General features: G+C 39.6%; 6 protein-coding genes across 15 annotated transcripts; 4 read left to right on the top strand and 2 right to left on the bottom strand.

Moving 5' to 3' along the window:
* Window positions 1-10,732: 10,732 nt before the first annotated feature.
* LOC129722560 (uncharacterized) lies at window positions 10,733-10,906 on the top strand. Its single transcript, XM_055676128.1, has one exon. It carries the CDS (start codon window positions 10,733-10,735, stop codon window positions 10,904-10,906), a length of 174 nt encoding a protein of 57 aa, XP_055532103.1.
* A 424-nt stretch (window positions 10,907-11,330) lies between these two features.
* LOC129722559 (lipoyltransferase 1, mitochondrial) lies at window positions 11,331-20,421 on the top strand. The gene is made up of 5 exons (XM_055676127.1): window positions 11,331-11,994; window positions 13,653-13,760; window positions 18,531-18,634; window positions 18,688-18,949; window positions 19,009-20,421. The coding sequence occupies exons 1-5, from the start codon at window positions 11,383-11,385 to the stop codon at window positions 19,168-19,170; spliced, it is 1,248 nt and encodes a 415-aa protein (XP_055532102.1). The 5' UTR covers window positions 11,331-11,382; the 3' UTR covers window positions 19,171-20,421.
* A 9,142-nt stretch (window positions 20,422-29,563) lies between these two features.
* On the top strand, window positions 29,564-30,276 carry LOC129722856 (cytochrome b-c1 complex subunit 7). Its single transcript, XM_055676659.1, has 3 exons — window positions 29,564-29,718; window positions 29,837-29,884; window positions 29,941-30,276. Exons 1-3 carry the CDS (start codon window positions 29,682-29,684, stop codon window positions 30,186-30,188), a joined length of 333 nt encoding a protein of 110 aa, XP_055532634.1. The 5' UTR covers window positions 29,564-29,681; the 3' UTR covers window positions 30,189-30,276.
* Window positions 30,277-30,626: 350 nt separating this feature from the next.
* Window positions 30,627-49,519, top strand: LOC129724069 (lysophosphatidylserine lipase ABHD12). Of its 5 annotated transcripts, none has more exons than XM_055678674.1 (7): window positions 30,627-30,760; window positions 31,882-32,433; window positions 47,310-47,428; window positions 47,494-47,672; window positions 48,124-48,672; window positions 48,734-48,895; window positions 48,955-49,519. In XM_055678674.1, exons 2-7 carry the CDS (start codon window positions 32,399-32,401, stop codon window positions 49,117-49,119), a joined length of 1,209 nt encoding a protein of 402 aa, XP_055534649.1. In that variant the 5' UTR covers window positions 30,627-30,760; window positions 31,882-32,398; the 3' UTR covers window positions 49,120-49,519. The 5 variants fall into 5 exon arrangements, with proteins under 5 accessions (XP_055534649.1, XP_055534648.1, XP_055534647.1 ...); XM_055678673.1 differs by lacking the exon at window positions 30,627-30,760 and having other exon boundaries at window positions 32,316-33,171; window positions 48,955-49,166; window positions 49,256-49,519; XM_055678672.1 differs by lacking the exon at window positions 30,627-30,760 and having other exon boundaries at window positions 32,316-33,171; window positions 48,955-49,166; window positions 49,247-49,519.
* An 11,204-nt stretch (window positions 49,520-60,723) lies between these two features.
* Window positions 60,724-194,020, bottom strand: LOC129722810 (tyrosine-protein kinase-like otk). Of its 5 annotated transcripts, none has more exons than XM_055676581.1 (13): window positions 193,713-194,020; window positions 193,028-193,428; window positions 181,272-181,403; window positions 180,796-180,957; window positions 82,001-82,139; window positions 73,503-73,756; window positions 64,283-64,666; window positions 64,073-64,216; window positions 63,458-64,015; window positions 62,597-63,399; window positions 62,363-62,538; window positions 61,970-62,306; window positions 60,724-61,903 (listed from the first exon to the last, which is right to left on the bottom strand). In XM_055676581.1, exons 2-13 carry the CDS (start codon window positions 193,080-193,082, stop codon window positions 61,787-61,789), a joined length of 3,261 nt encoding a protein of 1,086 aa, XP_055532556.1. In that variant the 5' UTR covers window positions 193,083-193,428; window positions 193,713-194,020; the 3' UTR covers window positions 60,724-61,786. The 5 variants fall into 5 exon arrangements, with proteins under 5 accessions (XP_055532556.1, XP_055532554.1, XP_055532557.1 ...); XM_055676579.1 differs by having other exon boundaries at window positions 193,028-193,425; XM_055676582.1 differs by having other exon boundaries at window positions 193,804-194,020.
* Window positions 194,021-222,707: 28,687 nt separating this feature from the next.
* LOC129721502 (upstream-binding factor 1-like protein 1) lies at window positions 222,708-226,205 on the bottom strand. Of its 2 annotated transcripts, none has more exons than XM_055674157.1 (4): window positions 225,784-226,205; window positions 225,196-225,727; window positions 224,116-225,138; window positions 222,708-223,155 (listed from the first exon to the last, which is right to left on the bottom strand). In XM_055674157.1, exons 1-4 carry the CDS (start codon window positions 225,851-225,853, stop codon window positions 222,840-222,842), a joined length of 1,941 nt encoding a protein of 646 aa, XP_055530132.1. In that variant the 5' UTR covers window positions 225,854-226,205; the 3' UTR covers window positions 222,708-222,839. The 2 variants fall into 2 exon arrangements, with proteins under 2 accessions (XP_055530132.1, XP_055530133.1); XM_055674158.1 differs by lacking the exon at window positions 222,708-223,155 and adding an exon at window positions 223,802-224,014.
* Between the last annotated feature and the right edge of the window lie 4,532 nt (window positions 226,206-230,737).

The raw sequence follows: 230,737 nt of genomic DNA, 5'->3' as shown, positions 1-230,737 counted from the left end.
GAGATTTTTCGCAGAAAATCTCCCGGTGTCGGCTAGGGTTGTATCTAGACCAGTTGGGTTGGTTGTGAGTGGATCACGCCACCTCACAACCATCGACACCTATGTCGGCGGTGGGATTCGAACCCAGGCGTCGAGCGTGGTTGGCGGAGACGTTACCAACCACGCTAGGCCCCCGTTGTTCCCAAAACTTCTCGCACTGTGGTGCAGTTCGTACTTTAGATATGCCTCCACTGTTCGTTCAGGTCCCTTTCAATTTGCCACTCCTCCAGTTGATAATCGCCGGATATTCAACCGTATTTTCCTCGTTATCCTCGATTTCAATACGTTGGACATCCGGGCCCGGATTTTGCATACCACGTCTTCTGAACGACCTTACGTCTGTAACGTCTATAAAAGGCCGACCATTGATCAGATCATGGTCGATTTGAGAGCAGGCCACCCCATTTGGGTGCATCAAGGTGTGCTTTTGAATATTCCGGGGTGGAAAATAAGTGCTAAAGATGGCCTTTGGCTGCATCGAAACTGATAAGCCTCAGGCCATGGTCGTTCGTAGTAGAGTAGAAGCTTTCTCTACCAATTAAAGGGCGGAAGAAGGCTTCCTATCCAACCTACGCATTTGACGATCTCGATGTCATGACCTGGGCACTCACTGCACGTCAAGTTTATCATAAGCCGGTGCGTACATATTGATTAGGCTGTAGTTGAAGAATTTGCTCTTAATTCTCAACACGCATCTACGGTCACTGATTAGCCTCCATCTAATGGCACGCCTTATCTGTTTTCCAATTAGCACGAAACGGACACCTCTTTCTACTGGACTGTCCGCAATAGGATATACTGCCCGGAATTCATGTACTTCCGTTTTGGGCCAGCGCACCTCCTGGATAGCTGCGCCTCCATAGGTCCATAAGTGCACGCTGCGCCCCTCTATTTCTGGTCGTCCGGTATGATTACGACGTTACCGACCCTCCGCAACCTATTGACTTTCACCAGGTGTGCAATGGGGTTCTCTCTAAACAGCGTGTGCAGCTCCACTGTAGGTAAGCCGCAGCACCTTCCGTTGAAAACTTCACGTGCGTTGAGGTTCTCCGCGAGAAGCGTTGTTGTCTCGATTCCGTAGAAGACTACCGGTCTTATCAGGTCTTATTTTGTACAGCGTCAACTTCGCGCGTCATCGCAGTCGACTCGAGCGAAGCGTCTTCCGCAGTGAAAAGTAGGCACGATTTCCAGCCTGGATGCGTCTCTGGAACTCTTTGCTGGTGTGATTGTCGGCGGTCACCAGTGACCCCAAATACACGAACTCGTCGACCACCTCAAGCTCATCGCCGTCTACAGAGATTTGAGCTGGGAGGCTGATGTTGTTCTCCTTGGAGATTGTTCTCGCTCGCATTTATTTCGTTTTCGACGCATTTATTCGCAGTCCGATTCGTCCGGTTTCGGCTTTCAGTCGGGCGTTAATTTCCTCCGCCGTCGCAAAGTTACGTGTTATGATGTCAAAGTCTTCCGCGAAATCCAGAAGCTGAACAGACCTTGTGAAAATCGTGCCCCTCGTGTCCCTCCGGGATACATCCCCAAGGACGATGTTAAACAACAAACAGGAAAGTCCATCACCTTGTCTTAACCCTCTGCACGATTCAAAGGGGTTCGATAGTATTCTCGAAACACGCACGTAGCACATTGCTTGCGCCGTGGTGGCCTTGACCAGTCGAGTCAGTTTATCCGGAAACCCGTTGTCGTGCATGATCTGCTATAGCTGTTCTAGATAGACTGTATCATAGGCCGCCATGAAGTCGATGAAGATGTGCTGTGTGGGCACATTGTACTCGTACCATTTCTGTAAGATCCGTCGGATTGAGAAAATCGGGTCCGTGATGATACGGGCTCCCATGAAGCCCGCTTGGTATTGGCCCACGAACCTCCTGGTTAAAGGTGATAGACGACGGAACAGGATCTGTGGAAGTATTTTGAAGGCGGCATTGATGAGCGAGATATCGCGGCCGTTGCGGCACTCCAGCTTGTCGCCTTCCTTGTAAATGGGTCAGACGACTCCCAGCATCCACTCGTCTGGCAGTTTTTTCTTCTCCCAAATCCTAAAAATGACCCATTGTAGCACAATGAGCAATGTTTAAAGAGCTCGCTCGGCAGTCCGTCTTTGCATGAGGCTTTGTTGTTCTTCAGCTTCCCGATCACACAAAGAACTTCATGAACATCAGGGGCTGGTTCTGGGGGTCGGTCATCTGCAGCTGGCCCTTAAGTCAATGCCTGCTCCGCTTCTGTTTACTGCTCCTGCTCCTCACGCTCACGATCTTCTTTCTTTTGTCTGAGAATCGTGGTCATGTCGTTCCGTGCCCGTTTGAAACTGGTCTTGTTCTTCCTCGTTGACATGCCAATGTATATCGCCCAGGTTCTCCCGCTGCTTCGCATTCCCCGTCTGCCACTCGGTGCTTCCAGTGTCGCCGTTGCGGTCTCCTCGATAGCTGTGCGAATGCTGCACCAGCCGTCCTCGAGAGGCGATGCGCCAAGCTCCTCCGCCTTGGGTAGTACCTCTTCGAGCTGTTGCGCGTATTCCTCCGCAGCCTGAGTGTCCCGGAGCTGCTTGATGATAGACCGCGGAGTTCGGCGATGTCGCGCGTGGTATACGGTCGACAGTTTTGAGTGTAAAGTTACCGCAACTAGGTAGTGATCCGAGCCAATATCCGCACCGCGATTGGTGCGTTCGTTTTCAATGTCTGAGAAGAACCGGCCGTCCATGAGAACATGGTCAATTTGATTTGCTGTACGTTGGTCAGGTGATCTTCAGGAGCTTTTGTGGATGTCTTTTCAGAGAAAGAAGGTACTTCGGACTGCCGGTCCCCGGGAAGCTGCGAAGTTGACGCATCGCTGGTCGTTGTCGTTCGTCACGGTGTGCATGCTATGCGGGCCAATCACCGGCTTGTATATGTCTTCCTTACCGATCTGAGCGTTCTTAACCCCGGTGGCAATCTTGATGTCTCTACGCGAGTTGCTACCAACTGTGCGTAGAACGCTTCTTTCTCTACGTCGGGTCTTTCTTCGCGAGGGCAGTGTACATTAAGTTTAGTGTAGTTGTAGTACCAACTTTTTATGCCACTTGATCACACGACTCTGCCTCCTGCCCAGCACAAAAAAGCCGGTAGCCATCTAATTGGTTGTGCCGCCGCTCTGGTAGGACTGTGCCCGGCGGCTACAAATCCTCCGCACCTTCTCACGTTTCCGGGAAAGCTTCTGGAGCGCAACGATGTCGAAGTCACGAGGTCCAAGCTGATCCAGCAGAATCCGTCGCCACCCGGGGCATTCTACTATCCACAGTTCCGTGTACCGAGCTTCCAATCGTCCCTATTTCGTCGCTTAGGTCGTTGTCGATTGTTCCGGTTCATATTCAATTCTTGATTGTTCGTAATATTTTAATTTTTCGGCATGCTGCCTCACTAGGGCTGCGAATGCCTAGTCTCGCGACGGGGCTGCCATCTTGGGTGTAGCTGGCGAGACACCGCATTTCATAACTCAGCCGTCCGCTCTGAATCAGACGCTGTTTGAAGCGCCCTTAACATTGAGAAAAGACACTCAGGCAAGCTGCCCTCCTAGGAGAACAGCTTTCCCTTCCCTGTCAGTATACGACCAAGGTCCCACCGGTTCAACGATCTTCCCTTGGTTGCTCGTATCTCAGTCGGTACCACGAGGGGGGGGGGGGGGATAGGAGTGTTTAAGAATTAAAATGCACCCAATGCGTTAATAAATTAACGCATTAAAAATTATTAATATTTGAGAAGGGCTGAAACGAAGAAAATGTTCAGCTTAGATTTGTTACAGTCCAGTACTGCTATAATTTACACCAAAAAATGAAAATAATTTGGATTTTGCAGATCTGTCGAATTCTAGATTAATATAATTGAGAAAAAAATTTTACGTTACAGGGAATTACACGGTGCTTCAGCGATTTAAAACTTTCGATGGTGCCGTTTGGAAACGAGAAAGATAGAAGTTTCAAAATATATACAAGTTTGTACTAAATAAGTCAAATGTAAATGATCCCTCGCGCTCATTTTTTTCGCAAACCGATTGCTCATTTAATAAGGACAATTCTGAACAATTTTGTATAACGAACTTGAAGCCCTCAAGTAGTACTACAACATTGTCGGAGATAGTATTTCTCGTACCCAAATACCGGAGCTGTGAGCGCACATTCTTGTAAATAATCACGATCGCGATAATTTTCGTAAGCGTGCTTTCACGGTTCCGATGTTTGGGTACGAGTAATACTCTTATAGACAAAATTGCTCAGAAATGTTAAGCACATGAATGAAATGTTAAGCACATGTTAAGCAAAAAAGTGAGTGATAATTTACATCCTTGAACTTAGTTGAGTTATTTGAGCATAAATCTTATTTTTTATGTTTTTTGGGCAAGTTTTTGGCTTGACTTGAAATTTGCAACCTATTTTTGTTTGTTTTGTAATACACGGGTACTTTGAAACTATTTTCAGTTACTAATTAGAAGTTGTTTGCTGAAATTTATATTTTTTTTTTAAAGAAAAACAGATTTTTTGGTTTTTGTCGCACATATATTTTTTGATTGTTTATTTCACGGTAAAAAAATTCAAACATTTCTCAAAATTTTGTGTTACTTGCTCTCATATTTAAAGTTTTTTAAATACCTTTGAAAGCTGAAGTTATAGTAAAATCTTCGCCTTTGGATCTTAGATCGCATTTTTATTTTTAACTCCGTCATTTTTCAAGCGAGTCCTTATGTGTTGGTCGCTTTGGAAAGGAGAAAGACAGAGCTTTTGAGTTATATAGACATACTAACTGAAGACCCTTGCTCAGGATCCAATTTTAGCTCTTGTACCAAAGTCTGATTGGTTGAGCTCGAAAATTCATATTCTATGTTACTATTAAATCTATAATTTTGAACCGAATGTTAAAAAGATTATATTGCCAATCAGCGTTAATCTCTAGTTAACCAATCTATAATCATTTTCTTAAGTCAAGAAACACCTGGCCCTAGTTTGGTGGAGACAGGCCCAGCCTTCACAACGTGATGATCCACTTGCATACCCCGACCAGAAAGAAAAAACAAAAACGTAACAAAAGCTGTTGGTTTGTTACGGGAAAAACCTTACATGCTGTGTTTTAAATTCGATCCCGTTAGGTGTTAAAATAACAGAAATTATAACAAGAGCGGGGGCCTAGTGTGGTTGGTAACGCCTCCGTCAACCACGCTCGACGCCTGGGTTCGAATCCCACCGCCGACATAGGTGTCGATGGTTGTGAGGTGGCGTGATCCACTCACAACCAACCCAACTGGTTTAGATTCAATCCTAGCCGACACCGGGAGATTTTCTGAGGCGAAAAATCTCTAGGATCACGCCTTCCATCGCATGAGGAAGTAAAGCCGTTGGCGCCGGTCCGTTTATAAACGGGTCGTGAGTTAGGGTCCTGGGTGTGGAGTCGCCTCCCTGGGCGTTGGTGATTGGCCACAACAGTGGCGGAACTAGACCGACGGAAAATAAGCGAGAATAAAAAAAAAAGAAATTATAACAGAAGTATCAAACACATATCAAAATTTGTTACCAATGTATCAGCTTTCTAACAAAATAAGATAGTATATAGAACAATATAATAACAAACATTGTTAGAAACAACAGGTTTTTAAGAAACGAAAATTTAGTTAGACTTGTTTCAGAACTGATTCATTTCGGGTTTTGTTTTTATAACACTTTCAGATTCAATTTTGTTATCAAAATTATATGAAAAAATATTAAATTGTATCAAAATATGTTATTTGTATCTCGCGTTGATAGAATTTTGTAACTTTTTATATATGCTCTTCTGATCGGGGCAGGTACACACACTTAAAAATTTTTGCCGGGTCTCGGTAATTTATTACCGAGAACTCGGTTAAAAAATAGATGACAGCTGTCACATTTTTTCGTAAATCTCGGTAAAACCTAACTGGAATTTCGGTACAAAATATTACCGAGCTGTCACTCACTACCGAAATTGCAGTTAGGTGAACCGAGATTCACGAAAAAATATTACAGCTGTTATCTATTTTTTAACTGAGCACTCAGTGGTGCCGTTCTCGACAACAAATTACCGAGATCCGGTAGAAAGTTTCAAGAGTGTAAAAATATCAATATTGGAAAGTGTTTGAACATTTTTTAAGTTTTATACAGCTTCGCAGAATCTGGAAGTCACGAATTGGCTTTCAAAATGGCGCCAAAAGACCTCAATTTGCTATTTCTTGGTGTCCCTGCAGTTGCGGAAGTACCAACATTGAGAAGTATTTTTCTAAATTTTCAACAATTTTTCAGACTTGAATCAGACAATCTTGACTTTTCTTCTTCAGTGGTAACCCCTTTCTTTTTCCAATATTCCTAAGACCACCTCTTTTGTACAAAGGACAGGTTTGCCAAGTTTGGTAAAAAACGCTCCAGGAATTCAAAACTTATGTTTTCATCTATTTATATATAAGTTAATCTTGATAGTATAGAAATAAAAAAGTGCCTAAGTTAATTTTAACTGAAATTGAATCTGGCTCAGTTGAACAAATAATGTATCGTGCCATGTCAAATATACTATTATTGATTAAGATTTGATAGTATGTAACATGCAAATATAAACTTTTCTATAAATGAATTTAAAGATTTCGCATCTACAAATGTCATATTTAGCTTCAAGTTTTGAAACTCTTCAGATTTTTCGCCGAATTGCAGAAACATTATGATCCGGTCTCTGACAATTAAGTTCTTATTAAGTAGAATTAATCAAATAATTCAATCAATATGTTACAAAATCCTTGACTTCTTCATGATTTAAGGCAGGGGGTTGTTCGTTTCCCTTTTCAATACGACTATGACCACTTTCTTTGTGAAAGAAACTCTTATGAAAAGTTTGAAGGAAATCGGTTCAGACATTCAAGAATTATCCGAAACTTTTTTATGTAAATATATTTATAGATTTCAACTGTGTTCAAATAAATAGTATTTTATATATTTCTCTTAATTATTCAACTATATTCGCCAGTTTTCATAAATTTTAATAATAAACATGGTACAATCATATTAAAATCATGAAACAACATTCAGTTTTGGAAACAAAATAGCGTTGTTGTACGAAAATCGGCAATGATTAGGCTGGTTTGTGATATTAATTAAAAAGAACAATTTTTCTAGCTGCACTAACATTTTTGGATTGGAGATCTGGTGGTTTATTTGCCAGTTTTATTCAGCTGCAAATTCTCTACCAAACATGTTGCATTAAGATTGTAATTTGTAGAAAACTAAAAAAAAAAAAAAAACAATGTTAACCAAATTTTTTTTGTGATGAAACATCAAAATACATTTAAAACAGTACTACTTTTAAAAAGTTTTACTATCAAAATGTTATTTTTGTCATTTATTTGGACACTTTAAGGCTTTCAAATAGAACCAATAGAATTGCACTAGGGTTAGAGCCACTTGAGGGAGGAGTTTTCAAGAAACTTAAAAGTGGAATAACTCTGAATGAAATGAAAGTGAATAATTCCCAACAAGGAACTGATCATTCTGTGTATTAAAAACAGTTTGCTGAACCATTGAAATTCTTAGATCCAGTTCAAAACTATTAAAACTTCAGCCTAAGCAAAGCAACATGTATGCATTAGTTCATATCGTCGGTTTCGTGCAACACTGGCACAACTCAAAAATCATAGGGTAGGGAACATATTCTAAGCAGCTTTAGGAACCGCCTGTGTATTCAGACGAAATATTCGAAATGTGTTGGGTGAAATTCAAACAGTAGTATATTAATCTGTTCTCTATCGTTTTCTCTGTCAGAACTTGTTTTCAGATTGTAAAACTAACTAGAGAGCTATAATGCATCCTTCAAGTTCACACTGGACATGTACCACTTTTGATCTCAACGTTTTCTGGTTGTCATTATTTTTCCCATAGAACAAAAGTGGTACAATGCTTTTCCATTGAAGTTTGTGTAAGTTTCTCAACCAAAACTCGTTATGCTTTCATGTATCGTCTTTTAAAACCTTTCCAGCAATGATTTAGTGCAATTATGTTGGAAAAAATTGTTGAAAATAATTTACTATTTGAGTGTTTTCGTTTATCGCGTCTCCTGAAAAATTTACTTAATGGCACATGTACCACTTTTGCCCTCAACGGCTCATGTCCCGAAAGCTGTGACAAAACCACGGCATTTTCCGCGATTACTCCGATGAACTTCCGATCCGACCGACGTACATAGGGGTATTTTTGGTGAAAAGTTGGAAAAAAATATTTTCATGCGTAAATACGCTAAAAATTTTTATTCATAGCAGTTTGTCAGTTGTTTGTCAGTGTCAGTTTTGTTTTCAATATGCCTTTAATGTGAATAAAATCATCAAACTATAAATAATATCTACCTATCAGTGATATGTAACTTTTCTCATACAAAGTGGTAGGTTCCTTGTTGGGAATATTGCGGCGAGTGATTTAGGGCCACATTTGGTGAAAAAAACTTTTCTAGGCATATGACCTAACGTTAACCCACTAAAAGTTAATCCACTTTTGAATTTCTTGAATACTTTTCTTCAGAGTGACTCTAACTCTGAATGTATTCCACTTTTATTGTTTTTACTTGAATAGGGAGAAATACAATCTAGATACTATCTTTGCATAACCAAGTATATATAAAAAAATAACATTTTGAAAGTAAAAATGTTTAAAGATAGTGCTGTTTTAAGCGTATTTTGGATGTTTTTCACACTATAAAACGTAATGAACATTATTGTGTTATAATCAAATTAAAAGGTTTAATCAGATCAAATCAATAAAATCGCTCTGCAGTTCGTTTTTTGATGCAAACTTTTTCTCTGCTTTAGTTTTAAAGATTGCAATTTAAATGAAGCAAGTGTAGTAGAGAATTTAAGGTAAAATGTTCACAGACACTTTCAAATAAATCTAATTCTAGACAAACATTTCAAAAGGTCCTATCTGTTTTCATAGTTTTTCCGGAGCGTCTTTTTGTTTTGGTAATGGTTCAGCTATAGTAACTCCCCCAAGCGATGTTTTCATTCAGAAGGCTAAAGTGATCCCTCCGCTATCAACTTGTGCAAATAACGTGTCATAAAACATGTTTAATGAGTTGTGGAGATTGAATGAAAGTGATCCATCAACAAATCGTTCAAAGCAGATAGGACCTTTTGAAATGTTTCTCTAGAATTGGTTGGTGGGAATGAGAAATTTTAAACTGTAATTGGTTATATCATGAAATTTTGATTTTGATTTTTGAAATTTTATGAGGAACACGATGAAACTATCAAGTTTAAAATAGAATTGGCTGCAATAACCGGATAATTTAGTAAAAAAAAAAAACAAAAATAATACATTAACAACACTTTCGGTCAAAAGTTATATTTTATCTGCATTTCTTTTGCTATTTTATTCGAAAATCACCTATCCGTGTTTTTCGGACGTTTTACGTCTACAAATTGCAAGAAAAAGGAAAAAGGGGTTTTGAACTGTTTTTCAGTTAATTCGCATGGAATTACCCATATATTGACAGGAATAAAATCATGATATTTCATAAATGCGCAAACATGCGCAACTTTTTCTCCTGGACGTGTTTCAAGAAACTCATACCTTCCTAAAAATGAGATTGTTTGTGCGTAGAAATGTCCAGAACATTGAAAAAAATAATTTTGAAGCTTAATGCGGAAGGCTAATTTTCAAAAATGTTCAATGCAAAATATATAGTCAATAAAACACCAAACTTACTGCATACCATTCAATTGACTATCCATATCTGTAACAGGCAAAATATAATTACTAATATTTTAAAATGTCTTCGGAAATATAAAACACATGAATGTTTTCAATAAATTACGTCTTGAAAGTCTATTTCGCTTTGAGTTTGTATTTTGACAGCTTTGGTGGAGCAAAATCCAAACAAATTATAGTAAAACAGTTGTCGCGGGATACCCCCACTATCTACGAATCTAGTGGAGTTGACTATGGGGGTTCAATAATAATTTTGATTTTTGCAATTTATTCCAACTTTCGACCTCAAATACCCCTATGTGCGACGCAAAAGAACACGAGCACGGTGTCGCGCTGTCAATTCGGCCACTATGTTACCATGCTCTCTATACGGTATCGGTCGTGGCCTCATCCTCCTATGGGGTGAAGCAAAAGCATGTGCATCACGCTATGCGAGCGTGCCATCAGCTGATATCGTAAGCAAATGCGAACGAGACAATGAATGAACGTGTCCTCTTGTGTGAGTGTGTGTGTGCGCGCGCGATGCGAGATGTATCTTATCACCACTATCGAGCGCCAGAAGTTCTGTTCTCGCTGCGGTGGTTGCCCCGATGCGCGCGCGAGTTTCATGTGTTGCTCTCGGTTGGCGTCCGTCGCGTTCGCTGTGTTCATCCCAGTGCTACACGCGTAACACAACAAGAGCACTGATGGAATAAATATATAAATAATGGAGCCGAACGGAGCTTCGGAATCAGTTGCATTCAGAACGTCACACGAGGTGGAGCTTTGTATGGAGTACGATTGCGGTCCAATTACGCGACCTCGAACCATTGATCATTTAATTGCCCCAGTTACAGTTACGAAGTGCTGAGCTGACAACGGATAGTGAAATAAAGTGGAAGTTTGTTCCCGAAAAGAACAGTACACAGATTCAGCTGTGCAGTACCGATTCTAAATTGATCCCACGTTTTGTAATTGAAAGGAATGCCCTTTAACTGTAGTCGCGACTGTGTTGGTATTAGATACCGCATAAATTCCCTGCACCAAACCTGGAAGTGGCTGCATCAGACCATCGCCCTGCATGAGTATCTGATCTCCATGAGCAATTCGGAAGCAGATTTGATCGCTGTCGGAGCCACCTATCCCAAGTGCCAGTAAATTGATCTAAATCTACCGACAGCAGTGTCATAACCGTTAATTAATAGCTCTCAACTGGGATTTTTTTTCTATAAGTAAGGTTCGAAGATTGCCAACTTTTTTGTGTGTGAATAAAATAGAATAAACTGTCGTTTCGTGCCCCCTATATTCTGAACTAGTCAAGCGAGCAAGTGAGAAGATCTGAAGTTATTCTCTGTGGATTTGCGCATTTAAGCTATCAAAAAAAAAACTACTGCCAAGCTCTAGCGGGGGAGAGTAAAAAAATACAAAGGGTGATATAATTTTAGAAATCGTTAGACACTACCTAAGTCAAGTTCAAGCTGTGTTCGAGTGATTCCGCACCAATTTCCGGCGAAATTGTAACCCAACGTGTGCTGCCTTGCGTCCAGTAAACAGCAAAATCGAAGAACAGAGTGGAAAAAAGTGAAATTATATTTAGGACAAAGAGACCAAAATAAAAAAGGAAGATTTCCAAGATGGCCGCCCTCATTCTGCAGCGCCTCAACACAGCCGGGCGCACGTTTTGCAAGCTGTATATGCAAGCGGGGCCGTCGTCGTCAACCAACACAACGCTGCTGGCACGATCCATCACCACCACCAGTTCGGTTCGGAATCCAAACAACAACAGCGGCGGCGATGGCAAGAGCAAACATCAGCTGTCGACAGCTGACGTGAAGAAGATTCCCGATAGCGAGGTGAAAAAATCCGTCTTTATATCGCAGTCCAATGACATCTTCGACAACCTTGCCCTGGAGGATTGGATCTATCGAAACTTTGACTTTGCCCATCACCACATTCTGATGCTGTGGGTCAACAAACCGACGGTGGTGGTGGGTCGCCATCAGAATCCGTTCGCCGAGACAAATGTGTCCGCCCTGGCGCAGAACGGAATTGAGCTTGCCCGCCGGAATAGCGGCGGTGGCGCGGTTTATCACGATCTGGGCAATCTGAATTGTACTTTCTTTACACCGCGCGCCCGGTACGACCGGAAGTATAATTTGAATTTAATCACCCGTGCACTGTACCGTGAGTTCGGCATCAGCGCCGAAATATCCGACCGGGACGATATTACGCTGCTAGGCAAAAAGGTAAGAGTTCAGAAACTGATTAGAGGTTATTAAACTTTACCATAGAAAAAAAAAACTGGTTTATGCTGCTTGGGTGCTTCAATGCTGCACAACCAGCAATGCAAGAGTAATCGAAGAAAAAGGAACTGGTATTTCTTATAGTACGGGTGTATAGCTGTTGAGGGGGAAGAGAAAGGGCTAGACTTAAGAGGCAGCCACAAACCGAGGCTTCTCGTTGCCCCGCAAGCTTGCTGTTTGTTGAGAATGGAAATTTCCACTTGGCTATCGGAATGACGTTGAAATGCTGAGTGCGTGTAGGGTGGGGAAACTGATTTTGTTCTTCTTTTAGTATGTTTCAGCGTGAAAATAATATTTTTTCTGTTGTCTTTCGCTGAAACGTGAACATTTTTTGTCAAATGCTCATTAGAAGTATATTTTTCTATGATGTATAATAAAAGATGGCATCAAATCAAAAGAAACTCAATTCATTATTATTTAGTTGATCATTTCATTTTCAATACTTGCGTAATATTTATTTTAAGTTAATAAGACACCTTTATTCTTGTCTACTTTGCTAAATTATAGCCTTACAATTTTTTTCTCAGAAAATAAAACAAAATTAATGCAGATTGGAAAATGTTATGTACAACGTATTTCTGACACAAATAATATGTGGTTATGTTCAAAAAATGAAGATAGAACACATTTTTAGAAATTGTTTCAGTCCAATAGTTCATCCTTTTTTATTTCTAAAGGTCAACAGTTTTCCACACGGATTTCGACCTTTACGGTGCAATAAAAACATACAAACGAGCAAATATTTTCAGTTTCAGCAACTTTAACAGGTTGACTTTACGACCACGAGTCGATACCGGTTTTCCAGTCACGCATCGAGCACGTGACGATTATTCAGACGGCCGGTAAATTTGGCGATCTGTACGAAATGATCAAAGTCCATTCAAGCTTTTGGAGCGAAACAATCAACGGAGTACAGTCAGGTTTTTTTTTACGCGGGGGATACGTACCTCGTAAAAAAAAACGCGTTAAAAAAAACCGCGTTAATTAAAAAATCCGCGTAAAAAAATCACGTTTTTTACAAAATCCGCGTAGAGTAATCCAGCAAGAAGGGCTTTAGAAAAAACCCGAGACGCTCTAGAACCAGTATTTAAAATTGTCCTCATTGACGGTCATTCCGGATCTTTCGGTGGGCGCAGAGTATTTTTTGTACTAAGTCTTTTACTAGATAAACACATAAACGTTTCTGGTTCCAAACCCACGTTAATTCGGAAATTCGCGAGAAATTTTTTGAATTAGCGCGGTATCGCGTAAAAAAACCGCGTTAATTCAAAAATCCGCGTAAAAAAACCGCGTTAATTCAAAAATCCGCGTAATAGAAACCTCGTAAAAAACCGCGTAAAAAACCTGACTGTATTGCCATTTCTCTTTTTTGTTGTTGGTGATACTTATTGCCAACAGCAAAAGCTCGAGCTTTATGTTAGGATTTTTCAATGCTACTTTGATTGGTGTCTTGGTAATAGATGCTTGCGAAAAATGCTCTGATGATGAACGTGACTTTTTGCACGAGTCTCTTCCAGTAGATTTATTGATAAGACTCTTCAATCTTCTATCAAAGCCTTCAATTTTAATTGTTTTTTTTTCTCTAAAATATTTTCTTCTAGATTTCTGGAACAGCTGCTAAACTGGGTCAACCGAACGCTTATCACCACTGTACACTGCTGGTGAATTCGAACAAACTGCATCTCGGTGAATCGCTGACTAAAGACAATGTGAGTACAAATCATCGTGCATGTCGTGTCCCGTTCCATCTTCCATTTGTACTGCATCAATCGCTGAGAGTGTCTACTGAACGTACCGAAAGAAAACACGCTCGACTAGTAGAGTTGAGGGCCACCCAGAGCACTTATTTAATAATCGTTGTTTTGACTGCGGTTTGGATGGGTTCCGAACCGGTAATTTGAAACAAAGTTGTGTCGGTTTTCAAGTGGGATTAGATTCAATGGGTCTGTTTTGAACTGATAAGCTACATGCAAACCTAAATTAATCCACCTAGCGGTCAGACCCAGCCTTTCTCATTCAATTTTTTATTTGTAAAAATAGATTTACATGAACGCTTCAATCCAATAAATGTATATTCACTCTTTAGGTTCTAAAATATTGATGTTGTAATCTTTACATATAAAAATGCAGTCAAGTCTGTCTGTCTGTCTGATCCATATAGGCCCGAAAACTACCGAACCGATCGACGTGAAAATTTGTATATAGGGGGTTTTTGGTGCCGATAAAGGTTCCTATGATAGTTTGAGACCGCTCCCTCTTCTGGAAGGGAGGGGTCCCATATAAATGAAACATAAATTTCTGCACAACTCAAGAACAAACCAAGCAAATGAAACCGAATTTGGCATGTGGATGTTTTAAAGGGTAACTAATATGTCCATAATAGTTGGATGAAACACAATATTGTGCACTAGAGATGGTCGGGTTTGATGTTTTTCAAACCCGTACCCGACCCGAACCTGAATTTTTTTTCGGTCGAAACCCTAGCCCGACCCTGACGCGGAACTTTTTTTTTCGTTCAAACCCGAACCCGACCCGAACCCGAAATTGTGAAACCCGAACTCGACCCGAACCCGAGATTTCATAGATTTTATAGTCGGGTTTCGGGTTTTCATACCCAAACCCGACATTTCCAAACCCGAACCCGACCCGAACCCGAAAATATTTTTTTCACAAAACCCGAACCCGACACTTTCAAAAATTTTCAAACCCGAACCCGACCCGAACCCGTCGGGTACGGGTCGGGTTCGGGTTTCGGGTTTGAAAACCCGAAACCCGACCATCTCTATTGTGCACATCTCGAGAACTAATCAACCAAATGGAACAAAATTTGGCAGGTAAATGTTTTTAGTGGTAACAAATATGTACATAATGGTTTGAAACCCGACTCCCTCTTCTATAACGGAGGGATCCCATGAAAATGAAACACAAATTTCGCACAGCTCAAGAACCAATCAAGAAAGAACCAACCAAATTTGGTATGTGAATGTTTATTGAAGTAACAAATATGTCCATAATGGTTTGACGCCCCTCCCTCTTCTGGAAGTACATGTTTCTTCACAAATTTCTGCACATCTCGCGAACTAATCAACTAAATGGGACCATATTGGCAGGTGAATGTTTTTAGTGGTAACAAATATGTTCCATAATCGACCTCAGATAACACTTTGGATTGTAAGATGGCAACTTCCGGTTTCTGGAAAACAGCCAAAAATGGCCGATTTCCACCCAATATAATAATATCCGGATCTATAATAATACACAGGAGCTAAAATCGACCACAGATAGCATTTTAAATTCAAAGATGGCGACTTCCGGTTTCGGAAAACAGCAGAAAATGACCAAATACCACCCAATATGAGTTTTTCTTTAACCAGTATGCCGTTCAAAATCCAGAAATTGTCTCCAAATGCCATTATGAAATCCAAAATGGTGACTTCCGGTGTCGGAAAAACAGCGGCAAATGACCAAATACCACCCAATATGGGTATTTCCGGAACCGTAATGATGCACTGGAGCCACAAATCGACTTCAGACAACATTTTGAATTGTAAGATGGCAACTTCCGGTTTCTGGAAAACAGCCTGAAATGGACGATTCCCATTAAATATTAGTATTTCTGGAACCAGAAAGATGCACAGAAGCTAAAAATTGATCACAGACACAATCTTGAATTTTAAGATGGTGACTTCCGGTGTCTGGCAAACAGCCGAAAATGACCAACTAACATTCAATATGATTGTTTTCGGAACCAGAATTACGCCCAGATGACAGAAATTGATTTCACAGGCAATTTTAATGTCCAAAATGACGACTTTCGGCTTCTGAAAAACAGTCCAAAGTGACCAAATATCACCCAATATGAGTTTTTCTTTAACCAGTATCCTAAATACCATTTTGAAATCCAAGATGGCGACTACCGGTTTGTGAAAAACAGCCTAAAATAAACGAATACTGTCCAATATGAGTATCTCTGGAACCAGAATGATGCAAGGAGCTAACAATTGACCTCAGGCACCATTTTGAATTGCTAAATGGCAACTTATAGGCAACAGTCGGAAATGACCGAATAATACTCAATATAGATATTTCCGTAAACGTGATGATGCATAGAAACCGAACATTGACCCTGGGCACTATTTCGAATTTGAAGACGACCAGTTTTAGTTTCTGGAAAACAACCAAAATAACCAAATACCTCCCAATATGGGAATTTCCGGCATCAGATTGATGCCAGAAAATCTGCTGAAAATGACCGAATACCACCCAATATGAATGTATTCAGAATTAAGGCGATGTACGTTCGAGGCGAATGACCAACCCATGGTTAAAACCTAGTTAAAATAATAAATAAATGAATGAATAAGGCGATGTACTGAAGCCAAAAGTCGAAGATGTTGTCATTTCGATAAAACCAATCATTTCAAACGATTTGTTATTTGACTTTGATCATATCCTATGGCCGATTCGTCGTGCATTTGCAGACTTTGAACACATCGCAAGGAATCAATAAATTTGGAACGTTCAAATAGTACGATACCACATTTAAATTATGTTGAGGCCACATATATCGATCAAAGCAGGTATAGTTTAAAATAGTCTTTCCTTCTCTTTCCATAACTTTTGAGTCACATATCAAATTGTTATGAAGTTTGTTATTTGTAAGTTCGAGAGATGACTCGTTCGTATGACACTAGTTATGTTCAAATAAGTCATGTAATCTTTGAGATGGTAGACTTTCGTTGTTTTATTAACAATTCAATACATAACGGTTGCTTAAGTTCGATTATAATCAAATAAAATGGGAACGTGTAGGGTAGCCAAACTTTGAAACCACGTGTTCAATCATAATTCATCAGTTAACCTTTAGCCTGCTCATCTGATAATAATATTGATAATATTGATCAAATCGGTTGTGTAGTTTCTGAGATAATGAAGTTTCGTGATTTTCATATTTCGACACATTACAGACAAAGTTACAGTCCGATTATAGTTAAATTCAATAAGGTGTTATGAGGCAGCTAGACCTCTCATTTGACACTAATTTAGGGAAAATCGGTTCAGCCATCTCGGAGAAAAGTGAGTGAGTCCAAGTAGTCTTCGGAATATGTTCCTTTTCATAGCTGGATTTCACATTTTTAAACTCAACAGGCAAAGTAATAGTCCGATTGCAAAACAAATCAATAGGGTCTTATGGGGCAATTAGACCTTCCATTTGACACTGATTTTATGAAAATTGGTGCAGCCATCTCTGAGAAACATGAGTGAGATTGAACAGTCTTCAGAACACGTTTCTTTTCATAACTTTTGAACCACAAGTTCAATCTTTATGAAATTCAAAACTTAAGGGTTTTCCAGGTAGCACGTTCTTTTGAGACCAATTTTGTTCAAATCGGTTGTGTAGTTTCTGAGATATTGATGTTTAATGATTTTCACTTTTTTAAACATAACCTCTAAACTAAAAATCCGATTACAATAAAATTCAATAGGGTCTTATGGGGCAACAAGACCTTTCATTTGCAATTAATTTCATGAAAATCTATTCAGCCATCTATGAGAAAAGTGAGTTAGAATAAAAATCTGCACATACACACACACAGAAAATGCTCAGCTCGTCGAGCTGAGTCGAGTGATATATGCCATTCGGCCCTTTGGAGCACTTTTATACTTTCGGTTTTGCAAGTGATTGCTATACCTTTCTAGGAGAAAGGCAAAAACATGTTTTTATTTATTCCGGTCGCCATGCAATTTGGACACAATTTGTCTTTGTTCTCCGATATCAGTTTGATAAGACAGTCAGTGGAGGGCGTGGAAAATTACTAGAAGGAATGAACCAGATAAATTTTGACTTTACACTGACCGAGTTTTGAAGTGTGCGCAGAGTTTTAGTCCCGTTTTTGGGATCACCAAACCGGTTCGACCCCAGGCCGGGCTTTGTGGTATCTAGATACCGCGCTTGGGAAGAAGATCGTTACTGTATTTTTGTACCTTAGGCTGATTGACATCTTGATCAGTGCGAACGACGGATGACTGTGGGACGAAAAGAGCGGGGCCACTCTTATCTGCGTGCCGTTTGTCACCGTTTGCTCCAATTTGGTGCACTCGTTGAACGCGTGTCTCGCAGCTGGTTTATCTATACGATTGTCGTTGATGTGTTTATTTTCGTTTCTGACTCGGTTGGACCCATTACTGTTTACTAGAATGGAATCCCAACGACGAACGACGAGAATAATGATGCTTGTGGTTAGGCTTACGCTTGACAGTCAGCGGACATTGCTCGGAAAATGCGCAATTTCTTCGAAATGTTGAACTCTGGTCGTATTGGTTTCCGAAACGCCGCGTTCGTCATAGATCTTGACTGGTTTTGTACGATATGTAATATTCGCGATGACATACTGAAGAGACCACGTTGAAGATTGCTTTTGCCCCCCGCTTTGCAAACACTTTCTAATCTATAAATTACCTCTTCTTCACATTTGCAGGCCGAAATCATCAGCAAGGCCACCGCGTCCGTGCCATCGCCGATTAAAAATTTGGTCGACGTGAACCATACGGTCAACATGCAGGCACTCTTATCAGCCATCGGGTAAGCCATCCATTTGTACAGCCTTATCAGTTTTAATTATTACTTCCCTTTAGGTACGAGTTCCTACGCACCCCGGCCACCCAGCTAACGGACGGAGGCCGTGACCTGTTGATGAAACAGCTTGGCTTCCAGTTGATCAACCCTTCGGAAAAGTGGTTCCCCGGTCTGAACGAATTGCGCGAGAATTTCGCCTCCTGGGACTGGCGCTTCGGCAAGACGCCCAAGTTTGCTGTACAGAAGAGCATTCAACTGAAGTCAGATCAGGCCAGCGACAGCCAGTCTCATGAGATGAAAGTTAAAGTGGAAGTCGAAAAGGTATGTCCCATTAACAACAATCCAGAATAAAATTTTAATCACTGTCATTGTATTTACAGGGTCGCATCCACGAAATCAACCTCCTAATTCCGGGACAGGAACCGATTCCCGTCGTTTCGAATCTGGTTGGTAAGCCGTACATGGAGGATTGCTTCAACGGCATCCTGGAAGCAATGAAGGGAGCCAGTGCTGAAAGCATGAAACACGCAATGGGTTTATGAGATCCTAGCCGGGAAAAGTGAACCGAAACGACCTCCGTCTTCGGCTGCTGCCACAGTGCCTGTGGTGGAAAGCGCTACGCTATTGCCCGCTGCATTCGCAGACGTAATTCGATAGCAGGCACTGTGGCGTGGCGCACCCTCTTACTCATCAGAAATGTAGATTAGAATTAGCGCAAACATTTGCGACGTTTTACGTTTGCTCTAGTGGCCGTTTGTTTTTCCCTTTCTGTTTGTCGCTCGTAATTGATTCCCTTTGTTGTTTCAAAGCAAAACGTGCTGCGAAACGTATAAACATCTGTCGAAACAAGTCGGACCGGCAAGGTGAAATACTAATTACACACAGTTAGTCACCGCCGTCGAACCAAATTGATTTTTTAACAACAAAAGACTGATACCAAAATTATTAGAATGTATCCTAGCCAGATGGAATGAAAATTTGTTCAAAATTTTCTGTCTAACTCTAGAGCGTTTTCGTACTATAAGTGTAAACCAGCAGGAGTCGATTCCACGCCCCCGCGAGCTAATTTAATTCGCAAAAAAAAAACAAAAAAGTTGGAAATCATCGCCCGTTGGGTTTAGCTTAGTATCGTTTGAAGTTAGCTTAATCAATTAATTTCATAGTTTATAATAACAATACCGCAAGATGTATATTTCATTCTTTTTGATTGCTGATAAGTTTCTTTTCGTTGTGTTTACTTACAAGCCTTCTACTTGTTAGCTATGTCGTACTTTTCAATCAGTTTTTCTACTTCTTGAAAACGTGTAATAGCTTAATCAAGAATACGAGTCATATCATTTACGTTTAGGATGGGTTTTTGTTTTCTTATTCTGTGAGCTATTAGTTAACAAACAACTTATTAATTTTCCAGTCTGAGTACAATATTTGCTAACCCAGTTACAAAAAAAACATCACAATTTTAACACTGCTTTCGCGATTTTTTATTCACTGACAGTTGATGTAGGTTGAAAAAAAAAAGCTTATTAACCATTTTGCAAACGTATGCTTATATTTAGACTTAGACTTTTTAATCATGAGTAGCTGAATCTGAGTACTAAACTGAAGAATATTATACCCGTTGCCGAAAAAGGATGCCTTTTATTTTACCGAACATCGCACATATACTGTAGAGTGATTATAACACTTTACCAAATTAGATAACTGTTAAGCGCTCTGCTGATGGATTCGTGTGATGAATTGTGACAATAACAAGCAGGATAGAAGACGACATATTAAAAGCAAAAATTAGGAAAGGTACACTTGTTTACCGGAGAGAACTTAAAGAGAATGCAGTTATGACCCTTTTCACGAAGTAACCTCACTAATCAGAGTGAACTGTAAATTGGTCTCTTCCTAGATGCGACAACTTTGAGAATAGCGTTCCAACACTCAGAACGTAATTTCTCACATGAGGTGGAACAAACTTGGAAGACCACAAAACCGTCGCAAAGAATGGCTTACTGGCCTAACTTTTCAAAGTCAGGAGCGAGCGGCTGTAATGTGCATTTCGCCTCGTTTCAACTATTCTAAACCTGAGGAGACACTACCTGACAGGTTCTCGACAAGTTTCAAGAATAAAACTTGCAAATACATCATTTGCTTATTGATTTCGATGCAGCGTTCGATTCAGTGAAACACAACGAGTTGGAGCAGCTTGAACATAGTTTCCTAAAAAACCTGATTGAGCTGATACGTGTTACTCTTGACAATTTCACATCATGGGTCATGCTAGCATACGAAATTTCGAAAGATTTTGTGACGAAGTTTGTTCTATTTCGGATGTTACTGATATTAGGTCTTTTGAGGAACCAAACGTCTGACTGTTATCTTGTCGTTTGTAAGATCCGTGCACGGTTGTCGACCGCGCTGAAATCTCGCACAGAGTGAACGATGCGTTTCAACATACGGCGGTTAAAAGCTGATGACGTGGCAAAAGAATACGCCAGAGAGCTGGTTCAACGGATCGCAAAACAGCAGATGGAACGAGTGGAAAACTTGAATGGGCCTAAAACAACTTGTGAGAATGGTGGTAGGTATGAAGTGTGGAAAACACCGCTATAGCGGCCTTTATGCTGAGTACCAAAGTGCGACGAACGAGAAGAACCGTGCAACAGAATGAGGAGTGTGAGCGACGAACAAGCTGTTGAGCCACCAACATAGGAGGAGATTTAAAAGGCGATTAGTGAGCCTTAAAGCGGCATGGCCGCTAGGATGGACGGCCGAACGAAACTAATTAAACAACGCCTATGGCATCGCACCATGTTTCAAGAGCTAACATCTCAACATATGTGTAATACATAGGGCGGCTAACATGTAACATATGTGTAATACATCTTTATCTCACTGCTGACAGCGGGCACAAATTATTTCGAGCCCATGACATGAGTTCATTGTCATTCACTGTTACTCGGTATAGGGATGCCAATGGGGCTTATCACGGGAGTCACTTCACGGTGAAGTGACAACCGTAATAGGCACGGTGAAAGTGATTCCCATTTGATTTGCACGCGTCTTTTTTCACCGTGAGATTTTTCCACTTCGTTCTCACCGTGAAGTGACTCCCGTAATAAGCCCCTGGCTCAAATTAAACTGAGTCGTATGACGCTGGAAGGATCGAAATCATGCATGCGGATAGTTTGCAAGACATTAGCCGCGTTCGTAACGTTAGATGGACTAAAGCAGGGGGGTGCACTCTTTAACCTACTATCGAACTTGAAGAGCAAACGTAGATAATCACGAAATGTCACCATGCACCTTAGTTTTGTGGACGACATTGATGTGACGAGTTGCAGCCACAATCAGGGCCTTCAACGGATTACGTAACTAGCTAAGGTCCCGTATAGTTTGCAAACTCGCACAAAACTACCGTTGTATAGGACGCTGATCCTCCCGCTTGCCCTTCACGGATATTGGGGCTTATCACTTCACGGTGAGAACGAAGTGAAAAAATCTCACGATGAAAAAAGACGCGTGCAAATCAAATGGGAATCACTTTCACCGTGCCTATTACGGTTGTCACTTCACCGTGAAGTGACTCCCGTGATAAGCCCCATTAATCATGGACGCTGAAGGAAGCTGATCGACGAGTGCTCGCTTTTGGCCATAAAGATCTTGGAGTGATAATGATGATGGTCCTGCCTCTCACCTCTACAAAGATTTGAGGTAGACGATTTATCTATTAGATCAGCGGTTCTCAACCTGGGGTACGCGTACCCCTGGGGGTACTCTAAAGCCTTCAGGGGGTACCCGGAAGAAAAATCAGTAATAACGGACAAAGAAATTTTTCTTTATAATGGTGCTTATTACGGGAGTCACTTCACGGTGAAATCAGAGTGAAGTGAATGAAGTCCTATTACGGGACTCACGTTAGTGAGAAAAACGTCGCAAAGTGACATCTGCCGCGGAATCTGGGTTATTATGAGTGTCATATCAGTGAAGTGAGAACGGAAAAAGCGACGTTTCGCGTGGAATCATTTCACGACCTCTTTGAACGGTGAAATGATTCCACGAAGATGCCATAAGTCTTAAAGTTGATTGATTTGTGATCTAATGGTAAATATTGGATTTATCCTTCAGTAACGAAACGAATCAGAATTTGATCCGTGCCTTAAAGCGGTCAAATTTTCATTTTTTTGACTGATGAAAAAAATTCAAAGTAGTTCAGGAAATTTTCGATTCCGAAAAAAACATTTTTTTTTTATGCCGAATGTCTTAGAAATGCAGAACACGTCAAGATCTGGTGTTATCTAAAAAATCGGAAAATACGACTTTCTGGGACTTAAAGATTTTTGAGCTGGGAAACAATCTCATTTCACTTGTCCTTTTCTCAATGGTGCTTTCACGCTCACTTCACTTTTTGAGACCTATTCCCGATTCCACCTCAAGTGAGGTGACAAAAATCACCTCCGTGAAGTGAGATTGACAGTGCCTCACTGCATCAGCTGCTATCGATGCTAAACCCGCTGCAACTGCTACGCTATCCGTAGCCATGCCAACGTTTTAGCCGCTATACGCTGCTATTGGTATCCGCTGTCCCTGCATCAGCTGGCCCAGCTGCTATCGATGCTGAGTTCCGCTGCAACTAGTGCACTATCCATTGCCATGCCAGAGCTGTGGCCGCTATCCACCTGGTATCCACTGTACTGCTACTGCTGCTGCTAAGGGAAGACTGCTGTTGTCGCTGTCTAGAACTATTATGAGCAGCTTCGACTGAAACAGGCTCTTATATAGGAATGAAAAACCTATCGATAGTAGTAGGAAAGCATCGATAACTACCGATAGCCATTTCAGTCGATAATCCTTACTCTTATACAGACAAATAGCAAATTTAAAATGATAAGGTCTATGATTCTGTCGACCGTGCTTGGGAATCAGATCAGTCGAATTTTGCGCTTCAACAAGGATTGACCATTCTCAATAAATTGCTTGCATGATTTGGACTTGATAATTATTGAATTTTATTTATGCGAAAAATTATTTTCTATGCTGATAATGAAAGCTTTTCGGATGTTGTGCTCATGACTGAAGGAAAAGATAATTCAGTACGTTCTGAGACACGGAGATGAAATCAAATATAAATCTGTTCCAAATTTCTTGGAAGTGTAAATTGATTTAAGAGAAAATATTAACTCTTCAATTAGGTTTTTATTTCATCCTGAAAAGGACAATTTGTTTATTTCAATGTTTGATAAGATGCCGATCACATCTTTGCGTTATCACTGGCAGTGCAAATAAAGTATTCCTTGGGGGAAAATAAACACTGAAAAGCTTTCCAGAACGTTCTTTTCATTGTATGCATTTGCTAGTGTGCCTGCTATCGCTTAGAGACAGCATTTCACTAAAATGCCACACTGCATCAGCTGGCCCTGCTTATATAGATGCTGAGACCAACGTCAACCGCTGCGCTATCCCCGTTGCCACAGTAGTGGACGCTTCCGTTGCCATTGGTATTCGCTGCCCTGCATCACCTGGTCAGGGTCAGGGAGGACTGCTGTTGTTGCAGTCTAGGATTATAATGAGCGGCTTCGGGTGAAACAGGCTCTTATATAGGCCAAATAGCACATTTCAAATGGCAAGGTCTATGATTCTGTCGACCGTGCTTGGGAAGCAATCATATAATGACCAATCAGAGAAAGAAGAATCTTAGAAGATTTTCCAATCTATTGCTGCAAGAACGAAGGAAATCCATCGAATACTAACCGATTTATGAGCATTTGAAATTGGACATATTTTTCACTTTTTTCGGTTTTAGATTTTCATTTCACATCCCTATGTGGCCGAGCTTCCTGAGAGAAGTACACTAAGGTCGCTTTTTACGCGGTTTTTCACGCGGGTTTTTTTTTACGCGGATTCCGGAATTTACGCGGTTTTTTTGCGCGGATTCCGGAATTTACGCGGTTTTTTTTTACGCGGATTCCGGAATTTACGCGTTTTTTTTTACGCGGATTCCGAAATTTACGCGGTTTTTTTTGCCCGGATTTCGGTTCCCCTTCACTCGGAATGCAAAATTAACGATGGTTTTTTTTACGCGGATTCCAGAATTTACGCGATTTTTTTCACGTGGATTCTGGAATTTACGCGGATTCCGGAATTTACGCGGTTTTTTTACGCGGATTCCGGAATTTACGCGGTTTTTTTTATGCGGCACGTATCCCCCGCGTAAATAGCGACTTTAGTGTATTCTACTTCAAAAGGTTGAGAACCGCTGTATTAGATAATTAGTAATTGCTTCAATTAAACCAGAAAGCAAAAAAAAAACGGACTGGTATTGTCAATTCAGATATAAAATCCTCCATAATATTCCAATGCTTAAACACAGACAAACAGACGTACCACTCCGCACAAAATTCTAAGAAAATTATGTTTCCTATTAACACGACACTTACTGAAAATATCCTGCAAAAGATAAGTTTTCAGTCTTTCTGCTGTTTTGGCAGCACTGCGCGCGACAATTGCCAACTGAGTTCAAAGAGAAAAGGCACATCAACGCCGCCAGCGCTGCGACGAGAATATTCTGCAAAACTGAAATTCATTTGAATTTACCGTTATTTTTATCCGCGAAAATAAATTTCGTGGTACGTCTGTTTGTCTATAATGTGACGCAGACGCATGAATCATGATTTGTACTAGGTATTCAAAAATGCTGATACAGTAACTGTTCGCTAACTGGGTGCTGTTCAACTGGGCTGCTTTTTAACTGGGCGTTCGCTAACTGGGCTATAGCCCAGTTAAAAAGCAGATGAACGTCAAAAATCAGCGTTTGGCATATCGCTGTCAAAACGAGATAGGGGCACATGAATAGTAAATTGAAATTGATTTTTTCAGTTCAATGGATTTTGGTTGTCATCACACATGCGATCCACCAGATATCCATCTACTCGTTTCCAGGTCAAATAAATATTTTGTTGGAAGAAAATGTTTCCAAGCAACGGTTAGTGCAAATAAAGCACACGCATAGCTAAAGACAATTTATTATTTCTCAGTTACTGTTCATCAATCAGAATTTTTAGTGTATTTGTTTTAAAACATTTTCCAATTTTCGCTGAGGGAGTTTTGCCTAGCGCCATTACATCGAAATCCCCCTCGGTATTTGACGACATTTGAAATGTCAGCCCAGTTAGCGGGCGACATTCGATAACTGTGCTAGGCCCTCAGCCCAGTTAGCGAACGAACAGTGTATAGTGAAGATAATACAGCGGAACAGGCTTCTGTGGACTGGCACTCGGTGGATGTGCATGGTGGAAGAAGATGCTGCCTAAGACAGAAGAAGCTGGACATCTCTGATTTGGTCGGCATTACAACGGTAAATGGTCCGTCGGCCAACAGAGTTAGTACACTCGTAACGTGTGAAGAGACGGATTGTGGCAGCGAACGAGACTTTTAACGAATTTCGTAACCAGCTCATGTTCCGCAGCCTGCAGAACCTCACTGAATTGGCGCCGTACTATACGCTTATTTTCCGGTGGCATTCTACGGACATGAGTCATGGACGTGGGAAGAGAGCGCTTGGGGTCCTCGAGAGTAGAATTTTGCGATCTAGAAAACGTGTTACCAAGCAAGCGAAGGAACTGGCAACTTTGCTTGCCGTTAATAAACGGCTAATGCCGTGATCGCTTATCGAGGAATCAGCTTATCTCTTTGGTTTTGAGATGACGTCAGATTAGAAAGTGGAGTAGGTTAGCCTAGAGGAAAAGTTAGTGAATTAGATTGAATAATTTAGAATTTATCCTGCAGGTACATAAATAACTTATTTGCCGTTCTTTTTAATATATAACATAAATTTCTATAAAGCTAGCGCAGATAAATCACATAAAATCGATACTGTTTTTTTAAACACGTGTGTAGGGCTAACTGATTTGTAAGTACTCATTTCTGCTCGACTCAACACACAACATTTATATTTAACTTTGTAACCTTTTTGATGTAATTAACACATTCTCATAATTCCGACATGTTCCTTCTGTTTTGTGTTTTTCAGTTTTCCTTTGTTTTGTGTTTTTGTTCATTTAAACAATTCATAATATTTTTAACACATTCAAATTTTTGACCTTTTTCGCATATTTGGTATGTATAGATTACTTCCAAGTGGCATTTTTAGAGATATTCAGTTGCTAAGCTATGGTTAATTTCCAGTTGAGGGGACTGCTAACTTTTCGCTATAAATTATTTTTTAAGTTTTTATTAAAATAAATCAACTACAGTGATGATTCGCTCGTTGGGTGTTCGTGAGTTGGGGGTTCGTTAGTTGGATGTTCGCTGGTTGGGCTGTCATCCAACTAAAAAGCACTCTAATGTCAGAATTCAACGTCATTCAAATGCATCTCAGGGGTCCGAAAAGTGGAAAAAAATTACTAAAATAATTTTGTTTAAAAAAAATTGTAAACATGTTTAATTATTACGCTTAAACCATTCAGCATTGATAAGTTTGTTTCTCAGCGCTATTGGCTGGACACTTCTGGCACAATCAATCGTGTAATTTGAAAAGTAAATGTTATATATTTACAACATTTTGTGTGTAATTTAGGGGTTTATTGTTCGGTTGTTTGTTCTTTCATTTCTTCAGCGCCTTCACTGGAAATATCCAGCGTAGCGATCCTCCATTTTTTAAGCAAGAAGTAGAGTGATGTGCTTACGCTTTATCATTTGGCTTCTCGTTGAATTTTTTGTATGAAAAAGTAATGACCAAATACATAAAATATTTACTACAGCAGCAAGACAGGTGAGCGTAGTTCATTTTCTTTGACATACACACTTAGATAATATCACCGAGTACGGTAAAATGAGTTACTGAGATTTCAACAGCTGAGATCTCGGTAAATACCGAGATTCTGTAAAATCATTATTTGACAACTTGTCAAACTTTAACGAGATTTTCGGTAATATTTAACCGGGACTCGGAAATTTCAACTGTCGAATTTTTACGAAAATTTCGGTAAAATTTACTGAAGTACGCATTTTGCGATTTCTCGGATAAATCCAGGAAATGATGAAAACGATTAATTATCCGTATAATTTTATCAATTATTTTGTCAAATGATTCAACTTATTACAGTATTGGTAGAAACAGGAGAGTTGTGTTGCTTCCTGGAAATAAAACAACATCCATCACTGCAACTTCCATCCTGCGAAGCGAGTCGTTAACCTACAAAATTGAGTAAGGAAAGAATTAATTGTTTTCTTTTAGTATCATATTTGCAATAAACACAAACAAAATCTGAGACATAATATTGTATACTTACTCAACATTTTAGGTTAATCTGAATATTACAGATTTTTTCGGAATGATGATTAACTGCGAAACCTGTTCCTTTTACATCTAAACCGAACACACTCAATCAGATAATAAAAGTTCGGTAATTATTATTACAATTTCGATCGGTAAGTTTGAGAAAATACAGAGTAGTTTGTAAAACTGATATAACTTTACATATTTTCTGTATTCAGCAAATAATTTCACTGAATCCTGCTATACTTTCTGCTGAACTGTTCGGTAAATTAAACTTTTATTACCGAATCAGAGACTCTGTACCGAATATTGGTAAAAAACTAACGGACCAACCATAGAGCTGTCAAATGTTCTCTATTTGTTGTTCTCCTTCTGGTTGTCAAGTTACATTCTCGGTTCGTTTGAACATTGAAGTTCCTGCGAAAAAAAAAATTGAAGGACGTTTTCCAACAACTTCAGCAAGAAGATGATCGCATAGAACAAATTTTTCGTAAGTATATGATGATAAAATTTGTAAATATTTTAGGCATCAAACCAGCACATTATTTGCTTCTACTTCCGAGCATCTGTTGCATGCTACGTAAATAGTTTACACTGCCATGTTAACGGACACATCCGGAAGATCCTCGGCTTTGAAACTCTGAGCACAACTGGCATGAAGTTAATGCACAGTCCACAGCAGTAAAAACGTTTAATTGATTTTCACTCGTACAAATTTGGTGCGGCGAACGTCGATTTTTGATTTTTTTAGTTTTCAATAGTTAAAATTTTTAATAATATTTAAATAAAAATATCAATATAAATTTACGTTACATCATATTTCTGGTTTTCTTAAATAATTAAAAGTGAACAAATAACAAACATCACAGATCTTTCGGTACTGTCTTACACAACTTACAGATTTGATCGGTGGTTTTGGCAACTAATTGCATTCGCCGTTTTCACAAATTAGGTCGGTAATAATGACAGAAACCAACAACAATTTGGTTACTGATCGGTCGGTAGTGGTTTTTATTACCGAACGTTTTACCGAGCGCTCAGCTGTTGAAAAGTCGGTGACAAAAAAACGAATTCGGTGATTAAATGTAGGTGTGAAACACGAACAAAGCTGAGAGTGAAGCTTTCATTATTTTGACAGTTCTATTTTTCGGAATCTCGGTAAGAGCTTTTTTGGTTCAAAGAGATCTCGGTTAAATGATGTCAAGCTTCCGAGATTCGGTATTTTAGTTTACTGAACTCGGAAATTTGCTGTTTTACGGATTTTTTCGGCAAACTTATTTACGGTATTCCGGTAAACACATTCGGCTTCCGATTTCTCAGTAATTTTGTTACGGAACAACAGTAAACGAAAATGTTTTCAAATAGTTCGGTATTTTACTTTACGGAGAAAACATAATGCAGTTAAGTGTGTAGTTTTACCGCAATGAAATTAGAAAACTTTTCAAAGCAGGAAGAAAATAAACAATCTGCGCTCCCCTTTGAAAAATTTGCCCAGTTGTCAGTTCATCCAACTAACGAACACGATTCGCTAGTTGGGTGGCAGTCGTGTTCCAACCAACGAATTTCGGCTGTAATTATTTTTTCAGCGTGAAATTTACAGCGGGGGACCAATGTTGTGTTACTGCTGTGCCTGTCTACCAAGAAAAACATCATTACATATCTATGTCAAACTGTCATCTGCTCGCTCGATTTGACTTGACATTTGCTTGCTCGAGAATTTCTTACTCGCAATCCTGTGAGAGTTGTTTCCATTCAGCTGGACATTTAACGCCAATTTTTCCACTAAAAATGTCTTACGTTGCCAGAAAAGGTCCCCGAGTTATGTGTAAGTAACATCTTTACTTCTTGGTACTCGTTTCTGTTTGTTTCTCTTTGAAAATTGTGAAATACAATACCAACCAAAACCTTCCCAATTACATAATGCAGAATTCCGTTCTTTACAGCTGCTCTCGGACGGTGGGCTTACAACTGGTCTGGATTCAACCAATACGGTAGATGCTTTTACATCAAAAAAGAAACAAAATTACTTACACAGCCCGTTTTTTAGGTCTACACCGAGACGATTGCCTGTACGAGGACGACGACGTGCAGGAGGCCATCCGTCGTCTGCCGGAGAAGCTGAAGGACGAACGAAACTACCGCATCATGCGGGCGCTCCAGCTCTCGATGACCAAGACCATCCTGCCGAAGGAACAGTGGACCAAGTACGAGGAGGATGTCAAGTATCTGGAACCGTACCTGGAAGAGGTTAAGCGCGAACGCGACGAAATTAACAAGTGGGAGTCGAACAATTGAAGAAGCTTGTCACTCGGGGGATGCTGAGTGGAAGGTGATCAGAATAAAAAACTAGGGAGATACATTAAAAATTGGTAAGATTACAAAATGCTTGTTCTTAATGGAAATGATGACGAGAATTTCCGTGTGGAGGCTTGTTGATAAACAAATTTACATTTGTATTCCCAAGTTTCAGCTGGGCTGAAACCTATTTTAAGTTTTCATCGTTTATCGCTCTACAGTTGTCATTTGATCCTGTTGCTAAACAAACTTGTTTGATTATTTTAAATTAAATTGTTCAAAAAAGGATAGGTATTCCAAAAAAGATTCATTTAGAAGTTCTTTCTACTGGTGGAATTGATAGAGATGTGAGGCGATTTGTAGCTCTGCCTCAGTAATATAACAACGGCAGCACTGTTTTCTCACGAGCGAATGAAACTTGCGAGAAAAATGAGAAACGTCAACATTCGGTTCGATCGCAGCTGTTTTTGTTTTGACTGGGTTTACAGGATAGGAGACGGTGCTGTGCTTTAAAAATGCCGTAATAATTATTGGGACAAATATTACAAGATTCCAAGTGCTGCTTAAACAGGGTAAGATCGATTTCGAAGTGAAAGAATCTTTTCTTAGTTATTTTCTGCTTCTTCTGCAACTGTGTGAACGGTATTAGGGAGCTGGAAAATCTTGACAGGCAGGTTAGGTAATCGGTTTTTCTCAAAATCAATTTGTTTCTTAAAATTAAAGTGCCTGTATTGGGATCACGAATTCATGACAAGATAGAATTCCATATACTTTTCAGCCCCAGAATCCGGTAAACAAAAAAAGTATGTGAAATGAGTTGTTTTAGTTTTAACGATTCAAATTAAATTAGTTCCACGCGTTCCGATTATTGCTTAGAACTTGGTTTATTGACTACTGTCATAAATTTACACTGAAGAGTCAGCGTTTCACGTGAGTTCAACATTAAAACGATTCGATTTCAAGTTGATGAGTTTTTTTTTATAGTTATAAGAAATCTCTGTCTCAGAAATTTGGTGACCAAATTGATCAAAATCAGATGAAAAAATAGTTATTGTGCTTCGATCATGCTCTAGCAATGATTGGGACAAAAATACAAGTATTCATGTATTGTTTAAGGATAAGATTCAACAGTAGTTTCTATAAGTTGTTGTTTTTTTATCTATGTCACTGTATCTGTGCGGGCGTTATTCGAAAGCTTGAAAATGTACCAGCTCCAATTATATATTCGAATCATGAATAAACCGAATTTGGGTTCAAGGTAACATCTGGCAAGTGTACGAATACATTTCGAGTTTTTATTATTCTTTTTGACATTAAGTGCGGTTCTCTATTTCTCTGAATAAGAATGCTTATGGGGGATTGCATGCCAACTCTTCTATAAAGTTGGCAATGCCCTCCTTAATTTTCTGGAAAACGTGAGATTGGTAAAATATTGAGTAATTTTGTATGTTTGTTTGAATGTTTGAAAGCTCAAAAACAAAATGTTTCCCTCAAAAACCTTAAAATGTTATCAAAGATTGGACCATTGGACAAAGATGACAAAAATTGTCACCTGTGTACATTAAAAGGAACGTTTTAAAAAACATCCAACCGATTTTCCTCCAGTACATTGACGAAAAAAGCCAAAAAAAACATCCTTTTTCATGTCTTTTTCCATGTTCGAACTCAGTTAATTCATTTTGCACAATTCCAGCGTAAAACGGGTTATTGACAGCAAAAGTCATTGTCATCATTACTCAATCACACTGTCGACGTTATACCGCCCAACGCGGGAATAAATTTAGAGCCAGCGCGGAAACGCTAAATGTGCCACGCTTGAGGACGAGCGCGAAAGTGCACTACTACAAGCACTTTTGCAAACTACGTTTCTCCGAATCAGTAACATAATATGCTGGCACGTTCTGACCCGGCAATTATACGGTCGAGTGCTGCGCTGTTGAAGTTCTCGCCCTAGAAGAGATTTCAACGCATCGCGTTCGAATCATCCGGCTGAACCGGTTTTATTTTTCAAGGGCTACAAAGAGAAAGAGCGCAACAATTACGAGTGAGCGTACTCGCCATCATCGTCATCATCATCACCGGTAGTATCAGCAGCGTGTTTCGTGGAGAGCAGTTAATCGCAGCAGCGGCAGCAAGAGAGAATTCAACAACATTAAAGCGAAGGAATTAACTAGTCCGCTACTTGCTATCGACCCGGTCACCCGCTCAGAATGTACTTGTCGTTTCGACGGCGACTACTGAAGAGGTGAATATTTATTGTTCTTTTATTGCTTGTGTAAGAAGTTGCAGTTGGATGCAACAATTACTGGTGCGTCATCAGCGCAGAACCTGAACAAAGATCGAACCATATCACAGGCTGAAAGTGTGAACACAGTTCTAAGCGTTGTGTTGTGATTATTCTAATATCAGTGAGTCAGAACAGAGGCGCTAGACGCTTACATAAGCTTGATTCATATGCTAGCTTTTCCAGATGCATGTTCTAGAAATCTTTTAAACAAATCGTTTTGATTTCCCTAAAATTCGATTGAGTGATTGCTTCTTTTTCCGCTAACTAAATCAAAGGGCACGTAACACCCGAACAAAGAAATTAAATATAGTGATAAACATCGTTATCGAGTCAAGCAAGTGCCCTCTCAATACGTTATACGAATAAGTAAACCTCAAAGCGGACTTTCGAAATAGATCAAGTGCAGTCAGTCAGTGTGAGTCGTCAGTGGAGTGAAAGCATCGATTTGCGAATTTGCCGAATTCGTTTCGTGAAAGTGCATTACTTACACATTAATCACGATAACAGCAGCGCAACAGTACAACAACAACCACTACTGCTGAGGTTAAAGAAGCACAGTAATTACCACTCAGTAGTCAGTAGTGATATCGCTGACACATACGCCATGGTACGGATTGATATCGATACTATTATCGATGCCATCTTCCGGACTGCCATTCTGCCGGGGATTATGGTCGTGCTCTGGTTCAACGATGTGTAAGTAGCTGTAGGGTGTGTGTGTGGGTATTTGCGAAATGTGTATGCTTTGTTTCTGTTTCTTTCTGTAAACAAATTAGTTTCCGTGAGTTTACTCGATTTGCTCTGAGGCGATTTGTTTAGTTTGCCCCAAGGGGGAGTCTTACGCTAATGTGAAAGATCTTTATGCATTTTGAAAATGGGTTCCTGGAAAAGTTCTCAGCCCTACTTATATTTAGAAGTGTGACACATTGACACATAGTAATACAACTTTTAATAGCGTCAAGAAACTTTCTTGTCTACTGTGGCCTTTAAAGTATGTTCGAATGTCTACTGGGAGACTTCATAAGAGTCGCTAACGAATTTGTAGCGGTTTCAGAAAAATAGATCGAAGCCTCTGGGCTTCGCTTTGCCGTTCATCAGATCTTTTAGTGATCTCAAGTCTAATTAAAGATTATTTTTGTGGCATCCATTAAACTTTTTTTGTGTTCTTTCAAGCTCAGTTTAGGTTAACTTTCGTTTTGGCCTTCAAACCCATTTTTCATTTTTGGGTCCTTTTTTCAGGCCAATAAAAACGTTTGAAATTTTCTTTACTCGTATTTATATTTATATGTATTCAGAAGCACAAATTGGAATAATTTAGAATTTTTCCTGGTCTTAAGAATATTTTTGTATGACAGTTAAATTTTTGCTTAAGCTGTTCTGGCCTTTAAGGCCATTTTTCATCCATTTTAAACTTATTTTTTTATGATCTTTATGTTGCAGCTCTAATCATTTCTGTTTGGTTGTTTCTAGCTCTAAGAAATTGTTTTTGGGAAATTCAAACAACATTTTGAATACTTTTATGTTTTGACCACTTCTGGCCTTCTTTTTTATCAATTTTACGTTCAAATTGGTATTGATCTTTTTTTATCTTTTTCAGCATTTTTTATTTTGTGTTAGTTATTTTAGAACCATTTATTTTTAGTTTTATAAATCATATTTTGCCTTCAAAATTGTCATTTGTTGAGCTTTTCAAACGTTTTTCAGTGACTCGAATTCCAATGGTCAGGTTTGATGTTTTTCGAGCCCGAACGCGAAACATTTGCTTTTTCGATTAAACCCAACCTCGCCGGACCCGAAAATCTTATTTTTGTGAACCCGAACCCGACTCGAATCCGAAATTGTGAAACCTGAACCCGCCTTAAACCGAGATATTTCTTAAGGTCGTTTTTTTATACCAATTTGAGCCTGTCCTAAAGCTTTGAATATAGGTTTCTCATGTCAATTTATTCGTTGTTCAAAGATTTTTTGGTATCTCCCTTTTCGTTGTTACTTACGTTGGATAAAATCAAGAAAATAAAGTGGTATAGGCACTATTTCAATGCAAAAGTAACATGTTAGCCGTTGGTTTTAGGGCCATATTGAAAAACTGATCAAATGGATTTACGTCACAGTGTCATCTCACGGCAGGCTGATCCTCCCGGTTGTCCTTCACGGTCATGAATCATGGATGCTGAGAGGGCCGATCGAGTTTTTCCAAGTGTACAAATATGCTAACATAGTTTAGGTAATAAAAAGCGGCAGGTTATAATGGGTGTTACGGTCAAAAAATAGATAAAATATCGTGTATAAAAAAAAAAAAACCTGAACACTCCTCATTTCTAAAATGTGTGTGTTTGATTTTGACATTTAGTCTTCAGTTGTGAAAATGACGTCGAAGCAAGAGGAGCAACGCATCAAAATTTTGTTAGCGCATCGCGAAAACCCAAAGTACGCAAAGTTGCATACCAAGTTGGCAAAATTGTTGAATGTGGCCAAATCAACCGTCACCAACGTAATACTAGTGTTTGGAGAACGTTTGTCGACTGCCAGGAAGACAGGATGGGGGAAATCGAAAACCGAAGACCACAAAAACGAAGGCCAGCAGTTTCAAGAGGAATCCTAACCTTTCCGTCCCATATGTCGCAAGCAAGCTGGGAGTGTCGTCTACAACTGTGAATCGAGCTAAGAAACTCTGACTCTGACCGGACTGTCGTCTTACAGAAAGGTGATGATTCAAATCGTGACGATGAGTAAAACAAGTCGGCCAGGCAACGATCGCGAAAGTTGTACATGAAGATGCTGATAAGTTTGATTACGTGGTACAGGATGGTAAAACGGCAAGGCAGACTTTAACCAGCTTTCTGGATTGGAATATTATAAGGCAACTGTGAGAAGAAAGGTGATTATCAAACACAATAAACTGTAGATGTTTGCGAATAAATATCTCGTGTGGCAGGCCATCTGTTACTGTGGTTTGAAGAGCAATATCTTTAACCAGAAAATTTAAGCGCAGAAGTGCCTGAAAAAAACGTCTGTTGCCTTTCCTAAAGCAACACAGTTTACCGGTTTACTGGTGGACTGACGCGGTAGCGGACCTTCGCAGTGCGTGCCTCCGTGCAAGATGGAGGATGTAGCGGGCGCGAACAGACGAACAAAGGGTTGAGCGCCGCGCAGCATTCGGTTCTGATAGATCGGCGCTAAAGAGTGCGATTAAGGCAAGCAGAGAGGGAGCGTATCATCGAGGGACTCTTTCCGCGCTACGAGCCCAGTCCTTGGCCTCCGGCAGTCGAGTCCCACGTCCGACGTTCCAGTACCTCAGACACATGCAGAGGTGCCTGGATGACTGACTCTTCCCGGAGAGGTGGAAGCGGCAGAGATTGGTCTTACTATCGGCATACAGGCTTATCTTCTTGCTGGACGCTGCCGGCAAGGTGCTCGAGAGGATTATTCTCAACAGACTGGTGAGCTACACGGAGGGTGTAAACGGTCTGGCAAGTAAACAGTTCGGTTTCCGAAAGAACAGGTCCACGCTGAATGCTACCCTCTCCGTTACCAAGACGGTGGAGGGTGCACTCCAGCACAAGAGAAGGGGCATACGCTATTGCGCAATCATCACGCTTGATGTGAAGAATGCGTTCAATAGTGCTAGTTGGGACTTCATAGCACTTGCGCTCAGGAGCATCAATGTACCAGTGTTGCTGTACAAGATTCTGGAAACTTACTTCTAGAATCAAGGACTTGTTTACAACACGGAGGAGGGTCAGAAATACGTTCCATTTACCGCAGGAGTTCCGCAAAGCTCTATCCTGCGACCGGTGTCATGTATGACGGGGTGTTGAAACACAAGTTTGCTGTAGGAGTTGTGACGGCGGCTTTGCAGACGACATAACGCTAGAGGTTTACTGCGAGTCGATTGAGGAGGTCGAGTTGACGGCCGCGCAATGTAAATGCAAGGTCGTAGACTAAATGCTGAAGACTGAAAAGTTAGCGCATCATAAAACGGAAGTCACGGTTATGAATTATCGCAAACCAGAGCAACAGGCGGTGGTCAGAATCGGAGACTACACCATTACCTCAAAGCGATCTTTAAAGATCTTGGGGGTTATGGCTGACGATAAGCTCACATTTGAGAGTCACGTCAATGGCTATTGCAGCACTATCTCAAGTGATTTGAATAGCTCAGCGGTGAATGGCAGCAAGTATAAACTTCTTGCCAGCGTGGTTTCGTTCATTTTTTTCTCTGTAGACTCATCACTGCGACCAGAGATTAGATCTATTGTAATATTGCCCAGGTGTTTTCTGTACTTCGCACTTCATATTATTGGCAGAATCACTATTGAAGTAAGTGATACGCTTATCATTCATATCCGTGCTTGTGTGTGTAAGTTTTACTTTCCCATTTCAAGCTTACTGCTCTACTATACCGAGTCCATTCTATCAATATCGCCTAATTACAATTTCCTGGAGAGAACTTTCATACGTTACTCATACCACTTTAATTATAATAGGGACTTATTTTTGTTAGAAAAAAAGTCAACAGGGGTACTGTAGAATTCAGATTGAAGAAAGGGTACGTAATGTGGAGCCTGAGAATGAACCCATGGTTCAGTGTGGTCCAAATCGCTAGGTACTAACAGTTATCGTGGTAAACTGGAAAGTACCTACAGGCTCATGTGCCTGAGGGTTGCGAGTGCGTTTCGTACAGTGTCATACGATGCCATCTGCGTTCTGTCCGGCATGATGCCTATTAGCACAGCCATTAGGGAGTACGTAAAATGCTTCGACCAACGTGACACAAGGGGTATACGAGGTACCAGAAGATCATTCTCGCTGATCAGATGGCAGCAGGAAGGGTCTAATTCCGAGAAGGGTAGATGGACGACCGACTTATTACGGTGCACCGTTTCCAAAGCTGCAAAAACGTGATCGAAATTATTTTGACCCAAAAACATTGATTTTAAAGCCGTAACGTCTTCCATGTTCCATGTTCCATTAATTATTCTCCATGTTATAGAAGTTGCAATTCCGTGATTAATCCACTCAACAGTGCGAAACGATTCTTACTTTTCTCATTTTGGAATATAACAATCCACTTTGTTCAGCAAAGTTGTAGCAAATTTTAAAAGCAACAACTTTGTGGAAGACATCATACTTCTATCTATCTAATTAAATGGACTTTTGTGGAATTTTCTTTAGATCACTACTAAAAATCTCTTTTTGCTATGTTACTTATAATGGTGATTTTCTACAATTTGAATGTTTTAGAAAATTATTTGCTACAACGAAACAAACAATATCTCCGAAGAATGTTTGTTTCATCTCACATATATTTTTGGTTGTTGACGATTTTTACTAGAATAATGCGCTAATTTACACTAATTACTCTTAACTCAAAAAATAATGGTTTTGGAGTCATGGTGTCTTCAGTAAAGTTGTTCTATTGATTAGTCTCCATTTTGTAGAAGCTAGAATTTTGTGATTAATCTACCTAAATGTGTGAAATGAGTTCTATTTTTCTCATTTTTGCGTATAATAATCCACTTTGCTTAGTAAAGTTTAAGCACATTTTGTAAGAAACAATTTTGTCGAAGACACTATACTTGTATCTGCTACTTTATATGAACTATTGCGTAGTTTTCTCTATGCCCCTTAAAATCATTTTTTTAATATAAATTTTTACAGTTCTACAATGCTGTTGAATATAATAAAACACACAAGTTCACCGACGAAAGTTTATTTTTATCTCTTAAGTTTATTTAGTGTTTGAAGATTTTTATGAAAATAATGCACTTATTTATTTACAAATATCTGCACAGGAGACAGCGAGAGACAAATGCCTATATCTGTATTAAATAATGCTTTACTTGTGCTTAAATATAGAAATAGTTTGGTCTGCAGATATTTGCAGATATCTGTTGGTAAATTAGTGCATTGTTCCAATAAATATCGTCAATAACCAATGAAACATAAGAGATAAAAATAAACTTTCTTAGATAAAATTGTTTGTTTTGTGACTACAAACAACAATGTAGAACATTTAAAAATTGTAGAAAATCACTACTAAATGTTATATGAAAAAAAAAAGATTTTTAGTGGCAATCAGTAGAAAACTCCACAAAAGTGAAATTTTATTTGCAAAAACGAAAAAAGGAAAATTCGCTTCACTTTGTTAAGTGGAATAATCACAACATTTCAACTTCTATAAAATGAAGAATAATTAATGGATCAACTTTCCTGAAGGCACTATGGCTCTAAAACCTATTTTTTGGGTCAAAATAATTTCGATCACGTTTTTGCAGCATTGGAAACAGTGTGTGGTGGTATCCGGATTGGTCAGGAGGCGCCATAGAGAAGGTTGCACAGAGCATAAAGCCGTTTCCTGAAGCGATACCTAGCAGTCGTCCCGGGGAGTATTATGAGCTGGAGACTGGAGGGTTTTAAGTGGGTCAAATCCCACACTACTTGATGTTTAGGTTCCTTTTTTTGGCCAAGCTACTTCAGATATATTGGGTGCACAAATTTCACAGAGCTGACATTGAGTCCTTAAGCGTTGCTTTCTCTCACACCGATTGGGAATCTTTGGAATGCTCTCCACCTCCACCCATGATCGATTCAGCCATCGATCATATTGTTCCTTCACGGAGACCAATATAAAAACGATCTAATCCTCGCTTTCGTCAGCTCAAGAGGCTTCTCAGATTACTGTCGAGCACGATGTTTAATTTCTAAGCAACAATTCAACCGAATCAGTAATCTCTATAGAAAATATAACCGCTACCTCTACAAACTATACTCCTTCAGGATTCAGGGCAACCTTAGATGTAATCCGCGATTATTTTAGTCGTTCTTGAATACCAAGCGTAAAGAAGATGGCTTACCATTGAATATGTTTTTCGGTAATTTTCTTGGCAGGACTGATAAATGCACTATATTTTCCCGTAGTTTTCAACGCAATTTTCATGAGCATACTGCTTCCGATGCTCAGGTTGATGCTGCTCTGAGTGATCTCCCGAGAGATGTTATCGATTTCAATCTACTTTTATTACAAATCGTCACGTTATTGATGCCATGGATAAACTAAAATTATCTTTCCCTGCTGGCCAGGATGGAACTGCATCGTGTGTTCTGAAACGATGTGCCGCTGTTCTAATTCATCCTTTATGCCAGCTGTTCAGTTTATCTCTTCAGCAACGTGTGTTTCCTTCTAGTTGGAAGTTTTCCATCATGTTTCCCGTGTTTAAGAAAGGTGATAGACGTGACGTGAACAACTACAGAGGCATCACATCTCTCTCTGTGCATGTTCCAACATAATGGGAACTATCATCACCGACGCTCTTTTCGCCAGCTGCAAACAATACATCTCATCGGATCAACATGGTTTCTATCCGAAACGATCAATAACTACTAATTTAGTTGAATTTTCATCGTATTGCCTGCATGAGTAACCGTGCCCAAATAGAAGCAGTATACACTGATCTGAAAGCAGTATTTGATTGAGTAGACCATAGAATACTTTTAGCAAAAATCGAAAGATTGTGAGTATCATCTTGCCTCGTGCGATGGTTTGCATCCTATTTGATAAGTCGAACACTATGTATGGAGATAGGGACTCAGTAGTACCGCAAGACAGCAATCTTGGACCGCTACTCTTTATGTTATTCATCAACGATATTTCTCTGCTACTTCCGGATGGTCGCCGTAAATTGTACGCTGATGACGTCAAACTTTTCGAAGTTGTGAAGAATACTACGGATTGTGTTAAGCTTCAGCTACTAGTGGATGTTTTCAGTCCATGCCCAACCTTCTTTCTGTAAGCAGTCGAGTCAGCCTTTATCTAAAGTGATACAAATTCGAGATCTTGGAGTTATTCTGGAAACTATGCTCTCTTTCAAACTGCACTACAAAGAAAACAAATCTAAAGCCCATCGACAACTCGGGTTTATGTTCAAGATAGCCAACGAGTTCCGCGATCCGTTTTGCCTTAGATCGCTATACTATTCTTTGGTGCGATCCATCTTGGAATTCTGCTCCGTTGTATGGTGTCCATTCTACAACTCCTGGATTACTAGAATTGAATCTGTGCAGCGGAAATTTGTACGATACGCCCTGAGATTCCTTTCCTGGCGCGACCCCACACATCTGCCAGCCTACGCTGAACGCTGTCGGCTCTTAGGAATGCAAACCCTAGAACAAAGACGTTTTGAAGCTTAAGCGTTATCGATAGGTAAAGTGCTTCTAGGCGAAATCGTTGCTCCAGAAATTCTCGATCACCTGGACATATATGCCCCCTAACGATCTCTCAGACCCATATCCCTGCTGAGCTTTTTTTTTAAAGGTGGCGGGGAAATCTGCAAACAAACACCTGAGAAGAGAACTCAGGGTGTGGGGATGAGACTAGGGGAGAGATGCTGGGGTAGTTACACTCCCCCAGACACCTACTGATTTCTGTCCCGACCCACTAAAACCACTCCAGTCTCCAGCCCTGGTTTTCCGGAACGACGGTTAAGTATAACGTCGGAAAGTGGCTTTTGTGCGTGATGCATCCTCTTTACTTTTATAACCTTCTAGCTAACTACCTGGAGACTGGTAGTTAGCTACCGCTGGCGTGTTGGTGGTTGACCCGCCACACCCGTTGCAGCTCCAGGACAATCTGAGAGGCGGCCGCACAAACCGCGTTCCAGATGTCCGGGTCGTCGCCATCCTCCGGACTAAATTGTCCGGAGTAGTGCCAAGCCCGCTCACAGCCATCATGTCGCTCCTCGCTCTTACGAAACGGGGGCATACGAAGAAGACATGCTCAGCAGTCTCCTCCCCTCCACGCACTCGGGACACATGGGAGACCCCGCGTGTCCGAACCTGTGCAGATATTGCCTGAAACAACCATGGCCTGACAGGATTTGTGTCAGGTGGAAGTACACTTCACCATGTCGTCTCCCGATCCAGCCGGATATCTTCGGTATAAGTCGGTGCGTCCATCTGCCCTTTATGGAGTTGGACCATTCTCGCTGCCAGCGGAGCTTCGAGATAACCTTCTGGTACCTCGTATGCCCCTTGTGTCACGTTGGTCGAAGCACTCTCTGTCCTCCTTGATGGCGATGCTGATAGGCATCATGCCGGACAAGACACAGATTGCATCGTATGACACCGTACGATACGCACTCGCAACTCTCAGACACATGACCCTGTAGGTACTTTCCAGTTTACCACGGTAACTGTTAGTACCTAACGCTCTGGACCACACTGGCCCACCATACTTAAGTATGGACGAAACCACACTGGCAAGAAGTCTTCGCTTGTTGCCATAAACCGCTGAGCTATTGGACATCATACGAGATAGTGCTGCAATAGCCAATGAGGCCCTCTTACAGGCATAGTCGACGTGGCTCCCGAACGTGAGCTTGTCGTCGACCATAACCCCCAAGAGCTTCAACGAACGCTTTGAGGTGATGGTGCAGTCACCGACTCTGACCACCGCCTGTTGCTCCGATTTACGGTTGTTAACAACCGTGACCTCCGTCTTATAGTGCGCGAGCTCCAGTTTCCTGGAGCGCATCCAATCCTCGACCTTGCGAATGCCTATGCAGTGCGCAGCCGTCAACTCGACCTCTTCGATCGACTCGCCGTAAACCTCTAGCGTTATGTCGTCTGCAAAGCCGACGATCACAACCCCTACAGGAAACTTTAGTTTCAACACCCCGTTATACATGACGTTCCACAACACCGGACCCAGGATGGAACCTTGCGGAACCCCTGCGGTGATTGGAACGCACTTCTGACCCTCCTCTGTGTTGTAAACCAGTACTCGATGCTGGAAGTAGTTTTCCAGAATCTTGTACAGCGACACCGGTACATGGATGCTCCTAAGCGCGAGCGCTATGGAGTCCCAACTGGCGCTATTGAACGCATTCTTCACGTCGAGCGTGACGATTGCGCAATAGCGTATTCCCCTTCTCTTGCGCTGGAGCGCTATCTCCGCCGTCTTGGTGACGGAGACGATAGCATCCAGCGTGGACCTGCCCTTCCGGAAGCCGAACTGGTTGCTTGCCAAACCGTTCACACCCTCTGTGTACCTCACCAGTCTGTTGAGGATAATCCTCTCAAGTACCTTGTCCGCCGTGTCTAGCAGGCAGATAGGCCTATATGTCGATGGGTCACCTGGTGGTTTCCCAGCCTTCGGCAGTAGGACCAATTTCTGCCGCTTCCACCTATTCGGAAAGAGGCAGTCATCCAGGCGCCTCTGCATGACTACTCGAAACAGCCCGGGGGCCGTTTTTATCGCCAGCCTGATTGCCAGGTTAGGGTGTACCAGTAATTGTGATATTTTTCGAGATCAACCGACGCAATTCCTGTACGTACGGTACGGACCGTACGGAATCTCTTATAATTCGCGATTAAATTGAGTCTTACATGATAACTTACAGCTACCCCTAGAGTGTATTTCGCGAGAGACAATCTCCCCTCGCGAAATCACCACCTATCCTTATTACCCTAATGGCCTTTTCTCGGCCTGTCTCTATTTTAGAGTGGGGCGCCGTGCGCTCGTCACTCTACCTTGTTTACAAACATTTTCGGTAACTCACTTCTCGCGCGTCGATGAGTTACCGATCCATCAAGTAGCCAACCTCGGACTTTGGTTTGTTTTAATATAATTTGCTTACGGGTGTCGGTTTTCGTCACCCAAGCCAAGCGGAAGACTTGGCTTCAACAGTAAGCAAGCTCTGACCTACTTTCGCGCACAGCTGCGGTAGGAAACCGGCCTCTTTTCGGGGTTCTAACTATGTCATCTAATGTGACGGAACCCTGTAGGCATCTACGGGACGCGTGGGGGCCGTTACAAGGGATACCATCCGGTCCCGGTGCCTTGCTCACCTTTAGAGAGTTGGCGATCACGATGAGTTCCTCATTCGTAACCCTTGCCTCCTCCTGAATCTCGACACTCCCTGCTGAGCCTGCCCCAACGCAATGTGCAATATGGTCAGTTTGAATCAATACGCTAGATGTCGGCCAGACAGACACGGACAGACAGAAGACAGACTTCGTGTTCGTTGATAGATTTTGTGGTCGTTTATTAACTTTGTGTTAGTTATTCATTAAGACAAATATTTTGTTAGATGAAATTTGAAAAAAATCAAAAAAATTATTTTTAATATTCACCGCCATTTTTTTCATAATTATGAAAATATTGTGCAACGCTACACATCTTTGTCCAGTTTTTGAAGTAGCATATAAATTCTGAGTCGGAGAAACTGCTCGTTTTTAACGCTATATATAAATACACCCCAATTTCGATCTCTTCGAAAGAATGGAAACGTTGGTTAGCCAGATCCTGCGTCATAAATCAAAGGTGATAATGGGTTGGAGCAGTGTGATGTAAGACCTCCCAATTCATTGTTTCCAGATACGTTTTGATGACGATAGCAATATGTGGTTGAGCGTTGTCGTGCAAAAGAATCACTTTGTCGTGTCTTTTGTTGTAATGTGGCCGTTTTTCCTTCCACACAATTTATTTTGGTTATTCAGAAATATTTTAAATAATTCAAGCATTTTAAGTTATTGAAGAGTTGGTTACCTTAACTCCAAAGATGCTTCTCATCTACTTTAAACCTAATTTGTTAGCATTCTTTTTCTCTGGTATAGTATTTTCAGCTATTTCAAACATAAATTTAAAATCACTGACCTTCAGAATCTGCCTTTCTGGTTTCTAGACACGTTTTGTCTTGAGAATCTTTTTTAAAGCTTGCATGGAATTATCTGACTAGGATTTGGATTTCAGAAACATGTTCCAACTGATATAGCTTAAGCCTTCAGAAACGTATATTAGCGAAATTAGGGCCATTACAAATTTTATTTTCATTTTATGAAGATTTGAGAAAATTTTCAGTTTGAATTTGAAACTATTTTACGGTTATGTATATGCTCTAATATTGTTGGGAGTGCGTTGTTGTGCCGCGTCTGCAGGCACGACATAGGCTTAGAGCAACAGCAACTTATAAGCAACAGCTGACTCTTCTGCGTGTGATGAGACATTCCTTTTAATCTCAAAAAGCCTGCACAGCAGTTTGTGAAGTTGATAGGGGTGAGCAATAGAATAGGCGGCAGTGGAAGGTGATACGAAGATCGATTCTGGAACAGTACCACCGTCCCAGTAGTTTATGTCGTTTTCGTTTTACACTACACTCAAACGACACTTTTGACACCGTTAATGTTTTATTTGACTTTTCGGACTACCTTTTTTCTGTCTCTGACTACCCTTTTTCTGTCCCTGACGAGACCCGAAAAAAAGCAGAGTGTGCTGTAGGAAGTTACCAACACATTCACACGTATGTGTCAAAACTGGTTTGTTTTGGTTCTCGTTACACGTGGTAAAGTGTCAGGTAAATTTTTTTCAGCACATTTGCGAGATGGACATATGAAATGGAAACGAGACAAAATGACGAATGCGATAATGACCACAACAAAACGAATTGACAGCTATCCCATTATTACGCATACCAATGCAACGACACTGAAAATGTTTTATTTGAAGCTGCAAAGTATAGCCCGGAAAAAGTGTACCTACACCGCGAAAACGAAAACGACATTAGTAGGATAAAACAAAACTGGGCGGTGGTACTGTTCCAGAATTCAAGCCCCGTCTGGATGCGGCATCTTTTTCCAAGTCTGTATCATATTTTTCAGTCTGCTTATTTTTCACTTTCCCAGCTGCATACACTGTCTGTCTTAATGAACGTGAATATTGACGGGTAAAAAGTCGTTGCAAAACTAGAAATTAGTTCGTAAAACAGAATGAATGTTTTAGAATCAATAATTGAGATTCTGTTTTGACTCAACATTGCGTGTTCTCTGAGGAATCGCAAATTATTTGCTTTTTGATAGTATAAATGAGGGCAGTAGGAAGTCACTGAATTAAATGGTGGAAAATTTTGCTATAGCCCTTTCCGACCGAACCCACACAATTGTGTAGGTGAAAAATGACGGATCCGGTTTTTTATTTTTCGTTACAGCTGCGATGTTGACCCTAGTGTTGAGAGCAATAAAACAATGAATAGGACGTTCAAAAAGCGAGAGGGATGGTTTTGTTTAAGTCGCCTTCTACCTACGCAATTATATGGGTCCGGTCGGAAAGGGATAGAGGATGATAAACATGTTAGTTTGCAGATTGCAAAGGCCATGTATGGAAAAAAATATTGTGAGAATCATCGGAGTAGAGTTCCAAGGAAATAACAATTCTTTTTTAAAAATAACTTTCAAGCATCACTCCAAGTATTCGAAGTTTTTATGAGGAGGATTTGCAAGCCCGACCCCAGGCGAGGATCAGATAGTTGAAGCACGAATGAATATGGGCAAAGTAATTTTTTTGTGGTTCTCGCAGTGCACAGTGAAGAATCTTACTTGTCGATATGCTTGATATGTTCAAATCAACAAAGTGTTAGGTCCAAGATCAACCTTGGGGTATTTAAATGATACAACTTCCTCAATTACATATGAATTTAGCCTAACGTTTTCATGCTGTTGAAGGATTAAGTGAGAGTAAGTTACTTTCGAAAAACACTCCAGAGATTTCTAATCACTATTCATGTGCCGTACTATAAATCCAACATCACGATGCGGATAAAAAAGAGCATTATCGTCTGCAAATAGGCGTGGGATATCTGTCAACCGGAGCCTGTACAAATCATTTACATAGCATAAAAAAGAAGAGAAGCGGATCTAGATTACTTCCTTGCGGCATGCTCACTTCAAAAGGCATCAAAGAACTTTTGCATAGATCAATAGAAATGAACTGCCACCGATTTCCAGGAACGTTTCTTAGAAATTTCAAGCTTAACTTTAATTATATTGGCGTTCACAGCTCATTTAAAATTAGTTTCGGAGTCATATTTTTGCTCTTCCAAACATTTGAAGTGTAAACTAGACTTGCTGTCTTTTTCAGACTTCAAAATTAGCATCTTCTGTTTTGAGTTTTTTAATTGATTATCTAACTTCGCTGATAGATTAGTTAGAGTTATAGTTCGGAATTACAAGACTATATCTACATATAGTGCGAAAAAACACCTGGTAATAAGTCAAATACACAGTTCTGATATGAATAGGACCCAAGACATCCAAGCTGGTATTGCAATGAGAAAAAAGTGTGCAGATTGACGAGGGGCTTTTTTGCACTAAACCTTGAAGTTTGTTTCTAAATAAATAACTTCCCTGCTTCCAAAAAGTAAACATACAATATTTGTCCTGAAACGCAACAGTGAAAATGCCGCGAACAGATTAAAAAAGAAAATAAACATTTCAAGAGTGGCGTCCACGCTGGGGCACTAGCACTGTCGGGCACATTTCCACCACAAGCAATCAAACTATGTACAGTGTGTAAAATCTATATTTGCGAAACGCTGCATGTGAACGAATATCTTCTTCTCTTCTGGTCTGGGTCGACCCACTGACTGACTAACAACCGTCCTGCACGGTAGATCTACTCGAGTGTGTTAATTCACCGGGACGACATTAGTGCAACTGTCCCTGGCTGTGGCAGGCTACGAACTCTCGTGTTTTCGGTGCAATTAGGAGAAAGAGACAACACTGCTGCGACAAATTCGTGTAAACTATCGATCAAGATCAGCACTCGCTAGGCGACATTCTCGGCAATTCGTCGGAGGGTCAAGTTCAAATACTGTGCATCTTGCGCTTTTCCGATCGGGCGGTCTTTGACGGATAATCTGGATTGTACCGTCTATGTTCGAACAGGAGAATGCCCTACTTTGCGATGCGCAAAACGTCAGTGCCAGAAACGCATTTATTTTTCCTTGAATTTACGTAATCACTGGTTTAGCATTATTTTTATTTGCTTGCTCTCATTTCAGAATATGCCTTGCGACATGTAAAATCTGTATCCTGGTGTTTGTGGTCATCTTCGTGGTGCTGCCGTTGATATTCAAATATTCATACGCACTGCAGAAAGGAATTTTGTTTCTCACATTCAGTAAGCATCGGCTTGATCGATTACGAGCGCTAGTCTAGGCCTAACGGAAGCTCGATCTTTTGCAGTTACCTATCCACCCAACTTGGACTTGAAGCGTCCGGAAAAAAGTGGCCTCTATGCGACGCGAAACTTCTACGTCACCTACCGGGACCAGGAGGAAGATTTCGATGTTGACATTGCGGTGTGGCACGTGCTACCAAACGATCTGGTGCGCCGGTTCGGGAAAGAATTGCAAATTGACGAGGTAAGTGATGTGCGATGCGTTCGTGTCAGCAGTTCGGGTCGGGTCGATTACACGCGGAGCGCATATTGTGCGGTAATGCTGTAATATCTTGTTGATTGTTTTAAAATTATGTACAGAGGGATTTCATGTCAGTTCACCAAGCCGCCGGCAGCGTCCTCTCAAATTTCAGTGAGTTTTGAGGCAAACAAACGAAAACAGTAAATCTGATGTCACTCTACAGACGAGTTTGCGTGAAATCCCTCAATATTTAGTTGATGCTTTGAAAACTATCATTGAAACACATTGTCGTACATCGAATCCAGCTGGAATTAGCTTTAAGTGCTTAGTGTGTTATCAAGAGTAACCATTATGCAACAATCGTTACAATAATTCCATCGCGTGTCTGGCTATCAGAATAATTTACGATAATAGCTAGAGCGAGCATTCACTATATTATCTTTTGAACTTCCAGGCAACTCTATCCAACATGACGGCTCCAGAAGAGGTGAGGGACAAAGCGGACGCCCTGTCGAGGCAGCAGAGCGCCGCAAAGTACCGGGAGATTGAAAACATTCTACATCGTGCCAATCTGAACCTCAACGACGAAGCAACCCAGAAGGAGCTGTTCGAGCAAACCCTCAAGGCATCCAGTAACGATATCGTGCTGTACCTGCACGGCAATACGGCTTCACGGGGTGCCTCGCATCGTGTCGAGCTGTACAAGATGCTGCGCAGCCTTAACTACCATGTGATAACGCTGGACTACCGTGGGTACGGTGATTCGACCAACATTTCCCCAACCGAGCGAGGTATCGTGTATGATGCTCTCGCTGTCTATCAGTATATAACCAGCGTCAGCAACAGTCCCGTCTATCTGTGGGGTCACTCACTAGGAACCGGAGTGGCAACGCACCTACTTTCGCTGCTGACTGATATGAATCTGCCAGGGCCGAAGGCGCTAGTGCTGGAAAGCCCGTTCAATAACATCCGCGAGGAGATATGCGCTCATCCATTTTCAAAAGTATACCTCAAATGAAAGTTCAAAACAAAGGATTGCTTAACGGATTGCCCTAATATTTCAGCTCTACCGACATCTGCCGTGGTTCGATTTTATGATCACCAGTCCGATGTACGAAAATCAGCTACGGTTCGAGTCGGATCACCACATTTCGGAATTTCGACAACCTGTGCTGATTCTGCATGCCGAAGATGATAACGTTGTTCCCTTCAAATTAGGCTATAAGGTACTACTCTAGGGCCCGCTTTCAAAACAAAAAACACTAAACTAAATTTCTTCTTTCAGCTATACCGTGTCGCACTGGATACACGCGGCAAAGCCTGGGGTCCAATCGAGTTTCATCGGTTCGAGAAGACCAGCCATTACGGTCATCGGTACATCTGTCGAGCGCCAAATTTGCCGGAAATAGTGGTTAGATTTTTCCGCACCTATCGGGATGAAAGCTACTAGGTGGATGGGGCTACCAAAAACTCGACGGATCGATGGTGGGAGTGGAGGTAAGTGCCAACCTATTGTTCTTCTGTTTAGGAGATAACGTAGAATAACAAGACTAGATTGAATTCAACTGAATTGATAGATTTTGCAGTCACATTCGTGGACATTTTTCCCCCTTTCTCTCTCTTATACGGAATAAGAACGTTTAATAACGTTGTACAGGAATATGAATTAAATTCAAACATTGAGTGAAAGCAACTGTAGTCTAAGTAGTTATAGAATGTTAACAATCCCTGTAGCTCAGACTTGATAGAGTGTAAACGTTTTAGATAGATTTTTCGCCGGCGTTTTTCAATGGTTTCGTTTTAACATGAAAACCCGTTCGTCGGAGGCAATAAAAAATATACGTGATACATGATGTGGTGGTGAAACTGCGAATGACCGTTTTGAAGTGCTCCCATTTTTCCTCCGAGAATTAGCGTTTTCTTTTTCCATCTCGGTGTGTGGTTCTGTAAATTGTGGATTTAATAACGAGAACCACTGCTGTAAGCAATGTTGGTAGAATATTTCTCAGATTATAACTTTAATCATGAAATTAAGATAAAAGATGTTGACTTAGTCTTTTTCAAACGACATTTTAAACAACAGCACAATGTCATCATGTCATGTCAAGCATGTCATTCCCATGAAAATTAATTACATGACTGTTTCATAGTAGGCCACGCTTTCCAATTTCGTGTTATAATTCGTGTCGCAATTTAAATATTTCTCTCTGTAGCTGACGAAAATTTTGTGCATATTAGGCATAATACTGCAAAAAATTATACCACCGTCAGAAATAATTAAAAAGAAAAACTAAAGAACTTGAAACCAACAAGTTGTGTTAATAATTTACAGAAAAGTGTGCTGACCTGCCACAGATTAAAGTGAGAATTACCATCTAGAACACTATTGGACAGGAAAAATTTTCGAGCCAAACACGAAAAAAAACATTTGTCTAAAGGTTTTAACTGTCCTACTGATAATTAAATAATTTTCATTGAATTTTACTAAAGAAAATCTTTGGTAAAATTGTTTCGAATTCTCAGTTTTGAACCAATCTGTGATAATGTTGGTTTCGCAAGTAATGATCTTCGGCAACAACCTCTTGAAACAACGGGGTAGTTCGTTCTAATATCACATTTCATTTAGTCAAAAGTGACGTTTTTTTCTGTTTAAAACAATTCAAAAGAGCCTCTCAGTAGCAACGAAGAATTAGTGACCATAAGCAGTACATATTTTATCCTGTATGGACTTCCTCACTGCGACCAGAATCGTAGATCTATTGTGAGATATACATATTTCATAGATTCTAAATGTTTTCTTGGATTATCTCTAAAACGATTATACTTAGGTACATTTGTTCGTTCACTTAGAACTTTTTGATTTAGTTGCATCAAAAATCGTTTTTTGCCCACTAAACCGTACACGTTATATAAAAATACGAGTTTAAAAAATGTACAAAAATTTGTTACTCAAATTATACATAAATTCGCTCAATCTTTTAATAAGTTTTAAAAGTTTTTGAATATTGTCTTTTTAACATCATCAAAGTTTAAAAAAACACTGAATAACCCTATTTTATGTAAACTTAGTTCAAATTTTTATGTACAACGTATTAAGCTTTAACCCTTTTTTCAAGGTGGCGGGAAAATCTGCTTACAGACATCTGAGGACATCGCTCAGAGAGTGGGGTTGAGTTTAACCGAAGCCACTGACATCCCTCTAGTCTCCAGCCCGTACCTTTCCGGAACGACACATAACTAACCACCTGTTGAGGTGGCAGTCAGCTACCACTGGCGTGTTGGTAGTTGATCCGTCACACACGTTGTAGCTCCAGGAGTATCTGAGAGGCGGCTGCACAAACCGCACTCCAGATGTCCGGGTCTTCGCACATCTTCCGACTTAGTTGTCCGGAGTAGTGTCTGGCCCACTCATTACCACCATCTTATTACTTCTCCATGGCGCCTCCCGGATCCCATCGAGAATGACCTGGTATCTCGTATGCCTCTTGTGTCACATCAATCGGAGCACTCTACATTCTCCTTAACAGTAATGCTGATAGGTAGCATGTCAAAAAAGATGCAGATTGTGGCATGCGAGACTGTATGATTCGCAGTCACAAGCCTCAGGCCCATGAGCCTGTACGTACTTTTCAGTTTACCACGATAACTATTAGTACCTAGCGCTTTGAACCACGCTGGCCTACCATACCTGAATATGGACTAAACTACGCTGGCAAGAAGTTTCAGACAGATATAGTTGACTCTTGAACGTAAGCTTGTCGTCAACCATAACTTCCAAGAGTTTCAGAGATCATTTTGAGGTTATGATGCAATCACCCAATCTGACCACTGCCCACGAAGTGGCCTGACCACTTCGTCTTATGGTGCGCTAGTTGTTGTAATCTAATACTCGATTTCGGAAGCAATTTTCCAAAATTTTGTACAACGGCACCGGAATATGGAGCGCTATGGAGTCCCAGCTGGCGCTATTGAACGCATTCTTTACGTCAAGCGTGATGATTGCGGCATAGCGATTGCCTCTTCTTTTGCGCTGGACTGCTATCTCCGCTGTCTTGGTGACGCAGAGAATAGCATTCAGCGTGAACTTCCGAAAGCCGAACTGATTAGTTGCCAGACCGATTACACCCTAGTCTGTGTCTGAGATACTGAAACGTCGGACCCGAGATTGGACCGCCGGCGGCCAAGGACTAGGCTCGTGGCGTGTAATAAGTTCCTCGATGATACGCTCCAGCATTGCTGGTGATCGCAATAACACCTAGAAATAAAAATCTAGATCAAAAGCTAGAGCGCTCGTTTTCGCCTATTTGTCACCCGAATGCTGCACGGCGCCCTACTCTAAGTTCCTCAATTCGTACGGTTTTGTACGGAGGAACGCACTGCGGAGGTCCGCTATCGTATTTTTCAACCAGTAAACCGGTGTCTTGGGAGAAAGCAACCATCAAAGCAAACTGGGTTAGCACAATCGGGTTACGACAATCGAAAAAATTCATAGAGCCAGACCGCGAGAAAAGCATCGTTCTTCTTAGGTTCAATAAGAATGACCTGAGGACATTCAGTGGTCTAATCACAGGGCACTCTCCTTGTTGATAATAAATGTCGCCTTTGTGGCATCGAAAGCAAAACATCGGAACACCTACTCTGCGAATGCCGAGTATTAATAACACGCAGATTGCGTATCTTTGGTAAGGGACTTGTAGAACCTGCAGATTATTGGAAGAAAAGTCCCGGAGAGGTAAGAAACTTCATATGGAGTGCGTTGCCTAACTGAGATAAATGTGCAATGTAGCAGGACATGATGAACCTGCTCGTTCGCACTTGGAGTAGGTTGGGGCAGTGGTTCAGCCTTCTACAAGGGAAAAATCCCGGTGGATTTCCATTTCTAGATTGGCGAGTCCTAGGCATAGTGGCTTCGCACGCCAGCGTGTGGCGAATATTTTGGTCAGCACTCGGGAGGACCTCAGCATCGAAATGCGATGTCCTCCACCCGTGGACGGTTGGGGTGTTGGCTCTATCCGTCGCTTGCCGCCTCACGTTTTTATTCTACACTCTGGCGAATCGACTAATGGTCACTATTGGTGTAACCATCGTCTACCCGCCAGTTCGTGATCAGTCCTGGGCTGGAGAATTTCACTTCTATGACCGACTCCGCACCATTTCTGCTGAATATACCTTCGGTCCCAATGTTGGCCAGATCTAGGTTTAGCTTTGCAACAAGATCTAACCCTCCTGGTTTGTACAGTGACTTCCCCAAGCCCAAGCGTCGAAGTCAGAGCGTTCGTTCGAGCTTGACACAACCTGCTGAACCAGAAACCTACTGGTCGTCCTTAAAGCCGCCATACAGGGCTTATCCGCGACTTAGTTGACATCTCCAAGAGGGATATGATAGGGATCTGATACGATAGCTACGTCCGACAACGACTCAAAGGCTACTTTGTATAGCAGCTGCTGGGCCGCGTAGCAGTGGTTCATTCATCCTTGGTAATTCTCAAGAAGAACGGTGGCGTGATCTGCGAATCTAAAAGGTAACCTGTGCGAAATTGAGGTGTAAATTTCGAAATTGTTGGCAAATATGTCCTTAGCAGAAGCAACCAATTCGTGGCACCGAAGACTGGGACATCTTAGTCAATAAGGTATGAAAGCGATTCTAGGTAACAATCTTTGGGAAAATGCTGACTTCCAATCAAACAAGCTCGAACTTTGTGAGGCGTGCGTGAACAAAATGCAGAAAACAATGCTGTGAACCATCCATTAGCACCCTTTCACGAGCGAAAAGGCTTTTGGAGAGAATCCATTGGGACGTATGCAGACCCGTTGAACCTGCAGACTAGGATGGCTCAATGTACTATGTTTTCTTTATCGATGACCGTACCCATTTCGCAATGCTGATCACGATGAAGAGGAATCAGAGGTGTTAAATCGATTCAGTGAATATACGGCCAATCCATGGAGGAAAACAGTGTGAAGACGATATCCTGTTCGAGCGGAGTTAGGTCTCTCAAATCCAAGTAAGTATTCGCGTGGAGGAGGACGAAGATAGTCTGGCCGTGAGATACAAGCCTCAATTAGTAGTAAAGAGTTACCTGAAAAGTTACAGTGTAGACTTCGCGGACACATGCTCCTATCATGACACCTAACCATGGTGCTAGCAGTCGGCGTACACCACCAGTTCCATTTCCACCAGATGGACGTCAAAACATATTGGATTCCCAAGATGAATTTTGGAATGGATTCTATCTTGCTTATCCGATCGCACCTCACATGTTGTAGTTAAATTAGCTGGATCCCGCCCCAAGGTAGTGTTGTAGGACCACTGTTATCTAGTATCTACGTGAATTCATTGTGTCTGCTCCTATACTCTTTTAAACTCTCGTCCACCGACTTACTTACTTTACTTTTAAGGCGACAGACCGATTATCGATCCAGTGCCGAATCCAGAATACGTCGTCATGTTCCACGGTCTTGGGCTGTTATCCTCCAATCGCCCCTAACACCTATTTCGCGTGCATCTTCGTCGACAGCACACATCCAACGAGTGCGGGGTCTACCCCGAAGTCGACCTCTATCGGGATTCCTGCTAAATATAGCCTTCGCTTGACGCTCATCCGGCATTCTCGCTACATGCCCAGCCCACTGAAGCCTGCCGTGTTTTATCCGCTTGACTATATCCGCCGATTTGTATGCCTGGTACACTTCATGGTTCATGCGTATGCGCCATACACCATTTTCAAGTTTGCCGCCTAGGATTGAACGCAAAATCCTATGCTCAAAAACACCAAGAGCTCGCCGATCAGCCTCTTCCAGCGTCCATGATTCATGGCCGTAGAGAGCCACCGGAAGAATCAGAGTTTTATAGAGTGCAAGTTTAGTACAAGTTTGCAGACTGCGGGACCTTAACTGGTTACGTAATCCGTAAAAGGCCCTGTTTGCGGCTGCTATCCGCCTCTTCATCTCACGGCTAACCTCGTTGTCACATGTCACTTATGTTCCCAGGTAAATAAACTCGTCGACTACTTCAAATGTTTCACCATCTAGCACCATCGCAGCACCAACCTCCGACGGACTACCACGCACTCTGCCAGCCACCATGTATTTCGTATTGGCAGAGTTTATGACAAGCCCTAATCTTGCACCTTCCCTCCTGAGAGGTCCGAAGACCTCTTCCACAGCTTTACGGTTGATACCAATGACGTCGATATCGTCCGCAAAACCGAGAAGCATGTGCGACTTCGTAATGATGGTGCCGCTTCTCTGCAACCCCCCGCATCGTGCCTGGAGAAGCAACCTTCCGCCTCCGCAAGAATACGCTCCTAATGCTGTCGTTTCTTCCGGCGATGGAGTCTCTTTTCAGCGGCTCTTGCATCTTGATATCAACTCATGCTCTGACGAGTCACAGCCGTGGCCAACAGTTGACTCCTGGCGCGGTTCTTCTCCTCCGTCACTCGCTGGCACTCAGCGTCAAACCACTCATTGGGCGCAGCTGCCGCAGTTGTACCCAACACTTCTCGCGCTGTAGTGCTGATCGAACTGTGGATGTGCCTGTTCATTCAGGTTCCCTTCAACTCTTTCCTTAATCCGTTCATCAACCTTCTGCGAGTACTCTGCAGTTGATAGCCGCTGGTCCTCTGAACGACCTCACGTCTGTAACGTCTGAAAAGTGCCGTCCATCAATCAGAACGTGGTCAATTTGAGAGCAAAGCTCTCCATTCGGGTGCATCCAGGTGTGCTTACGTATGTTCCGGTGTGCAAAATAAGTGCTACAGATAGCCATCCCCCACCTCGTTCACCGACTATCTGAAAGTATTTCGTGAAGTTGTGTCTCCGGATGACCACATCGCCTTTCAGGAATGGCATGTGTGTCAACAGCAAAGTTCAAGATTATATCTTTTACTAGCTCTACCAACCCAGTTCATCACCAGTATAGTATGGGAGTTGAAGTGCTTCAACGTGCCACGTCTATCTGCGATCTCAGAGTGACCATCGACGAAGAGCTCAACTTCAACAATTATATCCAGATTATAACTGCCAGAGCTCTTTCTGTGATAATGGGGGCTGATTCATCGTCATGCTTCTAAATCCACAGAACTTGTTGCTCTGGTGACACTCTATTGCACGTTGGTGCGCAGCATTCTTGAATACGGTTCACCTGTTTGGTCCCTGCAGTGGCTATTCATTCCCTTACTCTGATAGTTGTCAACTCATAGGTTTGGAATCACTGTCAACCAGACGCAACAAAGCTCAACGTTTTATTGTGTGTGCCTCAAAGAGTAATTGATTGCCCTGCGTTACTTGAGCAAATGCAGATAAATATCCCTCCTCGTTGTTTACTCAGTTATAATCTTCTGGCTATTTGAACCACAAAACCAACAACAATCCTTTAGACAATTTTGTTCGCTTGTTTAATGATGTTCACATGAAGTTTGATTCTAACATGATAAAAGAATAGTTTCGTTATTAGGAGTTTTAGAATAAGTATACAGTCTGTGTGGTATTGTAATCAACGACGGCGATGATGAAAAACAAACAAATTAACAAAACGGATATTTACATGGAGATTCCTGAAGGCGTCAAAGCTTTAATAAATGATTTCCACGCTGCTGGAACGAGAAATTCAACCTTGACCAACCTTGATCAAGGTGACCACTGCACAGTGGGGAATCGCTGGCCATCAGCCAATGCATTTTTTCCCGTTTGCTGTTTCATAATATTTTTCCTTTATTGTTATAACATTCAAGTGTCTAAATCTAAAATTTGGGCGTAATATCATGAAATCTGAATTTTTTCTGACTTTTCAAAGCTTGGCATATTGACGTTTTTCGTCATTTTTTTTTAAACAATTTTAAAGCTTAATTGATAGCTTGGATTTTTCTAATGTCAAAGGAAAAGTTGTTGTAAATATTATGCAAAACAAACCCTTTTCATTAGATATTGTAAAATCTGATCATAGTTGGCCTGACACTAAAAAAATTGAAAAAAAACGTGATTTTTTGTAGAAAAGAAGCTTGAAAGTTTAGTTGCCGCAGTTTGCCACGGTTGTGACAACATTCAAAATTTAGGTAAAACGTAAGCTTTCAAATGCATACTGTCCACTGTAGCGCAAAACTGCGCAAATTGTCACTTTTGTGGAAAAAGCGATAACAGATTTTTTTATTTATTATTTTTTGAAGTTGAAATTTTATCCAGGATTAATTTTAATCATATTCATGATACCCCATTAATGGAAATTTATGATATAGAACTCAATCCGTAAAATAAAATATAAATTTGGGCAAAAATCACAAAATTTATCAATAAAAAGTTATAAAAATACGTGCACGTGTTCAAAAAGAAAACAGAAATCAAACATTTATGACATCTTAATTATGTCAAACTAATTCATCCCTTTCTGCATATTTAAAACAATATTGAAAACATTCAGCTTTTTTTATGATCATGAAATTCACTAAACTGATTGAAGTGTCAAAATCTAGCAGCAAATTCATACCATCAAACTTCAGCTAACAATAGCTATTGCTTTGCACTCGTTTTCATACAAAAGTAAAGCACACAGTTTGCTATATGAGGAAAACAAAGAACATTCGTCGCCTTCCGCATCTTTTCGTATTCATTTAGAACGTTATATGTCTTGGTTTTCAAATTCATAAATTCGTTAAATTTTATTATGGAGCCTTCAACTTCAGCGTCACCACCTAATTTAATGTCTAGTAAGTTTCCAACTCATGGTTTTATACATGTATTTACATGTCCTCTTTTATTCGTAGAAACCGGATTAGAGAGACAACACATAAAATGAAACAATGAAACATCGAAAATCACTAGAAGCAATGAAAATAGCAGCGAAAGAAATTTTTCTTGCTGATAAGTATAATGAATTTCAAATTCTCTGGAAACAATTCAACAGGAGATTTCAGCAATCACTGCGAATAATGATGATAATGATGATTTTTTCAATTTGTAATTAGTTTGTATTACTTTTTTTTCCTGTATGGGCTTCCTCACTGCGACCAGAATCGTTGATCTATTGTGAGATATGCCCGGGTGTCTGCTGTATCCCGTACTTCTGTTAATAGCAATACCTCTATTGAGAAGTGACATGCTTATTATTATTGTTCATCAGTGCTTGTGTGTAATGTGCTACTCTTCCTTACACGCTTACTGTTCTACTATACCGATACTCGTTCCTCTTGCCAAATATCACCAATTATTATTCCCTGGAGAAGTTTCGTCGTGCGTCCTTCTGGCCAGTTTTATTGATAAGAGGGACTTATTTTTTATTAAGAGGAAGTCACGCAAAGGTATTTGTAGATTTCAGCGTAAAAGAAGGGTAACTGGTGGGGAGCCTGAGAATAAACCCATGCTTAAGTCCTTTTTGACATCGGATGGCCTGGTTCTACTAAGATTCGAACCCACGACCATCCGCTTGACGAAGCGGACTCTGTAACCTTGCGGCTACGCAGCTCCCAGTTTGTTTGTATTACTTATGTTTTTTTTTCTTCATTCATATTCAACATATTACTTATGTTGTTTTAATTTAATTCAAAAAATATATATTTTGAGCAAAATTTGTTTAATTCGGAGGGTCGTATATAAATTACGTATTTTTTCAATGGGGAGGACGCCCAGTGGCACTACTTGTAGTCAAAGATCATATAATTCTATGAAAAAAAAACGTAAACAAAAAAAGTGCTAAAAAACAATAAAAAATTTAATTTCGTGCTTTATGGACGGCCCCAAATAAAAAATGGATGCCAAATTCGTGTTCAGCGCCCCAAAATTAAGCGCCCCAAAAAATTGAAGATGTTCATTTTTGTACTTCTTCATCTATACAAGGTTTGATTTATTGTTGTATGGACTTTGATCCAGTCTATATCGCGTGTGTGCGGATTTCGATTCAAAAGTGTACGGGTTTTGATTCAGACAAAAAACTGTGTACGGATTTCGATTCAAAACATGTTCTATTTAAACATGATTTTTTCGAGTTTCGGAGTGATTTCAATCATTTTGCTGGGAAATAGTGATAAAATAAAAGTAGACCTATAACCTAACATGTCAGTTTAAAGCAATATGTGATTTCTTGATTTTATATTGACCGTCGAAGATTATCATGTGCTTAGGTGTACGGATTTCGATCCAGCACGGTAAAGCAGAGAGGAAATTAGAATCCTCAGAGCTCTCAACCGTATTTTGCATGACTGATGTGGAGAGGCTCGCAACTTCGGGAAACTGGAACCCCTTTCACTTTCGCAGGAGGCGCGCGTGCCAAAAGTCGTCGAACGGTTTGTGGATTGGCTTAAGCTATCACTGCTAACAGTGAGACACTAATGGAGAAAGGTGTAGACCTTGACCTAGACTGTCACGAGAAGAAACACCAACTCGAGAACCCTACAGAGAGATAACAGGTGACAACTGAAATTTTGTTTATTTTCTACTGCTGCCAAAATAGGTTGATGTACTTAAAGAAAACCCGATTCATTTCTCATGAAGTTTCCTCATTAACAAAAACAAAAAACATTTGAGAAAGGTCCGTAACGACCTTATATTTTCGAATGCATTTCTTGATTCTACCAATGACACCAAGCAATATTTGTTGGGCTGCGTACATTGAATACGAAATTTTCTTCAAACACCTTTTTGGCGAATTGTTGTTGACGTTTGCAGGTATTTACACACAGTCGAAACCGAACGATTTTTGCTTTTGAAATGGTTCACCGTAGACTTTTTGGCAAAATTGTTGTACAGTTTAATTAGAACTGTACAATGTGCTTGCACAAGGGTTCTTGTTTCGACACGATTTAAAGCAAAACTAAGCTTGCATAAACAAAACAAAAAAAAATTGGCATGCAGAGGAGAAAAAGAGAGCTTACATAAACATACTCTCATGTGTCTTTCAGTAGTGAGGAGCATGTTTGTTGTTGAGTAAGAAAGCCTCAAAATAATTTCAAAATTTTAGTTGTCACCCTTTAGGCAGCTTAAAGTACGTCATGGGTTTTTGGGGTGCTAACTGAAAACTGGAAGCAATCGCTGGAATGCTACTTTTTCAGACGTTCCGTAATTTTTCATCATTCTCAAACTTCTCCTCAATAAAACCACATGATATTTTAGAACGCCCTGCATTTGTCAGTTATAGAAATATATCAACATACGCTCGTACTTGTAAAACCAATTTTTTCGGATCTATTGTCAAACTACAAACTACTAGACGTGACTACAGTTAAGCATTATATTTTTCCTTTATTGTGTTTATTTTTTTTTCTCTTAGCACAAAATGGTTGCGATATTATTGAAATATCGAGCAGAATGCTATGAATGCATGGACTGTCTCTTTTTTCTGGGATGATGATAATCTGTTTTAATTTCTGTACTGTTTTTGCATTACCTTTTTCTCGCTTGCGCAATGTGCCTCCTCTTCTACATAACCTGGATGACTAGATAATGTTTTCCTTCTGCTCTTGTTAAACTATTAAGCTGGTTTAAAGGGTAAAACTAAACAAATTTTAATTGTACGGAAATCTTTTTCGCACCTTAAAATAAGTTCCAGTTTTTTTAAGCTTAGATTTTCTTGTCTAATAATGGAAGAAACCGCTTCGAAGTTTTTTGTTGTTGTTACTGTTCAGATAACCTAACGGTAAAGTATCACCTACACTTAAAGTCAATAGCCTAGCTCTTAACTGATATGTTACTATATACAGGAGATTATAGCACAAAATATCGACTCAAAAGTAGCACTAGTCAAGCATACTTGTAAAGTTGAATTTATTACGGCTCGAGTTTTTTTTTGCTTCGTTTTGTTTTAGAGTTAAAAATGCAATTGTTCTGGCTTCTTATGTAGGGTTATAATTTACAAGTTCAATTAGAGACAAGTTCCGTTAAAAGCTTGTTCGATTGTCGAACTTTTCGCATAAAAGTCTGCAGTACTGATTAACTAACTTCTAATTGAAAGTAGGCATACAGTTTCTGGGTGTGTGTATGTGTTTTTATGTATGATAATTGTAATTCACTAGTTACTATGTTAGTCGCACAGCTGTGATTAGTGAGAGTTTTTTATCTTTAGTCACAAAGTCACAACGAGAAAGCGTAAGGCAAGAAATGGAATATTCCGTTAGTCGATACGAAATTGATAGATTGAATCGAATTTAGACAGGGCGGATATAAGTTTATATAACTTGTTTTTTAACTTCATGCTATCGAAATTAGTGTTACGTGAAGCACAAAGTTTATAGGTTACACTGGATTTTGGTTTAGTTTTATGTTCGAATAGATGTGAACGATATGACGATGTGTGAGTGGTTAACTAACGTGACTATTGGATAGATTCAGAGCCAAGTATCAATAATGGAACATTCAAAAGCGAAGAATATTTCTGTTAGATATTTAGCGGTTTTTTGTCTCTTCTGTGTAGATACTTAGGCAGTGGATTAGTTTTTAGTAGGTGGTTGCTGGAGTGTTTGACTGTTGTTCACCAGCCACACTTGATGTTGATTTCTTTCTCTACCGCTATTCGCTGGACCTTTTGTCTGCTGTGTATAAACTTACCTACTTATATGGTAATAAAATGTGTATAAATACGATTCAATAGAGAATGTTTAGTACTAATAATTACAGTACGAAGCAGTAATGCAGTCCAAGTAATGATTTACTGGAAAACCTATGCTTTCCTGGCTTAGCTATGTTTGGATGATAATGTATAAATGCATTAAGCCTTTGTTTTTTACTTATTTTGTTTTGTTATGTACGGTTGTCTCCGGTTGATTCATCAACTCTTTATAAGCTTTTATCTAAAAATCTGTCACAGACAAAATAATCAAACACTGGCAGTACTTGCTTTTAACCATTCACAAATTAGTTCGCTTAAAATCTAAAAGTTTTACATCCTTCTTTTTCTTACGGGAAGGATATAAAATATGTGTATAAAGATTCTAATACTTTGCTTGCAATAAATACTATGATACAGTTAATAGCAATAATCAAAAAGTTGCTTACATTCATCAGCATAAAATGTCGTTGTATAATGTGTTCGCAGAAGCAGCCCCTCGTCACGACGTCTCTAGTAGTACACAACTGCTTGCATTCTCGCTCGTCTCGCTTGTCTTGCTAAATTAGGTTGGAAGAGTACGCAGAATTCAAACCGTCATTTCCGTTGGTTCCTTCGGGTATTCACTTTGCAGGCAATTTCCTATCGCTACCACCAGTTGACTGAACGAGGGTCGCTCCTTCGGGCTCAGAGACCAACAGGATGTCTGCATTGAAAAAGGTGGGAGTAAATGTGATCATGAATTAATGAAATTGTCCCATGATATACTTACCAGAATCTTGTGCAACGCTTCAGGAGTTTTCTCCGCCACCTTCCACTCGAGCTTGCCAGCCTGCGCCTGCGTTACGTACTCCTCTTCGCTCAGATCCTTGAAGGGCAGCTCGGTGGCTTGGGTAAACAGTTCCCATACCAGCACCGCAAACGAAAAGATATCGCTCTTGATAGAGTAATCGTCATCCTGCAGGCACTCGGGTGCCATCCACCGAACCGGCAGCAGTTGGTTCTTGAACTTAAAGTACTCCTTACTGTACTTATCCCGGCTGAGAGCGGGCAGACTTATTTTGGCCGAGAAGTCGCTACTGATGATGCAATTTCGTGTGGCGAGGTCCCTGTTTAAACATTTTATTTAGTAATGTTTCGAACCCAGCAAAAGAACAACTCTTACTTGTGAATGATGCGAGCCTTGTAGATTGCGTCCATTCCTCGGCCTATTTGGTGGGCCAACGCCAATGTTTGTGGTACGTTCAACGGTGGGGGCTTAGCAGTAGTACTCTTGGATTCTACACTTCCATTCGGTGATGAGTTGGGCGCCGTTGCCAGGAGGAATTGTTTGAGATCACCCTGAAAAATTGATTAAATTAGACGATTCTTTTGTCAAGCTATTCGTTCATATTCTTACCCAATCGGTGTACTCTAGCAGCAGATAATGTGGATCCTTGTCGCGACACAACCCGAACAGCTTCACTACATTTTTGTGCGATACAGTCCGGAACAGTTCGAGCTGCCGGCGGAACTCGGAACAGCAGTGCTCGTCTTTCACCTTCGTAAGTGCCTTCACCATAACCGGTTTGTAGTCGTTCTCCAGTTTAATTTCATTCAGCTCTTCGTTCGATGGTTTTTTGGTAATTTTCTCATCCTCGATAGCCACTCCAACCTTATCGCCGTGGACAACCTCGTCACCGGCGACCGGTTCACGGGACGTTTCCTCCTTCACGGTAGCCGTTCGACAATCGTTCTCCTTGATTTTTCCAATAAACACATCACCGAAATCACACTTTCCGATTTGCAGTGTATCAATGACGCTGGTTCGAGGTACGGAAAGCTGCTCCAGATAGCCACTGGAGCCGCTGGATTTCTTCGATTTGGTGGAATTCACGGTATCATCACTTTTATCCTGCCCATCAGCGGTAGAGCCATTCTTCTGGTGGCCCGACTTTTTGGAAGGCTTCGATTTCGCCTCCTGAGAAGACTTCTCCGGGAGACACGGTTCAATTTCACAGTTCTTCAAATCAACGTCCCCGTTTTCCTTGGAGCTCATGTTGAGCCGTGCCTTGCGAGCAGCCCGTCTGTGACGGCACCACAACATTAAGCCCACCACCAAAATTATGTAAGCAAATGCCACGGACATGGTAATAAGAACCGCTCGTGTGATTAGGAAACCATCCTCGGGGGTTTCCTCCGGTAGAGGCATGCTATCGGCAGCTGTAAAAAATAAAACAAAAATCAGTTTGAGGTGATTTTCAAGTATTGACAGACTTACGTCTCACAATCAGATGAACCTCTTCGCGCTTTAAGCCCGCACTGTTTCCAATCGTACAGCCATACTTGCCATCATCTTCCAGATGGACTTCGCTGAGCATCAGCGTTCCATTGTCCAGTATTCGGTAGCGATTCTCCTCCGACTGGTTGGAACTGTGCAGATACTGGAGATCTTTGTCCCATTGAATCGTCGGTTTCGGATCCCCCGTCGCGACGCAATGAATGTGAACCGTACCCATTTCGGCTACCTGCATGGAACCTTCCGGTGCCACTTCGAATTTAGGTGCCACCACGACATTGACCACAACCGAGGCACTGATTTCACCCTGACTGTTAGAAGCGACGCAGGTGTAATTGCCACGGTGATCCGTCGTCACGGTGCGGAAAATCAGTGTACCGTTCACATCCTCAACCGATTCTGGCAACTCTGTTCTACCTGCTTCCGTGAGCCAGTGCACCGCAGGCGCTGGCGTTCCCTGAGCTTTGCAGTGTATCTTTGCCACCGAACCGAGCTCGAGATTTCTCGTCGTTGGTGGCTTCGGCGTAAAGCGTAGATTAGCTGCAACGAATGAACTCTTTAGGGCATCATTCTACCATATCTCAACATAATACTTACATATGATTTGTAGCTCGGCCGTGTTGGATGTCACCAGGAACTCGGTCCCATTGTTCGTTATCTGACAATCGTAGCTTCCTTCGTCGCTGGCAATAACCGAGTTGAACACGAGCGATCCGTTCACTCTATCCACATGGATGCGAGCTAGAAAAATGAGAACAGTCAAATGATTTAGCCTGCATCGTTTAGCTAACCGAAAAAGCAACCTACCATCGTCCCGAAACATGGAACTCTCCGTGACCCCATCGCCGCCACCGTCCATTAGATCACCGAAGCCGCTATCCCACTTCCGGATAACCTTACCATCCTTGCGCCACTTGACGATGACCGCCGTCTCGTTGGGGAGCGCTTGAAAGCCACAATTAAAAACCGCTGGAGCGCTCTCATTAACCACCGCATTGGCCGGATGGTCTACGATCTGCACCAACGGCAGCGCTAGGTTATCTGCTGCTGCTGCTGCAGTCGTCAGTGCCGAAACGAACGACGACGATGAAACACTGGCGGTCAGGGCGGCGGCCATAGGCTTATCACCACGCTTTCCACGGCATAGTAGCGAATTTTGGCTCTTTGTGCAGTCGATGCCATAGGTATTGTCTGTGCCGTGCCGTCCGGGAGAGAAGAGCGGGGTACGGGTATGAAACGGATGCAAAACAAAACAAAAAATCAACATACGTTCTATAAATAGAGATGAATATTTTGGTAACCGAACACAACAACAACACTGATTGTAACATTGCGATAGCTTTTAGATGCGATGGGTCAAACAATGAGCGAGAGTTGCACGTGAGAGTGGTCTGAATTTTTGCACAAACTTCAGATATTTTATGATTTTAGTTTTGCAGTGTTAGGGACCCAAGCCTGCACAAATTTATCAGTTCACTTTCGCTTACCTAATTACATACATTTTCTGCTTAAACGAATTATTGAAAAAACCAAAGCAGTCCTTGCAAAGTTGATAAGCGCTCATGAGAACCCGTATTCAACAAACTGTTTCTAGGTCGTTAACGTTTGTCTAAGTTTGTCTTTGTCTGTTCAAGTCAAAATCCGAAGTTATACTAAAGCCTGGATTACACTCTTTGACCAAGCGTCAAATATTTGTCGCTTTTTGACAGATAAAAATTTTGTCAAAGATAATTGTTTGTCACTCTCCAATTTTTACATGCTGCAAACACGGGCAAACAAAAATCATGATGTCAAAAACAAAATGACTATTATGTCAGAAGGTCAAATATTTGACCATGGGTCAAAGAGTGTACTACAGGCTTAAGGGTTATTACAATTCAAATTAACGCATCGCTTAACTGACCGGACCGAATATCGAAAATTGGTGTTTCTGAGATAAGCGTTACTTCAATGCAGTTGGGTCATTCTAACGAAGTGAGCACGAAAAAGTACAAACTTGGGCACGACCATCACAAATTTTGCTCAAAGATGGGAGAATTATTCATCTACTGTCACTTTAGAAAAATACCAAATTTGGTTTCGTTTGGAGTACCCCCCGCTCTGTGGGAACCTCCTGTTTGTTGCAAAGTCACGCATTTTTTGTTCATAATCTCTTTTTTATTTTGCTTACAATTCATTGACGAAAGATGTCCGAAAGATACTGATAGATAATTTTTGAAGAAAATAAACCAAGGGATCCAGAAAAAATATAAGTTTTTACCGGAAGAGTTGCCAGATAAATTATTTTTGTATTTGAAAACTAAACTTACATTTTTCGGCAAATGCAGCCATTTTTATTTTAAATTTGATAATTTCATCGTGTTCCTTGGAAAATTTCACATAAGAATCAACTATCATCCCGAGGTAATATGAGTCAATCTCGAGGTATAACATTTTTACGAAAAAAGTTGTAAACTTCGTAATTATGTTTCTTATGTGAAATTTTTCAAGGAACACGATGAAATCATCAAATTTATAATAAAAATGGCTGCATTTGCCGAAAAGTGTAAATTTAGTTTTCAAATACAAAAATAACTTCTCTGGCAACACTTCCGATCAAAACTTATATTTTTTCTGGATTTCTTGGTTTATTTTCTTCAAAAATCAACTATCAGTATTTTTCGGACATCTTACGTCTATGAATTGTAAGAAAGAGAAAAAAGAGATTTTTGACAAAAATTGCGCGACTTTGCAATAAACAGGGGGGTCCTAGAGAGCGAGGGGTATTCCAATCGACACCAAAATTGGGATTTTTCCAAACAGACAGTAAATGAATAATTCCCCCAACTTTGAACAAAATCTGTGATGGTCGTGTCCAAGTGGCATGTACACCTCGTATGGAATGACCCAGTTGAAGTTTCATCTGTACTGACAGAACCAGCTTCGACAGCAGATGATGCTCTCATGAAGTGGAATCAAACCGACAGAAAGGCGAAGTCAATTCTCGTTGGATACACAGCGGGTGAAATCTTTGAATTTGTTCAAAATGGAGGGCTCTAAAAGAAAAAAACCGTTGACAAAAATCCGTTTCAAGTCAAACGTTGCTGAGGAAGTAGTTGGCACTATTACGGAAGAAGAGAGAAATCTCCATGCTAGTTCATTTTGTTGCATTTGATTATCTTATCCGGCAATTGAGACCGCAGGAGTGAAAATGGAAGAAGATGACTTGTTAGCTCAACTATTCTTAACTTTACGCGATAGCTTTGATCCCCTAGTGAAGTACACGAGAATATAGAGGATAAGGACCGTCAGGCAGCGGCTATTTGCCGAAGCGAGAAAAAGGTAGATTGCCAGGAAGATGCAGCAGAAGAAGTTTATCGGCGACATGCAGAAGAACTGACGTTCGAAGAAACCGAAAGGAAATGCTATAGCGGCAATTGATAAAAAGGCAGTCGCGGTCATGATAAATGGTGACCAGAAAAAGCGTGAAACCAGGAAGATCCAGTTCTGTCCAGACTAAGGATGCAGTGAAGGATGCAAATCATCCGCGGTCTATGCTGAAACAGAGAGACCCTTTCAACATCGATGCGATCAAGAATGCCTTGACACTAGTCGTGAAGCATACTGGAGAAATCAACGTTAAAAAAAGGAGTTGAATTTACAATCCAGAATGTTGTACTGTTGCCGTATTTTCGGGAAAATTTGTTCTTGGTCAAGAAGCTCTCACAAGATAGTATTGATGTACTATTCACTGCTTGCGATGGCCAGGACCGTGCGAAGCTCAAGAAGGACGATAATCTGATCAGCGTGGCGTATAAACGAAAAGCCAGACCTTGATAAGATATGAATTTTAGTATATAATGCTCATGATCCCAACCCAAGGGCAGGCAATAGTAAAGACTGGCTACGCATCGAATGGATACCAGCTTTGGCACAAATTGGCGAGCAAAACCGTAATTGCAAATGACGTTCAACGAAAGAATGTTTCCTTTATACTGAAGCGGACACAGTGGACCGCATCGCAGCTGAACGCTTACGAGTGCAACCTATTGGACCGATTGGGCTCCATAATCAAAAGGGACACGAAGTAGTAACTGTCAAGCCGACGAGTTGAGAAGTTGCAGAGTAAACAAGCGCTCATGGAGAAGAGATTCAATCATTCAATTATTTGGATCGTTTTTCAATAAATTCTTTCTTATTCGTTAACGTTTGACCGAATTCCGTCCGTCCAAATCCAAGTCCGAAGTTATCTCACATATTTTATTTACTCGATAATTTTGAGGAACAGCAATCTAACAAAGGATAGTCAGCTAAAACTACACGCAAAAATTGAATGGTGCGTTTCGAGCGCATTTGTTGATATAGTTTGGAACCAGTACAATGATAGCGTGTTGGGCATAACACAAATCATGTTCCAAGGTTGAACGGTTCGCAATCCAATAATGGCTACCAAAATGGCCGGATCCTCTCTCACACTCTCTCATCAATTTTACGCTATGCGTACACGTCGCACACATCTACAACTTTCACTCTCAACCAGCGAATCATAATTTTTACTTAAATTCACTAACATACCTGCGCCAATTTTCAAAATCTTGCTATTTTAAGATCATTATAATGGTATCTTCACTGTTTGATAGCTACCTCCATGATTTTCACATGTTTTCAAAAGATTTCTGCAAATTTGTTGGGGTGCAGTGGGTCCACCATCACCTAGGCAAAAATCCTATCGCTCGGCAAGGCTGGTTTAAATCAGTTTTTTTCACCACTTTCACTGTAGCTGCATTACCTATATTTTTAAGTTACACTCGGAGATTGTTTATTCACCTACCGATTGATGATTTCTAGCACGAAAACTGTTTCAATTTACCGGTAACTGTAAATTTATTCCAATAAATGAATTTTTTTCACTTCGTAGTCACCTCAGTATCACATCATTTTTGTTTACAAAATGGTTCCGGTGTGTAGGGTAAATCAGCCTAGAGTGGAACCCTTCGAGGTTTTTAGCGATTTTGCATTCCGAATCTTTATTTGTGCAACCAATTGTATATCTTTATTACATACCTACTTCTTGTCTGAAAACTTCCCTCGCTTGAAACTGTTTATTAAAAATGATGACAAATCAAAAAACAACTTCGTATGGACAAGATAATAAAATCGCATCAAATCAGCCATCGTATGTACCAGGAGGTCCACTGTTTGTCAATTAACCCTAATTACAACGCAAAAACGAAACCGTCTTCCAACACATCTTTATTGCATCAGCATGAGTGCAGTGCTGGAAGTTTCGATTTTATGATATTTTGTTCATTGTTGAGTAATTGCATAAAAACCAGGAGGGATTTACCGCTGTCAAATTTCATATATGTGTGCGTTATCGCAGATCAACTCTGGTCCATGAAGTTTGATAAATTACCAATGTGACGATAAAACACCATCAATTTTCGTCAAAAACTTGTTGCTGTCCCAAAATTTCACTACGAAACGCATTATTATTAAAAGTTTTCCGCGATTTCTCGAGTTTTGTTAAAAGAGAACGTTCCATTTCACTTCGATCAAAACGACGAAAACCAAAACATACAGACGCCTTGTTGCCAAATGAGTTGGTCACGGTTTCACGATATTTGACAGATAGATTCCCCCTGATAAAAACCCTGTCCTAATTACTTTTACAATTGGGGTAATCAAAGGAATCACTGAAATATTTTGAAAACATTCAAAAGTTGTTCCATTTGCTACTTTGCAGTTAAAGTTTCGTTCAGTTAATTTTTAAGATAATCTATTCAACCGCAAAACTGGTCACAATGTTATTCGCGATGGTTGTCTTGACGACAACCAACCAGTGTAAACAAAAACATAACTAGAAAAGTATTGCCGCTAGAGAAAATGGGCCGATGCACTAAACGTCGTAGAGCTGCCTTGCAGCGGGAAATCAAAAAGAAAGCGAAACGCGATGTTCCTGATCCCTTGATTTGGGCTGTGACAGATCCGTGGAGGATTACTTCAAGAGGTGAGTGAATCAGATGAAAAAACTGAATGCTAGTTAATCTAGATTTAACCATTTGCTCCCCGTTCCCGTTGTACATAACAGGTTCCCTTGCCTGTGAGATGAGTTGATCTTTGAGGGCCGAATACACTCACGGCATGACATCGCTTTTCTGACGAAAATTGACAGTACCTTCTTGAAACCTTCCAATGTGCCTTCTAGTCCCTACCACCTACTCGTCTACATGGAAGGCGCAATTGCGCCGTAGTGAGCTTCGCCGTATGTACGCCTTCTTATCGTCGTGCTTCCCAATTTATGTTTTTTTATGTTTTTTTGGAGGAAAAAATAAAACAATATACTTCTCGATCAAAACTCGAATAACCGGTATGCGAAAAATGATACAACACGGCGTTACCAGCACCTTCGCCGATAGAAAGCAGAAAAAGGCGACACAAAAAAATGCGCCGTGTGGAAGGCACGATGCGTCCACACGGGAGGCTATCCCATATTTTGGAATAATATTTAAACAGTTAAGATTCCTGAGCGTTTTTGAATGCCAATGTACATCATCACACATAATAGGTTCAATTGCCCTTTAATGTGAATTGATTTTCGGCAAAATTTGTAAACAATGTTTGACAGGTAGACAAAATAACGTTCAGGATATTTATTACAGGCCTCATCCATACATACAACATCGCATTCATAGCCTTCACGTATACATAAACACCGAAAACACGATAGTATTGGTGCACTAGACACAATGGATTGCGAGAGGTTTCACCTTGAACTCTGCTTCGCAGCTCCAAACTACTACACTTATAAAGTTTCAACTGGTGTTAGTGTCGTCATGTTGATTTGTACTGGTATTGATAATGTTTTTCAGAAGGTTGCTCTCGTTGAAACAGTGCCACCAGCAATCAATACTGATAATTTGAGTACCGACTAGATTAATTAGCGAACCTATACATTAGAGAAATGACAAGACACTCACCGTTAAGGCAACTGTCAACATCAAAACGGGCGAGTTGTATCATTTTGCATTGCCGTTATCCGTTTTGATGTTGACAGTTGCCTTAACGGTGAGTGTCTTGTCATTTCTCTAATGTATAGGTTCGCTAAGATTAATGAAATCCGGTCAACACGGTTATTTAAAAACATCATTGAATCATTAACAAACAAAATGACATTATGATTGTTCAAAACAATTTGTATTTAACTATGACTCTCCAAAGCAAAAAAAGATCGAAGAAAAGTTTCTTCGGTAAGTTTTTCGTGACAACATTATCTACAACTTTTCTGAAGACACCATTTCTCTTAAGTCTTAGACTGAAAAGTTAGACATTGCAGCGACACTAGCGGCGGTGTTCCGAAATTAAACTGGTTGTCATTATTTGAGGCTTTTTATATACTAAATATCTTCTGCTTATGTATTTGAAAAGTAAATGAGAAAATCTCACGGTTTTGAGCTTATTTTTTTTGGAAAAACTCGATCTGTGTAGAAACTATCATTGTCTTGTCTTCTACAAAGTTGTGTGTTCGGATGATGCTGTATGCTTCGGATGTATGCTTAAATTATTGCCATGCTCATGATTTTTTGCTCTCGTACCACTGTGCATTGGTGGCACTAGTCGAAAGCGCAACTTTCTAGGAAGGAAAAATCGCGGGATGAGGTCAAAACACTCAAACATTTGCGTGCGGCGGAATTTTATACTGAACTGTTATCATCCAGAAACCCTTATTATGCTGAACAAGTTTGCTGAAGTCCGCAACTTGTGCTGCTTAAAAATAAGTTTTTTTTGTATCATAAATGACCCCTATGTGCTTAAGAAAAAGTTCGCGAGAGACGCAACCGCATGTTGTTTGGATGTTCTCCAATCGGGCTGAAATTTTTTTTACAATAGTAACAAGAGCACCACGATGTTTCGGCCAACACTTTGGAAAAAATAAGAGAGGAATACAATGAATGGTCCCACGCTGACAATAGATTTTAAAGGCAAGTTTGAAATAAAAGGATGAACATGAACACTAACACTAAAAAACAAATTTTCAGCTAGAGTGATAATTTGAGTTACAACAAATTTATCAAGTGTAACCTGAGTTCTTGCAGTTTTTAGTGAATTTGATGACATTGAAAAACATTTTTTTTAACCTTGAATAGACTAACATACGCCCAATAGGAGAACACGAAACAACTTCCCTTAGAAAGGTGGCTGCGTTTCTTGAGAAATGGCTCGTCACGAGATCAGACCACTTGAAGATCGCACCGTTCCTCTTAACGGTTGAGAACAGAAACTTTTGGCTTATGAGGAAAAATATTTGATTGTGTTTTCGATGCATTAGGAAAAATCTCCCATTACAAAATATATCTAAACTTTTTGAAGCCATATATAATCTTAAATAACTAAAGAAGTATAAGACATAAAAATGAACTTTCTCCGGTGAAATTGTGTGTTTTGTTATTTTAAACAATATTGTGGAACATTGAAAATTTGTAGGAAATTACTATAAAAAGTTATATTGAAAAAAAAAGATTTTCAGGGACATTCTATGGAAAACCCTACAAAAGCTCATTTAAATAAGCAGAGAGAAGTATGGTATTTTCGATGAAGTTGCTTTTTATATAATGTGTCACAACTTTACCGAATTGTTATATGCAAAAAAATGGAAAACAAAACTCGTTTTTCACTTTTAGATGCATTGTTCACAAAATGGATTTTTTTAAAACAAAAAATTAATAATAAAATAACTTTGCTGAAAACACTACGGCTCTAAAATTATTTTTTGGGTTAAAATAATTTCGATCACGTTTTTGTAGCTTTGGGTTGGCAACAATGATTAATTAATGATGGAAAATTTTGATTTGCTCCTTGTGATTTTTTGTAACTTTGCCTTGAAATGATTTTTCCGCTCACCAGTGTATTGAAAAAAATAAGGCGTCGTACACAAATTACGTAACGCATTTTGTTATATAAGGGGGGGAGGGGTAGTTGTGACCGTTACGTAACTGTGATGTTTGCTCAAAATTGCAAATTTGGATGGGGGCAGGTTGTCCCGCGTTACGTAATTTTAGGGGGGGAGTCATATCGAACGTTACTTATCGTTACATAGGGGGGAGGGGGTCTGAAATCTAAGTTTTTAGCGTTACGTACTTTGTGTACGACGCCTAAATACACTGCGGCTATAAATAAACTGCCAATGTCTGTTCAAATTTAACTTCCCAAACTTCCAATGAAGCTGATACAAGTTTTGAATATTTTTTTTGTCCAAGATTATCAAAGTGAGCCTAGGGGAGGGCAAAAATAAATAAGGGGCCATCCACATACCACGTGGACTGATTTTTAACGATTTTGACCCCCCCCCCCCCTCCCCCTCCGTGGACAACTGCCTATATTAATCTCAACAAAAAATTGTATGGACGGTGGGCATTAGCCAACCCTAACTAAATTGTTGAACTAGATCTCGAGCTATTGGTATTTCTCTGTAAAAACTGGGTCAAGATCTTTCGAGCAGTCGATTTAGTCGAGTTACTCGATACGACTCGAGTATCAAACGAATCTTCAAATTAGTCTGTCTAGGAAACTAACTCTCGACTCGTCATATTACATAGAGGGCCAAATATGTCATAAATTTTCGACCACCCTCAAATATGCCCCACTATTCAACGTTTCGCAATATCATCTCGAAACAGCGAGAGTTCGATGAATAGGGATTCCAGCACCCAATATCCAGTGTAGTGTGCGGAGGGCTCGGTCAGTTTGCAGAGTGTTAGCTTAAAGTAGGAGTACTTTAAATCTGTGGTCATTGTGGTTAGAAGTTCAAAAATTTGAATAAACTCGTTTTTATGAACTTGTACGTTAAACCGACCAAGACTGTTCTAACAGATAGTCGCAATAACGTCAAATATGAATTTGCAAAAATACCCGGCACAGATAATCGTTAAATTTTATGCTCTTCACGCTAACGGCACAAGGGTTAACTTCATAACAATTTCTATCGGCGCGCTGCACCGTCATATAGACAAAATCCCACACATTAAATATTCATCAGGCCAAAACTTACCGGCTCGGTGCCCGCCGCCGGTGGCGGCAGCAACCGATGACCATGATGCTGGTACTGCAGATGTGGCCTTCAACTTGAGACGGTAGTTCTTGACGCTCGCCACCGCTTCCGGCTGGAGATTTGGGATTCCCGTTGCTGCCCGGCGCACGATCCGACAGCTGTAGACGCCGTTATCTTTGGCTGTTGCATTTTTTATGTGCAGCTTCCGACGCTGAAAATCGATATGCGCCGATTTGGTGAGCCGTTCGTTGTTCCTGGCGGGAGGGAGATAGAGACAGTTAGAGAAAGTCAAAAGAGAAAAGGATTTAATCCTGAGCGGATACGCGGTTGGCGGATGAATAGACGAAAACAAAGCGGTTGCTGGGTGCGGCATGTGCATTTTATGCGGTGAGTGAATGACCACTGAATGATAATTGGGAGAAGTAGACAAATAGATGAGATGAAACCGTTTTCAGAATTTTGATTAGGTAGTCTGTTCAATGTGCTGTTTCAATTTTTCCCGATTATAAACTGAACTTAGTCACCTAACTTGTATGCGAAATATGATATTCGCTTGCTAAATGGATGGTCTTAATTAAGGAAGTGTCAACAAGAGAAAGACATTTGTTCCTTCGAACAATGGAAACTCGCAAGTTAATGGACGGATGAAGTAACCATCGCATTACAAAGCAGGAGCAAACAACAAGACTAAGGGGCTTTGTTCTATCGAAAAAGGGCACGGTCCTGCCTCCTGAGTGAAGCGTCCTCTTGAATAATAATAGTAAATAGGTGAAATGGAAAACGGCTTTTCCTTTGTGTCACCAAGCTTTTTTTTTCTTTACTTCAACGCAAAATTTTCGCGTTCGTAAAGTTTTCAGCAGAACTGTAACAGTAGTGTAATTTGAAGATGGACTGCAGTGAAATTTTCACTATGGAAATTACAATTTTGGTAAAGTAATTTTTCTTCGAAAAGCAGTTTGCTGGGTTATTCAGTCTGAAATCACTGATAATATTAGTTGGATTTTGTGGTTTCATCACCATTAATGTGAACTCAGAATCGGAGATTTACACTGTCTTTCCCATAATCCTTGCGTCTGCAACTTCGTTACAGAAATAATCAATCTTGTTGAAAAATGTGTTTCACTTAACTAAAACGTACGCTTCCTTGAAGTTTAAAAAATAAAAGAATTGTCGAAGGGCGAATATTAAGCCAATTGCAGATCTCACGAAAATTGCACCAAAACTCAGTAACGAAGCTCTTTTGAAATAAGTTTTGACTTTTCCCAATACACTGAATTTCCAAAGCAAAATTGAGGAATGTCTCGAGTCGTTCTCATTCGTTGTACTATGTGTACTACCCATTCCGATTTTAGAGTAGCAAGAACTTGCTTCTTTAAGCCGTCTTCGAAGACGATGTTGAACCATTATTCTATGGTTCAAGCACTTCCATACGTTTTGTTTGTGAAAAGTAAAAACTTCGACGACACTAATAATGCTCGACTCGAAGCACCGTCCAGCGGATGGGCAGCACCGCGCGTTTTGATTCGAAAAAGGCTTATCTTCCCATCCGGAACTATTGTTCAGCACCGTTCACCGTACATTCTGTAAAATCTTGGCTTTTCAAATATCGATTGTCCTATCGGTTCTATACTAATTGTTCCGAAGCAAATTTATGGCTGGATTTTGTCGAATGTTTTTCGTCTGAAGTTTTGGATGTTGGATTGGATTGGATTGGATATTGGTTTTTAAAAGTTTATTAGTGATTAATACAGCCAAAAAAGCGCTATGAACCTATAAATATAACCAGTTTTGTTACTTAGGTGGCGAGACAGGGCATTTAGTAACGCTGCTGACTGCTTCAGATCGGACACTGTTGTATGCCGCCCTATTCCTCGGTCTAATTTGCTCTGATTAGACTTCGATGATCATTTGCACAAAACGCCCTCTTTCATATCAAGATGCGCCAGTTTTCAAAAGATTTTCAGATTATTATTGGTTATCCTCGATTATTTTCCACGGAGTTTCAAAAAAAAAAGAGAATGTTTTCCTATTTTTGATCGTTTTGCTTGCCTATCGTACACAGCAACCATATGATACAATGCGATAACATTTGTCCACAGTTACACCCAAAAGAAACGGAGAAGATTTTATTATTTTATTACTTTTTGTGTCTTATAATCGCGCATAGGACACAAAAATACTAAACTGAAAGTAACAAAATAAATTACGGCTACACGTTTGTATGTGTCATTGCAGAGACGCATACTACCAAGAGTCACAATGCGTGTATTAATGAGAATTCACCCACTGCATTTGTGTTGATGCGACGTTCTTGTTAATTCCACTCCCCTTTTCTCACACATATGCCGAATCTCTTCCACAGCGCTCCGGGCTCAATTGCCTGATTGGAAACGCCAATGTTTTGTACAATAGCACATCTCACTTTGGCCCAAGTATGATGACAGTTCTACAAGGTATGCTACATTTTTGTCTACTCACGCACACAAACAAATCTTGTTATGAAAAATTTCGCGTTTTGTATGGAATTTAGAACATTTTTTGGAAATTTCTCGTTTTATGTTGTTCTATATCTGATTTTTTTGGTTGAAGAGTGAATCTCCAGTCGAAACACACTAGAAATTGATATTAATTTAGATTTAGTGTGAAAAATTGCGACAATATGTCGAAATAAAATATATAAAAATGCTATATTTTTAATAGTTTGAGCATAATCTTAGTCATTGTCATAGCTCATGACTTTTGTTACTGTATGAAACATAAGCGACTCTATTTAGAAGCGCTATAAGAGTACAAGAAAAAAACGAAAAGTGCAAAAAGGTTACCGGCAAATTGATGAAAAACAGCATATTTTACCTAAACCGCAGCATCCCGAAAAAAAAGAACATCAATCAAACATTAAAAAAAACCTTAAAAATTGCTGTAACTGTACATAGTTATACCATAATTTAACTATGTTTTTCCTCGTAGATACATCAATTTTACATTAAATATCATTGTCCAGAACAATGAAAAACATCGTTTTTGCCATTTTTACAATGAAAAAGGAGGGTCGTTATGTATCTTAACAGCATTTTTTCAGGCATTTTTCCCATACATTTAGAAGTCACTGACAATATTTTTCATGGTAAAATTATTGTCGTGGTAGATTCAACAACAAAAAACGTTGTTAAAACATGAGGGGCCAGATCTTTTTTTTTATTTATTTATAAACAGAAAAATCCTTGAAATTGTTTCTGAGTTGTTCTTGGGTTAGAAAGTATGCAGACATTTACAAATAAATATGACTGTGTCATGAAAATTGAGAAATTTAAAACTGTTTTTGTAAAAATGTTATATCTCGAAATTGACTCATATTTCCTTAGAGTGATAAATGTATCTTATGTACAACGTTCCAAGGAACACGATGGAACTAATAAATTTTAAATAAAATTGACTTAATTTGCCGAAAAATACAAATAAATAATTGAATAAATAATATTTTAAGCAAAAAATGCTTTATTCTGATGCTACAAGTAGGGGGGCACATCAGGGGATTTTCCAATCTAAACCCAAATCTGGATTTTGCAGGGGTGACTCTAGATGAATAATTTCCCCCACTTTGAGCAACTTGAACAGTAGTCATTTATTATTAGATAACCGAGATTTGTGTAACAAAAACAACTATAGAGATACACCCTGAAAATTGGTAAAAGCATGGATTGGCTAAATCACACCGAGCAACCAACCACCCTTCTAGCACAGCTGGTACAAACAAATATACAACCGATCTGAATTTGTAAACGAATTGTTGCTATTGTTGTTGTGCTCTAGTGCACATGCTACGCCTACCGAAAGTTTAACTCTCAGTAGCCATATATAAAAGCTCCAGCTTGCAGAAATTTAGCCTTCATTGTATAACCGATTACTGCAGCGAGAGAACGGTTGACTCTCACTGGAAACTGGTTTGACCCGCAACCGACTTCGTCTTTATTGTGAGAAACAACAAAGGATTTTGAAATGCTCTAAACCATAATTGAAGAGTTTAATATATTTTTCTGTCCCTTACCAAAACTTTGGCAGCGATAACAGCTACGTAAATAGCGTATTATTGAGTTTATGCTTTTCTTTTTTGAAAGTTGCTGCAATTACCTTTTTTTTTCAATACATGAAGCTATATTCTAGGCTGGAGCTAACCTAGCATGAGTTTTATCGGTTTATTGTCAAACAAGTTTCAATCTGAGAACTGACTCTTTATGATCTCCAATTTCAAATAGCTTCGTTACGTTTGCTGTTTGTTTAGAAAGGAAAATTATACTAAATTCGCTAAATTAAATGTTTGCCTTGGTAGTTAAACTACAAACAAAGGATTTTCCTATTTCGAATATGTATTAAACGGAGGTGCTTATATAAAAAAGTTTCTTCCATTCATTTAGCATAAATTACAACAGTTCACACAGGTGTGGCATTGAAGCTCAAACTGGAAAAAAATGAAAGACTATAGCTTTTTACTGCTACTACACGTTGCTGCTTAGTTAGGACCGTCCTAGTGGCCATCAACTAGTAAACTGATTGGTTTGAGCGGAAGCAGGCTCGTAAGCAAAGCAAGCCATAATATATAGCAGTACTTCGTTTTATTCAGCATTTATACCAGCGTTGCAAAGCAAGCGAGAAGAACCTTTCTTCTCCTTTCTACTTGATAACGAGACATACGCTACGCTTCTCAAGTCTTTTACACACACGCTTTCGCCATACTCTTTATTCTTCATGCATTCCCCTGAGTAGCAGCAGGCTTGCGAGTAGGCGTACAGGTCGGACTCAATTATACGGAGAATCGATTATCTGGAAACTCGATTATCCGGATTTTTTTTGCGTTGGGTTTCTATTTTTTATTTTATTTTACCTTTACCATCCCTTCTGGCATATTTGTGACCATTTATGTCACTTCCGGCATGGTTGGGAAATGTTCGAATTAAGTGAAAATAATCAATGTCCATTTTTTTTTTGCTGCTCAAGATTTTACCCCTTTTCGCTTCAGAAAAAAATTTCTGGTTATGCCACTGAATCATACAAGTAAAATAAAAAAAGAAATACGCCAAAGTCGTTTTTTTTACGCGGGGGATACGTGCTGCGTAAAAAGTAACCGCGTAAAAAGCGACCTCAGTGTATTTATTTTATGTTCGTTAATAGCAAATTTGAATATTTTCTCTGTGATTCGATTATACGGAAAAATCGATTATCCGGAATAATTTTTTTTTAAGTTCCGGATAATCGAGTCCGACTTGTACCCGACGAGGAGTGCTTGAAAAACTGTGCTCGAAAACGAAAATGCTTTTTAACCAGTTTTGCTTCATGCACCGACAGCCAACAGTGTAGCGAAGAATATGTAAAGTATCGCAACGTGTAGAATATCGGACTGTTTCGGTTTTTTACAGCAGTCTTAAGCAAAACCTGCCGAAACAAATCGCTGCCGAAGTAGTCTGATACTCTACTACTTTTTTGTCCCTCTACAACCATCGCAAAGCATCTTGAAACAATTGTTTTTGGCTGGTCGTTCTCGCGAGTAGGGGAGTAGGTACACACGAGTACACACGAGGAGAGTAAACGGGAGTGCGGAATTCGCGAGCGAATGCGAGCAAGCAAGAAAGCAAAAAGGAACGAAAAATAGCTTAAATGGAGAATTCTCCAGTGTTTGATAGCGGTAGAAAAAGTACAGGGTGAGGAAAAATCATCCGTTTTCAATGTATTAGTCATAACTTCATCTTTCAATATTAAACAACAACATATTTATACATGGTTTGTAATATTAAATCACGGACTCTAAATGTCTCTCTTCAACGCACGCCTTCAATCGTTAAGGGAAATTATCGACGATGGACGATAGTTCTTCCACAGATACGGCATCCTAGGCTTTGGTTAGACTAGCTTTCAAATGATCCAATGCTTTGTGTGGTTTAGTACAGGCTCTGGATTTAAAAATAGACCAAACGGAATAGTCCATTGGATGTAAATCAGGAGAGTTTGAAAGCAATTCATCTTTAATTAAATATTTTGGAAAAAGTCTGCTACAGAGCTCCAGTGTTTTTTTCGCTCCATGCGATGGAGCCCAATCTTGTTGTAATGTCCTTTTACTTTAACTGAAATGTACACGTGTCCAAGGTGCCACTGTGTCGGTTAAAAGCTTTTGGTAAACAAATTGATTGATTTTTACACCCTTTTCAATGAATATTGAGGGGGTTTTACCGGTAGCCGTAATTCCCGCCCAAACCATCACCGAAATTGGATGATGTGATCGAGCTACGTTCATACGCTTAGAAGAGCTTTTAGGCAAAGGCTGACGGTCATTTTGGTGGTTATGAAATTGCTCCACAGTGAAAATTTTCTCATCGGTGAATAAAATTGAGCGATAGCGTCCATCGATAAATGCTTTCAGCAGAATCTTCGATTTTCGGTACCGATTGTTTTTCATCCTGTCATTTAGGTAATGATTTTTTCGAAAATTTGTAACAACGTAATCCTAAATCCCTGTAAAGAATAGTTCGTATAGATTACGGGTCAATTTTTTGATGATTTTGCCATTTTTCGAATTGACCTTCTAGAATCACGGTTAATCCGGTGACGTAGAAATATCCGCTTCCCAGGGGTCCTAGCGGTTCTTTTTCTGCCTCTTCCTAAACAGTCCTCTAAATTTTCCAGCTCATCATATCGTTTTATAGCGTCTCTAATGATTTGTATAGGCATTTTTAACATACTAGTGATACTTACTGCACGCTTTCCTTGTTTATACAACTCGATCACCGCACTGCGTAATGGACTTGAATTCATTATGACACTTAATGCACACTGTTTCAAAGGGAATTTCGTGGTTTTGTTTACACATAGCCAAGGTTAAAAATTGCATGGGTAAGCTCATTCCAACATCTGTCAAATTTTAATTATACACTGATATGTGGTGATTACGGCTTAGCAGTCAAAAATCCTAATTAAGAACGACTCTATTTCAATTCGTCCCGACGATTCGACGCTTGGTTTGCGTCTTTTTCAAGGGACAAAATATTTTTCCCCTGAAAAAGACGCAAACCAAGCGTCGAAACGTTGGGACGAATTGAAATAGAGTCGTTCTTAATTAGGATTTTTGACTGCTAAGCCGTAATCACCACATATTAAAAATCTACAGTCGACCTCTGAACGAACATTATACACTGAAACAAAAAAACACGGATAATTACTCCTCACCTTGTAGAGCAGCATTTTTTTCACCTTTGTCGACTAGTGTTATTGTTTATGCCACTTTAACGTTTCAGCATTTAGAAACGCACTGTTAGATTAAATTACAGGAAATACCAACGTTACAATTGCGTCTACTATTTGTTTTGTTGGAATATAAAAATACCGTAGTCCAACGTCATGCGTTCGTGTCGTGGCTACCATTCTCCTACTATTTTTAGACGCTTTTTACAGAATGGCCCTTATGTTTTCAATGGTTTAAAGTATGTTTAGAATGAGTACTCAAAACAATGAAATCTTTAGTTTTTAGCAAAAGCAAAATGGCAATTGACGATCTGACGATCTGATTTTTCTAATTTCGTTGAAGCTTTTTCTCAGTGTTTCTCTAACTTTTCGTATGAAATTTCTCGTCAGATTTATAACTGATATAGAAGCATATTTTAAATCGATTCGGTCATTTTGTTATAAATTGACTTCGTGAACATTTGTATGCCTCTCGGAGTTGCATTAAGATGAATCCTGATCCAATGTACACCTTCCCTACCAACAACAAATCTCCTCACTGTGATCTATGTGGAGATGCAGAAATTAACCCGATCTCCCACCAGCAAAGGTCACACTAACATTTTTTCTTTCTTCTAACACCTCCCACTCATTGCAACGACGTGGATGGCGCCGTTATTGATTCTAAAAAGTGTTGAGTAACTAATACTTGTACGATGAAAATGGTCGGTCACTCCCAGCCTCAATCAGTTGATTCACTGTGCAATTATACTGATTAGGATCAATCACGGACTACTCCTTTAATATGTGCAATCAGTCAAGCTAACCTAAGCTAAGGGATTTAAAAAAATTGTATATATGTTGAGCACAAAATTATATTTTTAGAGAAACAATTGGAAAAATTGTAGGCAAAATTCATACTATTTTAGAGCAACAGAAAATGCAATGCAATATTTGTTTACGTTAATTCATTCAATCTGAAGCAACTTCGAAAAAATCCTTCTTCATCAGCGTAAAGTTTATTTGCGTTTCAGCTACCCCCAATGAAGGAGATAAACATAATTACAACTCCTCAAACGAGTCACTCAATTAGCTGGCAAACAATTAAAACCTGAATCACACAGCCAGTCAATTGTTATGTTTAATCAGAAACAATGGAAAGACAACAAACAACACATTCATCCTTCTTCCCAACGTGTCGCACTGGTCTTGTTTGGTTTTTCAGTTGCATCGACATCCGTGCACATTTCGAACCAGAATCGTTGTTCTATATGTTGCTGACATCAGCTTACCTGTACCATTCGATGCGAAATTCATCCTCGTCCCGGGCAGCGCCGGAACTGCTGCCATTTCCGATGTGACATTTCAACACGATCGAACCGCCCTTTTCCGACTCATGCTTCATCAGCTGCACCACCGGCGTCGAAGTTCCTGAAGAGAGAGAGAGAGAAAAAAACAAACACGATTGAATCGTTAACCATTTTCCAATTTTGATTCAATGTATTGAAAATCTGACAAATATATCGAGCGGACCAGCCTGTTCACTACCCAACCTCTGATCCGATGTGGTTGCATAAAACAATTTTAACTGTTTTGACACACTTTACGCTGGAATGACTTTCTGACTGGCTGCCTCGGTTCATTACCGTTATCAACGTTTATGGGAAAACTTCTCCATCCGAGTCTTTCCGCGATAAGGTGCAAAATTATTTGTCGCGCTACGCGGAAAGTCCTCCCAGGCGAGGCGAAACTTGGAACGAACTTCCAAAGCAATAAAAACGTATTGACCATCAATTGAATAAAATTTCATTTTATCTTATTATACTACACCACACTCTGCATGGATTCCGGCGCTCAAAGCTTTCCGTATGTTTGCTTGCCGGAAAGACTGAGGAGGTCCTCCGCTGTTCATATTTTTTTACGATCTCACCCAATTGTCGAATTGGTTTTGACGCATGTACAGTGCATACTAGAGATGGTCGGGTATGGGAAATTTGTTACCCGTACCCGACCCGTACCCGTCTAACCGAAAATTTTCAAACCCGTACCCGACCCGAACCCGATGTCTGGTTTGTTGAAAATACCCGTACCCGACCCGAACCCGGAAAATATCTATTACAACAACTCGTACCCGACCCGTACCCGAATGAAAAAAACGCCGAAATTGCTTGAACCCGACCCGTACCCGACCCGTCCTGGAAAAATACCTGGGTACCTCGCACGTTATACGCACTGATTGTCATATGTGGTTTCTCGAGGTGATGGCCGAAGTTAGACAAGAACCGAGTGTGAATGTGAACGAATGTTGATGAACCCAGAGTTCCAGGGGGATGGTCCACTATACGGAAGGGGTCCATTATTAAAAGTGCATGTCTGGTAGAGTTAAAAAAAAACGACGAGTTTTATGTGAACATCTCAGCAAACTGAAATCTAAATATTATAATAAGGTCAAAGTTAATATTGTTTATAACTTGAGAAATTTGCATTTGCATTTGCCGAAAACCTTTAATTTTTGAGTACAGATTCGATGTCATCGATTCAATCTAAAAATCGGTATAACACAAATATTTCTGTACATGCGGCATCCCTGTTCACAGTGCAAACCAAGACTATGCTATCGCTGTCATATCTCGTATACATATTTGCTTCGTACCAAACATCACAATGCACAGTGGGGAATCGGTGGCCACCCGCCTGAATTTTTTTTACGTCAGCTGTTTCATAATATTTTCCATCGTTGCTATAACATTCAAGGGGTTTAATCCAAAATTTGGGTGCAATATCATGAGATCTGATTTTTATATGACTTTTCGAAGTTTGGCATACTGACGTTTTTTGACATATGTTAAAAAAAAATCATTACTTTAAATCGCTCCGCAGCTTCAATGACAGCTTGGATTTTTTTGGCGTCAAAGAAAAAGTTGATTTGTAGTTAGTGTGTATTACCTATTTTGTTTTAATTAAAAAAAAACTTTTTTTTCGCAAAATTTGGTTGATTTGAGGGGTTGTGCGAAAGCTATGTAATTTGTTTCTGTGAGGAGGACGCCCTGTGGCGTTGCTTGTGGTTGAAGATTAAATTCTATTTAGTAAAAAAGTAAGGGAAAAAGTGCCAAAATCAATAAAAATTAGGTAACGTCGGCCTCAAATAAAAAATGGAATGGAGATTGGTGTTCAGCACCCCAAAATTAAGTAAATACCATAATTTTATCGCATTTATCCACACTTTTTTTGCTTAGCCAGCCTTTGTATTAATTTGCCTTACTGTACAATGCTCCGCGGTTTCGCTGACAGATATGAAAAAAGCCCGGCAAAAATTCCAATTAACTCAAAACGGTTGCAGGAAGAACTATTCACTTTCACATTAGAAAAAGATAACACGATGTCATTCCCTTGGTGCAAAGACTGCCGACAACTGTCAGAATAGGTATTGGCCGATCTCTCGTTGAGTGAGAATGGGCAATTTCTTCTCCGATCTTTCCGATTATCGACACTAAGAAACACCTAGGTTTGAAATGTTAAAAATTAAATTCTTATAATGCACGAAAATCGAATTACCCGTACCCGACCCGTACCCGACCAATTGAGAATTTTTCAAACCCGTACCCGACCCGAACCCGAAGCCTTGGTTTTTAAATTACCCGTACCCGACCCGAACCCGTAAAATATTTTTTGGCGTTACCCGAAACCCGACCCGAACCCGTCGGGTACGGGTCGGGTACGGGTTTCGGGTAAAAATACCCGTACCCGACCATCTCTAGTGCATACATCTTGTGGCAAGTAGTGTTGCCAAAATCAGTTGCCGCAAAAAATGTCTCTTGAATAACTTGGGGCGTTATGTGATTTTGGCTATCGGAATCTTCACATGGGACTGGCAACTTTCTTTTCTTCGCCCTGATTGCCTTCAGAGTTATAATCAATCCCCGTCTGAAAGCAACCTCCTCTTCCCCCTGACTCCGACGTTGTTCGTTTATCGCTGCCGAACAAAGCAAACATACGACTATCGAGTGCCGAGTGCCGCTTGTACCATAATGGCCCAGCCGGAATCTGCAAAGTTCGCTGCCATTTCCCAGTCTATTATGGCACTTGTTATCACCCACTCTCGCTCGGTTCGGCTCTTCCTTCGGATGCTGCTGCAATTGTACGGTATTTGTGCTTGAGCACTGTCAGTTCGATGATTCTCAGTCGATATCCAATTATAGAAAGACGGACTAAGTTTTGCCAGGCTGCGGCGGCGACGGGGTTGAAAGTGGTGTCGTGCGGTTAAAAGCTAGCTGCTTTCCACCACAGCAGGACGAACAACCCGAAATGGGAAAGAAAATGCAACAAGCCAATAACTGCAAGAGAAGGAAAAGTTTACTTTTCCTTGTGCGGTCATCTAAGGTTTACTTGATTTTTTTTTGTTCCGCCGCCAGTCAGTTTCGAGTGGACTCTGTGTCCACTGTTGTGCATTGGAAATGTTTGTTCGGTTTTTTTTCTGCTTAATATTTTCATTTCGTGTTTAATCATCAGAAGGGTTTGTGTACATACGATTCCGTGGATGGCGAAGATCATCGTATGCTACGAGTCACCTCTCAATCAATAAATTATTATGTTGTGGGTTGCATGCTCGTACATGGGTAATGAATTGACAAGAGTGGTGAACTTTATTAAGTTTGGTTGCTTTCCATTGTCTAGAAAACCATTTAATAAGAGAAATTGACTTCGAAGAATAGTTTTAATACTTTTTTAAACACTTAAAAACGGATTTACTTTTTCGAATACGATGTGATCTTCTCTATTGTATTTTGAAAGCGCTGAACAGTCAATTATCAATCCATTTTTATAACTGATAAAAAAATATGACCGTAAGCACCGTTACACTGCACTTTCCCCAAAATCTGTTTTGCTCATAGTTAGGAAAAAAGCAGGTCATTATCCCTAATTAGCAGATGAAAAATACCTCCCGCAAAACAGTCTTGTTTTCGAAAAGAGAAGCTCGATTCATCCTTCTATCCGCCCTGAAAGAGCAATGGGCCTTCTGAAGAGAAATAAACGCTTTTGAGCAGGAAACCAACACCGGAAAAGATAAATCACAACTTTTCCCACGAGCAAATATTAATTGGTCATTTACCCTTGCAGTAATTACTGCATCGTTTGCCCAAATAGGGGTTGCGAATAGACGAAGAAAGCCATAAGGACTTGTCTGACTGACTACGGTACCGTGTGGGTGAGGCTTCGATGAAGGGAATGTTTCAATAACTTTGTCGTACTCTGTTGCGAGGATTACCAACCGCAGGATAGTGCAATTCAATGACCCGATTTTGCGTCATTGTAAATCAGTAAATGTGTTTTCATCCTATAATTGATAGAAGCAACTTGTGATTACGTGGGAAAAACATTCACTATAAAAATGCAGTATCATCAAGACGCGGCTAAAATCAAGTGGAAATTCTCTCAAATTTAGTGTAACTAAAACTCATAACAAGTTTAAACGATTCGAACGGAAAGTATTCTAACAATGTTAAATTAAAACAATTTTTCTAAGGTTAGTTATCATAAAACCCTTCGTCGGTGGGTAAAAAAAATGCCACTGAAATCTCGCATTCAAAGTGCGTCCATATACGTACACAAAAGGGAGAACTCATTTTTTATCAACTACAACAAGTTATAAATGTCAGCATCCACTCATCTGTCATTGCGTAGCTTTCGTCGTTAGCGCTGAAATGAAATTCACATAATTATAACTTTCATTTTCGTATTATGATATTATCAACGGATATTGCATTCTACTGACTTCAAATTCATTAAATGCAATTTCATGCGATATAAGGAAACCATTTTATTCGACCAGTTTCAATATGGCTGAAACTTGATGATCACAGAATGTTCCTATGGGGTGAAGATGTCATTTTGTGCTATTAGTCACGGCTATTTTCATGATTACAGATATCTCTAGAGACAAAACGGTTTGTTTGATTGGTGTGACGTCTTCTATACTTACTGTAGATAATAATTTTGTCAGTAAAAAACCATGTTTATAAGGGCAAAAAAATGAATAAAAATTAAACATGATATCTGACAGTTTCAAATCGACTATAGGCCGGTTTCAGTTTGTCTAGCTCTACTGCTTTTGTTTCTCTTAGGAACTTTTTGTATGACGCAAAATCAAACTAAGGCGGTTGCCAAAATACTTTGAAGTAAGGTATCCTTTATTCGAAGAGAAGCGGTTTGGAAAGTTAGTAACTTGTATTGATGAAACGCTTAAAGTTATTTATTGTTTTTCCGCAAACCTTTGGCTGAAAAATCGAGGCTTGAACTGTGCTCGTAATCAATGTTAGTCAAAGAAGTTACTTAAGGGCAATTCCATGGAAACTGTGACAACTTTTATATTTTTTTCAATTGTCATTTTGGAATTGGTTGAAACTTGTTCCCACGCGCTGAGATGTCATTTAGTGCTATTAGTTATTTTTTTTTTTTCAAATCGCGAATAATATTTGGAAAGGCCTTGTGTAAAAAAGGTATTGTTTTTCAACTGTATAAACTATTTCATAACAATGATATATTTTTAAAGCCAAAAGGGTTTGTTTTATCTGTATATTGGTAAAGGTGCAGATAAGTGGTAAGTTGTAGGGAAGTGTTACTTTTCTCGTTTCATTCAAAGAAAACGGCGGCTAAAGTGCATCGAGAGTTGAAAAAATTAACGAAAATGCTGCTAAGCCTCCCCAGCTGGTTTCGAGGTACGATGCTGGCCTAACAAGCCAGTCGTCGTAGGTTCGAGTCTTGACTCGGGAGAGACTGTTAGTATCAGTAGGATCGTAGCGCTAGCCCCGCAATTGTCCTGTACACTTAACAGTTGGCTGCGAAGTCTGTGTATAATAAGCAAAAGGTCGAGTTCCGATATGGAATGTAGCACCAAGGCTTTGCTTTTGCTGCTCTAAGTTTTGTTTTTCATTTAAACTACTATCGATGATAAAAATGTGTTCAAAGTCAAAACGGTTTGTTTGATCGTTATATTGTCTTCGGTAAAGTTGTAGATAGTAATTTTGTCCTTCCAAAAATACATAGTCTGTTTTTTTTTTGACGTAGAATTACAGCAACCAATTTCAATACAGGGATCCAATTTCAAAAACCGAAAACATCGAGAGCGTCACGAAAGTTGTCCAATTCCAAACGTTTCAAACTCAGTCAGTTTCCAACCGATTTCCGTCGTTTTTGCAGCAATCGATTGGAAAATCATCTAAGCACCCGTCCAAATGCAGGGAATTGTAATCTGGTTGTTCGAACTATTGTTCTATTGAAAATAGTCGAGCCTCGTCGAACCTCCGAATGGTCGCTTAATGCTTCTTTCCCTAACAAAGTCGACAGAATATACACAGTACCAAAAATGAAATTTACAACTAATACAAGTGAAAGCACATAACGATTTCTAGCACATGAAGTGAAAAACATATACACTAAGGTCGCGTTTTACGCGGGGGATGCGTTCCAAATTTGTATGGGCCCGCGTACAAAAAAAAATTTTTTGAGTTGCAAATATAACAAATAAAACCGTTCTTAAACGTTCAAACCTCGTTTGAATATGATAGTGGCCAATCTAGTGACCAAAATGCAATATTTTGAATTTTGAGTATTTACACCAAAAATTGTGATTTTTTTTGAAAACTGATATATGATCACTCGTGGCCTAAAACGGAAAACGAGATTGAAATGAAGTCGATATCTTGTACCGTTTTTGAGTAATGGAGGAAAGCAACCCGCGTAAAAAAAAACCGCGTAAAAAGCGACCTTACTGTACAATTTCACACCGTTAATAATGTAGAATACAGAATCGTTTTAAGCCATGTAAATTTGTACGTTAATTGATATAAACTTAAAGCTTCGAATATAAATATGCATGCAAATTCACAATACATTCATTTACTTTGCATGTGAATATAACATGCATTTATGTGCATTTAAAGTAATGTAAATTTTTTTTACTGTGTACCTAGTTGACACGGACTTTGAATGCTAATCGTGGCAAAGAAAGAAAAGCCGGGTTCCAATTTCTGGTTGATCGCGCTGGACGTGTTGATACTTAGGCACCTGTCTATCTGGCGGCTGTTATGGAGTTTTCGGTGGCTGCAGAATTATTGGAAATGACAGAAAATACTATTAGAGAAAACGAGAGAACTAGAATCGTCGGCGAATGGTTATCCGAAATGATGATAATTGAAAAAACTTGCCAGTGTTGTTACTGTTGTGAAATATTTGGTGCTCTACAATTATGTGATTGAAGTAGTTGAGATTTTTCATCATGTGTAACACACGTAAAACTGCAAATTTTAGCATTTGCAAGGCAAGAAAAATTCAACATTGCCTCAAGAACGTGCTGGTGCCTCTGAGAAGGGCCGGTTGTAATTTAGGCTTGTTCTCGTGCTAGATGGCAGCAGATAACGGAAATGCAGCGCTTACGCTATTGCGTCTTAAAAAAACGGATATAGTTTGACATCACAGCAGAATTTCGACCTTTATACTCATGTCCAACATCGGAAATATTAAACACACAACAATCTGCTTCCATGCGACACGGGGACGGAAACATTTTCTTCTTCCAAGCCGCGCAACACGACAAAATGCATGTTATTTTGATGACTTTATGAGAGCTCTATCGGTCCGGCTCGACAGATTGTCCACCAGAAATCATTTTTGTACATCCATGTTACGAAACTGAGACAAACTGTGAGGCGGGGTTATTCAGAAAATAGCACTAAACCAGAATATAATTAGATTCATTTTTCATACATTAGTATAGCGACATACGAAATAAAATGTTTCGAACGTTGGCGAATGGTATAACTGAAAAATAAAGAAGTGACTTATTTATTTTGTTAGTGCGGATACTTTCACGCCGCTATTTCCAGTTATATCATTCTCCAACGTTCGAAAAAATTATTATGTTAGAGCGGATATCACACGCGATTTGACCATGAAGCATTTATACGATAATTGGCTGAAAATTGCAATTGGGGGAGCTCCGTAGTCGCAAGGCTCCAAAGTTCGCTCTGGTAAGCGGGAGGTCGTGGGTTCGAATCTTAGTAGTGGATCAGGCCTTTTAGTTGTCAAAGGACTATAGCATGGATTTATTCACAGGCTCCCCACCACGTACCCTCCCTTCGATCTAAATTCTACAGTACTCTTGTTGACTCTCCGTCTAACAAAAATAAGTCCCTATTATAATAAAACTAGTTGGCTCGTGGTTGGCGAATAGTTGGACACGTGTCACTTGAGATCCTATTGTGGTCATTCAACTCTGTCCAGCAACTCCTATCCCAACCTCCACGTGGTGCCAACCGGGATACGAGTAACCTTAGCGGAGATCGGGTAACCAACCCCGGTGGAAACTTTGGTCGTATGCTGACTGGGAAGGGGGAACGTACGCGGCTGTTTCCCCATGTTAGGGGCGGCGTACAACAGCGTCTGATCCGGAGCGGGCGGCTGAATCATGAAACGCGGTTTCTCGCCAGCTATATCAAAGACGGCAGCCCCGTCGCGAGACTAGGTATCGCAGCCCTAGTGAGGCAGCATACTGAATATTATATACTACGAACAATCCAGATATAAATACGGAACGGAATAATCGGTATGGACCTAGGCGAACGAAAAAGGACAACGATTATTGGAAACTCGGTACTTGGAATGTAAGGACTCTACTCGAACCGGCACGCGCAAGTATCCTGGCTAGAGAGCTGCGAAAGGTGAATGTGGAAGTTGCAGCTATCCAAGAGGTGCGGTGGCCGAAATCGGGAGAACGCGAATTCCGAGCAGTAGATCCTATTGCGGACACTTCATTTAAGTACCACATCTACTATAGCGGCGGCGTGAAAGCAGAAAGAGGAGTCGGTTTCGTGTTAATTGGAAAACAGATGATGATCTAATGACCATCTTAGATGGAGGCCGATCAGTGACCGTATATGCGTGTTGAGAATTAAGGGCAAATTCTTCAACTACAGCCTAATAAATGTGTACGCACCGACCAACGAGAAACCCGATGACGAAAGGGAGGAGTTCTATGAGCTCCTGGAAAAGCCATACAATGAGTGCCCAGGACACGATATAAAGATTGTCATCGGAGATGCAAATGCACAGGTAGGGCAGGAAGACTTCTTCCGCCCCGTAACTGGTGGGGAAAGCTTCCACTCTACTACGAACGAAAATGGTCTGAGGCTTGTTAATTTCGCTGCAGCTAGGGGGATGGCTATATGTAGCACTTATTTTGCACGCCGGAACATACGTAAGCACACCTGGATGCACCCGAATGGAGAGCTTTGCTCTCAAATTGACCACGTTCTGATTGATGGACGGCACTTTTCAGACGTTACAGACGTGAGGTCGTTCAGAAGACCGAACGTTGACTCGGATCACTATCTCGTAGTAGCCAAAATCCGCGCCCGGCTGTCCAACGTGCTGAAATCTAAGGCAACGAGAAGGATGCAGTTGAACATCCAGCGGCTATCAACTGAAGGAGTAGCTGCAGAGTACTCGCAGAAAGTCGATGAACGGATTGGGGAAAGAGTTGAAGGGAACCTGAATGAACAGTGGAGGCACATCCAAGGTTCGATCAGCACTACAGCGCGAGAAGTGTTGGGTACAACTGCGGCAGCTGCGCCCAATGAGTGGTTTGACGCTGAGTGCCAGCGAGTGACGGAAGAGAAGAACCGCGCCAGGGGTCACATGTTGGTCACGGCTGTGACTCGTCAGAGCATGGGTAGATATCGAGATGCAAGAGCTGCTGAAAAGAGACTCCATCGCCGGAAGAAACGACAGCATTGGGAGCGTATTCTTGCGGCTTCTCCAGGCACGATGCGAGGAGCTTCTACAAGAAGGTCAACGGAATCAGGAATCGAAACGTGTCAGCCCCTGTCATGTGCAACGATAGGGAGGGGAACCTGATAACCGATAAAACAGAGGTGGCCAGGCGTTGGAAGAAACACTTCGGTGTGCTGTTGAACGGTGAGGAAAACAGTGGAGTCAAAAGGAGCAGGATGACTATTGAGAATGATGGTCAAGCTGTGAATCCACCATCCATGAACGAGGTGAAGAAAGCAGTGAAAGAGCTGAGAAACTGCAAGGCAGCCGGGAAGGACGGCATTCCCGCCGAACTCTTCAAAGTCGGGAGCGAACAGCTGTATCGTGCCATCCATCGGATCATGCTGAGAGTGTGGTCTGATGAAGAATTGCCCTCGGACTGGTTGGAGGGTCTCATATGCCCGATCTACAAAAAAGGCCATCGCCTGGACTGTAGCAATTATCGGGGCATAACTCTTCTCAATACCGTTTACAAAATTCTCTCCCGCATCCTGTTCCACAGACTGAGGCCGTTGCAGGAGACCTTTGTTGGCGAGTACCAATGCGGTTTTCGAGGGGAAGGTCCCCGACGGACCAAATGTTTACCTTGCGACAAATCCTCGATAAATTTCGAGAATACAACTTGCAGACGCACCATCTGTTCATAGACTTCAGGGCAGCGTACGATTCAGTCAAGAGAAATGAGTTATGGCAGATTATGATTGAACATGGCTTCCCAACAAAGCTGATTAGGCTGATTCGTGCCACCCTTGAAGGTTCTACATCAAGCGTCAGGATAGCCGGTAGGAAATCGTACTAGTTCGTGACGTTAGATGGTTTGAAGCAGGGTGACGGGCTGTCGAACTTATTGTTCAACATCGCATTGGAAGGTGCTATACGGAGGGCTGGTGTGCAAAGAAGCGGCAACATCATTACGAAGTCGCACATGCTTCTCGGGTTTTGCGGACGATTTCGACATCATTGATATCAACCGTAGAGCTGTGGAAGAGGCCTTCGGACCTCTCAGGAGGGAAGCTGCGAGATTAGGGCTCGCCATAAACTCTGCCAAAACGAAATACATGGTGGCTGGCAGAGTGCGTGGTAGTCCGTCGGAGGTTGGTGCTGCGGTGGTGCTAGATGAGGAAACATTTGAAGTAGTCGACGAATTTATTTACCTGGGAACATTAGTGACATGTGACAACGAGGTTAGCCGTGAGATAAAGAGGCGGATAGCAGCCGCAAACAGGGCCTTTTACGGACTACGCAACCAGCTAAGGTCCCACAGTCTGCAAATCCGTACTAAACTCGCACTCTATAAAACACTGATTCTTCCGGTGGCTCTCTACAGCCATGAATCATGGACGCTGAAAGAGGCTGATCGGCGAGCTCTTGATGTTTTTGAGCGTAGGATTTTGCGTTCAATCCTTGGCGGCAAACTTGAAAATGGTGTTTGGCGCTGACGCATGAACCATGAAGTGTACCAGGCATACAAATCGGCGGATATAGTCAAGAGGATAAAACACGGCAGGCTTCAGTGGGCTGGGCATGTAGCGAGAATGCCGGATGAGCGTCAAGCGAAGGTTTTTTTTAGCAGGAATCCCGATGGAGGTCGTCGACTTCGAGGTAGACCCCGCACTCGTTGGATGTGTGCTGTCGACGAGGCTGCACGCGAAATAGGTGTTAGGGGCGATTGGAGGATAGCAGCCCAAGACCGAGGGACATGGCGACGTATTCTGGATTCGGCACTGGATCGATAATCGGTCTGTCGCCTTAAAATGATAAATAAAATGAAATGATGAGTTGGCTCGTAGTGGCTAGCCACTTTTAAAATGCATGTTGGACTAATAAATTTACTATAAATGCTGGAATTTATTCTAAAATGATTAACCTCCTTAAAATAATCTAGCATGGAATCAAGATTCAACTATGACAATTCGCCATTTCGATATAGATGGTCAACGCTAATTTTACCTTAACTCTTAACCTTAAATGTGAGAAACATCCTTCTGTCAGTATATCATGAAAACGCTTGGATTGATTGTTCATTTGAAAACGAATCAACAACTTCCTTCTCATACGGAGCCACTGCACAGAACTTTTCTTTCCATTATTAACCCGTTTTCGGAAAATTGTTTTTTAATAATTTATAAATTTTCGTTGAAACTGTATTACTTGAATAAGAGTCCAATTTTTCAACTGTATGATGTTAGGTTTCAAGTAAAACTTACAAAACAAATAAAAAGGAATGTAATTGAGAAAAAAGTAACGGTTTGCAAAATGGTTGTCCATGAGAAAATACCGAACTCCAGAAAACATTCACACGTGCAAAAGTTTGTCTCCGTACTTTTTGACAGTCATAGCAAAGCCTAGAATAACATGATACTGATGTCTCCTAACGATTATTGGGTAGATATAATCACTCTGAGATACTCCGATATAACCTCACACATGATCAATTTCGCGGATGAAAACTCTGTCCCCCGCGTTCCATCATAGAGACCTTGTTCCTGATGTTAAACCTGAAATGCGTGGTGCAAGCCTTAAATCCGTATGAGGGTGCCAACGGAAAACACACTAAAAAATTTTTTAGGCGAATTTCGGCATTTACGCGTTTTTATACGCAAATTCCAGATTTTACGCAGATTGTTTAGAAATGTTTTTCTTACGCGGTATGTTTTTATTAGTTTTTAATTTTCAAATTGCTTATTCGTAGTGTCCAATGAGTTTACTTAATCCAATTACTGAATATTCACTGATTTGGCCTGATCGTTTTATATTTTTCCTTGATATTGAGTTCGATTCGTAGGTGGTAATAATACTGCTGTTTATTGCTTTTCGATTTTGTTTTCTAGCAGAAATGGTTAAAAAACTTTTAGCTAATGAAGTATATTTTTAACGCGAACTTCGGAATTTACACGGTTTTTACGCCGATTTCGGAATTTGTTTTGTTCTTCTTTTAGCACAATTTTTGTGCATTTGTGCATTTGAAAAAATCGAAAACTAATAGCGTCCAAACATCTAAAATAAAAACCGGTGATCAAATTTGACATCATGTTTCAAAAAAATGACAAATAGTGTAATCTTATTCTGTATCTGTATTTATCAAGCAATGACGTAATATCTTAAGATTTAATGTCGTTATGACTGGTGATGTTTTCATATATCGGCAAGTGAATTATCACTTTATCCGTACAGTTTAAACGTCGGAGTATAGTTGAAGGATTACGTTGGAGCACACAGTATTTTGGTCTTGTTTTGAATTACCCATGTTTTACTTGACTTTTTCATAGTCGGGTACTGTCTTGTGCCGTCACTTAACAACCTAATTTTGATGAAGCTGTATGATGTTACAGGACTGATTGCATATGTAACTATAGATTAACGTTCATAATCAACAAATAGAGGTTTGGTTAATTTCAAATCTCTCTGACATGCTGAATATTTATGACACTACGTTCCTTTCACACCCCGAAATCATCTTCCTCTGTCTATAGCGAAACATTATATTTTTGGCGGTTTTTGTCGATGCAACTGGATCAGAATATTTACCCATGTGCGAATAATAACACGTGGACCTAAAAAAGTTAAGACTCAGTTCACTCTGATTTTCTTACGCTTCAATGGGTCCGTCCCAGGCGAGAGGAGGTGTGTAGAGGACTACATGCCATCAATGGTAACTTGTCGTCACGATAGTAGTGTTTGCGTTTCCACACACGAAAAAATAACAAACTTTGGTGTACTTCAGGCTCATAGTTTGCTAGGAAAGAAGGCAATTTTAGTAACTTGCGTTTGACGTGTGCGTGACAACTGACAGCTTACAAAACTATATATATTCCGACTGTGTGAGTAACGTATGGAAGTTCTCTCCAGGGAATTGTAATTGGGCGATATTGTTAGGATGGACAGAAGCTCGGTACAGAGTAGTAAGCATGAAATGGAAAGGTAAAACTTACACACAAGCACAGATATGAATGATAGGTGTATCACTTACTTCAATAGTGATACTGCCAACAATATGAAGTGCGGAGTACAGAAAACACCTGGGCAATATCTCAATAGATCTAATCTCTGGTCACAGTGATGAGTCCACACAGCAAAAAACGGCCTTTTTCGAGGCAACTACATGTATTTGAAAGAACACAATGAATGGTTATTATTAAACTGCAACTGTGGTTTGACGCTGCTGCAGATGCGCAGCATTGTGATGTTTATTACGATTCGTTGATACTATGCATAACCGGCGGTATATACGAAACAAATCCGATTCCAAACGAAAAGTTCAGCAAGTTCCTTCTGCTCACGGTGCTGAGTCCGTTTTAGAAAATCCAATACATTTCATTAAGGGAACATTCATAAATGACGTAGATTTTTTTAGGCTTTTTTGACAACCCCCTCCCCCATCGTAGCATTTCGTCACAAAATCAGAACCCCCCTCTAGATAATAACGTAGCTTTAAAACTTTTTTTTTTTCTTAGTTTAACATTTTCTACGTAGCTTGGCTTGACCCCCCACCCTCCCCCTCGTCAGCTTTCGTCACAAAACTGCCAACCCCCTCCTCCCCCCTCGAATTCTACGTCATTTATGAATGTTCCCTAACAAGGATGTAACGAAGAAAACGGTTATAGTAAGGATGTAACGAAGAAGACGGTTATAATATGACATTAGAACAGAATTTCGACCTTTATACTCATGTCTACCATCGGCAATATCAAACACGCAACAACCTGCTCCCATTCAACATGGGAACGGGAACATTGTCTTTTTTCGAGCCGCAGCACGACACGATACAATGTTATTTTGTTGCTTTTATGAGAGCTCTATCGGTCCGGCTTGACAGAATTTCCACAAAAAATCATTTTTTGCACATCATTTGTACGAAACTAACACAAAATGTGGGAACTTGCAATTAAGGCGGGGCTATTCAGAAAATAGCTGTAAACCAAAATAAAATGAGATTCATTATGTCAGAACGGATATGGCACGCGATCATGAAGCATTTATTAATCAATACAATTTATTTACATTTTTCATAACTCTTTCAACAGAGTCAACTTAAGCACATCGATAAGTGCGCTTTTGACTAGAATTACGTCTTACGGCAGCATTGATATAGCGGTACAAATTGTGAACCGAAACACAAACCGAAAACATCGAGGGCGTCACGGAAATTGCCTACTTTCAAATGTTTTCAATTCAATTAGTTTCCAACAGGTTTCGTTTATTTTTAAAGCAAAAATAATTTACGAAAAAAATATACGAAAGAAATTTTACGAAAAAAAACCGCTTCGAGTGTATTTCCAAACCTATTGCAAAAAGTTTTATTGACATAAGACAGACTGCCATAATTCTACGTTAACCTTGCGGTCGTATCTTATAAACAACCTCTTCAACTATTAATCATCCTTTTTTCAACTTTATTTTCCTATTTTGTCACTAAATGAAAACAGCAGCATAATTCAGAATAGAAATATGGATGATGAAATATAGAATTTATTTGGTTTCAAACTACATTCGACTCCTTGGTAATTTAATTCTGTAAAGGACACATTTAAAAAAAAGCTCAACAAATTTGCATTTGGCATTCAATTATTTTCTTGTTGGCTTTAATAACAACCTGCTATTTCACCGTAAACTTTCGAGAGTAAGCCGAGAGGAATTATTCTACGATCTGAGCACTTTTCGAACACAAGACACTGCAGGGCCTGCTTACCCCATTGACCCCTTGTCCAGAAACCTCAAATTGTGCAACCTATTGCATTAATGCATAAACAAACAGAACCTGGAAATTACAGGCCAACTAAAAAACATCGACACAAAACGAAGTTACGCTTCTCGCACAATGGGTTCAAAATAATAATCAAAAACATGCTTTAGAAAATTATATTTTCTCACACATCTTTATAACGGCACATTTTTAGAATATATCGAATAAAAGCTCTTGAGTTGCACTACAGAACGTATTGTTTGGATTTTGAACCTAAGTCTGTTGGTAAGAGAAAAAGAGCTGAGATTTCTCTTCATGTAATTCGACAGCAACTTCCAATAACCGTCATTTTGTATCCTTCATAGAGTAGAACAAACATGTCAATTTTCATGAAAATCGATTCAGTTTACTCAAAGTTACAGCAATTTTATGGTTTCAGCAGTTTTTGAACATCAATTTTTGGCAGGCTTGAAATAATATGTAAAATAAATATGTTTGAGTTTTCAATGGAGTGATTCATTCATGCTAACAGAAAAACTTCAACGTTCAAGGTAAGTTAATATACATTGAGTTTCTAAGTGGAATAAAAGCAGTAGAGCTTGGCAAACTGAATCCTGCCCTCAATGCAAATCACCTGACGAAGCCGTCAAGTACCCTATATTATTCTTCTATCAGTGCAATACTAGCTTGCAATAAATAATTCGAGAGCAAAAAAAAAAAAACAAATATTTCTATTGGGTTTTTGTTTGTGCTCACACCAGCACTTGTCAACTGTCCAAAATGTATATTACTTCGCAAGTTTGACCGATTCAAAAGCGATCACACGGAACAACAACTCATTGCAGCTTTTCCTTATTAAAATATGCTCAAATCTCTCAAAATATAGGTCACCGCAGAAAAGCGCGATTTATAGACGCACCAATTGAACGTCAGCTCAGTTCAGTATATACTAAAAGCATATAAAAAAGCAATAGTCTTTATGGGACCGGTCCACAGTGGTTTAAAAGTGGAAATTCGTGAACTTAATTATTTTGTGACGTTTGTGTATATTTCAGCCTTTCGGTTTGTTCTGATGACTTTTATCATTTTCGATTTCACAACATATGGAATAGTTGCCATTTTGTTTTTTAAGGTGAAACTGTATTTAGAAAAATTAACTTTTTTATTTGAACCGATAGCAAATAAATGTGTTCTACAATGTTGTAGTACTTGAAATTTTAATAAAGTTTGCTTTAGACATCGAGTTGCCATGGTTTCAATTTATTGAGATATGATATGGTCTTTGAAAGTAGTACCTTAAAATTAGTTTTTTGGACTTTTTCACACTTCAACCACATTATATAACATGGGTATGTTAAACAAAGTTCTAGGTGATAGTAAAACAAACAACTTTGCTGTAGACACTCATTCGTTTAGATCTTATCTGTAGAAGATACTATGATTTTTATGTTAAAAAAATGCTCTTTTCAAAATGTTATTACTAAGTAAGCTGCAAACGGTTGCACTTGCAATAAGTTTAGTCTGATAGCTCGAAATTTAGTCTTTAATAATTGTGAAGATACTCAGTGGCCGTCAGTGGCCTGAAATATGTGGTGGTTTTTAATTTCTTACGATTGTTGATTGCAAAAATTAGTTTTTCAGGTTTATTCGTATTTTATCCACGTAATACCACTTGGGTATGTTCAGCAAAGCTTTAGATAATAGTAAAATAAGCAACTTTGCTTGAGACACCGAAACGCATGATGCTTTTCAATGGAATATGTTATGATTCTTCGGGTAAACCCATCGATTTTTGAAATATTAAACCAAAGCCAGAAGGAACAGGAACATCAAATGATGGGGAAACACTGTTCGTCGTTTCTTTTCCAATGCTTCTAAAACGGCATGCGTAACTGGGCTAGACGTAAAAGCTTTGGAACGATGCGGAGCAATATTGCAGGCAATATAAAGATAAAACTACAGTTTTCAACCTAAAATAAAATGTAAATGTATTATCAGGTGTTAGCATCTGGATGCGAAATCAACACTAAGCGGTTTTCCGAATATTGTGCAGAGACAGCAACATATCTAGTGCATCTATACCCGTGGTACTATATGCCAGCTTCAGTGCATAAAATACTTATCCACGGTAGCGAAATTATTGAACACTTTAATGTTCCAATAGGTCAACTTTCCGAAGAGGCTCAGGAATCGAGAAACAAAGATCTCAAGCGATACCGACGTGATCATACCAGAAAACGCTCAAGAACTATCTTGAATCTCGACCTTACTCGCCGCTTGTTGGTATCGTCGGACCCACTCATCTCCGGTATGTTTAAAAATACCAAACGAAAATCCAAAATATCATCTCAAGATGCAAAGTATTTGTTAGGTATAGATTTGGTAGGACACAGTGGTTCAGACAGTTCAGAGGTTCAAGATGAATCTTCTGACGATTTCGAAATTTAATTTTTATTGTATTTTAGATTTGTAATAAATTAGAGTTTTTGAGTAAATGCAAAGTTTTTAAGTAAATGCAAAATTCCCATATACATTGATTAACTATGAAAATGTCCCATGAACATCACAAAAGTTTACAAATATGAATCCCAAGCAAGTTTGCTGATTGGTTTGTAACGGTATGCTAAAAAATGTGCCCTAAAATCATAACATATTCCATTGAAATACATCATGCGTTTCGGTGTCTTAAGCAAAGTTGCCTATTTTACTATTATCTAAAACTTTGCTGAACATACCCAAGTGGTATTACGTAGATAAAATAAGAATAAACCTGAAAAACTGATTTTTGGAATCAACAATCGTAATAAACTAAAAACCACCACATAATTCAGGCCACTGACGGCCACTGAGTATCTTCACAATTATTAAAGACTAAATTTCGAGCTATCAGACTAAACTTATTGCAAGTGCAACCGTTTGCAGCTTACTTAGTATTAACATTTTGAAAAGAGCACTTTTTTAACATAAAAATCATAGTATCTTCTACAGATGAGATCTAAACGAATGCGTGTCTACAGCAAAGTTGTTTGTTTTACTATCACCTAAAACTTTGCTTAACATACCCATGTTATATGATGTGGTTTAAGTGTGAAAAAGTCCAAAAAACTAATTTTAAGGTACTACTTCCAAAGACAATATCATATCTCAATAAATTGAAGTCATGGCAACTTGATGTCCAAAGCAAACTTTATTAAAATTTCAAGTACTACAACATTGTAGAACACATTTATTCGCTATCGGTTCAAATAAGAAAAATTAATTTCTCTAAATACAGTTTCACCTTAAAAAAACAAAATGGAGAATATTCCATAAGTTGTGAAATCAAAAATGTTAAAAGTCATCAGAACAAACCGAAAGGCTAAAATGCACACAAACGTCACAAAATAATTAAGTTTACGAATTTCCACTTTTAAACCACTGTGCGGTCGTTTTTCATTTTTGTCATTTTTGTCTCATGAAACCGAGCCAATGAGATAGCACAATGAATGAAGTAATTCGGTTTGGTCTGTTTTCCTCAGCCTGTTGGGCCCTCGAGTGCAGCAGGATCAGCAGGACTAGGCCATAATCTCAGCATAATGGAATTATACAGTGAGGAATATTATTGCTGGCGGCGGGTAGCTTTTGGCCGACTTGGTAGCCAGCTTTCAGAATATCTTTAGTCGATTTTTCGTCCACTGGCTGTTGGCTGTATCTTGCTCGTAGAGAGGGATCAAAAGACACTAGACTGGAGCGTCCTAACGGAGCCATATGTATGCCCATTCAAGCATTACGACATAGGGCAGCAGCGAGTGGAGTGGATTTTTCTTTTAATTGTGGAAGGTCTGACGTTTACGACATATTAATAATGCCGCACTGCAATATTCACTGGGTACATAAAGCGCATAATCGAGACAATTTTCGTTACAATAGATTCTTCCTTTGTCCGTTTCCAAACGTTGTTGCTGCAGTTTGGGCCTACGGGTGTTAATTCTGGGCCAAATATTTTACGAGTCTATCTATTATTATTATGAATTTAAAATAATTTTTTTTTATTCCCCCAATGGCCCACATTTTTTTTGCTTATTTCGCAGCGGCACCTTTCTTCATTGGCCCACAAACTAAAAGTGGAAAATGCTTCACGCTACCTCCGCAAAAAAATCGATCTTTCTCATCGGATAAAGCATATTTTTCACTCTCCTTCACGTCCAAACGACAGCTTTCGTTTGGAGTTTTTTTTGCTTTTCATTTTTGCAGCTTAATCCCACTTCGTCTCGTCCCATTTCTCGAATCGTTTACTCTGTTCGCAAGCATAAGAATTTACGAGTCAAATAATAATAAGAATAAAATACACCTTTATATCCACTCTTTATCGGGGACTGGTTCTCGCTTTAGGCTCTTACGCTTTACCAGCGGTTTTGCAAAATCTGAAATCCGACCAATTCGTATAACCGGCTGTACTATGAAGTCACCGAGGGGGTTGTTCCTAAACCACGTGGTCATTTTTTGATCAACTTATATACAATCCCCTCCCCAGAGTGGCTAATCTTGGTTCTAAATTTTTTATTGGCTTCATTGATTTTTTGTTTTATCTTATGTTTAATTAAAGAAAATTTTAAATAAAGGCACCCCCTCTTTACTCTTTCAGTAATTTGGGAACGACCCCCCAGCGAACGGCAAACAGTGCCCCTGGTCCAGCGATTACGAAACGGGCGGAGAAAGGTTCCCAGTGTAAACCGAACGTTTCGTCGTTCCTTGGACACACCCTTTGCCGAAAAAAGCAGGTCTCGCATCATTTGATATCTTATCCTCGCACTCCATTGATGAGCACAAAATGCTTTTAAATGTAGGTGCTGAAAGAAAACTAATGACTCCGAATTATTATCGTCATTCTTCGCTGGCAGAGCGCGCCCGGTTTTTGGGCCAACGAACGGCCGGCCACCAACTCTCGGCATGGGTCAGTAGCCACCTTTGCGATCCCGTCCCGCCGTTCAGTCCAAAACAGGGTGAGTGTGGGTCAAACAGGTTCCGGCATTTTGTGTCTGTCTCTCTCGGATCGGTTTTGCATTTTTAATGCGAACGGGCTTTTAATTTTGGCGATAATACTGGATGAACATAAAATTGGGAGCTATTTGATGCAGAACAAAATGATAGTTTTAAACTATAGCTTTTTCAAGAATTTTCGTACGAAGAATTCCGCGAAAAAAAATTCCTTCTAGAAAAGATTACGGGTAGCGCAAAATAGAAGCTAAAAAAAGTGGTGACTTATTGAGGCATTTATGAAGGCCGGATCAAATCCACCTTATCTGCCACTCTGAAAGTTTCCCGACAACATAAGTAGCACTTATGAGGGAGACAGTCTACCCAACTGCCCCGCGGCAGCTAGTAGCACTACTGCCGCAGCTGCTTGAAAAAAAAATATTTCTACGACGGGGTTTACTCTATGAAAACGCCTAGAGCCAAGAACGAACGAACGAACGGCTTTAAATTGATGTCGCGCTCCGTGCCGAAGAATCCTCGAGCTATTCAGCTTTTCAGAACTGCGTTGAATTCAGATGGGTCAACTGACTGTTGGCTCTGCTGGCTGGCTTGTGGAAATTTTTGCTTTTGAAAAGAAAAATGCCAGGCTGGAAAAAGTAGCACCATCGAGAGTATCGTGTCACAGTACACAGTTAAAACATGATGTAGCTTGGTAAATTATATATAAGAAGTGTTCTGGTGTCAAAACAAATAGAGTTCTTGAGAAACTTTTCGATTATGCGAGAAGTATTCTTGATGTTGTTCAAGAAAGGGGTCATCCACAAATTACGTAAAGGGTTTAGAGGGAGAGGGGGGTATCCAAATTTCTTACGAATGCTTACGAGGGGGAGAGGGGGATTCAAGAGAATCTTACGTAAGATTGAAAAAATTAAAAAAAAAACTGAAAAAATTTTTTTACTAAACTAAAAAAAATAAAATTAGTTGAATTATTTATCGCTACGATCTTAACAGTTGAACATTGGGGAAGCAGTGAATTCGCCGTCGCTAGGTGATTGCGTGCTTTACTCAATTTCTACCTAATTTTGAATTTTGTTTACTTTAACATAGTATTAACTGTATTAACTTGTTTTGTTTTATCCTCTACGAATATGCTATGTGTAAAAAAAATGTTTTACCTTCGAAAATTTTTTTTCTCTAAAAAGACAATCGTACGTAAGATTTGTGGGGGGGGGGAGAGGGGTAATGCAAAATCTTAGCCTTATTATGGGGGGAGGGGGGGGGGTCTAAATTTTCGAAAAAAGTCCTTACATAATTAATGGATGACGCCAAAGTCAATTGGGATGGCTTGCATCGTAAATTTCAATGCAACTAGAAGACTTGCACACAAGTTAATACAAAATTCGTACAGTTACAAAGGTATTTTCGAATGACTTTTTTTTCTAGTGAGTGCCTAACGATTACCGCTTTGTTGAATTTTGATAATATTTGAGCTGATTCATATTTAATTAAAAATTCAACTTTCCCAAAACATAGCTCGGTGTAAAAATTTTTTCACTAACTTCAGATTTTGACTCCTGGAAGTCGATTTCTTTTAAAATGCGCTTACGGAAGTCCGATTGCGATCGCTAACTTCATCTTGTAGACCTTCGCCCAAAACTTGTAATACATTAATGGTGACCGCGCAGAGTTAGGTCTGTTACTAGATTTAAATTCTACTTAAACGAAACCCACTGCAACCCCGGATTTTTTTCCCTGTCCTTTACAGCTTTCCTGACCAGTGCAGTTACCAAGAAGATAAACCTTATTGCTACATTTTTGTTGTCTGCTTATTTCTCAGCTATGCACTCGTCGTTGTTTCTTCTACGGGGAACAAGGTGTCTAGTATCAACACTTTATCCCGGCGAAGGAATGTCGAGAAAACATACTATTTCAGACTATGTAACGGAAGGTTGTATCGAATGCATGCCTGTCTGATGGAATTTTGTGACTATAGTCGGTTCTGGGAAACAGGATGCTGCACAATTGGGCTGGAAGTTTACATGATGACTCTTTTGCAGAAGACGAAAATTTTGAGATTAACGAAATTCGAAAATTTCTAGCGGCACCCTACCTATATAATAATACTAGTTCTGCAGTGCACTTATAGAAGTACTGATTACTTGTCTCTTAGAACTGGTCATAAGGGTTGTTGTTTACCCAAACTGCTACAAAACAGCAATAAATGATTCATGAGATTAAAAGAGGCCTATGCTAGAGGAGTGGTTCAAAAATAGTTCGCAAGACTTGCAAAACATTCTGTAGTTTTATAGATATAAACCTATGATGGCATTCTGCTCAAAACTATAAGAATTTGTATTCTTCTTGTTTAGCTGATTTTGTAATGTACGAAATTCGTTCTTTATTTACATAGAGCAGTTTATGAAATAAAACCCATCGACCCAAAATGAATCAAAATGAATGTCACCGTTGTTTAATAAAATAAATAGCTACATCTAAAGACATTCCTAAGTTTATAATTGAGAACTTTTATGGCCGCGCTCAGTTTATACGTATAATGTGGCATAGAAGTTTGTTATTTTTCACACACGCCATGATATAATTGTCAAATTGATAATTTATTTAAACAAAAAAATTGAATTGTCATTGAGCTCGGGATTCATCTGATTATTGTTAAATTTACTAGATATTGAACTCAAGCCAATATTCACTAATAATATGCCAGAACAATTAGCGGCATTGAAAGTCACGGCTTTATCAACGTTTATTAACACATGGCATCATTTGGCGGAGTCAAGCAGTCTGTTCGCCATACTTGTTGACGGTTTTGTAAATTCCTCATAAAACGCCTTAAAAACTTAAACTTCTTGTGCAACAAGATTTCTTTCAGTATCGCGATATATTTACTTATTGCATTCTCGAAAAAGTATAGTTGCGCTTGAAAAATAACTTACTTGAATTTTTCGAGACAAACAACCTTTATCCAAGATAATCCCGGTCATCAAAAACATAAAATTTCGACATTGAAATGAGAAGAGCTCGAAAATAGTGAATCTCAAATATCAGATCATTTTTCCAAATTTTTCCACTTATTGGCGTCCATTGTTAGGAATATTTGTTTATTTTAGATACCTCTTTTTCTAGAATGTTATACCTGCAGTCGTACGCAATTATACGAGATAATGATGTTACCAATGCCGATTGTCGGTTCTTCCAATTTTATTAGAATCTTTCAATTTTCGACGTAGAACTATACGTCTTTGTGGAGGTCTGTATCTTTTTAAGTGAGGCGTCGTTATATGGAAAAATCACAGGAAGGTTGTGTGCAAAGCCACGACCGCAAGGTTGAAGTAGAATACTTTTACACAGCTCCACTTACGGCTGTACATTAACCTACGGCCGGGCGAATCGGTTCGCGCAGCTTTTCGCGTTTAGCCTGGCAGAGGCCTAATGCGCACGGTCAATACAATAGAAAGGTGTTTTCACATTGAAAATTAGACACGGCTTTACTGGAGTAAGTGTTGGCAAATGCATCTACCGCTAATACCGCCGCTATCGTACGAAAGCGCGTCGTTTCATGTGGGGAATAATATCAACAACGAAAAATGACGCGCGTCTAAGCACACCCGAACTGTTTCGCCATGCCGATTCCATTTACTTCCTTATTACATCCGCCTCATGGAAGTACCGGCTGCACCTACCGCTGAGGCTGTTACCATACTGCTACTGGTACCTAAAGCTATTAACTCTTCAATTTAAGTGTTTGATTTGTCCTCAAGAGAACAATTGTTCAATTCCATATCGGATATAATGCAATCGCATCTGTGTAATATTACCGACAGTAATATTCTTCTGAACAAAATGATCCAACTTTTCCATTAGAGGAAGTGCCGGCTGATGTACGGCAAAAATCTCGCCCGATCGCTCGCGTTGGCGTTCAGCCTGGCAGAGGCCTGAGACGTGGTGACCAACCACAGGGCAAGTGATTTGTTTAATTTGAAGGCAGCCACAGGCGCAACCCGCTGCTATCTTCTGTTACTGCTGAGTGCTGATATCTGCTGCTACTGCTGTCAACGTTGTGGACGGTTCATCCAGCTCACCATCCGACTGATGAATGTAGCTAGTTTTCCCAGAAAAAAACTCTTTTATAGCCGAAGGGTGCTACGAGATAGGCCACGCCTTCCTGTTCAGTTTTACCATTCTCTAATGTTCTTCAGACGAATTATTCCACAATTCGCATTTGATTTTTGTATCCAGCGAATAAACACCTATGGTGCTCTCACTCACGCATCTGTTTTTACCCGTATCATATTGCGGTTTGTAACATCAAGCGATTTCGTTTGCTCGCTGTTGCGTGTTGCATCATGTTGCAACTTGACAGCTGGGAGACGACGATTTCTGTTCATGCTGATTGTTTGAATCGACTTCATATTAGCTCTGCATAGTCGAACTAACTGTCTTTGTGAATGCGTTCTAACAGGGCAGTTTGTTATTCAAAGTCGGTTATGCTGATCGCAGCCTTTGCGCTGCCCCTACAGTGGGGGGTTTACTAACCAAAGTGAAAATTAGACAACTAGATCAAAATTTGATTGCATCCCGCACAGAATGTCCGCTTGTGTTGATGCCAGAAAATTATTAACCTTCAATTATTATGCCTTGAAAAAGGCATTTCAAAATCGGATGCTGATCGCAACCTTTGAGCTGCCCTAACAGTGGGGGAATTAAGATATACGGACAACATGCACTGTGGAAGCAATTTTAAATTCAGTAAATTAGACGGGTGTGACAGATTCAAATTGCTAGGATTCAACACAGAATGCTTGCTTGCGTTGTCAAAAATAGGAATGGGAAACCTATCGATAATTATCGATAGTATCGATAGTTGCCGGCTATCGATAGAATCGTTAAGTTTTCCGCGTTATCGATAGTTATTGATCTTTTCCTCGCATTGGCATTTATACTCCACAATGATGCCAGAACTGAAAAAATATAATGGCCTAGACTTTGTTTAAAGAGAATTCGATGATTGTTTGCTTTCACATGAAATCCTCTTTAAAATTGTTAGAAAATTGAGGGATACTCATTTTCGCTTACTCTACCTTATACGGACAACGATAAGATTTCGCCTAAGTGCGAATTATGTGTGCGAATAAACTTTTAAATATTGTTCCTGTCCACAACGGGAGCAACATTTTGTTGTTTTTCTTCATCAGGTTCTAGTTGTCAAACTATCGATAATTATCGATAGTTATCGATGGTATTAGGGAATTTATCGATAATTGTCGATAGCCATTTTAGTCGATATTTCCCATCCCTAAAAAATTATTAACTTTCAATGACTTGTTTATTTGCCTTGAAAAAGGCATTTTGATTTTCAAAATTGGATTTCCTGATGGCAATCTTCATGCTGCCCCAACACGGGGGGAATAATGGCAGTCTGGCGACACACGCTGAGAAGAACCGCACTGCTCCTGAGACGTGGTGACCAACCACAGGGCTAGTACTGCTGCTAAGGAAGGACTACTGCTGTTGTCGCTGTCTAGAACTATTATGAGCGGTTTCGGCTGAAACAGGCTCTTATATAGGCCAAATAGCATGTTTTCAATTGCAAGGTGTATGGTTCTGTCGACCGTGCTTGGGAAGCAATCATATAACGACCAATCAGAGGTCGAATTTTTCTTTTTGACAAGGCTTGATTATTTGCAATAACACAATAGTGTGAATAATAAAATTACAATTATCTTCTTTTGGGAAGAATCTTAAAAGATTTTCCAATCTATTGCTTCAAGAACGAAGGAAATCCATCGAATACTAACCGATTTATTAGCATTTGAAATTGGACATATTTTTCACTCTTTTCGGTTTTAGATTTTCATTTCACATCCCTATGTAGCCGAACTTCCTGAGAGAAGTATTCTACTTCAAAAATGAAACATGATAGTTTAAAGCCAGAACCAAGTTTTTTTTTGTTCTATTGGGGGCCTCTGATAATTTATTAAAATAATTGTATATCGTTTACAGTCAACCCTACATCAAAATTTTCGACAACCTCATGTCAACCTCCCAGATGGTCTCGAGGTACGATGCTGGCCTATCAAGCCAGTCGTCGTAGGTTCGAGTCTCGGCTCGGGGGAGACTGTTAGTGTCAGTAGGATCGTAGTGCCAGCCCACCAATTGTCCTGAACGCTAAACAGTCGGCTGCGAAGTCTGTGTATAAATAAACAGAAGGTCAAATCCGAATCGAATGTAGTACCAAGGCTTCGCTTTTATGTCAATTGATGATAAAAACAACTTTCCCGAAGAAACAAAATGGCTAGCACTACTTACCTAGAAACTACCTGAACACTTTTTTAAAAAAGATATTTTTATGCTGAAGATAAATTTTACAAAATCCCAGATATTTCCGAAAAAGGAAGAGATAGAAATTTAATAATATCTACAAAGTTTCATCAAATTTAATGATCTACAACTTTGTGAAAACCGTAAAACCCTAGCGTTTAAAAGAGAAAAGTCGCAGCGCCATACTCGTATTATATGCGTAATAAAAACCCCTTGCGTCTTGCGGAACTGGGAAAATGACATAACTTGAAAAAAAAGCGGAGTCACTTAAAATTAAGGTCCCAAATAAACATCGCAAAGCGAGATGATATTATGGTTAAAATCTTTCTGAAACAAAAACCAGACAAGAAGAAGGATGATAAGGTTTGTTTCATTTAGAATTTGGCCGCAAACAATTTCCGATTTTTTCATGAGGAAGGCAAAGCAAAGCCTTGGTGCTACATTCCGATTCGGAACTTGACCTTCTGTTTACTATACACAGACTTCGCAGCCAACCGTTAAGTGTACAGGACAATTGCGGGGCTAGCGCTACGATCCTACTGACACTAACAGTCTCTCCCGAGTCAAGACTCGAACCTACGACGACTGGCTTGTTAGGCCAGCATCGTACCTCGAGACCAGCTGGGGAGGCGTCCATGAGGAAATAACGTACAAAATTGGTGAAAATATGTTTTTGCACGGTTATTTTTAAATTTCAAGGAAAAATACAAGAAAAATTATTTGCCTGCTGTTCTGATGAATTCTCGAACTTTTCGTCAAATACTTCCCATCAGTTTCGACAGTGGCAACATCAACCGTAACGGTCATTTTTTTCCACCACTTCGCCATGTCAGATGATGTTTTGATTGCTTTGCCACACTTCTTCAATTAACACTAGACTATTGCCAAACATCTTTCGATGGATGAAACCATGAGCAGTTTGATGAATTAATCCTTTATTGAATTACATCAATATTATTCTGCTTGTACCATTCCAATACATCCCGAGCGTAGTGGCAGCTAGCTAGATCGGGCCAGAACTTCACGGGGCCTTCGTGTGGCTGGATGAACGGCAAAACTATCTTCTGAAGACACTTCTCTTTGTAAACTTGTCCATTCAAGGTTGCTCCAGCGATGAAAACTTTTGTCTTCTTTCTACAGCTATAGATGGCTTGCCAAATCATCCGCGAGAACAAATTAGAACCTGCCTGGAGCATTCACTTTACGGTTAGCAAGGTATAATTCGACCCGGGATTTGTCCAAAGTCCATTTTGACTTATGTGTCATCGTCCATCAAAATACAGCCGTCGTACTCTGTCAGGACTTGCTCGTATAGCTTTCTAGCTAAAGTTTTGGCAACCAGATTCTGTTTCAGCGTCCTGTTGGGTTGTTTGCTGCATGACATGACCGCAATCCTTCACGCATACAGATTCAACGAACTGTACTATGTGTTGCATTAAACATTTTGCCAAATCACGGAGGGAGACCCCAGGATTATTCCAAACTGCCCTGATGACCTTCGCTTGTAGTTTCCGGTCCAATGTTCCACTTCTACTTTGGTTTGTTTAGCGCGACTCACCGTCAAAGTGTCCCAGTAACGTTTGAGCGCGGTATTCACAGTCAATTTCGGTTGTTTGAGAGCTTTGTCGATCATTCCTCTTGATCATATGGGTTTTCAACGTGAGTGTGCACAATTTTTTCTCGTCTCTCGCATTCCATCTTGGATAACTTATCAACGCGTGTACCAATCCTGATGAAATTTTCACCACCAAATAAACAAACTTTCCAGATTAAAACACTGTCGCTAGTTTCTCGGTACGACAACTAGAGGCGCTGCAGTAAGTAAAAGAAAACGTCCAAATACTAAGTGGAACAAACCTCATCATGTCAGTGCGGAAGTTGTATTGAAATTTGCAACTGCATTATTCGGTCTTTTCAAGTTTCTAATTGTTTCTGTAATAAAAATCCGTTAGAGATATGCAGTAGTTTACTGTTTACCACAGCTCGACAGTACTGTGAATAAACAGCGGTATAGGCAAAGCTATTCCGATTTCAAGCGAAAGTTACGCTGAATTCGTTAAAAAAACGTGTTACACTTTTTTAACAGTGTTACGACGTTTTAAGCAAGACGATTAGTTCGACTTAACAGCAGCATTTCGACCTCCTTTCTCATGTGTGCTCAGTCAACGGCGGCACGAAAGAGATTTGGTTGCTCTTCAGCCGCACAAGAGCAATCTGTAACACGCAATAGCATACTGAACTGTTGTGTGACTGTGAGTACGCTACCTTCTGCTATTAACTTTCATCTGACACGAGAAGAATTCGATTGCCCTTCTTCCGAGCGTTCCTTTTTGCGTCTTGCGAAACTCGGAAAATGACATTATGTGAAAAAAGGCGGAGCAACTTGCAGCTGTCACCGTGAAACTGATACACACATTTGAGTGTCTCTTTTCGCATCGGGAGGCCTACCTTGTTAATCAGCTGTGTTTGTTTTGATTGCGACACATGTTTGAAGTTCACTTGTTTGTAAGTAGGAAAAGACTTTTTTTCAGAGGAAAAATGCAATGGATTCCAGTGGAGAACAAATCAACATTTCGTATCTTGCTGGAACGAGTAACATACAGATCAAAAAGAAATTGTCACATCTGACAGAAACTGACACAGTTATCTCCAGGAACAAACTAAGTAAAACATAGTGCTGCAGCGATGGTCAAAGCCAACCGCTTTGGAACGCATCCGACGAAACCTAGCCCAGTCGGCAAGAAAAACGACACGTTAAATAAAATAAGTCACTCACTATGCATAAAATAATAATAAATGATGTTGGTGAAAACCTGGACTGAAATACCGACGTGCGTTCGATTTTTATAGCATAAATAATGTGTATCACTTCCACAGTGACACCCTGTATGACAAGCACCACGAACAGGAAGCGAACAAGTAGTTTTTAGCCCCTGCTTTTCCAATTGATTTTAGGTTCACTTTTTACAGGTTTGTAATTGAAAAGATATGCTTATTATTAAATCAAAATTTGTAAAAAAAACCTATTGATTAAGATATTTGCGTTCAAAATTCGTTTAGCGAATGCAACAATGCAAGTAATGTAACAAACAGTTTCATGTAAATCCAGTCAAAATTGATTCCAAATCACCAAGACATTAAAAAAGAGAAAACTTTTTCACATAACAAAAGAAGTCAAAGTATTTGAATCAACTCGACTGCAAAATGCTTTCAAAAATGTAGGAACTCTATTAACAGGAACAGGGACACACCATCATCTATCAACTCAATCCTGAATCCTTCGAACAGCAAACCGAGAACCCCAACCATTGAGCAGTCTCATTCTTGTTTGTTTTTCTATTTTAGTCCGCGAGTAACATCCAATGAGAGGACTCGTAACTGAAGCCGAACATCTCTATTGGATGCGGCATTCAAAATTATCCACAACCAGGACTCAACTTTTAATTCGAGTACCCAATCTGGTATTGCTGCTTCTTGTCTTTGTTTTAAATTGGTTCACCAATCTTCTTCCCAGGAAATTCGAGACATCCTAATCCGGGCTAATACTGGCTACATTGGCATTCGACAACTAACCGTATATACGTATACCGTACAGCTGAGACAGAATCATTGAGCGCAGGAGAGTAATAATTTAAAAACCACTATTTACAGCATAAATATTCTAACTCATTCCGTCTTGTTTGCAACCTTTCCGGAGCTACTCCGGAGGTCCTCCCAGGGGGCGTGGAGTGACAAGAATACCCGACCTGCCGTTCCTAACTTTACTGCTAATAGCGAAGCGGAAACGGACCACAATTCACTCCCTCCCACCTTTCAATTACACGCGAGTGCCTATGAGCTGGGAATATGAAATGAAACAGTTGTACAGTTCTGTTGGAAAATATGTGTGACAAAGCAATTGTCTGCTGCTGCCGGCCCGGGAGAAGGTGCCGCCTTCCGAAAGGAGTAAAACTTTGCACATAAACCGACGAAAGCTATTATTGTCAGCCGGAACAGGAACATGATCCGAGTTCAAGATTCTTTCGTGCTATCCTGTGCCTCGGTACACATGTGTTGTACCCGGAAGTGGCGAGAGCACAGCTGGGAAAAAGTCCAATTATGACTTGTATGTACATTGCACAAAGTTTCCATCGGATATTTAGTCTTTTTCGACTTATTATTCTAGTGAAAGAATCTCATCCAGAACTTGTCACTGATCACACTGGGTAATTGTGGGAGGGGTTAAAAGCACAAAATACAGAAAATTTTTAATATTCACATCGAACTGGTGAATTTTAAACTTCTAAGAGTTTTCGTAGAACCATTGTTAATTCATGCATCATCTATTTTGAAAACAAAACTTCACCATCAGAACGTTTTCACATCGAGCGAATTTCCTTTCTACGGGCCGTAAACGTCTGCTTCCCTTTTTGCTTTCATTTCACCTGAATGAAACATTTTCAGATGAAAAACTTCCATAATCAAAAAGTCAAAAATTAGTATTCTCTACCGACTATTGAAGCATACTTCCTGCTGCTGTATGCTATCTTCAACTGCAATTCTGCCTCTTTTAATTATCAACACATACTTCACACCTTCGCTGTTTCTTCTCTGCGGAACCGGATGAAAGCGATTTATGAGCACGTTCAGCCATAAGTTCATTCATAACTTATGATGACGTGCATAAGTAGTGTCACGTCATGGAGCAAACATACCGCGAGGGCTTGCACGTACCCGGAATCCTAACCACAAACCTAGGAAACCAACATCTACTCTGACGCCGATTGCTGCTGCGGCTGCGGTAGTAATCCATGACTGTTCATTGCAATTGTCGGAACTCGGAATTCAACTTCGCACCTGTCGTGATGGTGCAGTTCGTTATCCTTACTCTCGCGCCGCAGGATCCCGTCTCTTCAATCACGTATCATTGCACATGTTAGCCGGGTGTCGGAATCCTTTGTAAGTACCAGTTTCTTCGCGCGTTCGTTTTGCCTGTTTGGTTAAACTTCAATGGTACCACCAGCTCATACCTACATGTGAAAGTGTGTTTGAAAGGGAACCTTCTCCACCTCCTCCTGTTGTAGAGCTTGGATTGGATTGGTGACAATTGTGGGACCATGCCTCACTTGTGGAACGTTTACTTGAATAAATCTCACGCGCATACAGGCGAGGTGAAGCATTAAGACTGGATAAAAAGGCGCGACTCGCAGAGATCGTTGCATTCCAGGAAATCATAAATGCAGCATATGTGCATTAGGAATACCAGCAGCAGTCAGTGGTTCGGGCGGTCTGGCTGGTGAATGAAGACTTTGCAGTATTTGCATATGCAAATGATTGCCGCCCTAATGGCAGACTTTGCGTTCGATTGTGCTCGCCTAGGGAACGCCTGCGAGTGCGTCGTCCGTTGGATTGGAATCGTCTCAGACAGGAGCTGCGTCTGGAAGGCACGTTCAACCAACGCACTTTGCCTTGCCGACGGCTGATGAAAAAAAAAAAAACACTAGCAAAAAGGTGATGAATTTTATCACGGGATTGAATGTTTTGTTTATTCATGTTTGTCGTAGGTAGGGCAAAGTTTTTCTTAAGACGTCAGTCAATAGTTGACAACTTTGCTCTATCACTCGTCATTATTTCGATGTATTGATGAACAGCAAAACCGAACCAAGTGCCAAAAACATTATTTTAGGTAATTTAATTTTTTGTCACAACAGTATTGTGAACTGTTCGAATGAATTCAGAGACCTTTTCAAGTATTTGGTTGGATACTCTACATTCGGTTAGTGAAGCCTACACAACTGATACGTTATCTTAGAATTCCAGAGAAGTTTATAATCTCATTTTTTTTTTTTTTTTAAGGGGGGATTTGTTAGTAGCTTAAGTATTTATGATAAATATTAGTAAATAATGAGTATGTGTGTCCAATCACAAATGGTGACTTCTCAACACTGTTAGAAAATTGTAATTTTAATTGTTAGGATTTGTTTGCTTTCGCAATTAGGACTTATCATTCGTAGGGATTTAAACCTACTTGTCAGAAAAGGGGAAGTAAACTTACAACTAACTTAATTGCTAACTTATTGGCTATAAAGAGAGCTTATCGTAGCAATTGAGGATTGCAACGATTTTTGTCGAAAATTGTTAATAATTCTATTTGACATAGCTTCTAATGGTTCAACACCAGTAAGTCTATGTAATTCGAGTGTACTAAACCAAGGAGGACGCTTCAAAATCATTTTCAGAATTTTATTCTGAATCCTTTGGAGCGTTTTCCTCCTTGTTGAACAGCAACTTGACCAGATCGGTACAGCATAAAGCATTGCTGGTCTAAAATTTGTTTGTAAATCAAAAGTTTGTTCTTTAAACAAAGTTTAGAATTCCTGTTAATGAGAGGATATAAACATCTCGTATATTTGATGCACTTGGCTTGTATACTCTCAATGTGCTCTTTGAAAATAAGTTTTTTATCATAAATTAGTCCCAAGTACTTAACCTTGTCGGACCAACTTAAAATAACCCCATTCATCTTGACAACGTGATTATTGTTTGGCTTGAGGAAAGAAGCCCTAGGCTTATGCGGAAAAATTATCATTTGAGTTTTAGAAGCATTGGGAGAGATTTTCCACTTTTGCAAGTAGGAAGAAAAAATATCTAAACTTTTCTGCAATCGACTGCATATGACACGAAGACTTTTTCCTTTTACGGAAATGCTTGTGTCATCGCAGAACAATGACTTTGTGCATCCTGGAGGCAAATCAGGAAGATCTGAAGTGAATATGTTGTACAGGACTGGACCCAAGACTGAACCTTGAGGTACACCTGCTCTGACAGGAAATCTATCAGATTTTGAATTCTGATAGACAACCTGCAGAGTTCGATCAGTAAGATAATTTTTTAAAATTTTGATTAGGAAAATTGGAAAATTAAAAGTTTGCAATTTCGCAATCAAACCTTTATGCCAAACACTGTCGAATGCTTTTTCTATGTCTAAAAGAGCAGCTCCAGTGGAATAACCTTCAGATTTGTTAGCTCGTATCATATTAGTAACTCTGAGCAATTGATGAGTTGTGGAATGCCCATGGCGAAATCCAAACTGTTCATCTGCAAAAATTGAATTTTCGTTGATGTGTGACATAATTCTGTTAAGAATAATTCTCTCAAACAGTTTACTTATTGAAGAAAGCAAACTGATTGGTCGATAACTTGAAACTTCAGCTGGGTTCTTATCCGGTTTTAAAATGGGAGTAATTTTTGCATTTTTCCATAATTTGGGAAAATATGCAATTTTGAAGCAGCAATTGAAAATTTACACTAAAAATTCCATTGTGCTCTCAGGGAGATGTTTGATTAGTATATTAAAGATTCCATCGTCACCAGGTGCTTTCATATTTTTGAAATTTTTAATAATTGATTTAATCTCATTCAAGTTAGTTTCAATTATTTCTGCAGGTAAAAAATTCTGGGAAGAAATTAAATCAAATTGACGTGTGACTTCATTTTCATTTGGACTCACAAAATTCAAATTTGAGTTATGAACACTCTCAAACTGCTGAGCAAGTCTTTGAGCCTTTTGTTTATTGGATACAAGAAAACGTTCACCATCTTTTAAAACTGGAATAGGCTTTGAAGGTTTCTTAAGAATCTTTGACAGCTTCCAAAATGGTTTTGAATATGGTTTCAATTTTTCAACTTTAGTCTCAAAATTTTGATTTCTCAGAAGAGTAAATTTATGCTTAATCTCTTTCTGTAAATCTTTATAAATAGTATTAAAAACAGGGTCACGAGAACGTTGATATTGACGTCTGCGGACATTTTTCAAACGAATTAGAAGTTGAAGATTTTCGTCAATTATTGATGAATCGAATTTCACTTGAGCCTTTGGAACAGAATAATTCCTGGCATCAACAATTGCACATTTTAATGCTTCCAAAGCGGAATCAATATTCACTTCGTTTTGCAAATCAAGCTCATTATTGAAATTTCTCTCAATATGAGTTTTGTAACTTTCCCAATTAGCCTTGTAATAATTAAAAACAGAGCTCATAGGGTTTAAAACTGATTCATGGGATAAAGAAAAAGTTATTGGAAGATGGTCAGAGTCAAAGTCAGCATGTGTGATCAAATCACTACATACATGACTTTGATCTGTTAGCACCAAATCAATTGTTGAAGGGTTTCTTACAAAAGAGAAGCATGTAGGACTATTCGGAGACAAAATAGAATAGTATCCTGAAGAACAATCATTGAATAAAATTTTGCCATTGGAATTACTTTGAGAATTATTCCATGAACGATGTTTAGCGTTAAAATCGCCGATTATGAAAAATTTCGAACGATTTCTGGTGAGTTTTTGTAAATCACCTTTAAAATAATTTTTGTGCTCGCGTGTGCATTGAAATGGTAAATATGCTGCGGCAATAAATAAAATCCCAAGTTCAGTTTGAACTTCAATTCCCAAAGTTTCAATAACTTTCGTCTCAAAATGGGGAAGAGCACGATGTTTGATTCGGCGATGAATAACAATTGCAACTCCACCGCCGGAACCCTGAATCCTATCATATCTATGAACCACGTAATTGGGATCATATTTTAATTTTATGTTAGGTTTCAAAAATGTTTCAGTAATAATTGCAATATGCACATTATTTACTGTTAAAAAATTAAAAAGCTCATTCTCATTGGCCTTCAATAAGCGAGCATTCCAATTTAATATTTTAATTGTTTTATTTAAAATCATTGCTAAATTTTAAGTTAGAAACAATTTTAATAGTAAAATTTGTGCCTATTTGAATGGCTTCAAACATTGATTTTGCCTGCAACATGGCGTTCATAAGATCGAACATTGCCTGTTGCAAAAAAGAAAGTTTACCTGCCGTAATAGGCCCCAGGCAGTTGACATTAGAAAAAATATTTTCGGCAGCAATATTAGCTGGAGTAATAGGTGTACAATGATTTTCTAGCGTGTTTTGCTTACCCATATTAACGGTCATTTTCGAACTACCAACACTAGGCGGTATAGTGTTCGAATTACCTGTAACCTGTGCATAAGTTAAACGGGTATGCAAAGGAGTAGGTAAACTATGCGTCACTGGTACGCTTGGAGAATTTTGTTTTGAAGTTGGTTTTAATTGAGAAATTGAATTTTGTTTACCTTGCCTTGCCTTAACAATTGCTAAACGGACTGGGCATTGATAAAAATTTGACATATGGTTGCCGTTACAATTCGCACAGCGAAAATTTTTACTCTCTTTCACAGGACATGTGTCCTTTTTGTGAGAAGAGTCTCCACAATTAAGACATTTTTGGTCCATGTTACAGAATTTGGAACCATGGCCATAACGTTGGCAAGTACGGCATTGGGTGATATGCTTTTCACCTCCGCCATACTTCCTATAAATTTCCCACTTTACACGCACATTATACAAAGCATGTGCTTTTTCAAAAAATTTTAAGTTGTTAACCTTATTGCGGTTAAAATGAATTAAATAATTAACAAGGGAAATTCCAGTTCTCTGACTGTTTTCGCCTCGTGATTTTTGTTTCATTAGAATTACTTGGGTAGGGGCTATGCCAAGTAATTCTGTTAAAGTAAGTTTGATCTCATCAACGGTTTGATCGTTGGTGAGACCTTTCAAGACAACCTTGAACGGCTTGGCGTTCTTGGTGTCATATGTAAAAAATTTGTACATCTTGTCAGTTAAATACTGAACAAGACGATCACGACTCTTTACTGAGTCGGCTAATAAGCGACATTCACCTCTACGGCCAATTTGATAGGTAACTTTAACGTCAGAAACAAACGTTGAAAGTTCCTTTTTGAATATATTCAATTCAGAAGAAATAGTTACCACAATAGGTGGAACTTTCTCCTTTTTTAAAGATTTTATATTTTGTATAGTTTCATTATTAATAACTTCCATTTCACCAGCTTCTTGCTCAGGCAAAATATCAAAAGGATTGTCACTACAGACACTCGATGTGTCAGAAAGAGATGCCTCTCTTTTCCTCCCCGCAGCGATGCGAGGTTTCTTTTTACGTCCAGCCATTTCAGGTGATACGAAAAAAGTTAAAACAAATGTTAAATTCAAAAGTAGGTAGTCTTGAGAAAGACTGATGGAAAATAACTTTCAGGTAATCTTTAAAAGACACACTGACAAAACACAAACTTTGAAGCTATAGGCAGTCAAAGACCAGTCCACAAGCACTGTTTATAATCTCATTGTTCTTACGAAATCCACTATGTCCAACCGCCACCAATCAAATGCAGAAATGCGCGTAAGATCTAGATCTAAAATGAATAAATAATAAAAAGACAGCAAACCAAACTTCCATCCAAACTCGCTACCGATACTGGTACAGCAAGTACATAGACGAGATGCGAACTGTTTTCATTTCATGCCTTTGAAGTTGTTACGATCAAAGTGATGTCTCCCTCTTTCCTGCATCGCCAAATATACAATCTCACTCGGGTGCAACAAAAACCGCGATTCGAGAGAAATTATACCTCGCGCCATGTCCGGAGGTCCCCGTGTCGGGAACCATGCCGGACGAATGATCTGTCTTGGGCGATTCCGTATACCGCCAGAGCCTGCCGTTTTATTAACACAAAACTGTCGTTTGGTTCGGTCCATTCGCGTCCCAGCTTAAGAAAGCTCCAACCAAAATACGTTCGTCGTACACTCGCACCTTTATCCTGGGAACGTGAAATTTTTAAATCTTCCTACATACGTACGTACCAATGTACAACTCTGCTTTTGATGTTTCGTAAGAGCTTCAATGCTCGATTCCTGCCAGCCCGACCCGAAAGTGGAATGTTGGTCTGTAGTGAAATTCTGCGATTCCCGCCTTCCATCATCATTATCGTTTTATCGTTTTACCTCTTTTAATTTGCTGCCAGCCGAAGCTCTTCTCAGCTCAGCTCGAGCCGTGCGAACTTTGCGATCGACCGGGAGCGTGAGATCAAACGCGCAGTTAAGGATTTGGAATTCAGTCCACTTCGAACATTCGGACATATTTTACCCCACATTTCTCCTGCGCCAAAGCAGAGTACCGCTGAAACTGCTGATGGAAACGCTTAAAGAGCATTTATATGCTTCACAGGTAACGCTTTAATGAATAATGTCTACTTTTTGCTTGTGGTTTTTCATGCCCTTTCCATCCCCTTCCACTAGCCCGGTTCCACTCGGCGTTGAACTCGTGCTCCACTAACGCCAACATCCCGTGTGCACTGAATGAAGTTCGACCTCAACAACTCAGAACAATATGTACCGCAGCTCTCGCTTGCTATTATCGTACCCACATGCCACATCATCATCATCCTCCTCAACCCTCCTGTTGTTGCCTGCCTTGAGACCTTCAATGGTTAGTTAGTTAGTTACCCTGGTTGGTTAGTTCATTACAGCTCAATTTCCGATTTCGCTTATAGGTAGTGTATAGACGCGCTTTTGCAAAAGTGCACAAAGTTAAATGGTGTTCTACCTATACAGACGTAGGTGCCGTACGTCGTGATCTAACTTTGCTAGGAGGAAGAAAGTTCGTTCGTACATCACCAACAGCCGCAATCCGGTCAGAGCCGGGGATGCTATAGCTTTTAAACCGTCGGTATGATTTAATTCCCGTCGATGGTTCTGATCATCGCTAGTCGAACGACAATCAAGGTGCTTGTACACGTAGTACCATCGGTCCCCTTCCTCCTTCCTTCTCCGGCAGGAATTACGAACAGGAAGCTTGTTTTCGGAGTTCGTGATTGGTGGAAATGGGTTAATTATATGCGTGAGGCGAACCGCGGCGGTTTGCTGATGTAGTTCTAAGTGTATTGCCTGTTGTTATTTCCTGCTTTGTAAGACCAATAATGTAACAGATATAATTTGGCTGTCCTTTGGGCACGTGGAAGCAGTAATTTCAAATGATAAGCGGATGCTTATCTGATGTTTACGATTGCTATATTGTTACGGGGGTCGAAATCAATCGGGCGATTAGTTATTTATGTTGCTTTGGTCGGTTTGGACATTTTTGGTCGGTTTGGACATTTTTGCTTTTCTCGATATATCTGAATTTGTTGATTCTCTCGACTTTTTTGACTTGATTGAAATTGGGACATTTTTCATTTATAGAAGCTTAAAAAAAATCTCTCTGATTAATCGTTTATTTATCTAAATCGTTTATTTATCTATATATGTTTATGTTGCCATTTATCGATAGTCATTTTATTTCTTTTTGTGTTCTCCAAAAATGGGAGTGAATTGAAAAGCAAATTAACGTTTAGTAGTATAGTGCGGTTTAAACTTTGATACACAAATTCACAAATTCGCAATTACTTTCTGCTGTTTTCCACACTTCTATTATCACTCTTGACAGTAAGCTTATATTGATATCCGTGCTTGTGTATAATGTTTTATCGCCCTTTTTCACACTTACTGTTCCGAGGCTGGAGAATTTTCAATTTAATTTGATTCTCTGAGGGGTTCCAACTAAATTTCCTTCTGGTTAGTTTCGTTGTAAGTGGAACTTAATTCTGTCAAAAGGCATTTGACGAGGTTTTGTTTAATACAACGTGAAGGAAAGATTAGTGGGGAGCCTGAGAATAAACACATGCTTAAAGTCCGCCGACCGCGAACGACTTGATTCTACTAAGATTAGAAAACCCACGACCACCCGCTTGTCAAAGCGGACTCTGCAACCTTGGGGCTACGAAGCTCACTTCAGGCTTGCTGTTTTTCCTCAGAGAATCACTAGCGTGTAAGCGAATATCTTTCACTGTGGAAACCACTGCTCTCACACTGGTGAGCAAATTGACGCACGTGCTTGAAGAGAGCAGCGAATCGTATGTATTTGAGGAGCTTGCAAAAAAAAAACACTATGAGTCTCTTGAGCATATACCAAATTAGGGGAGCATCTGGGTAGGAGAGTAGATTGCGTTTGCTTTGCATTTCGAAACTGAAAAAAATCCAGGCGCCACTTCGCGTATTACATTCTCGTATGAGAAAACTCAAATTGTCCCTTTGTAATATCTCAGCAGTGCGCACTGCGGTGTTTTTCTCTGTATTCTCGCTAAAGTCAGCAAGTGCGTTATTTCTTTCTGCGAGCGGCAGAAGCTCCCAACAAAGCAGAGGAAAGTAGTAGAATAACAAGCCTAGCTCCTTTTATATTGAAGATAAATAAACCATCGAAGACAGGTTCGATTCGGTCAAACCCTTTCCGGGAATTCGAGGAATGTATTGAGCAACGCCTCATGCTGACGCTCCCGTTCTTATGAACACACTGTCGAGCTCAAAATCGAGTACATATTTCAATTTAACTCCAAAGCTGAAACATGTGTGCAAGATCGCGCCAAATGACCTATGGTCGAATATCGACCATTTTTGATTTGAATGAAACTTTGCACACGTATTTAATAGCTTAGCAAATTGAGCATTTTTTACAGATGGAGTGATTTTTTACACTCATGAGTTATATTCTGAAAGGGCATATGCCTTTTGGCATAGGTTTTATTCGAAGCATTGTAGCCCAGAAATTGTTGGTTGTATAGAAAAACTGTCTGAGAATGAGTTGTAGGGAATCAAAAATGCATCATAAAAATATACACTGTACAAAAAAAATTTTTTTTTTACCAAAAAAAATTTTTTTTTACCAAAAAAAATTAAAAATAAACATTAAATTTCAACTTAAAAAAAAGAGTTGAATTTTTTTTATTTAATTTAAAAAAAACGACGTTAAAACGCAACTTTAAAAAAAAGTCCAGGATGGAGAAATGAAAAACAATTTTTTATGGTGGATTATTTTTTTTATAAAAATTCTAATTCAAACATTTTTCAAAATATTTGTATTCTGATGATTTTAAAAGATGCAGAGAGTCATTTTGAATCAAAAAGCTCTTGGTAGTTAACATTCTAAAGGCATCGGTTTTCGAGTTATTTTAAATTTAAGCCCGAAAAATTATTAATATTTAGGAAAATACACGTTTTCTTAATTTCTCCGTGGTTCTCCAGCAAAAACCATACGTTCATTGGAATGCTTGATCAAAAATATACAATTCATTCTTTGACAACAAAACGATTGGATAAATAACTCAAGTGCTGTACCTTAGCTTACCTACACGTTCCCCCTTGCCGAATGTTTGATAAAAAATATGTTTGTCGTGCAACACTACCTATTTGTTTACTATTAATAATTGTTTGTAAAGTACGCAACCAATAACTGCTGGGTTACCTATAATATCTGTTTTCGTATATAAATACGATTGCACTTCTCCAGAAGTGTTAGTAACAGTTTGCATTTTGTGGAGATGAATAAAGTGAAAATGGAATACACCAAGCCCAAATGCTGTAAACCCTTTCCTGATCATCGGTGCTCATCAAGCTTACGCAAATTAAACGAAAACGTTATTGAAAATATTGAACAGTCAAGCTCATTTTAATACGTCTTTATCAATTTTTTATTCGCGTAGTTATTGGAATAAATTCATCCCTTCGTTGTTTACTACTCATTCTCAACTCATTCACAGACAGTTTTTCTTTACAACCAACGATTTCTGGGCTACAATGCTTCGAATAAAACCTATGCCAGAACGCATGCGCCCTTTCAGAATGTAACTCATGGGTGTAAAAAATCTCTCCATCTGTGAAAAATGCTCAGTTTGCTAAGCCAAATACGTGTGCAAAGTTTCATTCAAATCAAAAATGGTCGATTAAATTTCCGCGTATTTCCAGGTCATTTCAAATGATTTTGCTCATGTTACGCTCTACAGGAAACAAACGGTATCTTCTTGTTTTCAGCGTTATTTGTTGAATTTATCAAACAGTAAGTCATGAGGAAGCAACCCGATCAGAAAGAAAAACCAAAAATGTAACAGAAGCTGTTAGTTTGTTACGTGGAAAACATTTCAACTTGTGTTTTCAACTTGATCCCGTTAGGTGTTAAAATAACAGAAATTAAAACAAAAATAATTCTACTAAATCAAAACCATATCAAACTTTGTTACTAACGTATCAGTTTTCTAACGAAATGTGATAGCATATAGAACAGTATAATAACAACCATTGTTAGAAACAGCAAGTTTTGATAGAGACGAATAATTCTTTAGAATTGTTTCAAAACAACTTTATTCCAAGATTTATTATAACTCATTTAGATTTTATTTTGTTATTGAAAGCATATGGGAAAATACAAAATCGTATCAAAAAATGTTATTTGTATCTCGTGTTGATAGAATTCTGTTATTTTTTAGTTATGCTCTTCTGATCGGGAATACTTGAGATTTTAGGCAGTGCTTGGGTTCGCTTCTTTTTTAAAAGACATAGGTACCACGTTTATTGACGTATCGTTTGAATTTATGGTTATGTTCACATGCACGGAGATTTATTTGCATGGGCTAAATCATTCATCCAATCTCTTTGCTGTCAAAGAATGAATTATGTTATGCCAAACACTGTCGAATGCTTTTTCTGTGTCTAAAAGAGCAGCTCCAGTGGAATAACCTTGTTAGCTCGTATCATATTAGTAACTCTGATCATTTGATGAGTAGTAGAGTGCCCATGGCGAAATTCAAACTGTTCATCCGCAAAAGTTGAATTTTCATCGATGTGTGACATAATCTTGTTGAGAATAATTCTCTCAAACAGTTTACTTATCGAAGAAATCAAACTGATTGGTCAATAACTTAAAACTTCAGCTAGATTCTTATCCGGCTTTAAGATTGGAGTATTTTTTGCATTTTTCCATAATTTGGGAAAATATGCACTTTAAAAACAGCTATTGAAAATATTAACCAAAATTTCGTTGTGCTCTCCGGAAGTTTGATTAATATGTCAAAGATCCCATTGTCTCCGGGTGCTTTCATATTTTTGAAATTTTTAATAATTGATTTAATTTCATCAAGTTAGTTCCAATTATTTCTGCAGGTAAAAAACCCTGGGAAGAAATCGAATTATATTGACGTGTGACTTCATCTTAAATTAGACTAACAAAATTCAAATTTAAGTTATGAACACTGTCTAACTGCTGAGCAAGTATTTTAGCCTTTTGTTTTTTGGATACAAGAAAACGTTCACCATCTTTTTAAACTGGAATAGGCTTTGAAGGTTCTGAACCGACTCATATGAACGGCTCATGGTTCGCAATGATTCACGAGCGTTGACAGTTCGTGTTTTCTCGGTGAACTTCGGGTTCGTGCGAACCCATCAGTTCTGGTGCGCTCGAAGAACCGTGGCTCTTTTTCGTGAGCCGTGCGTTCTTTCGCCCCTTTCTAAGAACCGATTCATATGAACGGTTCGTGAGTCGTTCTCCCATCTCTATTTGAAGGTTTCTTTAGAATCTTCGACAGCTTCCAAAAAAGTTTTAAATATGGTTTCAATTTTTTAACTTTAGTCTCAAAATTTTGATTTTTCAGAAGAGTAAACCTATGTTTAATATCTTTCTGTAAATCTTTATAAGCAAAGCCTGGTGCTTCATTCCGATTCGGACTTCGCAGCCGATACCCGAACTTACGACGACTGGCTTGTTAGGCCAGCATCGTACCTCGAAACCAGCTGGGAGAATCTTTATAAATAGTTTTAAAAACAGGATCACGAAAACGTTGATATCGACATATGCGACGTATTTTCAAACGAATTAGAAGTTAAAGACTTTCGTCAATTCTTGGTTAATCATATTTCACTACAATAAATTTATGTTCGTTGCTGGAGAACCACGATTAACTCACAAAATAGCGAAATATCTTTAGAACGGATGCATTTTGAAAGTTACCGTCACTAAGACCTTTATAAATTGAAATTACTATTAGAATCATATTGCATCATTGGAATTCGATTATTCTTACAAAAATTGAAATATGAAAAATTGTGTAAGAGTTAACTTTTGAGTAAAAATTCGTATTACATAACTTTTCAAGTCGAGTATCCCAATGCATTTTTATACGATTGGCTTGTTTCTCTTACGCAGACATCGTATTCTTTTAGCGAAAATACTTGTGGTGCAGGGAATTAGTTCTTCGCTGCCTATGAGTCATTCCATACGAAGTGACCATGAAACAGCACATCAAGGATTTGGCTTAAAGTTAAAGGAATTATTCATCTAGGTTCACTTCGAAAAAACACAATTTTGCTATCAATTGGATAACCCGCCGCTTTTTGTTGCAAAATAGCGCATTTTTAATGTAAAATCACTTTCTTTTTGTCACAATTCGTAGACATAATATGTCGTAAAAATACTGATAGATGATTCTTAAAGAAAATGATCCAAGGAATTCAGAAATTTAAAGAAAAATAAACCAAGGAATCAACAAAAAATGTAATTTTTTACCGGAAATATTGCCAGATAGATTAGTCAAACTCGAGATACATATCATTTTTACAAAAACAGTTTTGATTTTTTTATTTTATATCAAACAATCATATTCATTGGAAAATGTCTGTTAACTTTCTGACTCAAAGAATAACCCAACAAATGATTTTTAGGATTTTTCTGCCTATCAAGGAAAGGAACAGTGTTACCATTTTTTTAAAGTTATTTCCCAGAAATACAATTTTACAATTAAAAGTTATGAATTTATCTCTCTTCCTTTTTTCTTTCTTCTTCTTCTCGTTTCTTCTTTTCAATTTCGTCATTATTTTTTTCAATATTGTTTTATTCTGCGGTAATAACAAATTGAAAATACAGTCGAATCGCTTTTTAACTCGCTCGCTTTATAGATCGCAAGTGACTTATAGAGAAATGTCGCAAAAAAAAGAATAAGTTTAATGAATATAAAGCTGAAGGGAGAATTGAGAATGTTGCTATAGAGAGATTTGTCGCTATATAAATTATCGTAATAGAGGGATTCGACTGCAGTTCTATTTCAATCTTCAATTCAATTTGTTGTTTCCAATGAATATGATTTAATATGATATTTTGCAACAAGCTGGGGGGGTTCCATCAAGTTGGATTTTTTCATGAATAGTTCCTTCAAGTTTAAAATCCGTGAAGGTCGTGTCCAAGCGGTATGGACGCTCCGTATACGAATTATGTACCACTATGTTTGCGTACAATATAAACTTTTGAACAACATCATACAGTCAAACCTGTTTTTGTGTGAGGGATAGGGACCGCACAAAATAAATCGCATAAAAAAAAAACATTTGAAACAATATTTCCACAGCTTTCTTAAAAAAAACTTTTTATGCGGTGGATAGGGACCGCATAAAAAAAATTATCAGTTAAAAATAACTCGAAAGTTGTTGATTCGGATTTAGAATACCTATGAAAACAATTTTGAAACATCGAATTGATAAACGAAACTTTTTTAAACATACTAATCCTTTCAGCCGCTTTCCTTCATAGGCAAGCAATTCCTGACTTTTCCTACGTAAAACTGGCTCAAATAGTAATTTTTGGACCCAACACTTCTGTAATGCGTTGGAATTCATTCCAAGAATCGGAAAAATTAAATGGCTGAAAATGTTCCCAGAAGTGGTCCTTTTTCATACACCGCACAAAAAAATTCGCTCAAAAACAGTCGCACAAAAACGTTTATACGTTTGAACAACATACAGAGACGTCAATATCAAAGAACTCGTGATCCTGCTTTGAAAGTTATTTTTAAAGATTTACAAAAGGAAATCAAACATAGATTTGCTCCCTTGCGAAATGAAAATTTCATGAGCGAAGTTGAACAACTAAAACCATATTCCAAACCTTTCTGGAAGCTTTCGAAGGTTTTTAAGAAGCCTTCTAAGCCCATTCCAGTCCTCAAAGATAGTGACTACATATATCTTACGAATGAACAAAAAGCTCAACAACATGCTCAGCAGTTCGAAAGTGTTCATAATTTCAATTTGAACGTAATTAGTCCTATTGAAAATGAAATATCACAAAAGTATGATCACCACTTAAGGATTTCTTCCTGAAGAGGTACTGGAAACAAACTTGAATGAAATACGAACTATTATCAAGAACTTCATTTTTTTTACATCCCCCTCAAAAAACTTCCCGAAAGCCTATATCCTCCTCAAAAGACTTCCCGAAAGCTCTTTGAATTTCTTGGTGAGAATTTTCAACAGATGCTTTGAATTAGTATATTTTCCCTCAAAATAGAAAAATGCCAAAGTCACTTCATTTTCAAAACCTGAAAAAATCCAGCTGAAGCATCAAGTTATCGTCCAATTAGTTTACACTCTTCTATAAGCAAACTTTTTAAAAAAATTATTTTTAATAAAATAATGACACATATAAATGAAAATTCAATTCAAGCAAATGAGCAGAAAAATTAACAACTAGAATCCAAATCTATCCGCGTTGTAACATTAAAAAAGATACATATCTTAAGTTACATAATTCAAATAAAGAAAGGTTATTCCACTGGAGCTGCTCTTCTAGATACACAAAAGGCATTCGACAGTGTTTGGCATAAAGGTTTGATAGCTAAAATGTCCAATCTCCGTTTTCCTCTTTACATCACGAAAATGATTCAAAGTTACATGACTGACCGCACTCTCCAGGTTAACTTTTTATATGGTAAATCTGATAGATTGCTTGTTAGAGCTGGTGTACCTCAAGAAAGTATCTTGGGCCCAGTCTTATGTAATATTTTTACCTCTGATCTTCCTGATTTACCACCAGGATGTGAGAAATCTCTGTTTTGTGACGATACGAGCATTACCATTAAAGGAAAAAGCCTTCGTGTCATCTGCTAGGCTGCAAAAAAGTCTAGATATATTTTCTTCATATTCGCAGAAATGGAAGATTTCTCCTAATGCATCAAAAACACAATTAGTTAATTTTTCCTCATAAACCAATAGTTTCTTTTCTCAAACCCACCAATAATCATGTTGTTAAGATGAACGGTGCAATCTTAAACTGGTCTGACCAAGTTAAATATTTAGGGCTAATTTGGTCGGCGTGCGACCAGACCGAGCCAAGCGCCATTTTCTTAAAAATTGAGTTATTAGCACCAGTGGATGTGCAAACTGATGATCTATGTTCCATTAAAGAATGAAATCATTTGAACAGTTCATAGGCGTGCTATAGTAAAAAATCTCTGTAGCACTTTGTGAAAAGAACGAAATTGCGTTCGACCAGAGTGAACCATAAACACAGACATGGTTTGTGATTCAAAAGCTAACTTTGCAATTTATTTCAATCAGTAACTGATTTCTCCGCTTCGGACAGCTCGTTAATACGACTGTCATAAGAATCAGATAAATAAACATCCAGGTGGTTTTCGTAGAGCCGAATTTCGTTTCAATGGGCACATCACTTTATTTCAAGATCTTGTTGAGCCAGACCGAACCAAGTGCATTTTATTTCAATTTGATATTTTTCAAATAATATTAAATTTTTCTTGTAACAAACGTCAGGACTGGGTCTATATACGTTAAATCAATAAATTTAGACAATACCCGCTTCAAAATACCAGAGCATTTCATATTGATACTATCTTAACACTTAGCAATTGGTGCGCTTTGGCATCATGAAATAAAGCAACAGAAAAAAAGCTTTGCTTCTCTATCAGCTGTATAATTTCTTATACAGATTGGAGTAAGAGATAAAGCAGCGTTGGTATCTATGTATTACGTTTGACTAGTGAGAAAAATTAGCTTGTTTAATAGACAAGTTGATATGTTGTAATAAATACGTTTGACCAGACCGAACTGAAGACCAACTTTTAAAATTTTTGTTCGACCAGAGTGAACTGAGTTCATAGGTGTCAAAAATAAAAACCAAATATTTTATCAATTATTGCTATTTTTCGTGTATTTATGATAAAAGGACATTCATTAAGCCCTGTTCATTACATGTTTGCATTGAATTAACGACAAGTTCAAACACGATTATATTATGGGTGGTCAAACTTCAAATGCTAATTACTCAAAACAATGTGTTTAGCGCTTATTTTCAAAAAGCACATTGAGAATATCCAAACAAAGTGCAATAAATATATAAAAGGTTTGTATCCTTTTATCAACAGAAATTCTAGACTTTGTCTCAAGAATAAACTGTTAATTTACAATCAAATATTTTTAGACCAGCAATGTTATATGCAGTTCCCATCTGGACAAGTTGAAAATGCTTTAAAGGATTCAGAATAAACAGGCTTACTAATGTGGGAGCATAAAAAAATATGTCAAATCAAATTATCAATAAGTTCCGACAAAAATCGTTGCAATCCTAAATCAATACGATCGTAGTCAGTAAGACTCATTCCGAGTTGTGCTCTCGTCGTGTTCGGTCGCAATTTCATTTCGATCCCGATAGTGCCGACCAGTTAATCGCCTTCAAGGTCACCGTGCATTGTATTGCGTATGCACTGCTGCTCGTTGCCGTCGTCTATTGAAGACAAAGGAACGCATCATCGCCTATTGGTACCGTACGCCACAGACTGTACGTTGTGTCGCTACTGCGAGAGATCCAGTACCCGGCGTACTGCTGTTTGGCTGTACTGGTGCTGCTGTGCGGCTGCAGCTTTTGCTACCGGACTCTTGTGTGAAGGACTGGAGATTTGCATCGCCCGTGCGCTGATTGCGGTGGAGAGCGGCTGCAGAAGATAAATATTTTTTTTTCTTGGTTTTTTTCTACAATATTATTTGTTGATTGGCATTTTGCGTGTGTGGCTTACGCGTCCAACATGGACGACGAACGCGGGGATGAAAACCCGCTCGTTCTACCGCCTAGCCCTCCCGGATACAAAGTTCCAAGGGTTAACAATGGAACCCCGCAGAAGGCTACCCATCGGCTTAAGCAGTATCCGGAGGGCAAAGCTGGTATTGGGGCTGTATTTTTCCGGCCGAAAGTGAAAGCATTGAACACAATGCAAATATGTAAAGATCTGGCACGGTTTACAGCCGTGACTGAACATGCGGATGACGCCTGTAATAAGGGTGCTGAAAAGTGCCTTTATTATGGGCAGACTCCGCATGAGCTGTCTGCATGTCCCGCGTACAAACAGCGCCAAGACAAGATCAAGCGGTCTCTGAAAGAGCGCTCTAAGCGCACTTTCGCAGAAATGCTCAATGAGGCCGCTGCCACCAAACTGGTTTCCCCGAATCTTTTCGAGGTCTTGCCATCCGATGAGTCTGATTCTGACGATTCAGTTGGGGAATCTTCTTTTGTTGAACCCGGTAAATCTAGGAAGAGGAAAAACCTTTCTTCTCCTAGGCTTCCTAGGAAAGGACAGAGAAGGTCTCCATCTGAAGTGACTGATATTAAGAAACAAAAAAGTGCTGTTGAAAATCCGAAGCAAACTCCTCCGGGATTGGCAAAACTGAATTCAAGTAAGGAGTTTCCGGCACTTCCAGGAACGTCAAAAAACCCAACTGTTCCTTCTTTTTCGTCCAAGATTCAGCCAGAATCTGGACTGCTGAAGTTTTCAGATATTGTGGACTGGATTTTTGAAAATTTCAACATAACTGATCCTCTTAAAAGTCTTCTGCTGGCATTTCCACCAACAGTTAAAACGTTTTTGAAGCAGTTGACTGCTAAATGGCCCCTCCTTGCAGCGATCGTATTCTTCGATGGCTAATTCATCGGCTGAGATGAAGGATTCTATCTCTATTTTACAGTGGAATTGTAGAAGTATCATCCCCAAAATTGATTCATTTAAAGTTTTGATTATTTGAATGCTTATAAATGCGATGCATTTTCTCTCTGTGAAACTTGGCTCACTTCAAATGTAGATCTCAGCTTCCATGATTTTAATATAATTCGCCTCGACCGAGACACTCCTTACGGAGGAGTACTTCTAGGGATTAAGAAGTGCTATTCCTTCTATCGTATTAACCTCCCCACGGTCCCAGGCGTCGAAGCTGTCGCATGTCAAATGACAATATAAGGTAAAGAGTTTTGTATTGCCTGAATATATATTCCTCCCAGAGCACAGGTTGAGCAACGGCTGCTCTTTGATTTAATAGAGCTTCTTCCCTCGCCACGTTTGATTTTGGGAGATTTTAACCCTCACGGCGTGGCTTGGGGTTCCCCTTCTAATGATAACCGTTCCTCTTTGATCTATAACCTCTGCGACGACTTTGACATGACAATATTAAACAACGGGGATATGACACGCGTTCCGAAACCTCCAGCGCGCCCCAGTGCTTTAGATTTATCTTTATGTTCAACATCGCTACGGTTGGATTGCATATGGAAGGTAGTCCTTGATCCCCACGGTAGCGATCATTTGCCTATTAAAATTTCAATTGATAATGGTTCAACTCGCACGCGATCAGTAAATATTCCGTACGGAATATTCACACGGAATATCGATTGGAAATTATACGAGGAAATGATATCAGAAGCTGTCGAGTCGATTCAACATCACCCACCACTTGAAGAATACAACCTCCTCGCGGGCTTGATTCTCGACGCCGCGTTGCAAGCCCAAACGAAGAAATATCCCGGCGTGACGATCAAAGAACGGCCTCCCACTCCGTGGTGGGACAAAGAGTGCTCCGATGTCTACACGGAAAAATCCGACGCGTTTAAGTTCTTCTTTTGGGTGAAAGGTCAACCCGACGACTTTAAGCGGTATTTGGAGCTTGAGACCAAGTTCAAAAGCTTGGTCCGAGCAAAGAAACGTGGATATTGGCGCCGGTTCGTAAACGAAACGTCGAGGGAGACATCGATGAGCACTCTTTGGAACACAGCCCGAAGAATGCGAAATCGTATAACGGTCAACGAAAGCGAGGAGTCTTCAAGTCGGTGGATATTTGATTTTGCCAGGAAAGTATGTCCGGACTCTGTTCCTGCGCAAAACTTTGTTCGCGATATGTCTCCGGGCCACGATGCGATAGAATCACCTTTTACGATGGCAGAACTTTCAGTTGCCCTCTTGTCCTGTAACAATAACGCGCCTAGGTTAGATAGAATCAAATTCAACTTGTTGAAGAATCTACCCGGCAATGCCAAGAGGCGCTTGTTGAACTTGTTCAATAAGTTCCTGGAGCAAAACATTGTACCGTAGGATTGGAGGCAAGTGAAGGTGATCGCCATCCAAAAACCAGGGAAACCAGCTTCTGATCACAACTCTTATAGGCCGATTGCAATGCTATCCTGTATCCGGAAATTGATGGAGAAAATGATACACCGTCGTTTAGACCATTGGGTCGAATCGAACGGTCTACTATCAGATACTCAATTTGGCTTCCGCCGTGCCAAAGGAACGAATGACTGTCTTGCGTTGCTTTCAACAGATATTCAGCTAGCCTATGCTCGCAAAGAACAAATGGCATCTGTGTTCTTGGACATCAAGGGGGCTTTTGATTCCGTTTCTATTGACATTCTTTCGGGCAAACTTTAGCGGCAAGGATTTTCACCAATTTTGAACAATTTTTTTCATAATTTGTTGTCCGAAAAGCATATGCATTTTACGCATGGCGATTTGGCAACTTTTCGTATTAGCTACATGGGTCTTCCCCAGGGCTCATGCTTAAGCCCCCTTCTTTACAATTTTTATGTGAATGACATTGACGCATGTCTGGCAAATTTATGCACGATAAGACAACTTGCAGACGACAGCGTGGTCTCTGTTACAGGAGCCAAAGCTGCCGATTTGCAAGGACCATTGCAAGATACCTTGGACAATTTGTCTGCTTGGGCTTTACAGCTAGGTATCGAATTCTCTCCGGAGAAGACTGAGACAGTAGTTTTTTCTAGGAAGCGTGAGCCTGCTCAGCTCCACTTACAGTTAATAGGTGAAACGATTTCTCTGGTTTTGGTATCTAAATATCTTGGTGTCTGGTTCGATTCGAAAGGCACCTGGGGATGTCACGTTCGGTATTTGATGAAAAAATGTCAACAAAGAGTGAATTTTCTCCGGACAATTACTGGATCATGGTGGGGCGCCCACCCAGGAGACCTCATAAGGCTTTACCAAACAACGATATTGTCGGTGCTTGAGTACGGGTGTTTCTGCTTCCGCTCCGCTGCAAACACCCATTTAATCAAGCTGGAACGATTGCAGTATCGTTGGTTGCGTATTGCCTTAGGTTGCATGCATTCGACCCATACGATGAGTTTGGAAGTTTTGGCGGGCGTTCTCCCATTAAAAGACCGCTTTTGGGATCTGACTACTCGTATTCTCATCAAATGTGAGGTTTTGAACTCCTTGGTAAATGAAAATTTCGATAGGTTAGTTGAACTTAATTCTCAAACCCGTTTCATGACTGTGTATTTCAATCACATGTCTCAAAGTATAAATCCTTCCTCATACACCTCCAATCGTGTCAACTTATTAGATACTTCTGTTTCTACTGTGTTTTTCGATACATCCATGATGGAAGAAACTCGTGGAATCCCGAATCATTTACGCGTGCAGCAGATCCCTAAAATATTTTATAACAAATATAAAAACATCAACTGCGACAATGCGTTTTATACTGATGGATCACTTCTCAACGGGTCCACTGGCTTCGGTATCTTCAACAATAATTTTACCGCCTCCTACAAGCTCGATAATCCTGCTTCTGTTTACGTCGCAGAATTGGCTGCTATTCAGTATACCTTAGGGATTATTGAAAAAATGCCCACGGACCATTACTTCATCTTTACGGACAGTCTCAGTTCTATTGAGGCTCTCCGATCGATGAAGAATGTAAGGCACTCTCCGTATTTCCTGGGGAAAATACGGGAACATCTGAGTGCTTTATCCGAAAAATCTTCTCAGATTACCTTAGTGTGGGTCCCTTCTCATTGTTCCATTCCGGGCAATGAGAAAGCGGACACTTTGGCTAAGGTGGGCGCAACAAACTGTAATATCTACAACAGACCAATTGCCTACAATGAATTTTTTAAATTTTCACGTCAGAATACACTTATCAACTGGTAGGCCTCGTGGGATAAGGGAGAACTGGGGAGGTGGCACACAGCATCATTCCCAAGGCTTCCACCAAACCTTGGTTTCGGGGGTTGGATGTAGGACGAGATTTAATTCGCATGATGTCTCGGATTATGTCCAACCACTACGGGCTAGATGCACATCTCTTGCGTATTGGGCTGGCGAGCAGTGATCATTGCGTTTGTGGATTGGGGTATCAAGACATTGAACACGTGGTTTGGGTGTGTGCTGAATTCTGCGGCGCCAGATCTCTACTTTTGGATACCCTCAGGGCCCGAGGAATACAGCCCTATGTGCCAGTTCGTGATATTCTCGCTCAGCGAAACTTGCCATACATGCTACATGTTTATAGCTACTTGAAGAGCATCAAGGTGCCAATTTAACAGCGAAACAAAAAAAAAACATGTTAGTTTTAGTATTAGATTTAGTTTCAGCTCGTAGTCGGCAGCGAGGGTAAAGAATTTGCCTTTAGCTTATAAGATATTTTAGACCATAAGGCATTAGATTTGATTGGCTCCGTAAAACATTAATTTGTATTGTGCCATGTCAAATAAATGTTGTGAAAAAAAAAATAGTCAGTAAGATAGGAGAAAGACAAGCTTAGGGTTTTATTTTCAAATTCATTTTTTTTCTTGACAAGTTGACAAGGTTTACATTTTTCCTACCATAATATTCACTTAAATGCGGGAGCAATTACAATCCTCTAATGAAACAAAACTTAAAATATATGTAACTAGCTGACCCGACAAACTTCGTCCCGCCTTTTTTTGTGTTTAATTTAATAATTGTATACATCCCAAATCTATTGATTTCTTGCGATTTTTTTATATCGTTTGAAATGATTGGTTTTATCGGAATGACAACAACCTCGACTTTAGCCGTTAGTACATAGCCTTTATTCCGGAAATACTCATATCGGGTGGTATTCAGTTATTTTCGTTGTTTTCCAGAAACTGAAAGCGGTCATTTTCGAATGTCCAGGGTCGATACTTGGCTTCTATACATTATTTCGATTACGGAAATAGCCATATGTAGTAGTATTCGGCTGTTTCCCAGAAGTTGCCATCTTATAATTCAAAATGGTGTCTGAGGTCAATTTCTAGCTCCTTAGGCTATTTTTCACTTTAGGCTATTTTTCAGAAACCGGAAGTCGCCAGCCTGGATTTTAAAATGGCATTTGGAGACCATTTCTGGCTCTTGAGCGTTATTCTAGTTTAATAGGTGTTATTTGATCTTTTACGGCTGTTTTCCAGAAACTGGAAGTCACCATCTTAGAATTCAAAATAGTGTCTATGGTCGATTCTAGCTCCTGTGTATTCTGGTTCCGAAGAATCTCATATTGGATGGAAATCGGTCATTTTTGGCTGTTTTTCAGAAACCGGAAGTCGCCATCTTGCATTTCAAAATGGCATTTGGAGACAATTTCTGGCCTCTGAGCGTTATTTCGCCCATATTGGGTAGTATTTGGTAATTTTCGGCTGTTTTCCAATCACCGGAAGTCACTATCTTACAATTCAAAATATTGTGTGAGGTCGATTTATGGTTTTAGTGCATCATAACAATTTCGGAAATTCCCATATTGGGTGGTATTTGGTCATTTGCCGCTGTTTTTCAGAAACCGGAAGTCGCCATCTTGAGTTTAAAATAGGCATTTGGAAACAATTTCTGGCCTCTGAGCGTCATTCTGGTTAAATAAACACTCTTATTGGGTGGTATTTGGTCATTTTCCGCTGTTTTCCAGACACCGGAAGTCGCCATCTTACAATTCAATGTGTTGTCTTAGGTCGATTTGTGGCTTCAGTGCATCATAACAATTCCGGAAATACTCATGTTGGGTGGTAGTTGGTCATTTGCCGCTATTTTTTAGAACCCGGAAGTCGCCATCTTGGTTTTCAAAATGGTATGTATTTGGAGACATGCCAGAAGGAAGGATGTCGAATCATTATGGACATGTTTGTTACACCTGAAAACATTCACCTGTCAAGTTTGGTTGTATTTGCTTGATTGGTTCTCGAGCTGTGCGAAATTTGTGTTTCATTTGTGTAGAATGCCTCTCTTATAGAAAAGGGAGGGGTATCAAACCATTATGGATATATTTGTTACCCCTAGAAACAACCACCCGCCAAATTAGGTTCCATTTACTTGGTTAGTTCTTGCGATATGCAGAAATTTGTATTTCATTTGTATGGAACCCCTCCCTTTCAGAAAAGGGAAGGGTGTCGAACCAATATGGACATATTTGTCACTCCTTAAAACATCCACATGCCAAATTTGGTTCCATTTGTTTGGTTAGTTTTCGAGATGTGCATGAATTTGTGTTTCATTTGTATGGGACCACTCCCTTCCAGATGAGGGAGGGGTCTCAAACTATCTTAGTCACCTTTCTCGGTCCCTAAAACCCCTATATACAAAATTTCATGCCGATCGGTTCAGTAGTTTCCAAGCCTATATAAATCAGACAGACAGACAGAGAGAGCTGCATTTTTATATGTTTAGATAGTGTTGATATGTCACCGTTTGTGGCAGAACACACAATATAAAGTCTGAATATTTATTAATAATATTTATTAGTATTTATTAATAATATTTATAAGTAAATAAATAATTCATTACAATACATCTCCTCCTATTGAAAAAAAAAACAGTTTTTATTATTATCCATATTTTCTGTATTTAAACATTTACATCTGCAAATCAGTATTTCCCAAGAGAGCCGCTAATTGTTCTTGTTTTTCATTTTTCTCGAACGATTTCAAACAGTGTAAAAGTTATGATTATCGAAAATTAGGTTTATAGGCAAAAATAATGAATTTTGGAATCATCCTCAAGGAAGAACTAGATTCCATTTTTTATCTTTGATTTAGAACAATCGTTTTCCCATTTGCATAAAATATACGATTTGTGGTATTAAATAGTTACAATTACCGTTAATAATTCCAGTATTTAAAGATGAAAACTAATTGCTATATAGCATATTAATAGCTGCCCATGAGATCTGGAAACTGCGATGCACAATAGATTCTCAACACCGCCCGCTCGGAAGCATAACATTTCTTGATATACTACCTAGGGACCATCTTCAGTGTAGTTTATCTCCCATAGTATTCGAACTTTAGCCATTACTAAAGCCCAGATAAATCTGCCGGAAAAGTTTGTCCCCTTTCATTACGCATACCAGCTTCCGGACGACTGATGACTAGACATTGCAAACAAAGAAAAAGTTGCTCTACAATAGACTGCCGCAGTCCGATCTCTTGGCAGCAGCCGAACCAACACCCATTTGAAAATCATTGCCATCCTCGTCGTCGACTGTACCTCTACTACTAGGGATATGAAGTGCCAACTGCACCGTACTGCACTCTAGTAGTCTGCTATTGCTTGAGAGGGTGGATACACCGACTAGCTTTAATTAGTACTGCATTGTGCAGGAAAGCGAAATATGCCTACACTCTTCCGGGATGCGGAAACTGCGGCACAAAAGATATCATCTTTTCTTGAGCATGCTACGCTCAGATGGTACAACCAACTTGTCGTTGGTTGCTTGTAAAATTCTGAAAACTGATAGTAGCTACGAACTTATCCAATGTTAATTAAAATCCAATCAATATTCCAGCTGCCGAGAATTCGTTATAGTACTCCTGTTGTTTTTGACAATTCGAAATACTGTTCGTTTTCGCACATAGCAAATCTGAAAAACATGGGAAACCATAAGAAGGTACGGTATGCTTCTCATACAAGCCTCCGTCCATCTCACATTGCTACAGAAATGATACAAGATGGAGATAAAATAAGTAAACTACAATATTGACAGGAATAAATTCAAAATGCTGACGAAACTGACAATGTGAAAAATATTCTAGTACAACGTTTTAAAAATCAAGTTGCGAAAGTTGTTGTGTCATCACATTTCTGTGGATCATTGCATCACTGAAGATAAGCACAACATGAACCCTCAGTTATTTATGGTTTTTAATGGGTCACACACACACATTCAGACGCCACAGTCTCGCTCTTCATCTAGCAACTGGTAATGGCAATTACTTAGCATAAACCAAATTGTAAGTGAATCCATTCATTCAGTGCCCATTCCAGTCAGTGGTGCGACTTGTCTGTTCGGTACTCCATTTGCGCTCGTCAGCCAGGATTGGATGCCGCTTGGCCGAAGCCGACAGAGAAAACGCTCAACATATGTAAAACCATAGTGCGAAACCATAAAAGACTGTCAATCGGGAAGACATCGTTTCGCACTATCATAGATGGGTGCCCTGTATGACGCTTGGGGGCTGCAGAGGAGAAAGAGTGGAAAATGAAGTTAGTACAAACGTACCGTATTCGATCGGGAAGAGGTCATAAAGGCATCTTGTCTCGAAAACTGCATGCATGCAGACTGACAGTATGGTTTTTCGTTGTGTGGAAACTTGATATGCACAACTTATGTAATCCTGATAAGTATGGGAAAATTGAAATAAAATATAATCCAGATTTAACTAATGTGTAAGTTCCAGAAATTTTCAAAAACTACCCCATGTTCGACAACCTAGACAGTTTAACGACTACCATGGGATTCCACAATCTCCAAACAAAACAAGATGTTTCTATCAAACATAATTGACTAGTGCTATCAAAAAACTGGTTGTACCAAGCACTCATCCAGCGAAGCAGACTGACTGTGCGCCTGCAAATCAATGTTCTGGCCGATGCTGCTTGCTCTGGCGTCATACCCCCAAACGCACGTCCTATAACAGCTCCACCAGTTCACTGCCACCCGTCCTCTTGGCACGCATCTCGGCAACAGCAAAGACGCCCGTTATGATGCGCATTCTGGTCGGCATTTTCAATCGTCTTGTCGCATTTGCATGCCATTATATTCAGTCGTGTGGAGTGCAGTACAGTATACAGTATCCGTGCCAATAAAAGTTGTTATAAATATGTCATCATATGCAGGCGTCAAACCGGCGCGATGTGAAATTTGTACTCTCCGTTACAAAACAGGGCACTTCACTTTGATGCCGGCTGGGACTGCTGTGGAGAATTTTTCGCTACAGCGCCAACGGGGTATTATCCAGCCGGCACGTTGGGAAATGCATTTATGATCGGAAATCTATTTTTCTTTTCATCGTTCGTTTACATTGTATGTGCCACCAATCTTGAGATTTGCACTTCAAATCCACTAGCACTCTTTATTTTGTAGAAAAAGTATACATTTTCAATTTTGTTTTTAATTATTCATCATTCTGGGGATTGTTTTATTCTAGTGTTTTTTTTTTTTTAGTTTTGCCCGCCCTTTGTCAAATTTAGATTTCTTTTCCTAATATTTTCACTCTTTGATGACCGGAAAATATGGAAATTGTTGAACCGCCAAGATTTAAATAGTCTAGTTTTAAATAGTCTTCCCATAACTTCTGAAAAAACAATATCGCACGCTTAGCCTTGGGGCTAATAGCGGTCTCGATCAACTAGATTAGTTGAGAGAATTCGCTATCGATATTGTTTTCGGCACATTTTGCATGTTGTAGGATAAGTACAACGATACACCGTCCAGCGCTGAGTCGAGAAAATTTCCACCTCGAAAAGATCCTCGACCTGATCGGGAATTGAACCCGATAGCACAACCGTGTGGGAGAGCTAGCCGACCGACATCGCTAACCACAGAACCACGGGGACCACATTCAAGATAAAGTTATTTCAGGTTTCCGGGAAACAGCCAGAAAATAGTCAAATACAACCCAATATGAATATTTCCGAAATCGAAATGATAGCTAGTGACAGGAAATGAAATCTAGACACTATTTTGAAATCCAAGATAGCGACTTCCGGTTTCTGGAAAACAGGCAAAAATGCCGAAAAACGATCCAATATGGGTATTTCTGGAATCGACATGATGCCCAGAAACTGCAACATAAGTCCAGACACTATCTTGAAATTGAAGGTGGCGACTTCCGGTTTCCAGAAATGACCAAATACCATCCAATATAATTAGTTCCGTCATCGGGATGATGTTTTTGGAATTAGAGTTCGAAACCTCAATCCAAACGCAATTTTTAAATCCAAGATGGTGACTTCCGATTTCTAGGAAACAACCAAAATGGTGTATACTCAAGTGAGGTTTCTCCGTAGGCATTGAAAACTGCATACTATTTCCCATCCACAAAAAAGAGGACTGGAAGGATGTGAACAAAAAAGCGCTTTGTTAGGTATACAGCGAGTTTCAAACAAGGTAGTATCCGTGTTTAATTTGAATTAATTTCGTGATACGATCCACCGTAGATCTTCTGTGTTTTTTACTCCAAATGACGAACTAGAAAATTGTTGTTGTATTATATCGTATAGTATTGAAGTGATCGTGATTGTTATTAGTTTATGATACTTATTTCTACGTCAACCTTGCGGTCGTGGCTTTGCACACAACATTGATCCATATAGGCTCGAAAACTATGGAGCCGATCGACGTGAAAATTTGTATGTAGGGTTTTTTAGTCCCGATAAAGGTTCCTATGATAGTTAGAGACCCCTCCCTCTTCTGGAAAGGAGGGGTCCAATACAAATGAAACATACATTTCAGCACAACTCAAGAACAAACCAAGCAAATGAAACCGAATTTGGCATGTGGATGTTTTAAAGGGTAATAAATATGTCCAGCAGGGGGTAAGGGGGGGGGGGGTTAGGGTAATAAATATGTACCCAGCTGGTCTCGAGGTACGATGCTGGCCTAATAAGCCAGTCGTCGTAGGTTCGAGTCTTGTCTCGGGAGAGACTGTTAGTGTCAGTAGGATCGTAGCGCTAGCCCCACAATTGTCCTGTACACTTAACGGTTGGCTGCGAAGTCTGTGTATAGTAAACAGAAGGTCAAGTTCCGAATCGAAATGTAGCACCCAGGCCTTGCTTTTGCTTAAATATGTCCATAATGGTTCGACGCCCCTCCCTCTTATGGAAGCATATGTTTCTGCACAAATTTCTGCACATCTCGCGAACTAATCAACTAAATGGAACCATATTTGGCAGGTGAATGTTTTTAGTGGTAACAAATATGTTCCATAATCGACCTCAGGCAACATTTTGAATATTGTTTTCGGCACATTTTGCATGTGTATGATAAGTACAACGATACACCGTGTCCCAGTGCTGAGTCGAGAAAAATTCCAGATCGTAAAGATCCTCGACTCGATCGGGAATCAAACCCAATATCACAACCGTGTTGGAGAGCTAGCCGACCGACATCGCTAACCAGAGAGCCACGGGGACCACAAGAAAGATACACAGGAGCTGAATTCGACCACAGATACCATTTTGAATTCTAATATGGCGACTTCCGGTTTCGGAAAAACAGCGGCAAACGACCAAATACCACCCAATATGGGTATTTTCGGAATCGTAACGATGCACTGGAGCCACAAATCGACTTCAGACACCATTATGAATTGTAGAATGGCAACTTGTGGTTTCTGGAAAACAGCCAACAATGGCCGATTTCCGTCTAATATGAGTATCTCCGGATCTAGAATGATACACAGCAGCTGAAATCGACCACAGACCCCATTTCAGATTCTAGGTTGGCGACTTCCGGTTCCTAGGAAACAGCGGAAAATGATCAAATTACACCCAATATGGGTGTTTCTTCAACCAGAATGACGCTCAGAGGCCAGAAATTGTTTTAAATACCATTTTAAATCCAAGATAGCGACTTCCGGTTTCTGAAAAACAGCCTAAAATAACCAAATAGCATCCAATATGAGTATCTCTGGAACCAGAATGATGCAATGAGCTAACAATTGACCTCAGGCACCATTTTGAATCGCTAAATGGCAACTTATAGGAAACAGTCGAAAATGACCAAATAATACTCAACATGGATATTTCCGTAATCGAGATGATGCATAGAAACCAAACATTGACTCTTGACACCATTTTGAATTTAAAGACGACCACTGTTAGTTTCTGGAAAACAACCAAAATAACTAAATACCTCCCAATATGGGTATTTCCGGTGTTAGATTGATGCCAGAAAATTCGCTGAAAACGACCGAATACCACCCAATATGAATATATTCAGAATGTACAGAAACCAAAAGTCGAGGATATTGTCATTTCGATAAAACCAATCATTTCAAACAATTTGTCTTTTGACTTTGATCATATCCTATGGCCGATTCGTCGTGCATTTGCAGACTTTAAACACATCGCAAGGAATCAATGAATTTGGAACGTTCAGAGGTACAAAACCACATTTAAATTATGTTGAGACCACATATATCAATCAAAGCAGGTATAGTTTTAAAAAGCCTTTGAATTTCTTTTCTTTCCATAACTTTTAAGCCACATATCAAATTGTTATGAAGTTTGTTATTTGTAAGTTTGAGAGATGACTCGTTCGTATGACACTAGTTATGTTCAAATAAGTCATGTAATCTTTGAAATAATAGACTTTCGTTGTTTTATTAACAATTCAATATATAACGATGGCTTAAGTTAAATTGATCGGTGTTAAGTCAGATCGGACCAAGTGACATTTTAGTTATTTCGAGAAAAACGAGTTTGAAGGTAGTGAATTTTGAAGATTTCCATATTTCCGCGTAATCTTGGTATTATGAGCTAGAGTTACTCTTTGACTGTATCATGTAAAGTGACAATTAAGAAATATAGCGTTATGAATTCGACAATGACTAGGTGAAGTTGGTCCACTCTGACTGAACAAAAGAATGATATGTAATGAGTTGGTTCATTGTGACTGATCAATTGAATAAAATATTTATATCCAATCAATCGAACAGTTAAAAAGTTTTAAAATTTTATTTTTCGCTTCTTCAGCACTGAAAATAATACAATATAATACGTAAAATGTAATTGAACAAACTCAATGAATGTTTTCGCAATCATCCTCTCTCACTTTTTTATCATTTTTATCAACCTTATTAGGATATGATTCCTTGGTAGAATCATTATTCTTGAGGTCAGAATCACTATTTCAATCAGAACTTGTTTTCATAAATGAAAATTTTTGTGTTACACTAAAGACTAACATTTTCTAGTTATATGTTCAATCATAGTGGACCATTTACACTTTTTTCTTTTACTGGTAAAGTACACTCGTTTGGCTAACGGGCTCTGGAACTTTTTTATAAGGTACCTGGCAGCTTTGAAATCGACTTATGCTGACTTCAAACCAATGCAAATAATTCCGGTAATTACAACTTTTTTCTGCTTGGCACATGGTCCACTCTGTCTGAATACTATAAAGCGTGATATATGGTCAGCGTAGCGATAACAAAATTCGTCAAAAAGTACATTCAAGTACATTTCTGTGTGTAAAACATATATGATTCCGATAAATGATGAAGAAAGTATCCTCTAATAAAGAGAAATCCGAAAAATCGCTAGAATATTTGTCTATTTGCTGAATTTTACCAACATGTGACTGGGTTGTATTTGCCAATAACCTAACACTTGGTTCGTTCTGACTGCACACTATGATTGCTTTTCTTTGATTATTCAGAAAAAAATATGCCATAAGTTTCGCTATTTGAAAGATAAATCAACTCTGGTTGTTGTGTGATGTAGCTCAAGTAAATCTTGATTAAATGCTATCATTAACTCGTTTTTTTTTTCAATTTTGCGACTTGGTCCGGTCTGACTTAACACCGACCAATTATAATCAAATGAAATGGGAACGTATAGGGCAGCCATACTTTGAAACCACGTGTTCAATCACAATTCATCAGTTAACCCTTAACAAGCCCGCTCATCTGATAATAATATTGATCAAATCGGTTGTGTAGTTTCTGAGGTAATGAAGTTTCGTGATTTTCACATTTTGGTACTTTACAGACCAAGTTACAATCCGATTACAGTAAAATTCAATAGAGTGTTACGAGGCAGCTAGACTTATTAGTTGACACTAATTTTGTGGAAATCGGGTCAGCCATCTCTGAGAAAAGTGAGTGAGTTCAAGTAGTCTTTGGAATATGTTCGTTTTAATAGCTGGATTTCACATTTTTAAACATAACAGGCAAAGTAATAGTCCTATTGCAAAACAAATCAATAGGGTCTTATGGGGCAACTAGACCTTCCAATTGACACTGATTTTATGAAAATCGGATCAGCCATCTCTGAGAAACATGAGTGAGATTAAGTAGTCTTCAAAACACATTTCTTGTCATAACTTTTGAACCACAAGTTCAATCTTTATGAAATTCAAAAGTTAAGGGTATTTCAGGTAGCCCGTTCATTTGAAATCAATTTTGTTCAAATCGGTTGTGTAGTTTTTGAGATAATGATGTTTCATGATTTTTACATTTTGATACATAACCTCTAAACTAAAAATCCGATTACAATGAAATTTAATGGGGTCTTATGGGACAACGAGACCTTTCATTTGCAATCAATTTCATGAAAATCGGTCCAGTCATCTCTGAGAAAAGTGAATGAGAATAGAAATCTGCACATACACACACACATACACAAACACATACAAAAAATGCTCAGCTCGTCGAGCTGAGTCGAGTGATATATGCCATTCGGCCCTTTATAGCACTTTTATACTTTCAGTTTTGCGAGTGATTCCTATACCTTTCTAGGAGAAAGGCAAAAAGAAATGACGATCAGACCAGAATTTACTTTTTACGAATCCGAATGAATCGAAGGTAAATACTTGTTTATTCTGTTCGATGCTCTTTGAACAGTTCGTTCGTTTATTTATTATAATTATTATATTAACTTTAGCTCCTGATGGAGAAACGAAAGATTTGGCATATGAACAAATTTGTAACTGAAATAGAAATAAATATTTAAAATGAGAGGAGGGTAAAAAATATATGAAATTATAGAAAAAGCAGAAACTTTTACACGAGTGAGGCCGGGTACATTCAGCTAGTTGCTAATAATAGCCCACTGTGATACGGGCGTCGAAGCTTTGACCATGCTACAGCTATTTAAATTTCACTTTTTTAAGGAGCAGTAATTTTTAGGATGAAATTCTTCATTGGTTGATTATTTCATCCTGTAAACACTCTGTATCAACAAAAAATAAATTCCTAAGCCAAATTTATATTTATTTATTATTTTTGCCTTTCTCCTAGAAAGGTATAGCAATCACTGGAAAAACCAAGGGTATAAAAGTGGTCCCAATGGCCGAATGTCATATACTACTCGACCCCCTTCGACGAACTGAGCATTTTCTGTATGTATGTATGTATGTGTGTATGTGTGTGTGGGTGTGTGTATGTGCAACTTTTTTTCTCACTCACTTTTCTCAGAGATGGCTGGACCGATTTTGATAAAATTGAAATGAAAGGTCTAGTTGCGCCATAGGTTGCTATTGAATTTCATTGTAATCGGATTTTTAGTTTAGAGGTTATGTATCAAAATGTAAAAATCACGAAACATCAATATCTCAGAAACCACACAACCGATTTCAATAAAACTAGTTTCGAATGATCGGGCTGTCTCCAAAACTCTAAACTTTTAAATTTCGTTATGATTGAACTTATGGTTCAAAAGTTATGTAAAGAAAAGTTATCCTGAGGTTGTTTGAACTCACTCATTTTTCTCAGAGATGGCTGAACCGATTTTCACAAAACTAATGTCAAATGAAAGGTCTAGTTGCCCCATAGGTTGCTATTGAATTTCATTGCAATCGGATTGTAACTTTGTCCGTTGTTCATAAAAATGTGAAATCATTTATTGAATGTAAACATATTGACTTTCTCCTAACGATCACTGGCTAATTAAAAGGTAGAAAAGTGATCCAAATGGCCGAGTGTCATATACTACTCGACTCAGTTCGACGAATCGAGCATTTTCTGCATATATGCATGTATAGGTGTATATGTTTGTGTGTGGGTGTGTACGTGTGTATGTGCACCTTTTTTTCGCACTCATTTTTCTCAGAGATGGTCTGACCGATTCTTTCTATCTTGGTGTCAAATGAAGGGTCTATTTGCCGCTAAGGTTGCTATTGAATTGCATTGTTATCAAACTTTTAGTTTTGGCGCTGCGTCAGAATGTGAAAAACGCTTTTATATCTCAGAAGCTATGAACATAGTTGTATTCAAATTAATGGGCTTTTAAACCCTTAAACAATGAATTTCATAAAGTTTAAACATGTGGTTAGAAAGTTATCAACCCGCAGACTGTTCAAAACTATAGCTACGATTAAAATATGTGGCCTCAACATCATTTAAATTCGATATTGTACAATTTCAATGTTTGCGTCCTTGCTCGGGATTGAAGTTGGAATTAAAAGTCATTTCTATCATTTCAATTTTTGCCTTTCTCCTAGAAAGGTATAGCAATCACTGCAAAAACTAAAGGTATAAAAGTGCTCAAAAGGGCCGAATGTCGTATATCACTCGACTCAGTTCGACGAACTGAGCATTTTCTGCATGTGTGTGTGTGTGTAACGCTCTCCCAATCTCACTCGATTTTCTCAGAGATGGCTGAACCGATTTCAATGAAATTAATTGCAAATGAAAGGTCTAGTTGCCCTATAAGACCCTATTGAATTTTATTGTAATCTGATTTCTAACATCAATAACATCAATACCTCAGAAACTATACAATCGATTTGTACAAAATCAGTTTCAAATTAACGGGCTACCTAAACAACCTTTAACTTTTGCATTTTATGGAGATTGAACATGTGGTTCAGAAGTTATGGAAAGAAACGTGTTGTGGAGACTATTTAATCTCACTCATGTTTCTCAGAGATGGCTGGACCGATTTTCATAAAATCAATGGTAAAATGGAAGGTCTTGTTGCCCCATAAGACCCTATTGATTTATTTTGCAATCGGATTATTACTTTGCTTGTAATGTTTAAAAATGTGAAATCCAGCTATGAAAAGAAACATATTTCAAAGACTACTTGGACTCACTCACTTTTCTCAGAGATGGTTGACCCGATTTCCACAGAATTAGTATCAAATGAAAGGTCTAGGCTGCCTCATAACACCCTTTTGAATTTTTCTGTAATCGGACTGTAACTTCGTCTGTAATGTATCGAAATGTGACAATCACGAAACTTTATTATCTTAGAAACTACACAACCGATTTGAACAATATTGATATCAGATGAACGGGCTAGTTAAGGGTTAACTGATGAATTATGATTGAACACGTGGTTTCAAAGTTTGGCTGCTATACGTTACCGTCTCATTTGATTGTAATCGAACTTAAGCAATCGTTATGTTTTAATTTGTAAAACAACGAAAGTCTATTATCTCAAGTATTGCACGACTTATTTGAACATAACTAGTGTCATACAAACGAATCATTTCTCAAACTTACAAATAACGACTTCATAACAATTTGATATGCTGTTCAAAAGTTTTGGAAAGAAAAGAAATTCAAAGACTATTCAAAACTATACCTGCTTCGATCGATATATGTGGCTTCAACATAATTTTAATGTGGTATCGTACGTTCAGATGGTTCCCGGTATCGCTTCTGATTAAATTGTTCGAAATTGAGAGTCATTTCTTTTATTTCGCTATTTCTTAAGCACTAAAATTACGTCAAATTTTATGTTTTATACTTCAATTACTGAATATACCTTTATTGGATTTAAGCATTCATGTAAATCTATTTTTATAAATAATAAGTTTGAATGAGAAAGGCTGAGTCTGACCGCCAGGTGGATTAATTTAGGTTTTTTAGTTTTACTTTTAAATAGCACAAAAGTAATAATGACTTGCGTATTTTTGCTGATATGATTGTGATCACTGCCTCAAACTATGATTTTCATAATTTGTAGTTAAACTGGTAGGTTTAAAACCCACGCGTTGCCTCTGTGAGTATGAGTGTGTTAAGAGATTAGCTGTTCTACTTAAACAATAAATGTTTTGCTTTATTGATATGAAGTTGTTTGACATATTATCGATACACACAAACACATCGTCTGAATCCGAGCAGATTGTTAGAAAATAACAAAATTTGATACATAGGTAAAGGTAAATTAATATTTAATGTTGCTTCTGTCTAAATGTATTTATTATACAGGGTGTTAGGGAGCTCACATGAAATCTTTCAAGGGGTGATAGAGGACCATATTTGATGAAAAAAAAACCTTCTACGCATATGGCCAAAAGTCAACTACTGCAGAGTTATTCACTATTTTCAGTTTTCGGTTATGTTTGCCTTTAACGAGCAGAAAATTGTGAATTTTTGAGACACTTTTGATTACGAAGTTTTCTCAGTTCTCCAAGGGAACCAACAGAACTAAGCTAGCTATCATACTTTTTGTGATAGACCTCGTTGAAGGTGAACATACCCGGAAACTAAAAAAAGAGAATAACTCTTCAGTAGTTTTTTTTTCTCGCTTATTTTCCGTCGGTCTAGTTCCGCCACTGTTGTTGTGCCAATCACCGACACCCGGGGAGGCGACTCCACCCAGGACCCTAACTCACGGCCCGTTTATTAACGGACCGGCGCCAACGGCTTTACTTCCTCATGCGATGGAAGGCGTGATCCCAGAGATTTTTCGCCTCAGAAAATCTCCCGGTGTCGGCTAAGATTGAATCTAGACCAGTTGGGTTGGTTGTGAGTGGATCACGCCACCTCACAACCATCGACACCTATGTCGGCGGTGGGATTCGAACCCAGGCGTCGAGCCCCCCGCTCACTCTTCAGTAGTTAAATTTTGACTATATACGCAAAAATTTTTTTTTCATCAAATAAGGTCCTCTGTCACCCCTTAAAGGATTTGATTAAAAGTGAGCTACATAACACCCTGTATACATTGTCATGTGATTTGTAACGCCTACCTAAGTGAGTAGCATTCATTATCCTAACAATGATTTATGAATATTGTGAAGTTTTTTTTCAATTTAAAGAAAAATACCGAAAATACCGGTTTTTTCGCCTCTCCCATACCGGTATTTCGGTACTGGAAAAAATATCGGTTCTACCCAGATGATCTCGAGATACGATGCTGGCCTATCAAGCCAGTCGTCGTAGGTTTGAGTCTCGGCTCGGGAGAGACTGTTAGTGTCAGTAGGATCGTAGCGCTAGCCCCGCAATTGTCCTGTACACTAAACAGTCGGCTGCGAAGTCTGTGTATAAATAAACAGAAGGTCAAGTTCCGGATCGGAATGTAGCACCAAGGCTTTGCTTCTTTTTTACCGGTTTTTGTTTTACCGGTAAACCACTCTATGTGGTAGTCTAGTTTACGTTTTTAAATGAACTATGGTTTGTTTGATTGGTACAGTCATGTTTTAAGAGCAGGTTTGAACAACAAATGAAGTATTATGAAGAAAAACTGCTTTATCCGCCATTACTGATTTTTCTTTCGCGTACCCCCTGGAGGTTTTCGCGTACCCCTTGGGGTACACGTACCCCAGGTTGAGAGCCGCTGCTCTATTAAATAAATATAACATAATATTAAATACGAGTCAATTTTTCTATATGAATGTATCAAATGATTTGAAATTCTGAAAATAATAATAAAATCTCTATGTTTCTGATATTATCTTTAGGCGGGGCTTCCCGGATGGAAAATTTCTCCGCAATGTCGTTCTGTTGAGGGTCTTTGGAAGGTCTGTAGAGCTAACACTCTCTGGAAACTCACGAAACTAAGATAAGTTACAGAAAAGAAAGATTATTGCGGCTGGGACTAGAAGACAGTGGGATCTAGAAATAGGTTTCCACCCACACATACACAAAATTTTCAACAAATACGACGAAATCATTCGCTGAAATTTTTAATATTCAGTCATTTTTGATGTCAAAACGATAATGTACAATTTTCACATTTTTAATTTTTTTTTTCATTTGGTAAATTTATTGATACCTATGGCATTTAAACATTTCTGATAGCAAAACTTGATGATTTTATGTTACCAAATTCGCAATATTTTTCGTATTGATATTTTATTGAAATTGTTTTTATTTTTCGCATTTTTTTTTTCATTCTTTCCATTCTTAGTTTTATTTAAATTATTGACATTATTTTAAAAGGCTTATATTTCTTCGTGTAATTTTCGACGTTCTTAAAATCTTCTATATTTCTGGGTAATTTTTGAAATTTAATGATCGTTCGATTTGTTCGAATTTTGACAATGTTTTCAAATTTTAGGCATTTTAAAACTTCGACATTTTTAATGCATTCATAACTGGTTTGACAAATTTAATCACCGTTCAATTTTCGGCTGTTATCGCTACTCTTTAAACTGTCTCTGAATGAGCGCTTTAATGTCTAATTTCTACTCATACTACCATCCAACATCGGGAACAGAATTCGCAGCAGCGAAAACAAACAAAATACAGCGAGCCTATAGATGTGAAAGCATAAATAATGATTTATCATCGATAGTGTTCTGTAGTAGTCGCAAACTAGTTATGACCTGACATGGCGCTCTGCTAGTGAAAATCACTGCGTAATCCTATCAAAGGGAAGCGGATCAAAGCAAAATATATTCCGGCAACCCCCCAAACTCATGCCTCGGTTCCTCTATGTTAAAGCTCCTCCCGAGCGTGGAAATGGCATCCTAATGTGTAACGAACCAGTTAAGTATCCACCAGTAGAGAGAGTGGAAAATCGACCGACTGGGAAAGGGACACAGAAATACCAGCGAAATAATTACCGTATTTAGATTAGATGTGGTTCATGCACACAAAAGGCAAACTCTCACGCCGATGTTGTATTTGGATCAGACGGCTTTCTGGTTAGCCGAAGTGAAAGCTACGACGACAGTCACATAGAAGGACATGCTACAGCTCGCCGGTCCCGAGCGTTCGGGGGAAAATATTACTTTTAATTAATACTTTCCAGTATAATGAACACGTTAGTAGAAGTGCTGGTGCGATTTTCCTAATATTTTATTACGCAGAAGATTTTCCCTGTCAGTACCCGAGCATACGCGGGCTATTTGCGGATAAGTGAGCAAACAGGAGTCTGTTGAAAAAGATAATCAAAATCAAACAGTCTAGTAGAGTGTAAACACAGAAAGTTGAAAATATGTTCAATAGATCACCAACATGCCGTAGCAGAAACTTTTGGATAGTATAGTAAAATGTACCTTTCAGTAACTCTACCCCTGTCTGGAAAATATTCCCTTCGTGTGTTTTTCCGTACGGAGCCAAAAAAGCAGAAGCAACATTTATCTATGACTCCCCCTTACGCCCGGAGATAGCTTCTGCAGCAGATCAGTCGGTTTGTGTCGGCAAACAATTTCATTCTCAGGCAAAAGAACTATAAAATTTTATGGCTCCCAACTCCCAGGCATCATCAACACTACTACCGAGAGTGGGTTGCTATGGCACCGAACGCGACGCCAGCTGGCGGCATCGTTGGTGGCGGAACGAAGATCTCCGTAGAATCGTCGAGCACAGAGATAAGGCCAGTCCTGTAGACAGACTGCCAGCGAAGAGGTGCGAGTGTCTGTATTTTTAACTCGCACGTGGTTTCCCACTGCAGTTCCAGCTCCGGTGACTGACTGAGCGCAGTTGAGTTACCGGATTTGTGGCCTGTCGGATTCGTTTGCTTTGATGCGGCTTGCGCTACGCTACTCTCGGGAACTTCACTCGAGGGTAAACAAATTCATTCCGACATTAGCATTTACGGTGGCGACGACGACGGCATCACCACACCGTCGTCGGTCGCCGTCGTCCGTGCTGTGGATGATGGTTACGCCTGCCAACAGGATAGCGGAACAACAGGCGCAGCTTTCCGGACGGCCACGGGAAGGTTAGTTATTTGCGGAAAAGGAATTTCGTGGCATTTTTTTTTCTACCCTAGTGTTTGTCACGGAAGCTCAATTTTTGTAGCAATTGGGTAGTACAAAATGTGACAATGTGGAAGCGTAATTAAGAGTGTTAACAACGATTACACACTCGATTATCAGGTAAATTCTGACCAAGTCTAAATTTACCTTCATCTTTGATTGATATTTCAGCTTGAATTTCTCTTTTTCATTTGTTTACAGTTAGTCGGTTCAAGTTACGTTTTTTTTACTTGATACGTCGCTAAGGGTGAGTTTTAAATTTGAAGCATTACACAAACAACCCATATGGATACAGGCTTAGATATTGGATCTACGAAAGACTATGTTTTTCTCCACTGTGTTAGGAAACATTCTGATTCTCTCAACGAATTAGAAAAAAATTTGGGAAATAAATTCTTTACCTATATTTACTTGTTTCCAAAAATTTGAAATTTATACGGCATGGAATCTCCTGGAAGAAAACTGAAAATATTTTCAGCTTTCCAGATAAATTAGTACACCCAGTAACGCTGGTTCAATAACCATCCAGTCATGAATCATTCTTTCATACAATAATGATTCAAGCATGAGACACCCTAACCATCACTTGCTACCATATCTAACTCCGCGCAAGCGCACACAACGATCATCGTCGATTCTAATATATCTAAACTGGATAAACAAACGGGAGTTTCTTTGCCGCGCCGGCGAGTAGGATGGTGTAAACTTGCCGAAGATTTCGGTTCATTATTTACAGTACATTAGTTGCGCTAAGACTTTGATGCTGCTGCATTTTCTCAGCCAGCCCAGCTGCCCAGACAGAGTTCAAAGAGGGGGCCTCGAAGATCAGTGGCAAAGATCAGGAATATTGACTTTGCGAGAGAAGAGTAAACAATAGGTTCACCTTTTTTTCATCTTAGCAGATCACTGATATTCGTGGAAACAAACAGCAGCTAGAAAAACTTCAAATGTTTGTACCCACCAATATTTATTGGTGGTCTTATCCATGTCTTACGAGGGTTTTCAACGTGTTTTTCTGTTCATCTAAACCTAATCGCAATCCTGTTTAGCTAATTCTATCAAATTGATTCTGCAGAAGAAAAAAAATCATTCTTTCCTCAATCCCCGGCAACGAATCACTCATTCCTTCGATGCCGCAGTCTAATCCCGAACAGGACAACAGGGGAACAAAACGAAAAATGTCCTGAGCGGTAATAAAATCGGATAATTTACGAGCTTTCAAGAACTCGATCGAACTGACGCGGACAACGACAGCCGTAGAAGAGAACCGTTTTCGGGGTTTCACCCCTTGTTTCAAGCAGCAACGGACGACTCGAACAGAGACCCTCGCTCACGTCATTTTCGACTCATAGCACCGTAGCCATACCGTGCCGTGGCAAGGGATACGCACAAAATGCCGTACGGTGGGGACTTTCACGGCGCGTTAATACCGAATTAAAGCGATAATAATAGGAAAATTTACGACGCGGGCGGCAGGCGAAAACTAAATTAAACCTGAGGTGGTCCGAGAAAAAAGGTTACCCTCGTAGCGATATGTGCGTATCGTTGCTGCGTTTGGAAGGCCAAGGTGCAGGATTTTTCCGCCGACAATTCAGTACAGTTGCGTTTCCAAAAGGAAATTTGGTTGAAAATAATAATAATATACATACTATTCGCAATGTTTAGTCCCATTGTCACGACAGCGGAACTATCGTCCCGTACGGTTCAGCTCGAGCTGCTGACTCTTGCTCCGAAACGTCACCCACATTTCCATTCTCCATTTTGCATAGAAACGACAAACGTGACACACAATACCCCCGCCGCTTTCTATTGTTTAGTCTTTTCCGTTCGGATAATTCTGTACTTGCTTTTTCCGCCGTCTGCATGAATAGCTGGTGCAAGTTTCGTTGAAAAACTTTTCCGTCGCCCATTAGTTTAACTGCTACGATGTTTTCCGGCGCTAGTTAAAGCAACGCCAAGCGATAAGCTTCTTTGGGAAGATGACAAACGAATGCAGTGCGATGGAGACTGAATTATGTTATATGAATATGAGAAAAATTAAATATAACATCGTAATAATTTTAGTCTTGATTATCTCGAGTAGTCAAATTCGCTACGTTCACACTTATACTTTTTTTTCAACCAGTAGCAAATTTCGAACTTATATTTCAATCAGTGGACATTTGACTATAAGTTCTAATGTTCAGATTTGCATTTCTTTTATTTTTGTTTGATTTTTATTTGATTTTGCTACTTTGTATCTGAAGAGTTGAATAAATTGGTATTATGCTTTTTGTTCAATTTCCTTGAATGTTCCAATTTTATAATCCTTGTTCTCATACATTGATATACGATTTGTGGTTGACTGGGAAAATGTGATACGATGTTGGGAATGGATGGGCAAGGACATAGCTTATCAGTAATTGCCGCAGACCGAGAGATTGTGAGATCGAGACCCGTCTGAATAAGGTACATTTTTCTGAGCTTATAACCCATTTTTCCAGTTCGCTTATTTTCGCATAGTTGTCCAGAAATCGATTTTTCCCTAAAAAAATCCAATATGGCTGCCAAACTCAATATGGTGACAGCCTACTTCGATGATTGGTTTTGAATAATTCCATAAAGAAATTCAACAGAGCAACTTTGGTGAGCTAAGTTTTAACGAAAATCGAAGGGTCTATGAAAACTAACAATTTCCAGTTCACGACATGGGCTTTCAAAAAAACATAACTTAAATCGTTTTTAACAACTCCCTGTTCACAGTAGTGCAAGAGCTCAAAACCGTGAACTTATTTCATTTACTCTCCAAATACTGGTTTCGTTGACAAACTCAGAGAATGACAGTAAGCTTTAGCTCGGAACTCTGCCGATGGTGGCACTGCAAAATCCAACCTTTCAGTCTTGCTCTTTACACAGAGATATAATGTTTTATATTAGTACAAGTCCTTAATTTTTTTTTGTTATCCAAAAAACTGTAGCAGAGTTATTCCATACTACTTTGACAATCGATCCTGATTACCATTTCCGATTTCGCTGAAACTTTTCACAGTTGTTCCTTTCTGATAAAGAGGTCATTTAATGATATAAGTTCTTTATGTAGACTCGCGACTGCTGTCTCAAAAGGGCCTATCTAAAATGGTGACTGATGGATAAAATTTCAATATTATAAAAACGGCTTGTTTGATTGAAATGGTGTCTTCAGCAAAGTTGTAGGTAGTAAAAATGCGGTTCTAGAAAAAATCTATAAACTGTAAAAAAAATCTTTTCTGTGTCAAATTTTCCAAATTGTCACAAAATATTAAATATCTCAAAAAGTACCTTTTTTAAAAACCACTTTCTTTAAACATTGAAGATGACAATATGTACTATTATCTGTCAAAATTTGGTAATGGTAAAATGAAAAACAAAAAAAGTATGAACGTTTTAGTATTTTGACATTTTCACTCTGAACTTTTTTTAAGTGTTTTTTGTTTTCAAACTACACATTACAATGTTAAAATTTATAATACTCTTTCAACTTTCTATTTTTATGAATTGACTGGTAGCCTAGAAGAAAAGCGTTGATTTCAGATTATCATTTACCGATGACACATGTTCGGACATGTTCAACAGTGCTATGCAGTGCTGCGGTCCGCCGTTTGCTCCGTGTGGAACGTTGCGATTGAATGAGTCGCCTGCTCAGCCTTGCTGCGTTGAAATCAGTTACAGCTCTGCAGGCTGACAGAGCCAACCGGTTCATCGCTGCTGCAATCGGTTCTATAATAGTGACTAAATTTCTGCATGCTAGCTTTTATACGTCACTACTGAGGGTTAAACTTCCAGATAGCGTATCTTTATGAACTAGAGCGAGTTAAACAGCAACAAACCGGTTATTAAGTCAAATCATTTGTATACTTTAGCATCGGCTGTGCTGGAGGCAAAGGCATTGTTTCAGCTCTGATTGGTCGAAACATGCATTCAGCAAGGCTTTATATTAATCAATTGTACAATAGTTAGTATCACAAAATCACAACTTTCCGCATTTTGGTAGACAAATAGCTAATTTTCCAATCGATTGCTGAAGAATGAAGAAAATTCGTTGGATTTTCCTCATTGACTGACTTTCAAGCATTCAAAAGTGAACAATTTTCGTGACACTCTCGATGTTCTCGGTTTTTCAAGTTGTATATATGCGTACCATAAGACGTAATTCTGCGTCAAAAAATCTCATTTCAAGGACTAGTCGGATATGAAACGGTATATCTCCAAAACAGGTGAAGTTTAGCTTCAGTAAAGCTTTTTGTACCAACGTTGTTTACAACTTTTCAGAGGACACCATTTCTCTGAAACCCTCTTGTCCTCCTTGTCCTCGTGTTTTCTTTTTTCGCTTATTCTCTTGATTCCTTTTTTTCTTATTATCTTTTTCGTCTATTCTGTTTTTCTCTTGTTCTCTTATTCTCTATTCTTCTGATTCTTGATTCTGATTTTTTTTGTTCTCTAAGGCCGTTACAAATTTAATTTTCATTTTATGTCACCCCCCCCCCCTTCAAAAATCTTGAATATTGGAAGGGGAAAAAAAGCTCAAACCGTTTTGTTCATTTTATTAGTTTTCCACAGCATAAATGCTTAATTTAGCAACAAACAAGTCCAGTGGCAACGAGAGTGTCGTTAATAGGCAAGCGAAATAAATAATAATAATAATAATAAAGTGTTATTTTTCAACATTTATTTGAGTGCAAGTTACAAACGTCATAACTTGCACACAAACTTTGATCGAAGATTTTTCTTTTTTTCGTCTCGGTGTTATTTATGTTTTGCCACCCCCTTTACTAACTTTGATAACCTTGGACATAAAAAGAATTCGAAATTTGTATCAGCCTAATTTTGTTTTTTGTTATTTTAAACTAATCCCATATTTGTTGATAATCCAATTTGAGGATTTTCTCATACTCTTTTTTTCTGATTAGGCCGTTACAAATTTTATTTTCATTTTATGTCACAAACCCCCCCCCCCCCCCCCCCCCCTTCAAAAATCTTGAATATTGGAAGGGGAAGAAAAAAAAAGCCCAAACCGTTTTGTTCATTTCATTGGTTTTCCGACAGCATAAACGCTTAATTTAGCAACAAACAAGTCAGGTGACAGCGAGAGTGTCGTCGAAAGGCAAGCGAAATAATAATAATAATAATAAAGTATTATTTTTCAACATTTATTTGAGTGCAAGTTACAAACGTCATAACTTGCACACAAACTTTGATCAAAGATATTTCTTTTTTTTCGTCTCGGTGCTATTTTTTCGTTTGCCACCCCCTCTGCTAACTTTGATAACCTTGGACATAAAAAGAATTCGAAATTTGTATCAGCCTTATAGCCGTAAGACACCCGAAAAATAGTGATGGGTGAATTTTGAAGAAAATAAACCAAGGAATCCATGAAAAATATTATTTTTGACCGGAAGTGTTGCCAGATAGATTGTTTTTCTATTTTAAAACTAAATTTGCATTTTTCGGCAAATGTAGCTGAGTTTATTTTAAATTTGAAGGTTTCATCGTGTTTCTCGGAAAATTTTACGTAAGGAACACTTATTACCCCGTGGTAATATGAGCCAATCTCGAGATATAGCATTTTTACAAAATGGTTTTAAATTTCGTAATTAGTTTTTCGTAAAAATGCTATATCTCGAGATTGGCTCATATTACCACGGGGTGATAAGTGTTTCTTACGTAAAATTTTCCGAGAAACGCGAAAATTTAAATTTAAAATAAACTCAGCTACATTTGCCGAAAAATGCAAATTTAGTTTTAAAATAGTAGAATAATCTATCTGGCAACACTTCCGGTCAAAAATAATATTTTTTTGGCTTATTTTCTTCAAAATTCACTCATCACTATTTTTCGAGTGTCTTACGGCTATAAACTATGAAATAAATTAATTACGAAATTTACAACTATTTTCGTAAAAATGTTATATCTCAAGATTGGCTCATATTACCTCGGGATAATAGTTGTTTCTGACGTGAAATTTTCCAAGGAACACGATGAAGTTATCAAATTTAAAATAAAAATGGCTGCATTTGCCGAAAAATGTAAATTTAGTTTTCAAATACAAAAATAATCTATCTGGCAATACTTCCAGTCAAAAATTATATTTTTTTTTTTGATTCCTTGGTTTATTTCCTTTAAAAATCATCTATCAGTATTTTGCGGACGTCCTACATCTATGAATTGTAAGAAAAAGAAAAACGGAATTTTGAACAAAAATTACCTGACTTTGTCACAAAGACAACAAAATTGGGATTTTTCATAGTGAACCTAGATGAATGATTCCCCCAGCTTTGAGCCAAATCCGTGATCGTCGTGTCCAAGTTTATTCTTTTCCGTGGACACTTCGTATGGAATGACCCATATCGATTTATAAAACAGTTTCAAAACATCGGACCTTTCCAAATGCTAGTCCAGGTAAATTTTCGAAAAAAAGGTAAGCTTTTCTTATCGTTGCTTAGTAGTAAGGCTCACGAAGTTTGATGCATCTATAACTTCTTAATCGTTCCTGTGCATTCCGTAAGCAAACGGAGAAACGACGAACACGGCGACGCATTTTCAAGGCCGCCAGAGAAACCAAAATTTACAAAACCTGTTTATAAGCTGCAACTCTTCATTTTTTTCAAGTTCGAGCTCTAGGGCGGAACCCTGTGTTGACCAGTTATCCGATCATGTATGGAACCAAATTTAACACTGAAAGAAATCAGCCATTAAAAAAGATCGCATCTCGGTGTAAAAAATTTCCCTGATTGTTAACCATTTTTTTTAATTTCCTGATTTTCCGAATCGAAAGATAAACTCTCTGACATTTCTGGCTTTTCTGGTTTTCTCGAACAGTCCGCGTGTCCCAGATTACTTCTCTGAGGTACAATTAATCTGTTTGTGTTGTTGATATTAAACTTTCAGAAATAGGTTTTTAGTAAACATTTCTGCTGGCCTCTCTTTATTTTAGTGACCTTAACCCTCTAGTGCCTAAATTAATTTATGGGCGGACTTCGAAAAAATCACCATGAAGCTTTATAAACATTTTTGCAGTTCTTATTGAAGCATTTTAGAGGTTCAACTGAAGACCGTCTAAAGGCGGCACTGCGCACTAGACGGTTAAGTGACAGTAATCATTTAAAAAAACCCAATTGAAAAAATTAATAATTTAAACCTTGTAATGTACCAAACACGAAAGAAATCAATATTCCATTATAGTTTTCGAAAAATTTGTATGGAATAAGATACCGAGAAAAAACAATGGGTATGACTGTTTGTGTGTTTATTGCAGAATTAGAACTGACGATAATAATATAGAGCAAGATCGCGCCAAATCACCGATGGTCGAATATCGACCAGTTTTTAATTGAATGAAACTTTGCACACGTATTTGGCTCAGCAAACTGAGCATGTTCCACAGATGGAGCGATTTTTTACACCAATGAGTTACATTCTGAAAGAGCGTATGCCTTTTGGCATAGGTTTTATTCGAAGCATTGTAGCCCAGAAACCGTTAGTTGTATAGAAAAACTCTCTGAGAATGAGTTGTAGGAAATTAAAAATGCACCATAAAAGAATATACACTGTACAAAAAAAATTTTTTGACCAAAAAAAATTAAAAATAAATATTAAATTTCAATTTAAAAACAAAAGAGTTGAATTTTTTTTTATTTTTTTTTTTAAAGAAACTTGACGTTAATACGCAACTTTTAAAAAAAAAGTCCTGAATGGAAAAATGAAAAATAATTTTTTTATGGTAGATTAATTTTTTTATAAAAATTCTAATTTAAACATTTGTTAAAATATTTGTATTCTGATGATTTTAAAAGATGCAGAGAGTCATTTTAAATCAAAAAGCTCTTGGTAGTTAACATTCTAAAGGCATTGGTTTTCGAGTTATTTCTAATTTAATCTCGAACAATTATTAATATTTCGGAAAATACACGTTTTTTTAATTGGTCCATGGTTCTCCAGCAAAAACCATACGTTCATTGGAATGCTTGATCAAATATATACAATTCATTCTTTGACAACAAAACGATTGGGCGAACGGTTCTCAAGAAAAGAGTTAAATGTTGTAAGTAATATAAATATATATAAGAATCAAATATTTATTTTCGAGTTTTATTATCTTAGGAACATATTTTTTATGACATAAATACTTTTCAGAACTAGTTTCACCTTATATTTTATATACATCATAAGTTTGCTCGGATGTTTTATAAAAATGTTTTATAAAATAATATGTTTGTCGTGCAACACTACCTATTTGTTTACTAATAATAACTGTTTGTAAAGTACGCAACCAATAACTACTGGGTCACCTATAATATCTGTTTTCGTATATAAATACGATTGCACTACTCCAGATGTGTTAGTAACAGTTTGCATTTTGTGAAGATGAATGAAGTGAAAATGGAATACACCAAGCCCAAATGCTGTAAACCCTTTCCTGATCATCGGTGCTCATCAAGCTTACGCAAATTAAACGAAAACGTTATTGCAAAATCAAAAATATTGAACAGTCAAGCTCATTTTAATACGTCTTTATCAATTTGTGATTCGTGTAGTTATTGGAATGATAGTCAAGCCATCATTCATCCCTTCGTTGTTTACTATTCAGAATCTGGAACACTTAGAAATATCAGCTTCATCATACTATCGGGAGTACTCCATCATGATACTGTTGCGGTTCAGGTGTTCATTACCAAATTAATGAGTTTTTTGAAAACAACAATAGAGTTGAAAAAAGCGATATTAATGTCTGATGGAGCTGCCTCACAATATAAAAATAGAAAAAACTTTGCAACAAAATATAACGTCGATGCAGAGTGGCATTTTTTTGCGACATCTCATGGTAAAGGCCCATGCGATGCAATTGGTGGCATATTAAAACGAATGGCAGGAAATGCAAGTTTAGCTAAAGAACATGAACATCCCATTACAAGCGAAAAAAATATCTTATGATTGTAATAAAAATTCTTCAAAAATGTCATTTAGTTGGATATCATATGAAGAATATGAACAAGGAGTAACAGAATGGAGCAATAAAAATCAATCAAAAAATCAAGGAGCAATAAAAATCAGTCAATCAAAATGGAACAATAAAAAGCAATCAAAAAATCTATAATGATAGCTGCCACACAAAAGTAGGGGAACTGCTCCATTATTCATCTCAACAGCCAGCTGCACCTATATTCATCTTATTTCTCTCATCTGCCCAATTTATCGTCAAATTTCTACCAATGTTTGAAAATAAATCTATTTGCTTCTCGATTTTGTCAGGTGGTTGAAAGTTGTACGTTGAAAATATGGTAAAATTTGACAATAAATTGATCCAAAAGGCGTGATGAGATGAATATAGGTACTGAGATGAATGTAGGAGCGGTTACCCTATTACTCTTTTGTTCCGACTTCAGAAAATAAGATACAAACGAAGCTGTTTTCAAAAGAAGACGAATCATTTACTTATGATGTATATAAAATATAAGGTGAAACTAGCTCTGTAAAGTATCTATGTCATAAAAAATATGTTCCTAAGATAATAAAACTCGAAAATAAATATTTGATTCTTATATATATTTATATCACTTAGAACATTTAACTCTTTTCTTGAGAACCGTTCGCCCAATCGTTTTGTTGTCAAAGAATGAATTGTATATTTTTGATCAAGCATTCCAATAAACGTATGGTTTTTGCTGGAGAACCATGGACCAATTAAGAAAAACGTGTATTTTCCTAAATTTTAATAATTGTTCGAGATTAAATTAGAAATAACTCGAAAACCAATGCCTTTAGAATGTTAACTACCAAGAGCTTTTTGATTTAAAATGACTCTCTGCATCTTTTAAAAGCATCAGAATACAAATATTTTGAAAATTGTTTGAATTAGAATTTTCATAAAAAAAACTAATCTACCATAAAAAAATTATTTTTCATTTCTCCATTCAGGACTTTTTTTTAAAAGTTGCGTATTGACGTCAAGTTTCTTTAAAAAAAAAAAATAAAAAAAATTCAACTCTTTTTTTTTTAAATTGAAATTCAATGTTTATTTTTAATTTTTTTTGGTCAAAAAAATTTTTTTTTGTACGTGTATATTTTTTATGGTGCATTTTTAATTCCCTGCAACTCATTCTCAGACAGTTTTTCTATGCAACCAACGATTTCTGGGCTACAATGCTTCGAATAAAACCTATGCCAAAAGGCATACGCCCTTTTAGAATGTAACTCATGGGTGTAAAAAATCTCTCCACCTGTGAAAAATGCTAAGTTTGCTAAGCCAAATACGTGTGCAAAGTTTCATTCAAATCAAAAATGGTCGATTAAATTTTCGCGTATTTCCAGGCGATTTGAAATGATTTTGCTCTATATTCTGAAAGGAAGCTCAGGAGAAAAACTACTTTGTGTGTGAGTTGTCGTTACCGTGTTCAGATGCGTTGCATAGTTTTTGATGTAGGACTATGTCTTATTTTAGTACAAAGCCGTGAGTGAAAAATATCGAGAAAAAGTACATTTAATCCCGTCTGGACGAGAGAAATTTTTTCTAAGTTTCAATCACACCCTCAGTCCTTGTTAATTTTTCGCATCCTCGAAAAAACTTACAAACATTACCTACTTTCCTAAAACTTAAAATGTAAGTCATAAGACAGAAAATGAAATTAGTTCATAAAGTAATCCTAGATTAACGGAGTTTTTTCGTTAGATGCGTTTCGGCGGAAAGTCCGCAACTAACTGAATCGTCTAGTCGTCTCTCTCCAGCAGATACAGTAAGTCGCTATACAAAGTGTGAGAGCGGCAATCTTTCAGTTATGAAAATAACTTCTACAAGGCAGTGTGTGTGGTTGATCGAAGCGTGCTTGGAACAAGGCACAACAGTGAAGGGTGATCGATATTGGTCTTAGAGGAAACTAACTCCCCAGTAGTTTAATTGGCCAAAACACCATGCCGGAGACATCAAAAATTGCGGGTTCGTGTCCCGTCTGCATGAGGGAAATTCTTTCTAAGTACATTAAACCATCGTATCAATGAACGGCCATCAATATTTCGATCTACAGGTAAAATCTTCCCTGAGCTTTTAAAATATCAATAGTAATAGCAATATTAAGTAATTTTTTCAATAGTAAGCTAGTGTAAAGTTAAGTTGAAAATTCTCCAAATACATTTTCCACACGATATACCCATTTCCCCACCGTTTCGAAAGTTTTTTTTTATGCGTTAGAAAGTATTGGACAAACATGCAGACAATAATTACGGATGCAATTAGTTTGTACTGTACTGACAGCCAAAACATTGTGTGGTATTCAGAATATTTTTCCGCTCACGCAGTGTAAAATGGCTTTATATATATTTTACCGTTCCATTGGAATCAGTTTATGCAACGATTGGCGCAATGATTGATAGTTTATCCTCGTTTAAATAAACATCGAAGTGTTAATCTTTGATGACATGACACAGCATTCTGTTTCCTGTTGTCAAACTAAGCAACAAAAACGACGCCCGGACCAATTGTGTAGCAGACCGCACACGCACGCCCTTTCAATTATTATTATCATCCTAGTTAGTACGTATTTAATTCAAGCTGCTATCAAATAAATTATACTCATAGAACTATAACGTTGCCCCCAGTTAACTGGTGGATAAACAATGAAGATAGGTAGAAATTACTACGATGCTGCTATTCATTCGCATACAATATGCATAGAGTACTTAGGTGGGGCGAAGGTAGAAGGGGGAGGGGGTTTACGCGAGAACCGTCAACATATTTTTTCTCTGTCCGCGTCAACTCTTCAAGTACGATGACACCAGATCCTTTCATACTGCGTAAATGACAGCGAAAATGATGATGATGACAATTTATGTCTATGTCTTATGGTTCTAACTTGCACTGCCCTCTTTCTCTCTCTCTCTCTCGCTGTCTCACTATCTCTCCCAGTGCACTTCTTGTCTGCTTGCCACAAACCAAGCATTCTATTTCCTAGCTCCGGTAACTCCGGTTATAGCGGGGTCCTGCCTGCATGTGAGTGCCTACATTCAGATTCAGGATGCATTAAATATCATCGCTATCATCGCAGTCGAGTCTATCGCCACCACCGAGCGAAAGGACGCAAAATGGTTATTATGTAATTTGTATACACACATACAGCCAGTCGCGAAAATGGCGGATCTGGCAAGTGCCCCCCGGCGATGATTCCCTTGTTCGCAGCAAAATAGCCTGAAGAGCGACTGAAGAGCGCTTGTTCGGCTTGGCCGGGAACTCTGAAAAACGGTTCACAATCGCAGCGAAAATAAAAAACAAAAGAGCATTCCTGCTCTAGCAGCAGATACCTAGCTACTGCTGATGCAGTCACGACCAGAGGGCAGAAATTTGCAACGTCGTAACCGCCGTTCCGGCTGGTGCTGTGTCGGAAACGGTGCTTGTTGCAACTGCTTTTTTTTTTATTCCTGGATAATATATTTAAATTTGAAGATTTGAACTTTCAGTGTGACCCGAATGTGCTTGATTCAAAGTTAACAGTGTGCTGGATTTGCTTGCATGAGTAATTTATTTATTTTGGACAGTACAGTTTCGAAATTCCTCTTTTTTTTAACTGGACTAAACTTCTTCTGCTAAGATTTCATCATAACCGAGGAGGGCGGTCTCTAATACCTTCTTTTCCTTAGTGTAGAAAAAAAGCTTACTGAAACAGCAAAATTTTAAATTTGCTGAATGTCTCCAAAAATTGTTGGAGATTCGTATCAGAGAATCCCTTAAAATGCATCAATAAACTAGATGCTTATAATGCAAGTTGCTCAAAGCAAAAACATAAAAACGGTGATTTGGAATATTACAGTCAGAGAACTTTGTTGAATTAGTAAAATCAGTGTTAAAGAAAAGAACACGTTTGTGTGTAATGCAAAAGATAATGTCGAATTTGTATTAAAATTATATGATCAACAGCTGAAGTAGCTGAAGCCGAGACGATAGTAATAGTTCCAATTCCGTAAAATTCTCTTCAAAAATAATGCAGATGACATAATAGAATTTTTTTAACGAAAATTTTGCACACAGCTATGGATTTCATAGCCCAGGTACAAACAAAAAAACAAGTATTCTAGCTTACAGTAATCGAGTAATGTAGCTTTTAGCGACGGTTTGTTTGCTTGAGGCACTTGAATGACTTGGAGTGAGTGTGTAACTGCCGTTAATGCGTTAACTTACGTCCATCACATGTGTGCAGCTAGCAGCAAACAACCCGTCCCACAGCAGCAGCAGCCCTATCCGGAAAATGGATCCCTAGAATCGACGTGCGGAAGGTGTGAGCCGACGGTTTCTTTGAAGTTACTTTGGGGTTTCCATCGTCGAGCTCGAGCACATCATCGTCGAGGCTGATGGAATATGATACCAGCCGTCAAGATGGAGACTGAGATGACATAAATGGGTTCTGACAGTTATTAGCAGGGCTAGCTTTAAACGAATGTATATATACGTGTATGTACAGTTTTTTTCGTATTTTTTTCTCATGAGGCCGAAGATAAACATTAGATCAGGTCTCCGCTGGAGAAAAACCGATGAAAACAGATATCGGAGGGAAATGAAACCGTCCGTTGTAATATTGTATAAACGATTCTGACGGAGACGGAGGTTGTGGCCTGTAGTTCGAGCCAACCGAAAGATGCATTGCTGCTGTCTGCGCACGATGAAGTCGTCGTTTTCATCATCTGGACCCGAGCGAACACGCGAGCCGCAGATTATGCAGTTGTTTATTACACTTTCCGAAGCGTACAGTGTACAGTTTCTTATGGCTCGTACGCTCAGATTCGGAAGAATAAATCATAAATAATTATGTTTATGAACTCGGTGCACTCTTTGAACTTGACGCCATGTGCCGGCAGTCGCTGCCTGCATTGGATGAAGCTTCCAAATGAGTTTTAATTATGTTAATTTTAAGGTAACATATTCAATTTCAATAAGTTGCCTCCCTAGGAACCAACATCTATTCATTTGAGTGGTTATATATTGTGTTTGTTCTTGCAAGAATATAGCGGACATCTCCTCCGTCATAGCTAATATTCAGCTGCACGTCACTGGTCGTGCATGCTTAAAATGTTGGCATAGCAGCAAACCCGTGAGTGGAAAAATGCATAATGGGCTTTTCACAATTTCAATTTCCTTAGCCGTTGAGAATGCTGCTGCCGAGAGCTGAACGTTGAATGCAATTGCAACCATCCGAGCAGACGAATTGTGTGCCCGCCGCCGCCGCCGGCACCCCGGAAAGGTTGGTCCCCGCAGGAACCGTGCAAACAAAAGCCCCTGCTAAATGGCATCTTTCAGTCTGCTAATAAATAATAAGTCGGATTTACGTGAATGCTCGCACTCATTATTTATCGCTTCTCCTCGCCGGGAATGGTCCAAGCGCGGTTAGAGCGGCACTGGATCGGTTCACCGCGCGCTCGTTGTATGCACAAAACAAAATATGCCAGAGCCCCCGGGAGAGAGATGCTTTTCAGTGGACCTATATCGTCATCCCAGGTACCTCCACATGCACACGAATGGCAAGCATCAAAGTGTTCCTGTTTGCAGATAAGCCATTTTTCAAAAAAAAAAAGAAAAAGTTTTCATTTATTAGCATATATACACTTTTGTGTATCCGGCTGAATTGGCAGTTTTGTTTTGCAGCAGAAATTCTCGTCATTGAAAGCGTTGTGGTTCTATATGTTGTACAACGCCTAAACTGCCCCCACCGAGCTGCACGCTAAAAACGGCTTGTGGCTTGTATCGAAGAGGGTTGAGGGCTGCTGTTGTGAAACTAATCTACTTGAAATCTAGTCTGATTACGAACCACATCTGCCCTAATAAATGCTAATTCTTGGCGCTGCTAGCGAAAGGGATTGAACTTTTCTCCAAATACAATTCAAAACGCCCGGTAGTTGTTTCGTCATTTTCCCAATTTCCGAACCACAACATGTAAATTATTTCGCTTCCATTTATTAGTTATTAGTCAACGACAAAATGACTTATGCAAAAAAAAGTTCACATTTTTATTTCTTTTTTTCCAACCCAGTTCCCCCCACTCTGAAAAAATAGGGTCATTTTTAAAGGCTACATTTTTTTTCAAGCAGTATTTGTTCAATGGTCAAAAGATGTATGAGTTTAAATCCGCCCCAATTGTTTCTTGACACTTTTGCTCAAGTTATTTCAGACATTCAAAGAAGGAAAAGGTTTTTATGGGAAATTGGTCGCATCTCCGGTGTATTTGGACTTTCAGCACGAAATCGACATTATTCGCCTTATACCACTCCAGCATATTCTTCTAGAATCTGTTGAAGTCCGCCCTAACATAAGTCTCATTGTCTATAAGGCGGCAGTGTGGTCTCGTCAGCTTTCGGTCAAATATTTTCTGGGCATGGCTTTTTGCGAACCTTAAACGTACGTAATCCAGCTCGGGATTTGGCATCCTGCTCGAAAATTTTACGCTTACGATCCTAATACGGACGACTTTTGACGTAGGACTACGGCTATCTGGAAGTTAGGTGTCTGAACTTGTCATTCCCTATTCTGTTGCACTCTGCCTTCTTTTCAAGTAACTGACGAAACCTTGATTTCCTTCCTTCCAAAACCGTACCGGCATCATACGGACACCAGGTGCTAATAGTACCGGTCATCTTGAGCCGGGTTTTGCCCGTATATTCGGTGATTGTTAAGGAGTACTTGGTTGGTAGTTGCAAGCATGGCAGGAAATTCTGCCAGAGATAAGGCTGATACAAATTTCGAATTCTTTTTATGTCCAAGGTTATCAAAGTTAGCAAAGGGGGTGGCAAAAAATAAATAACACCGAGACGAAAAAAAAAGAAATATCTTTGATCAAAGTTTGTGTGCAAGTTATGACGTTTGTAACTTGCACTCAAATAAATGTTGAAAAATAACACTTTATTATTATTATTATTATTTAATTCGCTTGCCTTTTGACGACACTCTCGCTGTCACTGGACTTGTTTGTTGCTAAATAATGTCGGAAAACCAATAAAATGAACAAAACGGTTTGGGCTTTTTTTTTCTTCCCCTTCCAATATTCAAGATTTTTGAAGGGGGGGGGGGGGGGTAACATAAAATGAAAATAAAATTTGTAACGGCCTAAACTATGAAATAAAAATAATTACGAAATTTACAACTATTTTCGTAAAAATGTTATATTTCGAGATTGGCTCATATTATCTCGGGATGATAGTTGTTTCGTACGTGAAATTTTCCAAGGAATACGATGAAATTATCAAATTTAAAATAAAAATGGCTGCATTTGCCGAAAAATGTAAATTTAGTTTTCAAATACAAAAATAATCTATCTGGCAACACTTCCGGTCAAAAATTATATTTTTTTTGGATTCCTTGGTTTATTTCCTTTAAAAATCATCTATCAGTATTTTGCGGACGTCCTACATCTATGAATTGTAGGAAAAAGAAAAACGGAATTTTGAACAAAAATTGCCTGACTTTGTCACGAAGAGGAGGGTCCCACAGAGCGGGGGGTATTCCAATCGACATCAAAATTGGGATTTTTTCATAGTGAACCTAGATGAATAATTCCCCCAGCTTTGAGCCAAATCCGTGATGGTCGTATCCAAGTGGCATGTACACTTCGTATGGAATGACCCATATATCTAAAGTATGACGAGAGATAGAGAAAAACGGTCAAAAAATGTCTGAACTTTTATTTAAAAATACTGAAAAAAAAAAAATTGACCAACTACTTAATTATTACTTGCCAGTCATTGGTTTCAATTTTTTCACCGCTTTAATATTATTTGGTTTGATTGTAACGACATATTCAGCACATAACTTGACACGGCGAACGGAAATGTTGGCATCGTTCATGTCGTTCATAGAGGACAGACAGTGTGCCTATACTCGAACCATCAACCCTCATATATTAAGGGGTTAAAACTTTATACGAGTTCATCTCAGAATGGTGTTTCACAAAAAATGTTTACGATTGCGGTAAAATTACTAAACCGATTTTCTTCGTTTTTTTTTTTCAATGTTCGTTATAAAATTCCCCGGTCGTTGAACGATCGTTTTTTAATACACAAAGTTCATTAACTTTTCAACTGTAGATTTGTTTGTCCTGAGAAGGACAGTGTTCGTATTGAAACTATTGCCCAAATCATCAAACAAAAATCGAATTTCGTTTCGGTTATTAGATTATAGGCGCATTTTCTGCTGTTTGTACAGCAGCCTCACAATCTCACAATTGTCTATTATACAGTTGGAAACGGTATAATATCCGGTTGCCTTTTGCACCACGGTCCTCCACCAACATTGCAATTGGAGTCTGACGCTCACTTTTTCTTTTCTCAATATAAATGTTGGTTGGAGAACATAGTCTTGAGATTCTTTTCATGAATAAAAGCAGTACAAGCGACATGCGGCGCGCTTTCATTTTTAAGCTGGCTTCTGAAACAGAAGCACCAGCAGCAGTTTTTAAATTTCTGCCGAAAGATGATGCATATGAAGCACATGCAATTATACAACTTTTTCAAGTTCTATCATTCTCGCTTCTGCGTTTACGAAGCTGGTCGTTTTCAATGTCTTAGAGAAAACAACTTAACAGAGTTTTGGATTTCCTTCGAACTAAGTTTTTAGTGTGCCCACTTTGATTTGTTCAGAAGAGTTTTAGATGACTAAGTTGTCTATCTAATAACTTATTTTAAATAAAAAAAAAATGATTTTCTTAAATCACATTTTGTTTTGAAAAGATTTTTTTTTTGAAGTAGGATCTCGAGTAATTTTTTTTAATATTCTTACATGTTACATTGGGGTGTAAAATCAAAAACAAAAAATGGGAAATGAGACCGAATTTGTCTCTTTTCAAATGCTAAAAGCTTTAGTCTTCAACAGATTTCGTACGTTCTTGTAGTAATCGATTGGAAAACTTTCTGAGCACCTGTCAAATCCAGAAAACTGTAATTTGATTATGCAAACTATGGCACTATTGGTCTCTAAATGCATGCTTTTCCAAACACAGTCGACACAGTTATACGTCCAACATCACCTTAAGGACTTTAACATTCTGAGAACGCACAGAACGGAAATACCCATATTGGATTGAATTTTGTGATTTGGGGTGTTTAACAGAAACTGGAAGTCGCCATTTCGGATTTCAAAATGACGTATGGAGTTCGAAAGTTTCGGAAGTATTGAAATGGTTGGCCAAATACCACTTTAGATTATTTTCCTAAAACCAAAAGTCGTTATTTCTGAAAATGTTATGTGGGGTCATCCCAGTTCCGAATACACCACATTCGGGTAATAACCGGATATTCGTCAATCGTTCACAGTAAAACTTCTTTTTATGTAACTTTTAGAAGAAAGAAATCAAAGTAAGAAGAATTTAGCGCGACCATTCATGCTTAGTTCTCCTCTATAATCATATCTAAAGAGATAACATGTGAATTTTTATAACGAAAATGTTTGTTGATGTCCAAGGAACACGTCTGAGAAGAAGTTAACGTTTTAATCCACAAAACTACGTAGAAATTGGAAAAAAAAATTGATTAAACCAATGAAATGCGGCCTTTCCTCCAGCTAAATGTGCCAAGATCTAGTTTTGGTAAAAGTAAAAAAGTATTTCGAATCCCGTAATGTGTTACTATTCACAAAACTACGAAAACATTAGAAATGTAATTTTTTTCTGCTCGACTCGCACAAAATTAAAACATAAATTCTTCTGCAAGAAAATATTTGCAGAAGTAGAAGGAACAACGAACATTTTATTGAAAAAAAAATTCAATTAACAGGCGAATTGAGCTCATGCTCAAAGAGTCAAAATTTTGCATGTATTATAGTATAATATATATAAATTTTAAAAAGAGTATTTTAATGTGCTTTTCTGTATGCAGAAAATCATCTTCAAACAGACGTAGTTTTTAAAGTAATATCTCAACTTTTAGTAATAAGATACCTGTTATTTTTCCTCAAATGTCTTTCCTGAACATTAACAAACACTTCAATGTAAAACAATTACATATCATAGCTTTGAATTTCGATTTAGAGGCAAATTGAGTTCAAATATTCATGATTTTGCTTGTTTAACGTAGTGTTGTAAATAATATCTCAATTTTCAATAACCAAAAATCTGTTATTTTTACTCAAAAGTCTTTCCTGAACATAAATAATCATTTTAATGGAAAAAATCATATATCGTAGCTTTGAATTAAGATTTAGAGACAAATTGAGCCAAAATATTTACGATATTGCATGTTTTACTTAGTTTTGTGAATAATATCTCTATTTTCAGTTATCAGATAACTATTTTTTATCTCGAATGTCATTCCTGAATATCAACGAACATTTTATTGAAAAAAATCACGTGTCATCGCTTTGAATTCTGATTTAGAGACAAATTGAGCCTAAAAAATTATGGTTTTGCATTTCTCATGTGGTTTTGTGTAAAATATTTAAATTTCAAATAATCAGATACCTATTATTCTTCCCTCAAATATCTTTCCTAAACACAACGAACATTTTAATGAGAAAAAAAATCACATGTCATCGCTTTGAATTTTGCTTTGGAGACAAATTGAGCATGAGCATGAGCATGATTGACCGCCCGCGGTTGCTACTCCGTTATTGCCAGATCAGCTGTAATTACACAGAGAACCAATGGATGATGCTTGGGATTAACATTCATCCTCAGTGTGTAAAAACTGGTGACCCTAATCTTTATATTAGGCAATACCAGCGCCGGCCGCATCCGAATGCAGGTCAAAGAAGGAGTGTGTATAGGAATATGTTGACGTGATACTCGCTTTATTGGAAGCCGAGAACACCTCTGCACTTCCACGAGAAATCACTGGGATGTTGGAGAAAAGGGTAAGGTTTGCAGCAGATTTCGTTTTGGTAAACGATGCGCTGAGTTCTAATACCGGGTTCATAATACCAAATATCGCGCGTACGAGTTCATTATATCTTTTACGGAAATCATAACGCGATCCGAACTCATTCCGGTTGATGATGTAACACCGCAAAAATAAAGCGCACGCAAGGATACCGGACCTATAACCTAATCAAGACAGACTCAAATATTCGAAAATCTGTTTATGAAGTCCTTATGCAACTACCGAAACGTATCTCTCATTGATTTATCTCAGCTGACTACACAATGTTACGAAGCAACCAGATATGCATTAACCAAAAACAAGAAAAAAGTAAATATATAGGCCCTCAACACATACTGCAAGCGGTCAGCAAGATAACTTCAAAAACGGCCTATTTGCTTGGCCATCGCCGTTTGAAACGAACGAAAAAGAAAGAAAAAGAAAAAAAAGTATGTGTGCGTTGACAGACGAGTCGCGTATAATCCTGATATTAATTGCAAATAATTGCGATATTTGGTGGCGAGTAATAACGATGTTTTGCCGCGATTAATTATTTACGATATTTATCGAACGAACGGAACCTACTCCGAATCACTGCGTGTTGAAATAGAATCTACGGGTGGACAGTCTGCGAATAAATGGTTTGGTACACCTCGGAAGTCACAACACACCGGAAATCCATAGTAGAGCAAAGCTCACCTGGGCCGAAAACACGTTTACCCCGGAAAGTTATGCGCGACCGCTCTGATCCCTCTTACCGATGCATACGCGGAGACACGATATTTCGCGTTGATTACCACTTACTTCTAGAATAATGAAGCGAAGATACCTATTGAGTATGAAAAACTGGCAAAGTTTCATGCATTCATAGCTAGAAAATTTTTAAAAAATGCAAATATGCATATCTAACTAGACCGAATATTAATTAGATTCAACAAAATGCCAAAACAATCGCAATCAAAATTTATTTGCCATGCTGACCGACAAGATTTCTACTTAATTAAATTAAAAATTGTCTATGTGTTTCAGTATTTACTCAAAAGCTAGAAAAATCATAAAACAAGGGCATAAAACTGCTCAAAATGAAAGCAGAGAAAAAAAAACAAAAAAAAAAACATTGGTTCCCATTTGCCATGCAAATCAAACAAAAAACACAGGCAAAACATCACCAACACTAATACTTATCCTTTAATTCCCGCGTCCTCTCTGAACCATCATGCTAGTGCGAGAACGTGCCGCACGCAAGAGCAACGGTCATCCTGCACTCGCACTTCTCTCGCTTTTCCTTGTTCACCTTGCACTTACTCACACACACTTATGACAAGGCAAGGGCTCGCGGGAAACGTGCTCCGCCACCGAAAAAGAAATGCAGCTCTCACAAATTACCCACAAAATTGCACGAATCTTTCACGGATTTCAACATTGACGTCACTCTCACCGAAAATACGAAACCGCCACATTTCGTATTACCTTTTACTCCACCCCTTGCACTTAAAATATAACGATTACGCGACGGGAAGGCTAAATAAAATACGTCGACATTATTGCACTATCCCCAACCGTACTCGACAACCCTCGGAACACTTCATCAAATCAAACACTCGGAATTCAAATTTTGCTTTGGAGACAAATTAGTAAAAAAGTCATAATTTTGTGTGTTTTACGTAGTTTTGTGAATAATATCTCAAGTTTTAGTGATCAGATACTAATTATTTTTCCTCAAATATCTTTCCTGAACATTAACAAACATTTCAGTGAAAAACGAATCATATGTCATCGCTTTGAATTTTGATTTAGAGGCAAATTTAGCACAGGAAGTCATAGTTTTGCATGTTTTACGTAGTTTTGTGAATAATATCTCAAGTTTTAGTAATTAGATACCTATTATTTTTTCTCAAATATCTTTCCTGAACATCACCGGAATAATATCAATAAGATCAAGCGTTACGGAATTCAATAAGATCAAGCGTTACGGAATTCCGGTTGATACGACCGTCGAACATAATTCAGCGGCAGCGAGTACCAGTAGCGACAGACTTTTCGAGTCTGCTTTCGGGGCAAACAAATCGTCGGTTTCGTGCAACACTGGAACAACTCTAAATTTATAATTTCGAGTAAAACGGTTTGGAAAATTGCTGTAAAAAAATCCATTTTAAATTTTCAAAAAAAAAGTCCAAATTTTAGGGCTTTTCATTTTTACTGGACATTTTTGGATTTATTGCGATCAGCACTATATTCGATGTAGATTTGAACAACAAATTGCTCTTCTTAGCTTATTTGCACAACAAATAAATGATTAAAGATTAGATATTTTCTCAAAAGGTTTAGCACTAGAATTTATAATAAATATCATCTTATGTTGCATGCACTTTGACTGGTTCAACTTGTTTGCGCCCCATAGTGTTTCTTTCATTCCTGTTCAGTCAGTGATGCCGTCTTTTTATGTGCAAAAAATTCGGTAGCACTTCAGCACTTCGTTTTCACAAAATTTTATGCAATATAGCACCACTGCATACAAGAGCGATACATTCACCTCTCACCTCATAATTAAACGAAAGTCAAAATATTTTCAGTCACTGAATTTCGGAAACAATTTTTTTTGCTGCGATAAAAGCTGGCACAGTTTGAAACCTCCTAACGAGTCCTTGATGTCCTCGAGTGACATCGAAAAGTAGAGCCAAAAAACTTCGATCTCAAAAATGTTCTCATTAGGACAAAAAAATGAATGATTAAAACAGTCGTTAAGAAGTTCTACGGCAACCTTGCGGTCGTAGCTTTACACACAACCCCATGTAATTACTTTTCAAATAAAAGTTCATACAACTCCCTAGACGTCATCCATTGACAACTTTGCTCTATCTCTTGTCTTCATGCAGATGTATTTATTTATTAAAAAAACTTCCGCCCTTTCCTAATAAATTTTTGAAGGAAATATGCAAATCTGCTGGGTTTAGTAAGGCCAATATATCCACAAATTTTCGGTAATTTCTGAGAGAGTGCTGCCAACAGCTGGTCGAGTTGACGCGAAATCGATTTATAATCTTTTACTTTTACCAATTTGAGCTTTAGAGATTTTGTTTGCTTTTATCGACCAGTGGACAACACAGGCTCAAACTGGAATACGAGCGCTGCGTGTAGCGATTTTTTGCACCACCCTCCTTTCTTCTGCTCTGTGCTGTGTTTCTGCCGCTCGCAGAAAAAAAGAATACACTTGCTGATTACACCACAGCTAAGCAAAACAATAGTGGTGAATCACTCTAGTGAGAATACACAAAAGTACACCGCGGTGCGCACTACTAAGATAAATTCAAAAGCATTCGAAGCTTATTTTTTCTAGTTTAGAAATGCAAAGTGAACAACGCAATCTGCTGTTCTACCTAGATGTTCCCCTTATTTGATATATGCCTAAGAGACACACAGTATACCCGCTGCAGTGAGCTCCGCTGTATAGTTATTGTGCGTACTGTCCTTTCGTAAGAGGGAGCTCACACCAGTTTATTATATCTTTGGAGAAATATATCTTTGGATAAATATATCATTCAATCAAGTGCGTCGCTGTGCCCGCTGTGCCCAGTGTGAGAGCGTTTGCCTCCGCAGTTGAAGATATTAAGATAGTGTGTAGACTATTGATTCTGCGAACAAAAACAACAAGCCTGCTTGTAACCCAATTTATTTAGTTACAGTTTCGTTTCTGAAGCTACATGGACCATTAAAACCAGAACTAAATTGTATATTCAACCCATTAAAGAACGAAACAACTGTACAATTGCAATCTATCAAGTCAATGTGAAACTCCACCATTTCATCCGCTGCATAGTAACGATGCCGCCGTCGCCAGTTTTGTGCAAATCTATTTCATATGTACGCACCAAGCCGAAAAACAAAAACAAATATTTAAATCACATTCGATGAAATGTGTAGCGAGAAACCTTATTATTCCAACTGATTAGAGTGAGTGGGAGCATCATCGTTTCTCGTCTTCTGTGCACAGTGGATGATTTTCATTTAGTATCCGAAAAAGTTGGATTATAAACAACAACAGCAATTAGGATTAAAGTATTTTATCGGTTCAATTCGCCTCAAAGACCCAGTGTTGTTCGCCTCCCTTACCCAGTCACGCACAAAACTATTTTGCATTTCATCCATGCTTCATTAACACATGTTCTATTGTGTTTTAGTTCTGTAATCCATTCCGGATCGTAGAGCACGAACCAGGATTTCGCTGCACGGTGCACGGTAAAACGTTGCGCGCATAACTAAGCAGACACAAATGTTCTTATATGATAGATTGGCGGTACAATTGAAGAAGCTTTTGATGCAGTACTAAGTCTCGTCAATATGCTCCATGCTTCTCACAGCCAATTTTTGCAAGCTTTGAACGAAGAAGTAAAGTTGGAATTTAGTTTCGTACGTGACAGCGGTGCTGCAGGAGAAAGCCGCATGATCTAACCAAAAAAGACGGGGGAAATTACATCAGCAGCATAATGTCCGAATAATACTGTTTCCCTTTTCTATTAAAAATTCCTCTCAAAACATTCAATAAAGGATACATTGCACATTTGCATTTTTCGGTAATAACCGTCTGTCTGCAAGCGACTGCTACTCTGGGGTAAAATGTGTCTACCGTTTTTCATATATAGAGCTAATAGAACTACCTGCTGGATTAATTTATTCTCTCTGTAAATCTTGCCCCGCCACCCCTCGCCGGACCAGTGTTTGTAATTGAATAGCGGTTCGGAAACCTGACGCTCGTACCCAGCATGTTCAAAGCAGGGTTAATCAAATCAACAACCCCCGAAAACAGTTTGTAATCCCCTGACTGCCCCTGGCGTTGCCCCCGATCCGTCTGTAGCCACTTGCGTGGGCACTTTTTTTTGCTTCAGGATCTGTCTGATGCGTGCACTTTTCGCTCTCATCGGTATCATATTTCAGCTATCGCAATCTGCCGGGCCTAATATGTGTATACTGGAAAAATAAAACCCCACTTCTGCAGCTCGGCAAAAGTACGAAAAGTACACACTCCGATCTGACTGGTCGATGCAGTCAATGACGTTAGGATAACTTGAGAAAATACTCGTTATTTTTTTCTGTTGTTTGTCGATTGATGGGGGAGGGTTGCAACCACACTCGAGCCGTACAATCGGGTTTGCTGTTGTTTCGGTGCGCTGGTGCAACCTTTGGCTTATTATGTTGCGTTTAGAGGCTCTCGAAAAGGGGTTGGAAGGCGATCGTTCCCTTCTTTCAGTCGAAACCACGTTCATTTACATGCGCTTTTGTAAATAGAATCAGCGAGACTTTTGTTTCAGTTATCCGGGGCACACACAGGAGAGGAGGGTAGGAGAGTTTCGAATAGCCAGTCAGGCAGTTGAGCTTTTAATGAATTAAATGATTCGGTCGGATGGAACTGAAAGAATTCACGACACGAGTGATTAGTCCCGTACCGTGCGCTTGTTCAAATCCTGGATACGCGAAACTAGAAATGCCTTTGCACTGCATATCCAGCGTAGTGCAATCAGGTAGTTTTCGATTAATGAAAAACAAATCGAACTAAAAATCGACACAGCAGCGGACAAATTCATATTAAAAAAAACTCTCATTCGCTGTTTGGCACGTTTAGTAGGCTTATGCTATCTGTAAGCTCTAACAGAATTAATCTGCATCAGTTTAGTTATAAATTAGGTCCAGTCGATAATATGACATAAATAGTGTGTAAAATGAGTTTCCAAACTCAGTCCAAATGTGCTGTTGAATCAAATCTGCTCTCCGAAAACTCCCAAGAATTAGGTCAGTCAATTTTTTGTGAAAAAAGCTGTGAATTTTTGGTATTGTCTTTTTTCACATTCTTTCATTTTATTACCAACGCCACGCCGCCTTGTTTTTGCGTTAGTACTCGCCGTAGGCATTTAAGACAATCACACTTTTTTTTGTATTATACTGGCAACAGTTTTGTTCATCGTCAGATCGCGATTCCGTTCAATTGAATTTACATGTTACTACATCTAGTCGAGGAAAAGACAACGTCCCGTTCATCTTGTGCTTTGCTTCAATTCCCGCTAGGTCAGATTCATCGTCTGCTGCGTAATGAAAATAATTCGTGTTGGTGCTGGAGTATCTGGCGGCTGTAATCAAGTACCTTGCTGCAGAAATACTAGAATTGGCGGGGAACGCTGCTAGAGGATATAAAACGAGAATTATCTCACGCCATCTGTTAGCAATCCGCAACGACGAGGAATTGAACAAGCTTCTATCCGGCGTTTTATGGGGTGTTCTGCCGAATATCCAAGCTGTTCTACCTCAGGGGAGAACAAAGTTATAGCCTATTTAGTGCTCGAGTTTTAGAGGTTTGGCGCCTTTTAAAATAATGCTTGGCTTTTATGATTTTAACCGCACATCCCAATCTTTACACTCAATCTCAAATCAAAGAGGGCGTATGACTGAGGTGTAATATCAATGTGTGTCCTCTTTTGAAGGACAGAAACAAAATTGAGCTCAGAATTTCCAGGCCATGAAAAAGGCCAAAATAGAAAGTAATCCTAAATTTACCTCATAATCGCTGAAACCCCAGAAATAGTCACAATAGGAAATGATCCCAATTTAGCTCAGAATGGTCAAAAAGTACTTCTAAAGGTCAAAAAAGCCCAAAATAGAAGAGAAAAAGTGCTTTTAAAGACCAGGAAAATACAAAATAGAAAATGATCCCAAATTGAGCTCAGAATCGTCAAAAAGTGCTTCTAAATGCCAGAAATGATCCAAAATTTAGCCCTAGAATCGTTGAAACTTCTCTTTAAAGGACAGAAATAGCCACAATAGAAAATGATCCTAATTGAGCTCAGAATGGTCAAAAAGTACTTCTAAAGGCCAGAAAAGCCCAAAATAGAAGAGAAAAAGTGCTTTTCAAGGTCAGGAAAATGCAAAATGGAAAATGAGCTAAAAATTCTCAAAAAGCACTTTTAAAGGCCAGAAAAAATAAAATAGAAAATGATTCCAAACTGAGCTCAGAATCGTCAAAAAGTGCATTTAAAGACCAAAAAAGTCCGAATAGAAAATGATCGCAAATTTAGCTCAGAATCGTCAAAAAGTGCTTCTTTTGACCAAAATAGAAATTGATCGCAAATTAAGCTCAGAATCGTCAAAAAGTGCTACAAAAGATAAGAAAGAGCCAAAATAGAAAATGATCCCAAATTGAGCTCAGAATGGTAAAAAGTACTTTTAAAGACCAGAAAAGGCCAAAATAGAAAATGATCCCAAATTGAGCTCAGAATAAAAGGTACTTTTCAAGGCCCAAAAATCTCAAAATAGAAAATGATCCCAAATTGAGCTCAGAATGGCCAAAAAGTGCTTTTGAAGGCCAGAAAAACCCTAAATAGAAAATGATTCCAAATTGAGTTCAGAATGATAGAAAGTACTTTTAAAGGCCCGAAAATCTCAAAATAGAAAATGATCCCAAATTGAGCTCAGAATGGTAGAAAAGTACTTTTGAAGGCCAGAAAAGGCCAAAATAGAAAATGATCCTAAATTAAGCCCAAAATCGTCAAATAGTGCTTTAAAGGCCAAAATAATAATGACCCCAAATGAGCTCAGAATGGCCAAAAAGTGCTTTTGAAGGCCAGAAAAGGCCAAAACAGAAAATGATCCCAAATTGAGCTCAGAATGGTAAAAAGTACTTTTAAAGGCCAGAAAAGGCCAAAATAGAAAATGATCCCAAATTGAGCTCAGAATGGCCAAAAAGTGCTTTCAAAGGCCAGAAAAGGCCAAAACAGAAAATGATTGAGCTCAGAATGGTAAAAAAGTACTTTTAAAGGCCCAAAAATCTCAAAATAGAAAATGATCCCAAATTGAGCTCAGATTGGTAAAAAAGTACGTCTAAAGGCCAGAAAAGCCCAGAATAGAAAATTATCCCAAATTGAGCTCAGAATGGTAAAAAAGTACTTTTAAAGGCCAGAAAAGCCCAGAATAGAAAATGATCCTAAATTGAGCTCAGAAACCTAAAGAAATGCTTTCAAAGGCCAAAAAAGCCAGAAAAACAAATGATCCCAAACTAAGCTTAGAATCTCTCGATTTTTTGTTACAGAAAAGTACGAAAAATCATCTTTTTAAAACCTGTCATCGGTCGATGAGGAAAAAATAAAAATCGCTATTCGTAATTTGTCTATTTTCAATGTTTCATCTATTTTTGAAATTGTTTTGTTGAAATATAAGGTATACTTATTTACCCTTTACCCCCCCCCCCCCCTTAAAATGGATTGAAATTGAAAATAAATGATACAGTAACTGTTTTTGGGCTATAAATTGCTTAAAAAAAATGTTTGTAGTAAGTTTTGTGCGAAAATTGTCCAAAATGGGCATAAGGAAGGTTTAAAAATACTAACAGGTGATGGGAAATAGGTTTTCACGCATCCTTCAGTAACAGTTCACAGTTTTGCATCAATTAAAAAATCAATTAAAAAAATAAAGTTGCCTTATATCGAGGTATGATTGTATTCGTATTATTATTTATCTATTAAATCGTGATTGCTTGGACTTAGATTTTGATTTTTTTAATTATATATACAATTTCCAAGCGACACGAAACATGTCAAAAAAATTTTTCTCAATCAAAAACACAGCTTGAACAGTTTAACTTCACACGAGTCACCACTAGAAAAAAATTAACGCTGGTCTGTGTACGCTGCCATTCAAAATTCGTCTCGGTTAGTGCAGGTGATTTTCATTTTTAAAAACCCGTTTACAAGATTCACAAGGCCATCTGTCACATTTTCTATTGTTCGAGAATAATATACTTCCAATAGAATCATTGCTTAACCTTTAAAACTACTTCCACAGTGGACAATCGAAAATGTGCCAAAAACCTGACACTATTAAATTAAAAATTCACCACATCGGCTAGCTTTCGGTTGAGTAGCTCCAGGGACAAGTGAATCCGAGCGAACGCCGGGAACGAAAACAAGATCATAAAATGTAGACTTACGAATGACTTCCAGCTTAGCTGGTGGTGTGGCGACCCGTGCTCCGGAGGATTCGGCCGTTGCCAGGCATACGTAATCCCCGCTGTCCAGCCGCTGGGAGACGCTGTTTATATGCAGATTGGAACCATTCAAAAACACCCGATGATCCGGCCGAATAGGATTGCCTAGAAAGAGAGCACAGCGTGTATACCGGAGCCGTACATTTACAATGGAAATTAATGTTCCGCAGAGGAGAAGACACAGCCGAAAGCACTGTCCATGCCATGTCACCACCACACCGGAAGAAAAAGAAGCACACGGCGGAGAAGTTTTGTATATATCCTATGTGCTACTTCTTCCGTTTAGGAAAAGCTAGAGAAGGACAGTGGAAATTGAATTCGAAATCAAAAATTTGAGGGAAATTAATGCAAATTGATGTCTCCCTACTGCCGTTCTCTCTCCTGCTGCTAAAACATTCGAGCACTCAAACTACACTCACCATTCAGCGTCCAGGAAAAGTCGATTTCGTCGTCGAAGAATGCACGGCATTTGAGCACAACCGATTCGCCCTCGTACACCTGGGTGTACTTGGGCAGAACCGTAAATTGGAACTCGGACCGGGCGAATGAAGCTGCAAATAAAAAACAGAAAAACTCGGAATTAGTCATCGCACAACTCAGTGGGTTTTCCTATGCCAGAGAACTACATTTTCACAATTCCAGCATTCTAGCAGACCACAATGAAAAGTGGGACAAGTTGACACTTCTGAATGAAGTTTCGCTTGGCAAGGTGTCACCTTCATTGCCGACATTATCTGATGTCACCACCACCACCCTCGTCAGAGCATAGTCATCATCAGAATCAGTACCGAAAAGACCCAGCATGATATTCACTTTTTACTATCTCGTTATCAGCGGAGGAAGACATTCACGTTTTCCCGGAAAACCATCGTTTGTCGTGACAGTGCTATGTGTCAATTATTTGCCTGGTTTTTCGTATCAGCACCGTTTTGTTTCGGTATGCGTACCGCATAACATAGAGAGATTGTATCGCAACAAATTAGGTTTTCTTAGCAGCTTCAAAGCTTGTACCTAACTAAACAAAAATGTTTTCAAATAATTAATACTGTAAAGAAAAATATGTTACCTATTAAATAAATAATGAGTGCTATTTGAAGTTTGACAGTTGAAATGAACACTTCTACCGAGATGAGCTTCGATTTAATAAAAGAGTGTTTTGACCTCACTCCCGGCCATGCCATTACGAACTGAGATGAAGTAGGTTAAAAAACAAGTTCGCTAACAAGCGACCGGCACAACGCTCACTGAATACGACGGTTGATAGAACATCCTTTCCAGCGTTTGACACTCAATTGTATGAAATCCTTCGCCTTCTAGGGGTTATAAACTGCATTTCCAACGCCTGCTTCATTGTGTCAGACAGCTTGACAAAGTCGCTGGCAACAATAATGCTTTCAGGAAAACAATGTGTCAGATCCGTTCAGGACACCCCCTTCAAAAAACGTATACACACGATAGCCTGCAGGTTTTCGGAGCAGAATGTCACCGCTGGAAGTTGCTTATTACTTAGAAGAATATATTTTCCGAGATCACTTGAAGGTAGAGTTTCACTGACTGACTCGATTTTGTGTTAATTTTTAAAAAGCCAACCCGAACCGGGAAAACCGAAAATGCTTTCGTTGTTTCCGCAGATTCGCAATAAACTTGCAGGTTCGAATGCATTATCCGAAAACTCGAACATATAGTTAAGTGTTTATTGTTTATTTATTGTGATTAATCCGAATCCACAGTTATATAAACAACATTTGAAGTTTAGAATGCTTTGCTCCTAGAGCATTCAATTTCATCCTATTTTCATTTTATTTAGTTTTAGAACTTGTGTCGTACATTTCAGAATCAATCTTCAGTATCCTGAAGCAGATATCATTAAATTGAAATGTGCAAGCCAGAATCCATTATAATGGGCTGTGTACCCGAAGCAAAGAAATTTCAGACCGAAGCTCCGCACCTGTAATCCTGCTTCTGAAAAATGTCATTTGCTAGAATAAAGCAAAGCAAAGCCTTTGTGCTACATTCCGATTCGGAACTCGACTTTCTGTTTATTATACACAGACAAGGATGGAAAAACTCGTATCGCATAACAATCATTCGGGTATCATTTCTGAACGTGCTATTTATAAGCTTTCAATCCTAGCAAACCATCGCTATTAAAAGTTACACAATCTCAAGCTTGCAAGAGACAACTTAGAGCAAAGAAATATATGGTAGCTTTCTTTGATGATTTTGTTTCAGTATTGCCTGCTTTAGGCGGAGCGAGCAACATATAGCGAGTGTTTCACGAAAGAATCTTAAACGATTGCACTCAAGCGATCGCAATGATTCTTTCAAATGTTGGCTGCTTGTAGGCGGAATTCGGCTACTCCACGTGGGCTTTCACCGTGATATATCACGATGATTCTTGGTGATTTCAACTATCACATGCTAATGCACCATGCTACAATTTCCGTTAGCATTGATGGTACCTGCATGCTCCGGTATGCAAACAATTGAACGCAATCTAACGTTCATTTGGATTCATAATTTTGTATCACTGGCGATAATATCTCGAAGATTCTCGCGGTAATGTTGAATGCAAGTGAACTTAGATACAATAAATACTATTGTGTTTGAATCATTCAGTCTCCTTCTATGGTATTCGGAACTCTTAGAAGCAAAAAACAATCAGCAGCCTTTCTATGGAAAACTTGTACGCGAGTGGAAATAGTTGAACGATAACTGGTGAATCAAAGAACACATTTGCATGAAATATTGCTAGTGAGTGAACTTTTCTATGCTTGTACATAGACTTCGCAGCCAACTGTTAAAGTGTACAGGACAATTGCGGGGCTAGCGCTACGATCCTACTGACACTAACAGTCTCTCCCGAGCCGAGACTCGAGCCTACGACGACTGGCTTGTTAGGCCAGCACCGTACCTCGAGACCAATTGGGAGGGTAGATTTGCTGTATTCTAGCAACAAAATAAAAGCACAAAATAAAACCAACCAAAAATAGACAACCTGCAGTCAAAAATCCAACATACCAAAATTCAAAGTTTGTAATCCTAAAACTAAGGTTCAGTTTTCGATTCTAGGAATACTAACGCAAGACCAAAACAACAATCTAGAATTCGTTCTATAATTTTTAGGCCATGCTCCAACTTCAAAAATCCATAATTCATCTAGAATTTCGGATTCGTAATCTAACACGTATTGTTCAACTTAGTATCCAGAGCATAAGATTTTAAGTACTACAACGTCCACGGATTTTTCAAAATTTGCCAGCTCAAATTGCTCAAATTGCTGAGTCTGAATATCTCGCGCGGTCATTCTGATTCGAAAGATTTCATTTTTTTCGATTCCTTTCTGCTACTGTCTGCGAATCACGATGAGCATTTTTGCTGTCAAATAGTTTTGATTACGATTTACTTTCTCGTCTGGTATTTATCGAGTTATTTCGAATGAAACTGATCACTGTCTCAATAGATCATTGTAAAGGGCGGCCTAACCTTACATTTTTACAATTACGAAAGGTATATGTACAAGATGTTAAAACTACGAGCGAATCATCGCTTTTTTTTTGTTCTTACAAACATTGTAACCTATTCCATTATAAAACACATGAGAAACTTGTAATAATAAAAACATTTCTATCAGAGTAAATCTGTCTCGAAAAGCAGCAGAACAAAAACCTCTCTCAGTTCCATCGGAAATAAATCTATCCCAACCTCCACGTGGTGCCGACCGGGATACGAGTAACCTTAGTGGAGATCGGGTAACCAATCCCGGTGGAAACTTTGGTCGTATGCTGACTGGGAAGGGGAACGTACGCGGCTGTTTCCCCATGTTAGGGGCGGCGTACAACAGCGTCTGATCCGGAGCGGGCGGCTGAATCATAAAACGCGGTGTCTCGCCAGCTATATCAAAGACGGCAGCCCCGTCGCGAGACGGACGGAACGGAATAATCGGCATGGACCTAGGCGAACAAAAAAGGACAACGATTATTGGAAACTCGGTACTTGGAATAAAAGGACTCTACTCGAACCGGCACGCGCAAGTATCCTGGCTACGGAAGGTGAATGTGGAGGTTGCAGCTATCCAAGAGGTGCGGTGGCCGAAATCGGGAGAACGCGAATTCCGAGCAGTAGATCCTATTGCGGACACTTCATTTAAGTACCACATCTACTATAGCGGCGGCGTGAAAGCAGAAAGAGGAGTCGGTTTCGTGTTAATTGGAAAACAGATGAAGATGGTCATTAGATGGAGGCCGATCAGTGACCGTATATGCGTGTTAAGAATTAAGGGCAAATTCTTCAACTACAGCCTAATAAATGTGTACGCACCGACCAACGAGAAACCCGATGACGAAAAGGAGGAGTTCTATGAGCTCCTGGGAAAGACATACAATGAGTGCCCAGGACACGATATAAAGATTGTCATCGGAGATGCAAATGCACAGGTCGGGCAGGAAGACTTCTTCCGCCCCGTAACTGGTAGGAAAAGCTTTCACTCTACTACGAACGACAATGGCATGTTAATTTTGCTGCAGCTAGGGGGATGGCTATCTGTAGCACTTATTTTGCACGCCGGAACATACGTAAGCACACCTGGATGCACCCGAATGGAGAGCTTTGCTCTCAAATTGGCCACGTTCTGATTGATGGACGGCACTTTTCAGACGTTACAGACGTGAGGTCGTTCAGAAGACCGAACGTTGACTCGGATCACTATCTCGTAGTAGCCAAAATCCGCGCCCGGCTGTCCAACGTGTTGAAATCTAAGGCAACGAGGAGGATGCAGTTGAACATCCAGCGGCTATCAACTGAAGGAGTGGCTGCAGACTACTCGCAGAAGGTTGATGAACGGATTGGGGAAAGAGTTGAAGGGAACCTGAATGAACAGTGGAGGCACATCCACAGTTCGATCAGCACTACAGCGCGAGAAGTGTTGGGTACAACTGCGTCCAATGAGTGGTTTGACGCTGAGTGCCAGCGAGTGACGGAGGAGATGAACCGCGCCAGGGGTCACATGTTGGCCACCGCTGTGACTCGTCAGAGCATGGGTAGATATCGTGATGCTAGAGCCGCTGAAAAGAGACTACATCGCCGGAAGAAACGACAGTATTGGGGGAGTATTCTTGCGGAGGCGGAAGGTTGCTTCTCCAGGCACGATGCGAGAAGCTTCTACAAGAAGGTCAACGGAATCAGGAATCGAAACGTGTCAGCCCCTGTCATGTGCAAGGCAGCCGGGAAGGACGGCATTCCCGCCGAACTCTTCAAAGTCGAGAGCGAACAGGTGTATCGTGCCCTCCATCGGATCATGCTGAGAGTGTGGTCTGATGAAGAATTGCCCTCGGACTGGCTGGAGGGTCTCATACGCCCGATCTACAAAAAAGGTCTTCGCCTGGACTGTAGCAATTATCGGGGCATAACTCTTCTCAATACAAAATTCACTCTCGCATCCTGTTCCACAAACTGAGGCTGTTGCACGAGACCTTTGTTGGCGAGTACCAATGCGGTTTTTGAGGGGGACGCTCCACGACGGACCAAATGTTTACTTTGCGAAAAATCCTCGATAACTTTCGAGACTTGCAGACGCACCATCAGTTCATAGACTTCAGGGCAGCGTACAATTCAGTTAAGAGAAATGAGATATGGCAGATTATGATCGAACATGGCTTCCCAACAAAGCTGATTAGGCTGATACGTGCCACCCTTGAAGGTTCTACATCAAGCGTCAGGATAGCCGGTGAGATATCGGACTCGTTCGTGACTTTAGAAGGTTTGAAGCAGGGTGACGGGCTGTCGAACTTATTGTTGAACGTCGCATTGGAAGGTGCTATACACATGCTTCTCGGTTTTGCGGACGATATCGACATCATTGGTATCAACCGTAGAGCTGTAAAAGAGGCCTTCGGACCTCTCAGGAGGGAAGCTGCGAGATTAGGGCTTGTCTTAAACTCTGCCAAAATGAAATACATGGTAGCTGGCAGAGTGCGTGGTAGTCCGTCGGAGGTTGGTGCTGCAGTGGTGCTAGATGGGGAAACATTTGAAGTAGTCGACGAATTTATTCACCTGGGAACGTGACAACGAGGTTAGCCGTGAGATAAAGAGGCGGATAGCAGCCGCAAACAGGGCCTTTTACGGATTACGTAACCAGCTAAGGTCCCGCAGTCTGCAAATCCGTCTTAAACTTGCACTCTATAAAACACTGATTCTTCTGGAGGCTCTCTACGGCCATGAATCGTGGACGCTGAAAGAGGCTGATCGGCGAGCTCTTGGTGTTTTTGCGTAGGATTTTGCGTTCAATCCGTGGCGGCAAACTAGAAAATGGTATTTGGCGCAGACGCATGAACCATGAAGTGTACCAGGCATACGAATCGGCGGATATAGTCAAGCGGATAAAACACGGCAAGCTTCAGTGGGCTGGGCATGTAGCGAGAATGCCGGATGAGCGTCAAGCGAAGACTATATTTAGCAGGAATCCCGATAGAGGTCGTCGACTTCGGGGTAGACCCCGCACTCGTTGGATGTGTGCTGTCGACGAGGATGTACGCGAAATAGGACTAGAAAATGTTAGGGGCGATTGGAGGATATCAGCCCAAGACCGAGGGACATGGCGACGTATTCTGGATTCGGCACTGGATCGACAATCGGTCTCTCGCCTTAAAAGTAAAGTAAGTAAGCAGTATATTCTAAGTGTATGGGTTGCAACATCGCATTCATTGCATAGTTGTGGAGTCTGTCACAATGTTCAGTTTAATCTTTTGTGATTTAAAAAAATCTGTACTTATCTATACTTTTTCACAAAAATCTGTAATCTGTACGGTACAGAATCTGTACCGAAAAAGCCGAGAAAATCTGTACGTTTCCAGTTAAATCTGTACAGTTGACAACAGTGGGTATGGGTTTGAAAAACATAAAACCCGACCATCTCTAGTTCATATTGAAGATTGTCCTAGGCACAGGTCGCTCGAAAACGGCTAGTACTTACAAGTCCTCCTCGAGCATTGTCCATGTCTCGTTCCCTTAGAGGACTACTGGTCTTATGAGCGTCTTGTACATGGTGCGCTTTGTATGGCAACGAAGTTTGCCAGACCTCAACGTCTTGTGGAGTCCGTAGTAGACACAACTTCCAGATACAATACGTCTACGAATTTATCTGCTGCACTTGTTGTTAGATGTTATCAATAATCCGAGGTCCCAAATTCGTCAACCACCTCCAACTCAACTTCGTCGAGCACTACGCTACCTCTTGCAGATACTTAATCTTCGACGTATTTATCTTAAACCCAACATTTTGCTTCACGGTTCAGTTAGATGTACTGTTCAGCAACCGCGAAGCAGATGACTGACTGGATTTATTGAGGATCATGCCCCGCGTGTTAAAGGCCGCACGTTTCATAACACCTTCAAGCGCAATAATGGCAGGGAAGACCGTCGCCTTGTCGAAGCGTCTTGGGTGCTTCAAACGGGTTTAATACCGCACTCGGAATCTTCACGCAGTACTAGACACCCTCCATCGTGACGCTAATCAGTCTTGTTGGTCAGGCAGGGGAGCCATTTTCGTCCATAGCTCTACACAGTCTATAGTGTCGTGAGCGGCCTTGAAATCGCTGAATAGCTGATGCGTAGGGGCTTGGTATTCGCGAAACGTTTGGAGGATTTGCCACAGCGTAAAGATTTGGTCCATCGTCGATTGCCCATTCACGAAACCGGCTTGATAACTTCCCACAAACTTTCGTGCTAGCAGCGAGAGACGGCGAAAGATGATCTGAGAGAGCACCTTGTAGGCTGCGTTGAGAGTCGTGATTGCACGGTAGTTCTCTCATTCCTACTTGCCGTTTTTCTTATATACTAGGCATATTACTTACTCCTTCCACTCCTCCGGTAGCTGTTCTGTATCCTAGATCCTGACTATCAGCTGATGCGGACAGAAAGCCAACCTATCCTGCTCCGTTGCAATGCCATCCATTCCAGCTGTATTGTTGTTCTCGAGTTGATTGATAGCATCCTTAACTTCACTTATGGTGGGATGGTACCCGCTGTGCTGACGAAGTCGTTCCTTCTACCGTCTTGGTCCTCTGCCTCTGCGCCATTCAAATGTTCATAGTGTAGGGAGTGCAGCTTCCACCTATCGATCACCTCACGTTCATTCGTTAAGATTCCTGAATCTTTACCCCGACACATTTTAGCTTCTTGTAGAACCTGCGTGTTTTTTAAACGATATAGCTGCTCCATTTCCTCATACTTCAGCTCTTCCAGGCGGCACTTTTTGTCTCGGAAAAGTCTTCGTTTTTGTTTGTATCCACTCACGTTATGACGGGTCCTTTGCTGCAGCATCAATGCTCGCGCTGTCCTGCCTCTTCTCGTCTTGAGTTCTTTGACACTCCTAGTCAAACCAGCCGCTACGTCGATTCCTCTCGACGAATCCTTCCGCTGTGTTGGCAATGGCTGCTTTCACAGTTACTCCAGCAGTCCTCCCTCATCCAACAACGCTGCCTCAAGGCTTTGCACGTACTGAGTAGCGACTTCGCGGAGTTTAAGTCGCTCCAGATTATACCGTGATTGGCGACGGTAGCGGATATTGTTGACAACCGAAAGTCTTCGGCGCATTCTGACCTTCAGGAGGTAGTGGTCAGAATCGACGTTTGCGCCACGACAGGTTTGGTCAATTAAAACGTGCCCGATTTGTGTTTCAGTCTGTTATGGGGTAATCCAGATGTACCGATATGGGAGGCTATGCTGGAAGCAGGTACCACGTATGGCCGTGTTTTTGGGGGCGGCAGAGTCGAAGGCCGTTTTCATTGGTGCGCTGAGCTTTGAATATTCTCACATATCTGAAACCTGATGAACCAAACCAAAACATATGGTAAACAAACCTCTTTGATGTCTGATTTTGTGTTAAATTATCATCATTCGAGAGATGTTACTTTCTTTATTTTATTTAAAGAAAACGATGGCTGAAGCGCATCTAGAGTCAAAAAAATGTTTACGGAAATGCAGTTCTAAGCAGTGGCGTACCGTGACCGAGGGACACCCGGGGCAGAAAAATTGGGTGTCACCCCTTTCTTATCTTGTTATTGAAAATTGTGAGAGTTAGCACGCTCGTTTTTAATTGCACTGAATCTACCCCCATACAATCGACCTCGACCTAATTGATAATTAATCTCACGGGAGTCACCCTTTTGAAGGTGACACGTATGAAAAGTTTTTCTAGGCCTTTAGAAGCACTTTTTGACGATCAAATTTTATTTCTATTGAAATTGGCAATCGACAAAATTTCAAACCTATAGCTCGTTTTATCTCTGATTAGCAAACCCCTTTTGAAATGTTTCTATAGATATATTGTCAATATAACTAAAACGAATTATCCGAGATGTCTTTAAGAGGACGTTTCTTTTCCGTTCGCGGACACTAGTACTTAACGGTTATTAGTTTGATCTAAAAGTGAGCTCGCTGAACCGATCGTCAGCAATCATCATTTACTTTTCGCCAGCATACCGTGCTGCCAATATTGTGACTAATATTTACAGTTAATAAGAATGTATACTTAGAGGTGTATACTTTTACTGGGTCATTACAATAACAAGATATCCCAACTATTGGAAAATTATGTTGGTCAGAAAATAATTTACGTCACTTTATACATAACGGAGGACAACTGAAAATTTGTTTTTCTTTTTCTACTGTTGTCAAAAAAGGTGGATGGACTTTTTAGAAAAATTATTCATTTCTCATAAAGTTACATTCATTATGAACGAAACAAAAATTGAACATTTGAGAAAGGTTCGTTACCAGCCTTCCGACGAAACTTTCTCATGATGCCGGATCAAGAGCGTTGTACCGCAGACAGACGTCCAAGCTGAGTTCTAAACTTGTGTAAAGATTTTTGTAGTAGCAGTTCGTAACCAGATAGCGCTACCAGTGACGCCAGCCTCATACACCAGCAAAAAAATGTATTGTAGCGATAAGGTCACCAGGCGGCGCTAGTATACATGTGATTTATAACGCAATTCTCTTTGAAAATTTACACGGAATTTTCGATCAATTTTGTTCTTGCTTGGACGTCTGTCTGTGGTTGTACAGTCTTCACGTCAACTTTCCGAATACATCTCTTGTTTCTACCAATCAACTGTATGCAGTTCGTTGATTTTCAGTTATTTTTGCAACGAAAAACCTTTGAATCCCGACGAAATCTACGATTGGACGACAGTGAGGTAGATTCGTTGGATTGCATATTTGGGGTACAAATGGAGTCGAGTTCAAACATTCGTTCATTTGCTTGATAGTCAAACCACAGTTTTTGGAAGCACAAGGTCATCATTAACAGAATAAATCCTGCATCATGTAAATGCAATAGAATCGGCGATGCAGTTGGCTTATACTTTAGACATTTTTAGGAAGTATTTGCAAAAATGCAATATTGATAATTTTTCCTCATAAGCCTCGATTTTTTTTTTTTCAAACCAAACGATAATCACGTTGTCAATACGAATGGGTTTATTTTCAAGTTGGTCTTACAAGGTTAATTACTTGGGACCAGTGCTGATAAAAGTCATTTTCCCCAGTAAAATTCTTCGAAAATTACAGCCAATCATTTTCAATTTTCACTTCCAATGATCGCAGCACTCTTTCAGATACACTAGATTTTTGTCCTAGTAACGTGCTGTTATACTCGGATTCACGGTTACGGAATAAAATTTGACGACAAATCCAACCAAATGATCTTCACTTCAAAGCGAAAAAGAAAAACAAACAGACCACTCAACCAAAATGAACCTCACCGAAACACTTTTTCACTGACACTGACCGATGCCTTGACAATCTTCGTTAACTGATAAACTGATTTTGTTGTCTTGCTTCCATCGCATGAAATATAATGAGGTGTTTTGACAGTTCACTTTCATGCAAAAAGCGGGAAGGGAGAACTCTGAAAGGATTGTAAAAAAAATAACGTTTATGGATGCTTTTTTTCACTTTCACTCAAGAGTGTCAACAAATATCAACCCTGCTTGGGACTAATCCACGATAAAAACTTATTTTCGAAGAACACATTAAGAGTATACAAACACATTGTATCAAATATACGAGTTGTTTATATCCTCTCATAAATACAAATTTCTAAACCTTGTTTGAAGAATAAACTTTTGATTTACGAACAAACTTTTAAACCAGCAATGCTCTATGTTTTCCGATCTGGTCAAGTTGTTGTTAAACAAGGAAAAAACGCTTTGAAGGATTCAGGATAAAGTTCTTTGAATGATTTGAAGCGTCATTCTTGGTTCGGTACTCTCGAATTACATAGACTTACTGGTGTTAAAACATTAAAAGCTTTGTCAAATAAAATTATTACCAATTTTCGACAAAAATCGTTGTAAATCTCCAATACGACACAGGTCCCTGCACCGCAATAATTTCTGGTTTATACCAGTAACTATCTCCGTATAATAACTTATGGAGAAAATTTTACACAAAAGTACATGCGATGGAAAAATAATCGTTTATTAAAAAAACATTTGACAAAAAAATGCTTTGGCTTCAAACTCAATTTCATTCTATTACTTTACATTTCTCAGCTAAAGATTAGATGATTCTAGAGAAAGCTTCGAATCAGGTTGGTCCCGAACCGGACTGCATTCTATTTTCGCCAGCATGATCAAACCTTTTAATCATGCTGGCCGACTCAGCGTTATATGAGACTCCATTCGTGACCGAAAAGAAATAAAATAAATAAATCCTTTCTGATTCAGACTCCGTTTGCATGTCTGGGAGCCTTTTTGCAATAATAGCACATTTCCATGCTAAACATTTGCCGCTGGTTTCTTCTACCCTATTGCTTGGCATCTTCGGCCAGCAGTCGTTCGGACTGTAGACTTACTTATAACGTGAGTAATTCTATGCGATATGACAAAAATTTCTTTTTGTTTTTTTCATCTATATCATTTCAACATCTCTATCAAAACTAAACAATAATGCCAATTTTAATCAAAATCTGGAAATAAAAATTAGTTTTTTTTTGTCATATGGCATGGAATTACTCTTATTTATTAAGTCTGTCTTATGAAAGTCGAAAGGAGGTTGATAATACCAACTCTGCTAGAATGATGAAATAACTATTTTCTGCCGAAACTTTAATCCGGCTTTAATTCCAATGGAAAAGTATCTCCGCCTTGATAAAATGCAAAACACAACTCACCAAAGAACGCCGCCAGCGCCACGACCACGATAGTGAATGAACTTTTCTTATACATTTCGAACGCGACTGCCCCTCTTTCTTCCACCCGCGTCCAGTGATTTCCTCGTGGTAAATTACCCCTGCCTCTCCAGTACCGAACGATAAAAACAGAACTTATTTATTATCTTCCACAATCGCCTACTGTTGTACTTTATCTCTCCTCGCTTCACCTTTTATCACTCAATTTTTATTCACGCATTCATTCTTCCTGCCTACTCTCTTCACAGCGCGGCACTTTTCGATTTTATCTCGTTTCTTCGTTTTCTTTGCGACTTCAATCCATTCCTCCTCCAGCACCAACACACATACTCACCCGAGTGGCACTTCTTCCAATTTCACGTTTATTTACACGACGCAGGCTTCTATAAAAATTTTAATTAAAAATTGCACAAAACTCAGGCGTTAAAACTGCTCCCAGAGCGCAGCGATTTTGTACACATATTTTATCAGGGAGACAGTTATTTTTGCGCAACCTTGCTGCACCGGCGTTCGTCCTCTTGGAATTTCGCGTTGATTTAAAGCGGCAGGAGCGCCCGTTTTTCACGTGCTTGTGTATTGAACGAACTAAGAATGTCCCGCAGTTGCAATGCAAACAACCACTGGCCTAAAAGAGCACCTCCGAAACACTACTCCACCCACTACGCACCAATATGGCTCTAAATCCGAGCGGGTCCGACCCAGCGGCCGCTAGTTTTCTACCCAGTTGAAGGGGGTGATTATGGCAATAAGAAAACAACCGCAGATCTGTATCCTACATCCAGCGCCAGGAAGGGCTGTGAAACAATTATTACACCCAAAGTCGAAGTTGGCAACACAACAACGCACAACCGAACGCTACGACCGGCAAGCAGAAACTGGTTTTTGGAGTCCCCTTCGGTTGGTTCGGTTCGTTTTGCATTGGCCGACCGCTTAAAACTCCCGAATAAAACTCCCAGCTCAACTTTACGCGACCAATAATGCTGCTCTACTGCTGCTGCTCCCTTTACCATCGTCTGGCTGAAGAAGAGTTTCGCGCATTGTAATCACCGAGCAGTGTCTTGTTATGCACGTTATCGGTGCATAAGTTACGATTGAACAATATTTCAATACTATTCCCAAACTGCAATATCAAGCTTACGGAGAGAATGCCGAGCAATGCTCCCATGTTCCCGACAAAACCGTGAGAGAGGAACGCCGGTAACACTGGCTGGATTACACACACACCATCAAACATTAATGCTTCTTTGTTTACATTCCAATTGTCTGAGCGGCTGTCAGGTCAAAGCATAATCAGACATGTGTGTATGCGCCTCGGCACGGAAAATCGAGAGGGTGGTGGCGGGCGAGGATTTATGGTGCAACTGCAGCAAGCACTGATTGAGTAAGCTAGTGCGAGAGAGAGAAAGATGAAGAGTGAGGCAATCAAGCACAGGAAAGCTTTACAGTAGAGGACGATCCGCGACGAAGAAAGTAGTTTTTAAATAGTTTATTTGACACGGCACGATACAATTTATGTTTAACTGAGCCAAGTACATTTTTTTTAAATTCTAAATTAGCAGGGAAAAGAGGGAGGCACATTTTTTATATCTCACGGCCGACTACGCGCTAGTGGGGATTAAAGGTGAGATGAGGGGTGTTACAATTTTGTTGTTAACTATACAGAATGTATTCATTTGTACGTGGCTAACCAGTGATGTTCTATTTGAGCAGTTTTGGTCTGAGGTGTCTGCGTAAACATAGAGATGCCGAGTCTTCGTTTTAGTGTCTCCAGCCGGGTGTATCATTCTCTTTCAGTTTGTGACAGAAATTGTATTCTAGCAAATAGATAAAAGAAATCAAATTTTAATGCCAGCATTTTTTATAAACCCGTATAGCTGTGTCATGTACTGGAGATCACCGCTTCCCAGAATGTCTCTAACGGGTACGTTCGGTTGTTTTCCTCGGGCCCGAAGGGAATCTATAAGCTCAGACCTAACACCACAGTATTCGGTACACGACCAAACAACGTGCTCGATGTCATGGTAGCCATCGCCACAAACGCAGTGATGACTGTCTACAAGCCCTATACGAAAGAGATGCGTGTTTAAGGTATAGTGATTGGACATAAGTCTGGACATCACGCGAATGAAGTCCCGACCTACATCCAACCCCTTGAACCATGCTTTCGTCGATACCTTAGGAAAAATGGAATGTAGCCACCGTCCCAGTTCATCTGAGTTCCATGATGATTGCCAACTGTTGAGTGTTCTCTGACGCAAAATGCTATAAAATTCATCATAAGCAATTGGTCTTACATAAATATCGCCATCGATAGCGCCCACCTTAGCTAAAGCGTCAGCCTTTTCATTGCCCGGAATGGAACAATGAGAAGGGACCCACGCTAAAGTAACCCGGTAATTTTTATCTGTTAAAGCACCTAAAAACCGCCGTATTTTCCCCAGGAAATACGGGGTGTGCTTCACAGTCTTCATCGATCGCAGAGCCTCAATGGCACTGAGACTGTCTGTGAAGATGAAGTAGTGGTCTATGGGCAGGGTTTCGATGATCCCAAAAGAGTACTGAATGGCAGCAAGCTCTGCGACGTACACGGAAGCAGGAGCATCGAGTTTGTAGGAGGCGGTAAAATTTTCGTGGAAAACACCGAAGCCAGTGGACTCATCTAGATTAGATCCGTCAGTGTAAAACCTTTTATCATAACTAACATGTTTAAACTTATTGGAAAAATTTTCAGGGATCTCTTGGGGTCGCAATTGATCCGGGATACCAGAAATGTCTTGTTTCATGGTGCTGTCGAAGAATATAGCATTATTAGAAGTATGTAAAAGTGCGACATTGGAGGAATCGTATGAAGAAGGATTAATATCTTGAGCCATATAGTCAAAATATAAAGTCATAAATCTGGATTGAGATTGAAGGTCGACCAACCTCTCGAAATTTTCAATTACTAATGGGTTCATAACTGTGCATCGAATTAGCAACCGGTAAGAGAGATTCCAAAAACGATGTTTCAACGGAAGAATACCCGCTAGCACTTCAAGACTCATCGTATGGGTCGACTGCATGCTACCTAAGGCAATACGCAAACAACGATACTGTAATCATTCCAGTTTGATCAAATGTGTGTTTGCTGCGGAGCGGAAGCAGAAACACCCGTACTCAATTACAGACAATATCGTTGTTTGGTAAAGCCGTAGAAGGTCTCCTGGGTGGGCTCCCCACCAGGTTCCGGTAATCGTACGAAGAAAATTAATCCTCTGTTGGCATTTTTGTGTCAGATACCTAATATGACAAGCCCAGGTGCATTTAGAGTCGAACCAGACCCCGAGATATTTAGCGACTAAAACCTGAGAGATCGTTTTACCCGTTAGTAGGAGCTGCAGCTGAGCTGGATCATGCTTCCTAGAAAAAACGACCAGCTCAGTTTTCTCCGGAGAGAATTCGATACCCAGCTTAAGAGCCCATTCAGACAAATTGTCTAAGGTATCTTGCAATGGTCCTTGCAGATCGCTAGCCTCGCTACCAGTAATGGATACAACGCTATCGTCTGCAAATTGCCTTAGCGTGCATGAATTTGCAAGACATTCATCGATGTCATTGACGTAAAAATTATATAAGAGAGGACTTAAACATGAACCCTGGGGAAGACCCATGTAACTAATTCGGGAAGTTGTCGAATCGCCATGTGAGAAATACATATGCTTTTCTGACAACAAATTGAGCAAAAAGTTATTCAAATTTGGTAAAAGTCCCTGCGAATGAAGTTTCGCGCTTAAAACTTCTACAGAGACAGAGTCAAAAGCCCCCTTAATATCTATGAACGCAGAAGCCATTTGCTCTTTTCGAGCAAAGGCTAGTTGAATTTCAGTAGAAAGCAACGCTAGGCAATCGTTCGTCCCTTTGCCCCGGCGAAAGCCAAATTGAGTATCTGAAAGTAACCCGTTTGTTTCGACCCATTTGTCTAACCGTAAGAGGATCATTTTCTCCATTAATTTCCGGAGGCAAAAGAGCATCGCAATCGGCCTATATGAATTGTGATCAGACGCAGGTTTCCCGGGTTTCCGAATAGCAATGACTTTTACCTCCCTCCAGTCATGCGGAACAATATTTAGCTCAAGAAACTTGTTGAACAAATTCAACAAGCGTCTTTTTGCAGAGTCGGGTAGATTCTTCAACAGGTTGAATTTTATTCTATCTAACCCTGGAGCCTTATTGTTGCACGACAGGAGAGCCATTGAAAATTCCAACATCGAAAATGGAGGCTCTTCCGTAGTTACTAATAACGCGTCGCGAAAGGTTTTCTGTTCCGGTACAGAGTCCGGACAGACCTTTTTGGCAAAATCGAGTATCCAGCGATCTGAATACTCCTCGCTTTCATTCGAAACGTCACGGTTCCGCATGCGCCTGGCGGTATCCCAAAGAGTGCTCATCGCTGTTTCCCTCGACAACGCGTTTACGAACCGCCGCCAGTACCCACGTTTTTTCGCCTTTACTAAGCTCTTCATCTGCCTGCCAAGTGCCTCGTACTTTCGAAGCAGGTTGACAGTGCCGTACTCCCGGTAGTCCTTATACGCCGCGGACCTTCGCACGTACAGCTCAGAGCACTCTTTGTCCCACCATTTGTTGGAAGGGCGCTGTCTAATCGTTACCCCGGGTATCGGTTTCGTCTGAGCTTGAGTCGCAGCGTCGATTATCAAGCCAGCTAAGAACGCGTATTCTTCCTCCGGAGGAAGTTCCTCGTGAATCTCGATAGATTCCGCTATAATAGACTCATAACACTTCCAATCAATATTACGTGTAAGGTCGTAGGAAATATTGATTGGGTTCGGGGGAGTTGAACCATTAGCAATTGATATAACGATTGGAAGATGATCACTACCGTGGGGATCGTTGATTACTTTCCACTGGCAATCTAACGCTAGTGATGTCGAGCAGAGGGATAGGTCAAGCACGCTTTCACGTGCTGGAGGATTAGGTACGCGTGTCGCTTCCCCAGTATTCAAAACTGCCATATTGAAGTCGTCGATCAAGTTACAGATTAAAGAAGATCGGTTGTCGTCGTACAGCGACCCCCATAGCGAACAGTGAGAGTTAAAATCTTCCAAAATCAAAAAAGGTGCGGGAAGCAATTCTGCTATATCAAGGAGTTGCTTCTGTTCAATCCGCGCGGATGGGGGAATATATAACGAAACAAGGCAAAGGTCTTTTCCTTTCATATTCATTTGAATGGCAACAACTTCAATATTCGAGATCGAGGGGAGGTCGATTTTGAAAAAAGAATAGCACTTTTTGATCCCTAAAAGTACCCCTCCACCGTGTGTTGAAATCGTGGAAATTAAGTTGGTCATTTGAATTGAGAAAAGTTTCACAGAGCGCGAACGCATCACAATTGTATGTGTTTATCAAATTTGAAAATAAATCGAAATTGGGGATGATACTTCTGCAGTTCCACTGTAACACAGTGACAAAATTCCTAACCTCTTTCGACGTATCAGTCATCGAAAGATACGATAGCTGAAATGAGGGGCCAAGTTGCTGTGAGTTGCTTCAAATAGGTTTTCACTGTAGGGAGAAGGGCAAGAAGAATGTTTTGAAGGGGATCTGGTATGTTGAATGTTTTAAATATCCAGTCCATAATATCAGAGAATTTTATGAACCCTGTTTCTTTTATGTCTTCTGATCGAGAAATGGGTGCACATGGGGTTTTTGGTGCCCCAGGAAGCGGTGGGTACTCCTGGTTTGATTTGCAATTAAAACCGGGGGGTACTTGCTTCGGTTTTTCTTCACCGCTTCCTTTCTGTGTTGTCTTATTGGTCATTCCGCTAGGGGTTATCTTACGACCTTTGCGAGAAAGATTAGGAGAGTTGAACATTCTCCTCTTCCTAGATCCCTCTGGCAAGGCATAAGAACACCCTTCGACGGGATCGTCAGATGTACCCTCATCGGTTGGCAAAAAAGAAAAGATGTTTCCTGTCGAGGGTGGCTCAGCCCTCTTAAGCATTTCTGCAAAAGAGCGCATTGATCGTTCCTTAAGGGAACGCTTAATTTTTTCCTCGCGCTGTTTGTACGCGGGACACGCCGAAAAGTCATGCCGAGTTCCCTCGCAGTAGACACTTTTCAGTATCCTCACTGCAAGCGGTCTCAGCATGATTGCCTCCGCACTTGCTGCAGCGTGCCTTGTTGCAGCAATAGGTGGCTGTATGACCTAACTGCTTGCAGTTTTGGCAATGCATGACCCGCGGTACAAACAGGCGTACAGGCAGACAAACCCTGTCCAAAGAGATGTAGTTCGGCAGTGCGGATCCGGCGAATGTTACACGGAAGGAATCCGAAGGGAGGAATTTCTTCTTCCCTTCTTCGATGGATACAGAATGTAATTGCTTGACATCCAGTATCTTTACATCTTGAATCAGGGGGTTCTTGAAGCAGCCAACCCCGTGACGCAAAATGTCATCGACCGTGAGGCTTCCTTCGGTAACCACACCGTCGATCTCCACGTCCTTGGCAGGGATGTACACGCGGTACTCCCTTGTAAAGAGCTCGTAGCTAGCAATTTCGTTTGCTTGCTTCAAGCTACTCACGACAACTCGCAGTTTGTTCGGTCTAACCTTCGTAATTTCGGTTACGGCCGAAAACTGTTTCGCCAGGTCCTTGCCTATTTGTATAATGTTGAGAGGCTTCTTTATGGGCCTAAAGTATACTACGAACGGACCTTTCGAAGCATCTGGGTAAGCTTTCACCCGTGTTGCCGGTACCCTTGGTACGGGGCTAGGTAGCGGGGAAGGTAGAGGGGAATTGATGGGGGAGATCTCAATCTCTTCCCCATTTGTTTCCACATCCAGGAATAGTTGCACCTGCATATCGTCCATTTTGCGGGAGCGTTACGCTCTACCGCACACAAACGATATATATTCGAATGGGGGGGGGGGGTGGTGGGATCAAGTAGTTGTACAATGGATCAAAATAAAAAAAAAACAGTAATACTAATACTAATAACAATAGTAATAATAGTAATAATAATAATAATAATAATTATAACAATAATAATAATAATAATAATAATAATAATAATAATAATAATAATAATAATAATAATAATAATAATAATAATAATAATAATAATAATAATAATAATAACAATAATAATAATAATAATTATAATAATAACAATAATAATAATAATATTAATAATAATGATAAAAATTCTAAAGTGAATACTTCACCGAACGGCTAAGTCACGACCTCACGGCTGATAGTTGGATTAATCGAGTGTCTCCGCAGAACAAACAATGACAATCCAGCTTCGTGTTGTGACACAGTGGCCGTATCTTACACTCGACCTTGTAGATGCCACTTGTAGTTGACTTCCACTCGCTCGATCGTATGATGGTCCGTGCCGCTAGCGGGGTAACAGCGGTGCGGGAGAATTATTCTTGCTGATATATCAGCTGCGTATCAGATCACTGGCGGGGTAGCCTGCCCCTACCAGTGTGCAGAAGATGTTTCTGCCGATATATTGCAGGCTATTGTTATCGCACACAAGAACTAATCGAAAAAAAAACACCCGTACGATAACTCGTGTATTGTTATTATGCGAATCAAACGGAGATAAACAATTTGCGTCTAATCAAGACGAAAGCAAAACAACGAATGACGAAGAAAGTAGAATCCATACGATTTTTTTTGTCGAGCAACTAAAGTAGCATACTTGGTTTGTGCTGCAAACAATTTGTGTCTAACCAAAGGGAAAACTACATTAGGGGAAGGAGCATCGCTACAACTGGGAATGTCAAACGTACAGATAAGACCATATAAAACAGGAGAGATTTACTAATTCGCAGACATTATAATTGGTGATAATTTAACTCGGTTGTATCACAAAAGTTTATTTTATTCACTTTTTGGCATTTAGCTGCTATTGGAACGGCTCCGAAGTTCTATTTTCGATCCAATACAATGTTTTTGATAAGTCGATAATGAAACTAGGGTAAGGAACGGCTTAAGCAGTAGCGCCTGTTTTAATCAGTCGCAGAAAACAGGCCTCAAACTCCTGATTTTTGATCAATATCGACAATTTCAATGATGGAAACGAAAACCTTGATTGTCTAGCTATCTTACGAATACAAGAAATACTGTTAACCACAAAGAAATCTGTGAACAAACCTCATTTGAAACAAAATCAAAAAAGCCTGCATAACAGATGGAAACTGCTTAAAATAGGTTCGGCGTGATTGGAATAGTGTCCCTCGATTGGTAACTTTAATTGATTATTGTTAAAGTTTGCTAACTTAGTTTTACAATCTGAAAACAGATTCTGACAGAGAAAAAGATAGAGAACAGATTGACATACTACCTTTTGAATTTCACCCAACACATTTAGATTATTTCGTTTGAATGCATAGGCGGTTCCTAGAGCTGCTTAGAATATGTTCCCTAAAAAATATGGTCGTTAACAATTTTCAAAAAAAATTATGCGAATGTATGTGATTCTTCAATCATTCAATATTTTTTTGATCTCGATTAATACCCGCAAATCTAATAGCATAAATAAGCTGTTCAAATTCACCGTCGTGGAACATGAATTCCGACAAAAAACACAAGGATTTTAATGTTTTCTATTAATTTTGGAAACTACTTGCTGTTTTAACATATTTACTGGTAGGATAGAACTCCAATCGTGAGCAAAATGACATTGGTTTATTCTTTTGTTGTAATATTCAGTTGAACAAAATGCGCTTCACAAAAATGTGTTACACACTTAAATATTATAACCGAGTACGGTGAAATAAATTATCAAGGTTTTAACAGCTGAGATCTCTATAAAAATCTCGGTAAAACATCAAAATACCGAAGTCCTGTAAAACCAACAATTGAAAATCTGTCGAACATTAACGAGATTCTCAGTGATATTTTACCGAGATACTCGTGAAATGATTCCGCAACTCGTTTTAATATCCTGAGCACTGGGCAATTTCAACGGTCAAATTATTACGGGAACTTCGGTAATATTCACTGCGTTTTGCGATTTTTCAGATTAACCCAAAAAATTATCAAAACGATTTAATATGCGTATAAATTTATGACCCACCAAGTCAATTGATTCAACTAATCACAGTATGGGTAAAAAACGGAAGAGTTCTGTTGCTTCCAGTATATAAAGCAACATTCATCACTCTGCAACTTCCATCCTGTGATGCGAGTCAATAACCTACAAAATTGATTAAAGAAAGAAACAATCGTTTTCTTGTAATATTGTTTGCAATGAACAAAAACAAGATCTGAGATAAAAAGTGTCTACTCACTCAATATTTGAATTAATCTTTTTTCTAAAGGGGGGATTTGTTAGTAGCTTAAGTATTTATGATAAATATTAGTAAGTAATGAGTATGTGTGTCCAATCACAAATGGTGACTTCTTAACACTGTTAGAAATTTGTAATTTCAATTGTTAGGATTTGTTTGCTTTCGCAATTAGGACTTATCGTTTGTAGGGATTTTAACCTACTTGTCAGAAAAGGGGAAGTAAACTTACAACTAACCTTATTGCTAACTTTTTGGCTATGAAGAGAGCTTATCGTAGCAATTGAGAATTGCAACGATTTTTGTCGAAAATTGTTAATAATTTTATTTGCCATAGCTTCTAATGTTTCTAATGTAATTTGAGGGTACCAAACCAAGGAAGATGCTTCAAAATCATTCTCAGGATTTTATTCTGAATCCTTTGAAGCGTTTTCTTCCTTGTTGAACAGCAACTTGACCAGATCGGTACAGTATAAAAGTTAATCTTAATAAACCTGCTCCTTTCACATCTTAACCATCACAAAACTAACCATGAAAATTGATGGTGTAGAATTCGTTATTTTGACAGTTCTGTTTTCAGAAATTCGATAAGAGCTTCCTTCGTTCGACGAGATCTCGGTTAGATCATGATGTATAGATACATGGTGTAACCTTTTGATCAAAAAGTAGGCGCGCGGTGAGGTAGCTTTTTCGCGCTGAAGGGATGGAGACGAATCATCGCTAAGTGACAGCAAATTTTCGAAAACAACACTTCATTTGTTTTCGCTAGATCTGGTGGTTGTTTTTTACGGTTTTTACCGAATGAGTATAAAATACGTGCGTAATTAGATAAATACTGCGAATTGTTCCGGTGAGCGCTACCGATGCAAGCATATCAAAGCTTATTTTGCAATTTTGCAGCTGAAAATTTAAATGTTGTTTATAAACAATCCGATCTCATGTCAACAGATTTTGACTGACTAGGCGTTTGACATACCGTTACAGTCTATACATCATGATTTAACCGAGATATCGTCGAACGAAAGAAGCTTTTACCGAATTTCCGAAAACAGAACTGTCAAAAAAACGAAAAAAAAATGATAGCAGGGTACCGAGATTCGGTATTTCGGTTCACTGAACTCAAAAATTCTCTGTTTTAAGGAAATTTTCGGCAAACAAATTTACGGTATGCCGGTGAAGACGTTCGGTTTACGATTTTTCAGTAATATTTTACCGGAACCACGGCAAACCAAAAAAGTTTTTAAGTAGTCCGGTATTTTACTTTACCGCGGAAACATTATACAGTTAAGTATGTAAGATTATGTCAATCAGTACAACAATTTGATGATTCTTTATCTTTTGCAGAGAACCACCGAACGAAAACAGGAGGTGTTCAACACACTTATTTTTTTTTCTCTTTTAGTCAATTCTGGACCGATTTCCAATATTTTAGCAGTTTTTCAAAGCAGATAAACAGAGCTTTTAAAATATTTACGGGTTTGTACTACTTACTTACTTATTTACTTAGATGGCCGTTCGTCCTAAGACATGGCCTGCATAACGTGGTTCCGCCAATTCATCCGGTCCATGGCTGCCTGCTTCCAGTTCAGCGGGCACCCGGTACTTTGCAGATCGTGCTCCATCTGGTCCACCCATCTCGCTCGTTGCGCCCCTCGCCTTCTCATTCCCGCCGGATTTGAAGCGAACACCAATTTTGCAGGGTAGCTATCCGGCATTCTAGCTACATGCCCTGCCCAGCGTATCCTTCCAGCTTTATCCACTTTCTGAATACTGGGTTCACCGTAGAGGCGCGCAAGCTCGTGGTTCATCCTACGCCTCCACACTCCGTTCTCCTGCACACCGCCAAAGATGGTTCTTAGCACCCGACGTTCAAAAACTCCGAGTGCTCGCAAGTCCTCCTCGAGCATTGTCCACGTCTCATGCCCGTAGAGAACGACCGGTCTTATTAGCGTTTTGTACAGGATACACTTGGTGCGAAGACTCAGATTATGCGACCGTAGTTTTTTATGGAGCCCATAGTAGGCACGACTTCCACTGATAATACGTCTCCTTATCTCCCGGCTGGTATCGTTATTCTCAGTTACCAGAGAGCCGAGGTACACGAACTCGTCGACCACCTCGAACTCATCCCCGTCGATTGTTACCGTATTGCCTAGGCGTGCCCTGTCGTGCTCGGACCCACCTGCAAACATATACTTAGTTTTTGACGTATTAATCTTCAGTCCGATCCTATCTGCTTCACGTTTCAGTCGGGTATACTGGTCTGCCACCGTCTCAAATTTTCTGCCGACAATATCCACGTCATCCGCAAAGCAAATACATTGACCTGATCTGTTGAAAATCGTGCCCCGCATGTCAAACCCCGCTCGTCTCATAACACCCTCTAGCGCGACGTTAAACAATAAGCAGGAGAGACCATCACCTTGTCGGAGCCCCCTGTGAGACTCGAATGGGTCCGACGTTCCACCCGAAATTCTCACACAACACTTCACATCCTCCATCGTAGCCTTAATCAGTCTTGTCAGCTTCCCCGGGAAGCCGTTTTCGTCTAGAATTTTCCATAGCTCTTGTCGGTTTATTGAATCGTATACGGCTTTAAAATCGACGAAAAGATGGTGTGTAGGGACTCTAAACTCACGGCACTTTTGGAGGATCTGCCGCAGTGTAAAGATTTGGTCAGTCGTAGACCGTCCTTCCATGAAGCCGGCCTGATAGCTTCCTACAAACCTGCTGGCTAATGGTGACAGGCGTTGGAATATGACCTGGGTAAACACTTTGTAGGCGGCATTCAGGACTGTGATCGCTCGATAGTTCTCGCAGTCTAGTTTGTCGCCCTTTTTGTATATGGGTAGATAACCCCTTCTTTCCACTCCTCCGGTAGCTGCTCTGTTTCCCAGATCTCAACGATCAGCCGATGCAGCGAGCTAGCCAGTTCGTCGGGGCCCATCTTAATAAGCTCAGCTCCGATGCCGTCTTTTCCGGCCACTTTGTTGTTCTTGAGCTGCCGGATCGCATCCTTAACTTCGCTTATTGTTGGGGTGGCACATCTTCGTCGTTCGTTGCACCGACCACGTCTTCTCCGCTCCTGTTGTGGTCTCCTGCTTGCACGCCATTCAGGTGTTCATCGTAGTGCTGCTTCCACCTTTCGATCACCTCACGATCATCCGTCAAAATGCCTCCATTCTTATCCCTACACATTTTGGCTCGTGGGACAAAGCCTCTGCGGGATCCGTTGAGTTTTTGGTAGAACTTTCGTGTTTCGTGTGTACGGTGCAGCTGCTCGAATTCCTTAAATTCCTCCTCTTCCTGGCGACGCTTTTTTTCCTTGAAGAGTTGGACTTGCTGCCTCCGTTTCAGTCTATATCGCTCCACATTCTGACGGGTGGCTCTACGCAGCATTGTTGCCCGCGCTGCGTTCTTCTCGTCCAAAATCTGCCGACATTCTTCGTCAAACCACTCGTTACGTCGATTCGGTTGCACGTGTCCCAGGACTTTCTCCGCAGCACTGCTGATAGCTGTTTTCACGGCATTCCAGCGATCCCCTAGAGGGGCTTCTTCAAGCTCTCCCTCTTCTGGCAGTGCAGTTTCGAGCGATGACGCGTACTGTGTTGCGATGTCGTGTTGCTTCAGTCGCGCGAGATTATACCGTGGCGGGCGACGGTACCGTATGTTATTCACAACGGATAGTTTTTGGCGTATCTTAACCATCACTAGGTAGTGATCCGAATCGATGTTAGCGCCTCGATGTGATCTGACATCGAAGAAGGTGCTACGTATGGCCATGTTCTTGGAGGTGGCGAAGTCGATTAGTCTGAGGCCATTTTCATTCGTCAGCTGGTGTGCATTGAATCGTCCAATCACCGGTCTGTACTCCTCGTCCTGGCCAACCTGAGCGTTGTGATCCCCCATGATGATCTTGACATCATGTTTTGGGCAGCGGTCATATACACTCTCCAACTGCGCGTAGAATTCGTCCTTGTCGTCATCGGTACTTCCGAGGTGTGGGCTATGCACGTTGATAATACTAATGTTGAAGAAACGGCCTTTGATCCTCAACCTGCACATTCTAGGGCTGATTGGCCACCACCCGATCACCCGCTTCTGCATCTCGCCCATCACTATAAAAGCTGTTCCCAGCTCATGTGTGCTTCCTCTCTGGTAGATGGTGTGACCATCCCTGTACGTACGCACCATCGTCCCCTTCCAGCATACCTCCTGCAGCGCTACGATGTTGAACTTGCGGGTCTTCAATTCCTCGGAAAGCACGCGCGTACTTCCTAGGAAGTTGAGAGATCGGCAGTTCCATGTAAACGTAAACGGGTTTGTACTAATATCACTGAAACATGTTAAGTTATTTGAGTTTAAATCTAATTTTTTACACTTTTTCACGCAATTTTTCAACCAAACTTGAAATTTGCCACCTGTTTTTGTAAGAAAGATACTACAAAGGCACTTAAATTTTGAAAGTATTTTCAATGACGAATCAAACAAAAGTAGTTTTGTGCAAATCGGTGAATATTTAGTTCAATATTTAATTCACAGAATTGTACCAATATAACCAAAACATGTTGAGTTATTCAACTCTTGCATGCCCGTTGCAATATTCAAAAAATTCTTCTAACCCAAAACTCAATCAAATTTGATCAAACAAGTTTCCAAATAACCAAAAAAAAAAAGGATTAAATGTTTTTAAAGTAATCTTAGTTGAGGGTTAATTACGTTAAATTTGGAGCAGCTCGTGAACCAAAATAAACAAATTTTAACCTGAAATATCGTTTTTTTCGTTTCCAAACTAGCTGTAAATGATATTTTTCAGTACAGAAATCATCATTTATCTTTAGCATATCGAGAAAAAAGCACATTGTCAAAAGAATGTATGGATTTCAATGGTGATCAATTTCACCCCAATTTACCTCATAGTACCTTAAAGAATTATCGAATTTATTTCATGAAGTAGACGATAGAAATTTCACCAATAGTCATAGAGGGTTACTGGAGCACATACCAGTACTTGTTTTAAAATTATACTATTTCGGGAAAAATGTACATGAAGCTAGTTGATGGGAAATTGTTATAAAAATTGATCAATTTCACCCCGTTCCATGGTACCGTGACCAGGATTCGCACCAATTTGCCATCACGCACTTGGCTATCGTGAGTCAGGTTTTGCTTCCAGTGATTCTGCCTTTTATGCTCTTCGAAATTCTGCCTTTCTTATTTCCGCCTTTTGAAATATTTTGCCTAGTGTGTACGGTCGAAAAATTCTGCCTTTCGTGCTTCTGCCTTTTGTGATTCTTCCTTATGCACAGTGGTTTAAAACGCGAAAAACGTGATCGTCAGTCTTTTGAGTATAAAAATGCCTTTTAAATGCTACAGTGTATTCGACAAAGTTTTTGTAAATCTTAAGGGGCATCTTTTGATGTAAATAAATTTTTGATTAATTCACCTAAAAGTGAGATAAAAATTTTATTTTTTTATTCACTTATCAAATCAAAACGAACTCTTGAGCAAAGTTGTAGACAATCTTATGTAGAAAAATTTTGCTGAAGACACTTTGGTTCTGTCTCTTGAAAATCGACCACACACAGGTAGTTTTATACACAGACATCCTTGAAGTTTCTAAAAATCGAAAAATACGAAATAACATTTTCTGAAGTGATTTTAGAGGCCTACTATGTTATAGACATTTTTTTTTATTTAAAAAATACATCATTCTGCCGAACACACCTTGGGAAATTTTTCAACTTTTTTATAGGATTTAGGACATCTTAGATAAAAAAATGCACTTTTCCAAAATAAAATTTCTCAAAGAGCTGCAAAAACAACAGTCTTTACTCGGAAGACGGGGATCAGTACTAGCTTCCCCAGGTGGTTTCACTAGTTTTTGCAGTCTCTTAAAGACTTGGGCATGGGTGAATAAATTAATTTTTCTCTGTTTTTCGGCGTTTTTTCATGTTTTTGAAGTAGAATACTTCTCTCAGGAAGTTCGGCTACATAGGGATGTGAAATGATAATTGCAATTTTATTATTCGCACTATTGTACTATTGAAAGTTGTCAAACCTTGTCAAAACGAAAAATTCGACCTCTGATTGGTCGTTATATGATTGCTTCCCAAGCACGGTCGACAGAATAATATACCTTGCAAGTTATAACATGCTATTTGGCCTATATAAGAGCCTGTTTCAGCCGAAGCCGCTCATAATAGTTCTAGACAGCAACAACAGCAGTCGCCCTTCCTTAGCAGCAGCACTAGCCCTGTGGTTGGTCACCACGTCTCAGGAGCAGCGCGGTTTTTCTCAACGTTTGTCGCCAGACTGCCATTATTCCCCCCGTGTTGGGGCAGCGTGAAGATTGCCATCAGGAAATCCAATTTTGAACATCAAAATGCCTTTTTCAAGGCAAATAAACAAGTCATTGAAAGTTAATAATTTTTTGACAACGTAAGCAACGTAAGCATTCTGTGTTGGATCCTAGCAATTTAAATCTGTTGCGCCCGTCTAATTCACTGAATGTGAAATAGCTCCCACAGTGCATGTTGTCCGTGTATCTTAACTGCCCCCTGTTAGGGCAGCTCAAAGGTTGCGACCAGCAACCGATTTTGAACCGCAAAATGCCTTTTTCAAGGCAAATAAACAAGTAATTGAAGGTTAATAATTTTCTGGCATCAACACAAGCGGACATTCTGTGCGGGATGCAATCAAATTCTGTTGTAGTTGTCTAATTTTTACTTTATTTAGTAAACCCCCCACGGCAGGGGCAGCGCAAAGGCTGCGATCAGCATAACCGACTTTGAATAATAAACTGCCCTGTTAGAACGCATTCACAAAAGCAGTTAGTTCGACTATGCAGAGCTAATATGAAGTCGATTCAATCAATCAGCATGAACAGAATTTGGTCGTCTCCCAGCTGCCAAGTTGCAACATGATGCAACACGCAACAGCGAGCAAACGAAATCGCTTGATGTTACAAACCGCAATAAGATACGGGTTAAAACCGTTGCGTGTGCGAGAGCACCATCGGTGTTTATTCGCTGGATACAAAAATCATATGCGAATTGTGAAATAATTTGTCTGAAGAACATTAGGGAATGGAACAACTGAACTGAAAGGCGTGGCCTATTTCGTAGCACCCTTCGACTATAAAAGAGTGTTTCTGGGAAAACTAGCTACATTCATTAGTCGGAAGGTGAGCTGGATGGACCTCCGGGTTGCGCCTGTGGCTGCCTTCAAATTAAACAAATCACTTGCCCTGTGGTTGGTCACCACGTCTCAGGCCTTTGCCTGAGAACGAACGCCAACGCGAGCGATCGGGCGAGATTTTTGCCGTACATCACCGGCACTTCCTCTAATGGAAAAGTTGGATCATTACAGAGATGCGATTGCATTATATCCGATTTGGAATTGAACAATTGTTCTTTAGAGGACAAACAAAACACTTAATTTGAAGAGTTAATAGTTTTGGGTACCAGTAGCAGTATGGTAACAGCCTCAGCGGTAGGTGCTGCCGGTACTTCCATGAGGCGGATGTTATAAGGAAGTAAATGGAAGCGGCACGGCGAAACAGTTCGGGTGTGCTTAGACGCGTGTCATTTTTCGTTGTTGTTATCATTCCCCACATGAAACGACGCGCTTTCGTACGATAGCGGCGGTATTAGCGGTAGATGCATTTGCCAACACTTACTCCAGTAAATCCGTGTCTAATTTTCAATGTGAAAACACCTTTCTATTGTGTTGGCCGTGCGCATTAGGCCTCTGCCAGGCTAAACGCGAAAAGCGGTGCGAACCGATTCACCCGGCCGTAGGTTAATGTACAGCCGTAAGTAGAGCTGTGTAAAAGTATTCTACTTCAACCTTGCGGTCGTGGCTTTGCACACAACCCTCCTGTGATTTTTTTTTCTTAAAAGATGTACAAAATCGAAACGATTTTTGATTTTTCATTAAAAAGTACGAATAGCATTTATATTTACGGCACCGTGCATTATTTGGAAAACATACAAATTAGAAAAAATTGATTTTTTCCGAAAACAATTGTTATGTCACTAGTGTATGCAAATGCCAAGGTTTTTTTTAACAAAATAAGAAACATTCTTTGACGTTTTTCTAATGCTTGAATTCTGAAAAGAAAAAGTCAGCTCAGAGATAGATACCCTTATTTTTCTTAATTTTGTCCATACGTAGATATTTTGGTATGGATTAGGTACTTCCGTATGGACAAAATAAGAAAAATAAGGATATCTATCTCTGAGCTGACATTTTCTTTTCAGAATTCAAGCATTGGAAAAACGTCAAAGAATGTTGCTTATTTTGTTAAAAAAACCCTGGCATTTGCATACCCTAGTGACATAACAATTATTTTCGGAAAAAAAAAAACAATTTTATCTATTTTGTATGTTTTCCAAACAATGCACGGTGCCGTAAATATAAATGCTATTCGTACTTTTTAATGAAAAATCAAAAATCGTTTCGATTTTGTACATTTTTTAAGAAAAAACCTCAATTAATCCACCTAGCGGTCAGACTCAGCCTTTCTCATTCAAACTTATTGTTTGTAAAAATAGATTAACATGAATGCTTTAATCCAATAAAGGTATATTCACTCTTTGGGTTCTAAAATATTGATGTTGTAATTAAAGTATAAAATATGGAATTTGACGTAATGTTAGTGCTTAAGAAATAGCGAAATAAAAGAAATGACTCTTAATTTCGAACAATTTAATCACGAGCGATACCGGGAACGTTCAGATAGTACGATACCACATTTAAATCATGTTGAGGCCATATATATTGATCAAAGCAGGTATAGTGTTGAATAGTCTTTGAATTTCTTTTCTTTCCAAATCTTTTGAACAGCATATCAAATTGTTATGAAGTTTGTTATTTGTAAGTTTGAGAGATGACTAGTTTGTATGACACTAGTTATGTTCAAATAAGTCGTGTAATACTTGAGATAATGAACATTCGTTGTTTTACAAATTAAAACATAACGGTTACTTAAGTTTGATTACAATCAAATGAAAAGGTAACGCATAGGGTAGCCAAACTTTGGAACCACGTGTTCAATCATAATTCATCAGTTAACCCTTAACTAGACAGTTCATCTGATATCAATATTGTTCAAATCGGTTGTGTAGTTTCTAAGATAATGAAGTTTCGTGATTGTCACATTTCGATACATTACAGACGAAGTTACAGTCCGATTACAGAAAAATTCAATAGGGTGTTATGAGGCAGCTAGACCTTTCATTTGATACTTATTCTGTGGAAATCGGTTCAGCCATCTCTGAGAAAAGTGAGTGAGCCCAAGTAGTCATCAGAATATGTTTCTTTCCATAGCTGGATTTCACATTTTTAAACATAACAGGCAAAGTAATATTCCGTTTGCAAAATAAAATAATTAGGGTCTAATGGGGCAACAAGGCCTTCCATATGACACTGATTTTATGAAAATCGGTCCAGCCATCTCTGAGAAACATGAGTGAGATTAAATAGTCTCCAGAACACGTTTTTTTTCCATACCTTCTGAACCACATGTTCAATCTTCATAAAATTCAAAAGCTAAGGGTTTTTTAGGTAGCCCGTTCATTTGAAACCAGTTTTGTTCAAATCGGTGTGTAGTTCCTGAGATATTGATGTTTCGTGTTTTTTACATTTTGATACATAACCTCTAAACTAGAAATCAGATTACAATAAAATTCAATAGGGTCTTATAGGACAACTAGACCTTTCATTGCAATTATATTCATTGATATCGGTTCAGCCATCTCTGAGAAAATCGAGTGAGATTGGGAGAGCGTTACACACACACATGCAGAAAATGCTCAGCTCGTCGAACTGAGTCGAGTGGTGTACGACATTCGGCCCTTTCGAGCACTTTTATACCTTTAGTTTTTGCATTGATTGTTATACCTTTCTAGGGGAAAGGCAAAAAGTGAAATGATAGAAATGACTTTTAATTTCAACTTCAATCCCGAGCAAGGCCGCAAACATTGAAATAGTACAATATCAAATTTAAATGATGTTGAGGCCACATATTTTGATCGTGGCTATAGTTTTAAACAGTATGCGGTTTCCGTTGCTTTCTATAAATTTCAAACCACATGTTTAAACATTATGAAATTCATTGTTTTTGTTCATAGCTTCTGAGATATAAGAGCGTTTTTCACATTCTGACGCAGCGCCAAAACTAAGAGTTTGATTACAATGAAATTCAATAGCAACCTAAGCGGCAAATAGACCTTTCATTTGACACCAAGATAGAAAGAATCGGTCAGACCATCTCTGAGATAAGTGAGTGCGGAAAAAAGGTGCACATACACACGTACACACCCACACACAAACATGTACACCTATACATGCATATATGCAGAAAATGCTCGATTCGTCGAACTGAGTCGAGTAGTATATGACATTCGGCCATTTGGATCACTTTTCTACCTTTTAATTAGCCAGTGATCGTTAGGAGAAAGTCAATATGTTTATTTTCATTATGTGATTTCACATTTTTATGAACAACGGACACAGTTACAATCCGATTGCAATGAAATTCAATAGCAACCTATGGGGCAACTAGACCTTTCATTTGGCACTAATTTTGTGAAAATCGGTTCAGCCATCACTGAGAAAAATGAGTGAGTTTAAACAAGCTTAGGATAACTTTTCTTTACATAACTTTTGAACCATCTGTTCAATCATAACGAAATTTAAAAGTTAAGGGTTCTGGAGACAGCCCGATCATTTGAAACCAGTTTAATTGAAATCGGTTGTGTGGTTTCTGAGAGTATGATGTTTCGTGATTTTTACATTTTGATACATAACCTCTAAACTAAAAATCCGATTACAATGAAATTCAATAGCAACCTATGGCGCAACTAGACCTTTCATTTGCAATTAATTTCATGAAAATCGGTTCGGCCATCTCTGAGAAAAATGAGGGAGAAAAAAAAAGTTGGACATACACACACACATACATACATACATACATACATACAGAAAATGCTCAGTTCGTCGGAAGAGGTCTAGTGGTATATGACATTCGGCCATTGGGACCACTTTTATACCTTTGGTTTTTCCAGTGATTGCTATACCTTTCTAGGAGAAAGGCAAAACATGGAAAAACGCCGAAAAACAAAAAAAAAACTAATTTATTCACCCACGCCCAAGTCTTTAAGAGACTGCAAGAAACTAGTGAAACCACCTAGGGAAGCTAGTACTAATCCCCGTCTTCCGAGTGAAGACTGTTGTTTTTGCAGCTTTTTGAGAAATTTTATTTTGAAAAAGTGCATTTTTTTATCTAAAATGTCCTAAACCCTATGAAAAAGTTGAAAAGTTTTTCTACATAAGATTGTCTACAACTTTGCTGAAGACTTTGTTTTGATTTGATAAGTAAATAAAAAATAAAATTTTTATCTCACTTTTAGGTGAATTATTTAAAAATTTATTTACATCAAAAGATGCCCCTTAAGATCTACAAAAACTTTGTCGAATACACTGTAGCATTTAAATGGTATCTTTATACTCAAAAGACTGACGATCACGTTTTTCGCGTTTTAAACATTTGTGTTATGTGGCGATCCCAGTAGATGTGGTATTCGAAAGTCGTTCGGGCAAGAGGGTCTACCACTCGGAGCTCACGTTCACCCGTCTTCGGCCACCATACTTCCTGGATAGCTGTGTCCACCTTCACTTTTCGCAGCCATCTGGCTCAGATGCCCAGATGACGTTCCAAGTACCGAGTTTCCTATCATTATCCCTTTTCGTTCGCTTGGGTCGATATCGCCAGTTCAGATTCGCATTACTTTCGTAGTAGGGTACTTTCGGCATGCTACCTGACTAGGACCGCGATGCCTAGTCTCGTGACGCGGCTGCCGTCTTAGGTGTAGCTAGCGAGAGACAACATTTCATAACCGTCCACTTCGCATCAGTCGCTGTTTAAGCCGCCCCTGACCCGAGGACAGACACTCGGACAAGCTGCTCTGCATTAAGAACTGCTTCCCCTTCCCTGTCAGCATACGACCAAGTTCCCTCAGGTTCACCGATCTTTCCTTGGTTGCTTGTATTCCAGTTAGTACCACGTGGAGGTAGGGATAGGAGTTGCTGGGCAGTATGATCTGGACCACACTGGGGTCTGTTTTGTTGTAACTAAGAGACCGCTCTGGGGTCTATTTTATGTCAACTTATAGTAACTAATATGATTCGAACTAATAAAGCATTCGACAGTGTTTGGTATTAAGGTTTAATACAGTACTATGACAGCTTTGGTTTTGGACGCACGTGTTCGATATTTCGCGGACCCCGTCCGTCGTGCAAGTTTTTTACATCATCGTTTCCGCTAACGGAACACCCCTGGACACGAAATGACCTCTACGGTCGACCGAACCTTCGTCATCAACTTCAAGGCAGTCCCAGACAGGCTCAAATGCTCCGACATCTCTGACTTTATTGTGCAGAAACTGAATTTTCCCACGACTCAGGTCAAACACCTCCAAATCATCAACGGTCGTGTCTACGTTGGAACTGAATCCCCCGAGATAGCCCAGAACATGGTCCAGAGCCACAACATGCAACACGAGCTGGAACACGACGGAAAACTCTACCGCATTCCTCTATCCATGGAGGACGGTACAATTGAGGTTAGGATCCATGACATTCGACCGAAAATTACCAATCATCAACTGGTACAAAGGATGAATGAATACGGACAAATTCACTCTGTGCGAGAAGAGAACTGGAAAGATTTTTGGCCTGGCGTACCTAACGGCGTTCGTTTTTTACGAATGGTCCTCTCCAAACCGATCCCATCTTACGTACACATCGATACAGAGATGTCACTCGTCACCTACCGCGGGCAAGTGGCGACGTGCAAACACTGTAACCGAAATGTACATTTTACCCAAACCTGCGCTGAATATGCTAAATCATTGCGACCATCCGTCAATGACCGCCTCACTCTCGTGGACGTCGTCAAGAACTCCAACACCGTGAGCAGCGCTGACGCTGGAAACTCGGCGGAAAACAGCTTCGATCCCTACGTGGATTTCACCGAAATCAAGCGAGCTAGGTGCAGTAAAACCAACAAAACTGTCGACAAAAATACACGACGGGACCGGTTCAAATCCGCCGTTTTAATTGCTAGTCAAATTTCCATCTCCTCGACCGAATTCCCAACCGAGATGCCAGTGGGCGAGCTCGGCTCGGAGAATGTCATATGCCCAGAGTCTGAAGCGGCATCGACATCTCACAATACAGAAGACACCAACGAAATGGACACAGCGGACACCAACGGCATCGAATCACCACCTTTCTTCGGTTTTCCCATCACTGAACTAAATAACAGCAACAATAAAAGGAAGCACAACAAACAACAGCCAGCTACAAACAACATCGATAATGGGAACCGTTCTACACAGTCCATCCCCCGTTCCCGATCCCCATCAAGAACAAAGCCCAGAAACTAAAAACAACCTCTAGCACACCCCCCTAATACACCTACAGACAATCCCCACCTCGCTCCCAACCACTTCAATAACAATAAAAATGGATAATTCACCGCATTCATCACCATCATCATCAGAATCGATTCCGGATGTCCAAAATAGGCCTTCGGAGAGATGCCTCGCGTTGCAGTGGAACCTCCGTGGTCTACGCGCTAACAAGTGTGAGTTAAAGCAACTCATTGCGGACTATCAACCTACTGTAATAGCCATCCAAGAAATTATGGTCAACGCCGAAACTATACCCGCAGATTTCATTGGGAAGGATTACACACTACTGGTTGAAAGCGGCCCCAGCCATACGTGGACCCATGGGGTTGGCCTGGCAATCCGCGAAGGGATCCCTTACGAAAGACTCCAGATCCAGACCATTCGCATGCAGATACCCACAGCCGTTACAGTGGTTTCAATCTATCTTCCGCCTAACTCAGGACACATCGGTGACCAACTGGCAGAGCTCCTCGAGCTGCCTCGATCTGGCACAACGGTGTTTTCCCGAGCAGTTGGCGGACTGGTATCGTCATCCCAATACCCAAGCCAAACTCAACCGAAACTGGACCGGCGGCCTTTCGACCCATTACACTCATAAGCTGCATATCCAAGGTCTTCGAAAGGATGATTAATAGGAGACTAACTACGGAACTGGAAGCCAATGGACGACTCGACAGGCGACTACATGCCTTCCGATCCGGCCACGGGACTGACACGCATTTCGCGGACCTATAAAGGTACCTACCAGACAAAGACGAACACTGTTTGATCGCGTCGCTGGATATTTACAAGGCGTATGGCACTACCTGGAGGCATGGCATTCTAAGGACTTTGAAGAAATGGCGTGTATCAGGACGGCTATTTAACATATTGGCCAGCTTCTCATCGAACCGTACGTTTCAAGTAGCGGTAGCAGGGCAACTATCACAGATACGTACACTAGAGAACGGAGTCCCGCAAGGCTCTGTTTTATTCATCACTCTATTCCTCGTGGCAATGCAACCGGTTTTTCAAGCTGTTTCTAATGGAGTCCAGATTCTTCTCTACGCTGATGACATCTTGCTGGTTGTGACTGGCTCTAAAAAACAAGGCCTAGGTCGGAAACTACAAACTGCAGTCAACGCGGTAGTCAAATGGGCAAAAAGCATCGGCTTCGCAATATCGCCGACCAAATCAACCATCTTTTATGGGAGCCCCAATCTTCGCCGACAACCAAAGAAAGACATAACTATTGACCGCATCCCTGTTCCAAAAACAAACCAGCTCAAAATCTTGGGAGTTATATTAGATCGAACTTTCAGCTTTAGAGCCCACTGCAGGCTGACCATTAAAAATTGCGCCACCAGACTACGCATTTTGACCATCGTTGGAGCAAAACTACCTCGAGGTGCCCGTCGCTCACTTCTGCAAGTAGGATCGGCGATTATCACATCACGCTTACTCTATGGAATGGGAATAATTAGCAGAGGAGACTCGACCGTGAAACTATTAACACTATTAACAACATACAACCGGATGGTCAGATTCGCTTCCGGAGCCTTCGTCACTAGCCCTACACTCGCTATAATGGCCGAAGCCGGAGTACTGCCTTTCGACCTGCTTGTTCTACAACTTCTAGCACGACTAACAATCCGGCTGCAAGAAAAAAACTGCGACGCTTCGAACCAGTGGTCCGCAGAACTAGAGATCTTTTCACTAGAAAGACCAATTCGACCACTCCCAACACCTGCCGACGGCCAAGATCAACAGACCGTGAATGGAATGCACCGAAACCGCTTATAATATGGGACGTGAAGCAACAAATCAGAGCTGGTGACCCTCCAGATAAGGTTCGCCCCGTAGTACATGAAGTAATTGAGCGACGCTTACACGGGTACACCCTGCTCTATACCGACGGGTCCAAAGGCGACGAAACAGTTGGGTCAGGCTTGTTCGGGATAGGCATTTCAAAATCGGAAGCACTACCACAACACTGTAGCGTTTTCTCTGCGGAGGCTCACGCTATTAACATGGCACTTAATTTTCGGCACTCAATCCCAATAGCCATCCTAACAGATTCTGCTAGCTGCCTATCTGCTCTCGAATCCGGTAAATCTAGTCATCCCTGGATCCAAAACATCGAGAAGGCCATACGGAACAGAAACGTCCAATTCTGCTGGATTCCTGGCCACACCGGTATCCAAGGAAATGTCATGGCTGACCATCTGGCGAAGCAAGCCAGAAATAACAACCCACAGGAAGCCCCCATACCAGCCATGGATGCAGTAAGGGAAATCAAACACACCATACGACAGCAATGGGACCTCATTTGGCACGCATCACGGGACATCAAACTACGCGAGAATAAACACACCACCAACCCATGGACCGACAGCAAAAACGCAGCAGACCAACGGGTGCTAACACGACTCAGAATCGGACACACTAGGCTTACTCATGGGTTCCTGATCCAAAAAGCTGATCAACCTGAATGCGAATGTTGTGGAACCACTGCCTGTGGACGTTCGGCACATCTTGCTGGACTGCAGAAAATATCAAGACGCACGGATAAATGCCAACATCGATGCATCGAGTCTTCAAACAGTTCTCAAGAACAACACAGATTATGAAAACAAAGTTATAACGTATCTCAAAGAATCCAATCTGTACAACCAGTTATAATATTATATCTTCAGACACGAATGCACACAATATGTGTAAAGTGTCTTTAATAAAATTAATAATAATAATAAAGGTTTAATAGCTAAAATGTCCAATTTCCGTTTTCCTCTTTTTACAACATAAAAATTGTGCTGGTGGACTGTACCCAACAAAAAAACCCAAATTAATCCACCTAGCGGTGAGACCCAGCCTTTCTCATTCAAACTTATTATATGTTAAAATAGATTTACACGATTTAAGAGGAAAAATACTCCTTGAAAATTTGTTGCTGGTTTCAGCACAACTATACCGTTATCAAATATTATACCATTATTAAATAAAAATTAAAAACCTAACACATATGAGCATACATTAAAACATACATATGCAAATATAATGAAATTAATATGTTTCAAATACATCACGCAAAAATCCAGATGACTACTTCTGGTTACCGGAGTACATCCTAAAATGGCGAAATTTTGCCTAATCCGGGTATTTCGATGGCGAAGATGCCGACTTCATCCATTATGAGTATTGCGGAAGCGGTACACCCAGAGGCCAGAAATCAACTTAGGACGCCATTTTAAATTTCTAGATACATAGAAGCTTCCGATTTCTGGAAAACAACCTTAAAGGGACAAACCGTACCCAATGTTTTTCAGGAACATTATCCCGGGCTCGAAAGCCGGGAGTAAACTCCATATTTCACTTTGAAACCCGATTTTGCAGCTTTCGGTTTCTGGAAAACATCCACACACACAAACATATACCCCAATACATGCACACATGCAGAAAATGCTCGTTCCGTCGAACTGAGTCGAGTAGTATATGACATACGACCATTTGGATCACTTTTCTACCTTTTAATTAGCCAGTGATCGTTAGGAGAAAGTCAATTTGTTTACTTTTATTATGTGATTTCACATTTTTGTTAACAACGGACAAAGTTACAATCCGCTTACAATGAAATTCAATAGCAACCTATGGGGCAACTAGTCCTTTCATTTGCAATTAATTTTATGAAAATCGGTCGAGCCATCTCTGAGAAAAGTGAGTGAGAAAAAAAAGTTGCACACACACACACACACACACACACACACACACACACACACACACACACACACACACACACACACACACACACACACACACACACATACATACATACCAAAAATTCTCAGTTCGTCGAAAGGGGTCGAGTGGTATATGACATTCGGCCATTGGGACCACTTTTATACCTTTGGTTTTTCCAGTGATTGCTATACCTTTCTAGGAGAAAGGCAATAGGAGAAAGGCAAAAAACGGTACGATCTTAAATTGGTCTGATCAAGTCAAATACTTATAAGGCTAATTTGTGATAACAAGGAAGAAGGTCAAGGAGCACATTGAGAATATCCAATCAAAGTGCAATAAAAATGTTTATATCCTCTCATCAACAGAAATTCTAGACTTTGTATCAAGAATAAACTGTTAATTTACAAACAAATGTTTAGAACAGCAATGTTATACGCAGTTCCTATCTGGACAAGTTGTTGTACAACCAGGGAGAAGATGGTTCAAAGGATTTAGAATAAACTTTCGAAAATGATATTGAAGCATTCTCCTTGGTTTAGCACGAATGAACTACATGGGCATACTAATGTGAAACCAAGTTATCAATAAGTTCCGACAAACTGCATTCTTCAATTACAACGGTATGCGCACTTTACAGTCAGTAAGATAGGTGTAAGTTTAGGTTTAATTTTCCTACAATTATATTCTCTTAACTGCGTAAGCAATTACAATCTATTTATACCTATCATAAAATTAAAAATAATAATAAATGATATTCGAATTTGGCCTTCAGACTGTCCATTATCGTATTCAAACAACGTTCAAACTTTTAAGGGTGGTTTTCAACATTATTTGTTCATCTTTAATTTGTTTACGCGGTTCCATAAATTTTTTGAAAGTATCATTATATGAATCTATGTAGGTACGTATTAGCAAGCTATGACTCTGACAAAACCTTTCACCAAATCAAAATCAACATTTCAATTGAGTATAAATTTGTAGTACGAAAAAATTAAAGTTGAATATGAAAAGATTACCAAAAACACTTCCGGCTAGAAGGAGACTCAATTCAAGAGTTCCGATGAAGCGTCAAAAAACCAGAAGTACCAGAACTCGTGCTGCTCGTTCTTTAGCTAACGACGTACTTCCGGCATCGATTAATCAGAGCGTTTCGCCAGACCATAAAATAGCTCGAGCAGCAAGCCGGAAGGTGCGCCGAGAGCTTATAGACCAGAACATTCCCGAGGGGTTGCGACGGCCCATCATATGCGATGGAGAAAGTCTTGCCTTCGATGACATAAACCAGCGTTTCGATGCAGCCCGCATTGTGGCCGCTGTTTCGTGGTTTGAAACAGCGGGACATCCCACAGTGGCCGTCGTTCCCAGCGACTTCTACCACAAGGCGCAGAACGAATACGCTCTGGATAATTTGGCCAACAGTGGAAAGCTGGTTGTGGCGAAAGCCGCTGGAGGTTCGGCCGAACACAACTTCCCTTTCGAAAGTGAAATGCTAGCGAAAGCCGTCGCAGAAAACGCTGCCGTTATTTCGGAACGCGAGTTTCGTGAATGCTATTACAGCAATGGCGATTTTCAAACAATTATAAGCGGACGAGTAATTGGATTTTGCTTTTTCAAAACTATGATTTTTATACCAGTTGATCCGTACGGCCGAAAAGGACCATTATTAAAAGATATTTTGAGGAAATAAATAACTTGTGAAGCAAATTGATCAGCTGAATATTCAATCTACAATTGTTTAAAACTAAATCCCTGGCACGCTAATCAAAGTACAAATGTGGACTGCAATTACGTTGAACGAATTTGAATTTTGAAAGAAACTACTTTATTTGATTGTTACGAGGCGGAAATAATAAATGGATAGGCCAGCTAAAACGAAAACATGAACCTTCCACGCTGGTGCTAGAGATCGAAGCAGGACTCTTTATTCGACAGGAAATCTACATGTAGGTATGAACTGTGCATCAATAACAATAGTAATAACAACAGACCAAACAGTATCTCTACTCGGAAGTGTTCGCTCGCCCGACAACTGGTCAGTGGTCACCTATTTCGCAAACTTCGAATCAGCTGCCTACCGGTTAAGGTGTAAGTAGAACTGCTAGCCTTCGGTTGCGGTTTCAGCAGCACTAGCCCTGTGGTTGGTCACCACGTCTCAGGAGCAGCGCGGTTCTTCTCTGCGTGTGTCGCCATAAACAAATAATTGAAGGTTAATAATTTTCTGGGATCAACACAAGCAGACATTCTGTGCGGGGTGCAATCAAATTCTGTAGTAGTTGTCTAATTTTTTTTTTTTACTCTCGCTTATTTACCGTCGGTCTAGTTCCGCCACTGTTGTGGCCAATCACCGACGCCCAGGGAGACGACTCCATACCCAGGACCCTAACTCACGACCCGTTTATTAACGGACCGGCGCCAACGGCTTTACTTCCTCATGCGATGGAAGGCGTGATCCCAGAGATTTTTCGCCTCAGAAAATCTTCCGGTGTCGGCTTGGATTGAATCTAGACCAGTTGGGTTGGTTGTGAGTGGATCACGCCACCTCACAACCATCGACACCTATGTCGGCGGTGGGATTCGAACCCAGGCGTCGAGCGTGGTTGGCGGAGACGTTACCAACCACACTAGGCCCCCGCTGCAAATTCTGTAGTAGTTGTCTAATTTTTATCTTATTTTTCGGGTGTGCTTAGACGCGCGTCATTTTTCGTTGTTATTATCATTCCCCACATGAAACGACGCGCTTTCGTACGAGAGCGGCGGTATTAGCGGTAGATGCATTTGCCAACACTTACTCCATTAAAGCCGTGTACAATTTTCAATGTGAAAACACCTTTCTATTGTGTTGGCCGTGCGCATTAGGCCTCTGCCGTCTAAACGCAAAATGCGGCGCGAACCGATTCGCCCGGCCGTAGGTTAATGTACAGCCGTAAGTAGAGCTGTGTAAAAGTATTCTACTTCAACTTTGCTGTCGTGGCTTTGCACACAACCCTCCTGTGATTTTTTTACTTTTGTTTTTCTGCGTTACCATATCAGGATGTTTCTCACTGAAAAACAAAACGTAAAAAAAAACTTAACAAACTCCAAACCACAATTGCTTTTTCAAAAATGTGACTTTCATACCAGTTCAGCCGGACCATTATTAAAAGATATTTTAAGAAAATAAATAACGTGTAAGGTAAAGCAATAAGCTGTTTATTTAATTTACAATCGTTAAAATATTCACTGGTGTTTTCAACAACACGAAAAGTCTATCAATTGTCTGGATACTCATCTAGCAAAAAACACTAATTTCCTGGCACGCAATTAATCGCTTTCTTCCTCGGAAGCACTACTGCTTTCGTCGTCGTCGTCACCGTTTTCTTCCTCCGTTTCATCCTCATCGGAATCATCGTCCGCGCGCTTACTTTTCTGCATGTTGGCTTTCTCGATGTACCGCCGTATTTCGTCACGGGGCAGGGATTTCAGAAAATTTTCGAAATCTATAATGTACTGCATCTGTGCTTGCTTAAGTTGATCTGCGATTTCGCGCCGCTTAGCTGATGATAAGTTAGCGTAGGACTCCTTGTGTTTGCCCACCTTTCCCTTGTAGATGCGCTGCCGATAGAACTCCTCCGGTTTACTATGGAAAAAGGATAAAGTTGTACGTAATTGTTTTTGGCTGTAACGGTGTGGCTTATGCTAACGGTGCAGCCAAGCTGCTGTCACCGGATTTAAAATTAAACCCCTTTCCTAGTAACTTACCCATCACCAAAGCTCCAATATGACTGTGAAACCCTTCGAAGCATGGTTACAAAACTACAACTATGTAGTTGATTTTCAAAAACGTTGAATAGGTAATACTAAAAACCCAATCACATAACTAACTTTTTTGTACTTCACAACTTCCGGTCGAATTTGTCTGTTTTTCGATTGCCAACCGAACTATTTTTTCGTGAACGAATTTGAACCTTGAAAGTTTTATTTTTTAATGACAAAAGATAACATTAGCATTTTTCCCCCGAAGTATGTGAAACAGAATTCCTACAGCACAGCTGTCTTTTATAATGTGTACCTACATTTTTTTCTTTGCTTTGTTTTCAAAAACAAGCTACAAGTTTTTCAAAAAAATAATTTCTCATGCACACCTTCAAAATCTTTTCAATTTTCGGTGTTTTCTAGCGGAACATGAAATTTGCCAACACAATGTCTCACATAGTGAATGGATAGGCCAGCGAAAACAAAAAAGAAACAACATTCCGCACCGGAACCAAAATAGGCAAAAAAAATCAAAGTAGGGGTCTTTATTAGACAGAAAATCTTACTACATGTATGAATTGTGCATATTATCGTGGCACATATCGCAAAAGTAAACAACAATCGGTATAAATAAAAGAATGTGTAGGTAACCACGGAACGAACAGCATCACTGTGCATTAGTGTTCGCTCGTCCACGGCTAATGCCAACTGGTCGCCTGTTTCGCAAACTGCGATTCTGCTCCCTACAGGGTGGGGTGTAAAAATAACAGTTAGTCAATAAAACCATGCAAGTTAGGTGTATGTTAATTGAAGCCCAAGTGATTCAAAAAAAAAAGAAACTTACGATGGGGGTTTCTCCGGCTCCTTTAAGGGTTCTTGTTTGACTTCTTGTTGTACCGTGGCGTTTTGTTTTTTAGATCTCTTCGTTGCTGTCGCTGGGGTGGATTCATTGGATGAGCGTTTCTTTGTTTGTGCCTTTGGAGTGTCACTGTGGTTGGTAGAGCTGGTCGTAGCTACTGCGAGCGTCTCTTCCCGTGGAACTTCGACATTCTTCTTTTTTTTCTCAGATACCTTCGCAACTTTTACTTTTGAAGGTAAGCTCGGTTCCGGTACATCTTGTTTACGTAAAGGAGAACTTTCATTTGGCCGTTTGGTAGGGGATTTTTCCCTAGCAGCCTCTAGCTCTACCGGCGTAACCGTAGTCTTTTGTTTCTTAGCTTTGGTAGGTTTTTTAATGGCGGTCGATTCTGCTACCGGCGGATCTTCGTCCGCAGATCCGGGATAGAATTCCTCTTCCTTCGGTTGCACCTTCACTTCGTCTTTCTTTTTCTGCTTTGGTTTTGTACTTTTCTCCGTTAAACTGCGTATGTGCTCCAGCTCGGCTTCCTGCTTATCCGGCGGCAGATTGGATATGTAAGCACGATATTGAGTTATGTACTGTTCCCTGGCTAAAGCATATTCATCTTTCAAATCCAAGATCTCTCGTGGGCTCAGTTTATGGTACTCTTCTCGTATTTTTTGCTGAACAGTTTTACCGCTCATATTTAACGGTTCAAATCGAGACCGAGTCTTCCGGATAAAAAATTCGAAAGCATTTCTGCCAACAAATTCGGGCTTACCATGAAAACGATCCAGCATCTCCTGTTCTTTTTTGTTTAACCACTTTCCTGTACTTTGCGCAGCAAATGACTCTTGCACATACTTCAGCTTTTTCTTATGGGGTAGATCTTCCCATTCCTTCCGAGCTTGCGCCAAAGTTATATTGTCTGAAGTTTCCCGTCGAGCTGACAAGAACAAGTTGAAGGGCGTTTTGTTTGTTTGTATTCTTTTAGTTTTCTGCTTTACCACCATATCCGGATGTTCCTCGCTGAAAAAACGGAAAACCTTAACAAACTCACACCAAAACACGCTTATTCATACTCACTAGTATTTTGCCAAAGCTGTCTTATGTTCCTCCTTCAAGCGACCTGCAGCTTCTTCATATTTACGTTTTTTCTTTACAGACATATCGTGAAACTCTTTAGATGCTGTTTTGAAGAGATTTTTCGAATCAATACCGTCTCCCTTCCATCGCGGCATATTTTCCTTCATGAACAACGTGTAAGCAGAAGGCGGGGCTTTGGGTTTCTCAGCATTTAGCAGCTTACTGATAACCTCCGGAGCATCGGTGAGCATTTCTTCCAGCGTTCGAAAGCGACGTATTTTTGCCAGCACAAGTTTGACGGTTTGTTCCACATCTGCCGGGCTATGGTTTCGAACCTCAATCTGCGTCCAATTAATCGTTTGCAACCGGCTGGAAAACTTCTTAGTATCCTTCTTCGGAAGCACAGCTCTCAGCTTCTCAAGTAGAACATCGTAATCCGTTTTCGACCAACCAGCCTGGCACACTGGGTTGATGTTGTCCTTTGTATCGTCATCACTTTCCAGGTCCGATTGATCTTCAGCGTCCGAAACAACTGAAATAATTAACAGTGTTAGAGCACCAAAATAACAAACAATTCAGCACACAAACCTCCTTCAAATCTTTTCGACAAGCGGTTACCGTCCTTCGGATCGTACACGGACATCGAACGCTGCCGCATTTTTTGCTGGCCAATTTATCTAGCTTAGAAAATAAACTGAATGGAAGAACACGAACACTTCCGCAAACAGGACGCCACGGTGCGAAAGACGCTACTTTTTGTGCGAGGTTAGGTGAAAAAAAAATGGAAAACTCAAAGTACAAAAGCGCTCACTCAACTCCGATTATAAAATAAAATTTCTTCACTTAAACTTTAACGTACAAACTATTATATGCAGTGTCTATAGTACAAACCGGTCGTTGATCGTCAAAAGCTACAATTATGCATGTACACCATGCAAAACACTATTCAGCGAAACAAACCGCCGTTTTCATTCCTGTACGTACGAACTATAGAAAAACAATAATTGTGAAAGCTGGCACAGCGACTGTCTTTAGCCAAAAACCGACAGCAGTGACAGCACTAGTTAGCAGGGCTGTGTAATAATGCAGGGATACCAGATTTGTCTGCGTCACGCAAACTTTTGAATTTCGTTTGCAGAATGTTTACTGAAATTCAGATATGTACATTGTTTGACTTAATTTAACCGCTTAGTGAAGTAGTGCATACACACCAAACTTTCTCAACTGAAATTTAGTAAACTTTTACTGAATTTTGCCGCGCTGAAACTTCAATAATCATTTTAGCAATGAAATATTACTGAACGTTTCAGCAATGTGAAATGTCATTCATTTTGACGCTACTTTGCTGAATTTTCAGCAAGGTAAAATGTCATTCATGTTTGACCAAGGGATTGGTATGGTAGCCTTTAAGCGTAACGCACATCTATTTCTGTACCGTTCATCACAACACTTCCTTTTATGCCGTCACAATTCGCTTTTATTTGTTTTGGGGCACAATTATTGTACAAAATAACACTTAGAATATCACATCACATACAAACATTTTGAAAAATTGCTCAAAATTATCCGATATGCTGTCAATAACTGCAATCAACATTTGGTCGGTTTGCCCGAATCAACATAAGATAAGGGTAAACTGACCATTTTTCGGGTGCCAGTGCCAGTGATGTTGGTAACGCGTCAAATGTATGGTAGCTGACTAGAGATGGTCGGGTATGGGAAATTTGTTACCCGTACCCGACCCGTACCCGACTAATCGAAAATTTTCAAACCCGTACCCGACCCGAACCCGTAGTCTGGTTTGTTTGAAATACCCGTACCCGACCCGAACCCGAAAAATATCTATTCCAACTACCCGTACCCGACCCGTACCCGAAAGAAAACAACGCCGAAATTGCTTGAACCCGACCCGTACCCGACCCGTCCTGGATTTTTTTTTTTCAAAATACCTGGGTACCTCGCACGTTATATGCACTAATTGTCAAATGTGGTTTCTCGAGATGATGGCCGGAGTTAGACGAAAACCGAGTGTGAATGTGAACGCATGTTAATGAACCCAGAGTTCCAGGCGGATGGTCCACTATAAGGAAGAGGTCCACTATGAAAAGTGCATGTCTGGTAAAGTTGAAAAAGCGACGAGTTTTATGTGAACATCGCAGCAACCTGAAATCTTAATATTATAATAAAGTCAAAGTTAATATTGTTTATAACTTGAGAAAAATTTAATAATTCATTTGCATTTGCCAAAAACCTGTAATTTTTTAGCACAGATTCGGTGTCATCGATTCAATCTAAAAATCGGTATAACACAGATATTTCTGTACATCCCTGGTCACAGTGCAAACAAAGACTATGCTATCGCTGTCAAATCTCATATACATATTTGCTTCGTACCAAACACAGTAGAGAATCGATGGCCATCCGCCTGAATTTTTTTTTACGTCAGCTGTTTCATAATATTTTTCCTTTATTGCTATAATATTCAAGTGCCTAAATCCAAAATGTGGGTGCAATATCATGAGATCTGTTTTTTTATAACTTTTCGAAGTTTGGCATACTGACGTTTTTTGACATGTGTTTAAAAAAAATTCATTACTTTGAACAGCTTCAATGATAGCTTGGATTTTTTTGGTGTCAAAGAAAAAGTTGATTCGTAGTTAGTCTGTATGTATTACCTATTTTGTTTTAATTTAAAAAAAAAATTTTTTTTCGCAAAATTTGGTTGATTTGAGGTGTTGTGCAAAAGCTACGTAATTTGTTTCTGTGAGGAGAACGCCCTGTGGCTAAGGGGAAAAGTGCCAAAATCATTAATAATTAGGTCACCTGCTTTATGGACGGCCCCAAATAAAAAATGGAATGGAGATTGGTGTTCAGCACCCCAAAATTAAGTTAATACCATATTTTTGTCGCATTTATCCACACTTTTTTTACTTAACCAGCCCTTGTATTTAGTTGCCTTACTGTGCAATGCTCCAGGTTTTCCTCACAAATATGAAAAAAGCCTGGCAAAAATTCCATTTAACTCAAAATGGTTGCAGGAAGAACTATTGACTTTCACATTAGAAAGAGATAGCATGATGTCATTCCCTTGGTGCAAACACTGCCGACAACTGTCAGAATAGGTATTGGCCGATCTCTCGTTGAGTGAGAATGGGCAATTTCTTGTTCGATCTTTCCGATTATCGACACTAAGAAAACACCTAGGTTTGAAATGTTAAAAATTAATTTCTCATAATGCACGAAAATCAAATTACCCGTACCCGACCCGTACCCGACCAATTGAGAATTTTTCAAACCCGTACCCGACCCGAACCCGAAGCCTTGGTTTTTAAATTACCCGTACCCGACTCGAACCCGTAAAATATTTTTTTACGCTACCCGAAGCCCGACCCGAACCCGACGGGTACGGGTCGGGTACGGGTTTCGGGTAAAAATACCCGTACCCCACCATCTCTATAGCTGACAGCGGTGCCATCCCCGTGTGTTTGACGGACTTTTACTGAATTTCCAGAAATGTTCAAAGCATTGCCGAACATTCAGTAATGTCGGCTTTCGAATATTTTGACAGCACTTTGCTGATAAGTTTCAGCAAACGTCCGTTAGATTACTGAAATATCAGTTCAGTGGGAATTCTTTGTATGGATTTTGAGACACGTTGAAAGTTGATTTTTTGTTTAGCGACCATACTTAAATGACGTAGCATTTATGGGGGGAGGGGGGATATCATCATTTTGTGACAAGGGGGGAGGGGGGTTGTAGTAAAATCGACGTAGCATTTTTTTGAGAGACTGATTTTTTTGCAGGAAAAATGTATTCTGAAAATACACTAAAAGATTTCACAAGTATTGCAGCGAGATCTGTCGAAATGTTTTTATCTGTGGCATTCTGAAATCATCAAAAAGCTCTGCTACATAAACAATCACTTGGATTTCCAAACACACAATCTGTTTTGAATACAAAAATCGTTGCTTTTTTGTGGCTTTCAATAGTGAAAATTACAAGATACTCGTTTCATTTCCGGAATAGTTCCTGTGTTTTCTGCAGACATGGATCGTACTAAGTTGTTTAAACACCTTTACTCCTTGTACCAAAACACAAGCCCTTCGAAGCAGAAGATGCAGTCACGAGTCTACAACAACAATATCGCACGCTAGCCTGGGGGGCTAATGTGGTCTCGATCAACTAGATTAGTTGAGAGAATTCGTTATCGATATTGTTTTCGGCACATTTTGCATGTTGTAGGATAAGTACAACGATACACCGTGCCCCAGTGCTGAGTCGAGAAAATTTCCAGCTCGAAAAGTTCCTCGACCTGATCGGGAATCGAACCCGATATCACAACCGTGTGGGAGAGCTAGCCGACCGACATCGCTAACCACAGAACCACGGGGACCACTACGCAGTCACGAGTCTATAAGTTGTAAATAAATTGAATTAGACACGGTTTTTTTTTCAAGTATTTTTTGTGTGTATGTTACCACAGTCAGGTTTTTACTACGTACCTCGTAAAAAAACCGCGTTAATTCGAAAATCCACGTAAAAAAACGGGCTAATTCAAAAATCCGCGTAAAAACCGCGTTATTCAAAAATCCGCGTAAAGTGAACCAGCAAGAAGGGCTTAGAAAAAAACCGAGACGCTCTAGAATCAGTATTTAAAATTGTCTTTTTTGACAATCATTCCGAATCTTTCGGAGGGCGGTGGGTATTTTTTGGACTAAGTCTTCTACTAGATAAACACTTAAGCGTTACTGGTTCCAAACACGTTAATTCGAAAATTCGCGAAAAAGTTTTTGAATTAGCGCAGTATCGCGTAAAACCGCGTTAAATAAAAAATCCGCGTAAAAAAAACCTCGTAAAAAATTCCGCGTATAAAAACCGCGTAAAAAACCTGACTGCACATTTTTTCAGAAGCGGAGAGGGGGGGGGGGTTTCGAATGCTACGTTTTTTTCAGGGGTGGTTTAGGTTTTGTGACCAAATGCTACGAGGGGGTAGGGGAGGCTTAAAAATCATGAAAAAATGCTACGTCATTTAAGTATGTTCCCTTATTATTTATTTAACTTTTACCTTCATGTCACAAAGATAAGATTGATATTCGAGTAATGAGTCGCCGGGTTGTCCGACTTTTCCTAGAAAACCATTCCTCAGAAAATGAAATGTCGAAGGATTTTCCCCAGAATGAACCATTCTCCAGGATACCAAATCCCAGGATATACTAATCACCAGAATACCAAACCCCCGAAAGTACTGGTTACCAGAAAACCGTTCCCCAGGATGCAACAATGCTCAGAAAACTATTTTCCAAAATTACCGTGACCAGGAAAAAATTGTTTTTGTTCACATTTTAATTATTTGAAAATTTTAATAAAGACAAATTGTTGAGTAATAATAATATAATAATGATAATACAATACAACTAATAATAATGTGATAACTACTAAAAATATTAATATAAAACAACTATCTACTGTTTGTAATAACTAGTGTTATAATTGAAAGATTTAACTATTTTGTAATATTAATGCTATTGCCAATATTTGGTCC

This window comes from Wyeomyia smithii, chromosome 2, assembly GCF_029784165.1.
Source record: "Wyeomyia smithii strain HCP4-BCI-WySm-NY-G18 chromosome 2, ASM2978416v1, whole genome shotgun sequence".
Classification (NCBI taxonomy): Eukaryota; Metazoa; Arthropoda; class Insecta; order Diptera; family Culicidae; genus Wyeomyia; species Wyeomyia smithii.
Note: the sequence above shows the minus strand (reverse complement) of the source record. Positions and strands in the feature narration are given on the sequence as shown.

Excerpts from the sequence above, each read along its gene's own strand:
- LOC129722560 (XM_055676128.1), top strand. The coding sequence starts at position 10,733 with ATGCCCTTTAACTGTAGTCGCGACTGTGTTGGTATTAGATACCGCATA.
- LOC129722559 (XM_055676127.1), top strand. The coding sequence starts at position 11,383 with ATGGCCGCCCTCATTCTGCAGCGCCTCAACACAGCCGGGCGCACGTTT. Across the intron at positions 13,761-18,530 it reads AATCGCTGACTAAAGACAAT|GCCGAAATCATCAGCAAGGC; the intron begins GTGAGTACAAAT and ends TCACATTTGCAG. Across the intron at positions 18,635-18,687 it reads GCACTCTTATCAGCCATCGG|GTACGAGTTCCTACGCACCC; the intron begins GTAAGCCATCCA and ends ACTTCCCTTTAG.
- LOC129722856 (XM_055676659.1), top strand. The coding sequence starts at position 29,682 with ATGTCTTACGTTGCCAGAAAAGGTCCCCGAGTTATGT. Across the intron at positions 29,719-29,836 it reads AAAAGGTCCCCGAGTTATGT|CTGCTCTCGGACGGTGGGCT; the intron begins GTAAGTAACATC and ends CGTTCTTTACAG. Across the intron at positions 29,885-29,940 it reads GTCTGGATTCAACCAATACG|GTCTACACCGAGACGATTGC; the intron begins GTAGATGCTTTT and ends CCCGTTTTTTAG.
- LOC129724069 (XM_055678673.1), top strand. The coding sequence starts at position 33,080 with ATGGTACGGATTGATATCGATACTATTATCGATGCCATCTTCCGGACT. Across the intron at positions 47,673-48,123 it reads AAGAATTGCAAATTGACGAG|GCAACTCTATCCAACATGAC; the intron begins GTAAGTGATGTG and ends TTGAACTTCCAG. Across the intron at positions 48,896-48,954 it reads CCTTCAAATTAGGCTATAAG|CTATACCGTGTCGCACTGGA; the intron begins GTACTACTCTAG and ends TTCTTCTTTCAG.
- LOC129722810 (XM_055676578.1), bottom strand. The coding sequence starts at position 193,082 with ATGTATAAGAAAAGTTCATTCACTATCGTGGTCGTGGCGCTGGCGGCG. Across the intron at positions 63,400-63,457 it reads GGTTCATCTGATTGTGAGAC|CTGCCGATAGCATGCCTCTA; the intron begins GTAAGTCTGTCA and ends TATTTTTTACAG. Across the intron at positions 62,539-62,596 it reads TGCTAGAGTACACCGATTGG|GGTGATCTCAAACAATTCCT; the intron begins GTAAGAATATGA and ends TCAATTTTTCAG.
- LOC129721502 (XM_055674157.1), bottom strand. The coding sequence starts at position 225,853 with ATGCGGCAGCGTTCGATGTCCGTGTACGATCCGAAGGACGGTAACCGC. Across the intron at positions 225,728-225,783 it reads GTCGAAAAGATTTGAAGGAG|TTGTTTCGGACGCTGAAGAT; the intron begins GTTTGTGTGCTG and ends TAATTATTTCAG. Across the intron at positions 225,139-225,195 it reads ACAGCTTTGGCAAAATACTA|CGAGGAACATCCGGATATGG; the intron begins GTGAGTATGAAT and ends CCGTTTTTTCAG.